The sequence below is a fragment of the Podarcis filfolensis genome (assembly GCF_964270895.1).
Source record: "Podarcis filfolensis genome assembly, chromosome: 12".
Taxonomy (NCBI): domain Eukaryota; kingdom Metazoa; phylum Chordata; class Lepidosauria; order Squamata; family Lacertidae; genus Podarcis; species Podarcis filfolensis.
The window spans coordinates 49,372,697-49,661,054 of record NC_139614.1 but is presented as its reverse complement, the minus strand read 5'-3'; the positions used below and the strand labels follow the sequence as shown (position 1 = coordinate 49,661,054).

The following is a 288,358-nucleotide window of genomic DNA, read 5'->3' as shown; positions in this document are numbered from 1 at the left end:
TTTTACAAAAACATAAGTTTACAAAATGAAAAAAGGTCATATAAAAAGAAAAAAATACAAAAAAGAACATAGAAAAATACATGAAAAAGAAAAAAAAGGAATAAAAATACAAAAGACAAAAGACAAATAGCTAAAAAAGAATTAAAAACAAAACCGTTTTTTGTAACTTTGAACTCATTAACTTATTTCCTTCCCGCAAAGAATTCTGGGAGCTGTAGTTTGTTAAGGATATGGAGAGTTATAAGAATAACCTTCATTCCCACCATGGGGGAAATATACAGTGGTACCTCTGGATACAAACAGGATCCGTTCCGGAGCCCCGTTCGCATCCTGAAATAAACATAAGATGCGACTGCGCATGCGCGGGTCACGGTTCGCCACTTCTACGCATGCACGTGATGCCATTTTGAGCGTCTGCGCATGCGCAAGCGGCGAAACCCAGAAGTAACGTGCTCCATTACTTCCGGGTCGCCGCGGAGCACAACCCAAAAATACTTAACTTGAAGCTACTTCAACCCAAGGTATGACTGTAAGTCTTTTAGCAACTCTCAGCACTTGTAACAAACATTACTCCATACCCTCCAACGCTTCTCCGATGAAAACAGGGAAGTCCTAAGGAAAAGCAGGACAACCCAGGACGGTTTCTGTAAATCCGGGAGTGTCCCTGGAAAATAGGGACACTTGGAGGGTCTGGATCCAACAGGGCTCTCCCAATGTTCTGATTTGCCCCCCAAAACAAACAGCACAGGCCTTCCGAAGCTGGCATTCGTCCCGCTGACCATATGGGCATACGTGCGACGGAGCAAGGCCTGTCTCTCACGCAGGTGCGTTGCTCGTTTCCTTCTTCGCACACCAGATTTCCATCTCTGCTCTGCTCCCTCGAGGGTCCTCCTCGCGCAGCCTTTTAGCCTGACTTCTGCCAGCTCTCATTATTTCTCTCCCCTGCTGATGCTGATGTTTCTCAATTGGCCCTGCCTTCCCTGACTCGGATGCCCGTTGCTGCAGCATCTCAGCGAAGCCCCCTAGTTGACGCTCTCTTTTGAAATCCCCCCTTTGTCACTGACAAAAAAAAAGGCCATTGTCTCTGGCAAGCAGCCTTCATTAAACCCATTCAGCCAACTACCCAGTGGGAGCCTGGGACATTTGCATGAGCGCAGTAGGATCCCTCTGCCCCATCAGACGGCATTATAAGTAAATAAATCGTAGAATTGTAGTGTTGGAAGGTCCCATGGGTTGTCTGGTGCAACCCCCTGCAATGCAGGACCCTTCGGGGAGAGAATTATTGAAATAAGATCATCATTGAGGCCGCCTGCAATGTGCATCGTTTTTTGGGGAGGCTTGGGGAGTCACACAGATCTCTAAATACCAGACGAAGAGATCTGTGAACTCTGTAGTACGCTGAGCTGTACACAACCTAAGGTGCCAACAGGCTCATTTGCTGCAAAATGGCTACCCCTCTAGGAACTGTGTTTGGAGGGAATGTTGTTGTTGTTTAGTCGTGTCCGACTCTTCGTGACCCCCTGGACCAGAGCACGCCAGGCACTCCTGTCTTCCACTGCCTCCCGCAGTTTGGTCAGACTCATGTTTGTAGCTTCGAGAACACTCTCCAACCATCTCGTCCTCCGTCGTCCCCTTCTCCTTGTGCCCTCCATCTTTCCCAACATCAGGGTCTTTTCCAGGGAGTCTTCTCTTCTCATGAGGTGGCCAAAGTCTTGGAGCCTCAGCTTCAGGATCTGTCCTTCCAGTGAGCACTCAGGGCTGGTTTCCTTAAGAATGGAGAGGTTTGATCTTCTTGCAGTCCATGGGACTCTCAAGAGTCTCCTCCAGCACCAGAATTCAAAAGCATCAGTTCTTCGGCGATCAGCCTTTGGAGGGAAAGCAGGGTTTTAATAATAATTGTAGTAGTAGTAATAAGTTAACTAAGGCCATTCCCACATAGCAGTTGATAGTGCTGATCACGCATGCACGTTTTTCATGTATACGTTTGGGTCCCGGTCGTATCCTGATCCTGGCCCGGTATTTGCATATTCATTCTCTCCAGGTGGCGGTGATGACATCACTTTATCTGAGACTTTTTTTGCACGTGATACTGGACATTCGATGGCGCTTGTGGAAGTCACGGCTCGCTATCTCGCAATGCAGGGAGCGGCCTGGAAGAACTGATTTGCACGAACCGAGGGAATCGCAGAGCGCAGACAACCATTAAATCAGCCCGAGGAAGACAACTGCAAGACGGCACTTCAGCCATTTTCGATAGATAATGGCAAGGTCACATCGGGATGCCAGATTTCCAACGATGCCATCAAGCGATCCATAATTCAGTGCTTAAAATGCAACCTTAGCAATACAATTAATGCTTTTTTATCGGGCTACAGAGGCCACATGGAACTACTTAAGAGCTGTATAACACCATCCGGCATTGTAGCTGCCATATAAATTCATCGAATAAGATAAACTTTTAAGGGCTTGCAGTCGCATGGGCAGCAGGAAATCTGCAAAGCCAGCAGAACAGGAATAGCTTTCAGATTTGATATAATATCACTCCATAAGCTCTCTGTGTGTGTGTGTGTGTCACACACACACACACACACACACACACACCGCTAGGGGTCCTCTGCTGAGAAATGTAAGAATGCTAAGACCTTGGATGAGAGGAACAGCCAAGAGACAGCTCCCAATTTGTACTAAATCATCTCCTCCTACACAGAGAGCAGCTCTAAGTGAGAGTTTCCTGTCTCAGAATTCATGCAGCCGGGCACCCATTTCCTGAGTCTTAAAAAGGTAAAGATACCCCCTGACTGTTAGGTCCAGTCGCAGACAACTCTGGGGTTGTGGCGCTCATTTTGCTTAGGTAGCTGACGTTTGTCCACAGACAGCTTCCAGGTCATGTAACCAGCATGACTAAGCCATAGCTGTCAACCGTCCCTTATTTGGTGGAAAAGTCCCTTATCCCAGCACTGTGTCCCGCTGCTGTCCCTTATTGATGATGTCCCTTAAATTTCCCGGGTTTCAAACGAAGCAGCTCCTCTCCCTCCCTCCCTGCCGGCCAGGGAGGAGGGAGGCTCCAACTGTGTTGCTTGGCTGCGTTGCTCACCCAATAAGGAGTCTAAGAACGACTGGGGGGTGGAGCTTAAGTAATCCAGGATGTTTTAAGGCAGATTCTCCTGGTATTTCGCCCATTTCTCCCCCTGAAAATAATAATCACGCAAATGGACTTGTTAAAGGTAAGAATGACAACTGCTCACTCAGCACTTCTGTTGCGGAATAACAGATGCCGCATCTTGGTTCCGGCAAGCTTAAGATGGTAATTCGGTTACAAAGACCTTCTTAAGTCTAGCTTAAGATGGAGCCTGGACTGTAGCTCAGACATAGCAGATGTTCAACATTGCTGGCTTGGCGAGGAGATGAAAAGTGTTATGTACTGAAGTTCTCACCCTGGGCTAGCAGGGGGATACCGTAGATAGTTTAGTCCACATATGCAAACAAGGAATTGAAAGTGATGTTCTGTGATTGGATAGTTACAGAACGTTGTTACTGTTGCTTTGTAGTTGAGCTCTATATAAGCAGGTTGGCTGAACCCTTCAGTTCAGTTCTGTTCTGGCCTGTGAATAAACAAGAGCTGTCTGAAGAATCGCTGTGTCGTCTGATATGTTCACCCACAACTTAACAAAAAGCAAGAGTCCTCTCCAGCAAATTTACAACAAAACTCTGTGAGCTTCGAGACGGGCGGAAGAAGGGGTGTGTGGTGAATGCGGCCTGCTCCGGGTGTCATCCCTGAGGTGGGGGTGACATCGCTGCGCTGCCCCCCGGGATGCCCTGCCCCCACAGGTGGCTAGCCCCGCCCCTAGGTGTACAGCATGCGCAGCACACTGGGTCCCAGAGCAGCTAGCTCCGCCTCTGAGTTTTGGCTCCTCTCATGTGCCTATCTAGCAAACAATGAATCGTTGGTTTGACTGCCCTTTGAATATCCCACACAGCTGTTCCTGCATTGGCGGCTGAGGCTGTCAGTCTAAGGATGCTGAATAAGATTGGAAGGAGGTGAAAAGGCTAATTAATCTGCTCTCATTCAATCTCTGACATCTTAAGTACAGACCAGGGCTGGGGAGCCCTTTGTGGATCGAGGGCCACCTTGCCTCCTATGCAGGCTTCCAGGGGCCACATGTCAGTGGCGGACAGGTCCACTAGGTAAAAGGAGGTTGATCAATAGATGCAAATTTCACCCCTGTAGAGTAGGCTAGTTGCTACACACACTCTCACACCCTTCTCTGTCTTCCGACTAGGCAAGCAATTGTCGGAGCCTCCACTACGACGAAGCCACTCCTCCTCCGGTCGAGTCCTTCAGAATCGCCTCCGATGATAATTACCGACCTGAGCCTCTGATAAGGCTCCAAGCATGCTCCCATTCCGCAGAGTTTCAAAGCAGCAGAAGTGATGATATTTATGAGCCACATTGCAAAGAGTTTTATTTTCTAGCTACGCAGACAGAAAAGAAAGACATCCTCTCTCTGTGAAAGCAGAGAGCAACTGGAAAACAAAGGAACAGGAAACCAGTAACATCACATCCGTCTCCTGTCTTCCGTGAGACTTCCAACAGTCTGGAATCTCTGGAATGCAAAACAGAGTCTTGTGACTCCAAAGCACTGCACAGTGGCAACACACAGAAACCAATAGCAATAAGCATTATTGGAGTTCGAGGACACATTTCAGCCAGGCAAAGACCCTTGAGGAAGCTGCAGAGCAGGGCGGGAGAGGGGCGTGGCTTGGGGAGAGGGGCATGGCCATGGAGGAAGCATAGCCTGGGGAAACTCCCGAGGGCCAGAAAGGGCCGGTGGGCTGCATTTGGCCCCTGGGACCTGAGGCTTCCCACTCCCAAGAGTTGAACCAAAGGTCCGACTAGGTATTTGGCAGCTTCCTATGCGAGATTCGAACCCAGGACTCCACAGGTCATATTTCTAGCCTCTGTTTATTGATTTTGCTCCATTTCTATCCCCACCCTTCGTATAAGTCCTTGGGTGGGTGACAGTGTTAAGACGGCATTAGAAACGTCTAATAATAACTGATGGAAAAATCGACAGGAGAGGGGAAAACGGCAGCTAATCCTGCCATATCCCTTCCTTGCAGCGGCATCTAATCACCCTTGAATGCTTGGAGTGAACAGGTGTCTCAGTGCCTGTTGCACTTAAGCCCGAATTCTTCACCTACCAGCTAATTATGATTATTTTGAAACTTTAATGTATTTGATGCAACGCTTTTCATTTTGCTTCCCCTTGCAAGAAGCCTCTCTCTCTCTCTCTCTCTCTGTGTGTGTGTGTGTGTGTGTGTGTGTGTGTTCCTCTCTCCTCCATGGAAACTCTAATATAGTTTCGAAATGTTTTTTGTCCTCCGGTTGTGGAGGCGATAGTTGAGGCAGTTAAAAGAAGAGGGAAAAGGTGGTCGGTAGAGACGATGGAGTTATTTATTGTTACTCTTTACAGTGGTACCTCGGGTTACATACGCTTCAGGTTACATACGCTTCAGGTTACATACGCTTCAGGTTACAGACTCCGCTAACCCAGAAATATTACCTCGGGTTAAGAACTTTGCTTCAGGATGAGAACAGAAATCGTGCTCCGGCGGTGCGGCAGCAGCAGGAGGCCCCATTAGCTAAAGTGGTGCTTCAGGTTAAGAACAGACCTCCAGAACGAATTAAGTACTTAACCCAAGGTACCACTGTACAGTCATACCTCAGGTTAAAAACACTTCAGGTTAAATCTTTTCAGGTTGCGTCCTGCGGCGACCCGGAAGTACCAGAAAGGGTTACTTCCGGGTTTCGCTGCTTGCGCATGCGCAGACACTCAAAATGACATCACGCACATGCACAGAAGCGGCGAATCGCAACCCGTGCATGCGCAGACACAGAGTGGGGATGACCTTTTCATGCCTGTGAAGCCAGTGTGGGGAGAATCGCTTGCCTCCGAAGGGCTTCCTGCCCCACAGTCGGCCGAGGAGCTCAGCTGGGCTGCAGCGCTCAACTCTTTGTGGGCCAAGGAATCTAGGCCCTGGCTTCCAACTGGTGCTGAGCACTGTCATCTGTTTGGCTACTCGTGTGCAGCATTGCATGCGCCACTGAGTGCTCTGTGCAAAGGTTTGTGGATCCCAGCCAGTGCTGTCAAAAGCCTTCTAGTGATCTGTGTCACTGCAGCCAGGCTGAGCTCATACTTGCCTATCGCAAACAGAGTGCAAAAAATCCCAATTCCATTCCCATCTGCAGCGATCCGGCTGTTCTGCTGCGTGGGGCGACCTTGGGTTTTTATCCTAATAAAGCTAATTGTTGGCTTTGTGAAGTGGGAATCCCTTTGGTTCCCCGGGTGCTCCTTTGACATTATATTCCCCAGTACGCTTCTTGCATTGCATTGAGTGTTAATTTATTATGGAAGTCGGTGGCAGCTGCTTGTTCTCCATGTGGGAATAGCTAGTGTTTTGTTTTTCCTGTCTAGGAGGCTGCTGTTCAGAAGCACTTTGCAAAGGAAGGCTGTAAATAAATTTGCATTTCACATAAAGGGAGCCAGAGGTTTGCGTTCCTCCACTTCCTCCACTTCGCAGGTCTCAGAGACAATCTCCAGGGGCGGGTAAATCACGTGGCCACTTCAGGACGTTCTTGCATAATCAAAACGAAATCTCCCTGACACACTTACTGTATTTTTCGCTCCATAAGACACACTTTTTTCCTCCTAAAAAGTAAGGGGAAATGTCTGTGCATCTTATGAAGCGAATGCTGCACGGAGGAGTGACGGACCGAAGCCATGGCTCCCATCCTTCCCTTCTCTGTGGCTCGCTTTAAAGCAGCAAAGCAGGACAGGAGCTGCTTACACGGGTGTAAAGCAAGGACAGCGGGAGCCGTGTAATCCCCCCACCCCCTGCGCTTGGCCGCCCCCTTGGGACGACGCTCGCGTGGGCATCGTCCCATGTCCCCACAGGCAACGTGCCGCCACACAAGACCCTTCCTCTGCCTCTGGTCTTGGTGGGACAGTAGTGCCTTCCTTTGCAGAAGTGTGAAATTTGAAGGGCGGCTGTGGTTTGGTCCTTGTGTTGTGTACGAAGGTGTGAATTACGTAGGTTTGACTTTAAATGGGAATTGAATCAGATTTCTCCCTCATTCCTCCCTCATATGAAAGCCCCCAGAGCTCTTTGCAATGAACAAAAAGAAAGAAATCCCCACTTCTTTTGGCTTCATTAAAATAATTGTGTAGGGCCAAACCATACAGTCCTTAGATCTAAGGGACTTAATGTGGGAAGCTCATATATTTCCATTGCCTGTCCCCCTTACTAGGGGATAAAGTCTTCATTTGTTAATAATAATAATAATAATAATAATAATAATAATAATAATAATAATTTATTTATACCCCGCCCATCTGGCTGGGCCTCCCCAGCCACTCTGGGCGGCTTCCATAAAAACCAAAAATACAATAAAATATCACACGTTAAAAACTTCCCTGAACAGGGCTGCCTTCAGATGTCTTCTGAATGTCAGGTAGTTGTTTATCGCTTTGACATCTGCTGGAAGGGCATTCCACAGGGCGGGCGCCACTACCGAGAAGGCCCTCTGCCTGGTTCCCTGTAGCTTTGCTTCTCGCAATGAGGGAATCGCCAGAAGGCCCTCGGCGCTGGACCTCAGCGTCCGGGCAGAATGATGGGGGTGGAGACGCTCCTTCAGGTATACTGGACCGAGGCCGTTTAGGGCTTTAAAGGTCAGCACCAACACTTTGAATTGTGCTCGGAAACGTACTGGGAGCCAATGTAGGTCTTTCAAGACCGGTGTTATGTGGTCCCGGCAGCCACTCCCAGTCACCAGTCTAGCTGCCGCATTCTGGATTAGTTGTAGTTTCCGAGTCACCTTCAAAGGTAGCCCCACGTAGAGTGCATAGCAGTAGTCCAAGCGGGAGATAACCAGAGCATGCGCCACTCTGGCGAGACAGTCCGCAGGCAGATAATGACAGGGATGATGGTTCTTAATGCCACTGTTGACTGCTGTTCACTTTACATGGTGGAAATATTATTCTGATATACCGGTAGTTTATTAAATAGTTTAGTACAACATTTGATTCAGAAAATTTTTTTCTTGTTTTCCTCCTCTAAAAACTAGGGGCGTCTTATGGGGTGAAAAATACGGTTGGACTAGACTCTACAGTTCTATGGTTCTATGATACATGGATTTGGAAAGTGGTGGAAATGTATTTGCAATCCAGCTGTCTTCACAGTTTAGCTCAGGAGTGGCTAACCTATATTTTTGGATTCCCAACTCCCATCAACCCCAATTAGCATGGCCAATGGGCAGGGATGATGGGAGTTGGAGTCCAAAAATGCCAGTACCCAGGCTCTGCTGCGATCCTTACAACAGTTCTGCAGGGCGAGTCAGGGTTATTTTCTCCCATTTTTCAGACGGGGAAAACTGAGGCAGAGACATCCAGCTGCCAGGTAGCAAATCTTGGCATCCGGATTTGCAGAGGAGGAAACCAGGAGAGCCCATTCGCTGAGCTCAAGGACTAAGAAGTCAGGAAGGATGCTGAACGGATCACACAGACTCCTGCCTGGGTGTTAATGAGGCGTTAATGGCTTTGGAGAAGGTGTGAGTTTCTGCCTTAGAGGGCTCCCCTGGGAAAAGACCGGAATGCAGAAGAAGCAATGGAAACAGAAGTGGACACACACACACCCAAATAATCTGCAAGATAGGAATAAATTCAACTAGTAAAGCCTTCGCATCCTGGCAAGCTTTACCTGTTGAATTGTGCCTTGTCTGCCCCAGGCAGGAAAATACACTGCAGCTAGCTATGGGCCATTTATAGCAGGATAGTTGCTGCTTGAGCTGGCATTTTAAAGAGGGAAAATTGTAGCTGATCACCTGCGACTTTGCCAACACACTGCTATTATTAGAGAGTAACCTATAACCAGAAAATGCCAAAGTTATGAGCGTATTCGTGGGGGAGAGCCCTTCCGTGGCTTTGTTTGTTTGTTTCACGCCTAGTATTCCGGAAAACTAGTCTAGAAATAAATAATAATACCTAAATGAATAACTAGAAGAGGAAATTTGCGCCTGCCTGAGCTATAGCAAACCTGGCTATTGTGATTAAATTTTGCCTGCAGTTAATGGTCGCTGTTGTGGGTATAATTTTTATTTTTCTGTTGCATTTCCATCCCACCTTTCCTCCAAGGAGCTCAATGTGGCTAATAATAATAATAATAATAATAATAATAATAATAATAATTTTTATTTATACCCAACCCTCCCCTGCCAGAGCTGGGCTCAGGGCAGCTAACACCAGTAAAATTACAGTGAAAACATAATAGGAGGGGGGGGGAACCAAATTAAAATACAGGTTAAAATGCAATTTAAAATGCAGTCTCATTTTAAAAGTAGCCCACCCCCGTTTTATCCCCAACCTAGGAGCCAACCTAGCAGTTCGAAAGCACGTCAAAGTGCAAGTAGATAAATAGGTACCGCTCCGGCGGGAAGGTAAACGGCGTTTCCGTGCGCTGCTCTGGTTCGCCAGAAGCGGCTTAGTCATGCTGGCCACATGACCCGGAAGCTGTACGCCGGCTCCCTCGGCCAATAAAACAAGATGAGCGCCACAACCCCAGAGTCAGTCACGACTGGACCTAATGGTCAGGGGTCCCTTTACCTTTACCAAATCAGGGGACCCCTCTTTTGGGTGGCCACGACCTTCCAAGGTCAGGGCTAACCGGCTACGTTGGCAGATTTTTAAAGCCAGCAACCCTCACCCCAAAAATTTATTTCATTTTATTTTTTGCGCCCCTGTGCTGCAGCGCTCCTTTCTCGGCTGCAAAGCTGGCAGCGCTGCGGTTCAGCACAAGAAAAGCTGTTCTGTAGCGCTGCAAACCGGGAGAGGCTGTAAATCTTGCTCGGCTGCCTAATCTCATGAGACTTCCTGCCTCCCTCATCCAGGCCAGAGAAGGGTTTTGGCTGCGCTTCAAAGGGGCACCTCAGCTCCCAAAGACTTCTATTCCTGACCTCAGCTCTAAAATAAATCCTGCAGGGTGAGTCACTCAGGAGAACTGGCAGCGGAAGGGGAGGGCGACTTGGGGTGGGGTTGGTTGGGTGCTTAGTGTGTTTGAAACGTTCTCCTCTTGGGCTTCAAGGAAAGAGAAGGAGTTCTGCTACACAAGTCCATGAGTCATTTCCCAACCACCTCAAGAGTGGGACAACCACAGAAACGTCCCTCAGCTGAGCATCCCAGCTCAACTTTTCCAGCTGTGTGGGGTAGGGACCGGTGGTTTTCCCCCAGAGAATTTGCTCATCCTGTCAACTTCCTCCTTCTTGCTTGATTGGCGGGCCCCCAAAGCACTGGGAACGGGATGAAGGCCAAGGGTGGAGCCTGACTCCAGGCTATTCTTATCCCTATAATTTTATTCATCTTAGTGTAACAAGATTTATTCACTGTTTAATTAATAAAAATTCACCCACCCCAAACCTTCCAAGAGGTTTAAATAAAATACAGCAGTACCTTGGTTCTTGAACAGCTTAGTTGCCGAACAAATCGTCTCCCGAACGCCACAAACCCGGAAGTGAGTGTTCCGGTTTGCAGGGACGTTTTTCGGAAGCCGAACGTCCGACGCGGCTTCCGTTTGAGTGCAGGAAGCTCCTGCAGCCAATCGGAAGCCGTACCTTGGTTTTCGAATGGTTCTGGGAGTCGAATGGATTCCTGGAACAGATTAAGTTTGAGAACCAAGGTTGTTGTTGTTGTTGTTGTTTAGTCATTTAGTCGTGTCTGACTCTTCGTGACCCCATGGACCAGAGCACGCCAGGCACTCCTGTCTTCCACTGCCTCCCGCAGTTTGGTCAAACTCATGCTGGTAGCTTCGAGAACAAATGATAGTTCAGATGTTTCCTATAATGCCTAGTAGGAAAGCTTCTGGTTTTTAAATAAAAGTTATTTTAAACATCTTCTTCATTTCATTATAAATCATTTCCGGCTAGGAGCCATGGATAGCTCCCTCCTTCTCCCTGAATTTGTCCAATCCTCTTTCAAGTTGGAGGCCATCCCCGCCTCCTGTGGGAGTGAGTTCCACAGGTTAACGATGCGCTGTGTGAAGGGCTTTCTCTCGTCTGCCTTTAACCTGCCAACAAAATCTTCATCACGCACAGCTCCGCTGAGAAACCAGTAGTGATACCATTAATATCTAATTAATGTCTAATTTTGCCCCTTGCTAAAATGTATTTATTGGTGTGTGTTTCTCTTCTTGCAGATCTACCAAAGAATAAAATTAAATTAAATTGGGATGGGGGTGTTTGCCCTCGCCCTTCTTCTGAGAGTTAGTGCTCTGCACAAAAATGCGGGGGTCGGTTTGTGGGAGTGGGAAATGTCCCTATTTTCATCTGAGGAATGTTGGAGGGTATGGAATTCCATTCCCCCTCTGCTCATCTTAGCAGATTCTTACCACTCCCCGGTTACCTCAAAGGGCTTGGCTGTTTATATATTCAGACGCAACCCCTCAGGACGCCCCCTGTTCAATTCTTCGCTTGCTCCCGCATGGAAATTGAAAATCATCGTGGGACTACATCTCTACTTGCGCATTCAGGAAGCAAAGGCCCGTTCTCTGCTCCGGTTAGCTGATAGCACCGATCCACACTTTCGAAGGCGGCTGGCAGCCTAATTTAATACGGCTCGGCCTCCGTTCTTTCAATTATATCTTTATAGGCTTTTAATTAGCCCGAATCTGACTAATTTAAACCATCCTTGTTTGGAGAACGAGGCTTCTGTGCTGCAGCTGTTCTCAGTCAAACACTGTGGGCTTGGTCAGGGCAGCGAAGGAGATGTTTGTTTTCATGGTGCAAAGATGTTTTTCTTTCTTCCTTTTCCCCATCTCTCCCCCCCCCCCCCCGCAAACTGGCTTCCTAGCCACCCCCACCCCACCCTCACCCATGCTCCAGCAAAGAGCTTCTCGGAGGAAAGTTTGCTTCCACCAGATGCACCTTCACAACTGACAAATAAATGCCTCTACCCTGGGACGTGCAGAAAGAGTTTACGTTGCAAGAAAAATATATTATCTCTGTGCGCAGCCAGCACAGTGACTCTGATCTGATGTGAACACAAGGCTGATTCAAGCATTTCTGTGAAGCATCCCTAGGTGTGCACAAACTGATTCCTTGCCCTCCGTGCATCTGTTCACATAATGGCCCCATTCACACATAATGCTAAGTCATGGTTTGTGTTAAACCATGGTTTATTAAACCATGGGTTAATGTTATATGCAAACTCTGCCCAGCCACTGAACTGTGGTTTTCTTCCTGCCAACAAAGCATGATCTGAAACCATAGCTTGTTGTTAGCTGATGAACTTTGGTTCTTTTTAACTGTGGCTGGTGAACCGTTTTGAGGTTGTTGTGTGTTTTTTTACAATCAAGTTGTGTGTACATTTTATGAAATAAAAAACCCCCACATAGATACCGATTCTTAAACACAGTTTGTTTAACCACCCTGCCACAGACAGACACAAAGTTACAAATGGATATTGTAACTTTCCCAGATGCCCTAATGAGAAAGTCAGGGCATCTGAGAAACTGATGTTTTTAAAAACAATGTTATTTCTTTACTAGTACAGCATTATTTCCATAGTTTTCCCCTTGACCTTCAGCAGAAAAAAAAGTTCCCAATCCTTATTGTTAAAAAAAAAAGGTAAAGGGATCCCTGGCCATTAGGTCCAGTCGTGACCGACTCTGGGGTTGCGGCGCTCATCCCGCTTTACTGGCCGAGGGAGCCGGCGTACAGCTTCCAGGTCATGTGGCCAGCATGACTAAGCCGTTTCTGGTGAACCAGAGCAGCGCACGGAAACGCCGTTTACCTTCCCGCCAGAGTGGTACCTATTTATCTACTTGCACTTTGACGTGTTTTCAAACTGCTAGGTTGGCAGGAGCAGGGACCGAGCAATGGGAGGTTACACCGTTGCGGGGATTCGAACCGCCGACCTTCTGATCGGCAAGTCCTAGGCTCTGTGGTTTAAGCCACAGCGCCACCCGTGTCCCAATCCTTATTGTAGTAGATGGTTAAGAACTGGGATTGAAGAGACCTCGGTTCAAATCCCTAAGCAGCCATAAAGTTCACTGGGTAACATTTCACTATCTCTATCTCTACCTTACAGGGTTCTTGTGAGGATAAACGGCCAGAGCGCCTTGGAGGAGAATTGGGGTAAAGCTGAAATAAACATCTGCCATGGTCTCTATGTGTTATAACAGAGTCAGTTTGCAGGTTTTACAGTCAAGTTAGTTGTTGCTTGAGGTGGAGGACAAGATTTGAGGTATGAAAAGTTACAGGATTTCCACACCCTCCAACATTTATGCAATGAAAATAGGGATGTCCTATTCAATATTACTATTATTATTATTATTATTATTATTATTATTATTATTTTATCCCACTTATCTGACTGGGTTGCCCCAGACACTCTGGGCAGTTTCCAGCACATATAAATAAAGACAAAGGGACCCCTGACCATTAGGTCCAGTCGTGGCCGACTCTGGGGTTGCGGCACTCATCTCGCTTTATTGGCCCAGGGAGCCTGCGTACAGCTTCCGGGTCATGTGGCCAGCATGACTAAGCCACTTCTGGCGAACAAGAGCAGCGCACGGAAACACTGTTTACCTTCCCGCCGGAGTGGTACCTATTTATCTATTTGCACTTTGAGGTGCTTTCGAACTGCTTGGTTGGCAGGAGCTGGGACCGAGCAATGGGAGCTCACCCCGTCTGACGCGGGGATTCGAACCGCCGACCTTCTGATTGGCAAATCCTAGGCTCTGTGGTTTAACCTACAGCGCCACCCACGTCCCGTTCAAACATACATTAAACATTTAATACTTTTTTAAATTCCCTATACGAAGCTGCCTTCAAAAGTCTTCTAATGATTGTATGTATAGTTACTTACCTCCTTGGCTGAGGAGGGGGCGTGTAGGACTCCATACCCGCCAAGATTTCTTTGATGAAAATAGGGACAGCCTAAGGAAAAGCAGGGCATTCTGGGAATAAATCAGAAACCGGGTCAGCAGCATGTCTGCCTGAAATTTCTGAAGGCACACATGGTATTGAAAGCGCGTCTGTGTATAACTGCCCCAACCCCATCGTGAGCAATGCACATATGCGCAATAAAATGAACATATGCACGATAAAAGCGACATCTGGAGGGGCCATGACAGAGTTGGCACATGGGACATGCATTGGCTCGACTGAGATACTGCTTAATGCAAGCAAGCACACTGAAGAACCTAAGAAAGGGTTGCTGGATGGGCCAAGGGCCCATCTAGTCCTGTACCCAGTTCTGACAAACCAGATGCCTGCGGAAACTCTGAAGAATGACCCAAACACATGAGCCCTTTCCCCTCCTGTCGTCTCCAGCAAGTGGTATATTGAAGCCTCCAAATATTGGAGGTATTTGCTGCCTCCAACCGTGAGAGCACAGCCATCATGGCTGGCCGCCATCAATAGCCATCCCCTCCATGAATTTGTCCAATCCTCTTTCAAAGCCACCCAAGATGGCGTCCATCCCTGTCTCCTGTGGCAGTGAGTTCTGTAGTTTATTTAACTACAGTGGTACCTTGGTTCTCAAACTTAATCCGTTCCGGAAGTCTGTTCCAAAAACAAAGCTTTCCAAAACCAAGGTGCGCTTCCCCATAGGAAGTAGCACAAAACGGATTAATCTGTTCCAGACTTTTACAAACAGCCCCTAAAACAGCAATTTAACATGAATTTTACTATCCTACGAGACCACTGATCCATAAAATGAAAGTGATAAACAATGTACTGTACTATAAAATAAATAAAACAGTATTATAGATGATAAAAATAAAATACAATAACATTTCTTACCTGCACTGGTGGTAGTCATTGTTTGGATGCGGGGCTTTCATCCATTTCCACAGTCACACAATCAATCAATCAATCAATCAATCAATCAGTAGCTGAAGTGGGATCCACACAGTCACAAAAACAAATTAACTGAAAAACAAAAATTGCAAAATAAATAGCAAAAACAAAAGCACTAGATATAAGCTCCAAATATCACCTCAGAACACTGCAGTCGGAAATGGAAGGCTTGAATTACAATTTTGGGGGGACAGGATGCAAATTAGCAGCGCAACAGGAAACACAGTGGGACTCAAAACGGAGCACGTTCAGTTTCCGAAAAAAAGTTTGAAAACCGGAACACCTACTTCCGGTTTTGCAGCGTTTGGGTTCCAAGTTGTTCGTGAACTAAGCTGTTGAAAAACCGAGGTACCACTGTATTTGCTTTATGGATACATCCTTTCTTTAAAATAAAAATAAAAATCAGTCCTGAATCTTCCCTCAGTCTGCTTTGCTGAATGTTCATGGGTTCTGGTGTTGTGAGAGAAGAAGAACGTAATTTCAAAGCATAATTTTACAAACTTCTAACATGTCACCCCTTTTCTATCTCACAGTGGCTCTGACACTGTTGGGAGACAGGCCTGAGTGTTCCAGCGCAACCTAGAATCAGATTAATTTGTGTCTCAGCTGGACGACGGGCGAACAGCCTGAGCATCCAGTCTGCTCCTTGAGGATTTTGCTTTCTCTCCTCCTGGTTTTTCTCAGTCTGCCTGGGGTGGTCCAGCCTTTTGCCAGCTGCGATCATGATCTGTCACCATTTGTCAAGTTTACAAGGTTCAGGACAAACAGAAGAGGCTTGGGACAGTGGCAAGGTGAAGGACCTCAGGGGGGGAAAGAGGTGTGAAGGGATTCTCACCTTGTCAGGTGGGTATCTTGTTTTCTCAGGTTTCCGAGAAGGTGAGACATTCTCACTTAAGCATGTAATGCTTCTGCCAGAACTGTTTCACCCTGTCTCAAAGGTTTTGCTTGTCTACAGGGACTGAGTAATTATTTTAAAAATCCCTCCAAACTGCATTGTTGTTGGTGTTTAAAAAAAAAATATTCATTTTTCTTTTTCATTCATTACACACATCTCATATTCATAACATTTGCTATGCATTCCTTCCTCCCTCCCCTCCTAGGTCTTGGCTGGGGAGGGCGGGGTATAAATAAAATATTATTATTATTATTATTATTATTATTATTATTATTATTATTAGGCTTCCCCCAACTTCCGCTTCTGGTTTGTTTCTCCTTTCACCCACTTTGCTGCCTCCTAAAAGAAAAAAAGTTACTAATAACGTATTTATACAATAACATCAAACCTAAAAACATAAAAAGAACAATGAATACACCATATTATTTCTCCATCTTCTACACATTTTCTAATGCTAACAATGTGAATATTTATTTAAATCCTGCCATCAAGTCTATAGCCTTTCTTTGTTTCTGCAAGTGTAATATAAATGGTTCCCATTCTTTTTCAAAGTCACTGTTGTCTTTTTCTCTTAATCTGTCATTTTTGCCAGTTCTGCATAGTTCATCAACTTCTCCTGCCATTGTTCTTTAGCTGGTATTTCTCCAGTCTTCCAATTTTGTGCAATCAACATTCTCGCTGCTGTAGTGGCATACATAAATAATGTCCTCTTTTCTTTCGGTATATCTTGGCTTAAAATACCTAATAAAAAGGCTTATGGGTTTTTTTACAAAAGTTATTTTCAACATTTTCTTCAATTCATTATATATCATTTCCCAATAAGCTTTTACCTTTTTACAATCCCACCACATAAGATAAAAACGTATCTTCTGCTTCACACCTCCAGCACTCTTTCTTTTCATTTTTATACATTTTTGCCACAAATTGCATTGTATTGTTGTTGTTATGTTCTGCCTCCACAATTGGGAGGCCACAAGGCTTCTAAACACCAGTTACTGGAAACCACGGGAAGGGAGAGGGCTATTCTGGTCGAATCCTGCTTGCTGGTTTCGCACATGAATCTGATTGGCCACTGGGAGAACAGGATGCTGGTAAAACGTGGGCTGAGTGAGGTTACTGTGAGATTGATAATGTAGCTGTTTGACTGACTGAGCCCAGAGAGCGCTCACTAATGGTTCCTCAACATCCTGGGGGGGGGGGAATAATAAGTGGGGTGCTGCAGGGCTAAGCACTGGGACTGTTGTGCTTGTTGTTGTTGTTTAGTCGTTTAGTTGTGTCCGACTCTTTGTGACCCCATGGACCAGAGCACGCCAGGCACTCCTGTCTTCCACTGCCTCCCGCAGTTTGGTCAAACTCATGCTGGTAGCTTCAAAAACACTGTCCAACCATCTCGTCCTCTGTCGTCCCCTTCTCCTTGTGCCCTCCATCTTTCCCAACATCAGGGTCTTTTCCAAGGAGTCTTCTCTTCTCATGAGGTGGCCAAAGTCTTGGAGCCTCAGCTTCACGATCTGTCCTTCCAGTGAGCACTCAGGGCTGATTTCCTTAAGAATGGAGAGGTTTGATCTTCTTGCAGTCCATGGGACTCTCAAGAGTCTCCTCCAGCACCATAATTAAAAAGCATCAATTCTTTGGCGATCAGCCTTCTTTATGGTCCAGCTCTCACTTCCATACATCACTACTGGGAAAACCATAGCTTGAACTATATGGACCTTTGTTGGCAAGGTGATGTCTCTACATCTACAAGGTGATGTTGTGCTACATCTTTATAAATGACTTGGATGAAGAAATTGAGGAGGTGCTCATTTCAGTAGGGACAAATGTAAGGTTCTGCACTTAGGAAGAACGAGATGCACCAATATAGGATGGGGGACACCTGGCTTGCCAGTAGTACATGTGAAAAGGATCTAGGGGTCTTAGTGGAACACAAGCTGAACATGAGTCAACAGTGTGCTGCAGCAGCAAAAAAAGCTAATACTATTCTAGGCTGCATCAACAGAAGTATGGTGTCCAGAACAAAGGAAACAATTGTATACCACTCTATTCTGCCTTGGTCAGGCCACACCTGGAGTTCTGTGTCCAGTTCTGGGCACCACAATTTAAGAAGGATGTTGACAAGCTGGAACGTGTGTAGAAGGAGGCAACCAAGATGACCAAGGGTCTGGAAACCAAGCCTGATGAGGAACGGTTGAAGGAGCTGGGTATGTTTAGCCTGGAAAAGAACAGGGTGAGAAGAGATATGATTGTTGTTGTTGTTGTTTAGTCATTTAGTCGTGTCCGACTCTTCGTGACCCCATGGACTAGAGCACGCCAGGCACGCCTGTCTTCCACTGCCTCCCGCAGTTTGGTCAAACTCATGCTGGTAGCTTCGAGAACACTGTCCAACCATCTTGTCCTCTGTCGTCCCCTTCTCCTGGTGCCCTCCATCTTTCCCAACATCAGGGTCTTTTCCAGGGAGTCTTCTCTTCTCATGAGGTGGCCAAACTACTGGAACCTCAGCTTCAGGATCTGCCCTTCCAGTGAGCACTCAGGGCTGATTTCCTTCAGAATGGATAGGTTTGATCTTCTTGCAGTCCATGGGACTCTCAAGAGTCTCCTCCAGCACCATAATTCAAAAGTGTCAATTCTTCAGCGATCAGCCTTCTTTATGGTCCAGCTCTCACTTCCATAGAGATATGATAGCCATCTTCAAATGTCTCAAAGGCTGTCTCATGGAAGATGGAGAAAGCTCATTTTCTCCTGCTCTGGAGGGTGGGACACCAACCAATGGGTTCAAGTTACAAGAAAGGGGATTCCGACTAAACACCATGAATAACTTCTGACAGTAAGAGCTTTTCGATAGCAGAACAGTCTCTCTTAGGAGGTGGTGGTCTCTCCTTCCTTGGAGGTTTTTAGGCAGAAGTTGGGTGGCCATCTGCCTTGGATGCTTTAGCTGAGATTCCTGCATTGCATGGGGTTGAACTAGATGACCCTCAGAGTCCCTTCCAACTCTACAATTCTATGATTCCCTGATGTTCATGAATCACAGTGTTCTTCTCACAAAGGTTAAACTGGGCAGAGCTACATTTCAGCCCCTGACGATGGCACTGATTAGAGCTGAGCTCGTCCAGGAATGAGTGTGGGAGGCAAGGAAAATAAAGTTGTTCCAGGATGTGGGGGTTCTGGTACGGTTTTGTTAGGGCGTGAGTGTGACACTCCCTTGACATGTATATAAATCAGGAGATGCTGGAGCAAGGAAAGCTTTCTGAATCCCACAGCCGAGAGCCAAGGATGCTTTGCCAAAGGAGGTCTCCCCACCCGTGGCTTCCTTTTCCTGTCGCACCATGTGCTGAAGAAAGACCAGAAAAAAACAGAAAAGTCCTTGGTTTCACTTTCTGATGAGATTGCACTTGTCCACCCGTTCACAAGCCCCTGTGTTCGCTGTAACTAAGAAATACAACAACAACAACAAGAGGTGTGTGTAATCTCTTTATATGGATATGCATTTGGAATGTTACAATTTTGTATTTGTAAAATCAAATAAAAATGATTTAAAAAACAAAACCACAACATTTCCCAGCACATCCCTGATAACACTACCGAGTTCTTGCAGTTTCATGATATTCCTTTGCTTCCTGGGTGACCAGCAAGGGCTTGAGCTCAATAAGGCAATAATATCACCATAATATCACAGCTTCTCAGGGTTCACGGGAAGCCGAGGGAAGCTGCAAAGAGTCAGAGCTTTGGGGTACAGAAGGCACTTCGCTCGCAATATATGTCCCCACCTTTCCACAGGGAAGCCAGAGCCTCGGCTGACATGTCGCAAGGCCGCTGAGCGAGCTGGCAGGAAAATAGGGCAGATTCCGTGGTGTGGTGCAAAGGGGAAGGAAGAGAAGACGTCTCTTGCGATAGCCTGGGAAGGAGCTGGAGGAAAGTAGGTTAAATTGCTGGGGGAGGGGGAGAGGAAGGAGACAAACCTGACCCCAAAATAGCTGAAAAGGTTAGTAGGGCGAGGAAGAAATGTTCGCGAGAGGAGCGCCAAGATGCCAATGGCATATGACATGTATTTCTAGCCCGTGGCTTCGTTGCAATCATGGTTTTATCAGCCGTGATAGCTAAAAGGCACTGCATTCAGGTGCAGACAAGCAGCAAACTGAGCCAAACGAGGCCCAGTCTGTTTGATTCCCCTGCATCCAGAAACAAATGCAGAGGGGAACATACCCATTTGCACCCAGAGCCGTCTTTCCCATTGGGCTTACTGGCACGTTGCGCCAGGGCGCCAGCCTCTCAGGGGCACTCCAGAGAGTGGGGGAGCTGAGCGGCTTTGCCAGCAGCCAAGTATCCTTAAGACGGCCCTTTTTGCACCATTCAAGGGGTGACAAAGGGGCTTCGATAGCCACTATTTCATGTTTTCCAGAATGCTGTGGGTCATAGCTGTCAACTTACAGATTTGAAAATAAGGGACCAGCAGCCTCGAAAATAAGGGATCAGCAGCCAAAATAAGGGATTTTCCAAGCACAGGTATGTTCAACTTCTGAGCCCCTCCGAGCCAAAGGCAGAAAGCCCAGCCAGCAGCCAAACGAAGCCTCAAGCGGTGGTTCCCACAGCGCAGCAACCCGGCAAAGGAGATGCAGCAAGGAAAACCACCGTCACCTCTCCGCTGGGAAGCGCTGAGCAAAGGCGAGTCCCCAGGCAACGTGGCCGATTTGATCGGCACAAGGCATGCAAGCTCCACCCCCCAGTCGTTCTTAGACTCCTTATTGGGTGAGCAACGCAGCCAAGCAACACAGTTGGAGCCTCCCTCCTCCCTGGTGGGCAGGGAGGGAGGGAGAGGAGCTGCTTCCTTTGAAACCCGGGAAATTTAAGGGACATCATCAATAAGGGACAGCAGCGGGACACAGCGCTGGGATAAGGGAGTTTCCCGTCAAATAAGGGACTGTTGACAGCTATGCTGTGGGTTTTGCATCATTCTGATGGGGTGGCCACAAGTGTGGGCTGCTGTTCTGGGTTGGGGATTCCATTCCCCCTTACAATGGCCAAGAACCACATGGTGTCTGGGGCACTCTGGGGAAAAACAAGATGGCTGCTGCCAACGAGGCCCACAGATGTCTGCTCTACAGCCATCACAGCGCAGTGATAAACAAGTCAAAATAAAATAAAATCAGAAAACGATATCTGAAAGGGAAGAAGGTGCATTCGGGGCCAGTGCTGCCATTAGGCAGCGTGAGGCGATGGCCCCAGGAGCTGGGAGGAGGCTATGGCAGCCCCTTGACCATATCTTCTGGGCTGCCACACCATTCCTTTCTGCTGCAGATCAGAACTGTGGCAAGCCGCCTGGCATCTTCCTTCAAGACTTGCTCACTGCCCTCAGGTGATGCTATCTCATGGCCAGTGTCAACAGTAAAATCCAGCTGCCAATCTAGTCCGTACATGGAAGGCGGGGGAGAGTTGCCATCTTTCCCTTTGCCTCAAGCAGCAAAATATCTTGGGCTGGCATGTGTCCGAGGATGAATAAAACGTGAATGAACGAAGCACAAAACCAATGCAGTTTTAATGGACGAAACACAAAATGAAGGGCTTTCTTTCATGAAGATAAACTATCCAACAAAAGAGAGGGGGGGAGGGGGGAAATCTTGAATGGCATGTTGGAGACAAAGAAGAAAAGAGATTCGCTGCCTCCCCCCCCCTTTTCTGGTGATCTTCCTAAACATCTCCTAGATAGCTGAGAAGATGCAATAAGTTGTGTTTACAGTAACAGCAGGAAACCACCACCAGCTGTGCAGTTTTATTTGTGATTAGGAACATATGAAGCAGCCTTATTCCAAGTCAGGCTGTTGTTTCATCAAGAATCGTAGAGTTGGGAGGGATCATGAGGGTCATCTCATCCTGCCCCCTGGAATGCAGGAATTATCATAGAATCATAGAGTTGGAAGAGACCTCAAGGGCCATCGAGTCCAACCCCCTGCCAAGCAGGAAACACCATCAGAGCACTCCTGACATATGGTAGTCAAGCCTCTGCTTAAAGACCTCCAAAGAAGGAGACTCCACCACACTCCTTGGCAGCAAATTCCACTGTCGAACAGCTCTTACTGTCAGGACGTTCTTCCTAATGGAAGGAATCTTCCTAATGGTGGAATCTTCTTTCTTGTAGTTTGGATGCATTGCTCCGTGTCCGCTTCTCTGGAGCAGCAGAAAACAACCTTTCTCCCTCCTCTATGTGACATCCTTTTATATATTTGAACATGGCTATCATATCACCCCTTAACCTCCTCTTCTCCAGGCTAAACATGCCCAGCTCCCTTAGCCGTTCCTCATAAGGCATCGTTTCCAGGCCTTTGACCATTTTGGTTGCCCTCCTCTGGACACGTTCCAGTTTGTCAGTGTCCTTCTTGAACTGTGGTGCCCAGAACTGGACACAGTACTCCAGGTGAGGTCTGACCATTTGCAGGAATCTTTTGCCCAATATGGGGATTGAACCCGCAACCCTGAGATTAAGGGTCTCATACTCTACCAACTGAGCAGTCCCAGCATGGCTCAGTCATTGTTTACACACTGGCAGGGCCTCGCCAGGGTTTTAGACAGGGGCCAGCCCTACCTGGATTTGCCAGGGATTGAGACCCAAAGTGGTCTAACGCTTAGAGTGTTCGATTAGGACCTGGGAGAGCCGGGTTCAAATCCCCACTCAGTCATGAAACTCACTGGGTGACCTTGGGCCAGTCATCGGCTCTTAACCTAATCCACCTCACAGGGTTGTGAGGATGCAATGAGGAGAACCATATACAGCACCTTGAAATCCTTGGACGATAAAGGTGGTAGATAAAGGTAAAGGGACCCCTGACCATTAGGTCCAGTCATGGATGACTCTGGGGTTGCAGCGCTCATCTCGCTTTATTGGCCAAGGGAGCCAGCGTACAGCTTCCAGGTCATGTGGCCAGCATGACTAAATCGCTTCTGGCGAACCAGAGCAGCGCACGGAAACGCCGTTTACCTTCCCGCCAGAGCAGTACCTATTTATCTACTTGCACTTTGACGTGCTTTTGAACTGCTAGGATGGCAGGAGCAGGGACCGAGCAAAGGGAGCTCACCCCGTCGTGGGGATTTGAACTGCCAACCTTCTGATCCTTCCTTGGCTCTGTGGTTTAACCCACAGCACCACCCGCGTCCCTTGATAAAGGTGGTAGATAAATGTAATAAATAAAATAAAATAAAATAAAATAAAAACCTGGGACTTTCTGCATGCAGAGCAGGTGTTCTACCACAGAACTACATCTCTTCCCCTCTGAAAAGAGAGGAACAAGATTACACCACCACCACCAGGAGACCCTTGGTTCTAACATGCTTAAATTCTCCAGAATATGTGCTTTGTGTGACATTTTAAATAGGGGAAATCTTTTGGCAGAAGTTGCCCTTTCTGCAAGTGGCCCGATGAAAGGTTTACCATATACTGCAAACCCATTCAAAGCTACAACTTTCCAGTTCCCAGTAAATGTCAACCCTTTGCCGCACGTCGGGGTGTTGCATTGAGAAGAAATTTGCATGCTGGAGATGCAATGGGTGAAAAAGTCACATTGTGGCAGATTCACCACATTATAATTCATAGGAAACTTGGAGAGGGGGGTTGGGGGAGGCGAAGAGGAAGCCACACTTTGCTGCACGGCACGAACACAATGAATCATTGTGAGAGAAAGCCCCTACAGTAGCATGCCCTATCATTTCATTTTTCCTTCTGCAGTTTCACTCACTCTACCGGCACCAGGGCAACTCCCTGAAATAGGCTGAAAGTAGAGGCAGGAGTTTTATCTCAAGAAATGCATGAGGAAGAGGGTAGAACCAAAACTATGCACCAGTTTCCCGGAACATCTTCCAATGTATCAAAAATGCTCTCGTTTCCCGACAAATTCTCCCCTCCTCTGCAACTGGGTGCAAAATTTCTGTGTTGTTTACATTGTCCTCTCTTGCGCATTCAGTGTTCCCGCTTCTCAGCTGACTCAATTTGCCTTTAGTCAAGTTGTCCCATAACTAGATTGGATTGGCTATACAGTGGTACCTTGGGTTACATACGTTTCAGGTTACAGACTCCGCTAATCCAGAAATAGTGCTTCAGGTTAAGAACTTTGCTTCAGGATGAGAACAAAAATTGTGCAGCGGTGGCATGGCGGTGGCGGGAGGCCCCATTAGCTAAAGTGGTCTTCAGGTTAAGAACAGTTTCAGGTTAAGAATGGACCTCTGGAACGAATTAAGTACTTAACCCGAGGTAAAGGTAAAGGGATCCCTGACCATTAGGTCCAGTCGTGACCGACTCTGGGGTTGTGGCGCTCATCTCGCTTTATTGGCCAAGGGAGACGGCGTACAGCTTCCGGGTCAAGTGGCCAGCATGACTAAGCCGCTTCTGGCAGACCAGAGCAGCACATGGAAACGACGTTTACCTTCCCGCCAGAGTGGTACCTATTTATCTACTTGCACTTGACGTGCTTTCGAACTGCTAGGTTGGCAGGAGCAGAGACCGAGCAACGGGAGCTCACCCCGTCACAGGGATTCGAACCGCCAACCTTCTGATCGACAAGTCCTAGGCTCTGTGGTTTAACCCACAGCGCCACCCGAGGTACCACTGTGTGAAGTAGTTTCCCACTCAGCACATGAATCCTGATTGGCTGGGATCGTTGTATCTAATTCAGAAAGGTGCCTTGCATCAGGCCAGGCCACCTGACCCGTCAGACATGCTGGGGCTCTCCAGAATCTTGGACAAAGGTATTTTGCCTCAGATGCGATCTTATCCTTTTGCCCGATTACCTGTAGACACGTGCTCTGCGACAGAATTGGGGCCCTTCCTAAGGAGAAAGAAGAGAAAAGTGCAGAATGAAAAACAACAACTGGATAGCTCTGTCGAACACTTTGCTGACTTAGATGAATGTCAAGGTGTTTTTTCATTGTCCTGTATTGAAAGATTTTTGGCAGGAGGTAACTGAAACCATCAACAGAACTGTACGGAACAACCTTACATTTACAGAGTGGAATATCCTCTTGAATTATATGCCCAGCTCATGGAACCTTACAAAAGGAGTGGACTCTTCGTGCCCTCACCACAGCAAAAAAGACTGATACTGATGAATTGGAAAAATAAAAATGCGGCTCCCTTCTATGAATGGATTGAAGACTTCTACAAACTCACAACATATGAACAACTTGCATATAAACACAGAGTTGCCATTGACAAATTCAATGATATTTGGAATCCATGCAATAGGTTAAGATCTGGTGAAGTACAATAACAGCTTTGTAAAGTATAGAGTTTTGGGTTTCCCCCCTCCCCCATTTATTTTCCCTTCTACCCTGGTTCTGTTTCTCTTTTTCTTTCTCTCTCTTTTATTTGCATCTCACAATGTTTAGTGCACATATAATTATGTACTTTTTGAGCTTTCAATAAAGATGTTTTAAAAGGGGGGGAATGAAATTGAATCTTACTTTGGTGCTGTGCTGGACACAAACCAGCGGCTTCAAGTTATAAGAAAGGAAATTCTGACTAAACATCAGGAAGAACTTTCTGGCAGTAAGAGCTGTTTGACAATGGAACCGTCTCCCTCTGGAAGTTGTGGACTCTCCTTCCTTGGAGGTTTTTAAGCAGAGTTTGGGCATTTCACAGCTCTGCCCTCTAACCCCTCACTCCTGCCTCTCAGCTCCTGCTGCCTGAGGCAGCTGCCTCACTCTGCCTAACGGTAGAGCCGGCCCTGTATCCTCACTATTGTCAGCTTGAAAATCTAAATGGGAGAATATGTGCTTAGATTATAAAATAGGGCTTTATTTGTCCCCACCGAAATGCAAGAATTAAAGCGAAACACACCCGGAAATTAGTAGCCTCACGCAGAACTGTCCGATTTCAGTGCCTGATTTTGAACACTGCAAAGGGGACCAGTTCTCTGCCAGGTTCTCTCCAGCGATCTCGGCAGCGGTGAAGCAATTCCTCCCTTATCTCTTGATCAATTGCATTTCGACAAGGGCAGGCGGGCGCTTGCTTCATCCCATCTGGAAGCTTAAGCAAACAGTCTCCCTCCTGGGTGAGGCAACACAAAGTTGGTTTTCCCGGTTGCTCAAGCGCTCCAGCCGCACACACAAGCAGGCTGAACTTTTAAACAAATGCCCCTTTCGGCCCGCGCAACGATTTGCATCAAGAGCCTCCGATAATGTGCTCAAAGAACAAGATTATATTAGCTGACACAGTTCAGGCTTAGCGCTGCCAGGAGTGAATTGGTCTAGTTTTCATACCCCGCAAGAGACCTGACACGGCCACCGGCACATTTTGCAAGAGCAAACAGCTTAAGCTACATTTGTGCTTCAGGTGAACGTGCTCCCACTGGTGAAGCATTGATTCACATCGTGCACAGTGGGGTCGATGCAAAGGAGGAACATTTTGCAACGCGTATATCAACATCTGCCACCATGCACATCGGATATATTTCCAGTTTTGATATTCTACCTCCCTTTGTGTGGCTGTTCCTTCGGCGGTATCAGTTGTGCACTTCACTTAGAGTCCCCCCAAGTGTTTTCAGTTCAAATATTTTCAAATACAGTGGTACCTCAGGTTAAGAACTTAATTCGTTCTGGAGGTCTGTTCTTAACCTGAAACTGTTCTTAACCTGAGGTACTACTTTAGCTAATGGGTCCTCCCACTGCCTCCGCACCGCCGCCGCGAAATTTCTGTTCTCATCCTGAAGCAAAGTTCTTAACCCGAGGTACTATTTCTGGGTTAGTGGAGTCTGTAACCTGAAGCGTCTGTAACCCAAGGTACCACTGTACAGGTGCAATGCATCATGGGCTGCCCAGTCGTGTTCCGCCTGCGCGCTGCATCATGGGTTGTGCAGTCTTAAGGCTGCAGAAACCGCTCCTGTGCATTCATACTTAGTTCGCCCATTCCTTCTACTGTTTCCGATGTTCAGAAGAGGAAGCTATCAGCAAGTCTCTGGCCCTGCCTGCGGCCTCCCTTCCCCTGGTTTACATATCGAACTGATGAGAAACCCATAGACATGTGTGCACGTACAAACAAGCCCATAGTACGATGACAAGCTTCCCAACCTCTTGAAAGCATCACTTTCTGAAAAGCGGCAGAAATAATGTTCTGCGACGTGCCTCTTGGCTTGTGAGGTTGAGCTTCAAGTCAGAGCTGTTGATTGAAGTTGACGTGGCCTGAGCTAACCCGAGATGGCACTTCCAGTGGACCTTACCTCACACCCCTGGCATCTGACTTCCCCTTGACCCAAATAGCATCCGAGCGCTTGCCAAGTCTTGGGTGAAGCACATCTCCCATGCATCTCCCATGTGCTCATGCATTTAAGCACCATGGTATCGAGGGCCGGATGCAGAGGCCTGAGATTCTCTTTACCCCTGATGTAAGCAAACAGGACACTACAGAAGGGCGAGTCCAAATATTCCCCAGCTGCTGGCAGAGTTAATACGGCTGCGGGCAACTTGCAGCTCGGGTGCCACAGCTGGCAGAAACAGCAGGCGTTTGTGGCACACTTGGGCAAGAGCAGGATTGCCCATATCCGAGTCGCTACCATGCTGGGTCTTCTCCCAAGTCTGGATCTCACAAGCATCAGAGGAGGGGTTAAAACTAGAGATGGGGGAGGTCTCCCCAGTTCATGTTGCGCTAGCTACATCGAGCCATTTCCCACCTCCTGATGTGACCAGAGCATCATTGCCAGAAGCAGAAAATGGAGATCAACTACCCTCCCTTCCCTCTCCCAGTTTTCTGGTAGAGTAACAGCCAGAGAGGCTGGGGAGAGGGTTTGAGGTTAGGGTACAGGAGGTGAAATTCTTCTTTGACTTGGATCTGTTCCTGAGCCGGAGAAGAACTCCACAGTCGTAATGCTAAGGTTGGTGATTAGTTAGAGAGGAAAAGTGGGTGGGTGTCAGAGAGATGGAGACGACCTTTTAGTTTCCTGTCCTCCGCATGTTGGCTCTTAAACAAGGAGGGACACACTGTTTGGTGTCTGGGTTTGTTTGTTTTAAAAAATATTGCACACATTTTCAATAAAAGTAAAATAACCAAGTGCCGCGCTAACACAATCTGCACAACTAGAATTTAAACAAATGTTTGCTTTTGCTCAATGAATCTGCCTTAAGTAACTCCGGCTTACACAACCTTTGGAAGACATTGCGAAATTGTGATTGATGTGCTCTACCTTTCCTGCGTTTCAGCATGAAGATGATTTTGCTAATCTGTCCCAAATATGGCCCATTGTACAGGATGCAATGGTTTTTATTTAAATTTCCATTAAAATAAATAAATAAATGGGTGAGGAACCATGCATACACAGCAAACTGCCTTGCACTGTGTCTCACCTGGTTCAGTAATGTCTCTGCTGGCTGGTAGCAGTTCTTCAAAGTTCCAAGCTGAATTCTCTCCCACCGAAACTTGGAGTGGTCAGGGTATGCCTCTCTTGGTCTGCCCCGCAGAGGACCTTAAGGTCCATGAATAACCATAGTTTAGAGGTCCCGGGCCCTAAGGAAGTCAGACTATCCTCCACCAGGGCCAGGGCCTTTTCAGTGATGGCTCCGACCTGGTGGAATGCTCTGTCCCATGAGACTAGGACCCTTCAGGATTTAACCTCCTTCTGTTGGGCCTGTAAGACAGAGCTATTCCGCCTGGCCTTTAATTTGAATTCAGCCTGATCTTTTATTTCCCTTCCCTTCTCTTCCCTCCCCCTCCCCTTTTATGAAGATCACTTGCTCTGAGACCCCACAGCTAATTCTCCCCTGGCCTCCTCGCCGGCCCAAGTAGGACCAATTCAGCCAGCTAGCTCTGGGGATTAGTTAATGCTTATTTCCCCTAAATTGATTTTTGAATTTTATTGTTATTCATGTTTTTATACTGTATTTTATGCTGCTTTTATAACTAGGTGTTTTAAATTTGCTGTTAGGACCTTCCGCGGGATGGATTGAGAAGGCAATTGGGCTGCATCCGGCCCCCGGGCCTTAGGTTGCCTACCCCCTGAACAGTGGTGTAGCGTGGGGGTGCAGGGGGGCCGGCCGCACCGGGCGCAACATCTGGGGGGCGCGCGCTCGCACTCGCAGCTCTCTGCCCCACGGGTTAGGGCGCGCGAATTACTTGCCTTGCCCCGGGTGCTGACAACCCACGCTACACCACTGCCCCTGAACAAGACCTTCTCAACTGGGATAGGCGGCTGCTGAAACAGACCTCCCTGCTCCTTTAGAAACGGTTTCAGTGGGAATTGACTGAGATGAAGTTAATTTGCAAGGGCTCTGTGTCGCTCATTTCAGTTTCTGGCAGGTGGCAGCTCTAAGAATAACCAGCTTGACCTTGCACAGGAAGTGAAGGCAGATGAGCTGCCGAGGCGGCCCCAGGTTCCCAGAATCTCCAGTGCACAGCTGTGACGGCCGCAACCGGCCACCCTTTCGTGGTCGCCCCATGAGAGCAATTTTTGCCCAGGCACACTGGGAAACAGGGCCCTGGTGGGAGCTTAGTGGCAAGGAGAGTTGCCATCTTTAACGAGTAAATTCATGCAGCTATCGTTTATTAAAAGGGGAGCCTGTTTAGTTTGGGGATTCTGTGTGAAGGGCCCACGTCTACGCAGGTTCGGTCACGTTCACAGAATGGAAGATGACAGGATCCCCAAGGATGTGCTCCATGGGGAGCTGGCTTCAGGCACTGGGCTATAATAATAATAATAATAATAATAATAATAATAATAATAATAATAATAATAATTTTATTATTTATACCCCGCCCATCTGGCTGGGTTTCCCCAGCCACTCTGGGCGGCTTCCAACAGAATATTAAAATACAATAACCTATTAAACATTAAAAGCTTCCCTAAACAGGGCTGCCTTCAGATGTCTTCTAAAAGTTTGGTAGTTATTTTTCTCTTTGATATCTGCTTGGGAGGGCGTTCCACAGGGCGGGTGCCACTACTGAGAAGGCCCTCTGCCTGGTTCCCTGTAACTTGGCTTCTCGCGCGAGGGAACCTCCAGAAGGCCCTCGGAGCTGGACCTCAGTGTCCGGGCAGAACGATGGGGGTGGAGACGCTCCTTCAGGTACAAAATACCCCACAAATTTCTCTCCCTTGTTTGGCAGACCAACTCTGCATTACATAGATGCCTGCAGATTTGATAGGAAGACTGGCAACCTCAGCCCTGTCATGTGGGAATCTCTTGCAGATGACCGCAAGGCCTGGAAACAGCCAGTCAGGTTCTGCGTCCATGAGAGGAATGACTGCTGGAAGGAACACAGAGAGAAGAAGCGCTATGCTGCACCTGCAGCAGCACAACTGAACGCCTTCATCTGCCCCAGCTGCAACAAAACATTTTTCAAAAAATAATATTTTATTATTTTTCCAAAAGTAAAAATAAAACAAGCACAATACATATTCATAACTGAACAAAGAAAAATTGATTTCCCCCTAGTCCCTTCCCTGGTTCCATTATTTGTAAGCATACTGCATGTCCATTGTAAATTATAAAACCATTAAAATGCCATATTGTCCATTCATAATGTAATTACAAGTAGTTCTAGAATCCTGCTAATGTATTAACCTGTGTACAATGCTTCTGTATATATACAGTAAAGTCCTTCCAATCTTGCTTAAATTCATTGTTGTCTCTTCCTCTTCTTTTCATTGTCAATTTTGCCGTTTCAGCATATTCCAATAATTTGACTTTACAATCTTTGACTGGGACACCATCTTCCTTCCAGTGTTGTGCTAGCAATATTCGTGCGGCCGTAGTCACATACATAAATAAGTTCTTTTGTAATCCTGGTATGTCCACTCCTATAATACCTAGTAGGAAAGTTTCTGGGTTTTTAAACAAAAGTTATTTTAAACCTCTTCTTCATTTCATTATAAATCATTTCCCAATAATTCTTTACAATTTTACAATACCACCACATATGAAAAAATGTCCCTTCTGCTGTTTTACATTTCCAACGCTTTCTTTATTTTTGTACATTTTTGCTAATTTGACTGGAGTTAGATACCATCTATACATCATTTTCATATAATTTTCTTTAATCACCATCCATAATTTTCCCCATTCCTTCATCTGGATATTGTGTCCCACATCTTGTGCCCATTTAATCACGACTGATTTAACCCAGCTGCAACAAAACATGTCTCTCCCATATCGGTCTCTACAGCCACAGCAAGCGCTAATGGGTTTCACTTTACCCCTGAAGGCTCATTTCTCCATTGTCTCCCGAGAAAGACGGATGCCAAGAACATCTCATCCACTAGATCAGCCTTTCTCACCCAGTGGGTCCCCAGATGTTGTTGGACTACAACTCCCATCACCCCTACCTAGCAAGGCCAGAACTCAAGGATGATGGGAGTTCTGGTCTAACAACGTCTAGGGACCCACAGGTTGAGAACCACTGCACTAGATCAACCACCCCCAATCTAGTGCCTTCCAGATGTGCTGAGCTACAGCTTCCATAGTCAGCTTCCCCCAGCCAGTCATGTTGTTGGAGAAAGCTGTTGTATATTCTTGTCTATCAAGGGTTTAGAAATATGCCCATTTTAAAAGTTGCAAGGCTAGGGATTGATCTGCTAAAATATATTTTTAATAGGTAGACAGCGCTTGTGGCAATTATAGGCCCAGTGCCGTTTAACTTCACCCCCGGAGGTGTCCCTTTTCTTTAGGGACAGAAGGGTGCCAACAAAGAAAAATATGCCACCTTTTTCTTCAAGGAGCTCAAGTACACGTTTCTCCACACACACCCCTCCTCGTTTAATCCCCACAACAACTCCTAGGTCCAGCTCCGAGGGCCTTCTGGCGGTTCCCTCACTGCGAGAAGCAACGCTACAGGGAACCAGGCAGAGGGCCTTCTTGGTGGTGGCGCCCGCCCTGTGGAACGCCCTCCCGTCAGATGTCAAAGAGATAAACAACTACCTGACATTTAGAGGACATCTGAAGGCAGCCCTGTTCAGGGAAGTTTTTAATGTGTGACATTTTGGTGTATTTTTAGTAAACAAATAAATTATTATTATTATTATTATTATTATTATTATTATTATTATTATAATAATACACCCCTGGCTTCAGATGAGTAGGGATATGTCTTGAAGTCCCCATTTGTTCTTAGAAGAATTTGTTCTTAGAAGAAAAACTACCAGGGAGCGGCAGCTATAAGGCTCCTATTGCTGGCTGTCACCACAGGGAAGTGTCAGCGACACAGCTGTGAGAGTGTCAGGCTGCAAGAAGCCAGCCGCGCTCTGCAGAGTCAGGCGGAATAACCCTGGCACTGATGCTCCTCACTTCTGACACCGCAACGCACGGGAAAAGGCCACAGCCCCTTCTTGGCAGTGGAAAGAGACACAGGGCCAGGGAACGTCAACAGGTGCCAATTCTCCTGGCGAACCTTGACAGGAAACGTAGCCAAGGCAGGGAGGGAGAAAGACAAGTTCAGAGATACAAGGGTACAGAACCACACAGTTGGAAGGGACCCCTGGGTCATCTAGTCCAACCCCCTGCAATGCAGGAATCTCAGCTAAAGCACCCATGTCAAGTGGCCATCCAACCTCTGCTTAAAAACCTCCAAGGAAGGAGAGACCACAACTTCCTGAGGGAGACCGTTCCACCGTTGAACAGCTCTCCCTGTCAAAATGTTCTCCATGATGTTGATTTGGAATCTCATTCTTCTAACTTGGATTAATTGGCCCTCTGGAGCAGGGGGAAGCAAGCTTGCTCCATCTTCCATGTGACAGCCCATGAGATATTTGAAGATTACTATAGTTGGTAGACAGTCACAAAATTAAAAGACACCTGCTTCTTGGGAGGAAAGCAATGACAAACCTAGACAGCATCTTAAAAAGCAGAGACATCACCTTGCCAACAAAGGTCCATATAGTTAAAGCTATGGTTTTCCCAGTAGTGATGTGTGGAAGTGAGAGCTGGACCATAAAGAAGGCTGATTGCCGAAGAATTGATGCTTTTGAATTATGGTGCTGGAGGAGACTCATGATAGTCCCATGGACTTCGAGACAGTGTTCTCGAAGCTACCAGCATGAGTTTGACCAAACTGTGGGAGGCAGTGGAAGACAGGAGTGCCTGGCATGCTCTGGTCCATATAGAACCTACATAAGGACTCTATGGGGGACGCGGGTGGCGCTGTGGGTAAAACCTCAGTGCCTAGGACTTGCTGATCGCAAGGTCGGCGGTTCGAATCCCCGCGGCGGGGTGAGCTCCCGTCGTTCGGTCCCAGCTCCTGCCCACCTAGCAGTTCGAAAGCACCCCTAAGTGCAAGTAGATAAATAGGTACCGCTTTATAGCAGGAATGTAAATGACGTTTCCATGTGCGGCGCTGGTGCTGGCTCGCCAGAGCAGCTTCGTCACGCTGGCCACGTGACCCGGAAGCGTCTTCGGAAGGCGCTGGCTCCTGGCCTCTTGAGCGAGATGAGCGCACAACCCTAGAGTCGGACATGATTGGCCCATACGGGCAGGGGTACCTTTACCTTTACGGACTCTATAGGGGCTCTTGGGTACCCCATAAGGGAAAAGGAGCAGTTTTTTCTTATAACAGGAGAAACTCCCCTGCAGAACACACTGGGTAAATAAGGGGTAAGGCGACCGCAGCACATTCTCACAGCACATTCCCGGCTCTGGTCTCGTAGTATCTTTTCGAGCTTCCCATTCAAAACCGAGAAAGTCTTGTTTGATGAACCCTGTGACTTTGTCCAGAAACGAGGCGCTTGTACACAGGGCTGTTTTTCGCTCTGTCTTCCGAAAACATCAGTTTGGGGACATCTCTGTTGTCAAGAACATTGCTGCAGCTCTTTAGAAACCACAGAGGTTTCACTCTTGAGAGCAGCTGGTGCTGAACCAGGGATTGTCAAAGCAACGGAAATGGAAACCCGGATGCAGCTGTAACTGCAAGCGCAGTTCACTACACCTGCGATCAGTTCCCGGCCCCCACCCTTGCCTCTTGCACACAGGGACTGCATTTGAACATGAGGATAAGTTCATACCCTCCAACAGTTCTCCGGTGAAAATAGGGGCATCCTATTCCACAATAATGATAATGATAATAATAAATTTATTATTTATACTCTGCCCATCTGACTGGGTTGCCACAGCCACTCTGGGCAGCTTCCAACATGTAGAAAAACATAATAAAGCATTAAACATTACAAAACTTCCCTATACAGGGCTGCCTTCAGATGTCTTCTAAAGCTTGTATAACCATACTTATCTCCTCGGCTCGGGAGTCACATAACTCCATACCCTCCAACACTTCTCTGAAGAAAATAGGGATGTCCTAAGGAAAAGCAGGACATTCCAGGATCAAACCAGAAATGGGGAAGGCTTCTGTAAATCTTAGCACATTTCTCCCTTTGTGTCTTGAGTTCGAGTGTCTTCAAAGCCCATGACACCTTTGTTCTCCAATTGGAGCGCTCGCAGGCAAGTGTTTCCCAGTAGCCAGTGCTTATACTACATTTTTAAAGATTTGCCTTGAGACAGTCTTTAAACCTCTTTTGTTGACCACCAGCATGACACTTTCCATTTTTAAGTTTGGAATAGAGTAATTGCTTTGGAAGACAATCATCAGGCATAGGCCCAACATGACCAGTCCAACGAAGTTGATGTTGAAGAATCATTGCTTCCACACTGGTGATCTTTGCTTCTTCCAGTACACTGATATTAGTTCGCCTGTCTCCCCAAGTGTTGTGTGAAATTTTCCGGAGACACCGTTGATGGAATCTTTCGAGGAATTGGAGATGGCGTTTATAAGTGGTCCATGTTTCACAGGCATACAGTAAGGTTGGTAGTACAATAGCTTTGTAAACAAGCATTTTGGTTTCCCTGCAAATGTCCTGGTCCTCAAACACTCTGCACTTCAATCGGGAGAAAGCTGCACTCGCAGAGCTCGGGCGATGGTGGATTTCAGCATCAGTGTCGGCCCTTGTGGAGAGATAACTGCCTAGGTAGAAGAAGTGATCAACATTTTCCAATGCTACACCAATGAGTTGGATTTGTGGCACTGCAGAGGGGTGATTTTGTACTTGTTGGTGCAGCACTTTGGTTTTTTGGATGTTGGGCAATAGGCCAAGCTTTTCGTAAGCTCCTGCGAAGAATGTACAGTCATACCTTGGGATGAATATGCTTCAGCTTAAATATTTTCGGGTTGCACTCCACAACGACCCGAAAGTAACGGAGCACGTTACTTCTGGGTTTTGCCACTCATGCATGCGCAGATGCTGAAAATGACGTCACACGCATGTGTGGAAGCAGTGAAACGCGACCAGCGCAAGCGCAGTCGCGTCTTACATTTGCTTCAGAATGTGAACGGGGCTCCGGAACGGATCCCGTTTGCATCCAGAGGTACAACTGTATGTATGTATGTATGTATGTATGTATGTATGTATAACGAAGATGTTGAGATCCATGGTGGGAGAGAGAGCAGAATCAGCTGATGCTGCCGATTCCCAGGGAAGAAATTGAAAGTCAGGTTACACTCCACGAGGGTCAGCAGAAGAGTTTTCTTGCAGCGTCAGGTAGTGTGACCTGATGCATCTTGGTCCGTGCACACAGCTCCGCGATTGTCTAGTTATGTAGGTCACTTGGACAGAAGCATATCGAAACCACGGCTTAGGCTGCTTCATCCAAGCTCGATGTACACAGACTGTATGTTTTTGTCAAACAAGGCCCTGGGGAGTGACTCATTCACAAAAAAAGAGACTGCTGCTTTTCCTTTGATAACGCGGCTTCCATTCATACGGAATGTCAACTCACTGACTGCAAGTGATACTTGGTTGGATGGGGGCACAATCACCTTTATAAGTAGGGCGATGGGTGACTTTTTCAGTTGCATTTGCTCGTGGTCAGTCTTCTGGGGGCCACAGGTCAGTGGTGGGAGGGGCTAGTGCGGAAGTGGGCGGGGCCATGGAGGTGACCCTTATAGCAAGCTACAGTCGAGCCCTGGAAAAGTCAAAGGTTTCTACCTCTTTCCCTTTCCTCTTCTCTCTATCCAAGCAAGCAAAAGGATTTGCGACAGCCTAAGGACACGGGTGGCGCTGTGGTCTAAACCACAGAGCCTAGGGCTTGCTGATCAGAAGGTCGGCGGTTCGAATCCCCACAACGGGGTGAGCTCCCGTTGTTCAGTCCCTGCTCCTGCCAACCTAGCAGTTCGAAAGCGCGTCAAAGTGCAAGTAGATAAATAGGTACCGCTCCAGCGGGAAGGTAAACAGTGTGTCCGTGCACTGCTCTGGTTCACCAGAAGCGGCTTAGTCATGCTGGCCACATGACCCGGAAACTGTACGCCGGCTCCCTCAGCCTATAGAGAGAGATGAGCGCCGCTACCCCAGAGTCGTCCGTGACTGCACCTAATGGTCAGGGGTAGATTTACCTTTACCTTTTAAGGATGCTTTGCAACCAGGCAAGAAAAGGATATTTTCAAGTTGGGAAAAGGTCTACGAAAGAGGCAACCGAAATTATAAGTTTGGGACTTTTCAGTTCAGAGAAAAGGCAAGTAAGGGGTGACGCGATGTTGTTGTTGTTGTTTAGTTGTTTAGTCGTGTCTGACTCTTCATGACCCCATGGACCAGAGCACGCCAGGCACCCCTGTCCTCCACCGCCTCCCACAGCTTGGTCAAACTCATGTTGGTAGCCTCAAGAACCCTGTCCCACCATCTCGTCCTCTGTCGTCCCCTTCTCCTTGTGCCCTCCATCTTTCCCAACATCAGAGTATTTTCCAGGGAATCTTCTCTTCTCACGATGTGGCCAAAGTCTTGGAGCCTCAGCTTCACGATCTGTCCATCCAGTGAGCACTCAGGGCTGATTTCCTTCAGAATGGATAGGTTTGATCTTCTTGCAGACCATGGGACTCTCAAGAGTCTCCTGCAGCACCAGAGTTCAAAAGCATCAATTCTTTGGTGATCAGCCTTCTTTATGGTCCAGCTCTCACTTCCATACATCACTACTGGGAAAACCATATCTTTAACTATACGGACCTTTGTTGGCAAGGTGACCCCTTCATGGATCACTGCCTTGTCGTGGCGAAGGGGCTTGAATAACTCAGAGAAGCTATGAGCTATGCCGTGCAGGGCCACCCAAGATGGACAGGTCATAGTGGAGAGTTTTGACCAAACGTGATCCACCTGGAGCAGGAATCAAGAAAACTCCATGGACAAAGACAACAGGTGACGCGATAGAAGTTTAAAAAATATGAATCAAGCTTTATAAACTTGATTCATGGGGAAAGTTGTGGAATGTGGATTTAAGATTTACTGCTTGCTGTTTGTTAAAAGAGAATTATATGAAAATGATGCACCAATAGTATTTAACTCCGACAGTTGGAGTCCAAGAACATCTGGAGGGCCACATGTTGCGATAACAGGGTCAATTACCTAGTAAAAGCCTTTTGTCTGCAGAGTGAGCAGCATTTAGCTAGTGCATCTTGGTTAGTGGGTAGATTTTCCCTGCTGCATTCACACAGAGATACTTGCAGTTATTGTAGGAAATGCATAACTTGGATGGAGAAGTTTCTTGCTGTAGTCTAACTAGTCTAGAGAACAAGGCAGCCATGCTCGTTCCTTCGTTCTCTCAAAGGGTAGTTCAGGATGACTTCTCATCCTGATTCTTGGAGAAGAGGGAGGAACCTAAGATGTATCAGTCTAAACAATAAGATGGAGAAGTAAGGTACAGGGATAGTCTGGGAATGTGGATGTCCGAACTCTATGGGCTCATTCACATTTTTATTGGACCTGCATTTTGGGTGGGTGTGTGTGTGTGTAAAATATTCAGATTTTTTCACAGCTGTGTCTTGCGGAAATCTGATCTGACCCATTGAATGGAAGCTCTCTTAAGCAAAATCACTCTTTCGATTGTCCACCTGTCTGATAAGTTCCTATTCAGTGGGTAAGATTGGATTAATCAGTACACACGTCAATCAAAAGAAGGTTTCAAGCAAAAGTGTGAATGAGCCCTATCTGGTTTGTTGTTGTTGTTTAGTCGTTTAGTCATGTCCAACTCTTCGTGACCCCATGGACCAAAGCATGCCAGGCACTCCTGTTTTCCACTGCCTCCCGCAGTTTGGCCAAACTCATGCTGGTAGCTTCAAGAACACTGTCCAACCATCTCGTCCTCTGACGTCCCCTTCTCCTTGTGCCCTCCATCTTTCCCAACATCAGGGTCTTTTCCAGGGAGTCTTCTCTTCTCATGAGGTGGCCAAAGTATTGGAGCCTCAGCTTCGGGATCTGTCCTTCCAGTGAGCACTCAGGGCTGATTTCCTTCAGAATGAATCTGGTTTACCCCATGCAAACTCCTCTTCTGCAGTCTGAGTTGCATCCAAACTTCCAGCACCACGGATCTTTCCCTGTTCCTGCTTTCTTTCCTCACGCTGGAGCAAGCCCACAGCAAAGTGCTCCGGTTGCTGGAAAGTGGAAACCCAGAAGGTATCGAGCAAAAATCTCCTCGTTGTGTCTGGCGTTGATCTTCCCACTCGGGCAGGGACAGCGTTCTTCAGAGCTTGCACAACCTGTCATTAGATCCTTGACAAGCAGGAGGAAATATAAGTTTCACGGTTCCAGTGGGAAATGAACAAGCCCTGGGAATCCGGCCGGACTTGTTTTTGAGCTTCTTGTTCTTGTTGTTGTGTGTGTGTTTCGTTCATTTGGAGTCAGAGATCACCTAGCAGGCAGCTCCATTCCATAGATAAGCAGGGCTGTTGCTTCTGCAGTCAGAAAGATGGCAGGATTCTGCAGCCAAAGAAAAGGCCTGGGTGGGTCAGGATGGGGCCTTGAGGGAAGGCAAGAATCTCTGGCCTCTGTGCCCACCGCTCTTCCCAGCCGGTACTGTGTCTGCACTGTTGTTTTTTTTAATTAAACACAATTTTAAATGTTGAAATTGGATTTTGATACATGGATGTTCGCAAGCTGCTTGAAGATCTGCAGATACATGAGTTAGAGTCCGCCCCCCCTCCTCTGCCACCCCCTGCAATTTAGCCCTAAATCAAACGTTCAATTCCTCGAGGCAGGCTTTTTATGCGCCTGCAAAGCAGGGGCTTCTATGCGCAGCTCTCTATGAATAAATAATACACAGTAATAATAGTTAATAAAACATGCCGGAGGGTGGAATTTCGGGGGGGGGGAGAGAAAGAGGCAGGGAAGGGATCATATCATTGACGACAGTCCGGAGGGGTTGTACGAGGCAGAAAATATCCAGGATCCTGTGCTCCATTTCTCTTGCTTTTTGGAAAAAGTGGACTCTCGTTCCTTGGAAGTTTTAAAGCAGAGGTTGGGTGGCTATCTGTCATGTATGATTTAGTTGAGATTCCTGCCTTGCAAGGGGGGGTGGACTAGATGACTCTGGGAGGTCTATGATTCTATGAACTAGTGGGTCACAGATTCAAAGCACATCCAACATAGGTTTAAGGCGTATGACCGTCCCAAAATAAGCCTGGGAACTATAGAGTCCCCACTCACAGAGCTGCAATCCACAGCACCCTTAATAAACTACAGTTCTCAGTAGTTGTGCCTGCCCTGCGGAACCCATCAGAGAAACAATCATATGACTTTTTGTGGACATCTGAAGGCAGCCCCAATTTGGGAATCTTTAAATGTTCGATGTTTTGTTGTGTTCCTTTATATTTTGTTGGAAGCCACCAAGTCAGATGAGTGGGGTGCAAGAATATTATTATTATTATTATTATTATTATTATTATTATTATTATTATTCCCAGTATTCCTTGGGGAAAGTTAGGTGCTTTGCATGTGTGTTGCATGTGCTTTAAATGGATGGTGTAGATCTGCTCAAGGGCAGCACTATCACCATACTGATATATGGTACATATATATCATATATCATATATATCATATATGTCAGAGCTGCCCAAGGTCCCAGCTCACAAAGGACCAACGCCGCTTCGTTGTTAAGTACGAAAGTCTTTATTGAAGTTCAGTTTCACTTCCAGAGCCGCAGCGTGCAGCTCTACGTCTCAAACTCTAGATCGCTGATGCTCCGTCTGAATCTCCTCCCCCCAGACACCAGTTTAAGACTCTAGCCTTGCTCCACCTCTTCCTCTGTTCTTTCCGCCTCTGGTTCCGCCTGTCCGTCGGGGTCTCGCCCTTTCTAGACTCTTCTGACGCTGAATCCCCTGAGCCTTCCCCCTCCCTCCGGCGGGCTTTAGGAGCTGGTTCCCAATCCGGGTCTCCTGCTGTCCCCCGCGCCTGTACATTTGAACTTGGCGCGCGCGCCCAGCCAGCAACTTTCCTCCTGACCGTTTCACTGCTGCTGTCACTGCTTCCCCCTTCGGGGAGGCTAGCTGCAACTGACCTTCCCTCCGTTCCCCCACTCTCCGATGGAGGCGTGGTCAGCCCTGACTCACCTTCTCTCCCCGCTGGAGGAGACGCTGGTCCTGACACATGTGACTCTTCCCCCCCACTACGCTCTGGTGGGGAAACTGGTCCTGATCCCCCGCTGCTGCTTTGGGGTTCCCCGCTGGCTCCTTGTTTCTGGTGCGTCCCCCCTGGGACCCCCCTTGCCCTGACCATCGGCGCCCCCTTCTGGGAATCTTCTGATTCACTGGAGAAGCTCATGGAATCTCTCGGGTCACTGTCATACTCCCCTACGCTACCCTCGGATTCTTCCCCTTCGCTCTCCATTTCTTCTCTCCCCTGTGCTCCTGCTCCCGAGCCCCTGACAATATATTATACATGTTGTGCGGATGCCTGAAGTGCGGGGTGTTTGAGGACCGGGACATTTGCAGGGAAACCAAAATGCTTGTTTACAAAGCTACTGTACTACTAACCTTACTGTATGCCTGTGAAACACGGACCACTTATAAAAGCCATCTCCAATTACTTATCTATCTTCCATCAATGGTGTCTCCGGAAAATTTTACACATCACTTGGGGAGACAGGCAAACTAATACCAGTGTACTCTGCCCATCCGTGTATCAATTCTGCATATGTCTGGTGCATTCACGGAGCTAGAAAAATCCCCTAAGAGCTGTCTACTGCAGGCATAGGCAAACTCGGCCCTCCAGATGTTTTGGGACTACAACTCCCATCATCCCTAGCTAACAGGACCAGTGGTCAAGGAGGATGGGAATTGTAGTCTCAAAACATCTGGAGGGCCGAGTTTGCCTATGCCTGGTCTATTGGTTAGTGCCTAATTTCCAGGAAAGGGTGTACCAGGGCTTAAGACCCTGATAGATAGGATTTCTGTTGCTACACATTGGTGGGGAAAATACATTCTGTGCTACTGTAACAAAACTGGCTCCAGCAATGAGGGGGCCATGGGAAAATTAAGTTTCCCTGTCTCCCTTCCTCCATCAGCTTTTCACAACAGCGTGGGCAGAGATTAGCACTTTCCCTTGCAAAGTGCTGCATCTCAAGCTGCCATTTAAAAAGTTGGTGAACCCAAAAGACAAGGGGCGAGTTCTTCTTGAGGTCAGCAGCAGAACTGGTGCAATGCCAACACGGATCCCAGAAGCAAAATGCAATTTATGCCTGGGGATTTCTGTGCTCCCTGTGTGGGTATTGCAAAGAGTGGAGGGTTGGGGTCTCATCGCAGGAGACAATGGTTCTCGTTTTCTCTTTTAATAGAAGGAAGACAATATTATTCAATGTGCCTCCCAAAGCTATTGGGAGAATGGATTTGATTAATGTTTGCCTGACACAGGTTGACAACGCACTACATCCTCAAAGTGCTGACTATAAAGATTATTAAAGGTTTAGGGGAGAAAATGGCTTTGGAGCTATCTCCGCGAGAGATCAGCTCACAATCTCAGCGAGAAATCGCCTCGCAGCAATTAGCTGTTAGCAAATTGCGACGAGTTGTGGCTCAAGGGTATACCTCATGTTCGGGTCCCGGGTTCAAAGCGTGGCATCGCCAGGTCGAGCTGGGAATGTCTTCTGACTTAGCCCACTGCTGGTCTGTAAGCTGGGAACAGCAAGACACAGCAGCCTTCTTCCATAGTTCTCTCTCTCCCCAGTGTGGTGTAGTGGTTAAGAGCGGTAGACTTGTAATCTGGTGAACCGGGTTCGCGTCTCCGCTCCTCCACATGCAGCTGCTGGGTGACCTTGGGCTAGTCACACTTCTCTGAAGTCTCTCAGCCCCACTCACCTCACAGAGTGTTTGTTGTGGGGGAGGAAGGGAAAGGAGGATGTTAGCCGCTTTGAGACTCCTTCGGGTAGTGAAAAAGCAGGATATCAAATCCAAACTCCTTCCTTCCTTCCACACCTCTCCGGCACAACAATTTAAAAAACCTTGTTATACATCTGAAGCATAGGTGGGCCTCCAGTTTTCGTTGGACTCCAGATCCCATCATCCCTGACCATGGGCCACACAGACTGATGGGATTTGGAGTCAAACAACATCCGCAGCTCGCTGAATTGGCTACTCTGTATCTAAAGCATGTCTTGGAGGTGGAGTGTGTGACCCCCTCACCAACTCCCCCGTCCCCCCAAATGTCACCATCCCATAAATGATATATTACAGATTTATGACATCGCTTTTGGTGAGAACTTTGTTGCTGTGGTTTTTAAGATTCCATTATTTAAGAATGGTGGGAAAGCAGAATTAATGCCATATGTTTCCAGAGTTCAACATGATCACATGATTCTGTCTTCCGATCAGGACTCAGACGCAACTTTTCAGATTCTTCACAAATAAGGAGGAATTGAGGTGAAAGTCATGTGTGTACATGAGAACAGTTGGACAGTCGTCCGCAACCCAATCCTGTGCATGTTTACCCACACACCCCGAGCAAAAGAAGGGTCTTACTCTGAAGTAAATGGGCAGCCTAAGGACTGCATGAGGATCACAGTTAAGTAAATATGCCCTTTATTGGGCTGTGTGAACCATGAGTTGATTTGTCGCCCAGCTACAAATTCATTGCACAATTCTTAGGTAAACCCTGAGATAATACTGATCTATCCTGCAAGCTAGTTACACATGCTCTACAAATGAAACATGTTGTATAAATGATATATTTTATTATTCTTAGGAAGGAATGTAATTAACAGAGCTGTTGGCCCACTAAGGAATTTGCAGTTGATTAATCATCAGCCTTTGAGTCTCTTAACTTTAAAGATGATTACCTTTAAGTTGTGTGTTAAACTCCAAATGAGATATTTTTGAGATATTGCAGAAGTGTGATGTGATACTTTAATAAGCAAATGCGACCATTTGATGTTAACATTTCTTTGCTAACCTTTATTTAACCTATGTCTAATATTTCATTTTTTATTCATAAAAGATAAAGGGACCCCTGATCGTTAGGTCTAGTCACGGACGACTCTGGGGTTGCAGCGCTCATCTTGCTTTACTAGCCAAGGGAGCCGGCGTACAGCTTCCGGGTCATGTGGCCAGCATGACTAAGCCGCTTCTGGCGAACCAGAGCAGCGGACGGAAATGCCGTTTACCTTCCCGCCAGAGCGGTACCTATTTATCTACTTGCTCTGAATAAGCAAGGGTACTCTAGCACCAGAGATTAAAATTCAATCAGTTAAAGTAATCAATGAACCGAAAAACTTGTAATCTTAATAATATGTGGTACATGCCCTCCAATATTTCTCTGATGAAAATAGGGACATCTTATTGTATTATTGAGGGGACGCGGGTGGCGCTGTGGGTTAAACCACAGAGCCTAGAACTTGCCAATCAGAAGGTCGGCAGTTCGAATCCCCGTGATGGGGTGAGCTCCCGTTGCTCGATCCCAGCTCCTGCCAACCTAGCAGTTTGAAAGCATGTCAAAGTGCAAGTAGATAAATAGGTACCGCTCTGGTGGGAAGGTAAACGGCGTTTCCGTGTGCTGCTCTGGTTCGCCAGAAGCGGCTTAGTCATGCTGGCCACATGACCTAGAAGCTGTACACCGGCTCCCTCAGCCAATAAAGTGAGATGAGCACCACAACCCCAGAGTCGGTCACGACTGGACCTAATGGTCAGGGGTCCCTTTACATTTACTGTATTCTATTATTATTATTGTTGTTGTTGTTGTTGTTGTTGTTGTTGTTGTTATTATTATTATTCCCCACCCATCTGACTGGGTTGCCCCTTAAAAAACACATTAAAAAACTTCCCTATATAGGGCTACCTTCAGGTATCTTCTAAAGACTGTTACTTATCTCCTTGGAGGTTGCATAACTCCATTCCCTCCAACATTTCTCCAATGAAAATAGTGACGGCCTAACTAAAAGTGGGGCATTCTGGGATCAAATCAGAAACCAGGACAGCTTCTGTAAATCCGGGACTGTCCCTGGAAAACAGGGACACTTGGAGGGTCTGTGTAGTGTGATATAAAATATATAGCTCTACTGGTCCCAATCAAGACAAACTTATGGTGTAGCTCTACTCTTGTTAACCAAATGGCAAAACTCCTGTTGATTTTACTGCAACAGATTTTCAGCCTAAGATTGCAATTCCACTTACACACTTACTTCAGTTTGCCACACTGAACTCAGTGGCATTTTCTTCTGAGTAAATACGCATAGGTTTCCACTGAAAAAACAAAGTCCCTGTGTTTGCTTACTACCTGGGAAGAAACTTCATTGAACATAATGGAACTTCCTCCTGAGACACAGGATTTGATTGTGAGTCAGGTTTTAAGACCCAAATGAAATTAATTGTTCTTAGGTTAGTCACAACAAACTTCAGATTTACGTGAGACTAGCATCCCTTGGGCTTGGACTATGATGTGAGTTCCAGGGAACATTTTGACATTACTGATTCACTCAGTGCCCTGGCACGCCTTTCGTTTTATTAGAGAATGCTTGATTACAAATCAAGGTACAGTGGTACCTCGGGTCACATACGCTTCAGGTTACATACGCTTCAGGTTACAGACTCCGCTCACCCAGAAATAGTGCTTCAGGTTAAGGACTTTGCTTCAGGATGAAAACAGAAATTGTGCTCCAGCGGCGCGGTGGCAGCAGGAGGCCCCATTAGCTAAAGTGTTGCTTCAGGTTAAGAACAGTTTCAGGTTAAGAACAGACCTCTGGAATGAATTAAGTACTTAACCCGAGGTACCACTGTACTGGCAGTGAAGAGAGAGAGAAGGAGGGAGAGAAGGAGATGATAATAATAATAATAATATTAATAATAATAATAATAATAATAATAATAATAATAATAATATTTATAACCTGCCCATCTGGCTGGGTTTCCCCAGCCACTCTGGGCGGCTTCCAACAGAACACTAACGTACAATAACCTATTAAACATTAAAAGCTTCCCTAAACAGGGCTGACTTCAGATGTCTTCTAAAAGTCTGGTAGTTGTTTTTCTCTTTGACATCTGACGGGAGGGCGTTCCACAGGGCGGGTGCCACTACTGAGAAGGCCCTCTGCCTGCTTCCCTGTAACTTGGCTTCTCGCAGTGAGGGAGAGAAAACAAAATAGACACCAAAGATCACACGCCTAATATCAATCTGACCCCATACAAAAAAGTATCCTAAGAAACTGCTTTGTACCGAATTACCGTACATCATTGGTCCATTGAGCTTAGTATTGCTGGCACTGGCTGGCAGCAGCTCGTGGTTTTAGGCAGGAGACATTCTCAGGCTTACCTGGGGATGCCAGCAGGGAATGAACCTGAGACCTTCTACATGTGGAAGCAGATGTTCTGCCACTAAGCTACAGCTGAAATCTCTCCTATCTCTCTCTCTAATAAATGTCAGAATTGATGGGGTCAGTGGGGAGGGAAAGGTTCTGTGTGGCTGGAACACTTGGGATTATATCCAATTGTACACCACTGTGGGGGAAAGGGAGAGGGAAGGAAGGAGGGCACAGCGTTCCAGATTGCAGAACTTGGCATTAAATAATCAGTCAGATGGGCGATAAATCATGCAAAGTAGCTGTGCTGGTTTATTGCACGTCTCTTTGTTCCGGGACCACCCTGGCGCAGTGTGCCAGACCCAAAGGGATTCCCCGTGTTGGCATTCACTCTGTGTGTGTGGCAGAAGGAGACTAGGGTGGTAGCGGGGAGGTCCCCGCCCTCATTCCTGAGCCAGACACACTGGCCTTTTGCTTCATTCCTTGCTCTCTCTCTCGCATGAGTCACTCTCAGGACGCCTCTCCCTTTCCTGGCCCCCGCCAGCCGGCTCCTTCCCTGGGAGCATGTCAGCCTCCAGAAAAAGAGCAGGGAAAGCAGTCCTGAGATTTTAGGGGCCATCTTCCCTGCGAGACAAAACAAGGGGAGCGGGTGAGAGGATGGCACCCGCTTGCTGTGGCTAAAAGAAGGGCAGAGTAACAGCGTGATAAGGCTGACCTTGGCGTGCTGGCTTTTTATTCTATCGATTGCATTTCTATGGGGTCTTAGGGGAGGGGTAGTACCTCGCGGGTGGCGCTGTGGGTTAAACCACAGAGCCTAGGACTTGCTGATCAGAAGGTTGGCGGTTCGAATCCCTGCGACGGGGTGAGCTCCCCTTGCTCGGTCCCTGCTAGCAGTTCAAAAGCACTTCAAAGTGCAAGTAGATAAATAGGTACCGCTCAGGTGGGAAGGTAAACAGCCTTTCCATGCGCTGCTCTGATTCGCCAGAAGCGGCTTAGTCATGCTGGCCACATGACCCGGAAGCTGTACGCCAGCTCCCTCGGCCAATAAAGCGAGATGAGCGCCGCAACCCCAGAGTCGGCCATGACTGGACCTAATGGTCAGGGGTCCCTTTACCTTTACCTAGTACCTCTGGCGAGGGGGGGCATGTTGTGCTCTTTCTGGGGTAGTTTGTCCACCTTTGGTTCCCACCTTGCGCTCATCTGTGGTTCTCTTAGAACAGGCATAGGCAAACTCCGGCCCTCCAGATGTTTGGGACTACAATTCCCATCATCCTTAGCTAACAGGACCAGTGGTCAGGGGTGATGGGAATTGTAGTCCCAAACATCTGGAGGGCCGGAGTTTGCCTATGCCTGTCTTAGAAGCTGTCAGCATGCAACAGCAGCTACAAACGGAGAATGGCTTTGACTGGCCAGCTAAATCCGGGAAGGGAGCCCATTTAGGTGAAGGAAAGCTCTGGTCCTAAACCAGGCACCCCCCCCAAACTCAGCCCTCCAAATGTTTTGGGACTACAATTCCCATCACCCCTAGCTAACAGGACCAGTAGTCAGGGATGATGGGAATTGTAGTCCCCAAACATCTGGAGGGGCCAAGTTTGGGGGTGCCATTCCTAAACCTTGCGGGATATCTTCAAGCGAGGAAAAGGCTCAGGAGTAAAATTTTGTCAAATCCAGAGTGGAGTCCTTAAGGCAGTTGGACGGCGCCTTGCATGCCTCCTTCTGGCAACTCCTGCAGCCAAGCTGGTGCCAAACGTCTTGCTCTGCTTTCCTTTGGACCACATCAGCAAGCTGCAGACACACTGCCCAGGCTTGCGCCCCAGGGAGGTCACTTCTATGCTGCAAACGCTGCCGTTTGACTTCACCCCCGGAGGTGTACTCCATTTTCTTTTGAGACAGAAGGATGCCAACAATGAAAAATATGCCACCCTTTTCTCTTCAAGGAGCTCAGGTACACGGTTCTCCCCCTCCTCGTTTAATCCCCACAACAGCTCTGCTATTTGGGTTAGGCTGGGAGAGGCAGTGACTGGTCCAAGATTACCCAGCAAATTTCATGGCCAAGTGGGGATGTGAACCCTGGTCTCCCAGGCCTTAGCCCCATGCTCTAACCCAGGGGTAGGCAACCTAAGGCCCATGGGCCAGATGTGGTCCAATCGCCTTCTAAATCCGGCCTGCGATGCTCCGGGAATCAGTGTGTTTTTACATGAGTAGAATGTGTCCTTTTATTTAAAATGCATCTCTGGGTTATTTGTGGGGCATGGGAATTTGTTCTCTTTTCCCCAAAAAATATAGTCTGGCCCACCACATGGTCTGAGGGATGGTGGATCAGCCCACGGCTGAATAAGGTTGCTGACCCCTGCTCTAACCACTACACCACCATGGCTCCCTGTTGGTCTTCACACATCAAAGGACTCTCAGGACCCGGTGTTCTTAATGTCTTTTCAGCTGTCCAGTTGCACCATGTTTTTTTATTGTTCGGGTTCGTTTTAAAATGTTTTGCTCCAAAGACCAGTGATTTGTCCCCTTCGTCTTTATTTCTGTCCTCCTGTGGATATCGTTATTTTTATTTTCCGCTTAGAAGGAGAGACGTCTGTGTTTGGGAGAAAGACAAACATGCAGGGAAATGGCAGCATTTGGGAATATTGTGCAAATCACTCTGGGCCCAGGAGGGGCCCCAGCTAATTAGAGCAATTAGTCAGGAGGTGGGCTGAATAACAAGAGGATAACTCCAGCCAAGTCAGGCGTAATAACTGGTTAGCGCATCTGCTCAGGTAGGAGAAACACAAACCATATCCCGTATTGTATCTTTCCAGAGACAAGGTGCTGGGGTTCAGGTCCATCCACTGAGAAATCCACATGGGAGAAATTCACAGGGCCATATTACCACACGAGGCAATGGCAGGGCCGGCCCAAGAGTTCTTGCTGCTGGGTGTAGAGCAGTAAATGGCACACACATGGGGCGCTAGCAGGGGAAGGGAAAGCTGTTGAACCCAAAGGCCGCATTCCCTTTGGTCGAGCATCTGGGGGCCACACGCCAGTGGTGGGCGGGGCTAGAGGCAAAAGTGGGTGGAGCAAAAGACGCAATTTTTACCTCTGTATAGTAGACCCGCTGACAATATCCAGAGGGGACTGTGTTTGTTTATATACTTATGTATTACATTTATATACCACCTTTATGTTCCCAGGAGCTAAAGGTGGTGTATATGGTTCTCCTACCTCCTCCATTTCACCCTCACAACAACCCTGGGAGGTAGTGAAATATACTCAGAGTCGAGAGTGGATTTCATGCTCTTTATTCAGCTCATAGTGGTGAGGAGGAATGGAAGTTCCCCCAGAATGTCTGCTTTATATACATTATTTACACAATGGGCCCCATGTGATTGGCTAATTCCGGGATTCTCCTGTAGGCCAATCAGGTCGCAGATTCACTTCCACCTGGAGCTGGATTGGGTGGCTCCTGTGGACCAATCAGACTGCTGCATTCTGAATCCTATTTTTCTAGGACCAATCAGACTGCTGCCTTTTGGGTCCTATTCAACTCAGTAAATAACAGGTAGGATAGGCAAAGAGACGGTGACTGGCCCAAGGTCACCCAGTGAGCTTCATGGATGAGTGGGGATTCGAACCCGGTTCTCCCAGGTCCTAGCCCAACACTCTAACCATTACGCCACTATCTCAGCTGCAAGGAATAGTAAGCTTGCTAGCAGGCACGACCTTTTCTCCCCCTCTTGCAGAAGTTATATACGTAAGCAGCCACAACAACACTCCAGCGTCTCCATTCTGAGCACATCATGTACCACCACAACGACACATAACAGCGTTGCAGCTGAGTTCAGCAGTTCGTCATTTGACCTCCTTTCTCCAGCACTCCCATCCCCTCACAATCATATTCAACTGTGTGGTCCTTGGTGCATTTAACCTACTTGAGGGCTGCTTATCTTCAAGAAAAGTCAGCCCAAGATGCTCAATACGTAACCCGTCCTATTGCAACAGCTAGATAAGAACTGGGCAGCACAGGGGTTTTTTGCAAAGAGCTTTTCCCGAGCGCACAGATTCACACACACAAGACAAACGATCGCAGGATGCACTGCTCCTTGCTTGCATCCTGTTTTGGTGCATCTATGGTTTCTTCATGGGAGGCAGAAGTTATTCTTCCGCTGAAGAAAACCCCAGTCCGGTGACTTTTACACTGTCCTGTCCTGAAAGCTAGCTGCCGGTTCCTGCAGTCAATAATAATAAGGGCCTGCAGGGCAGATTTCCATTACCATGCTGGCTATCCTAAAATCAACACCAGCTCCCAACGCTGTACGACAGTCTCAACAGCAAGCTCTCCAGTGCTTCCTTGAATCCAGGAACCGGTCTTTGATTGACTTGAATCGCTTACGGCTTGCTGAATCGCAATGGTATCTTTCCACCGCTTCCCAAACAAAAGCCTTCTTAATATTTGCACAAGATTTTAACCTGTCTGTTCTCTGGAGAGGTAAAAAGAAGATGCTCTGTGGTTATTTATACTCACTTCATTCAAAGTGTGTGTCTGTGTTTGTGTGTGTTAAACTGAAGTATACAGAACTTCTGGGTTTTTAGCCATTGATCCTGCAGCAGTATGCTATCGTCTTTTAAAAATAAACCCTTGCTTCTTAGGTATACATTTCTGGCGCACACTTTAGCACACTGGTCTTCTGGCTGCTTGGAGATTTGAACCCTGGTTTCTAAGGTCCTAGTCCGCCACTCTAACCACTACACCTCACTGGCTCTCTGCCTGTTTTCCTAACAAAGATGAGTTGCATGGATTGGGGCCGGTGTGGTGGAATGCGTAGGACTGTGGCAACTTTAGCCCCGCCCCAAAGTCTCATAGCTCATCACTCCTGAAGAAGGGCATCTGTTCTGTGTGCGGTTTAGAACCCAGATCACTAAGGGTTCTGCGTATTCTGTAAGGAGCCTTCGTTTTATTTCTTTATTTAAATGTATATAAACCACAGTTTCATTAAAAGAAAGGAAGAAAGAGGACAGCAAGGTGGTGTATACACACCAGACAAAAAGCAGAGTAAGAGAAATAATCACATCTGGGGTTTTTTTAAAAAACAACAACAAATATTTATCAATAAATACCAGCTGATAAAAAGAAATTCACACTGCAAAGCCCTGTCTAAATAACACCGTTTTTAGGAGACATCTAAAATGAAGGCGGGAATGATTGCTGCTGATCCTCCAGTGGCAGGGAGTTCCACAGGGCAGTGCCTGCCACAATAAGGTTCAGTCCCTAGTGAAGGTCAACTGAATCTCAGAGGTGTGGCGAACCACAAAACGTGCGCCATTAGAAGATCTCAGCAACTGAGGCGAAGAATAAAGGATCAGCTGCTCACTTCAGAAGTTATCCCCCATTATACTTACACTATATATGATCTGATATGCTTAATTCTTATGGACTCAAATATATAAAAAGATCATACATATTTATATTTGTATTTTATTGCTATAGTTACCATATTTATATTTTCAATATAGCTACTCTATGCATATTCATATTTTTTAATATAACTGCTCTTTGCATATTCATATTTTTTTAATACAGCAACTTATCTATATTTATTTATGTGACATTTCTATCCCATCTTTCTTCCAAGGAACTCAGGGTGGGAAGAATGGTTCTCTCCCCTCTCCATTTTAAACTCACAACAACCCTGTGAGGTAGGTCAGGCTGAGACGCATGGACTGGCCCCCAAGATCCCTAGTGAACTTCATTGCAGACCGGGGATTCGAACCCTGGTCTCCCGTACCCTAGTCTGACACTCTAGCCATGCTACTCTACTTTGTCTGTAATTGTGCCCTGTCATTTACACAACCATTCATTGCAATTGTTTTGCCGTTCAAAATTCTGTGTGTTAATGTTTGCATTATACTGTTAAAAAAAAAAAATAATCTTGTGATGGCAGGAGAAGCCATGTGACTTTGGATAGTGGAGGTGTGCTTTAGCCACATACCACCACCACCACCACCACCCCGCTTTCACGTGAGTAACCCCTGAAGAGGACTCTCCCCTCCAACAGGGCAAACAGCAATATTATTATTGTTGCGGATTCCACTGTGCTCACTTGCCTGACAATAACCTGTCACCCAGCCCAGCGAGTGTTTGCTCTTTTGGTTAAAAATACACTAGATAAGCAAAAGCCAACAGACAAAACACCCAAGGGAAGAGACTTCTGGGACCTTAAAGGCTAACACATTTAATGTGTCCAGGGTTGTAAAGACTGCAGAGAGAATAATTGGGTGCACTCTTCCCACCTTGGATCAAATCTACGCTTCCAGGTGCCATAAGAAAGCTGCAGAGATAGTGCAGGATAATGCGCACCCCGGAAATTATCTCTTTCAGCTTCTGCCTTCTGAAAGAAGGTACAGTGGTACCTCACGTTAAGTACTTAATTCGTTCCGGAGGTCTGTTCTTAACCTGAAACTGTTCTTAACCTAAAGCACCACTTTAGCTAATGGGGCCTCCTGCTGCTGCTGTGCCGCCGGAGCACGATTTCTGTTCTCATCCTGAAGCAAAGTTCTTCATCTGAAGCACTATTTCTGGGTTAGCGGAGTCTGTAACCTGAAGCATATGTAACCTGAAGCGTATGGAACCCGAGGTACTACTGTACTTTGGCCACCTCATGAGAAGAGAAGACTCCTTGGAAAAGTCCCTGATGTTGGGAAAGATGGAGGGCACAAGGAGAAGGGGACGACAGAGGACGAGATGGTTGGACAGTGTTCTCGAAGCTACAAACATGAGTCTGACCAAACTGCGGGAGACAGTGGAAGACAGGAGTGCCTGGCGTGCTTTGGTCCAGGGGGTCACGAAGAGCCGAACACGACTAAACGACTAAACAACAACATGATTTTGGGATGTCTTGGTAGCTTTGCCCTTTTCAGTTTATTTTTTTTAAAAAAAATCTTAATTCCAAGTGTGCAAACTTCAGGGTCGCCTACGAATTGCGAACCTGAATTTCACACAGCTGAACATGGGGGCTCCTTTCAGGCTGCCCACCCCCCTTAACCTGCTTCTCCTCCTCACACACTGTCTTGTCCTCAACTTCTTTGTATTCTGCTGCCAGGCAGCCAAGTGCTTGAAATTCAACTCAGCGAGATTATCTTCTAGTGCCAGACAGAACACTTCCTTGCTCCTTCCCAGTAAAAAAAATAATGATATGAAATGCCTGTTGCATACAGTGAGGCTTATCCTATCTAGGACAAATCCAGAACAGCCTGTCTCCCCACCCCTGTAGGAAATCACAAAAAAGACCCTGTGTGAGGTGGGAGTGGGGAGCAAGTTTGATTTGCCCCCTTTGGGTTTCAAATGCCCCTGTGGCTGTTTCTCTGAAGAATCACAAACCGGGCGGCTAGAAATAAATAAATAGCCTTGCATACTAGCTGCAATCTCTTCGCTTTTGTGGTTGTGGTTGTTGCTGTTGTTGTTTTGGGGGGAGTGATGGAATATCCTTGCAGGTAGTCTTGCTGGAGGTGTTCAGAAACAGGAAAAAAGAAACCGCAGTCGCACAGAGTTTTGTTGTTGTTTTGCCGCCGCTTAATCCTGTTGTGTCTCCAAGATCATGGAACAAGAAATCTCTTTAGACAGCCAGTTGTGTTAATCTCATTATTCCTGTAACAATTCTGCTAATCTCCAGCTCTTTCTTAACCCCTTTCCAGCTCTATTTCCTCCCCTTCCTGTATCTCTGACAGCAGCCGCAAGGAGTGCGTCGCTGAGCTACTGCAATGCCCATCATCTTCCCTGAGAGGTCAGAACAATTTAAATTTGCCTCGTGCAACAAAAAGAAGTCGTTGTATGGGCCCTGCTCTCTGCACAAGTTCAGAGGCATCATCATCATCATCATCATCATCATCATCATTATTATTATTTCCAACTATGTCCCCAGGACCTTTGCAGTAGTAGATTTTAGGAGCAGGCCCAGATGCAAATTCAGCCCAGTTTGCTCAGCATTTTTTCACGTTAAAGGTAAAGGTAAAGGGACCCCTGACCATTAGGTCCAGTCGTGGCCGACTCTGGGGTTGCGGCGCTCATCTCGCTTTACTGGCCGAGGGAGCCGGCGTACAGCTTCCGGCTCATGTGGCCAGCATGACTAAGCTGCTTCTGGCGAACCAGAGCAGCGCACGGAAACACCATTTACCTTCCCGCCGGAGCGGTACCTACCGTATTTTTCGCTCTATTGGACGCACCGGACCATAGGAGGGGGAGAACAGGGGGGGGAATCTTTTTCTTGTTCTCCCCCTCTAAAACGTTCTGTGCATTCTGTGCGTTCTGTGCATTCAAGGTGCATTCACCCGAAGCCTCCGGAGCCCAGCTGGAGTTCCCGCTGGGCTCCGGAAGCTTTAGGTTCCTTTCGACCTGCTCTTTGGGGCTGGCGGGGGGGGGGGAGCACTGCTTTCCCCCACCGCCAGCCCCAAAGACCAGGTCAGGGAACAGCGGGAAGGCGGCACTCCGCCTCCCCGCTGTCCCCCGAGCTCGTGGGGCTGGCAGTAGGGAGAAGCGCTGCTTTCCCCACCGCCAGCCTCCAAACCAGGTTGGGTTTGGAGGCTGCTATCTGCAAGCCTTGGGAGCCCGGCGGGTATTTATCTACTTGCACTTTGACGTGCTTTCAAACTGCTAGGTTGGCAGGAGCAGGGACCGAGCAACGGGAGCTCACTCCGTCGCGGGGATTCGAACCGCCAACCTTCTGATCGACAAGTCCTAGGCTCTATGGTTTAACCCACAGCGCCACCCGCGTCCCTTTTTCACATTAGACCCCTCGAAATACATCAGCTGCTCTTCTGCAGAAACAAAACTGCTTCTGCAGAGAAACCTACTAAGTGATGATAGGTGTGTAAATACCAGAGCAATGCCAGATGCCTGAGCATATAAATGAAGAACCCTAGCCTATGCTCCACCTTTAGGAATACCATGCAAACCGGTTCAACAAGCGCCTGCCGTGTGGATGCAAATAGGGCAGGTTATAGATCACAAAGAGGGGGAAGGGAAAGAGATCTTCTCCGGCTGCCAGCTTCTTTTTGCTCACTCTGCTCTTGTGCCTCTACAGTGCCACGTAATACCCATTCCCCATCTGTAAGAAATTGATATTTTAGTGTGGCAGCACCTATCCTTTGGAACTCCCTGCAACTTGACATCAGGCAGAAAACTTCATCATACTTTTTTCGGCTCCTGCTGAAATCTTTTGCATGTTTGTTTGAACAAGCCTACCCAGATATCTAGAATGCTTATGTGTTTTCAGTTTATTGCTGGTTTTAATTTTCTTAATGCTTTAATTGTTTTCACTAATAGTCTACCAAAGCTGTTGAGCTTTACTTTTTTTAGTTTTGCCCAGACTTGTTGCAAAATCTCAGGGGAAAAAATGGCATCCCTAGCTTTAGGTTTACAAGCCTCCCCAGACATGTAAAATCTGGTGTATGTTTTGATCTGTTTTTACTTTACTGCTGATTTTATTTTTTCAAATGGTTTTTCTGATGGTTTTATTTTGTTCCCTTTGTAAACCACTTCGAGTTTTGTTTTCATTTTGTAATCCAGTACAGTGGATAATATGAAATAAATGCATAAACATAGCCTGGCACAGCAGTAATTATGCAGGGGACAATTTTCTTGGCATCAGAGAGAAGCGTTGATGAAGGGCACGGAAGGTTCAAATGCTAAACTGGATTAGTTTAATGGTCACAACTTTCCACAAAGTATCCTTGAATCCAACCATCTCCAGTTACCAGGGACAGCAGGCCCAGACTTTGGTAATATGGTTCCCTAAGAGAGGACAAAATTTGGTTCCCTCCCCACTCTCACCTTCCATTCTGCACATGCTCTCACGTGCACCATGTCATAATTTTGCAGCCCTTCCGCTCGGTGCCCTGTGCGACGAAACCGCCCACACCACCCTAAATCTGGCGCTAAGGATAGACTCAATTTTCTGGTCCCTGCTCATTTGCTGGCCTTATTGACTTTTTCAGCCTTATGATCTGAATGTTTAACTTCTGGAACGGAATGGAAATTGCAAATTTTAAAATATTCTCCACATGCCCATTCAAAATGAATACACCACGGATGATGTTTTGGTTCCAATTCACCCATGAATTGTCCTGGAAAACATTTGGTCTGTAAAAGCTTGCCCATTTGTGGCAGAACATATTGATGCCACGCCAAAAAATGTTGCCATCCATGAAATATATAAAACACACTCCTCAGTCCTCAGGCAATGACAGTGGTACCTCGGGTTAAGAACTTAATTCGTTCTGGAGGTCCGTTCTGAACCTGAAACGGTTCTTAACCTGAGGTACCACTTTAGCTAATGGGGCCTCCCGCTGCCGCCACTGCGCGACTTCTGTTCTCATCCTGAAGCAAAGTTCTTAACCCGAGGTACTATTTCTGGGTTAGCGGAGTCTGTAACCTAAAGCATCTGTAACCCGAGGTACCACTGTATTGTAGTTGAGATCTTCAGAAATACAGGCATAAGATAGTGGTTTTCAACCAGTGTGCCATGAATGATGCCTTGAATGATGGTCAGGGGTGCCACAGGCAACAATGGCCTCTTTCTTTCTTTCTTTCTTTCTTTCTTTCTTTCTTTCTTTCTTTCTTTCCTCCCTCTGTTGCCCTCTCTTGTCTCTTGTCTCCCAAAGGTTTGTGCAGCTGTTTGTTGCAGCAGCCCTGGCTACAAGCTCCCCAGGCGAAGGGTGCTTCTGGGGCTGGTTGCCAGTAGCTGAGGCGGCCCTGGAGTAAGCAAGGAAGTGGGTGAGGGAGCCCAGCCAGCCAGTCCACCAGCCCTTGCTGTTGGGAACGGATGGACAAGTGGGAAAGCCAGGCAGGCAGGGAGGCGGGCAGGCACTCTATTGGTCTTTGCTGTGTGCGAGGCATGCCTGGGAGCTGAGTACAGTGGTACCTCAGGTTACATACGCTTCAGGTTACATATGCTTCAGGTTACAGACTCCGCTAATCCAGAAATAGTGCTTCAGGTTAAGAACTTTGCTTCAGGATAAGAACTGAAATCGGGCTCCGGCGGCACAGCGGCCGCAGGAGGCCCCATTAGCTAAAGTGGTGCTTCAGTTTAAGAACAGTTTCAGGTTAAGAACGGACCTCCGGAACGAATTAAGTACTTAACCCGAGGTACCACCATACAGTCATATCTCAGGTTGAAGTTGCTTCAGGTTGAGTGTTTTCGGCTTGCGTTCCACAGTTACCCGGAAGTAACGGAATGTGTTACTTCCGGGTTTCACTGCTCACGCATGCGCAGACGCTCAAAATGACGTCACGTTCATGCGCAGAAGTGGCGAATCACGACCTGCACACACACAGACACGCAGACGCGGGTTGCATTTGCTTCAGGATGCGAACGGGGCTCCGGATTAGATCCCATTCGCATCCAGAGGTACCACTGTATCTGGGACCGAAGGAGAGCCTTTCCGCCACGCAGACCTGGCTGCTGTCACTGCTGCCTCGCAAGATCAGGTGCTGGCCTTACGTCCCCCTTTGACCAGTGGGGCAGCATGAGGAGGCACCTTTCTCTGGGGCAGGGGGCAGGCAGCTCAGAGACCAGGCTGGTGACCAGGGAGAGGAGGCTGAGGGAACACGTCACAAGGGAGGGTGTTTGAAAAAGGACGAGAGGCTGCAGGCAAGGGGGTGACATAACTGGGCTTCTGAGCCCCGCAGCTACAGGAGTGGAATCATAGAATCATGGAAGGATTGGGGTCAAGGGTCATCTAGTCCAACCCCCCAGGGAGGGCTCTTGTTGAATCCTGCTTGTGGGCTTCCCACGGGCAACTGCTTGGCCACTATGGGAAGAGGATGGTGGACTAGATGGGCTGCATTGGCCTGATCCTGCAGGGAGCCAGTGTGGTGTAGTGGTTAAGAACGATAGACTCGTAATCTGGTGAACCGGGTTCGCTTCCCCGCTCCTCCACATGCAGCTGCTGGGTGACCTTGGGCTACTCACACTTCTCTGAAGTCTCTCAGCCCCACTCACCTCACAAAGTGTTTGTTGTGGGGAAGGAAGGGAAAGGAGAATGTTAGCCGCTTTGAGACGCCTTCGGGTAGTGATAAAGCGGGATATCAAATCCAAACTCTTCTTCTTATGTTCTCATGAAAGCATGCACACCTCTCTACGGAGAAATGCTTTGTGCTGCTAACAGATAATATGACAAATAGTGAAACCAGCCAGCTCTGCTGCCGAAAAGAACTCCCCAGGATCAGAATGTGCTAAAGAGAGTCTTGTTCCTTCCTTCTGCACCTGGCTCTGTCTGCTAGCTGCTGAGGTCCTAGTAACAGAACGAAGTGTCTCCAAATAAGTCCGAGGTCTGCCCGACTTCAGCTCTCGGGCGTTACCCTCCCAAGCTAACTCTCTGGCTCCCTTTGCCCGCCGGGCTTCCTGAGCGATGCGATTCTTTATGGCTGGCGCTGATGTTCTGACTGTTCCAGGCCTCTGTGTTATTCCCTCAGCTGGCCAGGAAAGCACTGCTCAATAATGCATGGCTGCCGTTCGGCCGCATCCATCAGACAAAATGATCCACGCACAAGTACATCCGCTGCTGGCCTAACACAATTAAAGTAATTGTGGGAGCGCATTGTCACGGGGGGGTCAATGTTATGTTTCCCACTTTGGAAATAAATGTCTCTCTGTTGCCGTGGTATTTATGTACCAGCGGGAGACCATTATGCTGTGATAATGTTCAAGCGCATCGGCATCATCTCTTAATTATACATGTTTGGGATCAGGGAGAGGAGCAAGTGCTTTCTCGCAGCCTCTGTAATCAGCACCGGCTGGTCTCCGCCAACCCCTTTCTGTCGGCGACCCTCTCATTCCCTGCTTTGTCGCGCTCGGCCTTTAACTGCTGGAGGAGGGCAGGAAAACAGCAAGCCAACAGGGACGGGTCATTGGCGAAAACATCCAAAATGCAACCCCAGGAGGTTCTCCTGCTTCTTCACCCACGACACAAACCTCCCTTTGACAACATCAGTTGTTATGATCCCACAACCCACCAAGGTGGCTACCGGATCAACAACTTGCTTATTTGCTTTCATGGGCGCTTCCTGTTTGTGGCGCATTCATCCTGATTCCTTTGCAGGGAGAGTAGACGACGACGGCGATTCCATGGGCATTCATCCTGATTTGTCTGTGGAGATCTTAGATGACGTTGCATCAAAGCAAGCATTCTCTCTCGCTTTCCACTGCATTTCCCTGTCTCTTCCCTAAACATGAAAAGTCTGATATATTGAGGAACCTTGTCTCAAAACAATAGCCAGAACAGACACACAACAGGCGCTATCCATAATAATATAAGTTCCCTATACCTCACCTTTATACTTCATTTCTTCTGGGTTATTTTCGATGTTGTTGTTGCTCATGCATATGACTTTCTCTGCACTGAAGTTTATTTTCAAACTTGGGGAAGTTTGGGTGGAGCGCTTTATTTTAAAGATTAACCCACCACTATTTACATGGAGATTCCCTTGTACAATAAACTGCTGTGATTCAGACTTCCCTTCTTGCTAATTCTATTTGCATACATTGCCTGTGTTTTTGGTGCTTCCCTAACTTTTAAGGTTGCCAAGCCTGCTGCATGGGACCCGCGTGCATGTTAAGGAGGCAACCAGCGGGCATGGAGCAGGCCTGAGGGGAAGAGGAGGTTAAGGGCTGGTGTGGGAGGGGTTCCTTCACCGCCATCCCACCCTCTGGCAGCTTAAAGGGGCAGTGCGCCGTTATCAAGCATTACCAGGGCTTTATTACACGCACACGCTTTTACCTCAGGGCTCTAACCGCCCGGCCACTTCTGAGCCTTGGGCCTTGCAGGCGGGCTGGGTTCAGGATCCTGGCAGTCCAGATCTGGCCCACAGACCGTAGATTAAGGACCCCTGCTATAGAGTCAGTGTTGCATACTGTATTTTTCTCTCCATAAGGCGCACCTGACCATAAGGCGCACCTAATTTTTTTTTTGGGGGGGGGGGAATTCAAGGGGAAAAAATATGCGGCTCTTGGGGGCTTTTGTGGGAGGTGGGGGAAGTAAGAGAGCCTTGCTCTGTCCCTTCCCCCACCTCCCGCAAAATCCAGGGATAGCCGCGCGAAGCCTCCCCAGGGCAGCGGGATGAAGGCTCCCCGCTGCCCTGTGGAGGCTTCGTGGGCTACCCCAGAGCTGCTCGACCCAAAGAGCAGGTCGGGGAGCAGTGGAAAGGCTGCACGCAGCCTTCCCGCTGCTCCCCGGGGCTGGCGGTGGGGGAAGCGCGGCTTTCCCCCACCGCCAGCCCCACAAGCTCGGGGAGCAGCCTTTCAGCTGCTCCCCAACCTGCTCTTTGGGGAAAGCCACTGCGCAGCCTTCCCGCTGCTCCCCGAGCTTGTGGGGCTGGCGAGGGAAGCCTGGGTCCCCCCCCCCAGCCCCAGGGACCACACATTCGCTCCATAAGACACACAGACATTTCCCCTTAGGTTTTAAGAGGAAAAAAGTGCGTCTTATGGAGCAAAAAATACGGTACTAGTTAGAGTGTTGAACAAGGGCCTGGGAAAACAGGGTTTAGATCCTCACTCAGTCAGGACATCACACGGTGGCCTTGGGCCAGTCACAGTCTCTCAGCCTAACCTATCTCACAGGGTTGGTGTCACGATGAAATGGGGAGGAAGAGAACCATGCCTTGGAGGAAAGGTGCAATATCAACACAATAACCCCCCCCAAAAAAAAATTAAGCAGGACGTGGAAAGAGCAGGACATGACTTCTCAAGGGTCAGTTCTGGTGGGCTCTCCCAAGATGCTGGAGCCTCCGCAGCTGTCCGACAGCGCCAACCCTTCGTGCCGGCCCTGAACAGGGCTGGTGGGCCATGTGGGCCTGCTGAATCAAATCCCTACTTAGTGTGGTGGTTGCTGACGATTCCCAGATCTGCGAACGGCAGTCAGCCCCAGCTGGGAATGGCATGCAATGGGGGACACGATTGCTGGAGGAAAACAGCTCAATTGATTTTGTTCCAGTTTCGCAGGAGGAGAGGGCTGCGTGAGGGTTCAGCTCGCATGCATTTACCGAGGATGATAAATGTGCTAATCGGCAAAGGATCACAGAACTCCCCTTTGTTCCTCAAAGGCCGGGGCATGTCGGATTCGTGCTCTTGCAACAGACACATATCCATGGGAGAGCTGGCCACGCTACGACGCCAGTGTTTGACTGGATGAACTAAAAAGATGTCGGCTCATTTTTCCTCTTCCCCTTTGCCACAGTCCTGCCACCCCCAATCAGAGAACCAGACTTGGCACTTTGCCACAATGGCTGACCTTTAATGAAAGATTACCTTCTGGAAGATATTATCTATCTCCTCCTTAGTGCCAAAAGAATAAAAGGAAAGAGAGAAAAGCGTTCGTTTTGTATAAATTCCTCGCATGCACCCATCTATCGGTATCCATCTGGAGAAAGAGGTCTGCTGTGTTACAAACCCTTGATGACCTTCAGATCTTGTCCAGCCCCAGCGGAGCAGGAACTGGTGGAAGAGGATCAGGGGGTGTCGTACATTTGTTATCTGAGCTAAACTTAGCAAGGAGGTCTAGGCGGTTGTCTGAAAGATGGTTGCACTGCCGAGTGGAACAAGAAAGGCGGTTCCACCTGCAGTTGTGGAGCCAAGCAGAGCAGTCATGAGGTGGTCCAGTGAAAACGCAGGGTTGCTGTTTTAGGGGGATGCTAAAGGTGCAACTAGCCATTGGAGAAGATGCGTTTTCCTGATCACATTTGAAGAGGCAACTGCTTTCTCATGAGCTCACTTTTTTGCCCAGAAGTCTGGGCTTCTGACATTTCTGAGCAGGGCTCTGTGCAAGACCTCCAAGAGCCTGACCCTTTCGTTTTCATACCTCTCTGGATTTCGTAATAGCATTCAAAAACGTGTGCAGAATGTGCTTTAGGTTAGAAAGTACAAGCGTGCATATGTTAGAATAAAGAGCATGCAAACATGCATGCAACTCATGTAAGTTACACACACACACACAACCAGGCAAGCAAGAGGCACGATCCTATTTGAAGGCTGTGGGTCCAGACAAGCAAAAAGCCTCAAGGAGCATGGCTGGCGGAGTGTTCTGAGGGCCAGAAAGAAAGATCTGGAGGGCCACAATCACAAACACACACACACGGGCCTGAAGTTCTCCATCACTGACCTAGACACTTCTGAAAGGTTTATCAGGGAAGGGATTCCCAGGGCACAACCTCCAGTGCCATTATCAGAACTTGAAGCACCCACCGCTGGTGTAGGGGGGCAGTGGTCTTGACATATACTCGGAGTCGAGAGTGGATTTCATGCTCTTTATTCAGCTCATAGTGGTGAGGAGGAATGGAAGTTCCCCCAGAATGTACATTATTTACACAATGGGCCCCACGCGATTGGCTAATTCCGGGATTCTCCTGTAGGCCAATCAGGTTGCGGATTCCCTTCCACCTGGAGCTGGATTGGGTGGCTCCTGTGGACCAATCAGACTGCTGCATTCTGGATCCTATTCACTCAGTACATAACAGGTCTGCTTCCTCTGGCGGCTGGACTCATCCAGCCCAATCCTGTGCACCAGGGCCTCGACACAGAGGCTGGGATTCTGCCGGCAGCCGTAGGAGAAGCATAACATTACATAACCATCCCTTTGGGATGGGTTTCCAAGACACTCGAGCTTGTGATATTCTAAGTGCCGCTACCTAGTGTAAATTTAGAAGCTGATCGATTCCCTCCAGGGACTGAGGATGAGAGGAGCACCCTACAGCTCAAAGCCTCTCTCTGAAAGAGCTGGACAGCAAAGGGAGCTCAGCCAGGGCCCATTCTCACAACACCCTGCTTATTACGAGCCCCACTTTCCCTGCACTCAGGAAGGAAGGGGGGGTGAGCAGTGCAGGAGGTGGAAGGAGGAGGAGGGAGAAAGAGCTTTAAAGGTTTTGAGCTTCCAATTTCATTTCGACGGATTTATGGCAGGAATGCTGATGCAGTGCCGGCCGGCTTGAATATGCGAAGAGTGCTATATTTATCCTTTCTAAAAGCCAAACCTCTTGAACCATAAATATTCTTCCTCCCCCCACCCCCTTCCCCCCTTCCTTCTTTTAAGAGGAGGAAATCCTGCAAAGGCATCTACTTGGCACAAATGGAATTCCTAAACCCATGCGGTTCGTTGAAGCTGGCCGTCCAATTTGCCACTCACCTGGGGCGACTAGCAAAAGCCCTTGGGCGAGCGGCCAAATGGCAAACGGCTCTTTCCTCACTTCTTCCTTGCAGTTCTGCCCAGCCCCACCCCTGCCTACCCTCAGCCCCTTTCTGCCGCTGTTGTTGTTGTTGTTTAGTCGTTTAGTGATGTCCGACTCTTCGTGATCCCATGGACCAGAGCACGCCAGGCACTTCTGTCTTCCACTGCCTCCCGCAGTTTGGTCAGACTCATGTTTGTAGCTTCAAGAAGACTGTCCAACCATCTCGTCCTCTGTCATCCCCTTCTCCTTGTGCCCTCCATCTTTCCCAACATCAGGGTCTTTTCCAGGGAGTCTTCTCTTCTCATGAGGTGGCCAGAGTATTGGAGCCTCAGCTTCAGGATCTGTCCTTCCAGTGAGCACTCAGGGCTGATTTCCTTAGGAATGGATAGGTTTGATCTTCTTGCAGTCCATGGGACTCTCAAGAGTCTCCTCCAGCACCATAATTCAAAAGCATCAATTCTTCGGCAATCAGCCTTCTTTATGGTCCAGGTCTCACTTCCACTACTGGGAAAGTTTTAACTATACGGACCTTTGTTGGCAAGGTGATGTCTCTGCTTTTTAAGATGCTGTGTAGGTTGTCATTGCTTTTCTCCCAAGAAGCAGGCGTCTTTTAATTTCGTGGCTGCTGTCACCATCTGCACTGATCATGGAGCCCAAGAAAGTAAAATCTCTCACTGCCTCCATTTCTTCCCCTTCTATTTCCGCTGTAGCAGTGCTGAAAATGAGGCTTTCTCCCCCCCTCTCTCTTTTACCCTCCCCAGGCAGGGGCAAGTAACCTTTTAAGGGCAGCACACACAACCACTCTACTCAGTGCTAGGGCAGCACTGTTGGCAAAGCTCCTAGTACGTTTGTTCTTCAAGAGCTGCATTGCTGCTCTGTTCTCCGCCTTCTGGCTGACAGGAAGCCAACATAGTGCTGCAACATGTGGCTGTTGTAGTGGCGCAGTGGTTGGACCAGATGGTCGTCAGGGTCCCTTCCCGCTCCATGATATCTAACGACCAAGCTTTTGCTCAAGGCTTTCTGTTGCCCTCTCTGCCTCCTGATGTACCAGTCCCAGTTTTCATCAGCCACCCTGGGCAAATCTTGCATGGGACAGGATCACCAAAGCGTGGCTCCCCCATCGCACCATTAAGACACGAACTGGGCTGTGGCGTTTGACCTCCTAGGTGTGTGACATCATACTGGGTTCATAAGGAAAGGGTGAACTAATTGTAAAATGCCTAACCAATAGGAACTCAAGGCAAGGAGTTAGAGTTGATAAGAAGTCAGTTTGGAGTTAGAGAAGGGAGAGAGAGGATAAGTCTGTGGGTTGGGCTAGTCTGATGTGAGAGAGTGAGAGAATCTGTTAAGAGGAGTCAGTCAAACAGTTGAGATAGTTAGACAGAAGGTATTAGAAAGGTGGTGCTGTGGGTTAAACCACAGAGCTTAGGTCTTGCCGATCAGAAGGTCGGTGGTTCAAATCCCCGTGACAGGGTGAGCTCCCGTTGCTCGGTCCCTGCTACTGCCAACCTAGCAGTTCGAAAGCACGTCAAAGTGCAAGTAGATAAATAGGTACCGCTCCAGCGGGAAGGTAAACGGCGTTTCCATGCACTGCTCTGGTTCGCCAGAAGTGGCTTAGTCATGCTGGCCACATGACCCGGAAGCTGTACGCCGGCTCCCTCGGCCAGTAAAGCGAGATGAGCACCGCAACCCCAGAGTTGGCCACGACTGGACCTAATGGCCAGGGGTCCCTTTACCTTTACCTTATTAGGAAGGTATAGGCCGGTAAAGAAACCAAAGTTAAGAAACTGGCCAGAATATTATCTGAGAAACCATAAACTTGTTAATAGTTATAAAATAAACTTGTTTAGCTGGTTTGATTTTAACAACTGTCTGGACTCAGTGTTTTACCCGAGAGTAACGGGCTGGTGGCAGCGGGGAAGCGAGCACAGTGGTGGCACAGGGATCAATAGACCGTCAAATGTCCGGGGACGCTGTGTGATCGCCACATGGGCCTAAACTGCTACTGTGTGTGGCCCTGAATTGCACGGGGAGCAGCCCCTCCCTCCTTCTTACTTCATTGCCTTCCCATTCTGTCACCTACTGGCTGTGGAGGCAGCAAAAGCAAGCTTGCTAATCCCTGTGAAATCATTTACAGTCATCGCAGAACAAGCCCTGGTCTGGCCGGTGCCAGCCAGAAGGATGCTTGTCTGCTCAGCAGATTTTTATCAACGCTGCCTTGATGTCTTCGCTTTTTCTAACACTCAGCTCCTTGCTCTGCACGTAGAATTCCCTGATCTTTTCTTTGTAATTTCACACACACACACACACACACACGTTCTACATGCATATGTGTGCGTCTTGGAATTTATTAATAGAGGATAATTGCAGAGAAAGTGCCACAGAGGAAGTGCAGAAAGCGGTTGACTCATGAGCTTTTGAGCTTTTAATTAGTTATTAAGAGGCAACATATAGATGAGGAGGCAGATGCCTCAAAAGTGTGGACAACACTCTTGCAGCTGGGAACACCTCCAGACATGCCTTCCCTCCCTTGAAGAAATGAGAGATGCTTGAGACGAGGGCTGCCAACATTCCTGCTAAAGTGTTTTTTTGGGGGGGGAGAGAGATTTGCATTTAAAGCGGGAACTTACCTAATTTGCATATCGAGAAACACCACACAAACTGAAATGCAGCCATCCTTTGAAATCCCTGAATTTTACAATGCAGTTTTCCGGACACACGCTGTGTACAAAAATAATAATAATGCATATGCAAAGGGAAAGGTTGCCGCAGAATGACAGTAAGATGCAAAATATAAGGGAGAATTGCTTGCACAAATGTGTGCTCACTGGGAAAAATTGCATATAAAAATGCGTAGTGGGGGAAATTCACAGCAAAATGCTGGTGAATTTTCATCAAGACATTTTTTTACGTTAAAAAAGTCACAAACTGATTTGGAAATAAGGGGAACTGAACTGGAAAAACAATAAACTGAGAGACACCAAAGCTAAATAAATAATGAAGCTAAATAAATTCAATAAACATATAAAATAAATAACACAGTCACCCACCCTTAATTCACGCTGATCAATGCAGCTTTTTTTGCAATCTTGTGCCTCTCAGTTGTTGTTGTTGTTGGACTGCAACTCCCATCCATCCCAACTAGCATAGCCAATGATCAGGGATGATGGGAGTTGTAGTCCAGCAACATCTGAGAGGCACAATATTGCCTATTCCTGGACTAAAGGCTCCTGCGAGCTGGGAGCACCATTCAGAAAAGGAGGCTCCCTGCTGCATCTCTGCATGAGTGGCTGCTCTGGCTTCTAATTTAAGCAAGCAGGATTGGGAAACTTGTGGCCCTCCAGATGTTGTTGGACTACAACTCCCATCAGCCCCAGCCAGCAGGGATCGATGCCCAAGCAGCTACTGAGCAGGTCGTAATCAGCATGAAAGGGAACTTCTACCGTCTGCTCCAAAGCTAAGCATTTAGGAGCAGAGAAAACACAAGGTGCCCCGGTTCCAAGAGAATGGTGTTCAAATTTGGTTGCGCACAATGTTTGTGAAGCACGAGTCACATTGAAAGTTTATATCGAAGAGTGCCAAATCATTTCCTCATGGATGTGCACAGAAAATAGTAGTAGGAGTAAACTGTCAAGGTGGGAGCCAGTCAGCAATAACTCACAAGGTGCCAGTGAAGTTAACTCGTTATTCAAAGACACAAAACAGCTCAGGCTTAGTGAGCACAGCAGCTCTTCCCAGTAGATCTTACAGTATCTACAGAAGGTCCCCACCTTCCCACAGCTCTCTAAGTCTCCTCCTCCCTCGGGTCCTTCTCAGGCAATCTGAGGCTCCTTCATCTTGCCTATCTCTGCGCTTCCCTCTTCATACTTCTTATTCTGGGAGATTAGGAGAGACGGGAGCTGGCCGCAGCAGGAGGGGGAGACCCCATTGCTTCCTCACCAGCCTGCCTCCTCTCCTGCCTCTGATTCTGGGCTGCTCTCTGCCACAGCCTCTCCCTGCTCACTAAACCCTGTCGCCTCTTCAGCTTCCAACACCTCCTCTCCCCAGTTTGCTCCCTCTTCTCCCTCGGACCACTCATCATCATCTAATGCCCTGTCTCTGAGCCCCCTTCCTTGGGGGTTTCCCCAGCCGGGGCCCTCCACCACTCCTCTGCACCCATGACATATATGTGCCTGAGAGGCAGCACATGGAAATCTGCACGGGCTGTTGCAATGCATCTCTAATTATAATTATTGTGCAATTATATGATTGCTGTAGAATCTTAGAAATTTGTACATGCTTAAAGGGAGATGCGGTTGCCAGCAGGGCGAGGCTGTGGCCCTCACAAACGGACCCTGCACTTCTGAACTTGCCACTGACCTATTGCTCCTCATCGCCATGGTACTTGGCTTCAAAGTGGTTGTGGCGTTTGCCCTCCTAGGTGTGAGACATCATACTGGGTTCATAAGGAAAGGGTTAACTAATTGTAAAATGACTAACCAATGGGAACCCAAGGGGCGGAGTTAACTGTGTATAAGGTTTAAGCACAGAGGGTTTTTTGGGGAGAGTTAGAGTTTTGTTTTTTATAAGATATTTATTAAAGTTTTTAAAAGTACAAAAAGAAACATCAAGAAAAACATCCTTTTAAACAAAAAAAGATGAAATACAAAAAAGAAAAAAGAAAGATCAAAAAGAAAAAACAAAGAATTAAAATCCATTAAACAAAAAGAAAAATCAAGAAAAAATACAGCAACTCTTCCCATTTGTTTTCTTTCATTAGCTTATTTCCCTGACCTCCTCACACCTCCCTTTTTTGTATTCTAAGTCAGTTATCCATTTCAGCAAATCCTTTCCCTCTTTTCAAATTTTTGTCCTGTAAATTTATCTTGATATTAATATAAGTTTACTTTCCCTCCTTTCACCAATTAACAATCTGCTTTTTCTAAATCTTTGTGACATTTCTGCTAAAATCACATGAATTCATTCCAACATCATTCTAACATTCATTAATCTTACAATGCTTCTGTAAATAAACTTTGAATTTCTTCCAATCTTCCTCCACCGACTCTTCTCCCAGGTCTCGGATTCTGCCAGTCATTTCCGCCAGTTCCATATAGTCCATCACCTTCATCTGCCATTCTTCCAGCGTGGGTAAATCTTGTGTCTTCCAATGCTTTGCAATAAGTATTCTTGCTGCTGTTGTAGCATACATAAAGAAAGTTCTGTCCTTCTTTAGAACCAATTGGCCGACCATGCCCAGGAGAAAGGCCTCTGGTTTCTTCAGAAAGGTATATTTAAATACCTTTTTCATTTCGTTATAGATCATCTCCCAGAAAGCCTTGATCCTTGGGCATGTCCACCAAAGGTGAAAGAATGTACCTTCATGGGGAGAGTTAGAGTTAGGGTGGTTGAGAAGACAGTCTGGAGTTAGAAGAGACAGAGAAGATAAGTCTGTGGCTTGGGCTAGTCTGGTGTGAGAGAGGGAGAGAATTTGTTAAGAGGAGTCCATCAAACAGTTGAGATAATCAGTCAGAAGGTATTAGGAAGGTATAGGCCGGTAAAGAAACTAAAGTTAAGATACTGACAGGAATATTATCTGAGAAACCATAAACTTGTTAATGTTTGTAAAATAAACTTGGTTTTTTTGGTTCACTTTTAACAACTGTCTGGACACGGTGTTTTACCAGAGAGTAACGGGTTCGTAGAGACATCACCTTGCCAAAAAAGGTCCGTATAGTTAAAGCCATGGTTTTCCCAGTACTGATGTATGGAAGTGAGAGCTGGACCATAAAGAAGGCTGATCGCCGATGAATGGATGCTTCTGAATTATGGTGCTGGAGGAGACTCTTGAGAGTCCCATGGACTGCAAGAAGATCAAACCTCTCCATTCTGAAGGAAATCAGCCCTGAGTCCTCACTGGAAGGACAGATCCTGAAGCTGAGGCTCCAATACTTTGGCCACCTCATGAGAAGAGAAGACTCCCTGGAAAAGACCCTGATGTGGGGAAAGATGGAGGGCACAAGGAGAAGGGGACGACAGAGGACGAGATGACTGGACAGTGTTCTCGAAGCTACCAGCATGAGTTTGACCAAACTGTGGGAGGCAGTGGAAGACAGAAGTGCCTGGCGTGCTCTAGTCCATGGGGTCACGAAGAGTCGGACACGACTAAACGACGGAACAACAACAATGGGTTGGTGGCAGCGGGGAAGCGAGCACAGTGGAGGCACAGGGATCAATAGACCGTTAAATGTCTGAGGACCCTGTGTGATCGCCACAGTGGTCCCACAACTTGTCCCCCGCCCCGATGTCCTACTGGCCCAGGCGGAATCCCTGCAGCCTCCGTCTGATGGATGCAGAGACGTCAGTCCGCAGCTGCCTGTTTCGTTTCATTCACATGCTGACTGCATTGCGATGGAGCTCTTGGGTATTCCCGGGTGACAAGCGCTCCCCTTGCAGGGCCCGAGGATGGTGCCAGCTGGCAGCCTGTCACCGCAGCCGCAGCCACGGTGGGTGATCGGCTTCCTTGCCTCTGCCCGATAAGGATAACGAGGAATTATTCCCCCACCGTCGCTGTGAATCACGAGCGAGTTAAGCGGAGCCTCTTCCCCACCAACCGAACAAGGCTCGTAAATCATCCGGGAATAACTGTCAAGGCTGAAGGAACACAGAGCGAGGGGAGGTTGCCAAAGTTGCTTCCCACGCGGCCTTCTCTACGGGTAAAGGAAGGTCTGTTTGGACATCATTCTGGCATCTCAAAAGCACTCTTTGGGGAAGGCGAGTGAAGAAATAGTCGGTGCTGACAGCACACTGGAAGCTGGAACTAGTAGCTCCTGTCCAGATCTGTTCCAATTGCAAGGGTTAGGGTGTTGTTTTTTTGCAAAGGGATGTGAGGCTCGATATTAATTGTGGACTCTGTGTGAAATGTGGGTGTTGAGTCCCTGTGTGTGGCGCTCCGAACACGGCCTGTAAAAATCAGCCATGCCTCCATGTGTCAGGTGAAGGTCAGCAATGAAAAACACGGAGTCAGCAAAGTTAACTCTTTATTCAAAGAAGCCAAAACAGCGCAGGCGTAGTGACCCCAGCAACTCTTTCCAATAGGTCTTGCCCCAGTGAAGCAGTTGTACTCAAGGCCTTCTCACAGTCCCCTAAGTCTCTCAGGCCCTCCAAGTGTCCCTATTTTACAGGGACGTCCCTGATTTAGAGAAGCCGTCCCAGTTTCTGATTTGATCCTGGAATGTCTTGCTTTTCCTTAAAGGTAAAGGCAAAGGTACCCCTGACCATTAGGTCCAGTCGTGGACGACTCTGGGCTTGCGGCACTCATCTCGCTTTATTGGCCCAGGGAGCCGGCGTACAGCTTCCAGGTCATTTGGCCAGCATGACTAAGCCGCTTCTGGCGAACCAGAGCAGCGCACAGAAATGCTGTTTACCTTCCCGCCGGAGCGGTACCTATTTATCTACTTGCACTTGACGTGCTTTCGAACTGCTAGGTTGGCAGGAGCTGGGACCAAGCAATGGGAGCTCACCCCGTTGCAGTGATTCGAACTGCCGACCTTCTGATCGGCAAGCCCTAGGCTCTGTGGTTTAACCCACAGCGCCACCCGCGTCCCTTAGGATGTCCATATTTTCACTGGAGAAATGTTGGAGGGTATGGAATTATCCAACCACAGAACCATCAGAAGGCAATCCTATATAGGGAAGGGTTTTTTAATGTTTAATTATGCTTTTTTCTACATGTTGGAAGCTGCCCAGAGTGGTTGGGGCAGCCCAATAAGATGTGTGGTGTATAAATAGTAAAATTACCACCATGGAATGAGACGTCCCTATTTTCATTGGAGGAATGTTGGAGGGTGTGGTCTCTTCCTCCCTCAGTTCCTTCCCATGCAATCTGAGGCTCCTTCATCTTGCCTATCTCTGCTCCTCCCTCTTCACACCTCTTCTGGTCCTGGGAGACCAAGGAGGAGGGGAGCTGATCGCAGCAGGATGGGAGACAGCCTGACTTCCTCACTAGCCTGACTCACTGCTGCCTCTTGGGCCCTTCCTCTCCAGCCTCCTCTTCTGCCTCTGAGTCTGGACTTCTCTCTGCCACAGCCTCTTCCTGCTCACAAAGTCCTGTTGCCCCTTCAGCTTCCAACACCTCCTCGTCCCAGTCTGTTCCCTCTTCTCCCTCTGACCACTCATTGTCACCCCACCACCCCACCACTGTCCCTCAGACCTTGTGGGGGGGCGGACTATATTTTGGGGGAGGAAATGAACAAATTCCTATGCCCCACAAATAGCCCAGAGATGCATTTTAAATTAAAGGACACATTCTACTCAAGTAAAAGCACGCTGATTCCTGGACCGTCCGCAGGCCGGGTTGAGAAGGCAGTTGGGCCGGATCCAGCATGCCTACCCATGCTTTGAGGGTTTTCTAGGTCGTGCCTCCCAGCTGCATCCAGTCATTCCATGACAATATGATAGGGAGAGTGGGATGTGCATCCAGGGCTGGCCCTTACATGAGGTAAACTGAGGCAACAGCCTCAAGGAGCAGCTGCTGGGGGGCCTGGCAGGATCAGCACACAACCCTTCTTCCTGAGCGCCCTTTCTGTTGCCACCAAGGCTGGCCCAAGATGTTTCTGAGAAGGACAAGGTAGTGCCAACCCCATTCTACATACCAGAGCTGACCAGACAGGCAGCTCAGTTCCCACTGGCTATGAGACAGCAGAGTAACCCCAATTTGCTTAATGGCTGGGCCGGCCTATATTGCCACACAGTCTGTCCCATAGCTGTCAACCGTCCCTTATTTGGCGGGAAACTCCCTTATCCCAGCGCTGTGTCCCGCTGCTGTCCCTTATTGATGATGTCCCTTAAATTTCCCGGGTTTCAAAGGAAGCAGCTCCTCTCCCTCCCTCCCTGCCGGCCAGGGAGGAGGGAGGCTCCAACTGTGTTGCTTGGCTGCGTTGCTCATCCAATAAGGAGTCTATGAATGACTGGGGGGGTGGAGCTTGTATGCCTTGTGCCGATCAAATCGGCCACGTTGCCTGGGGACTCGCCTTTGCTCAGCGCTTCCCAGCAGAGAGGTGACGGTGGTTTTCCTTGCTGCATCCCCTTTGCCGGGTTGCTGCGCTGTGGGAACCACCGCTTGAGGCTTCGTTTGGCTGCTGGCTGGGCTTTCTGCCTTTGGCTCGGAGGGGCTCAGAAGTTGAACATACCTGTGCTTGGAAAATCCTTTATTTTGGCTGCTGGTCCCTTGTTTTCAAATATGTAAGTTGACAGCTATGGTCTGTCCTGAGTTATGCAACTTCCTTCCACTCTGAGATCAGACGTTCTAAAGAAGACGTTCTAAATCCTTCCAGTGTTCATTTTAACCGAATTCAGATTTTATCATTTTAACCAATATTTGTTTTCAGGTTTTTTTGTACAGGACTCTGGGAATTAGCTATCAGGTTAGGCTGATTGATTGAACTGAGTCAGCCAAAGGCCAGAGCAGAAAGGGAAAGTACATAATACTAAACGCAAAGCAAAATAGATATGGCATAGTAACAATCGGCAATTATAGAACATGCAGCTGGAGTGAGTGTGTGTGTGTGTGTGTGTGAGAGAGAGAGAGAGAGAGAGAGAGAGGTGTTTCTGCATGCACAAATGAAAAGCAAATTTAATGTTTTTTTAAAAAAATATTCAGTGGTACCTCGGGATAAGAACTTAATTCGTTCTGGAGGTCTGTTCTTAACCTGAAACTGTTCTTAACCTGAAGTACCACTTTAGCTAATGGGGCCTCGTGCCGCCGCCACGTGATTTCTGTTCTCATCCTGAATCAAAGTTCTTAACCCGAGGTACTATTTCTTGGTTAGCGGAGCCTGTAACCTGAAGCGTCTGTAACCTGAGGTACCACTGTAAGGGAAAGTCATAGGGAAGGGGGGGGAATGACCTGCTTTGAGCCTCCGACAATGAAGATGGTAGATCCCATTGGAGTCAATGGAACCAGAGTCTTAACATTTTGCATTTCTCTCAGTGGGCTCTTAGTGCAACGAAGTCAGTCTCCAAACGGCGCCTATTGAATTTTATGGGGGGAAATAACAGGGTGCTCTCAGGGACGCAGCCGCCAAGGGCAGAATGTTGTTTTCTCTGCCAAGCAGAGCACAGTCCCAGTCAAGCATAAGCTCTTTATGTAAGTCTGGTTCTTAATTATTTACTTCCTTCTAATTGTCATGGTGAATGTCAACCTAGTCCCTAAATTCCTTTGCTGAGGCTCCCTGGATCAGGATGTGGCACAATACCTCTGCCCACAAAGTCTGACCTCTGAGGATGTGTTGACTAAGAGGACTGCCAGCTCGGCCCGGCATACCAATCAGACTTAAGGTATAATTCGAACACAGGTTCCACCCTGCCATTTGACTTCCCTTGGAATCACCTTGAAAGCCTGCCCTGAGGCAGGTCCATAATACAGTGGTACCTCGGGTTAAGTACTTAATTCCTTCCAGAGGTCCGTTCTTAACCTGAAACTGTTCTTAACCTGAAGCACCACTTTAGCTAATGGGGCCTCCTGCTGCCGCCGCGTTGCTGCTGCACAATTTCTGTTCTCATCCTGAAGCAAAGTTCTTAACCTGAAGCACTATTTCTGGGTTAACGGAGTCTGTAACCTGAAGCGTATGTAACCTGAAGCGTATGTAACCCGAGGTACCACTGTACTGGGTTGCAGGCAGCTAGGTTCTACTCCATGGGTAGGCAACCTAAGGCCCGGGGGCCGGATCCAGCCCAATCTCCTTCTAAATCTGGCCCGCAGAGGGTCCGGGAATCAGCGCGTTTTTACACGAGTAGAATGTGTCCTTTTATTTCAAATGCATCTCTGGGTTATTTTGGGGGCCTGCCTGGTGTTCTTACATGAGTAGAATGTGTGCTTTTATTTAAAATGCATCTCTGGGTTATTTGTGGGGCAAAGGAATTCGTTCATTCCCCCCCCCAAAAAAAATAGTCGTCCGGCCCCCCCACAAGGTCTGAGGGAAAGTGGACCAGCCCACGGCTGAAAAAGTTTGCTGACCCCTGTTCTATTCAGAATAAACCCATTGAAAGTAAGCGTCCTACATGAGCCGTGTCTGCTAATGTCAATGGGTCTACTCTGAGTAGACCGAATAAAACCCATTGCCTATTCGCAGGTAGGACCTGCTGCAAAAAAAAGTTGCAATGCAGAAATGTCCCTTTGACTCCTGCAGGTGACTTGTTCACAAAGCTTGCCCTGAAGTTACATGACAGCCCCTCTTTATTGAACATCCGTCCTGATTTGGTTGCAGGGAGGTTATACGTCATCCTGTCAATCGATGGTTCGTGCCACGCTTCTTAATGCATTTTCTGAATTGCAGAAAAAAAGAAAGTTGTAGTTTTAAGTGGATTTGCCGTGCTTAAAGTCCGAGCAGAACAATCCAACGCAAGTCTCTTGCACGGGGCTGTGGGGTGGGGATTGGATGGAGTCAAGGCATCTCTCTGTAGCATAGCTGTCAGCTTGCAGATTTGAAAATAAGGGACCAGCAGCCTTGAAAAGAAGGGATCAGCAGCCAAAATAAGGGATCAACAATTACTTTGATAAAATACATATTTTGTTGCATGCAAATGGCTTTAGATACCTATTAGGTCCATAAATTACCATATAGCATATATTCAACACAAAAAAACAGCAACAATTTGTTGTTGACTAAGCACAGCTGGACATAGAAAGGGCCCCATTACCTTCAGTAGCTTATTTAAGGGACATCATCAATAAGGGACAGCAGCGGGACATGGCGCTGGGATAAGGGACTGTCCCGCCAAATAAGGGACGCTTGACAGCTATGCTCTGTAGGCAAGTGGGAGGCCAGCTAGTAGTTTTTCTACAGATAGGCCCAAAATGAGACATTTCAAGGCCCAGGAGGAGGCTGAGCTGAACCAGCCTGGAATCCACTGGATCCTGAGCCAGCCTCCCAGCAATTAAGACATGGCACCAGACCCAATCCAGACCAGGTCCCTACAACAGCCTGAAACCTGGCCAGGGATAATCCTGCCGCTCTCGCCTTCCTCTGTGACTGCTCCACAGACCCCACGGGCAGGGAGTGAAGGATTAGTCTCCCAGCCTTAATCCACTGGTAATTGCATAAACCTAACTTTCCAGTGTGCAACTGAATCGCCCTTGCAAAATAGTGGCAGTCTGGATAGCAGGCTTGCCCTTTTTCTGGGAGATTCCAGTCCATTCCTCTCTCACAAAAAACACACTGTCAGGGACTCAGGAGCAGGAGCACTGGGGAGAGAGGAAATGGAGAGCGAAGGGGAAGAATCCGAGGGCAGCGTAGGGGAGTATGACAGTGGCCCGAGAGATTCCATGAGCTTCTCCAGCGAATCAGAAGATTCCCAGAAGGGGGCGCCTATGGTCAGGGCAAGGGGGGTCCCAGGGGGGATGCACCAGAAACAAGGAGCCAGAGGGGAACCCCAAAGCAGCAGTGGGGGATTGGGACCAGTTTCCCCACCAGAGCGTAGTGGGGGGGAAGAGTCACATGTGTCAGGGCCAGCATCTCCTCCAGCGGGGAGAGTGAGTGAGTCAGGGCTGACCACGCCTCTAACGGAGGGGAGGTCAGTTGCAGCTAGCCCCCCCAGAGGGGGAAGCAGTGACAGCAGCAGCAGTGAAACTGTCAGGAGAAAAGTTACCGGCTGGGCGCGCGCGCCAAGTTCAAATGTACAGGCGCGGGGAACAGCAGGAGACCCGGATGGGGAACCAGCTCCTAAAGCCTGCCGGAGGGAGGGGGAAGGCTCAGGGGACTCAGCGTCAGAAGAGGCTAGAAAGGGCGAGACCCCAACGGCCAGGCGGAACCAGAGGCGGAAGGAACTGAGGAAGAGGTGGAGTAAGGCTAGAATCTTAAATTGGTGTCAGGGGGGAGGAGACTCAGACGGAGCATCAGCGGTCTAACAGTTGAGATGTAGAGCTGCGCGCTGCGGCTCTGGAAGTGAAACTGAACTTCAATAAAGACTTTGTACCTAACAACGAAGCAGCGTTGGTCCTTTGTGAGCTGGGACCTTGGGCAGCTCTGACACACACACTCTTTTTCTCACCCACCCCCAACAAGAAGGTGGTATCAGAAGGCTTGGGAGAACCCCAAGAGCTGCAAGGGCACAAATAACTTTTTATATTTTGAAATATACTCGGAGTCCTACCCTCCAGGGCAAGAGAAAACAAGCTTTTCAGGTATGTTGGGAACTGGCAATCTATTTAGCCAACCCTTTGGGCAGTGGTGCTGTGCTGAACCAAAGCTGTGTTCAGTCTTTTACCGAAAGAAAGAAAAAGAGAGAACATGAAAACAACCTAACCGTTGTTATTTCCATCCCTTGTGCTCAGTGATATTAGGCACAGGGAAAGAATTTGAAAAATAAATAAATAGCATCTTCTTCTTGACCTCCAGAGGTGCCCAACAGCAGGACCAAGGGGTCCTTCAGAGTCCTGATTTAACCCCTGATGATGGAAACTCGGAAAGGTCAGGTCTGGACCCTCTGTGAGCGACCAAGCTGAACCCAAACCACCAGCCATGTCATGTAGTCTTCCGGCCGTTTAACAGCTTTCTTGTTTTCACAGTTCTCTAGACAGGTATTTGCATCAGGAAGTGTGTTAAGACCTGGCAAGATGCCCTGTATCCATGGCTAGAAGGCTGCATTTACCATGATTGCAGGCCTCTCAAGAAACCTTAGCATTCTGTTCTTGTTTATTAAAATGGATTAGTCATTTGGGGGCCTATACCTGAAACCTGGAAAAGTTTCTCTGACCCTTAACAGCCATTTCTCTGACCCCCAAGAGCCAGGGGTAAAACATCTTGTATACCGAGCCAAAGTATACATTTTGTGCTGATGGTCTAAGGTAACGGATTTCCATTCCTTCATAATTTTATTTTGATGCCAATTTTCCACTCAGCTCTCACCTGTGCCTCTTAGAAGCTGTCAGCATGTAACAGCGGCCGCACCCCAGGAATGGCTTTGACTGGCCAGCTAAACAAGACGGGAGTGAGGGACTTCCCCTGTATGTGTCCGTCCCTGCCACGGTGGAGACTAAGTCTCCCACCCCCGGTGGAGAGTGGGTGGCCACGCGGTCCACCGCAACTCCTCCCCACGGGGAAGTGGAGCGGATTTCTGCTCTTAGATGCTAAGCCCAGCTTCCACCATCTTGGCGCCTACTGAGGTTTTTGGACTACAACTCCCAAAAGCCCCATGACAGGAATAATGTAGTTTTGCACACCTTGCTTCATAGCAAGTAACGCAAAGCAGGAGAAACAGCAGGAAGCCTTGGCTGACTATCCCCTCTGGCGTGTGAGACTCGTGGCGATGATGACACACTTCCTGTGGTGCACCTCACATGAAAACTACCTTCTCTCTGAGCTTTGACAGTTTCCCTGTTTGTGAAACAGGGGGTAATGAGGAAGCCAGCGATGTTCTGTGTTGGGAAGAGTGTCCATCTAGGGCTAGAGAGGGAGAACCAGGTCCAAAACAATCCCAGGAACGTATAATAATAATAATAATTTATTATTTATACCCCGCCCATCTGGCTGGGCCTCCCCAGCCACTCTGGGCAGCTTCCATAGAAACCAAAAATACAGTAAAATATCACACGTTAAAAACTTCCCTGAACAGGGCTGCCTTAAGATGTCTTCTGAATGTCAGGTAGTTGTTTATCGCTTTGACATCTGCTGGAAGGGCGTTCCACAGGGCGGGCGCCACTACCGAGAAGGCCCTCTGCCTGGTTCCCTGTAGCTTTGCTTCTCGCAATGAGGGAACCGCCAGAAGGCCCTCGGCGCTGGACCTCAGCGTCCGGGCAGAATGATGGGGGTGGAGACGCTCCTTCAGGTATACTGGACCGAGGCCATTTAGGGCTTTAAAGGTCAGCACCAACACTTTGAATTGTGCTCGGAAACGTAACTTGTTAAATGACCCATGGGGCACTTACACGCCCTACTCAGAGGGTCGTTGGGAGGACAAAACAGCACGAAGCGTGGGGACACTTGAAATGTTTTAAGAGCCCACAAAATAACCTCATGCGGTGGATTTCTAAGGAAACCTGGTCATGAGTTAGAGCATGCCATCAAATAAAATAGATGTTATGAAACACTATTCCTGGGAAGGACACAGTAAACACAGTAAATCATCGTGTGAAGAACTGCTTCTGAAGACAGGAATTTGGGCATTCGCAGCCCATTAATCTCCAGATGTAAGACCGACATCTGGGGGAAGGGGGGGGATTCTTGTTGCGAAGCTCCAGCCCTCAGAAAGTTGTTTTTTAAAAAAAAAAACTTTAAGAAAGGACAAAAGCGAGTAAAAGGCAACATTTTGGAAACCATATTTCTGTTTATCGGGGTGGATGCAGCGAGGCAGATTGCTGAGGGGTGAAATATGCCTGCCTCAAAAAGAGTTTTGCATGCAAGGAGAAAGCAGGCAGCTTGATGCAGCTTGAGAATTTATAGCGAGGAAGGCCACACATTTCAAAGGTATCCATGTAGCTTTCCCCAGATTTCTCTTTTTCGTTAATAATATTTTTTATTAATTTTTAGCATACAAAATTTTTTAAGACATACCACACAAATTATTATACATATGTCCTTGTTTGGACTTCCCTCAGCATCTCTGATAGCCTTCCGTCTTGATTATTTCTCCTGCAATTCTTAACTTAATATTGCCTTTACCTTTTCTAACAAATCATTTCTCCCTTTCCATTTTTACAATATTTCTTAAATTACTCCTCACAGAACTTCTTGTAGTCCTACAAACGTAATCTGATCGTCACAAATACTTTTCAAATACTCAGCAGCAGTAACAGCAGCAAGAATATTATTGGCCCAAAAATGGAAGCAAGAAGAACTACCAACATTAGAAGAATGGAGGATGAAATTGATGGACTACGCAGAATTAGACAAGCTAACAGGAAGGATCCGAGACCGGCGGGACCAGAGGTTTACCGAAGACTGTTCCCCAGATTTCTCAAGATGAAAAACAGCCATTGGAGGCAGGAACCGTGAGTGGAAGAAAGGCCTGTGGGGAGGAGCGCTGCTTAACCCATTTTCCCCTAATATTCAACCGCCTTACAGGGGTGTTCTAAGTATTGCAGCAAGATTACATATGTGAAGCGCTTTGGATATCTTGCTGTGGGGAGAGGCAATGGGGGGATTGTTTAGAGTCAGGAAATGATGGAAAGGCAGGGGTTAAGCGCCTTCCCCCCACCTGTCTTGATGACAGCCTCCTGCAGCTGTTTTTCATAAGTGAATAAAATACAGGATCAGCCTTCCAGGAGGAAATTGCACCAAATTCCATGTACTTTGGTCCTTAGATCACATTGCACATTTTGCCAGAGAACTGAAACAGAAACTCTTCTTGATACTGCCTTCCTTCCTTCCTTCCTTCCTTCCTTCCTTCCTTCCTTCCTTGACATTGTAAGCACTGTATTAAAAATAAATAAATCGCAAGGACAAAGAAGGGTTGCTAACCTAACTTTAGAACTGAAATTAATTGGGGGAGTAAGGAGGGAGGGAGAATTTTCCCGCTCCGACTTGCCTTGCGAAAATTAAAATCAAATACCCTTGCAAAAATTGAAATGTGTCTACGTTGGGTCCTCCTGGGATGAGCGTTGGCCCACTTTCCAGAGACAGGAGGAGAGGAGGGCAGAGAGAGAAGACAGAGGTGTGTCTTCCTGCCGGTGTTCTCACATTATCCTGGCTGTATGGGAAGAAGTGGAGCTATAGTTAAAGACAGGTGCCTTATTGAGAGCAAGGTGAGAGCTCTCTGCAGCTTTGATCTCGCTTGGAGAACCGCAGGTAACCTGCCCCTCTCAGCCTCAGGTCCAGTCCGTCAGCAATAAGGCAGTACAGTGGTACCTTGGTTCTCAAACTTAATCCATTCCGGAAGTCCGTTCCAAAACCAAAGCGTTCCAAAACCAAGGCGCGCTTTCCCATAGAAAGGAATGCAAAACGGATTAATCCATTCCAGACTTTGGTAAACCATAGCTGTCAACTTTTCCCTTTTCTTGCGAGAATTCCTATTCGGAATAAGGGAATTTCCCTTTAAAAAAGGGAAACGTTGACAGCTATGTTGGAAAACAACCCCTAAAGCAGCAATTGAACATGAATTTTACTATCTGACGAGAGCATGGATCCATAAAATGAAAGCAATAAACAATGTGCTTGTAGTCACGCAATCAATCAATCAATCAATCAATCAGTAGCTGAAGTGGGTTCCACACAGTCACAAAAACAAAACAAAAAAAGAGCTGCAGAAATGAAAACATAAAATAAATAGCAAAAACAGACAGACCTCAGCGTAACACTCAAAATGGAAGTGTGGTACTCAAATTGTCAGTGTGGCACTCAAAACATAAGCGCAACACTCAAAACGGAACATGTTCGGCTTCTGAAAAAAGTTCGCAAACCAGAACACACACTTCTGGGTTTGCAGTGTTTGGGTTCCAAGTTGTTTGAGTACCAAAGCGTTTGAGAACCAGGATACCACTGTAATAATGCTAGGCTACTTTGGAGCATTGTCGTAGGGATCACTCAAGCAATGTATGCGCTTACAATGTTCCAGGCTGCTATGCAAAGGCTAAGTACAGAGAACTGGCGAAAGGGTCCTTTCCATCTCCAGATCCCGAGTCAAAGTGCCATACTGCCAAGTGCTGTTTGTGCAACGATCCTGACTCCAGAATGCACTTACAACTGTCCTGGCTGCCTGAGTTAAGAATACATGCCGTCTTTTATTATTAAACATGCCGTCTACCTCTTACGGATGGCGCATGCAGAGAGCATCATACATTTGTAATAAGGTTTGACACACAGAGAGAGAAACCCATCACCATTCGCAAAAAAAGGAAGAAAGGTATAAATAGTTACAAGGCTGAACAATAGCAGCAATGGACTTCTTTACCCAGTTTTGGAACCTTAGCCAACCAGAGGGAGGTTCTCCTTTTCTGGGAAAGCTGTGTACACACCCACACACACACACACACACACACACACACACACATCTGTTTGGAACGGAAAATGGCTGCTGTAATTGGTCAATGACATGCATCGGTGCTGCTTTTTCAAAAAAACAACAACCACCACCCAGTTCTGCTGGTTAAGCTACACTGTGAAACCAGCCAACCATTTATTGAAGGGGTGGGGAACCTTTTGCCTAGGGGCCAAATGAGCACCCCAACCCTCTCCATATGGCCCCCAGGACTCCCCCTTAGGCCACACCCCCTAGTGTTTCTGCTTCCCACCCCCCTTGGGTGATTTTGCATGGCTGGAAGAGGGCTGGTAGGCTACTCAGTCCAGGCTTTAAAATTACAAGCGACTCTGCACTTATGTTCCGGGGACGAGGCATAAAGCTAAAATCGTGTGTAGTCAAAACACATTGGATTCAATGGCAGGTGGGATTCCCAAAGTCTTCTTTCTTGGATGCCCGCCACCCCCCCTTATTTTTTTCAACTTTTTCTCTGCCAAGGGTATAAAGCGGAATGCACACGTTAAACGCACATTTGGAATGAGTTTTTACAGAATGTGGTAGGCTATTAATATCTACATGAGTATTAGGATAATTGCACTATATCAATTTATATAAGGATGTATGGAAGTATATAGGAACGCGGGTGGCGCTGTGGGTTAAACCACAGAGCCTAGGACTTGCCGATCAGAAGGTCGGTGGTTCGAATCCCTGTGACAGGGAGAGCTCCCATTGCTCGGTCCCTGCTCCTGTTCGAAAGCACGTCAAAGTGCAAGTAGATAAATAGGTACTGCTCTAGCAGGAAGGTAAACGGCGTTTCCGTGCACTGCTCTGGTTCGCCAGAGGCGGCTTAGTCATGCTGTCCACATGACCCGGAAGCTGTACACCGGCTCCCTTGGCCAATAAAGCGAGATGAGCGCCGCAACCCCAGAGTCAGCCACGACTTGACCTAATGGTCAGGGGTCCCCTTTATGGAAGTATATTACATTGCATTTTTGTATATTGTGGCTTTTTCCCTTATACACATCTTTGTTCTTTTTCCTCTCACTTCCCCCCTTCCCCCCTCTGTATCACGTTATTTGTTTATCACTGAAATTCTTTCAATAGCATATTGACACTAAAAATTAAATGCACGTAAGTTGCGAGTTGCCTGTACCTAGCGCTGCTTTCCTGTATGAATTGTGTGGAAAAGGCATTTCACGAGTTGCACAGAGCAAAGGAATGCGGATGACACTGCCAACACACACACCCCAATACCCATGTGCTGGTCCTGGCAAAACGTATGAGAGTTGGGAAAGGGCTATAGCTCAGCATGTGCTTGGCTGAGGGTTCCAGGTTGAATTCTCAGTGGCATCTTCAGGTAGGGCTGAAAATTTAATTCTGTGCAACTGAAGTGGATTAAAGTGCTCTGTCAGTCTAGTGCAACAAATCCACTTTTAATAAAGAGACAGACCTTTTGCAGTTAGGAAAGTGACAGCGAACTGCATTGAAAAGTGTGGCATGCTTGGCTGATTAAGAGGGAGTCAAGTAAATACCTCGCAAGCACGGATGAAGGATGAACCTTCAGTTTCAAATAATCTTCCCCAGTAGGGGTGGGCAAATATCAGTTTTGGTTTCTCTCCCTTGCTCGTTTCCCCACTCCACATTTCCACATCAGTTTGCCTTTAAAAAAGAGCCAGTGTGGTGTGGCGAGAGCCAGTGTGGTGTAGTGGTTAAAAGCGGTAGACTCATAATCTGGTGAACCAGGTTCGCTTCCCCGCTCCTCCACATGCAGCTGCTGGATGACTTGGGTTAGTCACACTTCTCTGAAGTCTCTCAGCCTCACTCACCTCACAGAGTGTTTGTTGTGGGGGAGGAAGGGAAAGGAGAACATTAGCCGCTTGGAGACTCCTTTGGGTAGTGATAAAGCGGGATATCAAATCTAAACTCCTCCTCCTCATAAAAAACCACCAGCATTTCAGTGCAAATTTCTCCTTGCGCACAATTTTGCATGCACTTTCCCCTAATACAATGCACTGCTGTATGTTGTGTTCACTAACATACACAAGCTTTTAATGCACACTTTCCCCTAGTAGACACATTTTCACACTCATTCCTTGCTTGAACTGCACTGCAAAATTCAGAGAAGCGACGATTTCAGAGGTGGGTTGTGTTTTTGTTTGTTTGTCGTTCTGGAAAGCATGCATTAGGCAAGTTCACCTTTGAATGTGAACCAAACTGACTTTCTCCATTTTCCCCTGCCTCTTTCTTTCTTTCTTTCTTTCTTTCTTTCCCCTCTCCACCTTGGCAGAGGAGAGAGACATGATTGCGAAAGCTGGACACACTGCAAGATTTGGCATGTGTGTGTGTGTGTGTATGTAAAGCAATGAAACAGGAGAGTTGCAAAGTTCACATTAATCATAAGTTCAATGGCGCTTGGCTCAAAGGCAACATTTGCTGGCACTGATTCGAGTTCCAGAGCCCGAGGTGGAAAGGCTGCTGAAGGAAAAAGCTGGCGCAACCAGCCAGTTGGGATTACCAACTCTCCGAAATGAATCTGTTGCCCATTGCTTATTTGCAAGCATTAATGGGAGCCAGGAGTACAAGGGAACAACAGCCCAGGGTCCTTCAGCCAGTGCTGTGCATTTGCTGCTGTTCTGCGCGAGCACATGCACACAAAATGACATAGCGACTGCAAAATTCGGGTTCCTGGAAATGTAAGCTTTCGGTTTGCTTTAATAAGGTGTCAAGTGTTTACTTGTGCCAAAGCTCTTCTTGTGCCATGAAATCTCAGAAGCCAAACTAGAAGTTCCATTAGCTCTGTAGCGACATATCAGCACATGTGGTGGGAGTGTCCAAAACGGTTTTGGAAAAAGGTATTTGCAGAAATATATTTCATTACAAGGCAAACAGTTCCCATGACTGCAGCAGCACTAGCTCAACTTAATTTGTATAGCCACGATACATTGCAAATTAGAAATAAAGGACTCATAACACATCTATTAACTGCTGCATGAACAACCATTGCCAGGACATGGAAATCATTACAATTATTGACTGTGGATCAATGGTATAATGCAATTTGGCAAACAGCGTTATCGGAAAAGCTGACACAAAAATTAAAACTAGCAAGAGGCCAAAAGAAGCATGACGATTTTTATACAGTTTGGTGTGATTTTATTGATTGTATAAATAATGAGCCATATGGCAGAACAGTACCCGTAGTTTACAGCACAGTTTGGTGTGCAGAAAGTATTTTCATTTCCCCTTTTCTCCCTTACTTATGCCCTATAAATTTCTATAAATCCCCATAAATTAAAATTGTTATTGTTTTTAAAACATATTTTACTAATGCTCAGCAATCTAAGCATATACATTACTGTACATAATTTCATATCAGTAATAATTATATATATATAATTACACACACAGACACACACACACACACACTTTAAGACAACTTGTTGATATATTCAGAAATGATTATAAATTTTAAAAATATATATATTCAGAAATAATTATGTGAGCCTAAAATTATGTTGTTTTATTTTAATTCTTATTTGATGTAACGGTGGCGTGTCATCTGTCTGCATGTAGTAAATAAATAAAGTTTAATTAAAAATTAGCTTTGTAGCTGACGTTTCAGCCCAAGGGGTGGGTTGTTGTTGTTGTTTACACAAATTGCCTCGTCTCGACCCGTGATCTGAATCAGGACCCTAATGTGGGGGCTATGGGACTTCAAAGGGTTCAAAGGGGAATTGAAAGGGTTAAACTCCCTCTTGCTGTGTTCCTGGTTCAGATCATGGCCCCTGCCAAGTAGAGCTCAACCGTCAGAGCATGTGACTCGTCATCTCAGAGTCATGGGTTCGAGACTCAGATTGGGCAAAATGTTCCAGCATTGCAAGGGGTTGGACTAAATGACCTTTGGTGTCCCTTCCAACTCTACAATTCCATGATTCTACGATTCCATGACAGGAGGTACAATAAGTGCCTCTGCCCTGCCCAGCCAACGACTGTTTGTTCCATACCTACAATTTGCATTGCGGAGGGGGAATTCCCACACTACCTGTGGCCTCACTGAAATCCAGGAAGAATTCAGATATACTGCAGCCCAAAGTTCACATCATATGCAAACGTGTCTCGTGGTAGCCTGAGAGATCGTTTAGAACAGGCAAACATAAATAACTAAATGGGGGGCAGAGAATCCAATTGGGAGCAAAGATATGAAACAGGAAGGTAAAAGGACATTTACTGTATTTTCTGGCGTATAAGACTACTTTTTAACCCAGGAAAATCTTCTCAAAAGTCGGGGGTCGTCTTATACGCCGGCTACAGCAGCAGCTCCTGCAGCAACTCCCCACCAAAGGACAAAACGAGCGCAAATTAAATCAGAGGACACCAAGCTCTCTAGACGAAGCAGAAATGCGCTTGAAAATTGGCCCCAGAAGCCCCCCAATCACCAGCAACAGAACTCTAACCGCTCCCAGTAGTAGACCACGTGGTCCAAAATGGCGGCCTCGTGTTGCCCCAGCAACTAGACACGTGGCCGCTGCCTCAGCCCAAGCAGCCCCCCAGTAAAAGAAAAGGAAAGGCTAACAAAAAGGAAAGGGAACCAACAACAGCATTAAGTGCACCCCCAGCCACTGAGAAGTGGAGCGGATTTCCGAGCCGGACTGGAGACTGATTTTTTTAAAAAAATTATTTGGTGTGCATTGGAAGAGGGGTAGTCTTATACGGCGAGTATATCCCAAACTCTATATTTTAACTGGAAAAGTTGGGGGTTGTCTTATATGCCCAGTCGTCTTATACGCCAGAAAATATGGTAGTTTTTTTCCTTAATTTGCCAGGGCCATCACCAGGCAGAGTGAGGCCACTGATTTTTGGTGCCCCGAAAAGATAGCTAACCATGACCTGCCAAGGAAAACAAAGAATTTATTTATGTATGCAACAACAGCGGCAAGAGTCTTGATAGCACAAGGATGGAAGAATGAGGAAAACCCGACAAAAGAACAGTGGCAAGAGAAATTGATGAACTACGCAGAATTGGCTAAACTGACATACAAACTGCGAGATAAGGACAACTGTGACTTTAAAGAAGAATGGGGACTTTTCACAAATTGCTTAAAAAGACAACAAAATGAATTGGACTCCTTGGCAGGTTTTGAATAAACATACACAAATTTATTGATTGATAACATGGTGGACGGATAATGTAAGGATTTGTATAATTTTATAACATGCAGAGAATAATATGTGCTGAGAAATCAGAGAGAGGAGCTGAGGGAAGTCTCGGGGGGGAGGGTTTGAGGGGGGAAGGGGAGAAAATAATGAATATGATATGTTTTGATATGTTGTGGTGTTGAAATTGCTAATAAAACATTTATTTAAAAACAAAATGTGCTCTTTAGCACAATTTTTTTAAAAAAACTACTCAATTCATTAATACTGCATTTAGGCTGCCAGGTAGGAGGTTCCAGATTCAGCCTCCAGCAGCAGTACAGTGGTACCTCGGGTTAAGTACTTAATTCGTTCTGGAGGTCCGTTCTTAACCTGAAGCACCACTTTAGCTAATGGGGCCTCCTGGTGCCGCCACTCCGCCGGAGCCCGATTTCTGTTCTTATCCTGAAGCAAAGTTCTTAACCTGAAGCACTATTTCTAGGTTAGCGGAGTCTGTAACCTGAAGCATATGTAACCTGAGGTACCACTGTATCTCCAGGCTGGGATTTCTTGTGTGAAATTCCTGGAGCGCAGCTGCCGGTCAGTGTACAGAGTGCTAAGTCAGATGCACCAATTGCCTGAGTCACTATAAGGCTGACACCAGCAGCCGACAACACTTTCTGGCAGTGAGAGCTGCGGAACGGACTGCTTCAAAAGGTGGTGGCCTTCACTGGAGGCTTCTAAGCAGAGGCTGGATGGCTGCTGTGATTCCTGCATTTCAACGGGTTGGATTAAATGACCCGTTGGTTACCAGTTGCTGGGAACCACAGGCATCTATTTGGCCACGGTGAGAACACGATGCTGGACTAGATCCAGCAGGGCTCTTCTTTTGTTCTTCATTTTTATATTTCGGCGATAACAACATTCCACGTTTGTTAGTCTCCCCGCTCCTGATGCTTTAAAAACATGTTAGATCTCTCCAGGGCTTTGTTTTCAGCCAGAACTCAGTTCCGGCACCTCTTGGGCACCTCGCCATTGCCATTACAGTGGTACCTCAGGTTACATATGCTTCAGGTTACAGACTCCGCTAACCCAGAAATAGTACCTCAGGTTTCCCCAGCCACTCTGGGCGGCTTCCAACAAAGTACAGTGGTACCTCGGGTTAAGTACTTAATTCGTTCCGGAGGTCCGTTCTTAACCTGAAACTGTTCTTAACCTGAAGCACCACTTTAGCTAATGGGGCCTCCTGCTGCCACCGCGCCACCAGAGCATGATTTCTGTTCTCATCCTGAAGCAAAGTTCTTAACCCAAGGTACCATTTCTGGGTTAGTGGAGTCTGTAACCTGAAGCGTATGTAACCTGAAGCGTATGTAACCCGAGGTACCACTGTATTAAAAAACAGTAGTCTGTTAAAAGCTTCCCTAAAGAGGGCTGCTTTCAGATGTCTTCTAAAAGTCTGGTAGTTGTTCTTCTCTTTGACATCTGGTGGGAGGGCGTTCCACCGGGCGGGTGCCACTACCGAGAAGGCCCTCTGCCTGGTTCCTTGTAGCTTTGCTTCTCACGGTGAGGGAACTGCCAGAAGGCCCTCAGGGCTGGACCTCAGTGTACAGGCAGAACGATGGGGGTGGAGACGCTCCTTCAGGTATACTGGACCGAGGCCATTTAGGGCTTTAAAGGTCAGCACCAACACTTCGAATTGTGCTCGGAAACGCTCTCTCTCACTCTCAACATTTCTCTCCTGCTTCCCCTTTCTCCCTAATGTGAGTAATCTGGTTCTTCTCCGATTGCTGCAACTGGGAGCTGCTGCTGCTGTTTCCAGCTGCTTCGATGCCAAGTGGAATAACGTCCTCCAGAGCGGATGTTGGAACGATGAACATGAATTTCCCCCAAGAAAACACTCCTGGCCCCGGATGCCAAACATCTCCCGGCTCTTCCGGGGAAGAGGCAGCACCGCCGAGATGCTTGGAATGCACACGGCATGATGTCAAACATTCCGCCGAAGCCGTTCTCTTCGCCCGACAATCCGTTTTGTTTAGGAATGGAATGAGCCAGGGCTCCCGCGACTTTCCCTTTTTTGAGCAAAGGGTGGGAAGAAGCCAAGGGGAGTTTTACTGCATGTTTGTAGCAACCCAGTGGGAAGGGTTGCTCTGAAGTCCTCTGAGCTTCAGGAACCCTTGAAGGCAGAACAATTCTTTGTATTGTAACTTGGTATTGATAGCATCAGCCAAGGATGACCTGCATGTGTGAATGGCCATTGCAGAGTTCGCATGACAGCTAGAACTCATTACAACCCTTTTGAATTTTTATTTATTTATACTTTTCAGACTTAAACATTTCACTGATTTTACAATCGTTTCGACATTTCAAAACTTGACTTCCTTCCCCCACTTCCTGCGGTTCCTGATATTTATTTTTAATATCTTCTGCGTATCCAAATGAACTTAATTTGTTCATTTAGTCATCTTCTTTAAATATATACTCTTATGAAACTGCAGGTTATTGCAATAATCCTGCCAATGTTTTTATCTGTTTACAATTTATCTGTAAATTTTCAATTAACCATTTCCATTCTCTTATTAAAAAAAAAGTTTGCTATCTTGATTTCTTATTCTTCCGGTAACATTTTTGCCGCTGTAGTCGCATACATAAATAAGTTTCTATACATTTTAGGCAGTTCTGTCCCTATATTTCCCAAGAGAAAAGCTTCTGGGGTTTTTTACGAACGTTATTTTAAACATCTTTTTCATTTCTTTATGTATCATTTCCCAGTAAGCCTTAACCTTACTACAAGACCACCACATATGATAAAAAGAACCTTCTTTCTCTTTACATTTCCAACACTTATTTGATTTAGATTTATACATTTTTGCCAGTTTACTCAGTGTTAGATACCATTGATAGATCATTTTCATATAATTTTATCATAACATGCTATAATTTTTATTACAACAACCCTTTGAGGTAGGCAAGGATGAGAATTAGTGCCTGTTTCAAGGCCAGCCAGTGTGTTTTATGGCTGAGTAGGGACATGACGACAGGATCTTTGGCTACGATCCTTGAAAACACCTTAACTAGAAAGTAAGCCCATTTGGACATAGTATAATTTACTTCTGTGTAAGGATACATGGAATTGTAAGGCTTTGGCTGTGCACATAGCTTCCCCTCTCCCCAAAAGAATCCTGGGAACTCTAGTTTGCCTCTCACAGAACTACATTTTCCAGCACCCTTAACAAATGACAGTTCTCCAGATTCTTGGAGGGCAAGGGGATGTGGTTTAAAATGCATAGATGTTAGGATAGAGATGATGAAGAAAACAGGAAAACAGGAAGACACAATGAGAGATAAAGGAGGTGCTGTGGGATTGGTGGAAGTCAATGTCTTGTTGTTTTAGTGTTTATAATATTAACTTGTGAGATAGGGATATTTTTTTGGTTTTTGTTGTTGTTGTTGCTTTCTTTAGTTTTCGAATGTTGATTTTGTGTGTGTGTTGTGTATTGTTATTTTTTGATATCTTTCGTGTTGTTGTTGTTGTGTGGAAAATACTAATAAAATTTATTTTAAATAAATAAATAAATAAAATGCATGGTGCGTAGACAGCATTTGTCTTTAAAACAACAGCAGCAGCAACCTCATTCATCTCAAATAAAATTTAGTGGCAGAGATAGCATCTTTCTCCCAAGAACGGATGGCATTACCATTTCCGTGCAAAAATAGCCAAACCAACCCCCGACATTTCTCAGTGCACACAGCTCTCGACACAGGATGTGATGAATTAAATTCTGACTTGTAAGGCAACAAGGCGTGACTCATCGGCTGGGAAATTAAAAATGGTGTGTGTGCTTTTCATAGAGAAATACAAACACAGGCTGCCGCCCGGGAAACCTTCTCAGTTCTGTGGAGTAGTGTAACTTGAAAATCTAGCTCGGGAGTGGACTATGCAGAATTGGATAAACTAACCGGAAGAATTCGAAACCTGCGGGACCAGAGATTCACAGAAGACTGGTGTAAATCTACGGACTATTTGAAAAGTAATTGTGATGACTAGATTATGTTTGTAGGTTTGCAAGAAGTTTTGTGAGGTAAATTATTTGAATTATTGCAAAAATGGTTAAAGAGGTGGATTGTGAGTTAAGATAATTAAAGGCAATAGGAATTTAAGAAATGGAGAAGAAATGATAAAAATGGTGGATCATCAGAGGTGCTGATGGAAGTTCAAAAAGATTGTATAAGATGTGAAGTTCTGTGGAATGTATAATAATTGGTATGTTGAAATTAATAAAAAAATTATATATATATATAAAGAAAATCTAGCTGGGGAGAGCAGCAGAGCCTTTTCTTTAAACTCAGAACTGCCCCATGTACATCGGAAGAGAAGAACATCCCTTTTTTATTGTGAATTCAATTTCTGTTCAGGGTGGTATTGGAGCGGTTCACCGGTGTAAACACAAGCGCTGACTCCGACTCCAGTCCACTTCCCCAGCGCTGAGATTTAAGCCCTGTGTACACGAGGCTAGGAAACATCTCCTGTAGTATCTTGAGAAATAATATTCCTGCTGGAGGAGTCCTGCCTCAGACCTGGAGCTGAGGCTTGGCTGCTGAGCCCCAGTCTCTCGGTCTACCTCTCCAGGCTCAGCGAGGCTGAGATCCCAGACACGGCGTGTGCTCCTAATTTCCTCTGTTTATTTGCGTTTTGTCCAGGAGGAAAGATACCAGCCACTACCTCTCCAGGTTTATGAGCGACGGCAGGCAAACGGTTTCATATGAGGCCTTTGCTAGCACTCTGCGGCTTTGACAGGGCCTCGGCGAACACCACGACTTCTCCCGGCAGGAAGGCAAGAAGGCAGAGGAGCCAGAAAGGAAGGAGATAGTCTTTCTTCTGACTCCAAGCTGACCCCTCTGCCAACATATTGTTCTCATTTCACACACGGAGGGCCAGCCGCAGAGTTCAAGCGCCTGTCACTTTTCATCATTCTCAGCTGCGCAGCGTCCAAGGCAGGACCTAACTTGGGCATCCGTTCCGGAACCCGCTGTCAAAGCCAGCTTGGTCCTTAGCAAACTGCCTCTGAGGGGGTGCAGAGTGCATAGCTGTCAACCATCCCTTATTTGGCGGGAAACTCCCTTATCCCAGCACTGTGTCCCACTGCTGTCCCTTATTGATGATGTCCCTTAAATTTCCCGGGTTTCAAAGGAAGCAGCTCCTCTCCCTCCCTCCCTGCCGGCCAGGGAGGAGGGAGACTCCAACTGGGTTGCTTGGCTGCATTGCTCACCCAAGAAGGAGTCTAAGAACGACTGGGGGGTCACATGCCTTGTGCCGATCAAATTGGCCGCGTTGCCTGGGGACTCGCCTTTGCTCAGCGCTTCCCAGCGGAGAGGTGACGGTGGTTTTCCTTGCTGCATCCCCTTTGCCGGGTTGCTGCGCTGTGGGAACCACCGCTTGAGGCTTCGTTTGGCTGCTGGCTGGGCTTTCTGCCTTTGGCTCGGAGGGGCTCAGAAGTTGAACATACCTGTGCTTGGGAAATCCCTTATTTTGGCTGCTGATCCCTTATTTTCGAGGCTGCTGGTCCCTTATTTTCAAATCTGTAAGTTGACAGCTATGGCAGAGTGTCATCTAGGGGAACTGCGCAACTCGTCCAGCAGACATGAGCAGACAGTGTGGTGTAGTGCTTAGAGCACAAAGGAGGTACCGTGGGCTAGGAGGCAGAATGCGGCCCCTCAGTCCTCTCTATCCGGCCCTCGGGGTCATGCAACCTCCTGAGCCACACCCCAGCTCTGTTTTGACCCTTCCTTGAGTGTCCAGGATATGCCCTTGAAGGCTGATAATGTCTGCTTGCTCGCCCAGATGGGGAAAGTTGTGTGAACAGGTGTAGAAACTAGTCTAGCGTACAAATTAACAGTTGCTGTTCTGGCCCGTTTTGCTTCTGGCCCTGTCCACAATGGTCATGTGGCACAAACACATCTCAAAAACTGGATTTTTGGTCCTCAAGCTGGAAAAAGATTCCTCACCCTGGGTCAGAATGTTAGACGAAGTAAGACCTGGGAGACAATAAGTCAAATCTCCAAAAACCCACAAAACTACACAAGCGACCTCATTCTTTCAGTTCGACCTACTTCGCAGGGATGTTGTGAAGTTAAAATGAGAACTGAGAAAGCCTTGAGCATCTTGGAGGAATTCAAAGATGGGATAAAAATGCAACAAATGGGCAGCTACGAAGTTCGAATTACGTTTCATGAAGTAGCTCTAATAGTTAATATTCAACTATAGGAAAAGTAAATCAATAACTTGAAATTTTTACTCTTTTCTCAAGACGGCCTTTCCTTCCAGAAAGCCCTATGTTGGCAGTGCGCAGATAATAATTACAAGTAATAGGGCTCTGTGCATGATGCAAGACGTGTATTTGGAAGAGTGGTAAATCTCAACTTTTCCTTTGTTTGTTTGTTTAAGAAGGGAGCAAGTTTCTAGTTCTCATGAAAAAGGACTAGAAACTAAGAGCCAACTTTGCAATGCTGAAGAAAATGTGCACACAGCTCTAATTTTCCAGGGCATCTTGTAGCTGGCCACCTGCTTTTGGAATGCCCCCCAAATCATATTTACACAATCCTATATTTAGACCACAGTGGCCTAACTCCTGCCAAAGGAGAAGCTCACAGGAGATGTCAGTGTTATTTTATTCCTCCAACCTCAGTGCTGAGGTTTTTTTTGCCTCCCAGCCACTCTCATGCCATTGGTATGCACTGAGGATTTGGGCCGCACAGTTCTCTGGGTGGCCTTGAGTGAAGGCCTGTCAGCTGCTGATCGGGCAGCAAATATCGGAAATCAGTAAGTATGTCCATAAACCTGAACTATGCTTTCAAAAGCCAAAGCTCCAGATTCTGCCAGCCTCTACCACCGATGTGCCACATCCCTCCAAGCTCCAACCCAACCCAGAGAGAGGCAGTGTGGTGCAGTGGTTAGGGTATTGGGCTAGGGCCTGGGAGACCTGGGTTCAAATTCCACCTCAGCCATAAAGTTCGCTTGGTGATCTTGGGCCATTCGCTGCCTTCTCTACGTAACCTACCTCACAGGGTTGTTGTGTGGATTATAAATGAGGAGGGGGAAAACAACACGAGCTCCTTGGAGAAAAAGACAGGTTTTTAATGCAATAAATAAAAGAAATACTCCTGACTAGGGATGGGCAAATCTGTCAGTTTCAGTTTCTGCCAATTTCTGTCTTAACTTCAGATTTCTAACATTAGAAAAAAGGCCTCATGAAAATGCGCCAGCATTTTAGCTCAAATTTCTCCTCACAGACACATCTTTGCGTGCATACACGCTTCTGCAAAGCAATTTTTCCAGATTCAATATGTTTATATGTTACTTTCACTAATATATGCATATATATATTTGCACTCTTTAGTATATCTGCTCCCGGTTATCTCCTGCCCATCAGCTCCTGCCCCTTTACTTTCTCCATTTCAGCAAAATAATTTGGGTGGTGAGAGGAGCTATTTTGTTCCCAAACCATCAGAAACCCTTGATGATCTACCAGAAACCAAACAGAGATCTGCCAGCAGATTCCAGTACACCAGGTGCCAACGCCTGAGGCACTGGCCCCGGAACGTCCTGTTTTTGTACCACATTGGTCTGAGTAAGTTCCCCTCAGAAAGTTCCCCTCGGTTTACCACTTTGCAGGTGCATTAGCAGCACAGCCCCAGGGCCTGATTATGGCCCCCAGGGCTCTCCATCAGGCCCTCTCCTTAGGCTGTGCCCTCTCCTCTAGACACAACCCCTCACTGGCCAGGCTCCATGCGGCTCAAGGGCGCAATATAAGGTTGTCATATTTTGGCAAAGTTATTGAGCTTCTTTCAGCAATTTCTGCCCAGGGACAGATTTCCGACGGCCAAATCCCCGCTATGTCCTAGAGGGTGGAAGCACAAGAATGGCCTTTTTTGTGGTGGCTCCCTGTTTCCAGAATGCTCTCCCCTGGGAGGCTCGCCTTATACACCTTTAGGCACCAGGCGAAGACTTTCCCCTTTGGCAGATTGACACCCGATGCCCTTTTAAAATGTGTTGAAGATGGGGGGATCATTATTGGTTTGTTTTTGTTCTTATTGTGTGTTTTTACATTGCAATTTTTTGTGGTAACCACTCTGAGACCTGTGGGTATAGAAGAAGAAGAGTTTGGATTTGATATCCCACTTTATCACTACCCGAAGGAGTCTCAAAGCGGCTAACATTCTCCTTTCCCTTCCTCCCCCACAAGAAACACTCTGTGAAGTGAGTGAGGCTAAGAGACTTCAAGAAGTGTGACTAGCCCAAGGTCACCCAGCAGCTGCATGTGGAGGAGCGTGGAAGCGAACCCAGTTCACCAGATTACAACTCCACCGCTCTTAACCACTACACCACACTGGCTCTCCACCACACTACATACGAATGTAATACAGTGGTACCTCTGGTTGCGAACAGGATCCGTTCCAGACCCCCGTTCACAACATGAGCAGAACGCAACCCGCGTCTGCGCGTTCGCGGGTCGCGATTCGCTGCTTCTGCGCGTGATGTCATTTTGAGCGTCTGCGCATGCGCGAGCGGCAAAACTCGGAAGTAACCCTTTCCAGTACTTCCAGGTTGCCACGGGACGCAACCTGAAAAGATTTAACCTGAAGCGAATGTAACAAGAGGTATGACTGTGAATAGATAAAATAATAAAACCCCTTCCTCAGGAGATTTAGGATGTCTGGAATGTGTCCTTGAACTGCGACAATGCATCTTGCTTCCTCAGATGCACAGGGTGTGTGTGTGTGTGTGGAGAAACCTGTGGTTTGCATTTCGAATGTCGCACTGATCTGTTCATGTTCGCCTTTGGCCCTGCCCACAGCTGAGGTGCGGCCCCCGGAAAGTTCCCCACGAGCAAATGTGGCCCTCAGAGCAAAGGTTCCCTGCCTTTGCCTCAGCACCTGCAAATTTCTGCCATTTCTGCCTGCACCCTGAATCTGTTCAGTAACCCAGGGACACCTCACTGCCCCCCCCCCCGTCCCAAGATACAAAAGCTCTCTTTTTAAAAGCCTTGGGAAGCTTCCGCCGTGAACTCTAAATGAGCCTCCGGACGTGATGTGTTCCAAATGGCTTATTGGTATGTGTGCGAGGAAGGAGGAAGGGTGGAAGTCAGAGGAGGCCCCGGGAGAGGCTCTTCCGAGCTTCTAATAACGGCAAGTGATTTGACAAGCACATGGGTCTCCAACTCAGATCACTTCCAAAACTAAGTGCTTATGAAAACGCCAAGCACTCCACCAGCTTTAAATCTTTTGGCGGGGGCCGTTGGATTTAAACCACCAGCGCAGGTTTTTTCTTCTTCCTCTCCCCCCCCCTTTTTTTTCTCCCTCTGACTTTTTAAGTAACACTTCAGGTTGGAACCAAGTCAAACACTTTAGAGGCTGCAGGCATATTGAACTGATTTGGAAATATGTTAGGGAGAAGAGGAGGAGGGTGCAGTAAATTATATTTTTAAACTCTTTGTCTTGAAAAGGGGGCGGTTTGAAGACGGAGAAACGAGGAGATCGGCTAGAACTGGAATGCATTAAGCGGGGCCCGGGCGATGACTGCGGACCGACGAGATCTGCTTGGTTTTCTGCGAGAGCATGCAGTGATATTTGCATGGATGATACACTTGTTCTGAGATGAGCAAGCTGCTGATTCACAGAACTAAACAACACGCACCCCAGTCAATACAGGGTGCACGTGAGGGGTCTGACCTAGATAACTTCTCCTGCCGCTGTGTTCCTATCTGGGTTGTTTTGGCTGCAGTCAGCGCCTTGAAAAGTCAAGCACATATTTACTGGAAGGTCGCTTAACTCATTTGCACAACACATAAATCTGGGGAAGGGCTGTAGCTCAGTGCTAGAGCATCTGTTTGCACGAGGAAAGTGCCAGGTTTAATTCCTGGCATCTTCAAGTCGGGCTGAGAGAGACTCCTGAAATCCTTCGGAGGCTGCGGCCACTTGTGTGTGGTGGCAACACTGAGATAGCTGGACCAGTGGTTTGACTCAGAATAAAGCAACTCACGACGTCCCGGTGTAACTTAGAGATGCTTTTTCACTGCTACGTGATCTAGTGATTCCCACCAATTTGCACGGCTCTGTAAAGGGCATTAGTCAAGCCTAGGGTTGAGGCACTAAATCTAAGCAAACAGCAATCGGGTTTTCTGCATTTTGGCTTTTGCTCCAGATCTGATAGAGCAGTTGTTCACAGGGAAAGGAGCAGGGAGAATCCACGACCAGAAAGAAGAGGAACATCAAGAAGACCGGAAGAAATTTAAAGACTATTTGAATAAATATTGTAATATTAAAGATATGTAAGCACTTGAAAGAAACTATTAGGTCCAGGATTAAACTAGAATTAAATTTATAAATAAGAAAATGTACGATAAGGAAAGTTATGTAATATGATTAGGACTGTGATATAGTCTTTTGAAACACTGATATTGGAAACTGTTACATATAATTGCTAAGAAATTCGGATGGAAGAGATTCGAGGAAGTCAAATACTATGTTTATGAAGATGGGCGGTACTTAATTTTAATTAATTAAGTGGTAATATGCTGTATGTATCTTTTTTCTCTTTTTCTTTTATTCTTTGTTCGTTTTTATTATTGTTAATCTTTTTCTTTTTTTTACTATGTTTATCTACTGAAAATAATAAATATTATTTGGGGGGGGGGTGAAGGAGCAGGACGAAAGAAAATCTGTCTGTTTGGGTTTTTCATTTTTCCAGTCTTAGGTTCAGTTTGCCACTCCCCTCCCCCTTTTTTTTAAAGGAGGGGAAAGCAAACTATGAAAAGTTCGCCAGCATTTTAATACACGGTTTTGATGCAATTTTGCCTAATAAACTTGCGTGAAAGTAAGAGCTGTTTGATGGCCGAATGGTTTCCCTTGCAAGGTGCTGGGCACTCCTTCACTGGTGGTTTTTAAGCAGAGATTGGATGGCCATCTGTCAGGGATGCTTTAGCTGTGATTCCTGCATTGCATGGGGTTGGACTAGATGACCGCTGGGGGTCCCAACTCTGCCGTTCCATGGTTCTATCCAAATTGCTGCCTTTTGCAATAGCGAGCTCCATAAGACAACGGTATCATGCGCGAGGTGACGAAAACCCTTCCGGTTCTGTCCTGAATCTGCTACCAGCAAATGGGTTCAGGCCAGGCTGCTGACGCATGTTTTGAGCGTGTTGTCGAGAGAACTCTTTAAACAGAAAATCTCCTGCATCACTGTGAGCGGAAATCTTACGACAGCAGCGCTCAAGACTCAGGAAGACGAAAGTGAAACTTCTACAAGCATCTTTGCTGCTGAAGAAAGAACAGGAAGGTGGAGGAAGGAGGGAAGGGGGGGGGACACCCATTGAAGAAACATGAATGGCTTCCTCTTCTTCTTCTTTTGGAGGTAAGTTTTAAAAAAAATGTTGCAGAAATGACAGGTTACATGTTACCTTTAGATCAAAACTATTACTTTTATGATATTTCTTTTTTTAAAAAAATAATATTTATTGAGGATTTTTTAAAAAAATTATAAAAAAGGAAAAACAGAAAAACAGACAAAACAGAAAAATAGGGGGGGGGAATACATCCATCATTCTCAAATTTCTAACTTTCATTACCTTCTTTCTTTGACCTCCTCCTCCTCCCCTTTCTTGTATCCTGGTTAATAATTATCACAGCAAATCCTTTCCATAGTTCATAATATTTTGTCCTTACATTATCTTAATCTATTTTCATCTTGTCTTATAGCAAACCTTAAAACTTAAATCTTAAATCTTATTTTTACCAGCTTCTCATAACCATATCATTAACCTAATTCTTTAAACATTTTTACTAGAACCAAGTAGTTCCATTTCAACATTTTCCTAACATTCATCAATTATTTTAAAACAGTCCTAATGATAAAAAAAAGAAAAGTAAGACAATCCAATCTTCATCCAGCGTCCCTTCCTCCTGGTTCCAGATTTTGTCAGTCCTTTTTGTCCCATTTATCTAGCGCATTAACCTGGTGTCCTTATATCCGAGGCCCTCAAGTCTCTTCCATGTCCCTTCCGCAGCTCTTCTTCATATTTTCCTTTCACTCGTAGGAACTCCAGCTTAGTAATAATTTTGACCCTTTTCAACAGATCAGCCCCATTTCCATAGTCCAGACTAAACTCCATGTGATATTTAAACACCTGTTTCAGATTCCCTCCAAAATTAAAAGCCCCCACAGCTCCAAACATCTGACGGCCCATTACCAGACTCAGAAAGTCCAAACATCCCGGCATGGGATGGTCATTCCAACCCCCCATTTCCAAACCAAACCGAACTTTATCTTTCCAAATCTGGTTTTTTCCAAATTCATTTATCAAATCCAGAGGCTCATGATCCTGCAGGGCCACAGCTCCCTCCATTTCTGACACCCAGGATTCAGCAGTATCCTCTTCTCTCATCTGTGCTGTCATAGCACACTCCTGTTTTAGTTCCTGGGTAGGCTCCATGTAGTTTCCTACTGCCTGTTCAAAATTTCTGGTCGCATTAGTCATCAAGTCCGTCTTCTGGCTTAGCTGATCCAATAGGGCATTTATTTTACAGAAAGCACCCAACAGAACTTCTGAAAACATTGTCCTGCAAGGTCACAAGTCCTTTCCCACGATTGTAATCTGTAACAGCTGCAAGCTCCTGAAGTTGGTTACAATTTCACAGTCTCCCTCTAGGGGGACAACTTGTTTATTTTTTCTTTTACGAACAATAGCAACAAAGTTTCTTTTTTAAGATATTCAGTCAATATTTGTTCCTTTGAAATGCGAAAGGAAACAATGGAGTCACTATGTTACTTTTCTTTTAGCTATCTGTCAAAAACATTTGTCTCTGGTCAATGAGCTTCAAACGTCAGTCCTGACACTCCGCTCCAGGATCAGGACGGTGGAAAGTTACTTTACTTTAAACTCACTTCTGCAGGTTTAAACAATCCAAAAAGAGGTCCCCCTTCTTCTCCTGCTACCGAAGGGGGGGTCCACGATTTTAAATGATGAAAGCCAATCCTTTAAAAGCGAATTTCTATGCTCTAGTTACGTTGTCTTTGCTTTATTCTGACTACAAAGAAACGGAAGGCTGACTTCCTGTTTAGACCTTCCCGTTTCGGTACCAAATTGAAGTAAATTTTAAGTCCAAATCCTCTCTACTGGCCAATCCTTATTTAAAGTCCAATTGTTCGCGTTTTAAGTACTCACGGGTGATTCTTTAGATGCCAAATTGTCCCAGGAAAAAGGCAGCGCTCTCCGGCAACGGCTATGCGGCTTCGCTCCACGGAAAAAGCAGTAGACTCACAGCACCGCGCCACTTCCCCCTCTTCGTTTCGGAGCCCGTTTATGGGTTCCTTTGTGGGTTGGGGGGGCGCTAAAGGTGCCCGCCGAGTCCCATGGTCACAGGCTTCATCCGCCTGTGATTTTTTAAAGGGTCCCCGCTTCGCCGTAGCGGAAAAGACCCGTTTCGCGCGGAGCTGGTCCCTCCAGTTCAGAGGGAGTCCGCCATTGCCGATGGCGCCACCCCGGAAGTCCTCTACTTTTATGATATTTCAAACATATACCGTATTTTTCGCTCTATAAGACGCACCAGACCACAAGACGCACCTAATTTTTGGAGGAGGAAAACAAGAAAAAAAATATTCTGAATCTCAGAAGCCAGAACAGCAAGAGGGATCGCTGCGCAGTGAAAGCAGCAATCCCTCTTGCTGTTCTGGCTTCTGGGATAGCTGCGCAGCCTGCATTCACTCCATAAGACGCACACACATTTCCCCTTACTTTTTAGGAGGGAAAAAGTGAGTCTTATAGAGCAAAAAATATTGTAATATTAGGCGGTGATGCATTACTCAATAAGCAGGCTAAGCATGTGCTTAGAGCAACAGCAAAGCAAGGATACACAAAACAGGGATTGATAATAATAATAATAATAATAATAATAATAATAATAATAATAATATTTGATATTTCAAAAAAGGCATTGAAGGAGTCATCATGGGGGAAAGCAGAACTTCCTTTCACTCAGCTTGCAGAGTCTTCCCCTGTTTTCCCCCTCTTCTCTTTTTATTCCTTAGCCTCACCTAAAACAGGGTCTAGTCCTACTAACATTTTTCTTTTCAGTGCTTAAGGGTCTCCGAAGGTTTTAAATTGGACCCTGGTATTAGGCGTAGATTTGAAAATAAAAGTAGATTTATTGGCAACTGGCAAGAATCTGCATGGCCAGACACTGGAAATAGTGCAATGCCCTAGGCTTTGGCAGGTTGGTTTGAGAAAATGTGGAAGGGAGTGATAATGATCAAATTAAGATATTACAAAAAGGGGCAGTTGTCTGACCCCGGAATAAGCTAACGGGAAGATGGACGCTTTTTTAAACGTTCTGGAATGACAAATGCCACAAGGACAATATTCAACCATACAGATCGCCTCTGCTTTGCTGTGATATGCAGAACATCCCTCGCCCGTGTTTATTTTTCCTCTTTTTGTACAGATAGTATCTCTACTTTATTGTAACATTTGTAAAACGAACAAATAAATAAAAGGAAATGCGAATTGCTTTTACGCCGTGCGCATATCCACAATCACCTGCCGCAAAGTTGACACACTTTGACTATCATTTCGTGACGATAAATAGTTACACAATAGCCAAAGTATGTCCTTTCTACCGCTCCTTTCTCCTGGTTTTTAGATGATAAAAACTGAACATTTTGGTTTCTTTCCTTTTGCTGTGTGCAGTCCAGATGTCTCCCTTCTTATATTTGATTCATTGGGAGGCTTCAAACAAAGAACAAAAGGAAAGGAGCAACCGGATCTTTAACATAGTTGCTTGGAAGCACGGCTGCAACTTTCAAGATCCCCATTTACCTGGAAGTAAGTCAAGAGAGAAGGGACGCGGGTGGCGCTGTGGGTTAAACCACAGAGCCTAGGACTTGCCGATCAGAAGGTCGGCGGTTCGAATCCCCGCAACGGGGTGAGCTCCCGTTGCTCGGTCCCTGCTGCTGCCAACCTAACAGTTCGAAAGCACACCATTGCAAGTAGATAAATAGGTAGCGCTCCAGCGGGAAGATAAACGGCGTTTCCGTGCACTGCTCTGGTTCGCCAGAAGTGGCTTAGTCATGCTGGCCTCATGACCCGGAAGCTGTATGCCGGCTCCCTTGGCCAATAAAACAAGATGAGCGCCGCAAGGCCAGAGTCAGTCACAACTGGACCTAATGGTCAGGGGTCCCTTTACCTTTAAGTCAAGAGAATGTAAGAAGATAACTGCAGGATCAGGCCAAGGGCGTGGCTGCAGGAAGGAAGGAAGAGAAATGGCATTCAGGGAGGCATTTTCAGGTATAACGATAATCACAAGAGAAAGCAGATGTCTGAGAGAGCAGGATACCTTTGGACAAGGTTGTTGGAGCATGAGGAGTCAAGTTTGCATGCCTGTTCCCAGTGATTCCCACTGATGTGGGTTGCCCAGGATGAAACAGGGCAAACTATAGCAACTGCATGGTTCCTTCATATGCAGCTGCAGGCATCATGGCTCCATGAAAAGTCCCATTGAATTCTATGGTGCTTACTTCTGAGTAGACTTGTATAGCGTTGTGCACTATTAGCAGAATAATCCATTAAAAATCTTGATATCCGTTAAAAGGTACTCCTGATTAATCATGCAGTACTTATTTTACTGGCTGTTAATGATGCACACAGGTATTTTACACAGATTCTTCTGAAGAACGAATTATATGTTGCATGAATTCTTTCTTTCTTTCTTTCTTTCTTTCTTTCTTTCTTTCTTTCTTTCTTTCTTTCGCAGCACAGGTGGGGCAAGATTAATCTCTTCTCCCTGCACATCAGTCGTGAACGTGCCTCCAAGCATCTGCTATTTACAGTTAAAAACAGATTGCACTTAACCACAGATTTCACCCAATGCCAAACCAGCAAAGTTACATGTAGGCTTGGCCTGGAGAGAAAGGCAGATGGCCGTCGTGTAGGTGTGTGCATCATTTCTAAGCTGATGTTTCTGCCCTAGCCCCACGACAGGCGTTTTCCCCCATATGCAAATAGATGCAGATTTAATGGGTGGATTAATTGATTCAGACTCGTGCGATTAATCAACTAGGATTTCTTTAATTAAGGGCACTTCCAGACTGTCGCTGTTTTCTGGTGGGACTCAATTATGTACTGGCAACTTGAGGCCTGCAAACTTAAAATTTGGTTTGATGCGCTTGCCCCCATCACACACTCCAGATAAAAGCCAGATTTTGCACAATAAGGAAAGTGGCCAGGAAGTTCAGACTATTGTATTTTAATATTTTGTTGGAAGCCGCTCAGAGTGGCTGGGGAAACCCAGCCAGATGGGCGGGCTATAAATAAATTATTATTATTATTATTATTATTATTATTATTATTATTATTATTACCTAGAGATCCTCCCAGCAAACAAAAGACAGTGTGGTGTAGTGGTAAGAATGTCAGGCTAGGATGTGGGAGACCAGGGTTCAAATCTCCACTGGGCCATGAAGCTCATTGGGGGAATTTGGGCCAATATCTCTCCCTCTGTGTGTGTGAAGGCAGCCCTGTTTAGGGAAGTTTTTCATATTTAATGCTGTACTGTTTTTAACATTTGATTGGGAACCGCCCAGAGTGGCTGGGGAAATTCAGCAAGATGGGCGGCGTATAAATAAATTATTATTATTATTATTATTATTATTATTATTATTATTATTATTATTAGTGTGTCTGCCTGCCTTTGCCTAACCTACTTCACAGGGTTATTGTGCAGATTAAATGAGGAGCAGGACAACCATGTATGGCACCATGAGCTCCTCGGAGGAAAAGATGGGGTGTAAATTAAATGCAAGGGACGCTGGTTGCGCTGTGGGTTAAACCGCAGAGCCTAGGACTTGCTGATCGGAAGGTCAGCGGTTTGAATCCCCGCAACGGGGTGAGCTCCCGTTGCTTGGTCCCTGCTGCTGCCAACCTAGCAGTTTGAAAGCACATCAAAGTGCAAGTAGATAATTAGGTACCACTCCGACGGGAAGGTAAACGGCATTTCCGTGCGCTGCTCTGGTTCGCCAGAAGCGGCTTAGTCATAATGGCCACATGACCCAGAAGCTGTACGCCAGCTCCCTTGGCCAATAAAGCGAGATGAGCACCGCAACCCCAGAGTCGGCCATGGCTGGACCTAATGGTCAGGGGTCCCTTTCCCTTTAAATTAAATGCAATGCAATGCAATAAAATAAATAAAAATAGAAAACAGGATGGACACTCAGGTCTTCTGGAAGGGCCAGCCCTGCTCAGAAGTACCGTATTTTTCGCTCTATAAGATACAATTTTTCCCTCCTAAAAAGTAAGGGGAAATGTGTGTGCGTCTTGTGGAGTGAATGCAGGCTGCACAGCTATCCCAGAAGCCAGAACAGCAAGAGGGATTGCTGCGCAGCGATCCCTCTTGCTGTTCTGGCTTCTGGGATTCAGAATATTTTTTTTCTTGTTTTCTTCCTCCAAAAACTACGTGCATCTTATGGTCTGGTGCATCTTATAGAGCAAAAAATACGGTAAGTCCCACTAAGTTCAAGGAGACGTCTTTCCAGGGAATCCTGTCCCTCCCTCCCTCCAATCTCTCTGCCGAATGTTCACAAAGTGGCACTCTTGCTCAACAGCGTTTGTGGGTTTTTGTGCAATGCAATGGAATCTGCACGCACGCAGGCAAACACACACACACACACCCCATTGCACAGGCCAAAGGACTCCCTCCTCTGCCTCTTCCGTCCCCAGAGAATTCTGTTGTTAGTAAAAAGGGAACTGAGGTGGTTTTTTTGGCTGCGATCTGACAGCAGCCCGAACCATCTCGGCAGCAGGCGTGGGGACTATTTATAGAGCAGAGGCTGCTGGAATAATATGCTTACCTTGCTTGCACTCCTTGTCTTCACTCAGCAGGGCAGCTTAGGAGGGGAAGTCGGGCCTGGCAGAGGAGGAGCGGGTGCTGGCAGGTGTGGGGTGGGTGGGGAAGGAGGGATTTGGGGCTATTTGAGCAAACAAAGGATCTTCAACTAGTCTGCTTAGGCATCTCTGCTCTGAAGGGTAAATAATAGTAGCGTGTGTTATTGCATAGCGTGGGATAATGCAACATTTACCTCCCTCTCATTATGTTAGACCTCATGGGTACCCAGAAAAGGTTTTTCTAATCTTGAATTCAGTTCTCCACAATTCCACATCAGCTCACGATTTCTTGGCTTCGAGCCATAGCTGTCAACCGTCCCTTATTTGGCGGGAAACTCCCTTATCCCAGCGCTGTGTCCCGCTGCTGTCCCTTATTGATGATGTCCCTTAAATTTCCCAGGTTTCAAAGGAAGCAGCTCCTCTCCCTCCCTCCCTGCCGGCCAGGGAGGGGGGAGGCTCCAACTGTGTTGCTTGGCTGCGTTGCTCACCCAATAAGGAGTCTAAGAACGACTGGGGGGTGGAGCTTGCATGCCTTGTGCCGATCAAATCGGCCGCGTTGCCTGGGGACTCGCCTTTGCTCAGCGCTTCCCAGCGGAGAGGTGACGGTGGTTTTCCTTGCTGCGCTGTGGGAACCACCGCTTGAGGCTTCGTTTGGCTGCTGGCTGGGCTTTCTGCCTTTGGCTCGGAGGCGCTCAGAAGTTGAACATACCTGTGCTTGGAAAATCCCTTATTTTGGCTGCTGATCCCTTATTTTCAAGGCTGCTGGTCCCTTATTTTCAAATCTGTAAGTTGACAGCTATGCTTCAAGCCCGCCTGAAAATCTGTCAGCATTTTCATACGAATTTCTTCAAATATAAACATTTTTGCAAAGCGTTTTCCCCAATACCATGCATTTTTGCATGTCATTTTCACTGTTGTGTTCATTTACACGTACGCTTTACCTTGGTACATGCACGTTGGTTGGTACGTGTCACTCAGCCAGAGAACAGCACAGCAAAATTCAGAGAAACGCAAACTCTCTCCCATCCACGCTGCTAAAACCAATACCAACGGCAGAACATCTCTCCCCCCCTTCAAATCCCTCATCGAAATCATCTTTTCCGCAGACCCCAAGTCACCAAACCCTCTGACCACAAAGTCTAAACATGTACAAACTGAAACCACCACATTTTGCCTGGTCGGTAGAGCATGAGAGCATGGGTCATGGGTTCGAATCCCACATTGGGCAAAATATTCCTGCATTGCAGTGGTTTGGAAGAGATGACCCTCATGGTCTCTTCCAGCTCTGCAACTCTGTGATTTTGCACTCCTGCTTAGCCCTGCCTCCGTTTCCCTCTCCGCCCTATGTTTTATATCTGATTCCTTCTAGATTGTATGCTCCTTGGGACGGAGACCTGTTCTCTTGTACTCTGTAGCATCGGTGTCCATGATGGATGGGGAGAGCGCTTTCCCTCCCCACCTGAAATCTGAAATGTGTGTATTTATTTTGATGTATGCAGACACACTGGTCAACAAGATGTTTTCGAGTGATCTTTGAGACCACTTCCTATTGAGAGCAGTGCAGGATTCAGACTTTTCTGAAGAAGAGGCTTCCTGGGCCAGCAGGCAAGCTCAGACAGGGGAATATTGCTTGTTCTTCTCATGTAATAATGCAAATACCAGTGTACTGGACGAAGCAAAGATCACCAGTGTTGAAGCAATGATTCTTCAACATCCACTTTGTTGGACTGGTCATGTTGTGCGGATGCCTGATCATCATCTTCCAAAGCAACTACTCCATTCCAAACTTAAAAATGGAAAGCGTCATGCTGGTGGTCAACAAAAGAGGTTTAAAGACTGTCTCAAGGCAAATTTTTAAAAATGTAGTATAAATACCGACAACTGGGAAACACTGGCCTGCGAGTGCTCCAGTTGGAGAACAGCCTTTACCAAAGGTGTCATGGGCTTTGAAGACACTCGAACTCAGGACACAAGGGAGAAAATTTACTAAGAGGAAGGCACACTTGGCAAATCCACACCGTGATCAACTCCTGCCTGGAAACCTATGTCCCCACTGTGGAAGGACGTGTGGATCCAGAATTGGCCTCCACAGTCACTTACGGACTCATTGTTAAAACCGTGTTTTTGGAAGACAATCTTACTCGGCTACGAGGGATCACCAAAGAAGAAGAAGAAAGAGACAAGATTTGGAAACCCCCAAAATGCAATGACGACATAAACAAGGGAGTTGTGGTACTTTCTTGCGATCAAGTGAGGCGTGTAGGCTGCTGCCGGATCCATTCCTGCTTTTGGAGGCAAAAGTAGAGAAGGTGGAGTCGGTGGCCAAGAATAGAAAACCCAGCAGAATAGAAACCAAAAGTGCCAGCGAGGGTCTAAAGAAATGGGTAGCGAAAATCCTTTCCTTGGAGAAGCAGAAATGTAGTAGTACTGTTTTGAGTGGGAGAAAGCTGGGAGAAAGCTGCAGGGGGGATTCTCTATTAGGTCACTAGAAAGAGAAAGCAAAGAAGCCGAACTCTTTCTGCAACAACTTTTTAAAAAGCAGAAGAGAGCTAGCGAGCCTCAGGCACCGACTGAGAATGTTATTTTGTTTCATAAAATTTGTATACTGCTTGATTGTAGGAAAACCTCAAAGCGGTTTACAAAAAGGATAAAACAATAAAATGTTGGCTAAAAAGAAAACGCAACTGTCCTTTAAACCTACAGAAAGTTAAAACCGCAGTAAAAGCCATGAGTAAGTGGTATCATAGTGCTTAAAATGCACAGCGTGAATGCCCCCCTAAAGCAGGAATCCCGTTTCCCTTTCTTCTAAGATCCAAAGTTAGAAGTTTTCATAGAATCATAGAATTGTACAGTCGGAAGGGACCACGAGGGTCATCTAGTCCAACCCCCTGCAACACTTGAACCCACAGCCCTGAGATTAAGAGACTCGTGCTCTACCAACTGAGCTATCCTTTTTTTTTTTTTTTTTTTAAATAATATTTATTAAAATTTTTCAAAAATACAAAAAATATCACTTTACGGGACTCCCCCCTTCCCCCACCCCTACCATATTCCCCTTTCATATTGTTGGCCAAACAAGTTCCCCATTCAAATTGAAACTTAATTTGTTTTACCCTTAATAATAATAAAAAAAAAAGAAAAAAAACCCAGTGTTCTTTCCCCAAGACCCACCCCATGTCATTCCACAATTTCCATTTTTTAATAAAAGAAGCACCCCAGATAATAGAAACAGAAAAGGTAGAAAATAAAAAAAAATATAATGAATAATAGACCAATTCAGCAAAAAATAACAAAGTTGGCAAGCCTTTGGAGTTTTAGTTCTCCCCCCCCTGTCTCCGGTTTAATTTCCCCCTGACCATCAACCCCTAGTGTCTGCCTGGAATTCTTAAGGCCATAAATCACAACTTTTCCCCAACTCCTTGCTGGCTTTTTCTTTTTAAAATTAAAAATAAATTTTTTGAAAATCAAAATTATTATTATTATCATTATTTTTCAAAACTTTAACTTCAGTCTTTAATAAAACTGTAATAGAACTCCCTCCATTGTTCTTTCCAGGTTGTAGTCTAATTTCCCTTTGTTCCGCTGCTAAAACGTTGTAATTCGAAAGTTTGGTAAGTCTGCAGGGATGGTTGTTATTCAGGGGCAAAACCTTACGTTCAGTCCCTTCCTTTCTTCAATAGAAAAATCTATTGTCTCCTTTAAAAAAACAAAAAAGAAAACACCCTGAAGACGAGATGTTATTTCCGTTTTGCAGCTTTCCCAGAAGATAACCAGTCCTGTAAAGTTCCATTGGTGTTTTTCCACTTTCCCAATCCTTGTAATGTCCCGAAGCTCCTCAAGGGGGATTGTTGTGACTTTGTTTCCTCTAATCCAAAAGTCAATTTGTTATCCATATTCGCCATTTTGTATCCAAATTTTAACAAGTTGTAGCAAATTGTATCAAATTTAACCAGCCAAGTTCTCATAATAAAATCCACTCCGCTTTTCGACTTTGACAGCTATTTTGACAGCTGTCAAAATCTCCGACTCCTTTCACCAGGCTCTCTCTTCAGTCGCCCCGGTTCCCAGGGGGGGGGTTGCGTTTCCCTTCTCCAGTTCCTCCTCCAGCACAGTTCTTGTAGTTCCCCATCGTGAAATTTTGGATTTTTATCAGCAATGCAAGCCTTTTTGGGTCTTGGTTTCCCCGTCCTTGTTTTGGAAAGTTTACAATAGGGAGGGGACTGACTTCCTTTTTGGATCCCCCCCGCTCGTATCCAATTCGAAAAAAAAAATTTTTTTTCCTCCTTTTGAACCCGGTTTCCAAATTTACTCACGGGTTGTTGTTGAAAAGTCCGAATTTTCAATGGAAGAAGTCAGCGCTCTCCGCCGGATGGCATGCGGCTTCGCTCAGCAGGGGAAGCAGAAAACTCAAGGCACCACGCTTCTCCCCGGCACCCGATCCGTAGCCTTTAAAAAGGCTCCTTCACGAGTCGGGAGGGCGCTAACGGTGCAAGCCGAGTCTCCATGTCCACGGCCTCCGTGGCCGTGGTTTCTAAGGGTCCCCGCATCGCCGGTGCGGTAGAACCCAGCCCCTGCCGAGCAGACTCCCTCCGGAGCTCGGAGGGAGTCCGCCATTCGGCGATGGCGCCAACCCGGAAGTCCTCTACCAACTGAGCTATCCAACGCCCATTGTGTTAGCTCCACTTTAGCAGCTACAGCTTGGGAAGGGACAGAATAGACCCTACCCGCTACACACACACACACACACACACACACACACACATTGTTGGTTTAAAAAGAAATTGGGATGGTCATGGTTTAAAAAGCAAAAAAGCCACTGTTCCTGTTCTGCCCTGGAGCTCTGAAGTAAGAGGTTTGGGGCAGCTCTTGCTCTGCAGTTTGAAAGAGGGGCTGGCTTGTCTGCCTCTGGGTCTCCCCAGTCTCCGTCTAGTCACCGGCAACGCTGAGCTCTCTTGCCTTCCGCCTTCCAGGAAGTAATAAAGTTCCTTCCAAGAATAACAGGATGAAGGCCCGTGGTATAATTCCCAGAAGCACCGTGCTGATCGTCAGGAAGAAACTGAAAATAAAGCTGCAGCGAAAGAGAAAAGGGCAGACTGAAAACCAGGGAGAGCCAGCGGGATGCACAGTGCAACCGGTGCAAGGACCCTACCGTATGTTGCTCTGTTGTGGCCAGGATTGTTGGTGACATAAGAAGCTGCCTTGGGCTGTGTGCATTCACGCTATACTTTTATAGCACATTCAAAGCCTAGTCTTTCCCTCAAAGAAACAGCCTTTGACAGGCACCTGATGTCCTCCAGACGTTTTGAACTACAACTCCCAAGAGCCTCAGCCAACTCTTGGGAGTTGTAGTCCAACACATCTGAAGTACAGTGGTACCTCGGGTTACATACGCTTCAGGTTACAGACTCCGCTAACCCAGAAATATTACCTCGGGTTAAGAACTTTCCTTCAGGATAAGAACAGAAATTGGGCTCCGGCGGCGCGGTGGCAGCAGGAGGCCCCATTAGCTAAAGTGGTGCTTCAGGTTAAGAACAGTTTCAGGTTAAGAACAGACCTCCGGAACAAATTAAGTACTTAACCCGAGGTACCACTGTACATCAGGTTGGCAACAGCTGCCCTAGTGGGGTGAATCGTCTCTGTCACTGTCTCTCTTAAATTTTATTTATTGGACTTTTTTTTGAAAATACAGATTTTTAAAAAATCAAACAAAATGGAGGCAAGGAGTAAATTATTAACACCAAAGGCTTATTTACAATGCACCGGAGTCATTTGGATCCTTTTTACAAGAGGGTCAGTTTTACGACTTGAGGTTGAGAAAAGAATTACTCCTCTTTGCGGGTTCCTGGGGGCGAGAGGCTGCGAGGGAGAAGTCCATGATGCAAGATGCAGCTGAACTCCTCCTGCTGCTCAGCCCAGAGCAAATGTCAATAGTTCAGGAGTTAATTCGGGAAGGGGAAGGGAGTTAAACACACACACACCAAGGTCAGGAGCTCATGACCCGCAGAAGTGTCTACAGCGCTATCAGAAAGACCTTGTAACAGATAGGTATGTGGCTCCAAGGCTGCAGAGGCAACACAATTATAAGAGTTTCTGCTTCAAGCTTTGAGCCAGTTCCTAAATATGCACCGCTTTGGGCTCCTTCTAGATGGGTGTTTATTGCGGCATCCCTGCTCCTCCTGTGTACATGTTTTTGCTTTGTGTCCACATGGCATCAAAATGCCAACTTGTATTTCCTCCCCATTTAATCTGGGTCGCTGTGGGTTAAACCACAGAACCTAGGACTTGCCAATCAGAAGGTCGGCGGTTCGAATCCCCACAACGGGATGAGCTCCCATTGCTCGGTTCCTGCTGCTGCCAAGCTAGCAGTTCGAAAGCACGTCAAAGTGCAAGTAGATAAATAGGTACCACTCAGGCGGGAAGGTGAACGGCGTTTCTGTGCGCTGCTCTGGTTCGCCAGAAGCGGCTTAGTCACGCTGGCCACATGACCCGGAAGCTGTACGCCGGTTCCCTCGCCCAAAAAAGCAAGATGAGCACCGCAACCCCAGAGTCGGCTACGACTGGACCTAATGGTCAGGGGTCCCTTTACTTTTACCTTTACCCTTTTTGCAGAAAACACAGCAAGTTTAAAAGGGGGTAAATAGCCTGCAGCCAATGACCTGTTTGTGACATCTGAACAACATGTTTTTCTCTGGAATTACCGAAGCGTAGTAATGCATGCAAAAATTTACTAACGAACATCTTTGGGAGCATTTCTGCACCTCTCATATGATGTTTCGGATATTCACGCCTTCTCGAAAACCACAACCGCTGGGCTAGAAAACATGTCCTCTGTTCAGCATCTTGGGAGCCAGTGTGGTGTTGAACTAGGATTGGGGACAGACCTGGGTTCAAATTCATGCATCACACAATTAGTTCACAAATAAGGCCACCAAAAGTGCCCCCAACGCACGCACACACACACACACACACACACACACACACACACTTTTATGAGAAGAAAGCAGGCAGTGAACAGGAGGGTTTTAAAGACCCACTTTCATTGTCGGAGGAACAGCAGTCAACCTAATGCAGAAACTACAAACTGCTGACAATTCAATTAAGAGTGCAAATGTATGCAGAAGCAGAGTGGCGCTGGGAACAGCTGCAATTGCTCATCACCCAGTCATCTTAGCACTGCCAGTTCAACCAACACAGGAAACCATTGTCTCTATCCAGACCCAAACGAAAAGAACTGAACTTCTTGATAAAGGTGCAATTTAGCAGTTCCGAGCTGATGCCACAGCCTTTAAGGTGGTCCAATGTTCTTTGGTTCCATTCATCTTTAAATGCCACTACTCCCCCATAAACCAAGAGCGCCACCTTTTCTCCTGCTTTGAGCCCACCAGCTTACATTAAAAAATTGTAAAATCCATTTTGTTGACCTACACCCTCATGGCAAAACACAGATCTCCTGCCCCCCAGGTAGCTGCCATCTGCATTCCAAGCTGACCTTCATTGCCCATTAATTATCAGACATCGTTTGCGGCCAGGCCATTAAGGAAGAGAATATTGATCACTTCCTGCTCTGAGTTTCAGAAGCGTGCGTAAGTGGATTGTGTGAGTACTGGCGCACCTGCTGAGCTAATTACCTTGATCAACCCATTTCCAGCCATTCCCTTCTCCATCCTCCATCATTTCCTCAACTCCAGGGGTCAGCAAACTTTTTCAGCAGGGGTCAGGTCCACTGTCCCTCGGACCATGTGGTGGGCCGGACTATATTTTTTTTTGGGGGGGATGAACGAATTCCTATGCCCTACAAATAACCCAGAGATGCATTCTAAATAAAAGGACACATTCTACTCATGTAAAAACACGCTGATTCCCAGACTGTCTGCGGGCCAGATTTAGAAGGCGATTGGGCCTGATCCAGACCCCGGGCTTTAGTTTGCCTACCCGTGCTCAACTCCATACATCTCGATTCCTACTCATGCCTTTCCAATGCCCTGGGTTGACAAGTCCATGAGCCGCATCCATTTTTTCCCCAGAAAGAGAAAACCAAAACCCCCCTACTGCAGATCCCGTTTTAGGAAGCCTGCAGGTTTTAGGAGCAACATGCCTATCTGAACATCTGGGATTCATCATCTGTTGATGACAGTTAAATCCCAGTTAGAAAAAGAAAGTTGCAGCGAATGGTACAGATGTAAGAACCCTCGCTTTAATAGACCGCGTAACAAAAACCAACTCTTTCTTCCCTCTGCTGTAGAAGGCAGAAGACTTTTAAATGGGGATTTGGTGGAAGTGGTTTCTGGCAGAGTCACTCTGTGTTCCCGTGGCGTGGAGAACCTACCTGTCCTCCATAGAGCACATTGCAACATCTCTGCTCCCAGGTTGAGGCTAGTTTGCAAGGAGAGTCTCCCTTGATTAGACACTGGGGCAGTGAAGGGACTGACTGCTGCCCAGTCCACCAGGGGTGCAACAATTGTTCCGCCCCGGGCACCAGCAACCCACGCTAAGCCCCTGCTTGTACACACCTTTATCCGACAGGCACATGAAAGATCATCCTGTAAGACTGCAATCGAAACACACTTGCTACAGAGGAAGCCCCTGTGTGGGACTTATTTCTGCACCAACGCGTTCAGGATCGTTAAAAGGAAACGTTAAATATGACTGGTCTTTCTAACAACTGGTGGTTGTAGTGTTTGCAAGTTTATGCTCTCTTTTTTTGGGGGGGGACAATCACAGTCTCTCAGCCAAACCTGCCTCACCTTCACAGGGTTGTTGCAAGGATAAAATGGAGAGAGACCAGAAAGTGGGGTTGTAAATGCAAGTAATCATCATCTCCGTTTCTTATTTTCTCTTTATGCACACCCTTCGGTGTTTCCAAAAGTCCACCTAGACTTTGGCAACAGGCAAGAATTATTGTTCCATTCGCTGGTGATGAATCAGCTGACATTCTTTCCTCGCTTCGTCCCTGTCGCTGTGTATGTGAGCACTGCTGCGAGGCACCCATCGGGAAGCCCACCCCCCTCTGTTATCGTTCTTAACCGGCTCTGCGGAAGATTATGCCAGATTTCCAACACAGCTGCAAGTCACTCCCTGCGCTCTCCTGCTCTCTCTGTGGCTGAGTCACGCTGGAGACCTTATGGCCTCTTACTCAGCAGTCCTAAGTTAGTGCACTGAGAGACGGGGCCCCTTGCCGAGTGCGTAGTTCCTTCCCTTATCTGCTTTTTTTTTATTATGTGGGGCCACGTAGTATGTTTAGACTGTGGTCTGTCCATTTCCTTGCCAGTCTCCCACGCTTGCTGGTGCAAAGTGTTGTCCATGCTAACACATCACCAGCACGTCAACGCCCTGATTCTGAGAAGCCCCACACATTGTCTAAACCATGGGTAGGCAAACTAAGGCCCGGGAGCCGGATCTGGCCCAATCGCCTTCGAAATATGGCCTGCGGACGGTCCAGGAATCAGCATGTTTTTACATGAGTAGAATGTGTCCTTTTATTTAAAATGCATCTCTGGGTTATTTGTGGGGCATCGGAATTCATTCATTCCCCCCCCCAAAAAAAATATAGTCTGGCCCCCCACAAGGTCTGAGGGACAGTGGACCGGCCCCCTGCTGAAAAAGTTTGCTGACCCATGAACTAAACGGTCCCCACTCAGAATCCATGTATTTATCTTTTTCTTCCTCGTCCTTTGTGCCCTCTCCAATTCCCTTTTGGATAAGGTGCCTGAACCGCAAATCCACAGTGCAGTTCACTTCCAGCAAAATTCTGCAGAAAGCTCCGCGAATCACATGCCCATTTGGGAAGAAACGGAAGCTTTCTCCTGGGAAAGCTCGAGGGATGTGAGGAGGAACAGAGCCTTGCTGTGGTCAGGAGGTTTCTCATGCCCTTCCCTTTCCAGAGCCCTTTTGTCTTTATAAGGGCTGCTGCGTTTCGTCACGTGGCCTGGCCAATCAGAGCTGCCTCCTGAGTCACTTTCAAGTCAGACGCCGATGTCACAGTTTTGCAAGAGTGCAGAGGAACAGGGACATTAAAAGGTACACATAGGCTGCTTACGCACCGTATGTTTTAAAGTATGTGGCTTCCTCCACAGAATCATGGACAATGAGACTACCACGCCCATCATCCCTGGCCATTGGCCATGCTGGTGGGAGCAGATGTTTCCTATCACCAGACATCAGGCATACAGACCCTCCTTGCAGCCTGCTTTTATTTATTTTTTAAGCCTACTGAACCAAACTGTTATAAGAATTTTAAGGTCATATATATATATGAAGTAAATATTCATAAATGTACCAAGCAAGCACAAACATAAATATATAGAGCACATGTCTGAGACCCACAGAAAAAGTCCTGAAATCATTTTGTCTCTTCCAAATTGACCTCAAATATTTCTCTGCAAGGTCGAAGGAAATGAGGAGCCTCCCCATTGCTCACAAATCCTGTCTCAAGGGCACAGTTGAGATATGAATAGGGTGTGAGCCTGTGACCTGTGACCTGGATTCAGGAATCGAGGAGTTATCATAACAAAAGAGTGGCCAGGATGCCCAGGTAATCCAATCAGGTAACCTGGCAGACAGGATAAAAACAACACAGATTTCTGTTGTAGTCTGCCTTTTCTCTGATGTACGTATGATGTACTGGAGTGGTGGTCTTGGGCTACACCCCTTCTGTGATGTATTTATGATGTGTGAAGGGGTGGTCTTGGGCTCCAGGGTGGGCAGTTCAAAAGTCTATAAAAGGGCTTGCACACCTTTGTCCTGGGTCCCTCCTGCCTCCTGCGTGTGGCAGTTAAGATTGCAATAGTTAAGATCAGGCTTATAGCTGCTTTGCTTTTGTATATCCTGGTCTGGTCTCTGTTCATTTTCCGACCGGTTTGAGCCTTAAAAGGTACGCTTTCTCCGAAGGTCCAGTCTTCCTTAAGAAGCTGAACCCCATGAAGGGACCCCTGAATATTCTTGTTTCACTCTGTCTATCTGTCTGTCTGTCTGTCTGTCTGTCTGTCTGTCTATCTACAGTCATACCTCAGGTTGAATGTGCTTCAGGTTGAGCGAAGTACTTCCGGGTTTCACCGCTTGCACATGCACAGACGCTCAAAATGTCACGCGCATGCGCGGAAGCGGCAAAACGCGCCCCGTGCACATGCAGATGCGCCGTCGCATCTTACGTTCTATTCAGGATGCGAATGGGGCTCTGGAACAGATCCCATTCGCATCCCGAGGTACCACTCTATCTATCTATCATCTATATCTATTAATCTACCATTTAACAAAACATATGCACCGCTTGATTGTTAAAAAAGCAAAAACACCTCAAAGCCGTTTACAGTAAAAATCAAGAAAAATTCACAGCCGTACTTTAAAACATGCAAAAGTGAAAATACTAAAACAGGTTACATTACCTCAACTTTCTAAGCCTTGTCTAAACAGGGGGTGTTTTTAGCAGGCACCAAAAACAGCGAAAGCGCCTGATTGATCTCAATAGGCAGGGAGTTCCAAAGTTTCGGTGTCGCCACACGAGACGATCAAAGCCTTACAAATGTGGTATTATGTGACACCAGTAAAGGTAAAGGGACCCCTGACCATTAGGTCCAGTCGTGGCCGACTCTGGGGTTGCGGCGCTCATCTCACTTTACTGGCCGAGGGAGCCGGCATACAGCTTCCGGGTCATGTGGCTAGCATGACTAAGCCACTTCTGGCGAACCAAAGCAGCTCACGGAAACGCCGTTTACCTTCCCGCCAGAGTGGTACCTATTTATCTACTTGCACTTTGACGTGCTTTCAAACTGCTAGGTGGGCAGGAGCAGGGACCGAGCAACAGGAGCTCACCCCGTCGCGGGGATTCGAACCACTGACCTTCTGATTGGCAAGTCCTAGGCTCTGTGGTTTAACCCACAGCGCCACCCATGTCCCATGTGACATCAGTAGCAGTGTCCAATTCCACCAGTCAAAGCAGTCGGGGGGACGACGACAACACTCCTTCACGTACACTCTGATCAAAACACCCGTATGTCATCTTTATTTATTTTCCGTTTTAATCTTCATTTTCATTTTAAAATCCCCATCTGCTGCATTCTAGGGACAGGAGCCCATGATCATCATCATCATCATTATTTTACAATAAACGCTTTCAGACAAACAGGGTCTGGCAGTTCCTATTACCTCATGGCGACGCAGTGGAGAGAGACACCCCCCCCCCCAGCTCCACCACACCTTAGGAGAATTTCGAAAGCACAAAGTAATGAGGGTTTTGTCCTTTCAAAACTGGGACGGCTTGCTGGGCCTGGCTGGTTGCCAGTAACATCAATTACCGACCTGGGCTTGGAGACAGTTGGGGGGGGGGTCAGTCTGAGACACTGCCATATTTTGGTGCCTGCATGCCCCCCCCCCAGCCTCCCGCCTCTTCCTCTTTCATGAAGAAGCCGCATTGTAGTCGCCCCTTTTCTCTTCAGGGGTCTCCTCGCAAGCCAGAATCCGAGGTGCCAAATAAAAAATATGTTAAAAGCCCGTCTCTGTTCTTTGCATAAATAGTCCTGGCATGGGTTTTGACACCCAGTGTGTTGGGGGCTCTTAAAAAAAAGTGACGCTGCCTTTTGGGGCACGGGGTGTGTGTGTGTGTGTGTGTGTGTGTGTGTGTGTGTGTGTGAAGAATGACAGCGACACTGTGGCCTCTTTGGTAGTTTCTGTCTGCTGTAAGACATTTTTTAAAATGTGCCTTCAGTTACTTGGAGCTGGGGAGGTATGTATTTGAGAGAAAACTAGTAAGGCTATTATTATTATTATTATTATTATTATTATTATAACTTCCCTCCATCCGAAGATTGCAGAGTGGTTTACAAGACAAAAAGACATACACAGAGACCAGACCAAATGCAAAGCTGCTGTAAGCCTGCTCTTTATTAACTATTGCAACAGGCTGCTCACTACCACATGCAGGAGGCAGGAGGGACCCAGGACAAAGGTGTGCAAGCCCTTATATAGACTTTTGAGTGTTTAAAGCAGCGGTTTCCAAGCATTTGGGGGGCCACCCTCCCCTTGGTTACAGGGAACCAGGCACAGGGCCTTCTCGGTAGTGGCACCCGCCCTGTGGAACACCCTCCCACCAGATGTCAAAGAGAACAACAACTACCAGTCTTTTAGAAGACATCTGAAGGCAGCCCTGTTTAGGGAAGCTTTTAATGTTTAATAGACTATTGTATTTTAATATTCTGTATTTTAATATTTAATATACTATATTGTATTTTAATATTCTGTTGGAAGCCACCCAGAGTGGCTGGGGAAACCCAGCCCAGATGGGCGTGGTATAAATAATAAATTCTTCTTCTTCTTCTTCTTCTTCTTCTTCTTCTTCTTCTTCTTCTTCTTCTTCTTCTTCTTCTTCATCTCCTCCTCCTCTCTGTGGATCTCAAATATTTCCCTCCGGGCCACACTTTCAGGGGACAATATTGCTCACTCAACATCGGGTTGTTGTTTTTTATTTATTGATAAGAAATACATTAGGAAACGAAAAGAAAGAACTCCTGGCTTGATTAATAACATAGAACACAACTATGATCATGGTGTGTTATCCAGAAAGTACAAAACAATGCAGCTGCTGGAGAACGTGACTCATTCCCAAGATATAATTAAGAACGAGCCTCTTAAGTATGTATGAGAAGTGTGAGCTTGCTTTTGCCAGGTAATCTCGTTTCCATTAGGTCTAATTTGAGGCAAACAAACTCTCATCTCTTCATTGACATGAAAAAAGTATTTCTATTTTCTGATCTTCCATATTTGTCTGAATTGAAAATCCCTGATCACAATATGTCAGAGAGAGCAGTAGCAGAATAGCCAGGGCAACTCTGTTCAAGCAGCGATTATGGATCACAGCTAGGTATCACTTTATGGTCTTGCTCTCGTTTTGAAAAGGTACCTTTCCATATTCTTTAAAAAAACCAATATTTTCTATACTATATTATACTATACTATACTGTACTGTACTGTACTGTACTGTACTATACTATACTATACAGTGGTACCTCTGGTTACATACTTAATTCGTTCCAGAGGTCCATTCTTAAAATGAAACTATTCTTAACCTGAAGCACCACTTTAGCTAATGGGGCCTCCTGCTGCTGCTGCGCCGCTGCTGTGCGATTTCTGTTCTCATTCTGAAGCAAAGTTCTTAACCCAAGGTGCTATTTCTGGGTTAGCGGAGTCTGTAACCTGAAGCGTATGTAACCTGAAGCGTATGTAACCTGAGATACCACTGTACTAGACTAGACTAGACTAGACTAGACTAGACTAGACTAGACTAGACTAGACTATACTATACTATACTATACTATACTGTGGACGCTCGGGTTGCGAACGTGATCCGTGCAGGATGCATGTTCGCAACCTGCAGCGGCACATCTGCACACGCATGGGTTGCGATTCGGTGATTTGGCGCATGCGCAAAGCACAATTTAGCACTTCTGCGCATGCGCGACCCCCAAAACCCGGAAGTAACCCGTTCCGGTACTTCAGGGTTTCGGCGGGTCCATAACCCAAAAAAACTCAACCTAAAGCATCTGTAACCCGAGGTATGACTATACTGTACTATACTATACTATACTATACTATACTATACTATACTATACTATACTATACTATACTATGCTATACTATACACAGCACTGAAATGTTTAAATATTTCACTGCTTGTCCTTGAATTTTCCAGCCACACTTGGCACCCTCTCTCGCTATACCAGTGGGGCTTGCCACCCCCTAAAAGAACTGCTACATTAACTCACCCCACAACCATAGCCTATAAAAGCATTTTTTTTTCAGAACAGCAGTTTGTACAGCCCACTAAGGAAGGTAACACAATAAAGTTCAAAGCAGTAACAGTCAATTGCGCATCTATTCAAAATCCAGTTCAATTAATACTACAAAATGGATGAATCTGATCCACTGACACAAGTTTTTCAAAGCCTGATTGTCATTTACCCCACCAGCGCGGGCACACACACACACGGTTGCCCCCTTGCCTCTTAGCACTCCCCCCACTAGGCAGTACCACCCGCTTTGGGACCCTGTTGTTCTAAAGATCAGAAATACACTGCTCTGCAAAATGCATCTGGGTCTTTGCAACTCTTTCCTGGCTGACACGTTGTGGGTTGACAACGGAGCTTGCCTATGGGTTACAGTGAATTCAGGACAACAGTGAGTCATTGCGATTGTGTGGGTTGCACGAGGTTCCGGTTTCCAAGGATGTAGCCAAGTATGTCGCTGGAAACTGTCAGGGCCACGGGGCCTGCCAAGCTGCCTCTGCCCCACCGTCTGTAACATGTTTTCAATTCCAAAGATGTTTGACTACAACGATGAGGACTAGAATCTTACTCAGAGCTGGAATTGTGCAACAGAGGCCTCCAATTCAATTTCTTCACTGTCATGTGTGCCAGGACTGGGAAGCTGTTTCTTCCTCTCGAGGGCCACATTCCTAACCTTTCTTTTCTTTTTTTTTTATAAATATTTTTATTAATTTTCAGCACACAAAATTTTAAAGACATACCACACAAATTATTACACACATATCTTTGTTTGGACTTCCTTCAGCACCTCTGATAATCCTCCGTCTTAATTACTTCTCCTGCAATTCTTAACTTAATATTGCCTTTACATTTTCTAACAAATCATCTCTCCCTTTCCATTTTTACAATATTTCTTAAATTATTCCTCACAGAGCTTCTTGCAAACCTACAAACGTAATCTGGTCATCACAAATACTTTTCAAATACTCCATAAATTTAGTCCAGTCTTCGGTGAACCTCTGGTCCCGCCGGTCTCGGATCCTTCCTGTTGTTTTGTTGTTGTTGTTAGTCATTTAGTCATGTCCGACTCTTCGTGACCCCATGGACCAGAGCACGCCAGGCACTCCTGTCTTCCACTGCCTCCCGCAGTTTGGTCAGACTCATGTTTGTAGCTTCGAGAACACTGTCCAACCATCTCGTCCTCTGACGTCCCCTTCTCCTTGTGCCCTCCATCTTTCCCAACATCAGGGGCTTTTCCAGGGAGTCTTCTCTTCTCATGAGGTGGCCAAAGTATTGGAGCCTCAGCTTCACAGTCTGTCCTTCTAGTGAGCACTCAGGGCTGATTTCCTTCAGAATGGATACGTTTGATCTTCTTGCAGTCCATGGGACTCTCAAGAGTCTCCTCCAGCACCATAATTCAAAGGCATCAATTCTTTGGCGATCAGCCTTCTTTATGGTCCAGCTCTCACTTCCATACATCACTACTGGGAAAACCATGGCTTTAACTTTAATCCAATTCTGCGTAGTCCATTAATTTCATCCCACATTCCTAATCTTTCAGGGGCCGAATGCTGGCAGTGGGCGGAGCCATTGCTGATTGTGGGTGGAGCCAGAGACAAAGGTGTTCTGGATGAACAAATACAACCAGGAAAGAATTATGGGAAACCCGTCAACTTATTTTTTTATCCATGTCCCTTCAATTGTTCTGAAACTACATGGGGGCAGAGGGGACAAACAAATAGGAAGGACGTTGTAGTAGTTAAGAATGCTGGACTACAACCTGGGAGAACAGGGTTCAAATCTCCCATCAGTCGTGAAGGCTGCTGGGTGACCTTGGGCTAATCTCTGTCCCTCAGCCTAACCTATCTCTCAGGGTTGTTGTGTACATAAAACAGGCAGGGGGTGAAACTTATCTGCCGTACTGAGCTCCTTGAAGGAAAGGTAGGGTATAAATGAAATAATAAAATAAATAATAATAACTCTGACAGGGTGGTAGAGGAGGGCAGGCAGGAAACAGTGTGCTGGGGGGGGCATAAAATAATGTTGCAGCCCTGGGTAGCAGGTTAGGCAACCTGTGCTATGCACCAGTGGTTATTCTCAGCAAATATGCATGGGGCTGAGTGGTCTGTATAGACGTGGCCTTGCAAAACTTGTTTCTCTGGAGAGGACAGTGGGGCAAAAGATGCAATAGCTTTGTGAAATATACTTCGAGATGAGAGTGGATTTCATGCTCTTTATTCAGCTCATAGTGGTGAGGAGGAATGAATGTCCCCCCAAAATATCTGCTTTATATACATTATTTACACAATGGGCCCCACATGATTGGCTAATTCTGGGATTCTCCTGTAGGCCAATCAGGTTGCGGATTCACTTCCACCTGGAGCTGGATTGGGTGGCTCCTGCAGACCAATCAGACTGCTGCATTGTTCTAGGACCAATCAGACTGCTGCATTCTGAATCCTATTGTTCTAGGACCAATCAGACTGCTGCATTTTGGATCCTATTGTTCTAGGACCAATCAGACTGCTGCATTTTGGATCCTATTGTTCTAGGACCAATCAGACTGCTGCATTTTGGATCCTATTCAACTCAGTACTTAACACCTTGCATCTCCTGTAGAAGCAAAGCCTCTCAAACAGCTGCTTTCAGCTCTGCTTCCCTCCAACCTGAGATTGCATGAAAGTAGACATCCCCATATCTGGGTGAACATGCTGTTGTAAGAATTTTAAGGTCATATATAAAAAAATTAAATGTTCATAACTGTATATATAAACCACATGTCTGAAACTCCACAGATTAGGTCCTGAACAAATTGACCTCAAATATTTCTCTGCAAGGTCAAAGTGGGAAACCTCCCCATCCTCTCTTTCCTCACAAATCCTGTCCTCACAAATCCTGTCTTAAGGGCACATTCAGGATATGAACAGGGTGTGAGCCTGTGACCTAGATTCAGGAATTAAGTAGTTATAGTAACAAAAGAGTGGCCAAAACCCAGATAATGCAATCAGGTAACTTGCCGGACAGGATATAAACAACGCACTCAGATTTCTGCCTTTTCTGTGGTGTGTGTATGATGTTTCTGGGGGTGGTCTTGGACTCCAGGTCCAGTCATGGCCGACTCTGGGGTTGCGGCACTCATCTCGCTTTATTGGTCGAGGGAGCCGGTGTACAGCTTCTGTGTCATGTGGCCAGCATGACTAAGCCACTTCTGGTGAACCAGAGCAGCGCACGGAAACGCCGTTTACCTTCCCGCCATAGCAGTACCTATTTATCTACTTGCACTTGATGTGCTTTCGAACTGCTAGATTGGCAGGAGCAGGGACCAAGCAACAGGAGCTCACCCCGTCGCGGGGATTCGAACCGCCGACCTTTGGATCAGCAAGTCCTAGGCTCTGTGGTTTAACCCACAGCGCCACCCGCGTCCCTTAGCCTTAACATTGTGTCCCTTAGCACAAGGTAGCCTTGCACAAATTCTCATTCCTTGCACCGCACTTTCTGCCTGAGATTTGACGGGTGGGCTGGGGAGACTGCGGAGGCTTAGCTGGATCCAACCAACCAGAAATGGGATTTTCCCTGTTGAAGTTGGTGGGGTGGGGGACTCTTTCCTTTGCCCTCTCTGCTGACCAGCCCCTGTGTTGCCAAGGGTTTCTAAGCAGGAAAAAGTAAGAGCATGCCTTAGATCCTATCTTGCATGCACTCACATGCATATTTGCCACCAGCCCAGCTGGAAAGGTTATTTAAAGACAACTCGGGAGTTTCCTTTTTTAAAAAATTTGCATTTTATTTATTTGTTAACATTCTTATATTACATTGGTAAACGTTGTCATATTATATTACAAGACTTACCATAATATAATTTCTAACATGTATACAAAAATTATATACAAATTTTATATACCTAGGAAGAAAATGAAACAAAAAAAGAAAGAACAGAGAAAAAACAAAAACAACCCCCCCCAATCATATACATACCAACACACTAGACTTCCTGTCTTTCCCGTTGTATATTCCTTTTTTACAAATGAATGTCCTCTTATTATTGTATATTTCTTTAAGGTAAAGGTAAAGGTACCCCTGCCCTTACGGGCCAGTCTTGACAGACTCTAGGGTTGTGCGCTCATCTCACTCTAGAGGCCGGGAGCCAGCGCTGTCCGCAGACACTTCCGGGTCACGTGGCCAGCGTGACGAAGCTGCTCTGGCGAACCGGCACCAGAGCAGCACACGGAAACGCCATTTACCTTCCCGCTAGAAAGCGGTACCTATTAATCTACTTGCACTTAGGGGTGCTTTCGAACTGCTAGGTGGGCAGGAGCTGGGACCGAAAGACGGGAGCTCACTCCGCCGCGGGGATTCAAACCGCCGACCATGCGATCGGCAAGTCCTAGGTGCTGAGGTTTTACCCACAGCGCCACCCGCTATTTCTTTACATATTATCTAATACATTCCTATATCAATATGTGGTCTTGGTCTTATTTCTCAACTCAGTCTCACTCCAACATTAATCAAATGCTAGCATTGATAGCGAACCTTTATTGTATTTTTGAACATATGTTTTATATCTATCCCACTTTTCCATAATTTTTTGTTTTGAATTGCCTCTCAGGGTATTTGTTAACTGCGCCATTTCAGCAAATTCTTGTAGCTTGTAATGCCAGTCCGTTATCGTCGGGGCTTCTTGTTCCTTCCACCCCTTTGCCACCAAAGTCCGAGCTGCGACCGTTGCATATAAGAATACCTCCCTAAAGGCCTTCGGGATGTCCCTGCCAACGATGCTTAACAGAAATGCCTCTGGTCTTTTTAAAAAAGTAATTCCAAACATTTTTTTCAACTCGGGAGTTTCCAAAGGCAGAGCAACTTGGACCTTCTTCACAGTTGCAGCACTGCAGCACCCACAAAGAGAAAAAATGGCATCCGACCTCGCTGACTCAGTGGCGTAGCGTGGGTTGTCAGCACCCGGGGCAAGGCAAGTAATTTGCGCCCCCTAACCCGTGGATTTGCACCCCCTAACCCGTGGATTTGCGCACCCTAACCCTAACCCCCAGATGTTGCGCCCGGTGTGGCTGGCCCCCCTGCACCCCCCACGCTACGCCACTGCGCTGACTTGGAGCATTTCAGAGCGCCAGACTGGCAGTCCACCAACGAAGGCCCCACAGCCAACATCCTTTGCTTGAGGCTTAGGGGACACAGGGCTGGCCATTGACACAGTTCTGTCCTCCAACACTTCGGCCTGTTGCTCCGTTTCCCCCACTCGCACCCGAGTCAGTGGTGCCTTGACAGCTGCTTGCCTCTGCCTAAGGACAGGGTCGTCCCATTCAACGTTTCTGAGCTGGAATCTGAACCCTATACCCTTGGTTCTCAAATGCCTTGTTACTCAAACAACTTGGAACCCAAACACTGCAATCCCGGAAGCAAGTGTTCTGGTTTGCAAACTTTTTTCAGAAGCCGAACGTGCTCCGTTTTGAGTGTTACGTTTCCTTTTTAAAAATATATATATATATATAATTTTTATTAACCGACTAATCAAATCAAATCAAATCACATCACATAAATTCCGAATTACATAGCCGAATTTTAAATTTTTGTTGAGGGGACCCATATTTCAAGTTTCAAAGGGGGATTCCGGTCATCTTCTTGCTACTGCGTTCATATCCAAATCAGTCCAGATAAAGTTCATAATTCTATCCAGTCTTATCTTGCTGTTTCCACGTCTCATCTTGTTCGTACATTTTTTCTTTTTCCTTTATGCTCTCTTCTGATATTCTCCTTAAGCAGATAAACACCAATTATATCCTGTGTGGATTTTTCTGTTCGGCCAATCCTCATATCGTGATGGTTTCCATATATCATCACTTTCATAAATAACATCGCTCTTTCCATCATCAATCTCAGGGTCTGTCGTTCTTAAGTCCCACTGAGGAGTCTCACCCACCGTATAAAAACAGCTCTTTCCTCCTCCCAGACTCAAGTCCTCCGACAGAGCTTACCAATATGGCGACGGTATTTTTAACTGCGTCATTCCAGTTACGCTTCCGATCTGAGTGCCACACTTCCGTTTTGAGTGTTACGCTGAGGTCTGCCTATTTTTGCAATTTGTTTTGCGTTTTTGTGGCTCTTTTTTGTTTTGTTTTTGTGACTGTGTGGAACCCAGTTCAGCTACTGATTGATTGATTGATTGATTGGGTGACTGCAGTACATTGTTTATTGCTTTCATCTTATGGATCAATGGTCTCGTTAGATAGTCAAATTCATGTTAAATTGCTGTTTTAAGGGTTGTTTATAGAAGTCTGGAACGAATTAATCCATTTTGCATCACTTTCTATGGGAAAGCGCGCCTTGGTTTTGGAAAGCTTTGGTTTTGGAACGGACTTCCGCAACGGATTAAGGTTGAGAACCGAGGTACCACTGGATCGGGACAGCTTCTGAATATGCTCCCAGGCTGCATGTAGAATCACAGAATTGTAGAGATGGAAGGGACAACGAGGTTCATCGCTTCCAACCCCCTGCAATGCAGGAATCTTATTGCCCGAAGTGGGATTCAAACTCACGCCCTGGAGATTAATAGCCAGTCGTGCTCTGCTGTCTGAGCTAGGCTGGTGAACCGACAGCCCCTTTTGTGTGTCTCGCTGTCCTTCCCCACTCCCGCTCCCAGTCATTCCTCCCACCGATCAGCCTCAATTAAACTCGGGCTTCAGCAAATGTACATTAGCAGGCTGTACCCGAGTGTAACGTACAGGCTGCACATAGCTTATCAATGAATCACTTTTTCCTGATGTACGTTTCCAAGGAAGCCACTTGGGAGAGGGTGAACAGGGAAGGAGCGGGCCGTGTGTGTGTGTGTGTGTGCAGTGCAGGGACTGCCTTGGCCCAAGTCCAGTGAGCGCGCGAATGACGGCAAGAGGAGGCACGGTTTGTCCCGTTCACGCAACAGGTTGTTAAATAACAGTAATAATAAAGGCTAAGTGCCTCCTATTTGTCCCAACGCGGAAAGGAACTGATTCCAGCTGGCAGAGTTGCAAACCCAGGATTGAACAAGATGTATCTATACACACACACACACACACACACACACACACACACACACTTGCTTTCCTCCTGCCCTCTTCCTCGCTCTTGTTATCTCTGTTTGGAAATCACACACACACACTGTTACTCCAGAAGCTTATTTGCAATGGAAACTTTAAAAGGGATTGAGAGGACAAGGGGAAACCCTTTATGAGAATTGGGGGGCTGCCACTATTTAGGGGTGGCACAATTGTAGTCGGTTGGCAGGTCTAACACAACAAACCCATTTCCCCAAAGATCAGATTTTTTTCTTTTTGTGTGTGTGATTAGGAAACTGACATAACTGTCACCTCACCTCCCTGAAAACAACCCCCTATCTGCACTGTAGGTTTAAAGCAGTATCATACCACTTTAAGATCACTGAAGATGGTGACAGCAGCCACGAAATGAAAAGACGCCTGCTTCTTGGGAGAAAAGCAATGACAAACCTAGACAGCATCTTAAAAAGCAGAGACATCACCTTGCCAACAAAGGTCCGTATAGTTAAAGCTATGGTTTTCCCAGTAGAGATGTATGGAAGTGAGAGCTGGACCGTAAAGAAGGCTGATAGCCGAAGAATTGATGCTTTTGAATTATGGTGCTGGAGGAGACTCTTGAGAGCCCCATGGACTGCAAGAAGATCAAACCGATCCATTCTGAAGGAAATCAGCCCTGAGTGCTCACGGGAAGGACAGATCCTGAAGCTGAGGCTCCAGTCCTTTGGCCACCTCATGAGAAGAGAAGACTCCCTGGAAAAGCCCCTGATGTAAGGAAAGATGGAGGGCACAAGGAGAAGGGAACAGCAGAGGACGAGATGGCTGGACAGTGTTCTCGAAGCTACTAAAATGAGATTGACCAAACTGCGGGAGGCAGTGGAAGACAGAAGTGCCTGGCGTGCTCTGGTCCATGGGGTCACGAAGAGTCGGACACGACTAAACGACTAAACAACAACAACCACTTTAAATACCTGTGGCTTACCCCAAAGAATCCTGGGATCTGTAGTTCATTAAGAGTGCTGAGAGCTGTTAGGAGATCCTCTGTTCCGCCCGACAGAGCTACAGTTCTCACAGTGGTTTAGTGATAAATCCCTCCTCCCAGGGAACTCTGGGAATTGTGGCTCTGAGAAGGGAGCGGGGGTCTCCTAACAACTGTCGGCACCCCTCACAAACTACATTTCCCAGGATTCTTTGGGGGGACGTTGATTGTTTAAAGTGGTATGACACTACTTTTAAAAAGTACAGTGTTACCTTGGGTTAAGTACTGAATTCGTTCCAGAGGTCCGTTCTTAACCTGAAACTCTTCTTAACCTGAAGCACCACTTTAGCTATTGGGGCCTCCTGCTGCTGTCTCGCCGCCAGAGCACGATTTCTGTTCTCATCCTGAAGCAAAGTTCTTAACCCAAGGTAATATTTCTGGGTTAGCGGAGTCTGTAACCTGAAGCGTATGTAACCTGAAGCGTATGTAACCCGAGGTACCACTGTATAGTGCGGGTGAGGCCTGTGTGAATTCTCATTCAATCGCCAGCACGGTCTGAACTCCCTGAAAAAGAATTCAGGATGAATAGTCAATATACACCTCCCACCTCTAAGCCCTGGAGATGGAGGTTAATTGGGAGGAGGGAAGCAGAGCACAAACCTCTACAGAGTCTATGCAGTAATTTGCAACTGGCTGGTGCCTGGCTGAAGCTTGCAAGCTGCAAGCACAGTCTTCAGAATAATGTTATTAAGATTATTATCATTACTGACGGCACTCCAGCCCCCCAGGAAATTCAAGCTCTCCCCCTGCCACCTGGAGGGAGCCAAGCAAACCTGGGGGCTTCAGGTCTGGCAATCCCACAGGGAATCTACCTGGAGTGGATTCTGTTGCACGGAGAAGCTCTGTCAGAAACACGGCTCAGAGATTGTGCCCATGACACAACACACACAGCTGCGCTGTCGGCTGGAACTGGTAAAAACCACAGCTCCCTTTTCCAAAGGAAACTGAGAAATTTTTCGGAGAGGCTGAAACTAGGGATTTTAAACCGATTTCCCAGCATCTCGGGTGATGCTTTTTACTGGCACGGAGTTGAAGTGGCAGGGCCTCCTTCGTGCCTGTTTGTCAGGCTTCTGTTAAATGCATAGGCACAGGGAGATGAAAAATAGTTGGCAGTTTTAATCCTGTAAAGAGGCAGCTATAATTGAGAGCTCTGGACAAACTGCCTTTCCTTGTCCCCTGCCTCTCCAGACGATTTATTTGATCTACTGTTACTGTATTGTTCTTTCCGCTTTGTACGTTTACTCCAAATCCTGTAGTGTTGAAGGTAGTTCAGAACATAAAAGTTGTAATCCGGCTGAAATAGCTAGTTACAGATTCCTGATCAAAGAACTTGAGATAGCTTTATAGCTTGAAAGTTATGCCTGTTTACTTAGAACGATGCTTCCAGACAAGGGCTTAACATTGCTAACAGCTTTTTCAAATACTGCAATTTTTGTGTGTTTCTTTAAAAACTTTTTGGATTTCCTGCAAAAAGTGTAAATCAGATTAAATGTGCAAAAAAAGATGGGCTGGTATTTTGATGCCAGTGATGTCAGATGCTGCAAAAACAAACAAACAAACAAGAACAAAACAAACCAATTTATGCGCATGAGAAGCATTGAACCTAGGGTAAACACTGAGTTCATTATGCCAAGTAGGAATGTGTACACACCCACATTTACTCTGCATCCTGTGTGCTCCCCTTGATGGTTTAGGTAGCTACAGTGTACTCACAAGACGCTAGACACAATCCAGAACTATCCTGCAGCTTCTTGTGAAATGCTGCGTTTTTATACATGCTCCGCCCCCAAACCAGCTTTGATCTGAATTGAGAACGGCTCAAAGACACTGTTGTGGACAAACGGCAGGGGACTTAGATACACATCAGACAGTGCTGATGTATACAACATCGTTGCCGTCCTGTTTTCATTGGTTTAAGCAATAAAATGTACATTTAAAAAAAACGTGTACAGCAACTTGCAAAACACAGCAAAAACAACCTCACGGTGTTTTAAGCCCATAATGTTTGCAAGCCTAAGCGCAGAGAGGATCTTAATGAGGTCAGACAGTTGGCAAGTTAACCAGGGTGGCCTTTGGATAAAGGGGCGCACTCTAACCCTACGAAACATCCTTCTGGCGCTATCCAGATGTTTAGGACTACATGGGAGTTGCCATCCACAACATCGGGAAGGTAAACGGCGTTTCCGTGCGCTGCTCTGGTTCGCCAGAAGCGGCTTAGTCATGCTGGCCACATGACCCGGAAGCTGTACGCCGGCTCCCTCGGCCAATAAAGCGAGATGAGCGCTGCAACCCCAGAGTCAGTCACGACTGGACCTAATGGCCAGGGGTCCCTTTACCTTTAACTCATTTGGTGGCGGGGTTCTCTGCCGATGTGCTGGGCATAGTCCTATTGATAAAAAGAAAACTGTCATTCCCACTTCTGTGTTTGAACACTGCATGTTTGTGCTGCGCAAGCATGATTAACCTTCCCTCCTCGCACAGGTTCCTCGATGCAAATTGCCCCCCAGAGCTGCAATTAGCCACGGAAGGGAAAAACATATCGGCACCATACAGGAAGGAGCCTGTGCGTTTTCCTCTCCTTGGTTTATAGGAACTGGTGTGTGTGGTTTGAATCACGAGAGTCAGCACTGGGAGAGATTTCTGGTTTGTTAATTTTTAAGCTGTGCTAAGGCGGCCTGGCCTGATCCAATCCGCAGGGCCTGAGGCTGCTGTTGACGCAGGCATCTCCAACAACACATCCAGTTCCGTCCTTCTTGGTACTGGGGCCAGATTCAGAATCCAGAGATTCACATTGAAAGAAAAAGGTTTATGTCCATGCAGCTAAACCTGAAAATGTATGCAGGATGCGGGTGGCGCTGTGGGTTAAACCACAGAGCCTAGGACTTGCCGATCAGAAGGTCGGGGGTTCGAATCCCTGCGACGGGGTGAGCTCCCGTTGTTTGGTCCCTGCTCCTGCCAACCTAGCAGTTCGAAAGCACGTCAAAGTGCAAGTAGATAAATAGGTACCGCTCCCGCGGGAAGGTAAACGGCATTTCCGTGCGCTGCTCTGGTTTGCCAGAAGCGGCTTAGTCATGCTGGCCACATGACCCGGAAGCTGTATGCCGGCTCCCTCGGCCAATAAAGTGAGATGAGCGCCGCAACCCCAGAGTCGGTCACGACTGGACCTAATGGTCAGGGGTCCCTTTACCTTTACCTATAATCTTGAAAGGCTGAATTGGCCAGGTCTTCCATGTGCTATGTGTGTAAATAGGTGCAAGAGCAGACCTCCGCATGTATCCCTAGAGATGAAATTATGCAGGGTAACCGGCGAACCGGCACCAGAGCAGCACACGGAAACGCCGTTTACCTTCCCGCTAGAAAGCTGTTCCTATTTATCTACTTGCACTTAATTGTGCTTTCGAACTGCTAGGTGGGCAGGAGCTGGGACCGAACGACGAAGCTTTTGAGGTAGGTGATCTTTATTTCCTGCTAAATGGAATCATAGAAGGGGCCACTAGGGTCATTTAGTCCAACCCCTGCAATGCAGAAATATTTTGCCCAATGTGAGGCTTGAACCCACGACCCTGACATTTTGAGACTCCTGATCAACCAACCGAGGTACGGACATAGCCTGGCTCAGCCTGGGCAAAAGGCAGGTAAAGTCAGCCACCAAAAAAACAGCTTTCTAGTTAACTGGTCCCTGGTTAACTGGCCAATGCTGTGCATATTTTCCTAGGGAGAAGCCCCCGTGTTTGCGCTTCTGTTCCTTGTAAACAGGCATAGGCCAAGGCCTATCGCTGGCACCTCTGAGGCTTAGGTGTGCTTGGTAGGAAAAGCCCCATCACAGAAGGCGTAGATGAGATCAACTACAACTCCCAGGACAGTGCTGGCCGGCCCTGATGGAAGTTATAGTTCAAAAATACCTGGAGGGCTCAAAGGCAGCAAGCTGTAAAAAACAAAACAAAAAACCCCAATGATTTTGTTAAAAACAACAAATTTGTGTTTAAAAAATGAATAAAAATTATATAAGCATAGCCACGAAAAAACACCAAAGCACTACCCTATGCCTGTTTACACAGAAGCAAGTCCCACCGAGTTATATGACACTTGCTCTCAAGTAAAATCCGTATATGGGCTCATGAACAAGAACTACCATCGGCCCAAAATGCTCCTTAACTCTCCGATAGGCTCTCCATTTGGAAGCTGGCTCGGGCTGAAACCAGTAAATTTACTTCCGAGTAAAGTCGATGCAACTCAGCAGAAAATGGAGTGGTGGTGGTGGGGATTTTGTAGGTACATCTACTTATAACTCTCCCCGCCCCCTCCAATTCCCCTTCTGCGATCCCGTGCAAACACTGCGTTTTACTCGAAAGTAAACCTCGCGAGCGCTGAGCACACCCAACCCGCGCCCAGCTTCGCAGCCACTCAGCGACTCCGGCCGAGGCGCGCACGTGCAGCCACACACGCACACGCAGCGGGCGCCTTTTCCCAGTTCACGTGTGAATCCGCACACAGCAGCAGCAGCAGCGAGCAGCAGAAGCAGGCGCCGCTCCACCAATCCGGGCGCTTTTTTCCCGGGGGAAAAAAAGGAGGGAGGCGACTGGGCAGCTCGTCTCCTCCTCCTCCTCCTCCCTGGCGCTGGGTTAGACGGGGGAAGGAAGGAGGGCGGGCAGGCGGGCCGGGAGGAAGCGGCGTGTGGGCTGGGAGCGGGCCGGGCTCCGGCTCGCTGTCTCTGGCTGAGGCTCCCTTGTCACCGCCTGCGTCAGAGCGCAGGAGTTTTCCACTGACGAAAAAGGGCAGCGCAGCAGCTGAGCCGGGAAGGAGGAGGAGCGACGGCGGCGGCGGCAGAGCAGTCCAGCGCCAGGCGCAGCCAGCCAGCCAGTCTCTCCGCAGCCTCGGACGCAGCAGCAGCAGCCGCCGCCAGTCTCGACGGCGATGCAAGCCTGAGCGGCGCCGTCTCGCCCTCCTGCTCCTCCTCTTTCTCCAGCCGAGCCTCCTTCCTCCCAAGCCGGCTTGCTTGCCTTCCCCACCGCCGTCCGAGGAGCCCCCAGCGGCGCCGGTGAGTGTCTGCGTCGACTCGGCTCGCCGCCGTCGGGGCCCGCGCTGCGCTGCGCTCTCGGGGCTTAGAGCGCTGGCGGTGGGGTGCGGGGGACGCGGCGCCCTGAAGAAGGGTTGGGGGGCGTGTTCCCGCGGGGTACTAACTTAGGGTACGAGGGGCCGTAACGAGACCGGCGGCTGCCCCCACCCCGGCGGCTGCAGCCGTTGGATAAAGGGAGAGGGGGCGCTAGAGAGGCGGGAGTTGGGGCTCGTCCAGGTTGGATTGCGGGCGCGGAGGGCTTCCGTTCAGAGAGCCCGACAGGGGGCGCCCTGGAGACGGGGGGTAAGAGAGGGGCAGATTCATAAAGCGACGGCCGGGACTCTCCGTTGGGGCTCGCTCGGGACCTCTGACTGTGATGGATGGGAGCAGTTCACGGCCATGGTAGAAAATGAGGTTGATTTGAAGTGAAACGGAGTTAAGTCGGGGTTGGAAAAGCAGACGTCGGAGCGGGCGGAGGAGCGGGGGTCGTGGGGAGGCGATGCCCACCCTCTAGGGGGCGCTGTAGAGCGGGCGAAAGAGGCGGCTGGAGGAGTTCCGACGGTCGGAAGGGGGCGCGCAGTGTCCAAATGGTGCGCCGAGGCGCGGAGCTGGGTCTGGGGGACGGGAAAGTGGCTCGTTTCTGGCTGTCACACTTCTGATCGTGTTAAGTGGACTCTTCCGGAGGCATTTTGCCTCCTTAGGAGTGGAAACGTTGAGAAGATTCCGGACTCCTGCAGTGCTCACGTCGAGGTTCCTCGCCGTCGAGGCGCTGGCTTCCCCCGGCTGGGGAGCGCGGCTGCTTCCTTTCCCTTATTGTCTAGCGACAGCCTGGATCGTATCCTGATTCCCACCCCCACCCCCGCCACGATCTTACTCCTCGTTTTCTCGTTTCCCTCCTTGCACCTGATCTCTGCCGAGGCGCCTGCGGTTTCGATTCCCGCCGCTCACGTTGATCTGGCCACGGTGTGTTTATTATTACCTGGATTCTTGCGAGCATCTGTTTAGGGAGCCAACGCCGCGCTTTCTTCCTACCATTCGCCCCCCCCTCCTTTAAGGTCCTGGAGTGATGGGTTGTAAAACAGTTCAAAAGAAGTTAATTGAGTTGCCCAAATTCTCCAGCCCTGGGAGATAATGATATTTGGCTCCTCGCTGGGCTATCTCTTAAGGGACTGGCAAGATCTCTCCCTGGGGCGATCTTAGCAAAGAATGTGAGGCAGATTGTGTTCAGCAGCAACAACCCAAAACAAGAATGCCAGATACTATATTATAAAATGTGTTGTTTCTTGGTCTCAGCCTTCCTGGAACCAGAGAGAGAGAGAGAGACTCCACCATTGTGGAAACAACCCCCCACTTTTGGAAAACGTAACTAGTTTTGGAATTTTTGTTTTCCATGTTCTCAGGATTTTCTTTCTTACAGTCCCCCCCCCCCCCCAGGTTTGTTGTCATCAGTCCTTCCTCCTCCTCCTCCTCATGTGTCATAGTTACGCTGGGGAAATACTGTGCTTTAGCTGGAGTTTGATGCCAGGGATGTGAGTCACACACAAGGCAGCTTAAATATAGGTTCTTGGGGTTTTCTTTGAAACATCACAGTTGCTTGTCAATGGCATTGCATCAACGGCAGCCTGTCTGGTTTGCATCACTGAATAACGTCGTTGGAATTCAAAGCCGTGTCATGGCAGTGTTGTCCAAATGTCTCGCGATGGAGGCATGCACTCCCCCACCTCCCTCAAAGTAAAACTGGACGCTCTGTGCTCACGAACACACTCGGAAGCTGAATCTTGTTCCCATGTAACTCCCACCCCCCTTGCAGTTCAGCACAAGCCGCTCCAGGGAATGACTCTTGGCTCCAGGGCAAGCTCAGAACAGGCCCTCATCCAGAGACACAGCAGGCAACCTCCTCCTGGGGGCTTGTGGCCAATACTTCTACACCTCTGTGTTGGGAGTGATTGAACGGTGTGAATGCACACAGTGCAGAACCACAGTAGCATTTCTCCCCACCCCCATCAGAGGCAAGGTCAGAACAGGGCATCATTCAGTGATGCGGCAGGCAGACTCTTTTTTTGTGGGTGGCAAACCATATTCCTGCATGGCAGGGGGTTGGTCTAGATGACCCCTGGGGTCCCTTCCAGTTCTACAATTCTGTGGAAATTAACATTTCCTTTGCAGCATATTAGTACGGTTCAGCAGACAGTGGGATTACGTGCATCGGGTTCATATCCCCTGGCCATAGTTGTTTGTTATGAAGTTAATGACCCTTTTGTCACAAATGCATATTGTTGTTGCAGCAAGGGAAAAACTCACACTTGAGCTGAGTGTAGTCGCTTTTCAACTTCTGGGTAGATTGTGCGGAAGTTAAAATGTAGCTGCAAATGCATGATCTTAGTTTTGCCGTTGGTGCTGCTGCGACGGGGGCTGTTTCTCTTTGCTCTTCTCCTTTTGTGGTCGCTTGCAGAGTTTTGAGTTTGAGGCTGCGTACTTGCAAGGGCCCAAGTCCATTGCACTTGGAATAATAATGTAATGAAATGCATTGGGCTGGGCTGCCCAGCTGTCCTGAGGTATGCACTCCTTTTCTATTACAGTACAGCCTTTTGTGATGTGCTAAGTGACTCATTTATGGCACCCGTATAGCTTTTCTTCATCCCTTGAGGACACGTGACTCTTCCTGCCTGTCAGATCTCTGTTCAGCCTGGAAGTTTGCATCCTTGGATGGGAGCAGAGCCAGACAAAGAAGGCTGCCTTTCCTTCTTTCTGCATTTCTCGCTCTCCTAGACCAAAAAAGCAATAGCAGTTTCTGTTCCGGTTGCTGTTTGATGAAGGAGCCACAGGGAAGCTGCTTTTGCTTTCTCTTGCAGCCACAGCAACACCTACTGGTGCAAAAGCAGGACTGATCAGGAGCAGTTTTCTTGGTGAAACTCCTGTGGGTGGGAGAGAGAGACTTGAGACCAGAAAAGGATGCAGGCTCATGTTTTTACTTGCCTTCTCAAAGCCTTTAATAATAATAAAAAAGCCGTTCTGACAGTCCTGGAGGCCAAAAGTTGATATGGATGACATTTCGTGGTTTCTCTTACAGGGATGTTGGGGGGGGGTTACCTGTGGAAGCCCCTGCTTCTGCCCCACTGCCAATTTTTCTGCACTGTAACTCTCAAAATCCCTAAGGTAAAGGACACCTGGATGGTTAAGTCCAGTCAGAGGCGACTATGGGGTGCAGTGCTCATCTTGCTTTCAGGCCGAGGGAGCTGGCGTTTGTCCACAGACAGCTTTCTGGGTCATGTGGCCAGCATGACTAAGCCGCTTCTGGCGAACCAGAGCAGCGCACGGAAACGCCTTTTACCTTCTCGCCGGAGCAGTACCTATTTATCTACTTGCACTGGTATGCTTTCGGACTACTAGGTTGGCAGGAGCTGGGACAGAACAGTGGGAGCTCACTCTGTTGCGTGGATTCAAACTGCCGGTTTTCTGATTGGCAAGCCCAAGAGGCTCAGTGGTTTAGACCACAGCGCCATGAACAACATTTGGAGTGTCTATAGGTTCCTCTTTCTCAGTCTTTTTATTTTTGCATGTATACCCCACCTGTCGTCCAAGGCGCTCAAGGTTAGCCTGCACAGTTCTTCTCCCCATTTTATCCTCACAGCAACCCTGTGAGGTAGGCTAGTCTAAGAGACCGTGACTGGTCTCACCCAGTGAGCTTTGTGGCTGAGTGGAGATTCGAACCCTGGTGGTCTCCAACACTCTAACTCGGTGGTTCCCAAACTTTCAGGGTTGCACTTTCAGATTAACAATTTGCTTGCACCACACCAAATATTTTTATTGATAAGGCATTGGAAAACAAACTAGGACTGTCCTGGATATCACTTGATTTCTCTTGCTCACCACACCCTTTGAGAACCACTGCTCTAACTGCTACACCACACTGTCTTTGTATTCTGAAGCAACAGGAGCAGCCTGCGCAATGACTTGGTCTCCATCAGCTCTGCCTCTTTTGCTTGTTTTCAGTCCTAGTCATTGCTTTAGTGTGGAAGCATTAATGGAAGCATTAATTTGCAATTATAAGGGGGGATTATTATTATTATTTTAAAGCAAGCTTTTTCTTTCCAAGTGCCCTCATCGCCCTCCCCATCGAGGAATATAATACGCTGGAGGGAAGAACAGTTAACACGGTTCCCTCTCGAGTTACGAACGGACACCCTTTTGGCATCTGTTGCTGCAGAAAACAGATGTCTGTGTTGGGACGAAGGCATTGTCCGTTTGGCTGAGGGTTCCCCAATGGTGCTTACAGAGCGGGGGGGGGGGGCGGGAGGACTTAAGTTGGAGCAGCAAGCAGGAGATATTGATTATGTTTATTAGGGAACGAATCATCTGTTGTCGTGTAGCTGTGTCAATTTGCAAAGCCGTTCACAAGCGCCTGCCCCTCACCGCTCTGCCCTGCGAGGGCTGCTCCCATTTTACAGGGAGTAGAATAGAGGCTGAGATTGGGTGGCAAAAGTCTTGTAGACTGTCCACAGCGGAGGAGGGGACTCTCGAACCCAAGTCTGTCTCCGATCCAGGTTGCCCCCCTTTCCCGCAATCTCAGGGGACTCGCTATTTCTCTTGACGTGGTTGTTGGTTTAGAGCACGGCTGGAATGTTGCTATTCCAGATCTCAACCCAGCAATCAGAAGGGACCTTGAGGGTCATCTAGACCAACCCCCTGCAAGGCAGGAACCTCAGCTAAAGCATCCGTGTCAGATGGCCATCCGACCTCTACTTAAAAACCCTCCAGGGTCCACAACCACCTGAGGGAGCCTGTTCCACTGTCAGACAGCTCTTACTGTCACAAATTTCTTCCTGATGTTGAGTTGGAATCTCCTTTAAACCATGGTTCGAGTCCTACCCTCCAGAGCAGGAGAAGACAAGCTTTCTCCATCTTCCATGTGACAACCCTTGAGATATTTGAAGATGGCCATTAATTCTCCTCTCAGTCGCCTCTTTTCCAGGCTTAAAGATGCCCAGATTCCTCAACAGTTCCTCATAAGGCTTGCTCTCCAGACCCTTGGATCATTTTGGGTGCCCACATTCCAACTTGTCAACATCCTTCTTAAATTGTGGTGCCCAGAACTGGACACAGTATTCCAGGTGCGGTCTGTCCAAGGCAGAACAGAGCGGAACTATTACTTCCCTTGATCTGGACGCTATACTTCTGTTGATACAGCCCCGAAGAGCATTAGTGTTTTTGCTGCCGCATCACACTGTTGTCTCATGTTAAGCTTGTGGTCCACCAAGACCCCTAGATCCTTTTCACATGTAATACTTGGAAGCCAGGTGGCCCCCAGGTGGCTTTCTTACTTAGAACCAATCAGGGGGTGGTTCTCTGTGGGTCTCTGTGCATTCTACCCTACCAGGCCCAAATGGGCTAACATTGGCATTGAAGCATTCAAAGCGCCTCATTTGCGTTATCTCGCCAACACAGCAACCCTGTGAGTTGGGGCAGTAGTAAGTGACATACCCCCTCAAGTGAATTCGTTGTTGTTTCACTGCTATACCGCTTTCTATTTTAAAGAACAAATCTCAAAGTGGTTTACAACACATTGAACACCAAATAAAACAGTCCAGAACAAAACATATTCAAGCTTCAAGGAAAATCTTTCAGATCCTTCTCCAAGTCACCTGACACCCAGAGATCATCATGTGGTCACAACTGGACCCGTGGCTGCTGCCTGGCTGATGTTTAACACTGCTTCCCGGGTTCATGGCTCAATTTCTTCAGCACACCCCCATTGTAGCTTTCCTGTTCTACTTCATGCATAAAAGTGTAGCTCGCCAGACAAGAAATTCAGACCCAGTCAAAATGTCCATTGCCTTTTCCTGCAAATCTGCAGGGATTGCTTGCATGTATCTTCTGATGCTTGTATCTTCCTTGCATGTACAGTGGTACCTCGGGTTAAGTACTTAATTCGTTCCAGAGGTCCGTACTTAACCTGAAACTGTTCTTAACCTGAAGCACCACTTTAGCTAATGGGGCCTCCTGCTGGTACTGCGCCGCCGGAGCATGATTTCTGTTCTCATCCTGAAGCAAAGTTCTTAACCTGAAGCACTATTTCTGGGTTAGCGGAGTCTGTAACCTGAAGCGTATGTAACCTGAAGCGTATGTAACCCGAGGTACCACTGTATCTTGCATGCTTGCATGTATCTTCCGATCCAGATTCTCCTCCTTATATTCCACCTCCCCGATTGCTTTTCGGTTCTTTTTTCTAGAAGGAAAGTAGCTTATCTCATTCAGATTCAGGGACTTCATTGTGGCATGCAGCAAGTAGACGGTTAGACCCCCCCAGTTCTTCCTGCATTATTAAGAGCAGGAGGCCGGCGCGTCAGAGGTAAAACAGAGTGTACCCACCAGAGGACAAACAAGGTAACCGGCTTTGCATTATTCATCAGGTGTAATCAAATAGAGGATTTGCCTAGACACTGAGGGCAGTTTGTATCTTTTGTCTTCCGTCCCTGCTTGAATTTGATTTAAAAGAATTAACAACCAAGTCACTTGCTTCTGCTGCCGGCATCTTTTAACACGGCCGTTCGCCTTTACCAATAATGTCGAGGGTTGAATCGGGCAGGAGCCTGCAAACCACCGCCACGCCTTTCTCTGTGTAAACAGAAGCCCCTGGGTGACTGTAGTGGCTCACGGGAGTTGCTGCAGCCACGCAAGTTGCTTCATAAATCCAGTGCAGCTGGAGAGATGAGTAGGCACTGGGGAAACTGCAGAGAGGGGTGGAGGGAGCCTGTCAGGTTAGAACCAGGGGCTGCTCTAGGTGTGAGCACCCTGGGGTGCCCGCAAACTGGCTCAGGAAATGGAAAGAGTTGGTTCCTGCTAAAATGCAGGCAGATCAAACTGTAGCCTGGGGGCTTTGCGTGCAAGGTAAACACACAAGCAGGTGCTCAGTAGGTTTTGCAAAACATCTAGCTCTGTGTCGCCTGAAGGGCTTCATTTGGGAACTTATGGTCCTGTCCCCTCTCCCAGTTTGCTGCAGGGAAACGGAGGTGTCTCCATTGCTGGAGCCATGAGTACCTGTTGCAGGTGGCGGTTCTGCTGCTAAGCTGGATGCCTCTTAAGTCCTGCAGCAAGAAAAGCTGGATCCTGTGACCTGAATGAATTATGGAAATGAAAGCAAATTAGCATCGACACTCTTTGCATAATGCATTCTGCTCCAGTGATTCAAGAGGAGGGGTGGAGTGTTAAGAGAGTGAACCGTGCGGGCCAGAAATTCCTGAATAAAAACCCTTTCCTTTCTGAGATTTCACCAGGTATTGCTAGAAACTTCATTTCCTGTTTCGATGAGAGCTGGGGTTCCCAGGAACTTGAATTCTGATCCTGATAAACCGAAACCCCGGGCTTCCTTGCATAGGTCTATAGGGCCCCGAAGTGTGTTCTCGGGTTTGGTTTTTTGCCGGATTTGGAAAGAGGGAGATTTATCCCAGTGCCTGCGGCTGGTTGCAGAGAAAGCTTTGAGGTCTTGTAGAAAGATGTGCTGAGTGTTCCCGATGCAGAGAGCAAGTTTTAAAATGGCATTTATGGCATTTTAAGCTTGTTCTATGGTTGTACGAACGTTTCAGGGGCCCTCCCTCCTTATTTTTGCATTGGCACAGCCTGCATCCAAGGTGTAAAGAGAAAGAGAAAGAAGCCGTATGTTCCTTTGCTAAGTTACAAATCTTGTTTACTGGTCACCTGGAAGCTTTCCATCCTCGCCACAGGCAACCAGAAGTCCAGTTTGTTGTTCCTACCTTATTCTTTCTTTCTTTCTTTCTTTCTTTCTTTCTTTCTTTCTTTCTTTCTTTCTTTTTTTTTGCAAAACTAGATAAGCAATTTCTGCCTTTTAAAAAACGACATAGCAAATTTGTGCACCCATACAGCTTAATATTTATACGCCACCCTTCCTGCAATGAGATCATGATGGGTATATGTCTAAGGCAGGGGTAGGCAACTTAAGGTCCGTGGGCCGGATGTGGCCCAATCGCCTTTTCAATCCGGCCCGTGGACTGTCTGGGAATCAGTGTGGTTTTTATATGAGTAGAATGTGTCCTTTTATTTAAAATGCATCTCTGGGTTATTTGTGGGGCATAGGAATTTGTCCATTACACCCCCCCCCCCCAAAAAAAAAAATATAGTCCGGCCCCCCCACATGGTCTGAGGGACAGTGGACCGGCCCACTGCTGAAAAAGTTTGCTGACCCCTGGTCTAAGGGCTACTCCAGGTTACCTCCTCAAGAGCTCTGAGAGTAAGGTGGATGAGCTGAGTGTGTAACTGGTGAGGATTTGAACTTAACTATTATTTGTTAAATTTATACCCCACTTTTTCTCCAGGGAGGTCAAAGTGGCCTACAACTCTTCCCACTCCCCAGTCTAACCCGACAATAATCCCGTGGGGTAGGCCAAGCTAAGAGCGAGTGACTGGCTCAAGGCGACCCAGTGAGTTTCATGGCTGAGTGGGAATACGAACCCTGCTTTCCCAGGTCCTAGGCTGGCACTCTAACCACTACACCGCACTGCTTCTCCTGCGTGTAAACAGTAAGAGCTGTTCAATGATGGAACGGACTCCCTAGGAATGTAGTGGACTCTCCTTCCACGGAGGTTTTTAAGCAGAGATTGGGCGGCCGTCTGTCATGGATGCTTTGGCTGAGATTCCCTCATTGCAGGGGGTTGGACTGGATGACCTTTGAGGTCCCTTCCAATTCTATGATTCTGTGAAATCTAGCACCTCTGTCTCCCTTGCCCAGCCCTAACTGGGCACTTGCCATCTTTATTTGTTCTAACGATGCTCAGATGATTGGTGCGCCCCTTCCAAGTCGCCTGCCCTGGTTGTGTGACTCCCATTCGTCTCCGCGGGGTTTGTGCCAGGGAGTCTCTGTGAGGATTGTGCCCTGTGTGACTGGGGCATGCGGCTGAATTACGCCCATGAGCTGTTTTCTCCCGTGATGCGTGTTCCCGTCGTTGGCTTCCTGAGCACTCGGTCAGTCTCCCCGGACAAAACGCTGCCTGCATTTTCTGGCGGGTAGGGCTTGGTTGTCTCACCGGTCTCTGCTTGCAACTGATTCATGCTTTTTTTATTCTGGGATGTGAAACGTACGTGTGCTTTCTAGCCTTTGCTGTCCCGACTCTATTTTTAGCAGCAGAGAGAGATTATGAAACCTTATAGTCGGCTTAAGTTAACAAAAAAAAGGGGGGGAAACCTCTTGAAGGAGCGGGAATCCCAATTTACTGTTCCTTGAAATAAGGTTGCTGAGTCCCTTTCTGTGCACAAAAGGGACTTCTTGAATCTAGCCTCTTCTGTGCGGTCGTTTCTGGTGGTTTCCCAATGTGGTATCTACATGGGAAATCACAGGGTGAAGGTAGGGAAAAAGTAACTTTGCTGCTGTGGAAATCCCCACTCCCCATTTTTCCCAGCACACACACACATATATGCAAAGTATTGTATGAAGTAGCTTGGAATATTTTTAAAGGAAAGCACCAGAATTATTCCGTCTCTCTCTCTTTTTTATGTGTGGCTCCAGTGTGTATTTCAGGCCTGGAAAGAATATCTTAACATTCACGGGCACCCGCATCACATTTCTAGGTGTGCAAGCAGTCGGAGAATGTTAAAAAAAGCAAATACTTGCATGACACACACACTGAATCATTGGGTCTACGAATGTGACAAGAGAAGCTTTTCAGTATAACCTCTCCCCTGCTCACCTATGGTGAGTCGGTAGTACCTCCAGGTAACCAGGAAAGGAACTTGTTTCTTTCTAATTGGAAAAAGGTGGCCTTTTTTTGTGTGGGCTAAATTGCAAGGTTGGCAAAGATGGTTGCTGGAAGCTTTCCAGTGCCTGCCTAGTTTGGTTTTGGAAAATGAAATTTGGGGGACCAGCGTCCTAACTTCCCTCCCCACAAAGCCCCAAATTCACAGCTTTGCAGGTAGGGTTGCCTCAGGTGCTACCTCAAGTTGGACTGCCGGATTTAGCCCAGGGCTCTCCAGTGGCCAATCCCCACGCCTAGTATATTTCCAGAGCCAGTTGACTAGGGTGGGCGGGTGGAATTCTGCCGTGACCCCAAAGGGGTCTGAACTGGTATGTAGAGAGAGGTCTGCCCCATCCTGTGTCCACATCCAGGGTTTGGACCTTTTGCATGCGTGGTCTGGCTCTCGTACACCAACCTCACAAGCCAGAGCCTGGTGTTTGAAATCAGCCAGGTGCATTTTGCACCTGACTACACGGGTGGCGCTGTGGGTTAAACCACAGAGCCTAGGACTTGCCAATCAGAAGGTCGGCGGTTCGAATCCCTGCGATGGGGTGAGCTCCAGTTGCTCAGTCCCAGCTCCTGCCAACCTAGCAGTTTGAAAGCACATCAAGTGCAAGTAGATAAATAGGTACTGCTCTGGTGGGAAGGTAAACGGCGTTTCCATGTGCTGCTCTGGTTCGCCAGAAGCGGCTTAGTCATGCTGGCCACATGACCCGGAAAAACTGTCTGCGGACAAACGTCAGCTCCCTTGGCCAATAAAGCGAGATGAGCGCGCAACCCCAGAGTCGTTCACAACTGGACTTAACAGTCCGGGGTCCCTTTACCTTTACCTACCCAAAGATGGCAACTAAGAATTCTATTTTGGCAACTGCAACCCTGGTTTAACTGTAAGGAACCATTTGGTTCCTAGCTTATATACCGTGGTAGCTCGGGTTACATACGCTTCAGGTTACAGACTCTGCTAATCCAAAAATAGTACCTCGGGTTAAGAACTTTGCTTCAGGATGAGAACAGAAATCGTGCTCCGGCAGCAGCGGGAGGCCCCATTAGCTAAAGTGGTGCTTCAGGTTAAGAACAGTTTCAGGTTAAGAACGGACCTCCAGAACGAATTAAGTACGTAACTAGAGGTACCACTGTATCAGCTTCTACCACCGCAAGCAGTCCGCCCTCAAGAGAGTGAATTCTCTTAATCCTCTGAACGTTTTCTTCGAGTGTGTTCTTGAAAGTGGTTCTCCCCCCGCCCCACTTCAGGAAACCGAGTGCTGTTATTTATGGCACCAGGCTCTGAAAATAACTCCCATGTAGGTGGGTGTTAACAGCTCAGAAGACTGGGGAGACGCGGGCGGCTGTTTTGGTGCCATCGACTCTGAGATCGCTTGTTTTCTCAGAGTACCACTCCACTGTAAATCATCTCTCTCTCTCTCTCTCTCTCTCTCTCTCTCTCTCTCTGCCCATTCTGAGCACCCACACACTTGGCACCAGCTCTGCAGACGTGAAGCCAGCTTTTGGAGAAGGCTGCTGCAGTCTTGGCGGCTTGGTTGCAAAGGTTGCTCTGTAGTGTTTTGGCTCTCCTTTGTAAACACAAAGAGCCCAGAGCCCCCTGGCCAAATGTCCTTGGCTTCACTTTTGGCAAACAATGACCTTTACCAAATCAAGGCTGCCAGGCCTGGCAGGAGCTGACCTCGAGAGGTGGGCAAGCAGGAACCTGGAGCTCAGCTGTTCTCTGGGGAGGGAGGTGGGCTGTGGTTGCCCTGTGGCGAGGGGAAAGGCACTCTGCACGTGCCTCAGAGGCACCATTTTTCTGCGTGCTGCAGAAGCCGAGCCCTTTCGTGTTGAAACAGGTTTGGGGTTATGTGAGCTTAAAATCAATCTCCGTTGATGAAGCGCTCTTTAGAACAGTGTTAAAAACTCAAATAAATGAGCTAATTGCCAGGTGGCACCTTAAACTGGGGTTGCGGTCGCCACAATGGAAAGTCTAGATACTGTGTTTCTTTTTGCAATGGAATTTGTTGTTGTTGTTTGTTTCTATAGCGCTTTATATTTTAAAGGGGGGGGATCTCAAAGTGGTGTACAATACAGTGGTACCTCAGGTTACATATGCTTCAGGTTACATATGCTTCAGGTTGCAGGCTCTGCTAACCCAGAAATATTACCTCGGGTTAAGAACTTTGCTTCAGGATGAGAACAGAAATCGTGCTCCGGCAGCAGCGGGAGGCCCCATTAGCTAAAGTGGTGCTTCAGGTTAAGAACAGTTTCAGGTTAAGAACGGACCTCTGGAACGAATTAAGTACTTAACCCGAGGTACCACTGTATTATGGACCTGCCTCAGGGCAGGCTTTCAAGGTGATTCCAAGGGAAGTCAAATGGCAGGGTGGAACCTGTGTTCGAATTATACCTTAAGTCTGATTGGTATGCCGGGCCGAGCTGGCAGTCCACTTAGTCAACACATCCTCAGAGGTCAGACTTTTTGGGCAGAGGTATTGTGCCACATCCTGATCCAGGGAGCCTCAGCAAAGGAATTTAGGGACTAGGTTGACGCTCACCATGACAATTAGAAGGAAGTAAATAATTAAGAACCAGACTTACATAAAGAGCTTATGCTTGACTGGGACTGTGCTCTGCTTGGCAGAGAAAACAACATTCTGCCCTTGGCGGCTGCGTCCCTGAGAGCACCCTGTTATTTCCCCCCATAAAATTCAGTAGGCGCCGTTTGGAGACTGACTTCGTTGCACTAAGAGCCCATTGAGAGAAATGCAAAATGTTAAGACTCTGGTCCCATGGACTCCAATGGGATCTACCATCTTCATTGTCGGAGGCTCAAAGCAGGTCATCCCCCCCCTTCCCTATGACTTTCCCTTACAGCGGTACCTCGGGTTACAGACGCTTCAGGTTACAGGCTCCGCTAACCAAGAAATAGTACCTCGGGTTAAGAACTTTGCTTCAGGATGAGAACAGAAATCGTGCTCCGGCAGCAGCGGGAGGCCCCATTAGCTAAAGTGGTGCTTCAGGTTAAGAACAGTTTCAGGTTAAGAACGGACCTCCGGAACGAATTAAGTACTTAACCTGAGGTACCACTGTACATTAAAACAAATCCAGAATAAAACGTATTCAAGCTTCAAGAAAGGTAGTTCAGATCCTTCTCTATTTTGCTTTCCCCATATTTATTTACCTATTTAATTTATATAGCTGCCCCATAGGAAGCAATGTGGGGTAGTGGTTAGCGTGTCGGACTAGGACCTGGGAGGTCAGGGTTCAAATCCCCACTCAGTCAGGAAACTCAAAGCCTCTTAGTCTATTCCAGAGGGTCAAGCTGGACCTTTGGCCTGATCCTGTGTGCAATGGGTTTACGTTCGTCCCCCACCCCACAAGAAGCAACCTGAGCACAAGCTTCTTTATAGCTTTTCTCAGCCTGGTTGCTTGGAGAAGGCCATAACTCGCCATAGGCGAACAGCTCCTGATGCGCTTGTTCTGCAAAGCTGCAGGATTCTGCTCCTCTCTGACAGAATTGGAATTCACCTCTGGGGAAGCTTTCCGTTCACTAATCCTGCAGAAGTTGGCTTTGCTAAAATATTCTTGAGAACCGAGGGGCAAGGTGTGTGTTCCGGCAGGTGGTATTGTTGTGTTTTTGTGGCCTCAGGCTCTCCTGTGAAACTTTTATATCCTGTGTACTAGGGTACTTTCACCTTCTGAGTGGCTTAAATGAATCAGAAGCTTCCTTAGAGCTATCTTACTCCAAAGTAACTTTCTTGTCACACCTCAGAGGAGCTAAATAAGCTTGTCTCTCCCCTTTTAGCCCCATCTCCCCCCCCCCCTATTCCTTCCTGCACACTTCAGAGATTTCCAGGAGAGCTAGCGGTTTCTGCTCAGTGCCTCTCCCCCCCCCCCAAAAAAAACCCTTTCCTTTTGTGCTCCACGACCTCCACTCCTCTTTTTTGAAAGCTGGATGTTCAGATCGGAGTGGAATGCACATCTGGGCTGAATATTTGTTAGAAAGTATTCCCAGGGTAACGCCAAGTTGGCTGTGCCAAAGAGGAATTCCTGCGGGTTTGATCCGCTCCGTGATGTACTTTTTGTTAACGGGAAGGAAAAAAAAAATGGGTTGTGGAGTGTCTCTTTTTGGTCAAAGAGATGAGTAGCGGAGCTGGAGCCCAGAACAAAATGTCAGTTTTGGCAGTTTTGCAAGGGGAGATGAGATGCAAAAATCTGTTTCTATACAATACCATGCTCAGTCTTTTCCACCCCAGCCTGACCCTTTTGTTTGTTTTTTTAAAAAGACCAGTGTTTTCCAAATTTTTAATAACTGAATGAACTTTTAGTTTTCTCTGAGTTAAGATGGAAGGTGCTTGTGCAGTGATATCAGGCCACACTCTGCTCCATGGTGGCCCATTGGAATTGATGGACAGGCACATCTGTTTGGGGGTCTTCTCTGAATAGCGATTAACTAACACCACTGTTAGACTCCCAAATAATTTCGGTTTTAGAGTACCTTAAAAAGAGCCAGTACAGTGGTACCTCGGGTTAAGTACTTAATTCGTTCTGGAGGTCCGATCTTAACCTGAAACTGTTTTTAACCTGAAGCACCGCTTTAGCTAATGGGGCCTCCTGCTGCTGCCATGCCGCTGGAGCACAATTACTGTTCTCATCCTGAAGCAAAGTTCTTAACCTGAAGCACTATTTCTGGGTTAACGGAGTCTGTAACCTGAAGCGTATGTAACCTGAGGTACCACTGTAGTTTGTTTCGGTATGAACAGATGTTCTAGGTGTTTCTTCAGGTCCAATAGGGTCATACTCTCACCTGTTGCAGGTGGAGGGAGCCAGAATCGCTGCCTCCACTCCGAGATGAGGCTGATTGGAAGGCCAGAGCAGTGGATCACGCAGAATGGCGACGGGCCACCTCCCCTGGAAGCAAGTGCTTTCCACCCACGAGAGATGTGGTGCTTGTATAAAAACCCATTTCTGATCTCCTTTCTGAGAACAGAAAGCAGGAAATCCTAGATTTGAAAGGGACACCTAGGGTCATCTAGTCCAACCCCCTGCAATGCAGGAATCTGAGAGACCCTGAGAGAGTAGTAGTAGTTGTTGTTGTTACATGGTTTTATTCTTAAACCTACCTTCATGGCTTGCATGGAAATCTGGATTTTAGGCCTTAGCTGCAGCTTAGCCGCAGTGACCTTTTTGGGTATCAATTGTCTCCCAGTGTGGTGTAGTGGTTAGAGCAGTGGACTCGTAATCTGGTGAACCGGGTTCGCGTCTCCGCTCCTCCACATACAGCTGCTGGGTGACCTTGGGCCAGTCACACTTCTCTGAAGTCTCTCAGCCCCACTCACCTCACAGAGTGTTTGTTGTGGGGGAGGAAGGGAAAGGAGAATGTTAGCCGCTTTGAGACTCCTTCGGGTAGTGATAAAGCGGGATATCAAATCCAAACTCCTCCTCTTCTTCTTCTTCTTCTTCTTCCCACGTTTTGGTGCCCAAATGATTCAGGAGCCCTCGAAGCTTACAGGAGGGAATTTGGTTTGCTCCGATCTGGTTATTCCGGTTCAGATCTGACGCAACTGGTGCCTCGGGCCAATACATGCTCTGTTGTTTGCCCTCCTCTGGATTCTGCACCTGGTATATGCTTCGAAATGCCTGGCCTCTTCCTGAACGTCCAAAGCAATTCATATGTGCATTGCTGTGAGCGCTACCTGGTGAACTCCTGGCTAAGGGGAGTCCGCTCCTATTTTAGCCCTGGACTAGGAATAGTCTTGTTGGACTTCAGCTCCCCCCACTGGGCCTGCTGGCTGAGATTAATAGGGGTTGTGTGGCCCAGCAAGATCTGGAAGGGGGCCAGGGACCAAGGGTGGGGAGGGAGCAGCTAAACTGCACTTCTGTACACGTAATGTGTGAAGTTGCCCTCTGGAAACTTTACCTGGGCACCGTTCCAGTTCAAACTAATAAAATCGGGGAGGGGGGGGAGAGAGACAATGGGATTGATGTCTTAAGGGGGGGGGAGCAGGGGAGAAAAATCTCCCTAAAAGCCTTTTCCACATTAATTACGAATAAAGCATTGCCTGATCTGCGCATATTGTATCGACGGTGCAATAAAATTGTGGAGATCGCTTTTGGCCCTGCTGTAGGGGCGCCTTTCCCTCTTAATCTGCTCATTCCTTTTGGAGAAGGGGGTATTTTAAAACTCTTCTCTCCATCTTTTTTTTTTAAAGCAATATTGCTAGCCTAGGCTCACGTACAGATAGCCCTGAGCCGCCTGGGGGGATTGATAAGATGTGTCTGTCTGACCATGTGCAGAGTGCCCGTCCCTGAGTAGCCTTAGTTCAGCATCATAGTTCTGAATTAATAAGAATAATAATTTATTTATATCCTGCCCTTCCCAGCCGAAGCTGGGCTCAGAGCAGCTAACAACAGTAAAATAATACAGCATTCTAAAATCGATTCATTATAAAATCAGAATTAAAGGGCATAGATTGCAAGTGTGGCTTGAGTAAAATAAACTATTGTATTCTTGAAGCCTGCCTTTATATGCAGAAATCCGGGCAAAGCAATTGACAGCCTGCTTCCCCATCTAGGATTCGCACAATTGGTCTGCCCAAGTAACTTTGTCTGGTAGCCCAATCGGGCCTTTGGTGAAACAGTGATAGCTAATATATTTAACCTTTTAAATGCTATGGGTACCCAACGTCAGTGCCCTTTGGTTGAGGGCTTTTGAAGGCTTGAGTGGACCAGTTCTCCCTCAGGAGGTTGTGGACTCTCCTTCCTTGGAGGTTTTTAAGCAGAGGTTGGGGGGCCATCTGTCATGGAGTTTTCCTGCATTGCAGCAGGTTCCAACTCTGATTCTATGTATTGCATTGGTGGTGTGCGTGTGTGTGATGTTTCTGCAGGGCTCGACTGCAGGTGGGTTTGGGAGGCATCTTTCCCCTACACAACACACACACACGCAATTCCTTGCAAGTAGAAAAGCAAGCAAGCAAGGGTTCGAACCCGCCTCCTTGCTCTGCCAGATCTTCATTTAAATAAAATGTTAGCACCTTCTCATCCTCCTGCTTTTGCAATTTGTTGTTACCTACTTGTGGCTTTATTTCGGTGCCTGGTGCGGACGAACCGGTGCGTGCAGCAGCCCTGCTTTTGATTCACCGGGTGAGTACTAGCCTAGCTGTGATGCCTCATTTTGCTCTCCGTCTGGGCTCAGGGTAAACAAGCAGCAAGTTCAGCGGAATTTGGGTGTTTTGAAGGGCTCGCGTGAAGAGGAGGAACGCTGGGGGAAGTCTTGTTAAGGCTCAAGGGCTTGCTCACCCAGAAATCCTCACCCAAAATGTGCCTGGGTTCCTCTGCACACACCAGCAGGCGGCCAAGGCTTGTCGAGTAACATTCCTGCAATCATCCAAGGAAGCGCTTCCGCTCAAGGCTAGCCAGAGGCGTTCGGTGTTTTGTAAGGTGCTCAGTTAGAGCTGTGAGGTTGCGTGCGGTCCCACAGATAATGGCCACCAAGCAAATGCAGACTAGGTCTCGGCCGTAATGCTGCTCAGTGCGCCGAACACTCAGAAGGTGTGAAGCGTCATTCGTGGGTGGAGCTTGCCCTCAAAGTGGGTGGGGGAAACTGCGGCATGGAGACGGGCTGCCCCACCTTCCCGGTGAACATTGGCCTCTTGTTTTGCCTTTCAGCTAGTTTAGTGGACTTCAACTCCCATCATCCATGACCATCAGGCTGTGGATGATGGGAGTTGTAGTCCAGCAATATCAAAGGAAAGCCAAGGTTGAAGAAACTCTGGGAAATAAAGTGGGGGAAATAAAATTAGGGTTTCTATTTAATATCGGGACGTGGGTGGCGCTGTGGGTAAAACCTCAGTGCCTAGGACTTGCCGATCGTATGGTCGGCGGTTCGAATCCCCGCAGCGGGGTGAGCTCCCGTCTTTCGGTCCCAGCTCCTGCCCACCTAGCAGTTCGAAAGCACCCCTAAGTGCAAGTAGATAAATAGGTACCACTTTATAGCGGGAAGGCAAACGGCATTTCCGTGTGCTGCGCTGGTGCTGGCTCGCCAGAGCAGCTTCGTCACGCTGGCCACATGACCCGGAAGTGTCTCCGGACAGCACTGGCTCCCGGCCTCTTAAGTGAGATGATCGCACAACCCTAGAGTCGGACACGACTGGCCCGTACGGGCAGGGGTACCTTTACCTTTTATTTAATATCCTGCCTGTTTAGGGTCCAAACCTTTGTTGCCAAAATTCACCAGGCACATTTTGCACTTGGTGGCGCAGTGGGTTAAACCACAGAGCCTAGGACTTGCCCGTCAGAAGGTCGGTGGTTCGAATCCCTGCAACGGGGTGAGCTCCTGTTGCTCAGTCCCTGCTCCTGCCAACCTAGCAATTCGAAAGCACGTCAAAGTGCAAGTAGATAAATAGGTACCACTCCGGCAGGAAGCTAAACGGCATTTCCGTGCGCTGCTCTGGTTCGCCAGAAGCGGCTTAGTCATGCTGGCCACATGACCCGGAAGCTGTACTCTGGCTCCCTCGGCCAATAAAGCGAGATGAGCGCTGCAACCCCAGAGTCGGCCACGACTGGACCTAATGGTCAGGGGGTCCCTTTACCCTTTACCTTTATCAAGCATTTGCGACCAAGTGAAGATGCCCTGGTGCCAGGATGGGGCTTAATGTCTCCTCCATCTGCATGCCTGGGGGTCCTTGGATCTTGACCGTTTTCACACACCAGCGATACACCCTGTAGAATTCTATCTGTTATATTTTATTTGCACAATCAGAACGAATTTCAAGAACCAAAAAGTTGTAATGAAACTAGGCATTCCATTTTGGTGACTGTTTAGGTGACCCTGGTTTAAGGAGCCATTTAGCTTTCTATACCTGACTTTCTAACACTGGCCAGCACAGTCGGGTGGCGCTTAGCGATACATGTTCCACTGCCCAGAATTAAGGCTTTCATAGGTGTGGGGTGAATAGGCCTGGCTTCAGAAGGTGCCCACTTTGGACGTAAAATAGGGCTAAGTCAACGTGGTGCCCTCCAGATGGGTAGCCAATCTTGCAGGTGGGTTGCCAAACTGTGGTCCTGCAGGAACCTTGCTTTCCCTGGGAGAGATGGATGATAAACAGATTTCTTTTCCTTTCCTGACTGTAACGGATAGCAGTACCAGTGACATGTCTAGGAAATGCAGTTGCAAACTTTGCTCATTTCCCTTGTGAACTTGTGAACCATGAAAGATTAGAGAAAAGTGTGTGCCGCAAGGGGCCGAGTCAGAGCGCTCTGGGGGCCGGATGTCACCTGTGGGCTGCGCCTGCAGCAGACACCTTTGCGGAGGTGGCTGGTTGGAGGAGGGAGATTACATGCTTGCAAATTGCACGGGGAGCTGGGGAGGGGATGTTTTGAGCCAGAGATTGGGGCTGGGCTTTTGCTTTGGGTGACAAATAAGTATTGATTCCTTGTGCAAGTCGTCCCCCGCCTTTTTTTTCCTTTCCCTTGTTTCTGTTGATCTGGTGCGATTTGCACAGGAACACTCTGTCTCCTCGGTTCGCGGAACTTGTTCCAAAGGAGCTACAGGCCAGAAATCTCCAAAGGGGTTGTGGGTTTTTGTTTGTTTGGACAGTTGGGAAAGAACGAAGAAAATGCAGCAATCCAAACACCGCCGGCGGTTGACTTTCGGGGGCATTCGCCCTGTTGTTCCAACGCTGCTTTTCCCCAACCGGGCGCCCTTCAGATGCTCTGCGCTACGGCGCCTGTTGTATGGGAGTTGTAGTCCAGCGCATATGAAGGGCGCCCGGTTGGGAAAATCTATTCTGATGGGAAGCAAATAGGGTTTATAATCCAGAGTGGATCCGTGGCAAACATTCCCACCCCCTGCATTTTCTGCTGTGGTCTGTTGCCGCGCTTGGGTGTTTTGTGTTTTTCCAGCGCACGAGAAGTCTGCGTTTTCCCACCAGGGACCTGCTCCTGGCTGCTTTCCCTGCAGAGTGGCTTTGTTTAATTAGCATGAGCTAATGCAGCGAGGGGCTTGCATTAAAGGCACAGGCCCCCCTCGCAAGCCAGGCGTCAGGCTCCCTTACGGAGGAACACGTTGTGCTCGGATTCGTGCTCTGGCTTTGTTCGCCCCCCCCCTCTCCTCCCGACTTTTGCAAGTCTCGTCTACAGGAACACTCAGCTTGTCGGCAGCAATTAGACGGGAGCCAGTTTGGCTAGTTCCATGCGCTACAAGGGGGGGGGGTGCTTTCTGCTTTATTGAATGTCTGCCCCCCCCATCCATACCCTAGTTGCGTGGCCATTTTGAAACCGTAGCCCAGGCCTCAAAAATAACTTAGAAGGCGTGTCCTTTGGGCCACACACAAACCTAGCGGACCAGCCCTCTGGATCCTGGCTCCCACTGGTGCCTTCCACGCAGAACGGCTATGTTTTCGTAGAATCGCAGTCGCAAGGGACCCCAAAGGTCATCCAGTCCAACCCCTTGCAATGCAGGAAACGCAGCACTACCTCCACAGGGAAGGGGTCCAGAAATCTGCATTAGGCAGTCTGTCCCCCAAAGCATGTTGTAGACGTGGTTGGCCACCCCAAGGGTAGAAATGGCTTCTCTTCACTAGGGCTGGGCCATATCTGGTTTTCAACATTGCAGGGTGTCACCGGATAAACATCACGATATACCGACATATCACAATGTCTGGAGGAAAGATGGAGCTTGGTAGAGGCGTTGGCTGGCTTCACGGTTTTTCCTGTGTCGTGATTTTTGCCGGCGCCTGCTCTTGGAATTCCCAACCCCAAGAGCTGAGCTGGTAGAGTTAACAAGGTTTGCAGGAATCGAGAGATTCTAACCACTGGTATACTGTACAGTAGTACCTCGGGTTACAGGCGCTTCAGGTTACAGACTCCGCTAACCCAGAAATAGTACCTCGGGTTAAGAACTTTACCTCAGGATGAGAACAGAAATTGCGCCGCGGCAGCAGGAGGCCCCATTAGCTAAAGTGGTGCTTCAGGTTAAGAACAGTTTCAGGTTAAGAACGGTCTTCCAGAACGAATTAAGTTCTTAACCCGAGGTACCACTGTATTCAGAAGCACGCTGCCTCCCGACCGTGGAGTGACAATCTAGCCATCATGGCTAGTAGCCACACAGAGCCTAATTCTCCATAGGTTTGTCTAAACCTCATTCAAAGCCACCCAGGTTGGTGGACATCACTTCATGGGATGATGATAATGAAAGTTGGGAGTCCAACCACGTCTGGCAGGCAGTACAGTCATACCTCGGGTTACAGACACTTCAGGTTGCGTTTTTCCGGGTTGCGGGCCGCCGAAACCCGGAAGTACCGGAACGGGTTACTTCGGGTTTCGGCGGTCACGCATGCGCAGAAGCACTAAATCGCTCCTTGTGCAGAAGCACCGAATCGCAACCTGCAAAGACGCTCTGGGTTGCGAACGCGCATCCCGCTCGGATCACGTTCGCAACCTGAGCATCCACTGTTGTTGAAAGAAGTTCTTCTGATTAGCTGTAGCGCCGTTTGAAAGGCTGCTTGGCTCGCAGCAAACAGCAAGACAGATTTCTGTCTGTCTCTCCTTTTCTTGCCGTGTTTTATCGCAAAGCCTCATCCCCAGTGTGACCCAAAAGATCGCTCAGTCATTTTCCCTTTCTTCCTCTGCTTTTTCTTCAGTTATATGAAAACCTCTCGCTAACCATGACGGGGGTGTTGAAAAGAAAATACAATGAACTGGAAGACGACGCCCCCTACTTCTCCTCATCTTCCTGCTCGCCTTTCTCTTCCTCCTCGTCGGCGTCTTCAGGCTGGGACTCGGACGAGGAAAACTCACGAGGAGGAGGAGGCATCAAACCCAGCTTGGCCTTGAGCTCCGATTTCACCCGTAAGTATATTCACTTCTTACGTTACACCTTCTCCTCCAAGGAGGTCGCGGCAGCCAAATGCAGTTCTGCTGCCCCGTCTTTGGCCGCACAACGATGCTGCGAGGTAGGTTAGGCTGTGCGAATGAGTCGTAGAGCTGGAAGGGGACCACAAGGGTCATCTAGTCCAACCCCCTTGCAATCCGGGAATCTTTCGCCCAACGTGGGACTCGAACACACGACTCTTGAGGTTAAGATGGAGTGTGTGAATGTCTGAGCTGCCCAAAGCCATCCACTGAGCTTTGTGGCTAAAGTGGGGTTTGAACATGGGGTCTCCGTGTTTCTTACTGAGAACTCTACCCACTACTCCACACTGCCTCTCTAATGGGGACGTTGCATTGGCCCAAAGTTTTTTGCTTCTCTTCTGGAGTCTGCCTATTCCTGCCGGTTTGGGAGCTCGCAATATGTTTGCATAAACCTTCTTCGTGATAGACTTGGGAGTTACCTTACGAGTTGCCTGTTTACACACGTGAAACGGAAATGGTTGAAGTGATGGTGTCAGGCAGGTATGAAGGAGGAGGGGAGAGGGCAGAAAGTCAGCTTCAGAAGTCCTGGAAGAGCTTTGAAAGTATTTGTCTGCCGCTCTTCATAGGAATGCATTGCAGGGCAGTTCCCTACCCAAAGGGAAGGAAAATTGAGTTTGCAGTGGGTGAGAATCCTGCATTTTGAGAAATGCTTCTCATGCTTCTCAAAGCATGTTAATTCAAATTAAGTGATTTTTTTAAATGTTAAAACGAGCAATTAAATGTTGACAAATTAGCTCTGGGCGTACACTTTTTTAAAAAAAATAAAGAATTAACTAGCTCATTGAATACAAGTGGAATTCGGTCATTCTAGTTTATTCAGCAAAATATCCAGTGTGCTAAATTAACATTTTCTGGCTGTCCTCGCAGCAGCCTTCCCCTCCTGCCATTAATAATGGCTTCCAGTTTTGCATTTTTCACTAAACCTCTCCACGGACTGCACCTAACATCCTGCAGAGATGCTCTCCGCTGCCCTTCCAGTGAAAGGCAATCGTTTTAATCGGTAAATCTTGTACCAGACTGCTGGGACTGTTTTGCTTCTGAGGTCCACTTAGGCGACGCTTGCAAACCGGCTGCCGTCTCCAAATGCCTTGGAAGTCTTGTAACAACAAAGAGGCTTTCTTTTTGTGTTCTGGCTTTTGTGCGGCAACAATGAACTTTCTGTGTTCTCCTCCTGGCTTGTTTGGAGGGTGGAGAAAGGGGGGAAGCATTGCAAACCATTCGAGGGATGACTGCAAATGCTGAAGTCTGATATTAACAAATATTTAACTTTATTTCTCTCTCTTGGTAATAAGTGTTTATATATTTTGACATTACTGAGCAGAACCGAGAGAAACGTGCCAACTGGCTGGCAGAGGGGAAAAACCTTTGGATAAGCTGGCAGAAATCAAAGTGAGCTCTCTGGTGCATCACTCCAAGGGCTGGCTCATACGTTTTGACTCTTAATGGGCCACTAGATGTGCTGAAGCTTCAGTGTGCCTGTGTTGGTCACTGTCTGTAACAGCTATCACCGGCATCTGCAATGGAGAGCTCTCTTCTGGCCTTCATTCTTGCTCACCATTGTTGGACAAGAAGTGCTTAGAGCAAAAGAAAAACCGTCCACATCTGAACTGAGTCCCAAAGCCATTTTCTTGAACATTTTGGGTGGGGTTTTTTTGTAATTTTTCACAGGACTTGTGAAAGTATCTTGCTTGCAGTGTTTAAATACATACATACATAAAAAGGTAAAGGGACCCCTGACCATTAGGTCCAGTCGCGGACGACTCTGGGGTTGCGGCGCTCATCTCGCTTTACTGGCCGAGGGAGCCGGCGTACAGCTTCCGGGTCATGTGGCCAGCATGACTAAGCCGCTTCTGGCGAACCAGAGCAGCGCACGGAAACGCCGTTTGCCTTCCCGCCGGAGCAGTACCTATTTATCTACTTGTACTTGTATTTATCTACTTGTACAGTGCTTTCAAACTGCTAGGTTTGCAGGAGCAGGGACCGAGCAACGGGAGCTCACCCCGGGGATTTGAACCGCCGACCTTGTGATCTGCAAGTCCTAGGCTCTGTGATTTAGACCAGAGCGCCACCTACATGCATACATACATACATTAAAAAAAACCATCTGGGTTTTAAGTTGCATTTTTTAAAAAATACATTTGGGGGTTGCAAAACTAGCCGTAGTTCAAATTGTGCAAGCATTGCTCATCATCTCAGCTTCTGGAAGATTGCGGACACCTTGACTTTTTTTGCAAGTAGGATCAAGGTTACAGTACCTTAAATGATGACCAGCATGCTTTCTGTCCCTAGCAAAGCACGCTTGGTGGGGAGGGAGGAGGCAAGCTGAAAACTGGTCACTATAGATACTACATTTTTAATCCTCTGCCTGCAGATTCCTGAGCAGCTGTTGAGCTCCATTCCATTCCCCCGAGAGGCCTGGGAGCCTCATTATTTAATATAAGGAAGAGTTGTGCCAGTTTTTAAGTAAATGGATTCCAGATCGATCTGGCTAAGCCAGCACAGACGTGTCTCACAGATGCACTTAGATTGGTTTGACCCCTGCGTATCTCCATTTAATTGAATTCAGTAAATTGCCATCTTAAGCTAAACTGCTCCAAGCTAAGCATTGCGACATTATTCATAGCGGACGGAGAGCCATTTTTGCGTGTGTTTTATTTATAGCAAAAAAAAAAAAAAACCCCCACAAAAAACGAGCGAGCCTTTTTCTCTGCGATTGGAGATGACTGCGAGTCCACCTTGGGCACTGAGAAATCAGTGCAGGGTATTCCTTCAAGTTGCCAGTGTTGGAAAGGAGTAGCTCAAAACCAGGACAGGAGTGTGAAGTTGTTGAATCTGCAGCCCATCTGCATAATTTGGCATCGCCGGGTGGATTTGCATGCTATTTGTGGAGCCACAGCAGGTGCCAGGCCACAGCTGGTGGCGACGCAGGGCTTCCTTTGCGATTGTCCTGGAATTCGCAGCCCCGGAGATCCCAAAATGGCCAGCATGAGGTCTTACAGATGACGGATGATGGAGTTGGCAGCCTCTTCCCACGCGGTTTTTGAGTCTAGGATAATGTGGGGTGCGGGTCGTATCCTGCCGTGGCATTTTGGGGGGTGGGAGGGCAGGATGGGACATGGCAAAGACGATATAAAACTTGTGGTTCCCAAACTTTGTATTAACTTTTTACAGGGTTTTTAAAAAATCATTTAAAACAGCGAGAGGGAGAACTGAGGCATATGCTATCAGTTCACCGAAAGGGTGATCCCACATTGTTAGTTTTTAACTTTATCAAATATACCGGTATATCCCGCCTTTCCTCCAGGAAGCTCAAGGCAGAATACAGTGGTACCTCGGGTTAAGTACTTAATTCGTAACCTGAAACTGTTCTTAACCTGAAGCATCACTTTAGCTAATGGGGCCTCCCGCTGCTGCCGCGCTGTCAGAGCACGATTTCTGTTCTCATCCTGAAGCAAAGTTCTTAACCTGAGGTACTATTTCTGGGTTACCGGAGTCTGTAACCTGAAGCGTATGTAACCCGAGGTACCACTGTACACGATAATCTTCCCTGCTTCCTATTTAATCCCCACAAAAACCCTTTGAGGTAGGTTAGGCTGAGAGACAGCAACCGGCCCGAGGTCACCCAGCGAACTTCGCGGCTGAGTGGGGATTCGAACCCTGGTCTCCCAGCTCCTAGGCTGACACGCTAACCACTACACCACACTGGTTCTCAAGCACTTGCTCTGTGGTGCTCTTACCCAGAAGAGGGGTGTGTTTGTGTGTGTGTGTGTGTGTGTGTGTGTGTGTGTGTGTGTGTGGCTCAGTGGCTTGCCGAGTGCAAGTTTAAGGGGGAGGTAAGATTTGAACCCAGGACACACAGCTGGTGGCAGCGCTTTCTTTATTTCCGCTAGAGCCTCTGACTCGGTTGAGCTTTGCAACTGCTTGCCACCCCCTGTGAGATTCTGCAGGCTGCAATTTTGCATTTCCTGCGGTTTTTTCCTTTCTGCTGACACACTTGCATGTTTGCGTGTCTTGGTGGCATAGCTGTCAATGTTTCCCTTTTTTTAAGGGAAATTCCCTTGTTCTGAATAGGATTCCTCGCAAGAAAAGGGAAAAGTTGACAGCTATGCTTGGTGGGTTTTTTGTTTTTAAAGCCTCTTTTTCATTTGAATTTGCATTAGGCAGAAGTACCTGATTGCACTGGTAAGGTTAAACATTAAAAAAAACCTCCCCCAAATATATATATATATATATATATATACATACACACACACACACACACACACACACACACACACACACACAACACATCGTGCAGGTGCTTTAAGATAAACCAGGCACTTGAGCTAGCCATGTTTACATTGGGATCACCTGCCTATGAAAAGGAATGGCTTTGCAGCTGCTTTTAAATTAGCCCCTGGAGATTAGGCTTGTAGATTTACAGTTCCTCCCAGCGGGCAGCAGAAGAACTGTCCTCAAAGCAGCTGTTTTGATGATCTTGTGTTCTCTCTCTCTCTCTCTCCGCCCCTCGCAAGAAGCTTCACCGACAAAACTGTTTGGGTGTCTGTGTTTCCCTTTTTAAGTAAAGTGGGCGGGAGGGTGGGGGGAGAAATCTGGTCTGCAAAAAAAAGCCCCCGACTCCCTTGGCTTGACAGTGCGCAGATGGTGCGCTTAGACGGCCGGAGTAACGTGCAGTGAATATTTCATGTCCCTAGTCGCTGCCAGGGGAAACACGTTTCCTTGAGAAAACTGTCACGAGCCCAGGAACGCGGCTGCGTCTTGCGGAATCTGCTGGCTGGCAGGACGGCATCTGGGGTGTGTGTGTGTGTGTGGTTTGACGGCGCAAGTCTCCCGGCCGAAATGAGAGCCAGCCCAAATGTGCTGCAGCGTATAGTACAGACTGGGGGGGGGGGAGAGAGGGACACACTGTAATATTTCCACACGTGCCTGGGTCGGAGGCAAAAATTGGTCCAGCTTGCATTTAAAAGCTGAACCTGCCGGATTTTGCACCTTCCGAAATAATAATAATCAACAACAACAACAACAACAACTTTTATTTATACCCTGCCCTCCCCGGCCAAAGCCAGGCTCTGGGCGGCTAACACCAATAAAATTGCAGTAAAAACATAATAAAAGAAAAAGATTAAAATACAGTGGTACCTCGGGTTAAGAACTTAATTTGTTCCAGAGGTCCGTTCTTAACCTGAAGCACCACTTTAGCTAATGGGGCCTCCCGCTGCTGCCGCACCGCTGGAGCACAATTTCTGTTCTCATCCTGAAGCAAAGTACTTAACCTGAGGTACTGTTTCTGGGTTAGCGGAGTCTGTAACCTGAAGCGTCTGTAACCTGAAGTGTCTGTAACCTGAAGCGTATGTAACCCAAGGTACCACTGTACAGGTTAAAATGCAATTTAAAATGCAGTCAAAACCATAAGCGGAGGGAAACATAAGGGCCAGACTGAGTCCAAACTGAGGCAAACCCAGACTCTGCCGCCCTCGTGCATGAATTTACATACATCGCAGAGGATAGCAAAACGAAAAGGCACCGTGCATAGGGAAATGGCTTCTGCAAAAATGTGTGTGCAAGTTAGGAGGATAAAATACAGATGGGTGTTCATGAGAACTTGTTCGTTTTGAGAAAAACTGAAGTGGAAGTATGGAGAACTCAGCTTAAGATGGGAAAAACGAGAATCTGAACCGGTGATTGATAGCTCTGCCCTTCCTTGCCTAGTTGCAGTGGGGGCTGCTGCCCCTAGAGGTGGGTAGAGAATTGCAGTCCAGACTCATTGCAGAGAGGTCCCCTGCTTTGTCTGACTTGCAGACCTGGTGATGTTAATGCTGACCTACCTTGCAAGGTTGTTGTAGGGAAGATGGAGAGCATGCATATGAAAGGCTTCGGACCCTCAAAAGGCTGAATAAGGGTTTCAAGAGGATGAAAAAATAACATAACGGATGCCTGCTTTAGATGACCTGTCTTTTCTTTTAATTTTATGCATGGGTCTTTCAAGGCAGTTGGTTAACTCTTTTTTAAAAAGCCGCTTTGAGAAATTTAGTAAATAAAAAAGGAAGGTGATAAACCCAGCCCTTCCATTTTTAATAAGAGGCAATATGGTTCAGTGGTTAGAGTTTTGGACTAGCCCCAGCCAAACCTAGGTTTGAATCCTTATTGTAAGGAAAACAGTCCCCTCCACTTCTGTTATTGCCACCAGAAACTCTTTACCTTCAACCCCCAACACTTGCACCACTGTGTCTAATTGCAGTGATAATATAATATTCCTGAGCAGCTAGATTTCTGCTTGTGGGGAAATGGTTCCTTCTCCCACCTCCAGCCTGTCTGTTTTTGGAGTCTTGTATTATTATTATTATTATTATTATTATTATTATTATTATTATTATTATTATTATTTATTGAATTTATATACCGCTCTTTGCTCGGAGGTCTCTGGCCGGTTCACAGAATAAATTCAAAACAACCCGATACCCTCCCCCCAAGAAACCCACATTTTAAAAGGGCGTAGGATGTCAATCAAATCAACCAAAGGCCTGGTTAAAAAGGAACGTTTTTTGCCTGGTACCTAAAGGTGTATAATGAAGGCACCAAGCGAACTTTCCTGGGGAGAGCATTCCACAGATGGGGAGCCACTGCAGAAAAGGCCCCGTTCTCAAGTTGCCACCCTCTGGACCTCTCAAAGAGGAGGCACACAAAGAAGGGCCTCAGAAGATGATTGTGTCAATGAGTACTTTTACTATGTAAATAACTTGGTCTTTTTTATTATTATTTCTTTGTTTCTTATCTTTGTTACTTTATTTCCCCCCCCCCTTCCTTTATAAATTTTCTATTTTATATAATTTTCTTTTTTCTACCTGTTAAGAGATAGTACGTAATGTTTGTAAGACATGCAAATTTTTTAATGAATAAAGAATAATTTTTTTAAAAAAAAAGATAATTTCAGGGTCCAGGTAGGTTCCTATGGAAAGCGGCAGTCCTTGAGGTATTGCGGTCATGGTGACCTTTTGTTAAAAGGCACTTCAGGTGTTGTAAACTGCTTTCCCCTTCTTGGTTTTCGAAAAAGCAGGTTTCTAGCCCTCAGTGGTACAGATAGGAGATGGAAACAGTAAAGATTCATTCTCTTTTAATACCCTATTCTCAGCCATTGATTATGCACTTTCAATGACCCATTGCAGCAAGCGCTCACCTTGCTTCTCCTTTCTCTCTCCCAGCAACCTCCATCCTGAAGAAAAGCAAACGGTTGAAGCGCAACAACGTGGAGTTTGACCGGGTCACCGTCTTCTACTTCCCGCGCTGCCAGGGCTTCACCAGCGTGCCCAGCCGCGGGGGCTGCACCTTGGGCATGGTCAGCAAGCACGGCTTCTCCCGGGAGTTCACGCTGGCCGAGTTTTCGAAGGAGCAAGAGGCCGTCCGGCGGGAGAAGCTCAAGGAGCGCTTGAAAGAGGAGAAGCTGGAAGCCCTGAAGTGGAAAGTAAGTGGTGGGGCATGCAGAAGGCCGCTATGGGTTTTTAACACACAGAGGCGCCTCTAGCTGTAAAAACAATTTCTGGTCGTTCTTGGAATATGCAGAAATAGCCAAATTAAGAGGGAAAATTAGACAACAGGGCGAGGAAACATTTCAAAAAGAATGGGAAAAATTTATGTCGTATATAGGAAAGATAAGATGAAATAGGGAAACCAGTAGAATTGGAAATAAACCTCATAACGGGAAAGATTAAGAAAAGTGATGGATAATGAAAATAATGAGCAAAATGTATAAGATTAATACAACTAACAGTTGTAAATAAATACAGACAGACAGACAACAAGAACTGTATAAACAGGAGGATTTATTTGTTTATGGATATACTATAGACAAATATGGAAAATGCGTAACAGTATACAAAATGGATGAAAATAGTGCGATAAAATTATATGTTATATAAAAAAACCAGAAGGAGGAAGGAGGGAAGTAAGTGCTTAGGAGCAAGTATAAATGTAAAATGCAACACATTATGTGTATGTGGAGTATGTAACCGGAAAACTAATAAAGATTATTTGGGCAACCAGGAGGGATTTCTGATTTCAAGATGGCGGCCGTCATGCTTCTGCTTCTTACACAAGTTTTCTCTGCGTTTCTCCAAACAGCTCACCATGAACGGTACGAAGGAGTCGGAGGAAGCCAACCAGCTCACCACAGAAGACATCTCTGACGATGACATCGACGCCAGTGCCACCGAGCTGGAAGACGGCTTCTTCCTCCAGCCGTACCCGGCCAAGAAGAGGCGGGCTTTGCTCAAAGCCATGGGTGTCAAGAAGATCGACAAGGAGGAGAAGCGGGAGCTGCATAGCATCCGCCTCTCCCGGGAAGACTGCGGCTGCGACTGCCAGGAGTTCTGCGATCCCGAGACGTGTAGCTGCAGCTTGGCGGGCATTAAATGTCAGGTGTGTGTGAGGAGGGGGTTTCTTGTGGGACCCAGTGTGGGGAAAGTGGAGATTGCCCTGGGAGAAGCTGGTCTTCCGCTGCTTCTGGTATGTAGGGCCTGAGAAGGAATGATAATGATAATTTATTATTTATACGCTGCCCATCTGGCTGGGTTTCCCCAGCCACTCTGGGCGGCTCCCAACAGAATATTAAAAACACGATAAAACATCAAAACATTCAAAACTTCCCTATACAGGGCTGCCTTCAGGTATCTTCTAAAAGTCAGATAGTTGTTTCTTTCCTTGGCATCTGGTGGGAGGGTGTTGTACAGGGCGGGAGCCACTACCGAGAAGGCCCTCTGCCTGGTTCCCTGTAACCTCACTTCTCGCAGGGAGGGAACTGCCAGAAGGCCCTCGGCGCTGGACCTCAGTGTCCGGAATGGTATAAAGGGTCGAGGTCAGAAGCTTCAAGACGAGCAAAAAGCCTTGGAGGATGCTGAGATGAGCAGCTGCTTTTGCCCAGAGGCCAAATGGGAGATGGCAGTTCTCCCACCAAACAGATATTGGCCAGCCTTTCCACACTGTTTTTGTTTATCGATTTATTTCATTAATAAACCACCCTTTATCAGAAGATCCCAGGGCGGTGTACAACATTAAGGACACATCGTACCGAGCGTAAAAATGAAAGCAGCATAATAAAATAACACAGTCCCCACCATTTCAGCTTTAACAGGCCGTAGATTATTTAATGGCCCACAAGCATAGGCAATGAGGAATGTTTTTGCCTGGCGCCTAAATACATGCAATGATGGCATCATGTGAGCCTCTCTAGGGATACCATTCCATAGACTGGGAGCCACCACAGAAAGGGCACTGTCTCGTGTTGCTACCCTCCCAGCAAGTGTGGACACAGAGAAGTTTGCGGCTCCACCTTGTTCCTCTGTGCCGAGCTGGGCATAGGTGCAAAAGAAGCTGCCTTATACTCTGTCAGGCCAATTTGGCCATCCAGCCCAGTGTTGTCTGCACTGACTTGAACGTGATTGACACCAGGCAGGGGCACCTTCAGTGTTTTCTCTTTGGCACCTGCTTAAAATGTTACTGCTTAGGTGAGCCTCTCCAGACATGTCGAAGTCACAGGTGTGTTGGCAGATGTATTAAAACACAGGGAGTGTTTTGGTGTTATTTTAATTACTTCTTTGTGTTTTTATCTTGTATGGTTTTTATCTTGTGAACCACCCTGTGATCTTTTGCTGAAGGGAAGTGTAGAATTGTTGTTGCTGTTGTTATATTTATACCCAGCCTATCTGGCTGGGTTTCCCCAGCCACTCTGGGCAACTTCCAGTACATATGAAAACATAATGAAACTTCAAACATTAAGCACTATCCAATACAGGCTGCTTTCAGATGTCTTCTAAAATCTATGTAGTTCTTTATTTCCTTGATATCTAGAGCGTTCCACAGGGCAGGTGCCACTACCGAGAAGGCCCTCTGCCTGGTTCCCTGTAACCTCACTTCTCGCAGTGAAGGAACCGCTAGAAGAATAGCAGCCCAGCACTTTTAAAAGCCCTTTCCTTATTTTTTGTTGTTGAATAAAACAAAGAAAAATGCATGTGTCAGACTTGACAGGCTAAAAGCAAGCAGTTGAACCAGTTATGAGCAGGTCCTTTTTTTAAAATAAAAAGTCAGGCTTAAAGGTAATAATAAGAATAATAATTTTTATTTATACCCCGCCCTCCCCAACCAAGGCTGGGCTCAGGGTGGCTAACAAGCAATAATAAAAACAAGTTGAATGGATACAACTTAAAAACAAAATTAAAATACAGCATTAAAATATTGAAACATTAAAATATTAAAATGTAGCCTCATCGCAGGAGGAGAAAGGAAAAGAAAAAAGAAAGGGAGGGAGGGAATCAAATTGGCTCCAAGCCAAAGGCCAGGCGGAATAGTTCTGTCTTACAGGCCATGCGGAAAGAAATCAGATCCTGCAGGGCCCTGGTCTCATGAGACAGAGCGTTCCACCAGGCCGGAGCCAGTGCTGAAAAGGCCCTGGCTCTGGTTGAAGCTAATCTAACTTCCTTAGGGCCCGGGACCACTAGGGTGTTGCTGTTTATGGACCTTGAAGCTCTCCATGGGGCATACCGGGAGAGGCCGTGTAACTAACATCTAGTCCCTCTGCTCCCCAGATGGACCACACGTCGTTTCCCTGCGGCTGCACGAAGGACGGCTGCGGCAACACAGAGGGCCGGATCGAGTTCAACCAAGCCCGGGTGCAGACGCATTTTATCCACACCATCATGAAACTGGAGCTGGAGAAGAACCAGCCTAGCCCTGAGCGGAGCCCGGAACCCGAACCCCTCTTCCGGGACCGGCTGCTCCCCTTCGGGTGCCCCGTGGGCAAGGCAGCATTTGAGGAGAGGACGGTGCCGCTGGCGCCCGCCTTCCAGTTCAGCACGGAGCTGGAGGCCATTGGCGAGAACAGTTGCAGCAGCGACATGACCGACTCCTCGGTGTCGTCCAACCAGAGCGAGGACCTGGAGGAGCTGTACGAGGCTGTCCCCTCCGAGAAGTCGCAGTCGGACGTGGACGACGACGGCCTGGCCCGCATCCTCCACTTCAACGACTCCGACACGGAGGACGACAGCAGCGCCGCCAGCAACTGCCAGGACAACTTGAGCTCCTTCCATCCGACCGGCTTCTTCAGCGTGGACGTGGAGAACCAGTGCGCCACCGACAAGTTTGGCTCTGGCCACCCCTTGAGCCATTCCTCGAACATCACGGGGTGTTTGGACGAGAACGCCAACCAGGGGGTGAGCTGTTTTCTGGAGGAAACTTTGCCCAGGGCTGCCCAGGCTGCGGGCGTTCCTTCCTGTGCCCCCTCTTCTTCCTCCTCTGCCGTCGCCTCAGTGGAGCAAGGTTCAAGGAGCTACATGGATCTGAGCCTCTCCTCAGACTCTCTGGATTTCTTCCAGTCCTTCTCGGACTACAACCTTGGACCCCTTTACAATTCTTTGAAGGAGTACGAGAACCTGGACAACTTTTCGGCGCTGCAGCTCCAGTTGCCGAATTTCCCCAGCTTGCCCCAGCCCGGGGATCAGAGCCCGTGCTTTCTGGAGTCCCTCATTGGCCTGTCCGAATCTGTCCCAGAAACCCCTCCGCCTTTTACAGACAATCAGCTCCTAGAAGATGCCATTAAGTCCTCTCTCATGGAAACAGTGAAGGTTTAAATGCTTTTGGTGTGTGTTTTTTTGGGAAAAGCCGAGGAGGGGGGAAACTCCCGCAAGAAACTGCCAACCCCTTCCTGGAAGAGAAGGAAATGCTACGTCATATTTTGTTCCTTTTTTCAGATACTTTGGAGGAAGACGAAACAAACTCTGCAGCCACAATCGGTTTTCTTGCTGTTTGTGCAAAAAACTCGGCGTTGGGGGTGGGGAGGGGGGTGGAAGACCTGCATTTTGTATTTTGGGGTGGGGGCACGTAAGGGAGGGGGCAGGGAAGGACCTCGTGAGAAATGCATTGCTCGTCCACAAAGCACCTTCTGTGAACGTTGTCAAATGTTTGCAGACCATTTTCTCAAGCTACTTTGGGAAGTCTAAGTATATATAATTATATTTATTGTGGGGGGTGGGGGGGGAAGGATTTGCTGAAGAGTTTGCTCTTGCTTAAATGGGAAGAGGTTTACAAGGAAGCGGAATAAATGACACAACACACACACTATTATATACATAATTCCCCCCATGCCCTCTATTTATTGCAAACCTCCACAGTTTTCAAGTAGCCTTCGAAGCTTGAACTGAGCGCCGAATCTTATTTAAATTAGTCATACCTCGGATGTATTATGTGCACAATCATATTTTTTTTTGCATAATATATCTGTATTTATTTATTTCGTGTTCATGCCTGGGTAGGACTGTGGTTTATCAAGGACCCGCAGATAGCCCAAGCCTGCCTCAATGGGTCTCTTGGTTCAGGTTCCCCATTTTCCCCTCTTGGTTAAAACACTGAGGAGGTGTTATACTTTCAAGTATAATCCCCCATCCCCTGTCTTCTGCATAAGCCCCATATCCACACTACAAACCATTCTGGGCTTCTAAATGGAACTTCTCAGATCTTTTGTCACCTTAGGAGAGAGTTGAGAAGACTCCTTGAGAGATTCCCCAGCCCCTCTTCTTGGGTCGGAGAAAGGGAGAGATTGTGGACCTTCTGGGTGTTGCCAGACTAGAACTCCCATCATTGCTGGCTTGGGTGTGATGGGAGCCAGGGAAGCTTCAAGAGTTATGGGGCTCCATTTCTTCCTTAGTGGACCACAGAGGTTACTATTAAGAGGCTAGTTTTTAAATCTGTGCAGTAGCTTTACAGTGCAGATATGAATGGGGAAGTGGGGAGTTTCGTTGCCACAAACGGTGCAAGCGAAAGGGCCTCTCTCTGGGTCACACACCTGTGGTGTAGGAGAGCCTTTGAATTTCTGAGCATGCAGCCCATTGGCTGCTGCAGCTGAGCATGAAAGACACTGTCCATGCATCACTGCAGCGCTGTGTGGCGAAGGACTCAAGCGCTGTATCACAAGGTTGTATGTCGCTATAACCATTTGAAAAATGAAATCACAGTTCCGTTCTTTTGTGTGCGATGTCCATAATTCTGCCAGGGGCAATTATAAGGAGGCCGGGAACTACGAAGAGAGAGAGAATAGAATGAACTATTTAAAGAAGAGAGAGGAAAGGTTAAAATGGTGTGGTAAATTATTTTGTAATTTATTTAATGTCCTTAAGGATTTGGCCATGAGATTTTTTTGATAGAACCAATCTGATCTATTACTATGCTGCCTGAATATATAGAGGAACCAATTCTGGAGCTGCCAAGGTTGCAATTTTTTAGAGGAATGGAAATAGCAAAAATTGCAAAGGGGGGGTGTGCAAAAGACTGTGCTTGCAAGCCTCAGGGTGCTTTGGGCTATCTTTGGGGGTCTTAACCCACAATCTTTAGCCAGGGACTGCAGTTTCAGTACAGACTGCCCATGGCGCTATTAGCAGGAGAAGGCAGAATCATCCAGATAAATTGCGCACCTTTTCTTTCAAAGATTATTCTTTGGTGAACTAGAATCCCACTTACCGGAACAGGTCAAAGATGGTTTTCACTAGAATTCCCTTAGACCATGAAAAGTTGACATTTAGGATTTTGTTGGTTAACCTGATGGTTGGGCCTAGTGGCTGTGCTTTCGGGTTTTATTTTTTTAAAAAGTGGCCTAAGCTTCGTTAATGGAAATAGATGGAATTCTTGCCTCTCCTGAGATTGGAAGACCTGCACTTTGACCTCCCAGAGATGTACAAAGCACCCGGAATTCCTTCCACATGGGAACCTTTTGGTTGGAAAAACTTTGCCCCATCTGGTCTATGCAAAGAGGGGGTTTCCCCCCCCCCCCTTTAACAAACCTGAGTTGTAAAGAGAAAATGTCTACAGAATAATCTGGCATCTATCTAGTGCAAAGGGGTTATCCCACTGTGAGAAAACTTTAAACATCTGCTTAACTTTTTAAACTATACATACGTATATATACACCGTTTTTTATTTAATTTGTGGGAGTCTTTTAAAATAAAAAAAAAAAACCTCAGCCTACTTTTTTTTAAAAAAATGCTTTGTCACATTTGGGGGTGTGTGTGGGTTTTTTTTTTTTTGGTACTGCTTTTTCTATTTTTGTTTTCATTCTTTGGCACTAAAGCAACAATTTTTAGAACATTCCTGCGTTCCTTTGCATACGTCATTTTAAAATGAATGTTGGGAGATTGAGGGTGTTCGAAAACCCTCCTGCCTTCATGATCTTCCCCCCTCTAATTTATTCATTTCTTTGTTTCGTTTTGTTGGTGCCAACTTCCTGCTCCTTCTCACCCCAGGGTGCACTGATTTGTAAATAGATATATATTTTCCCCCTTCTGTACCTTGTATAAAATGTTGCCTGTTCAAACTGTCTTCTTTTTAAAAAAAAGAAAAAGAGAGAGAAAAACCTGAAAAACAAAATTGGGTATTTATTGACACAATCTGTAATTATCTAATGTATTGATTGAAACTCTTTGGTTTCAACAGCTATATGTTTGCTTTCTCTCAGTGTGTGTGTGTGCGTGTGTGATTATATATATATATATATATATATATATATATATATATATTGCTTAACGGTGCCGAAAGGTACCAGTTTAAAATACTTTTATTTTTAACCCCTTTCCCCCAAATTTTCATTTGTAAAACAAAAAAAACAAAAAAAGCATCCTTTTGCCTACAAGCTGCTGTCTCTCATTTCATACAAGCAATATGAAGAAAATTTCATTACACTTTCAATAAAACAAACTCTTTTTTCGGTTTGGAATATTTGGTGCGTGTGCTCCTTCTCGACATATGGGGGGTGGGTGGGAGAAGTGGATTAGTGGAAATCTAATCTCTGCCCGGGGGCAAAAGGCCCGGCAGTGGTTGCTTTCACAACTTGCCATTCAGGGCTGCCGATTTCTGGGTTGTGTGTGGGCAGAATGGGGGTGAAGGGTTCTGTCAGGGAACTGCCATCAGTGCCGGAGGGAGAGAGCAAAATCCAGAGGGATTCCAGAGAGCGTCCCGGGATGGGGAGAGGCAGCCCATCTTCTGGGGAAGAGAATCAGCGTAGCACCAGTGGAGAAGGGGGGCAGATGGGGGAAGTGGCGAGGCGGTCCCATGACTCCTCGCCGGAGACCAGAGGGGAGAGTAGAGGTCCTCCGCTGCCTACGCCCTCCTTGCGCAGAAGGCTTTTGCGCAGAGAGAGTAGGAGGAGACTAGGCGTCAAAGAGCTTCTTTGCTGGAAGAAGTTCAAGAAACACCCACTGACGGATTCTGCCAGCGATTGAGACAGCCACGGGTGAGTGGCTGTCCGGACAAGAAAGGTTCACTCAGGCAATACACCCAGGTGTTTGCACCGGCTTACGCACGAGCAACCCCTAGAACCATTACAGGTTCTTTGTTCCTAGGTGCTCTAAGAAAAAACTGCTCCTTTATCCCTTATGGGGTACCCAAGAGCCCGTATAGAGTCCTTATGTAGGTTTTCTATCAGTAAGAGGAAATAACAGAGGCCAACCAGAGAATATTGAGAAGCAAAGCAGCTAGTAAGGCTGATCTTTATCAAACTGTTGCAACAGGGTCCCCTGCTCCCGAACACCCCCCAAAACAATATACATATATACATAACAGAAAGAGGTGGTCTGCAGCAGAAATTTGAGTGTGTTGCTTCTCTCCTGTCTGCCAGGATACCTGATAATGCCTTATCTGATTGCCTTTTCTGGCTAGCCTGGCCATTCCTTTGAGAGGGTAAATACCGTATTTTTCACTCTATAAGATGCACCAGACCACAAGACGCACCTAGTTTTTGGAGGAGGAAAACAAGAAAAAAAATATTCTGAATCTCAGAAGCCAGAACAGCAAGAGGGATTGCTGCGCAGTGAAAGCAGCGATCCCTCTTGCTGTTCTGGCTTCTGTGACAGCTGCGCAGCCTGCATTCGCTCCATAAGATGCACACACATTTCCCCTTACTTTTTAGGAGGGGAAAAGTGAATCTTATAGAGCAAAAAATACGGTACTTAGTTCCTGAATCTGTAGGTATCTGAAGAAGTGTGCATGCACACGAAAGCTTTGTAGACCCACTATTCTGTTCTAACACAGGTCAACCAATCTAGGTTAACACCGCTAGTAAATGCGTTGACTTTGCTGCATCAAAGTATTTGATTTATAGAGGGGGGAAACGTGGTAATTTTGAGCAGGTTTTCCTCCTGCCAGTAAAACCCCAGGTTAATCTGGACTAAAGTCGCCACCCCTTGAACTTACTGGTTACATTCAGTCCTGCTTGGACTACTGCAATGCGCTCTATGTGGGGCTACCTTTGAAGGTGACCTGGAAACTACAACTAATCCAGAATGTGGCAGCTAGACTGGTGACTGGGAGTGGCCACCGAGACCACATAACACCGATCCTGAAAGACCTACATTGGCTCCCAGTACTTTTCCAAGCACAATTCAAAGTGTTGGTGCTGACCTTTAAAGCCCTAAATGGCCTCAGTCCAGTATACCTGAAGGAGCGTCTCCACCCTCATCGTTCAGCCCAGACACTGAGGTCCAGCGCCGAGGGCCTTCTGGCGGTTCACTCACTGCAAGAAGCCAAGTTACAGGGAACCAGGCAGAGGGCCTTCTCAGTAGTGGCGCCCACCCTGTGGAATGCCCTCCCACCAGATGTCAAAGAGAACGACAACTACCAAAGTTTTAGAAGACATCTGAAGGCAGCCCTGTTTAGGGAAGCTTTTAATGTTTGATGTATTACTGTATTTTAATATTTGGTTGGAAGCCGCCCAGAGTGGCTGGGGAAGCCCAGCCAGATGGGCAGGGTATACATAATAAATTATTATTTTTATTATAAATTATTATATTCCTGAACTTAGGACAGGACTGAACCTTGTATACGGACTCTGCCTCCAGGAAAGTACCCCTCTGAGACTTCGGATGGTTGGCTGGCTGGTTTCTCCCTACTCTGAGCTCTGCCACAGCTGAGGAGCACAGGACATTGACATTCTCGAGTTTAGTACTGGATTTTGAGGTTAAGGCTTAGGGAGTGCAGAGGGGAAACAAGAGAATTTCCAGAACTAGAATAATCGCCCAAGGTAAGCACCAATATGTGCTTTAGCTACCTCAGGCCCAACGCCACCTAAAAGCTGACTGAAGGTTCCTCCTTGGGTAAATGTTTTGACAATTCTGGAGCTGGATTTGGCAGCCAGATTTTTGCCGCAGCTCTGCCCTGTCTTATGCCAGTTTTTGTGTCTGCAGAAAAAATGAAGAGCAGGGGGATTCAATACCCGAAGAGCCCTAGGCAGACAGCAGTTAAATTAGCAGAGGAGATTAGAATCGCAAAGCGTGTGGTGTTCTGCAAATAATCTTGTGCCCCAAAATTGAATTAGCAGTATACTCCAGCACTGGGTCATGCCTGTATTTCAATGCAGGCTGCAGAGTAAGAGGTCTTCTCCGAAAGGAAAGAGAAAAGGCAGCTAGGGGTGTGTTTTGGAGAATGACCAGCTGTAGAAGAGGGAAAGAAAGGGGGGGTCCAGGATAGCCTTGCGGCCAAATCCATTCCCTTTGGCCCTTTTTCAAACCACACAATCTCTATGTGGAGTAGGTCGAACAACAGTGATTAGCCATGACTGAGAAGAGAGCCAGGGTTCGAATCCCCATTTGGCCGTGAAGTTCACTGGGTGGCCTTGGACCAGTTGCGGGTGGCGCTGTGGGTTAAACCACAGAGCCTAGGGCTTGCCGATCAGAAGGTCAGCGGTTCGAATCCCCGCGAAGGGGTGAGCTCCCGTTGCTCAGTCCCTGCTCCTGCCAACCTAGCAGTTTGAAAGCACGTCAAAGATAAATAGGTACCGCTCCAGCGGGAAGGTAAACGCCGTTTCCATGCACTGCTCTGGTTCGCCAGAAGCGGCTTAGTCATGCTGGCCACATGACCCAGAAGCTGTGCGCCGGCTCCCTCAGCCAATAAAGCGAGATGAGCGTCGCAACCCCAGAGTCGGCCACGACTGGACCTAATGGTCAGGGGTCCCTTTACCTTTAAAACCACACAATCTCTATGTGAAGTAGGTCGATCAACAGTGATTAGCCATTACTGATAAGAGAGCCAGGATTTGAATCCCCATTTGGCCATGAAGCTCACTGGGCGGCCTTGGGCCAGTTGCTGCCTCTCAGCCTAACCTACCTCACAGGGCTGTTGCTGGTCTCCTTGGAGGAAAAGGTGGGTTATCAATTTAAATACATAAATAAAGGAAACCCCCCTGTTGAGACACAATATTATCTCCGTATACCAGGTGCTGGAGACAGTGAGAGAGGAGAATCCAGCTGTGCACTGTTGGAAACAGGATGCTAGACTAGACAGATCTTTGGGACTGTACTCCAAAGAGTCTAGCCGTAATCTCATTTGTGAGTGTGCCGTTGCCTAAGAAAGAAGTAGCTGGATTTGTTAAGCTCCTGTTCTGTCCCCTGCCCGGAATTTTGTTCTGACAAGGAGGTCGAAGCTTCTTGAAAACAATCCAGTGGCTGAAATCATTTCTGGGTGGCCAGGCTCGGGGAACAAGCGTTACTGTTTAACAGAGTCCCCCCCTTCTCTCCTTCCCGCCCCCCCTTTATATAACGTATTAAACTTGCTGGCGCCTTCTGACAATTCACAGAATGCAGCATTCAGGTCTCTGCAGATTGATGCCATGCAGCAAACAGTAGGTGGCCAGGGAAAAAGAGAGCGTCAGAGAGAGTTCACCCCCCACTTGGTGCCAGGAGAAAAGAGGAGGAAAAAGAAGACACGCCTGGCTCACGATTAAATGCATGCTTTTCCAAGCCCAATCTTGCAATCATAGAACTTTAAAAGTCAGAAGACACACTCCCAAGAGTTATCTAGTCTAACCGTCTGCAAAGCAGGAATATATTAAGGGACTCGTTTGAGTAAAGTAATGGAGAACTTTATGTATTGATAGTGTATCAATAATGTGTGTTGTACAGTGGTACCTCGGGTTAAGTACTTAATTCGTTCCGGAGGTCCGTTCTTAACCTGAAACTGTTCTTAACCTGAAGCACCACTTTAGCTAATGGGGCCTCCTGCTGCCAATGCGCTGCTGCCGCGCGATTTCTGTTCTCCTCCTGAAGCAAAGTTCTTAACCTGAAGCACTATTTCTGGGTTAGCGGAGTCTGTAACCTGAAGCGTATGTAACCCGAAGCATATGTAACCTGAGGCACCACTGTATCTGAATGTGCTTCCTAGGTAGGGACAGGTGAACCTGTCAATTTTGGTTTCTCTGTGTTTCATATTTTTCATTTTTTTGAAGTTCAGCTCTCCAGCAGTTATTCGTTTTTTTTTTTAAAAAAGAAGTCCTCATGGAAATTCATCTGCATTTTAGTGCAAATTTCTCCCAATATACAGTTTTGCAAAGCAGATTTCCTTAATCTAACGCTTTACTTCCTTCTTTTTTTTGCATGTTGTCTTTACTTATATATTGGCTTTCAGGCATACTTTGGGTACCTATTGCATGGCTAAAAAACTGCATTGCAAAATTATGAAAAATGCAGATTTCAAAGGATGGCTATGTTTCAGTGCATGTGTTATTATAGAAAGAGCAAATTAAGGAAGTTCTCCTTAAAATATGAACTGAACTCATTTCCTCCTCCCTCCCTCTTCCAAGACTGGGTTACATTCTGTCTGCCTGCCCCTCTCCAAGCAAAATTCCGTTGTCAAGATAACGCAGTTCTGCACTTCAGAATGCATCCTGCAAATTAGCACTCTGGTTCATTTGAATAATTATTTCTGGCTGCATGATTTGATTGGCCTTTCAGCCTCCTTTCTGTTAAAGCCTCTGTAGGGATGGCTGTATGTGGGCCACTTTCCCCCAACTTAAGTTTCAGAAAACAAGCGGACAAATTTCCTTGCTTTTTCTAGCAGGGTCTGAAATGGATTTTCCTTATCTATTTGTACAAAATTGCTAGTGGCAATGTATGTTGTTGTTTTAAAGAAATAAATCTTTATTGTCACTCGTTCCAAAGGCGTTTCTAGGGTGTTTGTTACCTAAGGAGCTGAATTTGAGTCCTCTGGGTGCCTGATTTCTACACATCACCTTAGGTGCGTTCATCATGTTTCAGAGCCAAATAAAAGTGACAAGTAGTCTTCGCTCAATAAGGGGTTTATATAAAGCAAGGGCTGGCAGGGTAGGGATGGGACTGTGATCTGGCTCACAGAAGGAGGACCCACGGGCCTGGTTCATACCTGCATGTACATATACAATATACTAGATCACAGCATGCTGAAAATTATCCTTTTCTAATGATACGTTGTAAAGGGGCTGTGTTCACTGCACTTGAACCCTTCCTAGCAGCTGGTGCTTTGCTCTCACTCTGAACTGCCTTTGTGCCACCATGACGTGTTCAGATCTGAATGGCTATGTGGCCCTGGAACATCATCATGTCTGTAATGTGATTCCTGATCCGCTGCAGCAGTGAACAGGCCCGAAAACATGCAAGAAGAAAAATATTTGATGCATGGGGGCAGGGGTTCAGAGAATACTTCGTGTTTCTGAAGCCCCTTTCTTCTGTTTACCAGCTCCATCTGGTACGCAGGCTGAGACCCTACCTGCCCGTGGACTGTCTCGCCAGAGTGGCGCATGCTCTGGTTATCATCCGCTTGGACTACTGCAATGCACTCTATGTGGGGATACCTTTGAAGGTGACCCGGGAACTACAACTAATCCAGAATGTGGCAGCTAGACTGGTGACTGGGAGCAGACACCAGGGCCACATAACGTTGGTCCTAAAGGATCTACATTGGCTCCCAGTATGTTTCCAAGCATAGTTCAAAGTGTTGGTGCTGACCTTTAAAGCCTTAAACAGCTTTGGTCCTGTGCACCTAAGGGAGCATCTCCATCCCCATGGTCCAGCCTAGACACTGAGGTCCAGTGCTGGGGGCCTTCTGGTGGTTCCCTCACTGCGAGAAGCGAAATTACAGGGAACCAGGCAGAGGGCCTTCTCGGTAGTGGTGCCCGCCCTGTGGAACGCCCTCCCATCAGATGTCAAAGAAATAAACAACTATCAGACTTTTAGAAGACATTTGAAGGCAGCCCTGTTTAGGGAAGCTTTTAATACTGGAAGAATCATTGTATTTTAATATTCTGCTGGAAGCCGCACAGAGTGGGCAGGGTATAAATTATTATTATTATTATTATTATTATTATTATTATTATTATTATTATTATCATCATCATCATCATTTCTCCTCCAGGCTTTTTGGAAAGCTCAGAGAAGTTGTTTTCACAACAGCCCTAGGAGCAGATCAGCCTGAGCAAGAACAACTGGACTGAATATAACCTAGTAAACATCATGGCCAAGCAGAGTTTAAATGAAATAGGCGAGTCCAATAAAGGTCTACTCAAGAGTAAGTGCCTGCAAGTTAAGTGGCAAGTGGGTGTAGGATTCCAGACTTAATTTAGATACAGTCATACCTTGGATCTTGTACGGTGCATATGCAAATGTGTACCTTGGATCTCAAACGCCTTGGCTCCCGAACAAATTGGCTCCCGAACGATTGAAACCCGGAAGGGAGTGTCCCGGTTTTCAAACAATTTCTGGAAGCTGAACATCCGGCGCGGCTTCTGATTGGCTGCAGGACGGACTCCCGGAACGCATTCTGTTTGAGAACCAAGGTACGTTTGTACTGTGTGATTTTATGAGATTGAGCAATATTAAGCAAGCACTGAAGCCAACACAAATTCAGCTCATTTTGTGGGGTTGTTTTGGTAGAGTGTAACTTAACTTTGGGAGTTTCCATATATTTGGGATTTATCTTTGGCAGTGTCTGATTTCCCCTCATCCTGATCACACTGTCTCCAGTCTCTACTGACTCTGAGGCTGAGATTCAACAGGTGTGCAGATAGCTTTCCTTTCCTTGGCTTCTACAGATAAGGGGAAGCTGTCAAACTCTGGAACTTCAAACAGTTGAACTTCTGCCTGACGTGTGGCCATTAAAGGCACTAGACAGAGAGCCCACTAGGCTCGCCTGCTCCCCAAGGCAACCATCCAACTCGGTTTAGAGAGCTGCGGGTATTTTTGCCATCCTTGCATCAGCTATGCGCCTCTTTGCTTGAAGTAACCATAGGAACAATTTATATTTGCTTCAGCGTTGCCATGGTAATGCACTGGGCAACTCCCAGCTACACGCCCAACCTTCTGTAGCAGGGATTGTTAAAAAGTCCTGCTCCTCCCGCAAACCATGAAGAAATCCATTTACCAATAACAGATGTCTGTCTCCCCACCTCCACCCCCCCCCCTCTCAAGAACAAAGAAGGAAGGAAGAGCACGTCTTATCCGACAGCGGATTAAATGTACAGGAGTAATACATTTAAATAACAGTAGTAATTTAGGGATCTTCAGTGGCCTCTAATGGCCACAATAATGAAGTACTCTAGTATTAATAATATTAATTGCCAAAGAGCAACCAGGATCCTTATGCCGGGGTCAAAAACTAAGGGTGCCTCCATGTGGATAATTCAGATGTCACAACTGGGGGATTGGAAAGCTGTTTTTAATTTAGCAGGTTTTTTCATTGAAATGGTAAATCCATATTATTATTATTGATTTTTTAAATGGTTCAATATGGTAAATCCATATTAAATGTGGGGGGGGGGGATACAGACTGTCATTTTGTTGCGGATGTTGCTGTGCTGACAGTGCAAAAGACTTGCATGCCTGAAGAGCGCCGATTGCACCATGCGCACCTGCCTGGCCTCTCCCCAGCAACTCCTCCTGTTCCCTGGTCAAACAGCTGCGTTTGCCTCTGGTCCTGCCAACTGCTGGCACACAGGCCCTGGTAAGGTTGCCCACTGCTAAATGTGACCAAGGGGCCGGAAAATGCTCATTCCTGGCTTAAAATATTCAAGGTGCTTCTGAAACCTTTGAGATGGGTTTACCCTCTAAAACTGCTGGACCACAACCGTCTGTTTGCTAGGGCACTAAGCAATGATTTTAATCTCCACCCCCATCGTTCTGCCCGGACGCTGAGGTCCAGCGCCGAGGGCCTTCTGGCGGTTCCCTCATTGCGAGAAGCAAAGCTACAGGGAACCAGGCAGAGGGCCTTCTTGGTGGTGGTGCCCGCCCTGTGGAACACCCTCCCATCAGATGTCAAAGAGAAAAACAACTGCCTGACATTCAGAAGACATCTGAAGGCAGCCCTGTTCAGGGAAGTTTTTAATGTGTGACATTTTAGTGTATTTTTGGTCTCTGTGGAAGCTGCCCAGAGTGGCTGGGGAAACCCAGCCAGATGGGCGGGGTACAAAGAATTTTTTATTATTATTATTATTATTATTATTATTATTATTATTATTATTATTATTATTATTATAAATCTCTAGGCACATTCACTAGAGTTCAAGCCCCCCTGCGATCAGGAGGTTTTTTAGGTCACGAGGGGTGCAGGCAGGAGCTCCCATTGATTCCTTCCCATTTTAAAAAGGTGGATTTGAGGGTGTCCAGTAGACATCCTCTTAATCCATTTTGAACTGACCAGTTACAGATTAGGTTTGGGAAAGTCCGCCTTTCACTAAATATTATCAATCCTGGGATAATATTTGGAAGCAAGGCAATGAATCCTCATTAATTCAGCTCCCCGTCATTCCCAAACACACAGCAGTGGAGTAAAGTATAACTCAGTGTGGCACCTGCATATATCATTCAGTGTTGATGTTTCTATTTTATGTTAAGATTTAAGGAGTACTTTTGTGTAGTGATATCGCCACCTAGTGGCATGAGTTGGAAATGGCATCCTTTTCTCACGCTACGCAGGCATTTGTGCATAACATCTTTGAAGCAATTTTAGTGGGTTAAAATAAAATAGAAAAAATGTTTTGAGGTGTTCAGTCCTTTCCCCAACTGCTCTCTTCCCACTTCAAACTGCCCTCAAGTGATTTTAGCTCCTGTGATGAGCTTTAAAGTGTGTACTTGCCCTCGCAAGCACATTTCTTTCTCTCCCCGCCCCCCGCCTGACACACGGCTACTTCCCAAAGCAGGTTTCTGAGTTTAAAGAGACACTGGGGTACTGCAGCATGTGGTTTGGCATTGAGAAAGCCTTAAACTGTAAAGCATGGGTAGGGAAACTAAGGCCTGGGGGCTGGATCCGGCCAAATAGCCTTCTAAATCCGGCCCGTGGATGGTCCGGTGTAGCAGGAACGCCCCCCTCCCATCATTCAGTTTGTACAAACTTCACACACACTCACACACTACATACGCTACACTTCTGTTATAAATTCATAGAAAATCAACCATACATCGGATTTGCACTGTTCCACTTTTATTTTACTCCATGAAGGAAGGACTACAAAATGGGGAAGGTTTGATACAGGCCAGCCATAATCCCTTGAACATCCCAGCACATCCACAGGAGCCCTGCCCAGTTGCTATGCCAACCCTGATGGTCCTAGACAGAAGACAATCAAGATCACAAAGAACTTCCATATGGGGGTGGATTCAGCATGGACTGGAACAAAGGACAATGATCAGATATTCCCTCAGGGGGCAGGAAACTGTGACTACCTTTTGTCTTCAGAAAATGACTCATGGGGAGGGGGGAGAAGGGAACCAGCCAGGTGACAGGACACTCAGGTTACCACCACAACTCCTCCCTCAACCCCTCCTTTCTGTAATGTATGCATGATGTTTTTGGGGGTGGGCTTGACCTACAGGATGGGAATTTCAAAAGTTTTTATAAGGTCTTGCACACCATTTTTCTGTGTCTTTCCTCTCTCCTGCAAGTGAGGGGAACACCCTGTTGCAACAGTTCAATAAAGGCCAAGCCTACAGGCTGCTGTTTTGCTCCAAGTTATCCTGGTTGGTGTCTTTGTTTTTGTCCAAGGGAGCCCTCGGATTTTTCCGGTAACACCAGGAATCAGCATGTTTTTACATGAGCAGAATGTGTCCTTTTTATAAAATGCATCTCTGGGTTATTTGTGGGGCCTGCCTGGTGTTTTTAAATGAGTAGAATGTGTGCTTTTATTTAAAATGCATCCCTGGGTTATTTGTGGGGCATTCATTCATTCCCCACAAGGTCTGAGGGACAATGGACCAGCCCCCTGCTGAAAAAGTTTGCTGACCCCTGCTGTAAAGGTTCTCCAACTGGGATAAATGAAACCACTCAGACAAATGTGCAAAATGTTATCATGTTTGCATAATTTGTTGGGGTACATATTTTATTGTGCGATCTAGAATTTGATTCAGAAGGAAATCTCTGACTTCCTGAATGGCAGGCTGGGCAACAGATCTATGGAAAGAAAAGAAATGGAAAAGGACTGGGACCTATGCTAACGCACAAACTTTTGCATGCTTACTTAGAAGTAAGGTACCTCAAGGCAAATCTACTTTTTAAAAAGCAGCTTCACTTTATGCAGTTTGGAAAGTGATGGGGAAATGCACTGAAAACTGTGGAATGAATTAATCATTAATTTGCTTGGCTGGTAAGGCTATTCCACTAAGATTTTGTAACTGTCCACCTAAACGTCTGAATGTGATTAACAGGTGTCTGAAAATGCATGTATCCTACAGGTATATTCATTGAAGAGATGGGATTGGACACAGCCTCCTGTATTCTTCCTGGCAAACATCAGTTGTTGTAGTGTACTGTGCAGAAGGGCCTTTGGTATGCTTGGACAAGTGAATTTTTCTGCTTTCCAAATGGCGCCAGTGCTCAATTCTTAAAGGCAGACAGAAAGAAAGAAAACAGCAAGAAAGCGAAGTTTAATTTAAGGGCTGAGGGCCTCCCACTGCAGGCTTCCAATGGCATTGCCTCAGGGTTTGGGGATGTGTAATCCCCTTTTATGTACAAACAACAATCTCTTGCAGCTTTGGGCCCCTAAAGCTGCCATCTGATTTCCTTTTTAACAGATGAAGAGAGGATTGCTCAGGCTGAAATGAAGTTGAATGGCCACACTTAATATCAGTCATGACAAGTTTGAAAGCCAGGATCCAGTGCCTAAGCATTTGTCCTCTTTGCCAGTGATGGTTATAATGTCAAGTATCAATTCTTGGATACTCTAGGAATCATCTAGACCAGGTTACGCACTTTTACATCCCACCAATTTTAATCAGAAAGCTTAACTTTCTGAAGCTAACAGCAGTTGGAACTAAAAACACGTTCATTTCCCCCCTTCTTTTTCATAGCTCGTTTCAACACTATTCATAAATGGAAAAGTGGTCTGGTGAAGGGAGATTTAAATTTGAAGGCTATCCATTCAAATTCAGGGCAAGGGAAGGAACTTTATAACCCCCCCCCCAAAAAATGGTTTAGCCCTCTTCACACTGCACCACCTTAGCACCCTTAGCACCTGTTCCTAGGATTCTTCAGGTCATGTGCTTTAAATGTCATGTGCTTTAAACGTAAGGTGTGTATGCAGCATCCTTTCTCAACCTTGGATCCCCAGCTGTTATTGGACTACAACTCCCATCATCCATAGCTAGCAGGACCAGTGGTCATGGATGGTGGGAGTTGTAGTCCAACAACATCTGGGGACCCAAGGCTGAGAAACCCTGGATGGAGCATCAGGCAGCTTGACAGGCAAAATGCAAGGCACTCTGCCATGGTCAGGGGACCAAGGCAGCCCATTCAAACAAAAGTCACGGTTTGAATCCTAATTGGATAGGCTTATTTAGCAATCGTAGCTAAAGCCAATTTCCTTCCCAGTAAGCTACTTTGGCAAAGGGCTACTGCAGCTTGTAATACTACCAATTAAGCTGCTTTAAACTGCACAAGACAACTTTATTGAAAATTATGGTGTTATGGTCAAACGCCACTGACAGAGTTTTAGATAGCGCAGGAGTGATGTAATCAACACTCTTAAGGTTTAATTGCTGTTTGAGCCTTTTCCAAAATTTCTTCTCTAATTTTTGGATATTCTGGGCATGCCTTCAGAACCTTTAATAAACAAGAAATTAATGATTAGCTTTTAAAAAAATGTTGTAAATAAATATATTAACACATTTTAAAAACTCTCTTAATATTAATCAACCACAATTTGGCAGCTATCAAACTCTGCATCTGATCCAGGCTAATCTCCATGAAATCAATGGAGCAAGTTAGTCCTGGCTTAAGTCTCACTGATATCAATGACAACTAAGCGCAACTTACGATAGATCCAGCCTTGTGTTCCTAGGAACAAAGAAGCTTGCCGTTTTTCTCAAAAAGATCAGGGAAGGCAGACTAGCTTCATTGAAAGTCAGTTTTTTGCAGCTATGTGAAACTGCAAGAAAGTGTTGGACATACCCTCAGTTTTGTGCTGGGCGGAGGGGTTCCAGAGCAAAATCATAGTGGGTTGCATGACTGCAGAATCAAGGGCAATAGGGTGCCCTGAGAATAAAAACTGAAAATTCTGGTCTATAGCAAGCACTGTTTACAGATTTATGTTTGGAGAACTTACATCATGGCACACATCTATTGCTTCCACGTATCTCTTATCTTTTAGATAGTTGAAAGCAAGTTTAAATCCTACATCAAGAGAGGAAAAGGTTAGTGTTCTGCTTAATATCAATTGCTAACTAAAAACAAAATAGTAAATGATGGACGCAGTGAAATGATTTTGTGGGAAGGGCAGTTAATGTCTTCAGTGCTTTTTAAAAATAATCTGAAGATAACTGCCATGCATAACATCAGAAACCTATACAATGACTAGTTAATGTTGCAATCCTTAACACAGATGGGAGCTGTGCTTTACTTCTACCTAGATATACACAGGATTGCACTGTAAGAATCATAAACCTGGCAAATTAAACAAGCAGAAAGTAGATCAAAATGATATTTTATTAAACTGGAGAGTTATAAAATGCACTGTTCAATATGTATGGTAGTAACTGGTATAAGAAATATTATTATTGATAACAGGAATAATATTACTGTTTTAGTATTTTGCACGTGTACTTCTGTTTCTGCTAGACTCTCAATTTTCCACAACTGGTTGAGAGCAATTTCACTGTTTTCACAATCCTAATTGCCTCAGCCCATAGAGATATAGAACCAAAGCAATAACTTTTTTACTTACCAACAGTAGGATTTGCTTGGTGACTATGTTTCCAAGCTAATTCATAATTGGCTGCAGCGTCTTTGTAGGCCTTTTCCTTTTCTGCGATATATCCCAAGCATTCATAAGCTTTAGAGCACGACTTAAAAGAAAAAAAAAATATAGTGCAAAAACAAATCACTCCTGGACTGTTAGTATTTTAAGCATTTTTTCTCTCTAAGAGCACAATCCAGAGGGAAGTGCTTCTGCCACTATAACAGACTCCCAGCCTCTTACCTTATTGTGCCGCAAGCAGCGCTTCACTAGCTCAATTGCACAGTCAAACTTCCCACATGCAGTGTAGCTGTCTGCCAACAAAATCCAACACTTCTCTAAGTCATCAGCTTCTGTCAAACTCCATTTTGCTTTCATCAAGCGCTTCAGCTGGTTCCTGGCTTTGAGTGGCTGCTTAAGAAGCATGTATGCTTGAGACACTGCTAAAACGGCTGAAACGCTGTCCCTCTGATTTAGATATATAAAAGACAAGTTTTGTTTTTAAAATGAACAATTCAGCGAACTGTCATCACTTTTCTTTTATAATCACAGATCATTTTGCATATGAAATCTATGAAGTGAGAGAACACCAGTGTCGTGGCCTTCTAACAGTGAGGAGCCTACCAGACTAAGGGTAGCAACAGATTATGCATCCCGTCTGAATAAACTGAAGATTTAGGTGCATTACGTAAATGGGCATAAAGTAGTGGTGTGAAGAAAATATACCGTATTTTCCGGTGTATAAGACGACTGGGCGTATAAGATGACCCCCCCAACTTTTCCAGTTAAAATATAGAGTTTGGGATATACTCGCCGTATAAGACTACCCCTCTTCCAATGCACACCAAATAAAAATTTAAAAAACCAATCTCCAGTCCGGCTCGGAAATCCACTCCACTTCCCAGTGGCTGGGGGCTTCTGGGGCCATTTTTCAAGCATATTTCTGCTTCATCTAGAGAGTTTGGTGTCCTCTGATTTAATTTGCTGTCGTTTTATCCTTTGGTGGGGAGCTGCTGCACGAACTGCTGCTGTAGCCTGCGTATAAGACGACCCCTGACTTTTGAGAAGATTTTCCTGGGTTAAAAAGTAGTCTTATACGCCAGAAAATACAGTATGTGCGGAAAAAATAAAATGTTGCTACCTCACGCAAAAGAAACTGCATGGTGTAGCTTGTCATTATACAGAAGCCTTCCCCAACCTGAGGCCCTCCAGTTATTTTAGACTACAACTCCCATAATCCCTAAGGAGTCTCATCTATGAGATAGCAATATACTACACTTTCTGGTGTCAAACATCCATAGGAATATCCAGTGCTTTTTTTACTGTTAGCCGGCAGCCACTACCATGAATATAAATGTCCTCTCCAAGCTGCTTACCACTCATGGAAGAAACTATCTTTACCTCATTTTGGCACATTTCAGTAAATACTTTCAGGGCCTTCTCCACATTATGTGTCTCTCTCGTGGCCATTAAGCAGTAGCTCTGTAACATCTCTACTTGATTCTGCCCTTCTTGTGAGTGAGGATAAAACTCTTTGAGAAGCTTCTCGGCTGTACGTATGCCATGCTGTTCAGATTCTTTCTTTTCCTTCAGATTACTAGCAAGAAGAAAACAGTTTCTGTTTCCTAGGCTATCAAAGACCTTCTCTTGACTCTATAAGAATAGTATGACCATTATTTGATTTAGATTAAAGCATTTACATACACCTATATCCTAATCTAGGGAACTGCTATGAGTTCAGCAGAAGGCTACATACAAGTTGCTTCCTCCCTCTCCCAATACCTCGGGTTAAGTACTTAATTCGTTCCGGAGGTCCGTCCTTAACCTGAAACTGTTCTTAACCTGAAGCACCACTTTAGCTAATGGGGCCTCCTGCTGCCGCCGCGCTGCCGGAGCACGATTTCTGTTCTCATCCTGAAGCAAAGTTCTTAACCTGAAGCACTATTTCTGGAAGGCGGAGGAAGCCCCAAAGAGGCCGGAGGTGCAACGGGCTTTGTTTAAGCTTTGTTTAAGCTGCTCAGCATCCCCACCTAGTTGCAGGGTAGCGCAACAGCAACAGTCGCTTTCCCATGCAGCCTCCAGCTGGCCCCAGCAGAGGCGAAGGAAGGGGCGTGCGGTGGGTGCAGCCACCCCAGGTGTCATGACTGAGTGGGGTAACAAAATGGCAGGCTAATGGGCACTACACCTCATGCCTGGCGGCAGCAGCTCTTCCACCCCAGCGGCAGAGAGCAACCCTCCTCAGCTGTGCTCACAGCAGCTCCGTTGTTGGGTCATATCTGACCCGGCTGCGGAGAGCAGGAGGAGAGCAATAATAATAATAATAATAATTTGTTGTTTAGTTGTGTCTGACTCTTCATGACCCCATGGACCAGAGCACACCAGGCACTCCTGTCTTCCACTGCCTCCCGCAGTTTGGTCCCCTTCTCCTTGTGCCCTCCATCTTTCCCAGCATCAGGGTCTTTTCCAGGGAGTCTTCTCTTCTCATGAGGTGGCCAAAGTATTGGAGCCTCAGCTTCACGATCTGTTCTTTCCAGTGAGCACTCAGGGCTGATTTCCTTCAAAATGGATAGGTTTGATCTTCTTGCAGTCCATGGGACTCTCAAGAGTCTCCTCCAGCACCAGAATTCAAAAGCATCAATTCTTCGGCGATCAGCCTTCTTTACGGTCCAGCTCTCACTTCCACACATCACTACTGGGAAAACCATAGCTTTAACTATACGGACCTTTGTTGGCAAGGTGATGTCTCTGCTATAATAATAATAATAATAATAATAATAATAATAATAATAATAATAATTTATTATTTGTACCCCGCCCATCTGGCTGGGTTTCCCCAGCCACTATGGGCGGCTTCCAACAAAGACCAAAAACACACTAAGAGTGAGCAGCAGTAACCCAACCACTCTCTTACCCTGAACTCTAGGGCATGGGGGGGGTGCCTGCCTTGGACAGCATGGGCATATGCTCCACCACTGGGCCCCCAAGTTTCAATTCTAGCTTTGGATATTTTTGAATACAGTATTTTTGGTATGGGTTGAAGAGGGAGCGGCAGAGAGGACTTTTAAAGGGTATTTAGAGGGTGCTCCCTACTGTATGTGATTTCACTTAAGTGCACAGGGGTCCAGAATGGAATCCCTGTGTAAACGAGGGGATGCCTGTACTTCAAGTTGACTTTCAGAATGTGATTGTTATATTCTGTTACAGGACTTTTCCTTACCTAGCATCCATGGTATTCTGGTTTCCTAAAGTCTCTCTGCCTATTATGTCATTGTCAGGATTTAGGCATATCTGAATCATATGGCCAAGGGCTTTCTGGCCCCAGTCACTGTCCTTACGTGCTTTGTTGAAGAACTTCAGTGCCTGGTTGGGCTGCATCATGTGCCTGTTTGTGGGGAGAAAGTATTGAAGACCTAGGTGAAATGTGAGACCCTTAAAATATCAGTCTTGTTAACAAGCATCTATCCACATATTCTTCTTCCCTGCCAAATCCAATCTAAGGGTTTAGTGCAAGGTAACGGCCTCAATTCAATAAAGAGGAAAGTGTGCTTAAGCTGCAAGCAATCATAGGACTCAGATGCACTTAATTCTGTGTTGAACTGGTCAGAAGAGGCGACAAATTTCCTATTGCGGGACCATGAGGAAAAAAAAGGAGATAAGACTTTATTTAAGCCAAAGGAAATTCTCGGCACAACAAATCCAGTGTGTGCAATTGAAAAGTGTGTAAAAGTAAGAGCGGTCAAATTCTCAAGCATACTTCCTAGAACAAGTGGGGAAACAAAGTAGCTCACTAGTTTGAAAAAACAAAAAGGATATGTTTATTAAGGAGACTGTACAATGAGCTTCCTTGGTTTATTTGTGCGGAGCTATTGCACAAGATTGAAGGACCGTATCAGATGAGGCACAAGAGATTCATGGTTAGGAACTTTCACAATAGGAACATTAACAAAAACATAGCAGCTGCAAGAACCTGGAACTGGAACCACAGCACAACTTTTTAGAAAACAAAACACCTTTCCACCTGTGCTATTTTTCTGATGCCCAGCTCACAGGTAAGGATATTTCTAGACTGGTTTGAGGGCTTGGCAGTCCTTCAGCATGCAATTTTTTCAGAGCTTCCACAAGATAGCCATTGGGCCTCAAAACACTGGCCATTCTTCCCATTGAATCCAGATTTATCCATTAAGTTTTTTTATTTATTTAACCAAACTTGTTGCCATTTGCGAAATCACGACTCAACTGCATTCTTAAGCCCATGTCTGGAAGCACCCTATGTTTTCACTCACAGAAAGAGGACAAATAACAACTTGGAAATGGAGAGTATTTGCAGTGAAGAACAGCACAGGAAGAAAGAGCCACTAAATTGTCTCCCACAGTGCTATGGTTATGTTCTAAATTCCCTTCTCCCCAGTAGCTTCTAAGCAACAATAGATCTTTATCATGGAACACCCTCATCATTTCTGGTTGGGCCTTTGGTCTGTGACTCCCATTAGTACTGGTTTCTATGATTTACCAGCAATAAAGTCCCATGCAGTAGTTATAACCGGGATCCAAAGCTGTTCGAGATGATTTTCTCTTGGCCAGTTCAAAAAAGTGTGTTGCTTCATCAAGTTTACCACTTCTTCTCAGTAAGTCAATCAAATTCTCCATGACCAAGAAGTTATCTAAAAGCACATAATTTTAAAAATATGTATTTCCAACTTATTTCACAGATAATTTGTTCACATATAAGAATCTGAAAGAAGAAACACTCTTCTGTTGAGAAATGAAGAAACAAACAAATCTGCATTTTGTCATGCACCCATCCAGACACACAAACACCCTTTCATCAATATGCTCTTGTTTACTGTATTTATCTCATGAGATGCTTTAGAGGCCCTTTTTATGCCCCCCCAAACCCTCCAGTATATAAATGCTACAAAATACCTGGAGATTTCTCCAGAACATTCCGGTACAGACTTATAGCTTCTTCGTATGCCTCTTTTCTGAACATAAGGTTGGCCATCATCTAGAAAAGGAACAGCTATTTCACACTCAGACCAAATGGTATCAATGCTTCAGAAAGAGCCAGATTTTTGACTTTTCACAAGTCATAAATACGTTTATGAAAATCCAGCCTTCCAGGATGGAGATGGAACAATGAGGACTCTTAATCTTAGCCCAGGGTGATTCAAGGGATTGAGGGATGATTCAAATGTGATCACTTTCTTACATGGACAGCACTTCTCGACTATAAAACAAGTGAAAACCATACACATTCATGTGTGACAGGTTCCACTGCTTATACACATATTTCACTGCTTATACACATAGTATGCATGCACAACATACCCAGGAAAATATGAATGTTGTCACAAAACATGAAATAGCTCAGTTGTTTAGAGCACAGTGCTTAAAATGCCAAGGTTTCTGGTTCTGTCCCCATATGAGGCAGCTGCATATTTGGTTGGACTAGATGATATGCAGGGTCCCTTCCAATTCTACAAGTCTATGATTCTATATGGTTTGTATTTTCCCCCCAACACATACGCTATCAAAGTAAGTACAGTAGTTCATAGTGTTTACAAAGGCCCTACGTTCCCATGCATATGTGTGGCAGACTTGACCATGTTTATTTATGCTTGTCTGTATTTCTTCCTCCCCACTCATTGCCCTTATGATCTGAAAGTGTATTTCTATAACTCCATCTGCAATCTCCATCCTTAGCTGCTGATTGGCAACCCACCAATAAGTCTTCTCTGACCCACCATTTTCATACATGAGGGACAATACAAAATCAAATTAAATATCTCTTTAGGCAGCGATTTTCTTCTGTAGTGGTTCCCTGCACTGTTAAAGGCCTTTCCCAAAGCAAACTCTGACATAAAATAGTTCCTTCTGCTCTTTAAAGCACCTGTAACAGATGCATGAGGTGCAATATCCAGGAAGGGGAAGCACTGTTTGGTATCTGAAAGACATTACTATGTTTGAGCATGCTCCGTGTCACTAATATGTTAGTCAAAATTGTGTAGTTTAAGACCGATGTGAATCCTCCTATCCCTTCCACACAGCTGCATAGGTGTGTAGAAACAGTTGGGCTTTACTTCACAAGCTTTTCAAAACCCCTCCTACCTGGTGGCTCATAAAGATATACAGTACACCAGCAAAGCTTAAGTTTAGTGGAAGAAAGAATAACAGTGTTTACCATTGTTCCAATTTCATTGCTCTCGTCATCTTGAAGCAGGAGAGTACAATAATGCTCACACTGCTCTGTATCTTCTTGCATCAAATACAGCTGAGCTAATTCCAACATTATCTGAAAATAAAATGGAAAAGTATTTTAAGCAGCAATGGATCTTTGGTAATGATCATTTTGGTAATGATAATTGTGGCAGATGTTTGTAGTCCTCATTCCATAGAACTCACTCCCTGTCTATAAAATGGGTTTTTTAAATAAAAAAATTAAGGACAAATAACTGGTGATCAGCATCAGTGGGCCTCAGCATGCCAGTATCAGCCCATTTGCCAATGCCCCCAACATCTGACACTCTCTGGGTGGTCACTGGAGGGACTGGACTAGACTGCAGGGCCCTGGACTTGGGTCTGAAGGCTTAAGCCTCACTGTTTAGAATTTGCACCTTCAGTCCTATGTAATCCAATTTTCCCTGTTTGATCCACTAACATGTTTTGAATACACACAATAGGACTTCGTTGTAAATTGCTTTGAGTTGCCTTTGGCAAGAAAAAGCAACCAGTACATTTTATAAATAACAAGATGAATCCTAGTCTCTTTGAAAGTTGAGGCATAGATAAGCCTTGTTAAGTGATCTGGAGCATGCAGAATGAAATGAATCAAACATTTGTTTATTGCAATAATCCCAAATACCAGAAAGGCTGGGTAGGCAACGTTTTACTCAACCTTAATACAGACATTCCTTTCAGTTGGAGACTGAAGATCATGTTTACCTTACTATCAGTTGGAACACAGGATAGAGCTTCCGTGTAGTACTTCAAAGCTTTTTCATATTCCTTCTCTGCTTGGTAGAACTTGGCAAACTGTACACAGATCATTAACAACACCTGTTTCTGGGAAGGAATCAATTCAGGCTGCTCTACACGGACACGCTTCAGTATCCTTTGCTGGATGTCGTATGCCTTAAAAATGAACAAATATACCAACTGAAGGCATTGTGGGGTGTACCCATCCTAGCATCTTTATTAGATATTGTATACAAGAATGAGGACTGCTGAATAAGCATTCTATTTAGGGCTTTGTACTACTTCCTTCCGGTTGGTCTACTTCTGTATCTGAAGTATACTGTAAGTTACACAGTCTTAAGCTGTATTAGAATTAGTTAATTAGTGTAAAAAGTTTCTACTTAATTCAATCTTGGGTTAAAAACCCAAGTCTTTTTATTATTTATATTTATTTCAGTAACCACTTTAGAATCCAGGAGTACATGAGGCTTATGCAACATTGGTTTTCTACCATGTTCAGAGTATCCAGAACAACTTCTCCTCTTTTAGTTGTCTCACAAATCTTTGCTAGTAACATCAGGTTCCTAACATCCTTCTTCATTGATGGCAGATCGTCAACTGCAAAATTAAACAAAGCAATCATTATTTTATACCGATATGGTGTTTCGACCATCAGTAAAACACTGGCTATGATTTTCTGCAGTGCAAAAGTTTAATGACCAACAATACTCCTAGGTAGTAGCTAGAAAGAAAAACATTTTACTGGAATTGTTATGGTTTAAGGGCTGGACAAGTAATTTTGTACAGATGTGCTGAAAGAACTGGTGAGAACTTAGGAAGCTGAACTGATATTGCCTTGGAACATAGGAGCCAACTCCTAGGGGCTGAGGAGTCTTTGCCCCCCAATAAAATATTTGAGGGGGCTGCCCCACAAAGTTGATGGGCATTGCCATTCAAATGGTGTGTTCTCTCTACAAGATACTTGCATCATTAGCATTTGACTGGTGTCAGGCATTCCCAAAAAGGAGTAATACCACACACAGTGACATGAATTATTATTCATCCCTTGTGGAACAAGTGTCAACACACTGCTCTGCAAACAGTAGGATTGTTTAATATCTGGTCATAAACAAGTGGCCAACCAGGATCTTTCAATGTGACAGCACTAGGGTGTCATTTCGCTGGGGCTGTTCCTCTCCAAATGTCTAGGCATGCAGAAAATATGTTTATGCTTTAAGTCAAGATGAAAGCTCCAGTGAAAGATTCCAAAAAGAGAGAGATGTTACCAGGGTCATGATCTAGCGCTTGGTTTAGAACTTTCTCTGCTTTGCCAAATTTTTTGAGCTTCAACAGGAGATCGGCAAGATCATGGCACAAGAAGTCCTGCTCACTCATCTTTAGAGCAACTTCGTAGTAATTGACAGCCTGAAATAAATTAGTACATGTGAACAGATTAGCTTCAACTATGAGTTACAAATGAAACACATATTTTGTGATATTTGCAAGTCTTAGAGCTGTGCAACTCATACTGGTTTGTACCATTCTGCTGCAGATTTAATGCTCTCCAATGTAAGAAAAGCTTCCTGCATGGGGGAAAAAAATAATATCAGGGAGAGGGCTAGGTTAAAATACACCTCCCTGATAGGATTTTTGAAATGGGGAACATTCAAACACACAGCCACCAACCACTAGTCTGATGTGACAAAGCCCAGTAAGAGCTATACCAAATTCTTCTGTTTGTGTAGCATAGATCTATTTTTTCTTTTCTTTTGAAACTGAGTAGACATCCCCATTTGTCTCCTGGGATACACATTCATAGCTTAATCAATGTATAAATTCCTTACTTGGCACCTTGGAACTCTGAAACCAAGCAGACTGATCCCAGGCCATGTCTCAAAATACACATCTAAATACAGACCCCTGTAAAAACTCTATTCGTTGGACGGATCAAGAGACGACAGCAGGCTGCTTGCTTCCCTGGCTTAGACCTGAACAATTTTTAGCAAAAAGAACAATCTGTTTCTCAACCTTGTTATATTGATGGGTGGACACGAAGGCTTTCCCAATTTTCCTTGCTACTGTTGCATCCAAAGGATTCTTCTTCTGAGCTGCTTCATAAACTTCCAAAGCTTTCTCAGGCTACAATAAGTGACAGAAAAATTGCAGTTATTTTTGTAATATTAATATAGCTATTATTGGAGTTTTTTGTTTAGTGTTCTTCAGTGATGAGTAGCTTGATCCTATGCATGTTTACTTGCAAGTCAGGCCTACTGAGTTCAACAGGTGTAACTGTCAAGTAACAATGCACAGGACTACAGTCTTAGTTTCAATTTCAATTGGGAGTTGGGGTAGCATTTTAGTTTTTTTAGGTATAAAATTTGCATTTTATCACTGTACACTAACCTCTTGAATATTCATGTAGGCATCCCCCAAGAGAAGGCTTGTATGAGGACTTGGCATATTTTCACACAACTCACTAGATTAAAAAATGGAATGTCATTTAAGAAATGACGAACAGACTCAGTATACACAAGATGATTTTAGAGCTTCACACTTTTAAATTGGCACAGCAGCCTTAACTGTAATAGTCCCTAAAATGGATACAGCTACAGATTATGAACCCCCAAACAACACCAGAATAAAGCCAGTGAATTACCCTTCAAACATAACCTGGTTTGCAGGATCAGATATATGCGAGGTCACTTTGCACCACATCCTGAGGAAGTGAGCAACTGGTGCTCCACTTATAGTACATTAAAGCCTCATTCATACCTGCATATGCATAATTCCACTTCTCTACACCTGATGACTGTCTGCTGAATATGTGAACTGACTTTGGGGGAAAGTGTTATGTTTAAGGTCATACAAAAATGATCAAAGGGCTGCAACACCTCCCCTTTGAGATCTTCCAACATTTGGGGCTTTGTAGTTTCGAGGGGGGGGAATGAAGATGGGTATATGATAAAGGCACCATACTCTTTTCGGCACAAGCTAAAAACATTCTTGTTTTGAGAAGTCTACTCAGATGCTAACAAAGTTGAGGTGAATTTTAAACTGCTTTAGCGTTTTCACTTTTTATACATTTTAAGTATATTTTTCTTTATTTTATTGTTTTACCTTTTTGTAAACTGCTTTGAGAGTGTGTGTTTTTATTTACAATCAAGCAGTGTATAAAATTTATAAAAATGATAGAGGGGTATAAAATTACACATGGTTTGGAGAAAGTAGGTAGAGATATATTTTTTTTATTCCTCTTTAATTAATACTAGAACCAATGATCATCCAATAAAGTAAGATATTGTAAGAGTAAAAAAGCACATATTCCTGTTTCCCGAGTGCTAAGAGCTCCTAGCAATGGTGCTGAATCAGAAGAAGGCGTCTTTGAAAAGTAAGCAGATGGGGGCTTTCCTCCCCAATACATTGCTGTGTTAGAAATACAGGTTTGCCTGAAGAGCAGGTAATGTTTTTCCTCTTCATCACACATACTCTCCAACATTTCTCTGCTGAAAACAGGGTCTCATTCCATAATGATAATTTTACTATTTGTACCCAAACCATCTGACTGGGTTGCCCCAGCCACTCTGGGCGGCTTCCAACATATATAAAAACATAATAAAACATTTTTTTAAAACTGTCCCGATACAGGATTGCCTTCAGACGGCTTGAGGGTCAGATAACTCCATACCCTCCAACATTTCCCCAGTGAAAATAGGGGTGTTCTAAGGAAGAGCAGGACATTCTGGGATCAAATCAGAAACTGGGACGGCTTCTCTAAATCAGGATGTCACTGGAAAATAGGGACACTTGGAGGGTCTGTATCACAGTGCTGTACTTGGAGAAGGAAAATCTGTCCTCCCAACACAGTGGTTTGATGGGGAAGAATCGCCCCCTGCTACACTACTGTTTGAAAGAAGGATGAGGCTGTGGGGCTGTCTGAGTGAATGTGGTCTGTATATGTGTTGTACACACAAGAAAGTGTGTATTAGCCATGCCCATCACTGGCATGTGATTCTCAGGGCAGTGGCTCACTTTGCAGGCCTTGCGCTGCAAAGGTTAGGCACCTCTGTTCTAAAAGGTTCTGATAGTCTCTCAAATAATCCTTGCTCTGATGCTCTGGATTCATTCCTGCCCCTCAAGCAAAATATGAAAAAGAATACTTGCAAAAAGCAAAATTAACATTACCAATAGCATCCAATATACAGTCTCTTATCCTTTCGAACTTGAAGGTATATCTGAGCCATTTTTTCCTTAACCTCAGTGTAATACGGCTGGCATGGTGTGACACTCCTCAGCATAGTTAGGGCTGAATCAACTTCCCCTTTGCTGAGAGCCAAATCTACATTAGCAACCATGACGCGGGTTTCTTCTGATGTCCCATTAAATTCAATAATGGCATCTTGCATTATCTTAGTAGCTTCATGCTAGAATGTTAAAACAATACATGGAAATTCTTCAAAAACTTAAATGCTACATAGAAAAGGTAATGCTACTGCTGCTGCTACTACTACTAATAATAATAATAAGAAGAAGAAGAATTAACATTTATATAGCACTTTTTGAACACTCAAAACCCTCCATATACATTAATCTCAATCAACTTTATAACAGCTCTGTAAAGCAGATCAGTATTACTATCACCATATTGCAGAGAACTGAAGCTGAGAGTGGTTTGATGCGTGAGTTCATGAAAGGCAAAATTTGAACTGGAGACTTCCTGGTTCAAACCTCAGCTTTTACCTATTATTTTAATCATTGTATTCCTTATATGCTTTCCCCTAATACAAGGCAAATTACTGATCTATTTGAGTTTCATGAACAAAGACTCAAATATTCTGAAAGAAATCATTTGACTCACTCGCATGATGGTGGACTCTCCTTCCTTGGAGGTTTTTAAGCAGAGGTTGGATGGCCACCTGTCATGGATGCTTTAGTTGAGATTCCTGCATTGTAAAGGTAAAGGGACCCCTGACTGTTAGGTCCAGTCGTGGCCGACTTTGGGGTTGCGGCACTCATCTTGCTTTACTAGCTGTGGGAGCCGACGTACAGCTTCCGGGTCATGTGGCCAGCATGACTAAGCCGCTTCTGATGAACCAGAGCAGCACACGGAAATGCCGTTTACCTTCCCACCGAAGCGGTACCTATTTATCTACTTGCAGTTTGACGTGCTTTCGAACTGCTAGGTTGGCAGGAGCAGGGACCGAACAACAGGAGCTCACCCCCTCGCGGGGATTCGACCCGCCGACCTTCTGATTGGCAAGCCCTAGGCTCTGTGGTTCAACCCACAGCGCCACCCGCGTCCCATCTCCTGCATTGTAGCAATCTGCAATTCTATGGTTCTATCTAAATTGCTGCCTTTTGAAATGGGAGTTCCAAAAGACAATGGTATAATGCGCTGCCTGATGCAAGTCCTTCCCGTTGTGTCCTGAATCTGCTACCAGTGAATGGGCTCAGGACAGATAAGCCCGTTAGGTTTTGAATAAAACTGCAGGATCTGATCAACCTCTTGCAGATATCATTTCCAATAATCTTCCCTTCAAATAACATAAAAGAACATCTGAATTTATGTAATTGCTAGTTTCTCCAGTTTATTTTTGACCAGTTTACTTTTAAAATGAGTGAGTTCATCAGGTTTGCTCTTTACCCCAGAGGGTCTTGCTTCCTTTAAAAATATTAGACATTGCATTTACTGAGCAGATAATATATAGAACTTCTTACCAGTTCCCCATTGAATCGAAGAGCTTCAGCGAGTTCCAGATAGATGGAGACTTGCTCACTTATAACTATACGGGGTCCCTGGCCTTTCTTAGCTTCCCCTTTCATTTGAGGTAAACTGATAAGCATTTTTAAGACTTTTATGGCTTCAGGATACTCCCCAGCTTTATTCAGTGCTCTAGCCCTGATGAAGTGATACCATGGAGAATCACGAAGCTGCCCAAAATATGAAAAAAGTGACATTAGTAAGAACATCCAATGCAAACTTCATCCTAATTTTTTTTTTTTTTTGCATGTGTGCTAGAGCACATGCATGTAGAGTAACAAGGAAAAGGCTTGTAAGCTTGGTATTCACAAGCATTTACATTGTTCCTTTTGGGCTCCATCTTACCTGAAAATTGTAGCTGACTCCTATTTCAAGTGAATGCACACATTCTTTGATGTTTCCTTGAGAGAGGTGGATCTGGGCCATAAGAAGATTGGCATCTGTTGATGTCGGATCCAATTCTAAACAACGCTGCAGAGTACCCTGGGCAGTTTCTAGTTCTCCTGCAAAATAGCCTAACATGTTGTTTTGCTCTCAACATGCCATTTTTTTTACAAAAACCAAGTTATACTTTACTTAATCTTATGTAGGCCTTCCTGAGTAAGCACAACAGTTTACTAACTTGATCCCATGCTATTCAGTGTGGTTAAGGTGAAGACAGATGGAATATTTTGGGAGCAGTAATGAACAATGGTGATTACAATATGTACTGTTTCGTCTGCTGAGATCTGAAAACTTGGTTCTCCATGTCTGTAGCAATTTCAGTTTGAATTAGAGTAAAAACAACTGTGAAAGGTGTATTGGTAGCTTAGTTCCTATGATATCACCAACCAACTCCTGGAGCAGTTTTGCAACTGTTTTATAAACATTTAAAGGTTTTGTTTTTAATAAAGCAAAAGATAAGTTTGTAAAGAAATATACACATGATTTTTTTTAAAAAAAGTAGACAGCCTGCTCAAAAGCATGAGGGAGCATGACTGATGGGTGAACAAGCATCTTATATAGGAAGCTGCTGTACATCCAATCAGATCAATGGTCCATCTAGCTCAGTACTGTCTACACCAGGCTTCTTCAACCTTGGCCCTTCAGATGTTTTGAGACTACAGTTCTCATCATCCCTGACCACTGGTCCTGCTAGCTAGGGATCATGGGAGTTGTAGGCCAGAAACATCTGGAGGGCCGAGGTTGAAGAAGCCTGGTCTATGCTAACTGGCAGCAGCTCTTCAGGGTTTAAGATAGAGTTTCCCCCTCAGGTATTGAACCTGAGACCTTATGCATACAAAGCAGATGTTCTACCACTGAGCTACAGTCCTTACCCAAATGGCATACATAAATACCAGATTAGCTGGTATGACATGCAAATTGCAAAGATGGGTTCACACCCTGAGTGCTCTTTTAAATACTGTCTTCTTCATATTTATTGTTCGTGAGAATTGAGATTTCTGCTATCTTCCCTCCAGTAGTGCAAGGTGAGCTGTGAGCTCAGTTGGGAACTGGACCAACCCCTCATTTTTAATGTGGTTTTGCTCTCTTGGGGATTGTATAGTGTATAGCTCTAACTCTTCCCCTTTGTCTTTGATCTTTGTATCCCCAAGTCAAGGATCAGAAGCATTATTGCTTCTTAGCTTAATAAGAAGCTTGAACTTTTTAATTCAGTTGCAGTTAAATTGTTTTAAACTGTTTGTAATATTGTGTTTTAATTGCTGTAACCCACCCTAGGAACTTAAGGTGAAGGGCGGGAAACAACAATAATAGTTAAAAAGCTCATTCCCTGAAAGCAACTTTTTCCTTGAGTAGACACTCAGAACTCAATTTACCTGATAAATATTTAACCTGTGCCATTAGATAAAGAGGCTCAATCATTCCAGGGGTGGCTTTCACTAGTGGATTCAAAATTATAGTTACTTGCTTAAGAAGTGAAGATAAAACCTGACCTGGTAACCGAGGCTACGGAGAGAATGTGAAATTGCATTATTTTCCAGAAAAATAAAATACAGGGTAAAATTGATGTATTTGGTAAACAATCCCCAAGTCTAGCCCAGGGGTCATGGTACTTATGAACTTCAATCTGCCTACCCATTGCACAAGATTTCTATGAATATATCTGAGTGCTTATGGGAACATTTATATAGTTCCTTCCGCTGCTATCAGTAATTGTTATGTAGTGATTTGTTATGAGTTACTGTGTTGTCATTTTTAAAGGGCTGTGCCTTTTTACAGATTCTTTTTAGCTTTATTTTTGTTGTAAACCACCCTGTGGTTTGTGAGAAGGGTAGTATATAAAGAATCTAAGTAAATAATTCTGGGCACCCCACAACTGCTTGGGCGAAGTGGGGAGAAACAGTGGGGCAGATGGAATGCAGCCAGCCAAGGAAACAGAAATCTCACAAGCATCAGACTGGGAAAGATGCAGTTTTTACCTTCTGCTTACTGAGAGAAGTGGTGCTTCTATTAATCCTAGCACAGTCTGCCTGCCTCACGCTGGTAAACAGAGAGAGGTTGCAGTTCTCATGGTCAGGATTTTGGTTGTTGTGGGACTGAGGAAGCTACCGTATTTTTCCCTCTATAACACGCAGATTTTTTCTCCTAAAAAGGAAGGGGAAATGTCTGTGCGTGTTATTGAGCGAATGTGTGGTCCCTGGAGCCAAATGGCAAAAAAAATCAGGCAAAAATCAAATCGCGCGTCTCGGAGAAGGGAAACCTGAAAAGAGGAAGTGGCTGCTTTCCTGCATTCTGCCTCAGGGTCTTACTGCCCACCCTTCTCTGTTTCCTTGCTGTGTTTGCTCAAACGGAACAAAGAGCAGGGAAAGCCCCTCCCCTCCAGGCAAGCAGAGTGTCGTCTCTGTGCTCCGGTGCTGCTGAAAACATGCAGGAGGAGAGAGAGAGAGAGAGAGAGAGAGAGAGAGAGAGAGAGAGAGAGCTGGCTGGCTGGCTTGGGTGGGTAGGTGAGGGAAAACTTTTGCCTTCCTTTCCTCCCTCCCGTTATACCCCTCTCCTGCATTCTTAGCCAGCTGCTTCTCTGCACACCCCTCTCGTGCTCCTTGTCCATTCTGTATTTTTCCTTCCTTCCCCACTTAAAATGTGGTTAAAAAGCATGGATCCACATGGATCCTCAGGATCTTTGCATTGGGTCACCCCAAATTCACCATCAGATCACATAGCATGTCCATGGCTACAGTCTGCCCCCCAAAAATCACACACGCACTGTTGCCTGGGGCTGCAATGGTGCAAAAATGTGGTTAAAAAGCATGGATCCACATGGATCCTCAGGATCTTTGCATTGGGTCACCCCAAATTCACCATCAGATCACATAGCATGTCCATGGCTACAGCCTGCCCCCCCCCCCAAATCACGCACCCACTGTTGCCTGGGGCTGCAATGGTGCAAAAACGTGGTTACAAAACATGGATCCTCAGGATCTTTGCATTGGGTCACCCCAAATTCACCATCAGAGCACATAGCATGTCCATGGCTACAGCCTGCCCCCCCCCCAAATCACACACCCACTGTTGCCTGGGGCTGCAATGGTGCAAAAACGTGGTTACAAAGCATGGATCCACAGGGATTCTCAGGATTTTTGCATTGGGTCACCCCAAATTCACCATCAGATCACATGTCTGTGGCCACAGCATGAAGCACAAAAATGATACATCCACTGTTTCATTCAGAATGTTTTTTCCCTTGTTTTCCTCCTCTAAAAACGATGTGCGTGTTATGGTCAGGTGCGTGTTATCGAGCGAAAAATACGGTATCTTTGCAAGTGTCTGCCTCTCGCAGCTCCACAAATAACTCTGCTCTGGTACAGTCTACTTTTGTAGTGTTTGTACAATCTTGCTTTGCGTAGCATCCTGAAATGGTTTTACATTACTGACAAGAACAGGATAATTTTAGGTGTACCTGAAAAATAAGCAGGATGGTACCCTACACAATCACATCCTACTTCAAACACTGACTATAAGTCTCCAGCTCTCTCCTCACAAGCAAATCCTTCATGTAAAAGGCTGCCACCTTTCAACCCCCAATAAATCCTACTACTTAGCAAATGGGGAGTGCAAAACTCAAGCTTCTACCTGCTTGGGACAGAAGACCAAATACTCTTTCACAATTTCAATCATAAACATGGGGTTCAGCTTTTCATAGTATTCAATGCTTAGAGGAAGTCCATGCAAAGCAGAACAATGAAGCTCTGCAGCTTCGTTGAGAAAGGCACAGGCAGCCTGATCATTGTTTTTCCTTGAAGCAATCACACCTTGAAGATAAGCTAGAAGCTGTGAGAAAAAAGCACACAGAATTTTTAATGAACAAGAGATTTGGTTTAAGATCAACCCAAAGTTTCCCTTTAGATAATCTATTAGAATCAGTGCAGAACTGCAGATGTACAATTAAACCAGGCTTTGGGAACTGGGAGGGCAGGTTCATCTTTCTCCTACTTCATGTGTGGAGAGGACCCAACCCTTCTCTTTCCGCTTAGGTTGATGTGTGGCCATCATTAGCTCAGGCTGGATTTTAACTCAGGAAGCACCTAAACTTGCTTTGTTAAACTAGTTTCAATCATGGTCCTCAAAATGAATTAAAAGCATCCCTGCGTTCTTCTGATCAAGGTTGGCAAAGACTGTAAAGGGAGATAATAGACACTTTCCCAGTCCTTAGAAGCTGATATATTTTACATCCACACAATCATATAAGGCGAAGTCATGCAAAAGTGCTAAACAGCAAATATACTTATGGATTTATCATTATGCACATAAATGCATTTATTGTACAGTAGCCTACAGTGCCACCTAAGATGCAGAAATTATTGTGTGACAAAAGTACAATTTGATGGATTGCAAAGCAGGCATTGTATCCATCCAAAAATAGCAGAGAATGCCTTTGCCACTAAATGTTATGGGGAAATTACAACTCTAATAATGTACTGGGAAGACTAGCTGAGTGGCATATTTTCTCTAAAAGAAGCCAGGGATGAGAACAAGATCATTCCCTGCCCCACCAATTAGGGCATTCTAGCATTCCTTTACATCATGCTGCATTTCAGCAAACTAATGTGCCAAGCCGAAGAGCTGCTGGGAACAAATGAAGTATTAAGTAGTTATACAGTTATAGTTATGGCAGGACTTCTGAGCACAGCCAACAAGAAGAGCGCTGAAATGCAATTGAACAGACTTCTACCTAATAAAACTGGTGACCTGAGGTAGGTGGGGATTAACATGAACAGTGGCATTCTTTGGCCAAATTCATCCCAGGGTCTGTTAGCTGCCAACCCTTCTGAAATTTTTGGAGCCTAGCAATATTAAGCAGGGTGGAAAATACAGAAGAGACTGCAGTGACCACTGCCTGAAGAAACACAATTACATGGGGTTGGGCAGGTGTTCACCTGCATTTGACAATTCATGGTAAGCATATACATAAGAAATCAAAGGAAATAAGTGTAATCTAACTGAAGATTTTCCCGTAGACTGCTGAACTTCCTTTAGAAACTCCAGTTGATTCTCTGCTTCTTCAATTTTCCCTCCAAGCACCTGGCACCATATAGATCCTGAAAAGTAATTATCAGCAATAAATTACATGTTCGTAAGTATGATTAAATGTACTTTGAATTACAACCACAAATGTTAAATTGTAAATCGCTAAGGGGATGAGGGGTCATATTGAGAAAGTATCATGAATTTGAGTAGGGTAGAGCTGTGGCCTCGCACCCAATGCTACCTTAAAGTGCAGCAGCTTGTTTTTGCAGTGTCACAATTAAAATAGCCCCTTACAATTGGACTTCATTAATTCTAATTTTGTCCCCATCCTCCTACCTGCTGAGTTATATGAAAGCAACACTGGGACTAAGAAGTAGGAAACTGACAGTCAGTCAGTTCCACTCCCTGGATTTGTTGGAAGGAAGTAGGCAGGTGGGGGTTAGCTAAGGGCTGGCTGAGCTTGGTGGGGCAGAGCCCTATTTGCTCTAACAGACCAGCCTCCAGCGCAGTTCACTAATCTTATTAACTGTTTGGGCAGTCTTCAGCTAGAAGTTGTTGCCAATTTACATATTACTGCCTGTAACAGCTGGGCAGGTCTGAGCTAGAGGCTGCAGCCAAATTACATATTACTAGCTTCAAGTCACATGTCCCTGCCTGGATGAATCACACTCTTTACACACACTGAGCTTTTCATTAAATGTTAGACCCTCATTCCAGCCTTTCTCCATCAAAACTATAAAGTGAGAAAATTCTCAGGAGAGATTGCTATGATCCTAACAAGATGGTCTATGTCTAAGAACATAAATCTTTCTGGGGAGTGGATCTTCTTTGCACAGTGGGTGAGCAAATGCATAACCTCCTCTGCCTCCAGCATGCATAGTACAGCATCTGATGTGAAAAATCTTCATGTAAGACTGTATGAATAAGGGGACAAATTGGTTCTTATGCCCCTTTTTTCTGAGGGAGAGAATTATCAGGCCAACACACATCTGGCCCCACACACTGAGCATCCCATCAGATGTCACTATTGTATATACAGTGGTGCCCCGCAAGACGAATGCCTTGCAAGACGGAAAACCCGCTAGACGAAAGGGTTTTCCGTTTTGGAGGTGCTTCGCAAAACGAATTTCCTATGGGCTTGCTTCGCAAGACGAAAATGTCTTGCGAGTTCCTGCGGGGTTTTTTTCCTCCCCCCCCCCTTTTCCCCAAGCCGCTAAGCCGCTTATCAGCTGATCCGCTAAGCCGCTAAACCGCTGATCCGCTAAGCCGCTTAACAGCTGATCGCTAAGCCACTTATCAGCTGATCCGCTAAGCCGCTTAACAGCTGATCCGCTAAGCCGCTAATCAGCTGATCTGCTAAACCGCTAAGCCGCTTATCAGCTGATCCGCTAAGCCCACTAAGCCGCTAATAGCGCTAATCCGCTAAGCCGCTAATGGGCTTGCTTTGCAAGACGAAAAAACCGCAAGACGAAGAGACTCGCGGAACAGATTCTTTTCGTCTTGCGAGGCATCACTGTAGTAGATGACAGATGTGTATCCACTCCTCCAGAGTCCAGGTAACTCCATGCACCAGACCTAAAAGTGACTTGAGGTTGGCACATGGTCCAAAGGTTTTTATTTTATTAGGTTGAAGAAAGACAGATACTAAATTAAAGTAAACTAAAAAAAATAAATTCTTAACAGCCTACCTGTCATTGAATCTGCAGTGTTTTCATTCAACTCGGAGGCTTTTGCATACCATTCAGATGCTTCCTTCCAACACCCTTGAAGAATTAGCAGATATCCTAACTCATTCGCATAATGTGCATTACTAGATATTAGGTTGCTACCTGAGTCTTTAACAAACTCATACACTTCCCGGAGGATATTTTGATTCTTCCCGCACTAAACAGAACGTAATTTAAAGGGCAAAAAATTAATGCCATGCTCATGAAGCACATACATGATCAAAAATGCCATGTGATGGGATGGAAGTATTGAAAATGCATAATTACATTTGTTCATTATGTGAAAAGAAAACCTAAGCATTATCAATTTATACAGCTAGCTAGTAAATTAGATTTCCCCACACATTTGTAAGACTTTCCTGGGGGGGGGCACCCACAATATTTCAAATGCGGAAGTCACCAAAGATAGGAAAGAAAACAAATTATTACTAAGCAAGATAGGTCATAGTAATGGTAAACATGCCCTTACCAGTCTGCTGATTACAAGGATTTTTTGAAGGTGAAGTTCGGATCTTTGGGGTTCCTTCAACTCCAAAGCAACAATAAATTCTCTAAGCATTTGCAGTGCCTGCATTAAAAAGTTTTATATTTTAAAATCAGAGACACTGCCACTTATTTTATATCTAATACACTGAATGGCATAACAAGTAGTGAGTTAGCCAAAGGTGAAAAACTATGTACACATTTTAAACATAAGTTAGGCCCTTGATTTTAAAAACAAAATCTGGGATTTTGAGTCCAATTCTTCACATTACGCTACATATTAGTATCTATGAAGCAAACATATCCTCAAGTATAGATATGCTTAATATAAAGAGTACACAAAGGCAACATTACTAATAATAAGCTACCCATCAAATCATGAGCACCATGAAGACATTTGTTTTAAAATTCTAGGACACCAATTTTATATTCCAAATGTCAAAAAATATATAACACTCACCAAAACTTTATTTCCAGTAATAGCAAGATGATTTACAACCATGTACTGGAGTCCATCTATATCATTTGGATCCTTGCTTAGGATTCTTAAACAAGAATTTGTTCAAAAGTATTAAGAGAGAAAAGTAAATTATAGCATAAATGACTTATTTATGCTATTTTAATTTCAATTATGCCTATTATGGAAAGAAAGAAAATCTATTATTAATTAAAAGCTACATACTTATTGCTACAGAGTCACACTCAGATAAAGGAGAAAACAAGTTTAAGGTTTAGAAAGACAGAATTTATCTCATAACTTTAAAAGACAAATTGGAGAGTGGGAAAGATTGTTTTAGGGGAAAATGGATTTGTGACTTATCAACATCTGCTGAAAGTGGAAAGAGTTAGAAGACTTAGGAGCACCGGGAAGGCAATGTTAGCTGAAGCACAGAACAGGGTAGCCAACACAGTCTGTAATTGTGCAGGTACTGGGGACACCTACTGGCCATTATGTTGGACATCCATAAGAATCAGGATTATATTTTAAATAACCACTTTATAGGGAAAGAACCAAAGGTCAATGGAGGAGCACAAGCGTTGCATGTAAAACATTCCAGGTTCAATCTCTGACATCTCTAGGACTAGGAAAGACTCCTGTCTTCCCAAACTGCTGCCCTCCAGATGCTTTAACTGACAGCTCTCATCATCCCTGACCACTGCCATCTCTCCCATTAGCCAAAGACTTCGAGAAGCAGATATGTCTCCTGTTGCCAGCCATGGAGATCCTGAGACGCCCTGGTGAAGCTGCTTCCAGAGGATTCTCCAGAACGGCCCTCAGTGGGTTCCAGCCTGACTGCCAGCAGATAAGCCCCTGGTGGAGTCTAAGGGAAAACCAAGCCACCCACTATCCCTCAAAAGGGCAGATGCCTAAAGATTCATACCCAGCCTGCAGGGTCACAACCAAGTATGTGCCTGCGAGTCCAAAGTCACCATGCTAGCCAGGAATACAGGACTCATAGCGAGAGGCAGCTTCCTATACAAAGGTTGGCCAACCTGTTTACAAATGAAATGGCACGTCTCATTTTCTTCCATTGCTGAAAATCATCTCCTACCGTTTACTTTCTTCTGCAGTTTGCTCCCAGTCCTGTGATGCTAAATGTAGTCTCATCTTGATGACAATGGCTGGTGTAAATAAAGGGAAAGTAACTACTAACTGGCTAATTATTTCCAGAGCTCCGGAGTAATTCTGCTGCACCATGAAATATTTTGCCTATAGAAAGTAGGAAAGAGGCATTTAAGTGGATGTATGCCACCGCAGTCAACACAAGATATATACCACTTTCTGTGACCAGTTCATAATGGAGTCACATCACATTCACCTATCCTGGATTTTGCCAGCAAAATCAATCCAATACAGTTTTGTAGTCAGAAGGCAACTGCCCAGTGTGAGATGCCTAAGGCAGAAGTTTCATTTTTTAAAAAAACAAGTATGGAGTACACATGCTGTCACCACTGTGGCAAATAAGAAGTGGAGTTTCAGTCAATCACATTTTATTCTTTTAAAGAATACTGGAATTGTTTTTAAGAGGTTTTAAAAATGTTTTTATCACTTATTTGCCATCCTGGGCACCTCTGGGCAGGGTATTAATAAAAAGAATGGCAGCCCATTTTTTCATCATGGCCTTATCAAATGATATTTTTCAGAACTAGATGGTTATTTTGTTGGCATGTTGGCTTGTATGTTCCTTGGTTAAAATTTGATATGTTTTAACTGCTTTAACTGTGAGAGTTTATGAGTTTATACTTGTACATGGTTCTAAACCATTTTAAGAGGCAACTTTGCTTAAAGAGTGATCTAAAAGTCTTTTAAATAAACAAGCAAATATATAATCAAATGACATTTGGTCATCTCTGTTCTACTCAGACCAAACCTTCTAAATTTGGCTTTGTAGGATATATCCAGGCAATCTGACATAGAGTTAGTGACAGATATGACCAGTGATTTCAATGGGCTTCAGTGCAGCTAGCTCTGCACAGGATCAAGTTAAAGGATTTTGGAGCTGGATTTGCAGTACCCCAAGGTTTCAGCCTCCAGGGATATAGTTCTAACCACTTGGTTATCCTGTCTAAAAGGAGAGAGAGAGAATGATAGCAAAGCTAAAAGTAAATTATCTACCTTTCCCATCATCCCAAATATTTCTGTATTGTCTTGAATCCCTTCATCCAAATATTTTATAGCCTTCTTAGCAGCATGAGCTTTGTCACTGGTAACATATATCCATCCTTTCAAAACTAGTCCCTGCAGGTGGAAAAAACAAACACCTCCTCAGCAAAGTAATGAAACTCTTCAATTACAGCATCAGTATGCCAATAGAATGTCAATTTAATAGTTCACATACAATTACTTTTTTCAGATACAAAAGTTAAACGCAATTAGAAACCAAATATATAAGAAACCTTAGGACACTGGTGTTTTCTGATAAAATATAACTAAGAACAAATACTATCCTTCTGCCAAGACAATTCACATTCTGCTGTTTCCCCACCACCACCAACTGAGCAGGAAGAGTGTGATACACGTTTGGAACACACTGATAATTAAGGTTGTAGGTTTTGTATTTAAAAGTTATCCCTCTCCCAGAACTAAGATTTGAGCAGCTCTTGGAGCCAGAGACCACAAGACTCATTGGGACTTTGAATGATTACAGGAAGCAATCTATGAAGAACATAGTACTGTGAAGACCTCTACTGAAACAGAAGCAAAGCTTTCATTCCCCCACATTACCAACCCCTGTACTTGCTTCCCTTCCAGCATCCTCAGATCCAAAGGATATTTTCTAGAATTCTCCTGCATCCTGCTGTCATAGAATTGTATAGTTGGAAGGGACCCTGAGGGTCATCTAGTTCAACCCCTGCAATGCAGGAATCTCAACTTAAAGCATCCACAACAGATGGCCATCCAACCTCTGCTTAAAAACCACCAATTAAGGAATGTCTGTTCCGATCGAATAATGGTTACCTCTGAATATGGTCTGCACTATGAGCCATACAAGGATCTCAAAGAACCGAGCCTGACAACCTACTGAGAAGTTAGTCGGCTGTATACATCATATGAAAATAGTCACATCATTTTTAAAGTATTGAAATGTTTTTTATTTCTTTTACATCACAGTCCTATGAATATCTATCCATAATTCAGTTCCATAGTTCAATGGGGCTTACTTCCAGATAAGTGTGTACAGCACACTTTTTTGGGTTGTTGGGAGCTGCATGGATGTGCCAGAGCCAGTGGTGGAACAAGCCATTCAAACTCACATATAATTGTGGTGGGGAGGAAGGAGCACAGGAAATAACTCTCCCCATGCTGCTTCCTCATCACAACTGAACCCCTAGCACAGCTGTTTGGTTGGCTGTTATGCAATTTATGAGGAACACACATAGGGATAACTGTGGCAGACTAGGGGGGATTTGGCAGAGACAACAGCTTGGGAATTTGGACTGGACTGGACTGAACTGAAGGCCTATGAGAGCCACAGGCAGGTTGTGGATTATCCACATGTGGTATAGAGGATTGCAAACTATAAACATTTGGTGATAAATTACTCTTATTTAACTTGTATAGGCAACAAAATCTCCCTACAGTACACAGAAGCAAATCCACAACTATATACAAAGTGTCCTGTTGGATCAGATCAAGGGTTCCTCTGAAGTAGCATTCTGGGCTTGTCAAAAACTCTAGGGAGTCCATAAGCAACTGCATTCACCACCTGCATGATCCCAGTCTTTATGAACTTTAACGTTTCATTTAGCTTTTACAGCCGGGTGATAACCATTGATAAATGGTAAACTCCATGAATTTCCCCAACCCCTTTCAAAGCTAAGTAGAAAAAGGGGTGCTTTCATTTAACAAACAAAACCAATTTTAATTTAATTTGCTTTTGTACCAAAGTGGAGAAATCCACTTTGTGAGATTTGGCTTCATCACTTTCAGTTTAATCATGAGCTGTCTAGTGAAACTAGGGTGTTGATAGTTAAGATTTTTTAAGAATGAAGGACCTGGTATTAAAACATGGAAGCACCAAGTTGTTATCCTCCTCTGCATACTTACCAGGGAGTGTGCATTTAACTCACTGGGAATTACTGCTGTGTATACGTTTATAAGATAATGCAGTTTATCGACTGATTCACGTTGATGTGAAAGAACAGGTCTGATTTCATAATAAGCACTGAGAAACACAGTGAAGATTAGGTAGTACACTGGCCCCAGTTCAGAAGGCTGATCACATATATTTCAGCTGACTTCCTCAACTGAACAGATGGTTGGCACTGTCAGCTTTGCCAGCACTGAACATCTGTCACAGTGGGAAGGGTGAAGGAGATGTCTAGAGTCACTCTCTGGCCTTCCTGAAACAGAAGTGCTGACAGTTTGGTGCTGTCAGAACTGACAATGTTTACCATCTGTTTGGTAGTCGGTACACATTCCAGGGTGACTATGCATACAACCTTGAGTGCTGGATGCAGATATCTCCCTGCTCCCAGCTCCTTTTTGTGTGCTTGAGTCCTTCTGATCCAGAAGGGCAATGCATGAGGAAGGCTGTCTTTGAACATGGATGACACTTGCAAGAAGGTTATAACTATGCTTTTCTGGCTTACATTCTATGAAGTATTGAATAGGCCTGGCACATTTCAATGTTCAGTGAACAGCCTAATCTACTCCACTTTACCTCTCTTGCTCCATTAGACACTTTCAGCATTCTGTCAACATACTCTTTTGCTTTATCATTTTTATTCAGGAGCCACAGAAACATTCCAGCATAATACAATGCATTACTTCCGGCCGTCTTCCGCGCTTCCTTTAATTTGGTTTCCAAGTCCAAAAGGGCAGAAGTATCTGAAAGTAAACAGGACGGGTGGTGGTATATGCTAGTCTTGTTATCCACTTGTCTGGTTTTCACGTATCACACAAGATAGGCCAACAAAGAAGCTCCTAGGGCTGATTCAAGGAAAACAATTTGGGGAGGAAAGTTACATCATGAAGTGTGCAAGGTATGAAACACTTAGAGAATTGCAGGTCTTTTTTCATGTTATGTTCTAAATGTGAAAACTGTTTAAGTCAAATTGCATTTGAAACTGACAGAACTTCTAAAACTCTAGGTCTTGGTTGTTATTCCCAAAGTGTAGTTAGTTTTAAGTGTAACTAGCACTGAAGTTTTCCAGTTCTCTCCTGGACTATTCTGCCAACCTTCCATACTCAAGTTGGCAGGATCATACCCTCTTTTTGATTTATTTTTTACATTACCCCCGCCCTCAATTTTCATTTGATTGATTTTAATACTGTTACATTATTGGAAACACTGAATCTCTCATTCCTGACAACTTGTGATGAATGGCACAAAATGTATTTAATAGCACAGAACTTACCAACGTTTTCACATCTTTTGTGTGCATAAATGAGACCCAGGAGGCAACATAAGGAAACATCTACATGGCGCTTCCGGGCATTCTCTAGTAGTACAATGCCTTCTTGAATTCGGCCTGCAAGGATGTAATACAATTGACTCATGGGAGTGCCAGATTTTTATGGTGGGTTATCAGAATGGTAAAACAATACCAGAGATATATGCAAGCATGGTGCGCTTTCTGTTTTCACTTCCACACCTCAGTCTGGGGTGAGTTCCTAATGTGAAACTTAGTGTTTCCTAGCCTTTGATATGCTCAGGTTTCATCTTTTTAAAAACTTTCCAGTTCTCAAGTTACCTCGGTATGCAGAACTCAGATGCATTAAAAAAACCCCTCATTTAGCTCAATTAGGCTTTTACATTGTATTTTGTTTCTAGAAAGATGCACTTTCAAAGTTTATTGATTTAAAATATTTACCAAGAAGCAATGTTCCAAAACCCTTGAAAAACAACAGCACTGGATCATTAGCATGTTTTGCCAGTTCAATGTTTGTCACTTGAACAACATAGTTGAAGTATTTTTCTTGAGCATAGTATAGAATTTTAGCCTTGAGGGGGAGAGAAAGAGAAAATAATTGCTTGCTTGCTTATTATGCATTTCATAAAAATTATATACCAGTTTTGTAAAATTCCTCAAAGCAGTTTAGAAAACGAATAAAACAATAACATTATTAGTAAACAATTAAAGCTTTCAAAAAATTAAAATCAGCAATAAACTAAAAACACACCAGCATTCTAGATAACTGGGCAGGCTTGCCCAAACAAATATGTTTAGTATGTGCTAAAGTGTACAGTGAAGGCACCTGCCCAGTATCAATAGGCAGGGAGATCCAACGTGTAGGTACAGCCACACTAAAATGATGATTTATTGCAGATGTGGAATGGGTATTATGTGGCACCTGTAACAGTGCTAGTTCCCCAGACTGTAGTGGTTGAGAAGGCAAATATAAGGTGATCTCACAGGTTTCAAGTTATTATGGGCATTATATATTAATAGTCCTGACCCTGTAGAAAATTGACAGCCAATGCAGATCTCCGAGCACAAATGTTATATACTGGCAAGGTCTCACTCCTTTCAGCAATCGCAGTGCAACATTCCGCACTAACTGCAGCTTCTGGTTAATTATTGTTGCTAATTGAATACACCGCCCTATACTCGGGGGTCTCATGGCTGGTTTCTGCTTGAATCCAAGGTTGTGGCTATGGGAGGAGCAAGACCTTTCTGTCGCAGGATCAGAATGTATATGTGTGCCAATAAACGGTGTATCATAAAGACACCGCAATCTCCGCTGCCCCACAGGCCAAAGAACCCAGACCCTTGGACCGCTGGAATCTCTCCCCGCTCAGGTGGGGAGGCTCAGCACAATGGATACAGGGCAGCGCATGGTGTACGCAGTGCCCCCTCTCCGCTTTCTTTTCACAACAACCCTGTGAGGTAGGCAAGGCACAGCAAAGGAGGGGTCGGGGCGGGCGAAAGTCCGCGTCAGAGCCATTTGGTGAGCCGCCTACAGGAAAGGCAGGAGTTTAAACCTCCCACGAATTAATAACTGGGGCCAAGCCGTGAGGCGGGTTCTCTCCCTTTTGGGATGGGGAAGGGAGTACCAGGGCCTGAGGGTCTTCGTCAGCCATGGCCGCCGACAGCAACCGCCTGGGCAACGTTCGAAACGCCAACCGCCACACCGGCACGCGCCGCCTTCCCCTCTCAAGACGAGCACCTAGAGCAGCCAACCGCCGCCCGGCGTGCGTGGTTACCTGCGGCCTCGCCCCTTCCCGCTCCCCGTTGCTAAGCTCCCGATCCTCCTCGTCATCTTTCTCGAGGCGCGAAGACCCCGCCTCCCTGTGGTTACTACTGGTAGCCTGTCCGCGCGGGCCGTCACGTGGAGCGGGACGCCCTCAGCCTATAGAGCGCGAGCGCGTCGGCTTGCACTGTGGTCAGCTGCGTCCCTCCGCCAACCTCCTGCCCTCCCTGCGCATGCTCAGTCGGCGCTGCAGCGTTGGAACTTGGCAGCGGCGGCTGAGGGAGGATGAGGATGGCGTCGCCGGTGTCGCCTCCGAGCTCCTGAGGTGGCCCTCATGGGGCTGGGCTCCAGCTCCGAAGTCCCCGACGGGGGCTCCGAGGGATATCACGTGCACGGGGTAAGGGCGAGCTCCCCGGACGCGGTCGCTGAAGCAGCTGGAGGAGGAAGGAAAACGCAGCCCGGCTTATGTTCGTGACGGGGCGTTCGCCTTCCTCCTCCCAGTTGTTGTCATTCAGTATTACTGCCTTACCCCGTGGAGCTCGCAGGAGAGGCAGCGTGGCGTAGTGGTTAGAGCGGTGGACTCGTAATCTGGTGAACCGGGTTCGATTCCCCGCTCCTCCACATGCGGCTGCTGGGTGACCTTGGGCCAGTCACACTTCTCTGAAGTCTCTCAGCCTCACTCACCTCACAGAGTGTTTGTTGTGGGGGAGGAAGGGAAAGGAGAATGTTAGCCGCTTTGAGACTCTGTCGTGTAGTGATAAAGCGGGATATCAAATTCAAACTCCTCCTCCTCCTCCTCTTCTTCTTCTTCTGGACTCTCCTTCCTTGGAGGTTTTTAAGCAGAGGTTTGGATGGCCACCTGTCATGGATCCTTTAGCTGAGATTCCTGAATCACAGGGGGTTGGACTGGATGACCCTCAGGGTCCCTTCCACCTCTACAATTGCTGAGGGAGGTCCTGAACACAGGAGCAAATTCTTTAGAAACAGATTTGTGGCAGATATGTCCATCAATGGCTACCAGTCATGTTGGAGGCTATGGCCTGCTTCCATGGTCAGAGGCAGTACAGTGGTACCTCGGGTTACAGACGCTTCAGGTTACAGACTCCGCTAAGCCAGAAATAGTACCTCGGGTTAAGAACTTTGCTTCAGGATGAGAACAGAAATCGCATGATGGCAGCGCGGCGGCAGCGGGAGGCCCCATTAGCTAAAGTGGTACCTCAGATTAAGAACAGTTTCAGGTTAAGAATGGACCTCCGGAACGAATTAAGTTCTTAACCCGAGGTACCACTGTAATGCCTTTGAACAGCAGTTTCTGGAAACCACAGGAAGGGAGAGATGCCCTTGTGTTCAGGTCCTGCTTGCCGGTTCCCCATACGCTACCATGAGAACAGGACGCTGGACTAGATGGGCCATTGGTCCTGATCCGTTAGGGCTCTTCTTTATGTTCTTAAGAGCAGGTTGTGTATTGGGTATGAGATTTTGCACAAATTTTGGGATCACCTTGGTGCCAGCTTTTAATGGAGTGCTTATGAATAGGTGTAATGTATGCTTAGAAAGCCTCTGAGAGCCAGTGGTTAAGAGCAGTAGTCTTGTAATCTGGTGAGCCAGGTTCGATTTCCCGCTCCTCCATATGCAGCTGCTGGGTGACCTTGGGCCAGTCACACTTCTCTGAAGTCTCTCAGCCCCACTCACCTCACAGAGGGTTTGTTGTGGGGGAGGAAGGGAAAGGAGAATGTTAGCCGCTTTGAGACTCCTTCGGGATATCAAATCCAAACTCTTCTTCTTCTTCTCCGTCGGCGGTTTGTTATGGCCAGGTGGAACATCCGCACGCAGAGGCAGTCTATCTGAGCGCCAGCGTCATAAGCGGAATCCTGCTGGAAAAGACCCTCCGAGGCCCGTGGGTTCCAGCATTCCACTCATAGCTGTCAGTCTTCCCTTTTTTTGCGGGAAATTCCTTTATTTCAGCGCTGCTTCACACTGCTATCCCGGATGTATCCTGTAGACTGTCCCTGGGACAGGTGAGGCTGCTGATCCCTTATTTTGAAATCTGAAAGTTGACAGCTATGATTCGACTTCTCACAGTGGCCAACCAGATACCCACAAGCGCAGGGCAGGCGGGCGGCACCCCTCTCCCACTGTTGCTTTCTTCCTTTCTTCCTTTACATTTTCCTTTTCCTTTCTGTGCTTACTAAGGTGGAGGCTTCATGTAGCCATTGTGATTGGTAGCCATTGACAGATGAATCCTCTTGGGTGCTCCCCCCCACTCAATACCCCTGTAAAGTCATCAGCCATAGCTGTCTCCTGTAGTGGTGAAATTGTTTACTGATTTCCATTATTTATAGGCTGGCCTATAACATAAAGAAAGGTCTCTGGCTCACAGAATAAAAGCAATGCAATACCTGCACTAAAAATACGATAAGCGCAACATTAAAGCATCCCCCAATTAAGATGGCCATGCATTCCTTGAATTCCGTGTAAATTCCACACATGTTGTCTTGTATCTGTGCTGCTGAAGCGAGCACCACACATGTTGTCTTGTGTAAAAGAAATGTGTTCTTTTATCTCCAGAAATTGATGGATGTATCTTGAGTTGTGAGAAGTGTTAGAAACTGAGATATGAAAGCTAGGAGCTAAGTGGCACCTTAAACCTAGGTTATGGGCGCAACAACGGAATGTCGCTGCACTTTTTTTATAACTAGAATACAAAGCTGAAAATAAATGAGCTGCAGCTAAAATCTTACATTCATTTTTCACATGGTCTAGTCCTAATCTGACGACTGCAAAAAACAAAGCCATGCTTCCGCTGCTTCCCCCCCACCAAATATTCTTAAGAGGGTCTCTTCTCCAATCCTCAGAGAATGCCTGGAAGTGGAGAGGCAGAAAAAGGTCCTCCTTTCCTTCCACTCTGCAGTTTTAATCTAAAATCTTAGGCGCAGTACTGCACCCGTAGAGCTCAAAAACTGCTTGCGCTAATAAAATTCCTTGTCGCAAAATGTGCCTAGAACAATGGGAGTTTTGAACACTGGTTGTGAGAGAGCAAGGCTAACTGTTAAACTTTCTCCACACTGTGCATGATTCATTTTCATCATAAAGTCATCTTAATGCTGTAGTTTTGGGTTATGGTGGGGCTGGATCAAAGGGAGCTTTGGTCGTATTCAAATGGACAGTTTTTCTGTTTAAATGAAAACCTCATCCATTTAAAAAGAAGTTATAAGATCCTTATTCGTGGAGGGAGGTGTTTACCAGTTCTCAATGGTTATCAGCTGTAAAAGTGAAATGAAACCTCCAAGTTCACAAAGGCTGAGAACACACAGCAGGGGTATGCTTTTGCTTGTAGATGTCAGAGACATTTGACTGGCCTAGAATGCTACATCAGAGGAACTATTATCAGGGCATCAGGGCCCTGTCAAGGTGGTTCACATCATTTAACAAAATAATACAATACAAATTTCATATAAAAACCAGCAGTACATTAGAATGAAAGGGCAGGGGGAATAATAACAGAAATCAAGACATTGATTGGTTAAAAGCAGATGTAAACAGATAAGGTTTTCCAGAGCCTGTTATAAGACAGACATTGAGAGAACCAAGTACAGTTCCCATGGGTAGGAATTCTGTAATGATGGAGCCACCACTGAGAAGGCCCTCACTCTGGTACCCACAGACCTGATAGATTTTATCACCAGGTCTGCAAGCAAGGCCTCTGTGGTCAATCTTAAGGGCAGGGCAGGCTTATATGGGTGCAGATGATCCTTTCAGCTGCTTAGTGCTTAAAAAGTAACAGCTAGTGAATTTGAAGCACACTTTTACCAACCTGTGCAGTTGGTAATTCATGTTAAGGTATAGAAATTATTGTACTGGATTGGTCTCCCCTTCCACCTGCTCAGTATTCCTGCCCTGTGAATGTTCTAGAATGGTATGCACTGTCACTTCAAATATGTTCCTGTGGGAGAGTATGGTTAACATGTCTAGCTTGGAATGAACTGTGGTGCACTCTGATCTGCCTGTTCTGTGCAGAAGTGCTGAACTAAGACTGCACAATGTTCTGCTGCATTCAATTTTATTTTTATTTTTCAGGGAGAGCTGTGTAAATAAGGTCTCTCCCCAGGGCTGTGCATATGCTGTTCAAAGTCTTGTGGAATCTGTTTTCTGTTGCAGAACATGGCACACTGAGAACAGAAGCTTTCAGTAATCCTTAAACCAGTTCTTACATTTTTTTGTTTGGGGAGGGAACCTTAAACAAAAATGGGGCTCAGGCACATATGGGGGAATAGGAAAATGCTTCCACTGGTTAAGGGATGAAGTGCTATTTCCTTGTCCAGCACTCTCGCCCATAGTTGTTTATTTTTGCCCTGTGACACTCCTTGGCACATAGCCTGACTATCCAGTTATGATGCTCTTTCCTCTTCCGTTTGTGTTTAAAAATCTTTGGTTCCTTTGGAAACCAAGAGCTGTGGAGAAAAATAAACTGTTAAAAATAACTTCATGCAGATGTGCACTGCATAATTCTAACAGAATGTATATTCCCAAAGGAGCTAAGCCTTGCCCCTATGTTTTTTAAAAGTCAGCTGAAAACAATGTTGCTTCAGTGGCCATTCTTAATCTTTAAATGTGGTGTTTATTGTGGGATTAGTGCTCCTTATGCATGCAAGTTTTCTTTTTTGTTTTGCAGTATCTACACATGGTTGATATCAAACTGCACAAAATACACAGAGAAAATATTGTATTAAAAAAACCCTTTGTTGCCAACAAGCCATTTGGAATATCTCTCCACTGCTCATTTGCAATATTAAGTCCCTGTTTGGAAGCACTGTATGTCTTGCCTTCCAGGTGCTTTTACTATTTCAAAATGGTACATTCTGATGCTTCCCTTACCATTCACTATATCTTAAAACAAAATTTGTAAGCCAGTTTGAATGAATGTTTAACATAGAAAAATGAGATATAAATACATATAATAGAATGGGTTGGGCCACATTAATTGCACATAGGCCTTATTAAAATCAATGTGATGGGTTGGTTGTGGCTTAAGTCCGTTGGTTTTAACGAGAATTAAGTGCAACTAACTTATGTGCAGCTGGATCCAGCCTCTGTAGTGCTTAGCTATGCTTGCAGTTTTTTTCTGGTTCTTACACAGTCTTAGCAAATCACATTTGTACACGTTGCCATTCAGTAAACCTACCACAAACAGCTTCTGATTGTAGGTGCATAATCTCGAGAGCACAAGAACTACATTGTTTTATTGTTAAAGCTAAGCACGTCTTTCTACTTGACAGTTGGTGTCTGGCTGAGAAATTAGTTGGGATCCCTTGTGTAAGCCACACTGTGCTTCCTGTGGGTGCAATATATATTGGTATTTCCTGGTTGCCGTTGGAAATAGGTGGACCGTGCATTTCTTTGTAATGTCTGCCCAGCCCATCTGTGCAACAAAAGACTTATTTAGATAAAATTGAATTGTGAGGTAGACCAGTCCGGTGCTCCCAACTTTGCCTGCAGAGCTTGAAAGCATATCAAGCATGGAGGCAGCAGCAGATTGGTATTTCACAGTTGGTGTTTTGTACACAGCTTATACCTGGTCTCGTCTTTGAAGGAAGAGCTTAAAAGTTTCTCCCTGTGACTTGCACTGCATAGTACTATCTCTGTGCTGTGCACTTTGTCTTCCACGGGTTTCCTCTTTGATTGTTGTGAAACTGCATCTCTTAGATGCATGTGTTATTTTGGGAAGTGATGTAACTGAGGGGTGGAGACCAGTTTCAATTCCCAGCAGCTCCAGGTAGCGCTGGGAGAGACTCCTGCCTGACACTCCGTGGAGCCACTGACCATCAGTGTAGACGATACTAAGCTAGATGGACCGCATGTCTGCCTTTCAAAGTTCCTTTTGGCTTCTGTTTGGCTAGGGAGGAGAGGGGTTCTGAGCAATACATCTATCATGTTTGTTAGGATGGTTGGCTGTGGTATTTTCTTTTTGCTCTAGGCCAGTATAACCTCTCCCAACTGCCGAAAGACAAGTCTCTTATTGTCAGCTCATAAGCATGCTTGGTATGAATACTTTTTGCATTACATAATTTAGAAGACGTGTCCTTACACTGACATTTTTTTCATTTGGTTCATCTATATGTAAAACTCTGCCATTTTTCAGGTTCAGGAAAACTCCCCTGCTCAGCAAGCTGGACTGGAGCCATTCTTTGATTTCATCCTCACAATAGGACACACCAGACTGGTAAGTAGCTTAACAAAAGTCACTGGGTTTTTTTTAATGCTGAGCTCTAGCAGGTAAGTATGTTGCTGGTGTGCTATAAATAAGTGCATCCAAAAGCATGACCTGAAGGTACATGAAGCTGCCACTTTTCTGAAGCTAAGTAGATCTGCTCAGTGCTTGGATGACAGATTTCTGCCCCCCCCCCAAAATGATAGCATGTATGTTGCCTTGAACTCTGTAGTGGAAGAAAGCTGGTGCATAAGTGGAACTAATGAATTACCGTAAGAAATGAAAACTAGGAGTCAGCAAGTATAACTGCCGGATAGGCAAAGACCCACTTGGGAGATCTGGGCTGTGGTTCTGTCCAGCTGCTCATGTTTCCCTTCTGAAAAACATAGAAGGACCGTACACTGTTGTAGGTTCATCTGCTTGGAAGTTGAATCATAAGGGAGGCTGCCCCTAAGCAGGGCTTGGTTGGTCATAGTACCTGTGACTCAGAATGGCAGAGCGTGAACTTGCAAGCAGGTCCTTCCCACTGATGGCCATGGAAGCATCTGAAATGGCTGGCTGTGAGTGTCCTGTATGAACAAAGGTTTCAGGTTTTTTACCAACTTGTGCTTCTGAGTTTGCATGAGATTAAGGGTGGTTCTGTGAATAGGTGTCTTTAAAAAAAAATCTGTTCAAGTAGCAGAATTCCATCCTTTACATATGTCTGTTTGTCTTGGAAGTTCTGATCGTGGATGTAACGGACAGGCCATATTGGGGTCTGGAAAGGAGATTTCTCCCTATATCAGATATGCCCCAACTTCTCCTCTAGTAAATGGCTGGGTACACTTGCTCAAGTTGGGATCTGTTTGTGCTGCAAACATCTCTTGTTCATCAGAGCTGGTGGGTGTGTTGCGCTTTGGAGGGAAGGGAAGGAGGGTGTTGACCTGTTGTCACGTCACAAAACTAGTTTTCAGCACTTGTTCAAATATCACCCAGTAAATAATTAACATGTTTGAAGCTTCTTGGCCCACATATATTATGGCTACCAAATATACTTCGTTTCATTGGATAAAGGCATGGCAAATGGTGGCGTTTATTTTTTTGCACATTTCTTTTATGACCTAATCATGCTTGATTAGAAGCAACTCCTGTTTATTTCAGAGGGATTTGCTTTGAAATAAGTACCTCTATTGTTAAATGTCCTAAACACTGCATGACTAAAAGCTCACAAATGGGTCATATAGGCCACAGCCCTCCTCCTGTTGTGATCCCCAGAACCTGGTATTCAGAGGTACTGGTAAATTGCCTTAGCTATATGGGACCTCTGTTTTCAGTTGGGGCTGTTCTTTTAAAATTAAACTTAACAGAATTTATTGCCTCAAGAAGTGCTGAATTTATTTTTATTGCTGTTCTCCTCCAGTGCATTCTCTTGGAAAAGCAGGCAGGAGATATGTTTAATGAATTAATAAAATAAATTCATCTTAAGTTAGTGGCCATAGCACATCTTGTGGCTGTCAGTTCCATAAGGTATTAGGAAATATCCACTTTATGGAAGGCAAGTTGATACTTCAACCTCAATTTCTGCAGCTGCTGGCCTGCCCTTCCACATAGCCTCTGTGAATCTTTAAACTGGTTTCAGCCCTGTTTAGGGAAGTTTTGAATGTTTGATGTTTTATAGTGATTTTGCTATTCTGCTGGGAGCCACCCAGTGTGGCTGGGGAAACTTATTGTTGTGTTTAGTCGTGTCCGACTCTTCGTGACCCCATGGACCAGAGCACGCCAGGCACTCCTGTCTTCCACTGCCTCCTGCAGTTTGGTCAAAATTAATCAATAATAACCATTAATAATAATTAACAATAATTAATTTAAAAATCATTAAATCATTAAAAACAAATTATAAATATATTTTGTTGTTGTTGTTGGCGGTGGCCTAGCAGTCTGTTGGCTACTGTCCAGAAACAAACCTCTTATATTTCCTTTCCTTCCTTTCTTTTTTTGAGAACAAAGAAGGGGACATCTTAAAAGATTTGCTGAAAGCCAATGTTGAGAAGGCTGTGAAACTGGAGGTGTACAACATTAAGACGATGAAAGTGCGTGAAGTGGAGGTGGTCCCCAGCAACATGTGGGGAGGGCAGGGACTCCTGGGAGCCAGCGTGAGGTTCTGTAGCTTCCAAAGAGCCAATGAGCATGTGTGGCATGTGCTGGTAAGTAGGAAAAGATGGTTGTGCATTTTTACTATACTTCCTTACTCTGTCACTTTGAATTTAGGGTTTGTTTTATCCCAAGAAAGAATCCTTCAGCAAAGAGTTTTTGTGGCACCTTAAAGACTAACCAGTTTTATTGCAAAATATAGTGTTAGCCTTTAAGGTGCCACAAGACCCTTTGCTGTTTTTGCTGCAACAAACTATCATGGGAACCCCTCTGGTGAGCAGATTTTGAGATGGTCAGCTCGGGGCTTATTTTCTTCGTCCCCCTCCCCTTTCATGATGATATTTTTTGAATAAAGGCATCGTTTGTCAAACTTCCTCTCCTGCAGGGAAACACTTCCACATTGGCTTGACTGCACATTGCAGAGCGTTCTAAGGTGCACCAGATGGTGCCCATTTTCCCCTTCCCCACGAAAAAGTGTTTTCCTAGCATGCACTCACCTCTGCCATGCTGGGTGTGTCTGGTAACAGTGGACAACTTTCCTGGAATTAGTCTGCTGTTATCTCTTATTGAGGATGAGCTTGCAAGGGTTTCTGGGAACATTGTTTGCAAACCACTGGATATAGGCTTTTTGCTGCTTGATTTGTTGACTAGGCATAACTGATCAATGTCTCTCTAGGATGTGGAACCGGCTTCCCCAGCAGCGCTGGCTGGCCTGAAGCCGCACACTGATTATATTGTTGGATCGGATCAGATACTGCAGGAGGTAAAGTGAGTCATCAGTTGCACCATTGGCTGAATGGGGGGTGGGGCTAGACAGTTTTCAGTGATTGCTGCTGCAATCTCATAGCCACTTACCTGGGAGAAAGCCCCATTTAATTCAGTTTCAGAGTAGATATGCCTATAATTGCACTATGATCATTGCAGCAAGTATTCCCCAGACTTAATCTATTCTACACATGCAGTCTCCTTCCCAGTCTTTGCTTTGGGACTAGATATAAATTTCTCTGTGCAAATTGTGTAGCTGTCTTTAACTATTCAACCAATCTTGTTCTCAAGGGCTGGGAAAGCTGAATGCAGAAATAAAGTGAAGAAAAGTTGGGATCCCTCTCTACAGATATTTCAGTTAAACTCAGGGTGGAGAATTGGCCCAACTCCACATGCCGTTTTGAAAGATGGTTGGGGCTGGGAGGGCAGCAAGGGAAAAGAGGAGCCAAATCGAAAAAGCACTGAATTCAAGTTGAGATTGCAAAGGAAGAGTTCAGAGTTTATTACAAATCCTCCCATTTGAATTTGGCTTTGTCTGTCTTGCACTTGACGTCGGGTGACAGCATGGCTTGGCTGAAATGACCTGGCACACTGAATTAGGCCCTTGGGCTGGGGATTTCTGCACTGCTGAGCTAAAGTTGTTTAGCACAGAGGATTGATGGCAGTAGCGGTGAGGTTTAAAACCCAACAGTCCTATAAGGAGTTACATCCATTCCTGCCCAAGCACCTGCTTCCCCCTCCTGCATTTGCACTTGCGGTGTCAAACCATCCTGCCCTATGCAGCAGTAATGGTGGAACCTGTGGCCCTCTAGATGTTGAACTCCAACTACCATCAATCCTAACTTGCATGGTCAGTGGTCTGGGATAAGAATTGTAGTCCAGCAACAAATGAAGGGCCACAGATTCACCATTCTGGCTTTAACTGCTTCGTATCTTGTCCTCTGTTCTGCCCTGTCCATAGCACATGGAAGTTTGGCAGATTAATGCAATGACCTGTTTCCTGCTGCTTTGTACTTTGGCAGCTACCTATAGGACACCTTGTGAGAGGGATGTCCAAAGAACATGCTGCTAATTCTAGTCAGTCATTTTTTGTCCTACACAGCAACAGGGCGCCTGGAAATCACGTAATGGCAGGCAGGGAGATGTTCTAGAGTGCAGCTGTTGGGTTGATGACAAGTCTTCTTTTTCTCTCAGTCCGAAGATTTTTTCTCATTGATTGAAACCCATGAGGGGAAGCCGTTGAAACTGATGGTCTATAACACAGAAGCTGATTCCTGCCGAGAGGTTTTTGTAACCCCCAATGGTGCCTGGGGTGGAGAAGGAAGGTATGGATTTGTGAGTGACAGGATAGTCTGTAAATGAGGTCAAGGTTTACTTATCACAGTATGCTTTCCTGTACATTGCTGTGAAGATGTTTAGCCCCATGAGATCCACAGTGGGGGAGAATTATGCACCCTAGAAAGCCATTACAGTTCCTGTGTTTCGTGTTATCACTGTTGAGCACTTGCCTTGGCACCAGCACAACACAGAAGCAGCAGTTCTCACTGAAGGTTTACCTTCTTTGCATTTTAATGCAATGTAAAAGACAGATGAGGGTCCAAGGTGTGTGTTGATGTGCCAGGGATGGAGCAGAGGAAGGGTAGCAGACAGCCTAGAAACAAAATCTGAGGTGGTGGTGGTGCTCCAATAAGAGGTGGGGTGGCAGTTCAGAAATAGACCAGTGATAAAAGCGTGCAACCGAGGGGCCATATTTTCTCTACTGGTCTTGGCAACTGCACCCAGCCCCTGATCCTAGCTGCCATATTTCGTTATGGTCCCTTGCATGTGGTTCAGGTGTGAGCTAATTCACATTAATTGATACTGAGCCTCAAGCAGTGTGAAGGGACCTTTTGTGAAATACAGGTGTGTATGAACTAGGTGGGGGAAGCTGCCCCTAATAGTCCCCCACCCACCCCAGTCCCTGCTTTTGAGCTAAGAGCCAAGAGGAAGTGTGCATGTGCTGGATTTTGGAGTTTCTACCCCCTTGCCAACCTGTATTTTCCTGCAAGTTTAGGGCAGACTGTCTCCTTTTCCTATCCTGTTGGCATTCAGGCTTCAGTAAGTAGGGGACTCGATTCATGAATATGTATTTTAGTCCTCTGTGAATGACCAAGGGGCAGCCTGACCCTTTATAAATAATTCCAGTTTATTCAACTTTCATTTCCTAGGTTACTGCAGCACACGAGCTGAGGGAAGTTTGTCATCACACAAGGGAGTTGGGGAAATCTGGCAGTAATTTTAACACTTGATTCCAATTTCCCAAGGTAAACAGCACCTTTATTGGTTGCTGCATTAGGCTAAAGAGACTTGAAATGTTTCTTTCGTGCAGCATTCTGCCTTTTCCCTTTTGACACCCTAAAACCTTAACAAAAAATCCTCAGGCTGCTGAGGTCTGGTGTGACTGCTTACCAGACACAGTGCCTCCCCGCAATGCCTAGGTCTCTTTGGTGCCAGGGTATTTATTTGTGCTGAGGGAAAAGTGGAGGAAAGCAAGCTGCTCTGCTTCCTGGGGGCAAGTGCGACTGGAAGCTTCGTAACTAATATACATCACTTATAGCCTTAAGACTTGTCTCTGCCCCAAAGTTAGAGGGACCAAGGAGGGCTGCACACTCCAGTTTAGAGAGATAGACTTTTACTCGTGATCTGAGTCAAATGGGCTTTTATCAATTACTTTGAAAACAAACTTTTCAAGGGTGCAAGCTTCTTTCTTTTTCTTTTATTTACCTTCTTGTGCAGTTTAGGGTGCGGCATTGGATATGGCTATTTGCACAGAATTCCAACACAGCCTTCTATACCAAAGAAAAAGGCAGAAGCTGGTCCTCCTTCTCCTTTGCCCTTGGGAGACACACCTCCTGAACCACCAACCAATGGCTATACAGAGGTAGGCATTTCACAGTGAAAGATGACTGCAGTGTTTGTGGGTGCTGCTATTTTTAATATGCAAAGGACAGGGCTCAGCTGCTGTAATACTCCCAGGAATTATGGGCAGCTCACATACCGTCTCTCCACCTACTCCCTTTTGTTCCTTCCTCCAGAGGGCCATGACGTGTCCCACTTACCTGCCTGGAAGCTAGGTTACATTCTTCTTGAGCATCTGTGGACACCATTGTGTAGGGTTTTCTGGACTGATTGGCTTGCATTGCACTTCTGAGTCAGAGGGGAATGCAGCCTTTCCCCCTTAGAAACTCTGCCCAGGTTGAGGTTATAATATAAGCCTCTGGCCCTCTAATGAGGTCGTGTCATCTGCCCACTTTGTAGTTGCTTTGCTTAGTGATAATGAATGTGTTCCTTGTTCTGGAGCATGCAACTCTTTCTGTTTTATAAATTATTTCAGGCTCCTTTGTTAGCACCAAACTCCCAAAGCGAAGAACCTGCAAGCTTAGAGTACAGCACAGATCAAAGTGTAAATATGTATTCAGTAGAAAATTCTCTTCAGCCTCCTCCTCCTGTGCAGAGAGTCATGGATCCAGGTAATCTGTTCACCTGTTGACCTTTAGAGCATAAAAGCTGGGTGGCTGGTTTTTATATTCAGGTTCACATGTGCAGAAATTTTGCAATGAAGAAGAGCTGTGTTGACTATGACTTTGCAGATTGTAGTCTGCTCATGGGGAGAGGAACAATGTAGGGCACTGATGGGAATACTAACTCGACCGTGGTGCTGTCCAATTCCTGCAGTGACAGGATCCTTCAGAACCTCACCTACCACCCCTTGAGTCATAAACCTACTGTCAGAGACTGCCTCTAGGTCCCGGCTCACAAAGGACCAACGCTAGCCGGTAGAACGGAATAAAGTCTTTATTGAAGTATAATTTCCATTTCCACATCTTAGCGTGCGTCTCTACGTCTATTCCCTAGATCGGCGAAGTCCCATCTGAATCTCCGCCTCCTGTACACCAGTTCAAGACCCTAGCCTTGCTCCACCTTTTGCGTCTCTCCTTTCGCCTCTGGGTCCTACCACCCCCCGGGGTTCCTTCCTTCCTGGATGCCTCGGATGCGGACCCTTCGGATTCCTCCCCCTCCCTTCGGCGGGCTTTAGGACCTGGCTCCCTTTCCGGGCTGCTCATTGCGCCTCCCTCTGGTACATTTGAACTTGGCGCGCGCGCGCTGTCTCCGACCCTCCTCTCTACCGTTTCCTCGCTCTCTGACGCAGGCGTGGCTGCTGCCGGAGAGCTGCCTGTCGCTGGTGCCTGGAACTCCTCCCCCCTGCTGCTCTCTGGTGGAGTAGCTGGTCCGGATTTCCAGCTGCTGCTCTCTGAATCCCCTCTGGTCCCTTCTTCCTGGGGTGCCCCTCTTGGTAACCCCCCAGCTCTGCCCACGGGAGCCCCTTTCTGTGAATCCTCCGATTCGCTGGACAGACTTAGAGATCTCGGACGGCTATCATCGCTAACCTCTCCTTCCGATTCCTCGCCATCCGTTCCCTCTGCTCCTGAACCCCTGACACCTACGAACAGAGATGGGTGTGGTGGGTTAGGAATACCTTTGCCAAGGCACTTGTCAAAGTAAGAATGACTTCATGCCGTAATTCCAGAAGGGTCAGATAACACCTTACACTGATTTCAGCATATTTGTATCAGGCTGTTCATGGCTAACAGAGGGGTAAGCAGAAGTCTCTTGATGGCATTCGCATTCTAAGTTACAAGTCATTTTGTTAGTAGCTAGGAACAGGAAAGAAATTTCACCTTTAAACAATTTATTTCTCTTGTAAATTATTGGCTGTACTTTTCTCTCTTCCCCATTGCTTTCCAGGTTTTATAGATATGTCTGGAGCTTCTTTTCCTGAATTAATTGACTTAGTGAAAACAGTCAAGGTGCCTTCCTCTGCTTCTTTCAACTTGCCAGACACTGTTGCAGCAACTGATAGCTTGGTATCTAACAACGGAATTGATTCACACTTTGGTAAGCAAGCACTTTGGTAATTCAAACACAAACATCATTTACTGTAAATGTTTGTGTTTAAATTAAACGCAAAAGATTGCAGCATTTTCTACAGTCATACCTCTAGTTGCGAACGTGATCCATGCAGGAGGCATGTTTGCAACCCGCAGCGTTCACAGCCTGAAGCGCTGCGTCTGTGCACGTGCATGACGCGATTCAGCACTTCTGCGCATGATGTCATTTTGTGCTTCTGTGCATGTGCCGAAACCCAGAAGTAACCCGTTCCGGTACTTCCGGGTTCTGCGCGGTCCGCAACCTGAAAACGTGCAACCCGAGGTATGACTGTACATGGGTCTTAGTAAAACTTGGTAATTTTTAGTCTGCTTTTTGCTCAGATATGAAAGTTTGAAGTGTTTATCATGAGAAAGTAAAGTTAAGTAAGAAGTATGCAAATCCACAACCAACATATTGATTGTGTGATCAGCTTTAATACCTCCTTACTAAATTCTAGTTACTGACAACAATTTTTTAGAAAAATAAAGAATCTTCTGGCATCATAAAGACCAAGGACAATATGAAATATTAGTGTATTCAGGGTAGCCCTGTTGAAATCAGTGTTAGAATTAGAGAAGAAGAAAAAAGGGTGCCTCTGAGCCTAGGGATTTGTTTTCAGTGCCAGGATCTAACTGAGCTGAGTGAGTATTGTTTCATGCAAAAGTACACTTCTGGTTCCTTTCTTCATTCCAGCAGACTAATTTAGCTGAGAAAATTGTTGTTATAGTTAAAAACCTTGCTCATCTACTGTAAGTCACGGAGCAATCTACCGGAATCTGATCTGCCGTCCTATTTTAAATAAGCTAGTTAAAATCTGATGTGTTTGTTGGGTAAGCATGGAAGAAGACACAATTGCTCATAATTTAGCAGAGTTAATTCTAGAGAGTATATGGTAGCTTAGTTACTGATTTCATGTTGCTTTCTTTAGTCACCCGCAGGGGCTTCATGTTTTGAGAATTACAGGCATTGTTTTTTCTGTAATTAGATTTTGACTTCTGCTTTTCAGACCAGGCCTCTATTCCAGTTTCAGAAGATTCAGTATCTTATGCAGAGGGCTCAATTCCTCAGCCAGATGCAGCGCCTTCAGTTTCTGTTTTGCCATCCCTTCCTGTGGATATCTCTGTAAATGCAACATCTAAAGCTGATGGTGGTGCTCAAGAAACACTTCTGCTTTTAGATGGGACTGAGAGCCCGCAAATGACCAAAGCTTTACAACCTGACAGTGAAGATGAAAAGGCCAAGGAATTGACAGAAGAAACTGCAGAGATCTAGTGCTAAAAGTGACAGCACTTGCTATCAGCTGTAAGGACATTGGTACCAGACAATAAGGCTTTTGATACCCAGTGACATCCATTGTGTTGCTATATTACAGTAATACTGCAAGAATTCAAGCTGTTTCCAGTGATCTTGAGCCAGCCTTTCATTGTCTGATTGGTTTCGACATCTACAACTACTGCTCAGCAATAACACTGATAATTTGACTTGGAATAAGTTCTTTAAAAATGCTGTTTTGTGTGAAGAGTTTTGCTATTAGCTTTTGGGCAGACATCAGACTTTTAGTTTTTTTAAAAAAATGCAGCTAGCAAGCACACAGTGGCTCGATTTTAGCAGAACCTTTTAGCCCTCTTTCTAGGTTTCAATTTTAATTGTGACAGCTGTTCACCTTGATTTTATATGTCAAAATATTTAATGTTTAAAATTCCCAAATAACGCTTTACAATTTGACTCTCTCTGGGCACCCATGTAGAAGAGGCTAATGTGTTTTCAACTTCCAAGGCTGCAATCCAGGTTACAGTGCTTCCTTGCAGAAGAGCTGCTACAGTACTCTTAACTCCATCCCTGGCACATGCAGGTGGGATGGCATAGCCTCCACAATCCTCCTCCTCTAGTCAATGCCACATTAAAGTTATCTGGGAGACAGGGAGGTGCATGCAGACCTCTTGACTATACACATGCCAAAGAGGTAGGAAATGAACCTAAACAGCTACTTCATTCTCCTGTTGGATACCTTACTTGTTAGAAATCTCTCTTGAAAGAATAGTTTCAAGGTGAACGTAAGCATCTTATAGTTTTATACTTGGGGTTAGATGTGGCTGAAATATTTCTTCTGAGCCTCTGCAAATTAAAGGTGACGATTCTAAATATACATGCATGGTAAAATAATTGAATTTTAATTTTTCTTTTCAAATTAAGTGTGTTCTAATGACAGGTATGTGTTGACTTGAGCAAAGAAGCTAATATCATGTAGGATTGTACCCGATGGTGAGACTGTTGCTTTTTAGGGAGGCTGATTCCTCTGCTGAGCTCTGAACACAGTTTTATTCAGTATGAATAACAGATGTTCTATATCACACTAGCTGTGTTGAATGGTATATTTCAAAATGGTTTTTGATTCTCTGCTTCTGTTTATTGAAGAGTAAAAATAAACCATTTTTGGAAAATACTTGTTAAAAGTACTCCCTGCAGAAGTTAAGTTGCCGTTTTGGTCCTGCTTATTATTCACTAGCTCCCAGAATAATGTGCAATCCAAACTCTCGATCTGCCACAAGAGGTGTCTTGATGTAGCTCAGCCAGAGCAAGCCCCCCACCCACTGTAACCTAAGTTGGTGCAAAGTCATCGCCCCCAAGGGAAATGACCAGGGCAAGGAGATACATCTATTCCAAACCCTTTTCAGGTCAGTCTCGTGACCTAGGGCCCAAACTCCCACCCACACTCATCAGCCAGCAGTAGCACCTTCCAAAGTGTTCTATTCAGAGTTTGGATAGGAATAACAACTCCTTAGAGCCAGGATTATCTTGTACACCTTATATTTCATGGTTTCAGAACTTGGAGAACTAGGCATATATATATATAAAAAAAATATGTGCGCTCACCTCTCGACTGGCAGGCAGTCAAAATTTTGAGCAGGTAGGTATACCTGGTGGGCAAGGGTACACCCTTTGCCAGTTCAATTTGTGCTTAAGCAAGTAACCGACTAGTCAAAAATAAGCAATAGAAGAGGGAGAGGAAAAAACAACTTGTAGCACACTACTCTGTGCCAGCAAATCCCTGGGGCGAAGTCCCAAGAGGCCCTAATGGTTGCTGTATAAGGGTAGCACAGATGGAGAACGAGAAGAAACCCTGGTATGGGCTTAGGAGAAGGAGATAGGAAAATTAGGGGAGGGGAGGTTGATCCTCAAATCTATGTATCCAATAGCCTTCCGCCACCAACTGTCACTTGGGAGGTGTCGGGTCCAGAACACTGTTGAGGCAGCTGTGCTGCTGGTGAAATGGGAGTGATGCCCAAAAGAGCCACCCACCCGGGGGCCCTGGTAAAGAGTGACCTGGCATACCCCCTTGAAAGTTTGACTTCCTGCCAGTGGAGAGCTGGGCACTGAAAACCCGCACAGGATCCTCTTCCTCCACTACTGAAGAACCAGGAAAAAATTAAATTGATAGTCTCAGTTGTTGAGCTTAGTACTTGTCAACACAGACTAGCAGCAGCTCTCCTGAGATTGTTGGGTCTTTCCCAATCTATGTAGAGATGCCAGAGATTGGACCTGGAACCTTCTGCCTGCATAGCTAGCGCTCAAACACACAACCCAAAAAAGCAGCACAGAGACCAACTTTGTTGCCTGACTTGAGGACTAAGCAGATATACTCTTAATAAGCATACATATCTGACACTGCGGTGCAGTTGATAGGGCAAGTGTACAAAAGGTCCAGTTCTGTGCGCTAATTTGGTTTCAGGAACTTTGAAGAGCTTTCTGGCAATACCTGGCCAAGGAATTTATGATCACATATTTAAAACAAAAATGACCAAAGCTGCTTAGGAATGTTAGCTAAAGTTTTTTATTATTATTTCTATACAATTGTTCAATACATGTTCATCCTTTTGGCATTACAGGCCCTCTGTCAACCTTTCCTGAAACTACATTGCTGGGATTGTAGAAAATAAAAAGTTTAGAATCTTGGCTGATTTTTTAAAAACATACACAAAAGGGAGAGGAAGAGGGGAGAGTTAAAGTTAACTTTCAATGAAGACATGGAGAGCACAAAATTTAAAATTAGGTCGATAAGAACAAAGCCCCTCTCCAATATAAATCAATTCAGGACAAATTTACAGTTGTTTAACCAATGAATTTACCAACTTCACTAAAGTGTGCAGTGTAGCACAGATGTGGCAAACTAGATTGCTGTACACACAAATGGGATTTACAAATGGAAAATGATGTCAAGATGGGAAAGGCGCATGCAAGCTTAATTTCTAACCAGATCTTGTTTAGAGCAGTGCTTCGTGTCATCTGGAGCACAAGCGACAATGGTTTAGGGACAACCCAAAGCTCATCTTTTTGTAACATGGCAGTTGCTTTGACAATCTGATGTGTATAAAAGCAAGTGCTCCATGGGGTACTCAACCACCCCAAGACAAAAGCTAAGAGGAAAATATCCAAAAGGTGCTGTAATGTTGCATTTTGTCTTTCTACCACAGTTGGCGTGGGAGGGTGGGGGAAGGACACATAATCCCCGAAACACCCATAAAAGGCAGTCAAATGACTCGTAAGTATCAGACTCTGGATATTTTCCACTTGGTTGGTGCAACATTCATTTGTGGACAATTACCAGATGACATGGGAAGTATTAACGGCATGCCACCGGCCTGCATGTTGCTCAATTTTAAGCAGCTCCCATGCAGCAAAAAAGTGCTGGCATTAGGGCTTACCAGTTGTCTTTCAACAGTGAAGCAAAACCAAGATGTTTTGCAGGCTATAGCTTACATCTAGCTGCCACCATTAAGGAAGAGAGGAGTGCTCATCTAGCAGGCAGGGACCTAACTTTACTATACTGCCTCTTTTAAAAAGGCACTTGTGCTTCTGTTTCAAATAAAAACCACTTTACAATATTTTGTTATCGGGATGTTTGTTTTCCAGTTGAACTTTGAATTCAAACTCAGCTTTTCTTGCCCGGAAGATCGAAGTGTTCCCCTGCTCCCGCTTACAATAAGTTAGATTCTACAAGAGTATGAGAATATGAAAAAGCTGTAAAATGTATTTTTTTCTTTTTAAGAAATGGTTGAAAAGAAAAGCTAAGCTGTATACAGCTTGCAACATCAACAAAAACATCCAAAAAATGCATATAAAAACCATAGGAGGAAAATCTGCAACTCCTTTTTTCCCCATCACGACTATTACGACAAGTTTATAGAATGCGCCACGATGTTAAAACGTAGAGCACAATTGCTTGGAATTGTGATCAATGAGCCACCTTGGGGGGAAAACGGAACTACAGAAGTTACATTTTTAAAACTCTAGTTAAAGGGCTTGAAATATTCCATTATGATGCACTGCACCATTGTACTGACCCTATTATCACACAATCTACTGATTTTTGCTCCGATCACAGCTGAAAGACAATCAACAAGCCTCAAGGGATTTAACCCTTTTGGCTTACGTTACAGAGACTGTTTTACTCAACTGTACAATAGCGTTGTCTTCTCTAGGAAATCTGTCTCGAGAAGTGGCCAAAATCGACTCTTCATGAAAAAGTATGCACTGTTTACATGGAATGTATTAACAAAGTACAGCACATGCAGTTTTTTACACAGTGAACGAGTTTAGCAACAGGGCTGAGAAACCTTTTTCACAACAAGCTTGAGCGGATGACGGTATGATAAAACCTTGGAAATGAAAACCGAAATAAGAACCCCCCACAGACAGCTGCACTGGATCACCTGGTCGCTGTACACCTCACAAAACAGGAACCACGCAAGGGCTTCTCATGCCACTCCCACTTGTACCTTGGTAAGGACAGGCTTTAGTTTTAGGTCATAGAGATTTGTCTATATTACAGATTTATTAGTCACTTCAATTCAAGTAGATTCTGTCCACACTGAGGCATTAGAAGTGTCAGATCTACCTTAGGGTTTCAGTCGGCTTCTAGAGCGCTACAGCTGGAACCAGGAGAGGAAGCTCAAGTAAGTTAATAAACCGGTTGGGCCCGCCACTTGGCTCACGTCGACTTCTGGCGGTAGTGGAGAGTCAAGTCGCCACCACTCTTCCATATGAAGTGTTTGACTGTTCGAAGGTCCATATTTGGATCCAATACCTGTTCACACAAAACCAAAAGGGTTTTTCCATCAGACTCTGATCCCTCTTAAGTTTTTATTCCCTGGCACATATAGACATCCATTCTCTCCCTCCCTCCCCTGCCCCCTTAAGCATCTCTCAGATGGTACACCTGTATGTACCTAAGCATACAGGCACAGTCCTCAGCATAGCTTAGATGATCAGAGTGGTGCTCATAACACCAAGGTTGCAGGTTCAATCTCCATAAGGGACAGCTGCAAATTCTTGCCTTGCAGGGGGTTTGACTAGGTGATACTTAGGGTCCCTTCCAGCTCTATAATTCTATATCCCACCATCTGTTATGAAAGAAGCAATATCCATGTGTCTCCCCTCTCAAGCCTGCATCTCTTATTTCCCTGTCAGCCATTAGAAAGCTTGTGCTACAACTGCAGCCCAAATTTTGGCCACAGAAGCTCATTTTATGTGCCAGAAGCCCCCAAATTCAGCAATCACCCAGGTACAAGGGCTGTTGGGGCTTTGCAAAAGCAGCAACATCATCTTCCTTATGACAGGTTTGTCCTGTTCAGGCTGCATATTTTGGCTACATTACATGACCCAGAGGACAAGTACAAAGGCATTCAGATTCCCAAGCCTGCTTCAAGGTAGCAAAGCACAAATTGCTTTCTAATAGCCATTGATGAATGTAAACTTTAAGACTCTTGGAGTCAAGTTCACACCTTATTCAAAATGGAACTTGCATCATGGCAGCCAAGGAAGATGAACCATCGTTTTTAAAGCACGCAACTAAACGAAAATACTTTGCAGTATGAGAAATGTACTGACGGGGGCTGTCAGACACCACACCTCGTCTACTAACAACTTGTGTGAGACCAAGGAACTCTACTTGAGGATTTCAAAGCGGTTCTCTGAGTGCCTTTGGGACTCCAAATTAATTTTACAAGAGGGAATTTGCCAGGGAACCCCTTTTTGGGTCGTTTCTTCCCACTTGATGGTTGAGGCTCTCTACTGCAAGAGGACATGCAAAGTGAGGTGTTGGTACCCACCGGAGAATCTTCTCCCACCCTGGAGCAGTGGATAATTTCAACCACTGGGAGACAACACAGTTATTCAGGACAAAAGTGAACCTGTTTTGGTTTGAGCCCATTTTTGAATTCTCAGAATGTGACAGGTTACATGCTCCAATGCCACAAACACAACCCCGGCTTTTCTTCTTCTCCAAAATCATTTCATAGGACTTCAAGACCCCACCACCACCAGCCAACATATCCTGCCTTCCTTCTAAGGAACTCAGAATGGCATACAAAGTTGTGCCCACTCCACTGAATTCTTAAAACCACCAGAAAGGTAGGCAATGGGGATACCTGGTCCTGGCACAGAAGTTCAATTTTCTCTTCTGCTAAAACAGCAATGTCCTCCTCTTTTTCTTGTTCCCCGGCCTTTTCATTATTGGAAGAGCTAGTTGTCTGAGATTCATTGTCCAGATTTATTATTTTTTCATAAACATGCTCCATCACCTTCCTAACTTGCAACATGTCACTGGCTGACAGGCGATCCCTGTGGAAACAAAGTGTATTTGTGGTTGAGACACGAAGTCTTAGCCAATTGTGGCTCATTATTCCGTGCTCCTGGAAACCAAGAGCAGTTTTGTAATTTATTTTATATACTTACTTCTTTAACGTTTTTGCTCCAGAAGAGGAATGAGGTTGGAGGTAGAAAGGAATCTTATTAAATTTTGGCATATTCTTCTACAAAATAAAAAAAGCAGAAACTGTAACAAGCACATTTACTTACTCCTTAAATGATAAATTAATCTTCTCATTTGCATGAGTTTTTCTTTGTCATTGTTCCCCAGCTTGTTTTTTTTTTTAATAGCTAAAACTAAACGATGTTTCACTGCCTTAGTTAGTCACAAGAGAAATTTCAGTAGCATTCCTGCCAGCTTAAGGGCAACTCAGCAACTGAAATCATTTTATTTACTTTCGGATAAGGAAAGAAGAGAAATAAAATCACAACTAAAGCTGTAAATAAGACGCATCCTTTTTAAACCTGCAAAATGATCTCAGCATATTCCACGTACCTGAAACAGAAACGTGGCTCTTAACAGCCAATATTTTATTTTATTTTTAATTAAGAGCAAAACTCTACACCAGTTTGGTCTACAACTCCCACCAGCCCCACTGGAGTTGTAGTCCAAAACCAGCTTAGAGAAGGCTGCTCTAGATTCTCTCTTTCCTGCAAGTCTGGAATATTGAAGAGAAACTTACATCCACAGTGATGTCAATTACCCATTGTGGCACTGTTTCGTTAAGGAGCATGGATTCAGTCTCACCCCCGGAATCCCGACATAGCAACCTAATTGGAAAGAGTTTCAAAACGTGGTACATTGATAGATTAATGAGGGTGGGTGGGAAAGAATCCTTTAAGATGTCATCTCTGCACAAAAATCAACAGCAAGTGTATGAAAACAAGGAAATACCATTGGAAGTGACAAGGTATATAGTCTGATAGACAAAGGCAAATGTGTTTTAAGACATACTGGGATGAATTTGTGCCCACGGCTAGTGGCACATGTCCTGCATTGAATTATACTTGAGAACGCTTTAAGTTACATGTCTGAATTCGCTTCTTTAGCTCAGGCAATTAAAATCCAGTCCATAACTACCAACTGCCTCATCTTACTACAATACCTTGAAGGGACGTCAACTTTTAGGACAAAGAGCAAGGTTAACTCTAATCATCTATTTTCCTTCTTGGTCAGGAATGGGTTAACTCCTGTGGTATGTAAGAAGACAGCACATAAAATGTGGTATCAAGAATGGAGGAAGGGTCCCACTCCACAGATTTTAATTTTGGCTTCTTAGAGCCTATGGAATTCTTCAACTGTTAGCCTGCACCTAAAGTCCATCTTCGTGGCTAGGTACCAGTGTAAGAGATAAAACAAAACCCAACAGTTAAAGGTGAGTAAGATATCCCCAGGAAGTCCTAAAATAATAAGTAGCCAAGCAGGGCATGCAAAAAAAGAAAAACACTTGGGGTATCATAAATGAACCAATATTCTCCTGTGACAAATCCTTCAGTGGGACAGACTAGCTTTTGATCACAAAAACCAAAAGGGTAGCACTCTAACAGAATAGCCCCTTTCTTCAATGCAGCAGAATGGACAGAGATGCTAGATGAATGGATAAAACCTTGGCTCCCCTCTGCCTTCCTCTCCTTTCCTGATGGGATCCACCCCACTGGGATCTGGATCAAGTATTCTCATCTACTACCTTTACTAACTTTTGCTAGCTGGGAGCTCTCTGGAGCAGTGAGCAAGCCCAGACCATCAGCTTAATTAGCTGATCAGCCTTGCCACTGAAAGCCCTTCCAGTGACAACTTGCTTTCCTAGGATGTCCCTTCATGGCTCCTGCTACAGAGGGGGGTGGCCACTGAGAGGCAAGCTAATTCCCATGCCTCTCCTACTGCTTGGGGAGGGAATTAAGGGGTTCTCCTCACCGCACAAACTGTGCGGGTCAGAAATAGTATTTCATTAGAGAGAGGAAAAAATTGCTCCCTAGGAGGCTGCAAAACCGCTGAGCTCCAATTAGGTGTCAAGAAGATGGGGGAGGGAGAGTGGTTGGGGCCACTTCTTACCTCGTGAGGAATGGTCTGCCTTCTGACATGCGAGCACAGGAGGTGAACTCATTCTTGACTTCTTGTGTAGTGAGAAAGGGTGTGAGCCTTGGGGATGGCACCATGAACAATATCTTAATAAAGCGTTTAAACTCCTTGAGACAATTTATGAAAACATGCCTTGCTCCTTCACCGTTTATATGCAGAGAGAATAAAGGACATTTGAAGAGAGGAAAGTGTCCCTTGACAATCAACTTGCTTTGGGTTTAAAAGGTAATGCTGCTTATTATATACTTTCTTAGCGGTCCTTACAACAACCTTGTGAACACAGATCCCCTATGGCAGATGGACAAGCTGGCTGACTGTGGCTTCCCCAAGGCCATCTAATGGCAGAGGTGAGACTGGAGTCACGGCACTGTCACTAAGTCACGCCATCAAAGAATTCAAGTTTCCTCATCATTGGCTTTTCCAAATCCTGTCACACGGTTTACAACCAATAAGCCAGCAAAACGAGACGGCAGACATGCTCCCCTCTCCACCCCAACATCCCCAGAATTCTTTTTCAGAATTTTTGTACCTAAACAAAGTGCGTCCTCCAGCTTCGCCAAAAATAACTGGCGTGTGCGGTGGCACTTGGAAATATCCATTTCCTTTCTGTACTCTGTTCTCCTGCTCGCCGTTCACTATTATAGGAAGGGGAGAAATGGACCACACAGTAATAAGACCATACAGTAGTAATTCATTTCAAAACAAGCAAGTTCCATTTTCTTCACCGCAAGAGATTTTTGAAATTTGTTTCATTTTTTTTACTTTACAATATTTATGCACCACTTAAAACCTCAAAGCAATCTACAAAAAGAATAAAACAAAATTATGAGCAAAAACAGTTAAAAACAACTAATTAAAACATTAAAATAAAATCAAGGTTCGGCTAAAACCAGATTAGCACACATATCTGGATAGTCTTGCCTGAACTTCTTTTTTTTTTAGCAGGAGCTGAAAGGAGTACAGTGGTACCTGTGTGGTGTCAATAGGAAGGGAGTTCCAAAGTGCAAGCACCGCTACACTAAAAGATCAATTTCTTACAAAGGTGGAACAAGTATTACGTGGCACCTGCAACTAGTGTCAGTTCTGCAGAGTGAAGCAGTCAATTGGGTATATATAAGATAAAGTGATCTCGCAAGTAAACTGGTCCAGGGGTTTTTATATACTAATAGTAAAACTTTGAACTGTAAGCAAACGGGCAGGTCTCTGAGCGGATGTGTCATATGCTGGCAGGGTCTCACCCCTGTTAGCAATCATGCTGCAGCATTCTGCACTAGCGGCAGCTTCCAGATCAAGCGCAAGGGAAGCCTTGCATAGAACACAGTGCAGTAATCCAATCCTGAATTAACCACTGCACAAAAACTGCTGTGGCCAAGCTGTCATACCAGTTGCAGCTGGTGAAAAGTGCTTCTACCCACTGGGGCTAGCTAGGTCTCCAGTGACCAAGCTGGATCGAGAACTGGCACCCAGCTACCTTTTCTCTTGCTAGTAGGATCAGATATGGATTATACTGCCTATTTACGTATCAAAGCTTACTATACATACAGGAAGGCATTGCCAATATGCTAAGAGAAAGGAAAGTCTAACCTTTCCACACAGCACAAAGAATCACTCACCATGATTCATCTCATTTTCTTCTTCATCCATAGGATTGATGTGGGTTCTAGGCCAATACTCTAAGAGAGCTTGCAGTAAGAGTCCTCCCAGGTTCACTGCATTTTGTAAGAAAGAAAACAAGAATTTGTCGCCGGTATTTATAAAAGTTAGAAATGAATTTTTTAATTAAAAAAACTAGCATGTTATTAGTATTAGTTACAGACATTTTTAAGGCTGCCATCCAAAGAACCATGCAGCTGGTTCCACATACCCACGGGGGCTGTTTTTGCCTTGTTTATCTGGACAGAAAAACAGCCCCTCCCAACATAAACCTCTTTGGAAACCGAGGGAACTTTCAAAAGCAGGTTTATGATATAGCACGGGACTTTGCTATTCAAAGAGGCAAACCCACAGGACGGGCTCAGGTCCTTGTATGCACTGAGGTAGCTCTTTGGATCTGGACCTTAGTTCATCCTTTCTAACTGAAAGCTCAACAGGAGCCTTCCCTGAAGAGCACTTGTTGAAAACTGAAGTACTGATACGGCAAACTGGTTTGCCTGCAAGATCAGGGTAATGGCTTGCATCCAATGAAGTGCTAATTAACTCACTCCACCAGTGCAAGGATATATGCTTGTGCAACAGATTTTCCTCCTCCCTCCTCCCCACTAAATCTGTTCAGGGGGTTCCCCCAACCATCTGGAGAGGATTTGGGGAGGGCACTGGACACACACAGGGCGGAAGAGGGGGTGACGTGTAAATCCCTGAGCTTATGGAATGAGTTCATTGAATACCGCCCCAAATTTCCAGTCCATGCAGAGGATGAGCTGGTGACAGTCTCACAGATTACACTGCTACAAGTAGCGCAGAACTGTGGACCAAGACAGGCTAGGCAATTTGAGCCTCGCAAGGGTTAAGTTTTCAAAGAAAACCAAGCCAACACAAACTGCCACAGCAAGAAGTCTGAATTAAAAAGAAAAAGGAAAAAATCTCTCGAGCATTTGACGGGGCATAGGGAGATCGCCAAATAGGTTTATATACACTTTTCAGAAACATGGTAAGGTACAAGGAGTTTTGTTGTTTAACGAAATAATGTCAACGCACACTCACATTTTGGATCAGAGCCATCTGGACTGCTAAAGCCAGCATCTTTTGCTGAGACCCAAGCTGCAAAGCAGTCACTCTCATCTAAAGTAATTGTCAACATCTGTCAAAACAAGACCGTTGGGAGGAATGCAGTATGAATACTGTATTAAGAACGAAACCTACACATTCAAACCTACAGAAAACTTTGACAAGCACACTTTGATTATACAAGGATTACATGCAGATGACAACATCTGTCATCTCATCATTACATTAGTATCTGTGTATTAGTTTTACAAGGCCATACAGCAAGATCTTTGAACAGTTGTTCACTACATTTCCAAAGTAATTAGTATTCATCAACATGCTAAATACAAACTCCCAAACAAATGTGTGCCTCATTTTCAACTGCGCACAACAAAAGAAAAGGCTTCAAACGCTAATGCTGCTGAAAATAAAAAAAACAAAGACATTATCAATCCCATTGGGATTGGTCATCCGATCCCTGCCAGAAGTGAGAGGTAAGATGATGGGAAGTGATGTCAAGCCTTGCTTTTGGCAAGGATCTTCCTCTGCAGCCCAGTTTAAACCCGAAAGAAAAATGGTATCATAGTGATTGACAGGTGATTTGATAAGGAAGTTGTGAGATTAAAAAATGCTTGTGTAAGGAATTTGGCACACCTTTTGGAACTAACAATGCAGACTCCAAAGAGGTACTTGACTATACTTAGTTACTTTCAAGAGAACTACCATCTCAAACCAAAGGCATATGACCAATGTGCTTCAAACCACCGCTCTTCCTCAGGGACTCTCTTGAACATCAGATTGCAAACTGGTATCTGCACACAACTTCAACCTCTGCTTAATTTAAAACACACACTTTTTTTCTTGTGCACCTAGACATTTTTGTCCCTTCCTCTTGCAGGAAACACATGTATACAATATGCATAATCCAATTTCATATATTTAATATTAAAATTGAAGTAACTGTTTTGAAAAAAGGGAGAGCCCAGGAGGACATGATAAGAGATGTGTAACGTTTTGTATAGTGTGGATTGGGAGAAGTTTTTCTCCCTCTCTCTAGAACGTGGGAACATCCAACTAAGCTGAATGCTGCAAGACTCAGGACAGTCGTACCTTGGTTTTCAAACAGCTTAGTTCTCGAATGTTTTGGCTCCCAAATGCTGCAAACCCGAAAGTGATTGTTCCGGTTTGCAAACTATATTTGGAAGCCGAACATCCAACGGGGCTTCCGATTGGCTGCAGGAGTTTTGCACTTTGGTTTCCAAACATTTTGGAAGTCGAACAGATTCCCTTCGACTTCCAAGGTACGACTGTACTTCCTTCACAAAGCATACAGTTCAACTATGAAATTCGCTCCTCCAGGATGTAGTGTACGCCATCGACTTGGGTGGCTTTAAAATATTCATGGAGGACAAGGCTATCACTGACTCCTAGCCATGATGGCTATATTCCACCTCCACTCTCAGCAGTGTGTCTCGGTATAGCAAAGGCTGGGTATCACAAGAGGAGAGAGTGCTGATGTGCTCATGTCTTGCTTGCAGGCTTCCCAGGGGCACCCAGGTGGTGAATGTGAGAATAGTACGCTGAACTACTGTATTTTCCGGCATATAAGACGACTGGGCGTCCCCCCAACTTTTCCAGTTAAAATATAGAGTTTGGGATCAGTGGCGTAGCGTGGGTTGTCAGAACCCGGGGCAAGGCAAGTAATTTGCACCCCTAACCCGTGGATTTGCGCCCCCTAACCCTAACCCCCAGATGTTGCGCCCGGTGCGGCCGGCCCCCCCTGCACCCCCCACGCTACGCCACTGTTTGGGATATATGCGTCGTATAAAACTACCCCTCTTCCAACGCACACCAAATAAAAATTTTAAAAAACCAATCTCGTCCAGCTTGGAAATCCGCTCCACTTCCCAGTGGCCATGGGCTTCTGGGGCCAATTTTCAAGCGTATTTCTGCTTCATCTAGAGAGCTTGGTGTCCTCTGATTTAATCTGCTGCCGTTTTATCCTTTGGTGGGGAGTTGCTGCAGGAGCTGCTGCTGTAGCCAGCGTATAAGACGACCCCCGACTTTTGAGAAGATTTCCCTGGGTTAAAAAGTAGTCTTACACGCCAGAAAATACAGTAAATGGGCCTTTGACCTTATCCAGTAGGAGTCCTTTTTAAAAGGTGCATAAGACCCTTGAGGAGCCTAATTAGGCCCACAGTCTCCTAACCACAATGTCTCAGCCCAATGCACCACGAAGGGCTGTTCTAAAAATTACATTGTGGCTGTCATTATGAGCTCCAAAAGAAGGATGAGATATAAATCACCTCAACAACACTGAAATTAATTAAAGTGTTCCTTACCCCAGTTTTTAAGTCTACTGAAAACCAATTTGGCACGTAAACCATTTTAAACCTTTTCTTAATTTCTTCTTCAAAGTCCACTTTCCCAAGGTCTTCTACTTTACACGCCTGTATGTAAGACAACAACAACAGAAAAGGTTATGCAGCACAGATGTACCACATATCATCAACAAACTTGCACTCCCTGGCAGAGTTTGTTTTGAATGCTCTCCCATGTTTATTATGAGTTGCATCCAATTGTGCCACTCAGACCAATAGCAAAGAGCTCCATTAGAGGAATGGTGAGGAAAGCAGCTTTCAACATTTCTTCCACTCCCTTGCAGCCCTCTGAGCCCCCAAACCTTTTGAAGTCGGGTCCGCAAAAAATGGGATGTTTATAAAAAATATGTTCAAAAATACAATAATAGTTTTGACTCTCTGCTAGCATTCGAGTGATAAAGGAACTAAAAGGAGGTGGACTACAATTAAGGATTTATTATGTTTTCAGAATGTATTAGAAAAATTATATAGAAAGGTTTATTGTTTTGTGTGCATTCAATGTAAGATAAAACATATGCAAAGGGACTTGGCAGGAAGTCAAAGTTGAAGAAAAGTTTTTGGAAGATAAAAGGGGAAAAAATATTTACTTTCATTATTATCATTTTCTGTGCGGGTGTGGGTGGGTGGGTGTCTGCACATAAGGGTGTTGTTGTATGCAATGTTTGGGAGGAAATAAGACGGTAAATAACAAATAACAAACTAAATATTGATGTATGTAATTTTTATTTCTTAATTATATTTTGTGGTAGTATGGCTGTATTGTTTTTTGTAACATAAAACCATTCAATAAAAATCATTTTAAAAAAAATGAAGTCGGGTCCGCAATCCTCCAAAATAGTTTTAGAGCAGGTACATGCCCTACTTCCAAGAAACTGTGATCTACTCCCACTATAAATAAACCGACAGTGATTTACCCATTGGATTGACCAAAGTTGTTGAGCTGATGGAGCTGCCTTGCTGTCAGTTGAGCGATACAGATTGATATAACCACACATTTCCAATTTCTTTAAAATACACACCCAATGGGGCTTCAAGAAAAAGCAAGAAAAACTAGCTCTCTTAAAACACTCTAGCAGTTACTGTAAATTACTGCTATAAGAGGCGTCGCTACTGACCTTTCTCCAGGAACTTGCTCAGCAGTAATTTACTGCCTGATAGGTTGGAACGGTGGTTTTTTGAAGGAAGAAATGTGCTCTAAGATAATTTAGAGCTTCTGTTTTTAAGCAAGGGATTAATGAGTTTATTGATTTAATCAGGAAGTACTTCTCTTTTTACAAAAGCTAATGGAGATCCATGAAAAAGCATGAACTATAAAAAATGGCCAAAAACCAGCTGTAAAAGATGTTCCCACCCCAAACGGCCCTTTTGTTCTTCCAAAGCAGCACCTGGTGGATCCCACCCTAAAGGGGATCTACCAACCCAAGCTACACGGGAAACATGAATCCACTGTATAAGAAGAAGTTAATACAAGACAACCTACCGTATTTTTCGCTCTATAACACGCACTCGACCATAACACGGACGTAGTTTTTAGAGGAGGAAAACAAGAAAAAAAATATTCTAAACGAAACAGTGGATGTATGATTTTTGTGGTTCAGGCTGTGGCCACAGGCGTGTGATCTGACAGTGAGTTTGGAGTAGCCCAATGCAAAAATCCTGAGAATCCATGTGGATCCATGCTTTGTAACCATGTTTTTGCACCACTGCAGCCCCAGGCAACAGTGGGTGCATGATTTTTTTGGTGCAAGATGTAGCCATGGACATGCTATGTGATATGATGGTGAATTTGGGGTGACCCAGTCCAAAAATCCTGAGGATCCATGTGGATCCATGCTTTGTAACCATGTTTTAAGTGGGGAGGGAAGGAAAGGCACTCAAGGGACAAGGAGCACGCATGGGGTGTGTGGAGAAGGATGCTGCTAATAATGCAGAAGAGGGATATAAGGGGAGAAGGCTCCTCTCCTCTCCCACTTTGCTCCTTTAAAGCAAGCAGGCTCTGCTTTTCTCCCTCCTCCCCGCTCATCCCCGGCTTAGCGAGCTGAAAAACTTTGCTGCTATGTAGCGAGCTGACTGGGGAGAAGAGAGGACAGAGAGCCTGCTTGCTTTAAAGGAACCAACCGGACAGGAGCCGCTTACACTCATGTAAGCGGCTCCTCTCCTCTCCCGCTTTGCTCCTTTAAAGAAGCAGGCTCTCTGTCCCTCTCTCCTCCCCACTCAGCGGCTCTTCTCCCGCTTTGCTGTTTCAAAGCGAGCCACGGAGGAGGGAAGGAAGGGGAACCATGGATCTTCTGCTCACGACTGCAGCAGATCCCCCCGCCACCCGTAGGCATTCCCTCCATAACACGCACAGACATTTCCCCTTACTTTCTAGGAGGAAAAAAGTGAGTGTTATGGTGCAAAAAATACGGTAATCACACATATTTGACCAGTCACTTGGCACCTACCTTCAACACGTCCCAGTACGCCACGTTGTTGTTTGTGTCTTTGGTTAATATGTGTCTTTTGTCATTGAGAATGTGGCACTGAATAATACTAGCACCCCCTAGGGAAAAAGAAGAAAGAAAGGGAGGGGGAACCCAAGTAAATCAGACCATCCATGCAGATCTCTCAGCCTGTAAAAGTGTGTAACACAGAAAGACACACACAAAGCCTGTGTGGGAAAGGATCAGTCGAAAGAAAAAAAAGAAGATGCCATTTTGAATTGTTTTCAATTTTTCATTACTGAGATGGAACAGGAATAATTAATATTCTGCATCTCTGGAAGCACCATGCAGAATTTTATATGGAGTCTGGGTGCAGTACCAGGTGCCTAGGCCTGGATTCCTGAATTGGCAAGTTTTTACTTTAAAGTGGTGTTGGTGGGGAGACACACAAAACAAAACACAGAACAAGGTTCCCATCAGTCATAGTGAGAGATAGTTTCTGCCTGACAGGACCCAAATGTCAAAGAGCCGCACTTCTGTACTTTGCAGAACTCTCTAGCCCCCTTTGCTTAGTCCCAACCAATGCAGATGACAAAAGCCCCGATGCTTAAAGGAACAGATTGATCATTTACACAAGGTTTTGCAGAAAGATTAAATCTGGATCAAGTACTGTTTATTTCTCTGCCCCCTGCTGCCTCTGCCAGCCCCAAAGCACTACTTTTAAGTAATTCCCCCAGCGTTAATCGCACCTTTAATAACTTGGTCAGGCTGTGTACAAAGGGGTGTGATTGGGTTGGTACAGTCGTTGTCATAGTCCCCTGAAGCTCTAAAGTTGTGAATTCCTTTCAAAGTCTAAAAAATAAATAAAATGAAAGCAAGGGGAGAAGAAGTAAAAGGATCATAATTAGATTCCACCACAACATGGCCTCTGCCCCCTTCGTCAAAGGATCTTTCTCCACCTTGGGGGAACTATTTGCGCAGTTTCCATGATGGCCCTTGTGAAAAAACTACAAATATTCGGACAACACCGTGCCATAAGTAGAGGACCTGATGAATCAAGATGCAAAACTGGTCCAGAAGGCAGAAGCAGCAAGCTTCACTCATGCCACACTCTTCTATGCAAAGTGCGTAAAGCAGATGAGTCAGTAAAGGTAAAGGGTAAAGGGACTCCTGACCATTAGGTCCAGTCGTGACCGACTCTGGGGTTGCGGTGCTCATCTCGCTTTACTGGCCAAGGGAGCCGGTGTACAGCTTCTGGGTCAGGTGGCCAGCATGACTAAGCCGCTTCTAGCGAAGCAGAGCAGCGTACGGAAACACCGTTTACCTTCCCGCCGGAGCGGTACCTATTTATCTACTTGCACTTTGACGTGCTTTTGAATTGCTAGGTTGGCAGAAGCAGGGACCGAGCAACAGGAGCTCACCCCGTCACGGGGATTCGAACCACCAACCTTTCGTTTGGCAAGTCCTAGGCTCTGTGGTTTAACCAACAGCGCCACCCACCATCCTAGATGAGTCAGTAGGTGATATCTAATGTTAGTCAGCCTCAGAGTAGGCCACTTATTTAAATGGGTCTACTTGTGAGTTTGACCAACACTGGATATTGCCCAGTGATGGATGCATGTATATTTTAGTATGGTGGAGAGAGTTCCATTTATAGATGAGGGATTCTACAACTTTGCTCAAGTGAGCTTCCCAAGATTATCAAGGAAGGATCAACTATGCACAACTGGGCATATGTAAATTTACACAGGTTTAATTCATTTCTTACCCACTTATTCACAGATGATTTTGTTGTTGCAACCCAGAGTGCTGGAGGAGGGTCAGCTGATCGATCTAGCTCCATCTGAATAATCAAGAAATGAGAAGTGTTACATCATAATTCTATTGGTGCATACCCATACAATATACAGTATACTCCTTTATACCAAGTGGAACACAAAATCATAGAATTTTAGTGCTGAAAGGAGCTACATGTTTCACTAGGAGTAAGATGGAACAGAACCCAGGGCAGAACTAGGCTTCAGATTAAAATAAAATAAAAAAACCAACAGTTCCAGTACAATTGGCTAATTTGCTTTTGAAATTCAGGTGTCAGGTTTCTATATGCATAGTGTACAGATGTATTTAAAAACTGAATTTACAGATGAGATTTATCACAACACACAGTACTGTTCTAACACCTACTATATGTTCCTGCTTATCTTCCTTAAAATTGACAACCCATCTTACAGAGATAAAGGCTCCATCTCAGAGGGCGGCATGATATTTTTTAATAAAGCTTTACTTTCTAGATGTGATTTCCGAAGACCGAGCAGATTTCAGCAACCCTGTATTTCTAGTTTGGTTGTACACTGTCATTACTCTATGATGGTTAAGTGGCTCAAGTATTGTGGAACACGTCCAAAGGTTGGCCTTGTTATTAAGTTACAGGAGTTAACATATCCGAATTTAGAAAAAATAATAGTCTATATTTAAGCTACAGCAATAGCAAAATTATTGATTTCAAAAAACAATATAAATAAAACGTTTGTCATAAAAAAATCCACCACATGTTTATGTTAAAAAATGCCCAGTATTTATGTCTCATCTCCTTAGAGATGCAAACAGTGAGGAAGGTCCCAATTTGTGGAATGCTTTCTCCAGGGAAGTTTGGTTGGCACGTTCATTATACTGTACACCTTTAGGTGGTAGGTGAAAACATTCCTCTTTAACCAGGCCTTTGGCTGATTAACATTCTCAACCCTTTTAAATGTGTTTGTGGGAGGGGGTGGGGGGAAAGGGGGGTTACTGTTTCGTTGTTTTCAATTTTATTATTTATTTTGTGTTTTTAACCTTTGGACTGCCTTGAGATCTATGGATGAAGGGCGGTACACAAACTGAATAAATAATAACAACTACGCCCTCTCCACAAATGATGTCCCAAGTTGTATTATGCATTTCTACAATTGCCACCCAGAACAGTCAAGCTGTATCTGATGGAAACAAAAGCAGGTTGCAGCTCTACTGATAGTAAGTTTTACCAAGATGTATATGGAAAAAAATGGTTATGTATATTACCTTAAGGACAGGTGCCTTTTCTTCACAAATGAGCACCCGAATATCAGGATTTCGTAGATCTGTACAGTATATCTTTCTGTCTCTTCCACCTGAATATACGTGAGTGAAGGCTTCATTGACCTGAAGTGCCCATACACCCTCATCATGGACTCTGTATGTAGCTATACATCTCTGCTGACCAAGGGACCAGAGTCTGATAGTCCCATCAGAGCTGCCAGAAAGACACTGTAACAATAATGGTTGTTCAATTTAAAACAATTACATATCCAATAAAACAGTGAGTAAATGTTTAGCTCTCTAAAGTCAACATGCAAGTCCAGTTTTCCTTCCGTTCAATCTGTTTTCCCTACAGAATGTTGCAGTTTCATTTTACAACAGAAATAACGCACACACAAAACTTATCCATGCCAAACAATTCTTTTTTAACCCCCCCAGTTTTAGCTTGTTGTTTCTAGCAAAGTATTTAATTACAGTTGATATTTGCTCAAATATGAAACAAAAACGCATGGTATTTGTTTCAACACATTTCTTATTAAGAACTCAAAGCCGATCTTGTGGAATAAGCAATGCAAAGGGCTGAGAGGATATTATTGCACCACAGAAAGAAATCTTCCCCATACAGCTAGTAGCCTTCACAGTAATGTGATATCAAATGCATACCTGTGTGCCATCTCTGTTCAAGAGCAAAGCTTTAACATTGTCTGTGTGCCCCTTGAGTTTCATAAGCTTTGCACAGGTTCTTGGATCCCAAACCCTTAATACCTGTTGAGGGGAAAAAACTCTGATATATTACAACAGCACTGTGATCCAAACTCATTTCCTAATTTTTAAAGGGCCTTCAAACTAAAGCCAATTCAATTTAGGTTTCTTGAATAGGCACCAGACTCTTTGACTCTTTTAGAAAGTACAGTGGTACCTCTGGTTGTGAATGGGATCCGTTCCAGAACCCCGTTCGCAACCTGAAAGGAACGCAACCCGCATGTCACAATTCACCACTTCTGCACATGCGTGTGATGTCATTTTGCGCGTCTGCGCATGCGCGAGTGGCGAAATCAGGAAGTAACCCTTTCCGGTACTTCCGGGTCGCCGCGGAACACAACCTGAAAAAACGTATCATGAAGCAAACGTAACAAGAGGTATGACTGTACAACAATGGCAGGCTCCCCACCACCCGAAACAATAGCCTCATGATTCCCAATGTCTGGAAGGTAGGGGAGAAAGAATAGTTGGGTTCTGCTAAATGACCTCCTACTATGACAGAGGTGGGGAACCTCAGGCTGGGGACAGAATGTGGGGCTCTCAATATGCCACACCATCATGAGTCCAGCTCCATGCCCTACTCAATTGCTTTTGCCTTGCTTGAATACAACCTGAACTATGATGATGCCTCCTGCTTGCCTAGATGGAGAGATGGGTGGGCAGGTGTAGAAACTTCTGACAAGTGTGCCTGGAATGTAGCATACAGCGGTACCTCGGGTTAAGTACTTAATTCATTCCGGAGGTCCATTCTTAACCTGAAACTATTCTTAACCTGAAGCACCACTTTAGCTAATGGGGTCTCCTGCTGCCGCCGCGCCGCTGGAGCACGATTTCTGTTCTCATCCTGAAGCAAAGTTCTTAACCTGAAGCACTATTTCTGGGTTAGCGGAGTCTGTAACCTGAAGCGTATGTAACCTGAAGTGTATGTAACCCGAGGTACCACTGTACTGTCCATAGGTAAGAGTCACATCCAATGATCTGCACACCTTGGCCTCACTGGCATGAGGCCCCCAGAAGCTCTCCCGCAATGGAATGGAATCCTATAGCAGAAAAAGGGTTCTTATCATTAACTGGAGGCAGCAGGGGTCAGCAAGATGTCATCCTCAATAGTTTCTAAATGACTACTATTCTGTGGGTGTTTATGTGCACGTACATGTACAACGTTGGCATCCGTCTGTTTTGAGAGACAATGGAGTGCTCTTCCGGCAATGAAGTCAAACTGTTGCGTTAGCAGCACTGAAGTGACCTTCCCAGGGGGCAAGCCTGGGCAGTGTGCACGGAAGTCCTGGGCTGCCCAGATGACAAGACACCCCTCTTGGCCTGGCTGATGTGGTCCAAAGGAAAGCAGAGCAATACATTTGGCACAAGATTGGATGCAGGAGGTGTACAAGGTGTGTCCCACCATATTAGGGACTGTGTTCCGGATTTGTGAAGAATTTACTTCTTAGCTTTTTCTTCTCCCAAAGATATCCACAGACATATTTTGTTTTGTGTGTATGTAGGGATAACAATTGTACTGTAACTACTAAACTCCCCTCAGCCCATTATATTGGAGGAAGACTTTCAGAAGGAAGAGGACCAAGTGCAGGCACTTCAGCACCAGCATATGGGATCAACTTCTCCAGCAGCTTAGTGGGATAAGGCTGTATTATAAACCCTCCAGCTCCAGTAAGTATCCTGTTGGATTAGACAAAATGTCTGCCTAACAACATCAAGCGCAGTCTTCCCAGGGTATGGGGATGATATTCCTGTTCAGACACTGGAACACTGAAAGATTTGAAATTTATATAGAAGTTGTGTGCAATCTTTTCACCAAGCCAGTGTGTCTGTGTCTTGCTTACCTTTTCAGTGGACCCTGATACAATTACTGTTCCCATCTGATTCATGGCAAGACTGTAGATAGAATCTTTGTTCCCACTGAGGGAAGAAGCTATTGAAAACAAATCAAACATCATTTTGGATGAATATTTCAAACCAAGAAAGAGCAAGAACTTGCAGTAACCAATTTAAGTAGTGTTCGGCATTAAGAATTTACATTTTGCTGCCACCATACATTTTTCAGCCCATCATTTCCTCTCTTTATAATGGTCGCACTAAATGCTCTATTGGGCTGCTGTTAGAGCAATGCAATACCCTCTGCAATGTGTTTTCACCATACTACAGAAGCAAAGTATATTAAGGGCTGTAATTTGAGGTAAACGTTTTAAAAAGTCAATTCTCATCACACATGGTAAGATAGCTGAGAGCTACAAGTATGTACCTTTACCCCAGTGGGAACACTAAGATCCCAACAGAGAACTTGATTTTCTCCCATATAAGTAAATGGTTGACAGACACTACGACACACTGAAACAAGTGTATTTGACATTGTTACAAACTTCCCCACCTCACCCACTCTCAGGTGGTCTGGCATCTACTCAAACAGAAGCCCATGAAGACTATGTGTTTCTACAGCCAGAACCATTGTAGGCAACTTCTGACCAGGTTCCAGGAATATATGGGTCCAGCTGGTGTCCCTGTCATTAATGGAAACACTGACTTGTATTCTATTTACTTCCTTCTATTTATATCTCAGAGGGACACGGGCGGCACTGTGGGTTAAACCACAGAGCTTAAGACTTGCCGATCAGAAGGTCGGTGGTTTGAATCCCCGCGACGGGGTGAGCTCCCGTTGCTCAGTCCCTGCTCCTGCCAACCTAGCAGTTCAAAAGCATGTCAAAGTGCAAGTAGATAAATAGGTACCGCTCCAGCAGGAAGGTAAACAGTGTTTCCGTGCGCTGCTCTGGTTCGCCAGAAGCGGCTTAGTCATGCTGACCACATGACCCGGAAGCTGTATGCCGGCCAATAAAGCGAGATAAGCGCCGTAACCCCAGAGTCGGCCACGACTGGACCTAATGGTCAGGGGTCCGTTTTATTTATATCTCATCTTTCTTGCATTATGGGACCCAGGGTGGAATACATGCCATTTCTAGCAATCACCCATCTAGGTGCTGACCAGACCCACCTCATGTGTCTTCAGACCATATCCTTTTATATCACTTAACTGATATTGTTAAGTTTAAAAACTGACCTTTGAACGCTGACTGAAGTCATTTCTAACTGCCTGTTAAGGCTTACTCTAGCAATTTTGTTTTAGCAGTGAACTATTGCTCCAGAAAGTTGTGGGGTTACAAAATATCCCCCCCTCCATGGCAGTAAAAAAATGCTTTGCACAGATCAGCATAAGCTTAAATCCTCTGGGTACTTACTCGTGACAGTGTTATTTGAGGCGGTCAGTGCTGTTAGCGTATTTACATCCCAGAGGAATATCTGTCTGTCCAGCCCAGCAGATGCCACCAGCTCTTTATCTTTTGCATACGCCAAGGCTTTCACATAATCCTAAAATAAGCAAATGGATATGACAAAAAGGCACTTTAGAACACTGGCACTACTGATTTGACAATCGCAGTGATTACCATATTTCCCCCTCTATAAGACGCCCCCATGTATAAGGCGCCCCCAATTTTGGGGGACTCAGATTTAAGAAAATGGCCTCGGCACGATCTGTGTATAAGACGCCCCCTAATTTTTATCATTATTAGGGAAAAAACCTAGTCTTCTCCACGGAGAAATACGGTACTTATTATTTATGGCATTTCTATGCTTCCTGTTACCTTGTGGGTCCTTAGTGTTGACATGCAAAATCCCTTATGTGCATTCCATACTTTAACAGTAGTATCGGATGAAGCAGATATCACTACGAAGGAAAAAAAGTTACAACAGGTTATGTTTCTGCGGGAAGTAGCAAAGAGAATCTGTCCATCCTTCAAGAACTAGAATTTGCATTTACTTGCAAGTAACTCATATGAAATGATACAAGAGCTGGTATATTCACAGCTCTGGAACTCCCTCTGGTGGGACCCACAAGACCACCTCCCGCCATAGCACCTGGTGCCAGCTAAACACGTGCCAGGCATTTTCCTATTGATTTTTAATTAATTTCCTATGATATTTCTGCCATTTCATCATTAATGTTTTACTTTGCTATATTTGTACTTCAAGTTCTTTTGTAAAGCAGGAGACTATAAACCTACTAAGGTACTTTACAAGGTTGTTGTAAGATTACTAAAACAGTGCATTTCTTTGAGAACACAGAAAAACACCATATAAATTAGGATTTACCAATACAGTGGTACCTTGGGTTAAGTACTTAATTCATTCCGGAGGTCTGTTCTTAACCTGAAACTGTTCTTAACCTGAGGTACCACTTTAGCTAATGGGGCCTCCTGCTGCTGCCGCACCGCCGGAGCACGATTTCTCTTCTCATCCTGAAGCAAAGTTCTTAACCCGAGGTACTATTTCTGGGTTAGCGGAGTCTGTAACCTGAAGCGTATGTAACCCAAGGTACAACTGTATACATGTAACTCAAAAGAGTCACCTAGTGTTTTAAAAGGCACTTACATGTTTTGCCATTGCAGCAGAGTACAATATCATTCACCCAGTCTGTATGATGTTCCATAGATGCTATATAAGGGTCTTGCTGGAATAAAAAAAACCATTGTGAGTCCTTGCTCCTGTTTCATGGTGCCATTTTTGCTGTGTTCAGAGCAATTTTTATTTTAAATTTAAAATACAAAAGAAGAGAAGCAATTAAACACTAAATCAAGCCATGAACCATAACTTTGATCTCAAGATTACAAGATTAAGGACAATAATATTATCTAGCATCACCACCAGATTTCAGTTACAGAAGTGTGGGGGGGGGGGAGAAATCACTCATCATTTGACAAATTTGCTTTCAAACATTTCATTTTCTCTTGCTCAGGCATAGAAAAATAGCTTGTATGTTATTACTGTATCCCAGATTCTTAAACAAAAAAACAAAATCATTCTGACAGGGTGGGAGTGGTCAGAGCAATTATTTTAACAGCATAATTGAGTTAGTGAATCTCACTCAGGATGCTCAAGAAAGCCAGAATTTAGCTCTCAACAAACCACTCTAATTATTTTTAAAAGCTATGTGCTAAAACTCCAGGGAATGAGAACACCTTTTGGATTTGAAGGAAACTGCTCTTTTCAGTATTAGCCAGCATCACCTCCCCAAGTCCTTCGGTCTCTTCACTTTCTGGATGGGACTGAACTAACTCACTATTAGCCAGGTACCAGGAGCTTGGTAAGACCACAGCAGATGACAGGAAAGTAAGGAGTGAAGCAATGGGTCACTCAACCAGTTTCAGAAATAGGACAGCAATAGTGGAAACTTGTCAACGTACCTGTACTTTGAGAATTTTAGTTGCAAGCCACTTTGGGAGCCAAAATTGGTTGAAAGGGGGTATATAAATACGAATAAGGTAATTTCATTTTACACCAAATTAGGCAAATGTTATTGTGACTGTGCTTTCTTGTCTAAAAAAAATGAAGATGCTAATGTACTTGGTAAGAATGATTTGCAGTGTTTGCCGATACAACACAAGAGTGGCCTTTAATGGTGCAAGATACTCTTCATTGGCTGCATCTAACGTTCTAAGCCCATCTTTTAAAGCGAAGCTTCTGTGTTTGGTTTACCTTGTGCTGGTTGACGCTCCATATCCTGATGATGGAGTCTCGGCCTGCTGTAAAAAGTCTGTTTAGCGCTGGGTCCAGCTGCAGTGCATTTACCCCATTTCGATTGTACTTCTCCACCTCATCTCTAATTACATAGGAGACCTAAGATGTGTTGACAGAAATCCAATTAAAGCATTAAGAAGCCTCAGATAGAAGTATTTTGTTTTGCCCACTCATTTTCAACAAAACTTTCCATTAATTTAAAAAATCACCATCAGGAACACATCAACATCCAATGCACCATACACAAACAACTAAGATATTAGAGAAACGGGAGACAGAGAGCGCCTTTGCCCCAAGTCCATTAAATAATGCTGGAAGAAGGAGGAAAGATTATTCCTCATCTTTCTATTATTTATGGAAATGACATAATGGAGCAAGAAAAATGCATGTGCAGTTGACAACAGCGAACACATTATATTTACACAGGGTTAGCAAATGTTGACTGGTTTTGCACTACTATATGATCACACTGCTCAGCTCTTCAGCATGGGAGAACTGCATACACCAAGGGGGATGGACTTCAAGCTTGTGGGATCTACCATGTCTTTTCATTAGAATCCAAGGTCCATTAATTTGATCCAGCTGCAAAATAGTGACCTAGCCAAGTGGATATAAGCAAAGAATTAAGGGCCACGATGAGTCCTGGAATTTGCAAGCAGTCCCAGAACTAAGCTCCCAAATCCTTTCACAAAAATATCCACACCTGGTTTCCTGTGAAGCTTTCTTTTTCAGCAATCTATCTTGGCAGTGGTTTTCAACCAGTGTGCTGTGGCACTTGGATGATAGTCAGGGGTGCCAAGGGCACCACTGGCCTCTGTCCCTCTTTCCTTCCCTCCCTCCTCTGATGCCCTCTCTGCCTCCCAAAGGCTTGCAGAGCTGTTTGTTGCAGCAGTCCTGGCTACAAGCTCTTCAGGCGAATGGTGCCTCTGGGGCTGGCCAGGGGATGCTTCCCAGATCCCTGTATGGCAGTGTGAGGAAGCACCTCTCTTTGGGGCAGAGGGAGGCAGTTCAGAGACCAAAGGTGGCAGCTGCAGCTGCCCAGAGGACTCCCAAAGAGAGAAGGCTGAGGGGAAACGCCGCAAGGGTGTTTGAAAAAGGGTGAGAGGCTGCCAGAATGTAGTTGGTCAAGGGAGCTGTGGACTCAAAAAAGGTTGAAAACCTTTGGCTTAGGGAGATTTTTTTCTGTTGTTGCTAGAGTTAGACAAACCAGTAGATGCTGATCTACCTTATTGTCACCCTTGGTGTACAACAACAGTGATAATTAGACTAAGACACCTTTAGAACAGCTTATAAAAAGCAGGTTGATAGTGGAATCTTATGCACCTTTATTCAGAAGATTCACCCAGTTCAACAGTTCTTACATCCAACTTAAAGCATAGAGGATTACAACTCGGAAGGTTGTAATCCTTCAATGAACCTTCTTCACTGAAGGTATATAAGTGAGGTTGGATGGTCATCTGTCATGGATACTTTAGTTGAGATTCCTGCATTGCAAGAGGTTGCATTAGATGACACTTAGGGTCCCTTCCATCTTTGCAATTCTATGAGTCTGTGACAATTCCACTCACAAAAGCTAGCTCATTGTTTTCCACAAAAAACTAAGCATTCATGTCAGGTTTACAACTTGAATGCTAAATGTACTACTTACAAATATTAGGAATAATCAACCCCCCAAATTGAGTCAAGAGCACTAATTTCAGCCCAATGACAGAATGATTTCAAGCATCAAAAGATGCTTGTGTGTGTGTTTTCCCCTCTGGAAAATTATATGATTTATCACTTTCGTGCAGTAAAAACAGCTTCCCTCTGCAGGAGTTAGATTTCAAAGGATGATTTGGCATTTTGCAAGCAGATGGTACTGATACATATAATGTGTCGTTCACACAAAGTTGTACACTAAGTTTTGCAATTCATATGCCTGAAGTATTCCATACCAGTATATAAAACAGATTACAGTGGTACCTCGGGTTAAGAACTTAATTCGTTCTGGAGGTCTGTTCTCAACCTGAAACTGTTCTTAACGTGAAGCACCACTTTAGCTAATGGGGCCTCCCGCTGCCACCGTCGTGCAATTTCTATTCTCACCCTGAAGCAAAGTTTCTGGGTTAGCGGAGTCTGTAACCTGAAGCGGCTGTAACCCGAGGTACCACTGTATTGTTATCCAGGATTAAGAAGTGCAAACTCTACTCCTTTCAGCTTTGAGAACAGGGTTAGGCAATAAAAAATATGCCACACATCAGAATATTAATGAGTGCCTCTCAGTTCAACTTTCATGGAAGCAAAGCCACACAGGGGGATGAGAACCAGGGGACAGAAGGGCTCACTAGCACAGTGATATTCTCAAATAGAAAATTGCATCTAGGTTCTATGTAGCATAGGTCAACAAGAAGTATGACTCATGTGCGTTTTTTGCTTGGGGCTCAGACAGGTAAGTGAACAATCCCCAATGAGAATATTATCTGTTAATAGAATCCATCTACCCAAATGTTGCCCAGAGCTGTATGCAAGAATCAAGAAGAACAGACATTTCTGCACATTCATCAAGATTGTGTTAACTGAAATGTCTAACCAGACAGACAGACATTTGGCTGGGTTTTAACAACCAATTGTTAGCTAAGGCCTCCTACCGCATGGTCTGGAGGCACACGAGGCAGCTACCTTGCCCAAGCAAAGATAGGGTGGGTCTGATTGACACCTGGATGGAAGACCATGTAGGAATCCCATGAATGCTACTTTGAGTTCCATGACTGAAGAAAGGTGGGCTAAACATTGGGGCCAGTTCACTAAAGTCTTTTCAGTTATCCAGTAGGCAATTTAATTCAATAAATGATATTAATCCTAGTCCACCATTTGCAGTTAACCATTGTTGTTAAGGAGCCACACAGAGAATACCAATATTATAAAGGGCACTTCACCACCCACAAGTACTGCTAATTCTGAAAGGAAACAGTTTGGGAATATAAGTAGCAGCAAGAATGACCATGCTATGCAACTGCAACTACAACACTGGTTCCACCGTGTGGGTGCAAGGATAATCTCATGCAATTTGAGAGAGGTTGAAGTCTCAACTCAATTGCCTATTCCCCCTCGAATGACTGGGAGATGCCTTCTTCATGGAAGGTCATGTGTACTGCAGCAGCGAAGGAAAACCTGCTCCCATCAGCCTATTTTCTACTGCACTTTGTTGGCTTCTATTTGTATTTTAAATTGTTGTTATCCACTATGAGATAACTTATAATGATACAGATTGTTTAATTTCCCTCTCTCCTTGCCACCCAAAAATATGGGAGAAAGGGGGTGGCAGAAAGAGAAAAAAAATGAATGCTACAACCTCTGTGAGCTCCACCCTGACCAGCATGCAGCCTTTGACAGATTAGTTACTTTTGAAGCAATATGGTATGGCACATGAAAGGTTCCTCACCCCTGCTCTCTAGGTTTACCTCTCAAAGCTGAGAAACCTCAAAACGAAAAGGATCATGGGGTATTAGGCAGGTCCTCACAGGCATCTGTTTGCTTTGATCTCAACATTTGGAGCAGTTGAAGATATGTACCCTTTTAGTCTGTATGCTACCATTATTTAATTCCTATTTTATTTAGACAGGAGTGCCTGGCATGCTCTGGTCCATGGGGTCACGAAGAGTTGGACACAACTAAACAACAACTTTTATTTATTACTACATTTATATTCCACCTTTTCTCCAAGGAGCTCAAGGTGATGTAGATGCTTCCCCCCCCCCCTTATTCTATTCTCACAATATCCATGTGACACTGGTTAGGCTGAGAGAGGGTGACCTGGGCAGCTTTATGGCCAAGCAGGGATTTGAACCTTGTCTTCCAGGTCCTAGTCTAACATTCTAACCACTACACCATATGGGCTCTTATTGAAGGAAATGCAAATGATCTAAATCTTAACCATTTCACGCAATTTCCAAAATCTAAAATTTGCTGATGGATTTAGCAATTATGTTTTATAGTTACAATTACTACTATAATGGTGTATTCCATAATAGGGAAAGAAGCCATTAAGCCCCATTTACTTCAGCGTAAGTGTCTGAGAATTGTAGCAAATTGCTGCTGCTGAGAATATGCATCAGTAATGTGCAATTTTCTTATTATTGAGACCTTACGTCACCTGCTCATTTAAGGATTATGAGAAAGATATTTTAAATACATTCCTGTATTATCTAAAGCTTTGGTTAGTAATCAGGTCTGCCAGAGTGCTACAAAAAACGGCTACAGTAAGACCAAAGACTCCAAATGCCACACTACTACTTCAATTCCTCTACCATGTGTAGATGGTTCTGGAGAGAGGCAAGAATTTATCTCATTTGTGCTGTGGTATAGACAAGGAAGGAAACAGTAGGAATATCTCCTGCAATTTCTCATAGGAATGCAAACTTTGACAACAAAATGCAAGAAGAAAAGAAATTTTAAAGAATTTCACTATGTTGTTTAAAAATATTAATAAAAAATATGTTAAGTACTTCAAAAGCAGAATACAGTCCAAAGTGTGTCCACAGCTGATTAAAGACAACAAAGGAGTTAAAGATCTGCTGAAGTAGAAGGAGATTGCAGAGAAGCCAAATGATTTGCATCTGTATTCACAGCTGAACGTATAGGGCAGATACCTATGCCTGATTTGATTTAAAGAACAGGGATGAATTGAAGTGACAATTATTAAACTCTAAGCTTTATCAACAATTAAAAAAGTAAGATATCATTGAGTTCATCTGAGAGTTCTTAAAGAGCTGAAATGTAAAACTGCTGATCTTTTAACAAAAATATGCAACCTGTCCCTAAGCGGGCTTCAGTGCCTGATCAGTGGAAAATGGCTAACATAACTACTTTTAAAGCTGTTTTTATATATGCTGTAAGCCGCCCAGAGTGGCTGGGGCATGGTATGTACAATTCAGGAGCTGAACTTGTAGAGGTAGAAACAATGCAGAAAAGGGCAACCAAAATGCTACAGCAACTCCATTATAATTAATGAATGTACTACTTATATGCCAAAATGGCTTTGAAGTGGTTTACAACCATCAAATCAATGCATTATTAAAATATACAGTGCTATTAAAACACCCTTAATTAAAATAAATAATAAAACAGTTTAGAAACATAATTAAAACATTTAAAAAACAGTTAAAACAATAAATTCACAATTAAATTCAGGGAAATGCTTGGCTAAACAGGTGCGTTTTCAGGAGCTGGTAGAATGTCAACAATGATGGTGCCTCTTGTATTTCAGCAGCGTGGGCATTCCACAAACACAGTTGCTATCAGTGAAAATGCCCATCTCTGTGTTACCACCAGCCAATGATAATCAGGTCATGGCAAAACTAACTGGACTCCATTAGCTGATCTCCTTATTTGCAACCTCTCATGACTCAGGTTTAATGGAAAAGCAGAGCTGACATCAGCATACTGATGACACAGTGACCCAAACCTCCTGATGACTGCTCCCAATGGCTTCATAGGGATGTTAAAAGGCTTTGGGAGAAGAGGTTACAATGCTGAGACGAGTTTTGGATTTAGAAAAAAAGATAGAGGTTTATAAATAATTCACTCTTCCCTTCCTGTCATAACACTAGAACCAGGATGGCTCAGGACCGCAATACCTCAAGGACTGCCTCTTCCCATATGAACCTACCCAGTCCCTGAGGTCATCTTCTGAGGCCCTCCTTCATGTGCCTCTTCAAGAGGTCTGGAGGGTAGCAACATGAGAACAGGCCTTCTCTGCAGTGGCTCCCTGTCTATGGAATGCTCTCCCCAGAGAAGTTCACCTGGCACCTTCATTATATACCTTTAGGCGCCAGGCAAAAATGTTCCTTTTTAACCAGGCCTTTGGTTGATCTGATTTACATCCTACGGCCATTTTAAATGTGTGTGTGTGTGTGTGTGGTTTGGGGGGGGTTATTGGGTTATTGCTTTTGGCTATATTTTATATGTTGCGGTCTTGTGAACCGCCTTGAGAGATCCGGGTATAAGGCAGTGTATAAGTGAATGAATGAAGAATAATAATAATAGAAGCAGAGGTCATCCCATAAAGCTGAATGGTGAGAGATTAAGGATGGGCAAAGGGAAGTACTTCTTGATACAACACATAGTCATACTATGGAATTTGCTGCTACAATATGTGGTGATGGAAATTAACTTGGACTGCTTTAAAAGGCAAGAGGCAAAGGAACACCATCCTTCTATATCAAGGCACTTCAGTTTATAAAAACTCAGTGTCATATAGGCAACTGGATTCCATATTGTGATGTCACTGTGTTGCTGGAAGGATGATGGATAACTGAGCCAGTCATGGCCAACTGTTATCAGCTATTGTGCTGCATGGCAGTAAGGATTTGAACCCAGTTCTCCCTGATCCTAGCCTAGCCCATTACCATTACACCCCACGGGTCTGCTACATAAACTTTTCAATAAACTGAGCCATAAGGAGGAAATAATTGACAGATATGAACAGAGATAAGCTGAGAGTGTCTGTGGAGAACACGCCCCCCCCCCAAAAAAAACCCTCAAATTGTTAGTTTAGATATGGGATACATTATCGTCACAGAAACATTGTTAAAATACCTTTTAACCCCCTTGTGGGGCTTAAAAATCTATTCACACTAAAATTTTATTTTTCCTCTATTCCAAACTCCTAGAATAAAAAGCAACTCAGAAGAGTGGAAAGATAAACCATGGAAACTGATCATTGCCAGCAATTTTTATGTACATACCCACGTTCTTGAGCCTCTTTGTGAAGTACATTCAGAATTCAACAAGCAGAGTTCCCCTTACATGACAAGTCTAGCCAGAGTGGATCAACAAGGCCCACAGCCCACATTAGCCAGTCTGTTTCCATCTGCTACAGAGGTGTCTGGAACCTAGACTATTATCCCCAACACATATACTTAGGAAGCTGCCTAGTAATAATCACATTATTTGTCCATTTAACTTGGTATTGTCCAAACTGACTGGATTTCAGACAGGAATCTTCCCCAGTCCCACCTGGAGATGGTGAGAACTGAACACAGAATCTCTTGCATGCACACCAGATGCTCTACCACTACTGAGTGACAGTCTTTTACCCAAGCTACAACTGAAGCTACATTTCCCCTCTGTGTAGATTTTAACTGTAAGTCATCTCTGAGGAACCAATCTTGGCCAAAAAGTACAGTGAGCACAGACACACACATAAACCCGACTCAAAAGGAGATAGTAGACATTAGTGGTAGAATTCCAAACTGTAGCCTCAAACTTCCAGCAGTAAAGATACACTTTTACAATGCTCTCACAATTAAAGCACTACCTTCATGTAATGTTTAATTAACATATAACTTTCACCTCTACTCCAAGGAGCCCTGGGGCATGTAAATGGTTCTACTCACCCCCACTTGATGTCACAACAACCCTGTGAGGCAGGTTCGACAAGGACACAGTGACTGACCCAAAGCCACCCAGTGAGTTCTATGCCCAAGTAAGGATCTGACCTTGGATCGTCCCAGCACTAGCTACTACACCCACACGGGCCCTAAACCTATTCGCCAAGGTGTGTGGAGAAGGTGTTTGGGCTTTGGTGTTTTTAACACCGGGGCCGCAGCTGGCGGAAACCGCGAGCTGAAATACTAACACCCACAGGCAGAGCCCTGGAGCGGTAATGGCCAAAAGCATCACAATCTCGTTATTTCCGACGCGCGGGACAAGACGATGACCACTTCGCAAAGGGGGTCCCTAAAGCAGCTTCTTCCGATCTCTCCCGCCGTTAAAGCGTCAGCAGCTGAGGACGGGGAGGAGAAAGCCAGGGTCTTGCGGCAATTTCTCTAGCTCCCAGAATATCTTTCCCAAGCTGAGGCCGCTCCGCCCTTCATCCCTCCCCCACCCGGCTTCTTCCCGCGCTTCCTCGAACCCGGCCCCTTCCTCATCCCGGCCCCCGCCTTTATCGCCGTTTCCCCCGGCCTTTCTCCCTCCAGCGAGGCCGCGGGGCCCCCGCGCTCTCCTCCTCCGCCCTTCGGCCAAGCCTCCCCCTCCAACCGGCACCGCTTCACTCCCTTCACCTGCACTTTCCGCCGCCCCGCCGTGTTCTGTCGGTGATGAGCCGCCATCTTGCATGTTGACACTCTGTCGTCACGTCCGAGCAGGGGGTGGACAGGGAACGGAGAGGCTGGAGGCGCTCCGGAAGTCCCGCCTCAGGAGGCTCCTGCTCCTGCTGCAGCCGCACCCCTTTCAAATCTCGGGCAGCGGGGCGAGTCACAGGAGTGGAAGGGACGAAGGACGTTAGTGGAAGGGGCGTGGCTTGCGCGGTTGCCATGGCAGCCGTTATTGTGAGGGATGTCTGAGAACCGGGCGAGGAAGGAGGGGTACTTGGTCTCGCGAGATTTGCGGGGGCTGGTCTAATCAGTAGGGAGAGAAGGTGACAGTTGGAAACGTTGCTCGCGCTGCTCCTTTTCTCTGCCCCACCCCCACCGAGATGATAAAAGGGCGCGAGGTTCGTCTGTGTGGTACCTCAGTCAGAGCTCGGCTTTCCCGCGTTTTGTCATGTTTGCCCATATCACATTCCGTTCCTCGTTGCCCACACGTTTTGTTCATTCACCTGTACGTTGTTGGATGCATTGATTTACCTCAGAACCAGCAGGGCGCTGCACGCTTATGTATTTATTTTGGTGTATTAATCGCCCAGCCCCATGCCTCAGGGTGGGCAATACAAGCGCCCCTAACAATAAAGTTAAATTGAACTTATCGAAGTTCCCTCACCTTTTCATTAGTTGAGTACCCAAAGGTCAGCACAAAGACATCATAAAATAACCCCCCAAGATTATTGCCCTTTGCTGACTGTATTATCAATATTGCAGCAATTATTAAGTCACTTTTTTAAAGTGAAAAGGCTGTGTACACATTACTGATTAGAAACACAGCTAGCGCGTTCTTTTTCCTCAGATTAGATTGAAGCTGGTTTGGAGAAGAATGCACTGAAACAGTAGTTCAAAGAAACCACAGGATAGATACAGAATATGGCTAATTGTACACTGCTTCGCAAACCGGCCATGAAAGTGTTCTGGATCCATTTTGCCAACAGTTTAAAATTGGGGGGTGGGGGTAGAAGAACCATGACAATGCAAAATATATAAAATGATCATCCAGCAGCACTTTAAGAAGGACCAAGTTGTTCCCACCACACTAAATGATGAGCAACACTATAAGAGGCAATGCTAATTAACCAAAAGCCAAAGCAAAAATAGCAGCACTTTAAGAAGGACCAAGTCGTTCCCACCACACTAAATGATGAGCAACACCATAAGAGGCAACATTAATTAACCAAAGGCCAAAGCCTGGCGTCCAAAAACTGACAAATATGGAGCCAGGCATGTCTTCCTGGAAAGACCATTCAACAAGTGGGGCAGCCACAGAAAATGCCACCTTCTTTACATCCCTCAGGTGGGGCATGCAGAGAAGGGCCTCTGATGAAAACTGCAGGGTCAGGGTTTGTTCATGGGGTGGGAGAGGCAGCCCTTGAAATATTGCAGTCCTGTGTATGGTGTATCAAGAAGCAGTATGGTGTATCAAGAGGGAGGCAGTCTTGTGGCATCTTAAAGACTAAGGGGTTTCCAACATAATGCCCACAAACACCCCTTCCTTCAACAAAGTGCAGCTTATCAGAAGCACTGCGTTGTAGCCAAGACAATTGGTTGCAAGTGTGTGCTTGGTTGTCGGATGCCCACAATGGTTTCTCCAATTTGCAAGTGGGCTCCAGAAGATTGCCCACCCTCAGTTACTTGTGGTATAAGCTTTCACGAACCTTCCACCAGATGCAAAGTTGAGGTATTATAAAAGTTAAGGTATTATAATAGGGTGGCCGGGTGGGATTGCAAGAGAGAAATGAAATATGCAAAGTGCAGAGTGATCATTACATTAGTATCAGTGGCCATTCACAAAACAGTTGTTACTGACAACACAGACATTCTGGTATTGGAAAGCTAATTGACACATTCAAAGAAAAATATATTTATGCTGATTCAAGCAATCGGAGGTAGAATTGGATCACTTGGTGAACTGTAATAAGCAGTTTCACACTGCATGCACTCTTTGAGGTTTCTTTGGGAATGGTCACTCATTCCTAGTGTCCCGGGAGAATGAAATGCAATTTCTGATTTTATTTGTGTAAAGGACTCAACTGTTTTTGCCATGCAGAATGCGGAAAGGCATTACTGGGTGATTATGGCATATTTCACAATGGAAGAGGAGCAGCAGGATAAATCCCTGATTTGGATGACACCATGAGGTCTCTACAGCCACAGCACACACTGCAACCTTCTAACAGTTTGACTTCATCCCCAAAGGCGTACTCCTCCATTGTCTCCCAAGACAGATGGATGTCAACAATTAGATCCTGTAGCAGTGTTGCCAAGAGATAGGCCGGACACAGCTTAGTAGAAGGAGGTTTTGCGTACAATGAATTGCTAATGAAAAGGCCTCTTGCACCCTACCTCACCCCATTTAATCCTGCATAGAGACCACAAAAAGGGCTTATCTACTGATTTTAAGGCATCTGCTGATCTTACGGCATGGGCAAGAAGGCATAGTTGCACCTTGCTCACTAGAAAGAGCAAGCAAATTAAACTTCTGCTGTGGCACAAAAATAGGTTAATCGTTAACATATTCTTTTTGGTAATCATTGTTTATAATACCCCATAGTTAGTTTTTTTGAATAGTCATATTTGCATTTCTGTAGCATGGCCATGATTAATTTGATGTTTAGAACATTAGCCATGGTCTGAATGGGCACAAAGAGATGGCAAGGATTATTGTGTTGTGCAAATTTCCCCATTTATTAAGTGCATACTTGTCCATTTAAAAGACCAAAGAATACTTTAATGCTTATTTGTCTTAAAATACAGCCCTAATGTGTACTTGTCTTAAAAGCTGTTCGCATCCTGTTATTCTCTAAACAGGCATTTAAAATATACACCATCTTGCATCTTTGTATGGTACAATGGAAGGAAACAGGAACCACTTTTTATGCTGAAACATACTTTATCAATTAAAGTGTAGATAAGAGTCAGAGTATATCATCAGCTTATCCGGGAAATCTTTATTACTAACTTCTGTGGCCGTAAATGCCAGCAAACATTTGTGAGCATTGTAGGGGGAAACAACAGCTGTGTATGAAAAGCTGTGTTCTCTATTCCCGACATGTTTAGAAACAAACTCTAGGAATGTGGTATTTACCATTTCTGTCTGTATATTTTTTTTATTAATATTTTGAAGTCAAATTAGTAGACAAGATTATGACTAAAATAAAAGTGTAAACTTTTAAATCACCATCATTCTCATATATATATATATATATATATATGTGTGTGTGTGTGTGTGTGTGTGTGTGTTTTCTCTTTTCCCCATCTAGGTTCTATGCCAGCCTTCCTCAACCTCGGCCCTCCAGATGTTTTGGCCTACAACTCCCATGATCCCTAGCTAGCAGGACCAGTGGTCAGGGATGATGGGAATTGTAGTCTCAAAACATCTGGAGGGCCGAGGTTGAGGAAGCCTGTTCTAGGCCATGGAAAACCAAGCAGACAATTTAGTTGGGTCTGTTGCCTGCTTGTGGGAGAAAAGGACAAATCAAGGGGATTGTTCTAAGAGAGTCTTTCAAGTACACAAAACCCTACCCACTTTCTGTTGTTTTTTCTTTTATATTTACCCCATGGTACTTACTTCTGAGTAGTGCACTGTATTAGCAACAAATAGCAAAGTATCAGGGAATCATAGTCTGCTAAGAACAAAAATAAAATAAAGTATAAACAGAACTATAGCCTGTAATTTTATTTTGGTTTTCAAAGACATTATGTCGGGCTACTGTGCTTGCTGAATGACCAGAAAAAGTGTTCTAGCTTGCCCCTTTCCCTAGCAGGGGTTTACACACAAAATCAGCAGGTCCATATTTTCATGTTATGGAGCTAAAAACAACTGAATAGGACAGCAACTGAGTCCTATTCAAGGGCTGGAGGTTATTCAATAAGACGAGAGCTGGGTCATTCAATATCCATATAACAAATGATGTGTTTATTTTTTGGTAATTTCCTTAACAATTATATATATTGCAACCTTGCATTCTAATCCATGGTCTCAGTAGAATTTACATTTCAGTATGTGTGTATAGGCTTGTGCAATTAGTCTATACAGTGCTGTTAATTGACAGTTGAATTGCAGTGTACCAAGCCCAATGTAAGAAGAAAGGCTCTATAGACGCTTATGGGTATCTCCTGCCATGCATTCAGAACCGCACTCACAAATGAGGAAAGGTCCTGCTCAGCTCTTTAAATCTCATCCTGCTACCTTCCTTCTATAGCATACAGATTAATCCCTATATACATCAAACAGATCTTTTAAAGCAAGAAAAGAAATATTCTATTAATATCAAAGTAGTTGGAATGGCACTGAAAATTAATGTTACGTAATAGAAAATATTGGCTCACTAAGTACATATTTAAGAGACTGCAAGACAGATTGTTACCTAATTGCTCTTTTCCCTTGGTTCTGGTGAGCAAAACCTTTTTGTGTCATTAGCTTCACAGTGTTTCAACAGATGAAATAACTTGTGCCTTTTAGAAGTTGATAATGTAGAATTACTACCATCTCCATTTACTTCCTCATATTATTTTGTTTCCTGTATAATCTCTTGGGATCCAATTTATTTATCTCAAGCCAGAAAGCATGCTCCTCCTCCTTGACATTCCCATTCTATCACAAGTCTGTACAAATTACAGTTTCAGCTTAAGAGAAAGCAAGGAAGATTTCTAAAGAATAATGTGGAATCTGACAAAGTAAGGTGAACTGTTTGCTATTTTGGAAAAAGATCAACTTGGGGGAAAGTCTGTTATATTCTATTGAGATGAAGTGAATCTGATGCTGTTACACAGAAAAATGTAAGTAATCTTCTTGGCAATGAGAATGAACTGGAAAATGTGAGAAAATTACAGGAAACTGTTGAAAATGTCTTCTTTTTTATTTCATAAAAGTATGGTTATTTGTATCAGATAGGAATGCTGCTATTATTATTTTTTTTTAAAGTTCTTGCTTATGAAGAATTATGTAGAATTCTGAGAAGGCAGTGTGAAGTTACTGATTCAATGTATGCCTTACAGGCATGGCACATAAATTTTGTGGTCAGGAATGAAACACTTGGGAAACATGCAATTGACTGTTCTGGTTGCATTGTTTGTGAAGGGTTTAGAGTTGTGCTAAATTGTACAGATTTACTAGATTCTTACAGTAAGAAAGAGATGTGTTATTACTGTCCACCTGCTCTTGAGCACATATCCTTTTCCACCCCACCCCTATAGCTGGCAAAAAACCCTGGCTTTCTTATGTTCAGCTGTAAACTCTAGGATTAAAGCTGAATCCATTGTATTAGTGGAGTACCAATGCATCTCTCTGCAAGCTATCTTTTTCAAATTCATTGCAAAAACATTTATTCTTGGTTTTTACTTGAAATTCTTTTATGTTTTGGGACTCAGCCTTTTGTTTAGAAGCCTCTCTAAGAATCAGTGGCTGAAGCACATCCATTCTGTTGTGTTTTTTAATACATTTACTCTGAAGTATATTATTCCTTCCCCTATTTCTGAGTTGCCCCTTGATATGCATCTGAGGAGCAAAAGATAAGGAAGAAATCAAACCAGTTGGCTTGTAAGTGAAGATACCCGCATGCCATTTCAAATAGAAAGGTGGCATGTCAACTCACAAGTGTGTTTTACATTTTCATGGGCGCCATGCTCCAACTTGCTGTTTTGAGTATTCATTATCAGTCTTGGTTTTCTGAAGTATCATTTAATTGTATCACCTGAGAAAGTGTTTTTAGTTTACAGTAGGGTGGTCCAACACATGACCTGGGGGCCACATGCAGCCCTTGAAGCCGTTTTTGGTGGCCCTCAGCAACCTTGAGGACTTCTTAAAATGGTTTGATTAGCTGCCCTTTTTTGTTGTTGCTGTGAGGAGCACATGAAAACAAGCAGCAAAGGCATTTGTAATGTCTCCCTCAACCCAGTGGCAGAGGAAGGGGGTGAGGGCGGACTGCTCCAGGTGCCAGCCGGGGGGGGGTGACATCGCCACGGGCGGGCGCCTCCCCCTTGGGACACTCGCACAGATGGGCACTACCCTATTGGGACGATGCTCACATGGACGGGCGCCTCCCCCTTGGGACGCTGGCTCAGGCGGGCGCTGCCCCATTAGGACAACGCTCGCACGGGTAGACGCCTACAATAGGATGCTCGGGTGGGCAGGCGCCTCCCCCTTGGGATGCTCACATGTGCAACGCCCCCGCGTGCGACGTGCCACTCCCCTGTGTGTGACTTGTCACACCCATGTGCGACGTGGCACGCCCCTGCCGCCCCGCGTACCAAAGCCCTTTTCTCCACAAATACCTCAACCTCTGGGAGACAAAACGTGCTATCCCTCCCTGCCTCTAACATTGCCTGGGGCTGCTCTGTGTATATATAAAAGGTAAAGGGACCCCTGACCATTAGGTCTAGTCGTGGCTGACTCTGGGGTTACGGTGCTCATCTCGCTTTATTGGCCGAGGGAGCCAGCGTACAGCTTCCGGGTCATGTGGCCAGAGCAGCGCATGGAAATGCCGTTTACCTTCCCGCCAGAGCAGTACCTATTTATCTACTTGCACTTGACATGCTTTCGAACTGCTAGGTTGGCAGGAGCTGGGACCGAGCAATGGGAGCTCACCCCGTCACGGGGATTTGAACCGCCGACCTTCCAATCGGCAAGTCCTAGGCTCTGTGGTTTAACCCACAGCGCCACCCACGTCCCTCTGTGTATATATAGGCAGCAACAAAATAATCATAGCAATAATAATGTATTAACGCAAGAGAGGTATTGCCCCCCACCAGTGGCGTAGCGTGGGGGGTGCAGGGGGTGCGGGCCGCACCGGGCGCAACATCTGGGGTTAGGGCAAATCCATGGGTTAGGGGGCGCAAATCCACGGGTTAGGGGGCGCAAATCCACGGGTTAGGGGGCGCAAATTACTTGCCTTGCCCCGGGTGCTGACAACCCACGCTACGCCACTGCCCCCCACTGGTATTGGACAACTGGATACCTCCACGTATATAGTTAAGGCTACAGCCCTGTACAGTATGAATTTACCTGGGAGTAAGTCTCAGTGAACTTAACAACATTTTCTTATGAGTAGGCACATATAAGGCTTGCACATTCTGACCTGAGCAGGGCTTAATCCCAGGTCAGCAGGCACGGAGTTGTGATCCTGTTTTACAGATCGCAGCCTAGCAACCCGATTTAGTGCAAACATACTATGGAGTAGGTTTAGCAGTGCTTACCTTTAAATATATTTATTGTTTATACATTATTATTTATTAACTATATTGTGAAAACTTTAATTAACAATATGGAGATTTAATTCAGTATGTGGCCTGCCAGGTTCTGTGTCAAAGTACTTTTGTGGCTCACGTGGTCAGATAGGTTGGACCACCTTAGTTTACAGTAAGGTTTCTTACCAGATAATGTGTGCCACTAATTCTAGTGTCAAATTATGTATAAGACTGGCAACCACATATTCTTCGTTACTTATCTGCCTTGTTCACATGTAAAATGGTGGTGAGGCCTGATTTTAGCCCATAATGGTAGGTGCAACATTTTTTCTACGGAAATTTTCTACTACTATATTTTTTCACAAAAAAGTGTTTTTAATTCTGCTGGAGGTTCTCTCCCTCTGGAGAGTGTGCAAAGCCCTGCATTTTGAATCTAAGCTCCCAGCTGATACATTTGTTAATTACCCACACGTGTGTCAGATCTATTTTTCACCTTCACATACAAGTCTGTTTCAAAAATCTGTACAGTACAGTATTGTAAGAAGTTTGGGGTTTCCTAGAAATTCATGAAGGGTTCCTCAATAATACTAATGGCAAGATAACGTACAAGATAGCTTTGCCCTCTGCTGTTGGTTTTCTGTGTAACGTACAGTTTCATTCTCCGTTCACAAAAAATGTTTTGAGTCACTTTAAGCTGGGAGTTGATCTAGCTAAGTCATATTCATAGTAGGCACTTTTACATCAATGGACTTGTTACTAAAGTTCTGAACTGGCCTAATTCAGACATCTTTAGTTATTATATAAATATGCATGTGAAATGGGAACAGATTGGAAAAAGTGGTATATACATTTTAGAAATAAATAATTTGCACCACTCTAATGTATTGTGGGGTCCGTTAAATATTGTTTATCATGTGTGCAGTTTTGCTGATACCATGGTATCAACTGACCCTCCCAAATCTTCTGTTATCATGGGACTTTTCCTATCTGTGTTATTCCTTTTGTAATCAGAATATTTGTTTGTTCCCAGTGCAAGAAGATGCCAAATTTTTCTTTTTCAACGGCTAGTAATTTCCTTCGGTTTACTCCTGAGACCTTGGATCAAATTAAAAAGAGAATTGCTGAGAAGAAAGCAAAGCGTGCCAAGGCCACAGAGGAGGGCAATAGTCAAGAGCAAGAAGAAAATATTCAACCACAGCTTGATTTGAAAGTTTTTAAAAAGCTACCTATTCTATATGGAAAACCCCCTCCTTGGCTCATTGGAGAACCACTGGAAGATGTTGACCCCTATTACAAGGATCGTGAGGTGATACAGTTTCTTTAAAGTAAATTGTAAGAATTTTTGTTACATAAAATGTTTTTGTAAACCAAAAACAAAAATGCTACAGTTTCTTCTTGTGTGGCAGTCAAAGTAGAAATTACAAATGAATTTCAGAACATGTCTGAAAACATTAATTAATTTAATAAATATGATCAAATCTTTAAGCATAGTATCTGGCATTTAATTAAAAAGTCTATTCTTTGTTAGCATTGCTATAAATGTTCATGCACATCTTGGACAGAAAACCCATTTAAATGGTACCACGTGCACATTAAAGCAAATCTGTGGACAGGAGCCTAAATGTTCAGTGTTAATTTTTCAGATAACGAGCTGTAGAAATGTGTACAGTTATGAACATTTAACTTTTAATTTTTATGGCACTTACATGCACTTCATTATGTTCAACATTACAACCAGTAGACCCAGGCAAAATATATTTTTCAGTGAACATGCTATGAATAAGCATACACAGTCAGAATGATTTGTTGTGCATTTGAGATAAACTTCATATGAAATAATCTCTGCTGAAGTACTACATTTGTATTAATTCATTAAATTAAGATTTTAATGGAGGCCATAAAATCAGTGTCTTTGTCACTGTGATAATGCAGCATATTCGTCTTATGCTAGATGAGATGTATCACCTTATTTCATTTGTAGCTGTGCCTGCTGTTTTTGTTTGCTATCAGCAAGCAGAAGTATATGCAGTCCACTGGCCTCTTAATAAAAATAGAGGTAGAATCATTCCGTAACTTAAGCAAATGAATAAAACAGCAGAGCAACATCAACTTCCAAACTCCCATTATTTATTTTGCAAATGAATTCCATGGCACAACTCTGATCTGAATCAGTGGCTGGTGATTTATTTCATTGCAAAAGGCAGCAAGCTGAGATCAAAGCACTGATCTGTGCCATCCTTGTGTGTTTGGCCTTCAGTGAATGGCTACCACTACCCAGTCTTTTATGCAGCTCCTTGTCATAATGATGGGTCTTCTGAGTGATGCATAAATAGAATGAGTTGTACTTCTGTGTTTGTCTACTTTCATCTGCAGTCCATATTGTTCTCCCCAGTCAATCTTTATGAAGTTGCAGTGTGTTTATATTTGTAGACAGTAGGTCTATCATGAGCATGTTATATTTAAAAGGCATTTCCATCTATTTTACAGACTTTTATGGTGCTATCAGCCAGGAACAGAATCTTTCGGTTTTCTGCCACCAAAGCCTTGTTTTTTTTCAGTCCTTTCCATCCACTGAGAAGACTAGCTGTGAAAATTTTGATACACACATATCCTTCCAATGGGTTTCCTTCATTCTTAATCTCTTATACGGAATCACAGAGAACTGTTAGTTATATATGTATATATGAGCTTTAATATATATTTCTTAGGATTCTGGAGAGTGAAAAGGTGTGTCCCAATAAAATATTATGTGGAGGTTTAGTGAGTGGGTTTTTCTTTATGTTCCATGGTTATCTGTTTGAATTTGAAATAAAATTTCTTTTAGGTTAGATTAGCTATTGACCATTGAGGTTAACTCCCACTCACTCACCCTCATTTTCTGTAATATTTGACTGGATTCACATGTTTGACTAATCATTTATTCTATTTTTAATATTTTGTTAGAAGCCGCCCAGAGTGGCTGGGGAGACATGGGTGGGGCACAAATAATAATTTATTTATTTATTTATTTATTTATTTATTTATTATCCTGTGTTCTGCAACTTTGCTATGGTCCACTATTGCAGTTGAAAACAAAATTTCAACTGTGTTACTAAGAAGAAAGAGTATAATTTATTATTTAGAGCTACAGAAGATTAGATGAAATGTAGGCTAGGCCAGAGCCCCTTGTAATTTGCAGTGACAGATATAATCAGCTGGTGCTCAGCAGGTTGAAGATCTCAGTGTCCTTTCTGTGCTTGAACAAAAGGCTTATAATTATCTGTTTTGTTTAGATACCTATTTGGACTGCCTGTATTAATTTATATGTTTAAATCAGGATTGATGGAATATTATTATTCTCAATGTCACCTGACAATGTTTATTATTATTATTTGCTTTTCTCTTTTTTCTATTATACTCACAAATTAAAAATTGAAATAAAAAAAGAAAATGAGATGGTGCAAGTGCACCTTTAGGAAAACTGACCATCAGCCATTCTCCTGTGGTGAGTCCATACAATATGAGAGCCACTTGTTTTGCTGGCCCTGTATATTAAGATCCCTTGTCTTGCAGTCATGTTTCATAAAGGTAAAGGTAGAGGGACCCCTGACCATTAGGTCCAGTCGTGGCTGACTCTGGGGTTGCGGCGCTCATCTCACTTTATTGGCCGAGGGAGCCGGCGTACAGCTTCTGGGTCATGTGGCCAGCATGACTAAGCCGCTTCTGGTGAACCAGAGCAGCGCACGGAAATGCCATTTACCTTCCCGCTGGAGCGGTACCTATTTATCTACTTGTACTTTGGTGTGCTTTTGAACTGCTAGGTTGGCAGGAACAGGGACCGAGCAACGGGAGCTCACCCTGTCGCGGGGATTCGAACCACCGACCTTCTGATCGGCAAGCCTTTGGCTCTGTGGTTTAACCCACAGCGCCACCCGCTTCCCCATAAAGGTAGAGGGACCCCTGACCATTAGGTCCATGTTTCATATTATAGTTAAATGATCAGAGCTAGTGTAACATGATCCCTTCACCTCAAAACATACAACCCCAAATTATAAACAGTACATGCCCCAAGTGTGCAACTGTAGGCTAGAAATTGGGTTGCTTATGCAACTTTGTTCCATATTCCCTTCACTTCACCCAGAAGTTCATACCCATCTTTAATACCTTGGTTTATTCTATACTGGACACACTAGCCCTGTTTTGAAGGTATGAAATGTGCAGGTAAGGAGGAGAGCTTTCCTACACTCAACATCCATACAGGCAGCAGAAGGTCTGAATGTTGTGGGCTTGGGCATATGGTGAGCTGGCCTGATTTGGACTATGACTAAAAGTGGCAACCATTGCCCCACTGGCGTACAAAGGGGGTGCACCATTTGGGGAAAGGGTGCCATCGTGGCCGCCACCCCAGGATGCGTGCCGCACGCCGCACAACCATGGACATGCGTCACACCCCCGCGGGTGGCACGCCACGCCCCCTAAATCTTCTTTTGTACTTTCAAGAGCTCTTGTTTGGGTTAGACATGGATCTTGTTTGTTGTTGTTGTTGTTTAGTCGTTTAGTCGTGTCCGACTCTTCGTGACCCATGGACCAGAGCACGCCAGGCACTTCTGTCTTCCACTGCCTCCCGCAGTTTGGTCAGACTCATGTTTGTAGCTTCAAGAAGACTGTCCAACCATCTCGTCCTCTGTCGTCCCCTTCTCCTTGTGCCCTCCATCTTTCCCAACATCAGGGTCTTTTCCAGGGAGTCTTCTCTTCTCATGAGGTGGCCAAAGTATTGGAGCCTCAGCTTCAGGATCTGTCCTTCCAGTGAGCACTCAGGGCTGAGTTCCTTAAGAATGGATAGGTTTGTTCTTCTTGCAGTCCATGGGACTCTCAAGAGTCTCCTCCAGCACCATAATTCAAAAGCATCAATTCTTCGGTTACCCAGAGAATAAAGGCAAGACTGTCTACTGTTAAAAGGCTGAAAGGAGATTTCATCCGATCAACCTCAAGTACTTGAAAATGTGCACGGGAACTACCTTGTATCAGTCCTGATTCTGACTATAGCCTAAGGTTCATAACAGTTACTATGCTGAATAAACAAAAAAACAAGCAAAGTTAAACTAAAGAAAATGCATTATTTTTAGATTTTTCCTTTTAATTTAAGAGCATGATAGTAAGTAGCATTAATCACATTTATTTTGGTTACTCATATTTTACCACAAGGTGTTGAATATTTATTTGTTTGTTTAATTTATATACCACCTTATACCTGGAGGTCTACCCCTTGTTTTTCAATGAAACACTATTTCCTTAACACATCATGTACATTATTCATAGCATTCATAACATGTGTGGTTCTCGTTAACTGTATTTTTATGACTTTAAACAAGCCTCCAGAAAATTACCGAATCGCTGAGTAAGTATCACTCCACACTTCATGTACAATCTATGGACTGAATGAGAATCAACCCATTGGAAGGCAGGAATAAACACAGAAGGGATGCCTGCTTGTAATTGGGAAATACTAGAGGTGCACCTGATATTCAAATAGGTGCACTGAGGTCTACTCAGGTCTAACTTGAGTGGGGGTGAGGAAGTGAATTAGCAGCAAAATAATGCTCATTTGTGCACAAGCCCTAAGTCTCCTATTATACTGTCTTGCTTGGAACTGCAAAAGTAAGGGGAGGGTGAGTCAAACAGCAGCGCATATGTGACTGGTGGGATGTATTTTGCTTTCTGGATCATACAATGTGCAAGCCTTATCTAGTAGTTGGCTCAGAGATGGAAATAAATAAATATTATACAGTAATCGTATAATGAAATCTAACCACACCTTTGCCTACAATGCCATCATAGCACTTCCATTTTTCCTTGGGCTTCATGTGGGAAGTAGCACATGAATAGCCTTGATTCCCTCCACACTGGTAATGATTTTGTTTCTCTGGCTTTGATTTTCAGGTATATTTTCACAGTTATTTATACAGTTGAGTTTGCAGTAAAAATAGTTGCAAGGGGATTTGTTTTGAATGAATTCACCTATCTTCGAGATCCCTGGAACGTTTTGGATTTATTTGTTTTAATTATGACGTAAGTTTCGGTGTTTCTTCTTTGCAGTTTATAATTTTTCATACAGGAGAAAAACTAGAGCTAGAATTCTGCTAGCTTTGCATGTGAAGATGCTGCTGACTTTGGGAGCATTTAAACATATAAGGTGGGAATCGCCTAACAAGTTCTGTCATTGTAAGCCCTGTGTGAAAACTTCTGGTTGCGTAACAGGGCTTTCCCTTCCTTTCCTTCCCATCGCAACTCTGACACACCCCAAAATTGGCTCAGGCAATGTGGGGAGAACCCCCAGAACAGAGGGGGAGGGGAAGGAGAGGAGGATAGTTACGTCTGGCAACCTGCACTACTTGCATTGACAGGATGTTCACCGTAGGATGATGCTGAATTTCACCCATTGTGGATGTAGTTCGACTTGTTAATCTACTAATTCTAGCTACTATTAGACTTCATGTTGTGCCCTTTGGATGAGGAGTGTTTTGGACTTGTGTCAAATTTTAACTATACGTTGTAGAAATATCTGCACAATTTTGAACAGCCAGTGTGGTGTAGTGGTTAAGAGCGGTAGTCTCGTAATCTGGGGAACCGGGTTTGCGTCTCCGCTCCTCCACATGCAGCTGCTGGGTGACCTTGGGCTAGTCACACTTCTTTGAAGTCTCTCAGCCCCCCTCACCTCACAGAGTATTTGTTGTGGGGGAGGAAGGGAAAGGAGAACGTAAGCCGCTTTGAGACTCCTTAAAGGGAGTGAAAGGTGGAATAACAAATCCAAACTCTTCTTCTTCTTATGAAACAGCCAGTCACTTAAACTATGTGTGGAGGTTTGTTTCAGTATAAACTGAATGCTAGTACAGCGTGTGGTGGAATGGAATGGTCTGTGGCCCTGCCCTCCCTGAGTTTACATACACACAAAATGGGGCCTTGTGCATGCAAAGTATCTGCTTTACCACTGAGTGAGTATGGCCCTTTCCCAAAAACAATATACACACATGAAGCTTCTTTATCCCAAATCAGATGATAGGTCTTTCTAACCCACTGCTGCATGCTCCTGGCAAGCAGTAGCTCTGCTTGAGTTTCCTGCTCCTTGACATTCCCCCCGGAAGTGTGGGAGATTGAACCCAGAGCCTTTGGAATATTAATGCTGTGTCCTACCCCTCAGTTGTAGCCCACATGCCACTTGTAATAGCCCATTGTATGGGGGAAGCAGGGATTGGCGGGGGCAGGTAAGAATATGTGTGCAGAATACAAACTATAGCTACCAGTAGCATTGTCTTATAAAATGATGAGTCTGTCGATATCTTTTTTCATATTTTGAAATTTTCAGGTACGCAGCTTTGGCTTTGGCTTTTAGTAGCATTTCAGCTATCCGAATTTTCAGGGTTCTGAGAACTTTAAAAGCTGTTTCTGTAATCCCAGGTGAGAGGCTCTTTTTCTTGCTTTGTCTGTTTGTTCAGTTACTAAATTTGTCTTCCACCTTTCACTCAAGGAATTCAAACTAACCCAAATAAGAAACAGTTAAAAACAATCTATTATGAAAATTCAATGAAACAGTAAGTCACAAAAGAGAAAAGTTCTGACAACACCACAATTTATAGATTAAGGTTACCAGATTTTTTCCCCCAATGAATCCAGGGACACTTTTCAACTTCAGTAGGGATGACAGGATTTTGTCAGGGGACTGATTTGTAAATCCAGGGACTGTACCCGAGAAACAGGGACGTTTGGTAACCTTATTATAGATCAAAGCTGAACTTTAAATGGTACCAGAAGACTATAGCCTATAGGGAGCTTGTTCAAATTCTGGTGCACTTCCAAAAACAAATCAGGAGACAGACACTATCAGAAGGTGAGACACTGTTATGCACTCCCATCTCCCCACCCCTAAAGCACATTGCAATAGTTCGACTTCAGGGCTATGCTTTCCATAGCGTAGACCCATTAAATGTCAAAACGATAAACAACTACCTGACATTCAGAAGACATCTTAAGGCAGCCCTGTTCAGGGAAGTTTTTAATGTGTGATTTTACTGTATTTTTGGTTTCTGTGGAAGCCACCCAGAGTGGCTGGGGAAACCCAGCCAGATGGGCGGGGTACAAATAATAAATTATTATTATTATTATTATTATAAAGATAATAGCTGAGAAACATAATTCAAAAGGGCTGTAGTTTTTGTCCTCTGTTATCAGTCTGTATAATATTTACTCTTCTGTTCATAGGACTGAAAGTCATTATAGCTTCACTTCTTCAGTCTGTCAAGAAGCTTGCCAATGTGATGCTGTTGACAGTTTTCTGCTTGGCTGTCTTTGCCCTGGTTGGCCTCCAACTCTTCATGGGCAACTTAAAATATAAATGTGTCCATGCTTCTTACTTGAATAAGAGCATCAGCACGGAGGAGTCATGCACATTAAAGGATCCAGGTAAAAACACCCTCCTTTAAATCTGTAGCATATTGCTTACATAACCCTGGCACTTTTTGTACTGCCAAAACAGTGTTTTACTTTCGGATCATTCCTAAACTGGCATTTATAAATTAATACAATAGCATCCCACGCACCATATTATTATGTGGTTTTGAAGTTTCATTGAACCATGTTGAGTCAGATTTAGACTTTATATTTTGCTAGCATCTTTATTTGTGTAAGAACTAATAGTAACAATATAGTATACATCAAAATAGTATACATCAAAACTAATTGGACTGTTATGTTGAGAGTGCATGTCGGAGTTCGTCTTTAGTTTTCCTTTTCTGTGATCCATCCCTTGGAGCTCTCCTGGCCCCAAGCCGTCACTTGGCTCTGCTCAATGACCCACCCTTGCATCGTGGTGTTCACCTTCTGTTGTCGGATATATCTGTTTTTATGTCCCTGTGTTTTTATGTTTGTACATATTTTATGGGCTAATAGCCGTAAATAAATAAATAAAATAAATAAATAAATAGTAACAATAATAATGCTGTCATATGACTTGAGCTGAATTATGTACGGCACACAGACCAACAGCACAATTCAGCCCAACGCAGACCTGGATTTTTATTTTTTTTAAAGGGTCTGGAGAGAGAGTTCCAAAGTTGTGGAACCACCACCTAGAAAGCCCTATTCCTAATACCTCCCCAGATAATCTGGGGCTTGCCATTCACTGGTTCCTCAACCAGTCCTCCATCTGCATCTTTCTAACTCAGCCAGCCCATGACATAGCAACTTCCAGCTTGATTTCTCTTCACTTTCTTCCATGTGGGATATAAGGAGGAAGGAGATTGGAATTCACTTATTGAACTTAGTCTATCCAGCCTTGGCATGAGTAACCTAGCCTTATTGATGACTTCCTCTGAGGAGTCAAGGACCCCAGTGCATCCCATGGTAGTGATTCTGCCTCTTTTGGAGCAATCGCCTTCAGGCAGAAGGAAAGAGAGTTTAAGGAGACATCCTGAGGGGCAGTCAGAACGCTACTGAGATGGATGACATTCTGGTGAGGTGGGGCCTTCTTCTGACTCCCTCCCCAACTGGTGACTGAAGGCAGATCTCTTCCCTCCACTCCACAGAGAGTGAATTTTCTTCTGCTGTCTTTGGGACTGGTGCTCTTTTGGGGGAGCCACCTGGGCTTCAGTGTTGACTTATGTGAAACAATGCAAGTGTAGAGTGTATGCATCAGCCAACATGTCCCTCAGCAAGCAGGAGGTGGTTCAACAACAGGGTGGGGGCAGGCCACAGGAGAGCCTACTCAGCTGGGCACCCCTGAGAATATGCCATCCAGGAATCTCCTCCTCCACTCCAGATGAATAGAATGTTGGACTTGCATTCATTTTCTGCAGGGGATGGAGTAGATCCAATGCTCTCAGTGCTTAGGGTGACTGCAGTAGGCGGATGTATTGGGTTAAAATGTAAGTACAGCAGTACGTAGTAAAATGAGGCAGGGAGGGTGTGTCCAGGGGTATGTTCCCTGTTGGTTTTTCTGTTCCTGTTCTATTCTGTTTGCCAGTTGCATTGCCATGATTGCATACTGTTGTGGAAACTGGGGTGGTTTACTCTTAGGGTGTCATCAATCTGCATATCTTGCCTAGTGAAGTGAGTGGGAGACACAACCCATATGTGGGTCCCCTCCATCCACTGCAGAAAATGAACTTCCCACAAAAAGTCCAGCATTCTACTCTCTCAATTAGATCAGGGGATACTGCTGCAGGGTCTGATGGACCAATTTCATATGGCTTGGTGGGTCAGACACAGGTTAGCCACCTGACTGGGAGTTTGTATTATGAGGTAGGAAGAGGCTTTAAATGACTATTACTTTTGCTTCCAAAATGTTTGCTTCCAGAAGTATATCAGAAAAAGAATTCTTCTACTGATGTATTGCTGTGTGGATACACCTCACATCCCAAGTAAGTGTAACTGAGGACCAAACTAGACAAGATGTTAATTGTTAAAGCTATAAACGGCTTTAGCCCTATATACTTAAAGGAGCGTCTTCACCCCGTCATTCAGCCTGGACACTGAGATATAGCTCCGAAGACCTTCTAGCGGTTCCCTCACTGCAAGAAGTGAGGTTACAGGGCCTTCTTGGTGATGGCAACCACCCTGTGGAACACCCTCCCATCAGATGTCAAGGAGATGAGTAACTATACAACCTTTAGAAGGCATCTGAAGGCAGCCCTGTACAAAGACGTATTTTATGTTTGAAGTTTTACTATGTTTCTGTATATGCTAGAGGCCACCCAGAATGGCTGGGGCAACCCAGTCAGATGCACAGGGTGGTACTACTACTACTACTACTAATGTTAATACAATTAACAATAAAAACAATTAACATGCTTAGTTTAAAAATTTAATCAGCAGCCATGCATGACTGGGACGTTTAATAATTTCCTTCTATGCTGCAGACTTGATAAAAATCAGCCCGACTCTGTTGGTGGAAGAGCATATCTATAGTGGGTTTTTCCCTCATTCTGAAAGGCAGAATTTATGCAGACGGAGACCCCCTAACAGTTCTAGTCCCTGCCTTCATTGGCCTAATAAGAGTAAAAACAAAACTCTACTCCTTACCCCAATTCTTAGCTAGGGAGGAAAGTGTATCAATCATCTCTTTCCCTTCCCTTCAGATTCTGAAATACATTCAGGTCAAAAGACATGAGTAAATAAGATCAAGCACAATAAAAGGTCCTTCTGCCTTGAGTGTGCCTTCCCCAGAGGATTCCCTGGCAGGAAGGGGTCAAGAAAACTGATCCACCTCCAACACACTCCACTTAATCAATGTACCTTATTGACCAGTCTGCCTTTCAATAGTAGATGGATCTGACTTCTGAAAATGTATCAGAAGCAAAGGAAGAGTGGTGCTAGATCAGGCCAAAGGTCTATCTAGAAACAGTGTCCAGCATGTCTTTCACAACAGCCAACCCAATGTCTTTGGGAATCATCCTCTCCTGCTGTTGTTCAGAGGCATGCTGCCTCAAATACCTGATGTAGGAGAGCCATCATGACTAGTCGTTCGGTCAGATCTTCCACTGGGGAGAAAAAAGAAGAGGAGGAAGCATGTAGGATAAACTTTCCTTGTCACTCTAGTCATATCTAGAAGAGAGTCTCCAAGAATCTAGAACAGGCTTCCTTAACCTCAGCTCTCCAGATGATTTGAGACTACAATTCCCATCATCCATGACCGCTGGTCCTGCTGGCTAGGGATCATGGGAGTTGTAGGCCAAAAACATCTGGAGGGCCGAGGTTGAGGAAGCCGGATCTAGAAGAACATTTACATGTCACATCTATGAAGTCATCTGGACATTCTTCCTAATATGGTAAAAGTGGGAGAAAGTCTTACACGCCAAAGCAGGTTTCAAGGAACATGTTATCTTTGTACAAGCAAGCATTCACCAGAGACTATCCCCAACCACTCACAGAAAAGCCTCTGACCTTTTCTTGGTCCCCTCAAAATAAGGTCACAGACCACTCAGTTATTACCTACCTTCATCTTTTCCTCAGAGGTGCAACACAACTTAACTCACAAACAGTGCAAAGTTTCCCCTCATGGGATCTCCACAAGGTATTCTGGGCTTTAAGTAAAACAACAACACCTCATTGAGCCACTGAAATAAGTCTCTCAAGGTCACTCCTTATCACAATTACATCTGCCAGATGATTCTTAGAACTAGGGGTACTGTCTATTAAGAAGCAAATCCTTCACTCAGACCCTTCTGCCTCTACCCTTTATAGTTACTGCTCCCACACGGACTTTGAGATAGGATGGGCTAGTCTCTGTCCTATGCCATTATGCCTTTAATAGCTTTCTCTGAACATATAAAACTTTTCTGTAGCAGGGGAATAAAATTATAACTTATCACAGGGGCCAGTAAAAATGTTGATAACGTTGGTTTGATTTTAATAAACTCTGTTCAGTATTGACGTTGAGACTGTAACAAAACCTAGAAGATTAAGTATGTTTGAGAAAGATGTGAATGTCCAGGTTCCACTTGTAAGGTAAGCAGTCAGAGAGATCTTTTACTTGAAAGTTATCAGTAACATAATGTATTCTCTTTTATAAGTGAAACTGAATGTAAAAACGGAACCTATTATTGCGTGAAATATGGAGAAAATCCTGATGATGGATACACCAGTTTCGATCATTTTGGATGGGCCTTTCTAGAATTGTTCCGACTGATGACACAGGATAGTTGGGAAATCCTCTATCGGCAGGTAAAACTTTTTTTTTTTTTTTAATGTACTGTTGGTATCTACTCGAAGGGTAAATTTCCTTTAACATAGCAGGGACATTTGGGTTATGGCTCCACCTTCTGGTCAAGTCAGAAATGAACACTTTGGAAGTATACTGGAAGTACCATGATGCTTCCATGGACTTCCATACAGGAAACATACCCTTTAACATTTCTCAGATGAAAATAGGAACATTTTTCACTCCCTCCCACAACTGAGCCTCTTCAAACCCCCGCCCCCATGTTTTTGTGTCCCCCCCCCCGCCCCGCGGAGCATTTCCTATTTGAAGAAGGGTGAGTGTCGTCACCAGTGCACCAACAGAACACACACCACCATCCTGAGAAAACACCTTAATCCAAATTTTATTTTATTTTATTCTTTGGTGGAGTTACAAAAAACAACCCACGCACCAATAAATACATTTTAGAAAAGGGCAAGATTAGGCACAGATGTGCAAAGCTTTTTAATCATCACCATCAATACCCCTTGTGCCCCACTCCTGCCCAGGACAGCAATGCCTGTACCTCAGAGCTGGCAAATCACGCAGGGCTGAGCCTCGGTAGTGGCAGCCTTTTCTCCTCTTCTCCCATTCTCCAGCAGCTGCTATGAACTGCTCAGAGGAGGAGGTTGTCAGTGGCAGCCATGGAGAGCCAGGGAGAGGCAACAGGATGCTCCTTCGTAGCTGCCACTGCTGCTGCCACCACTGCTCGGGACAAACCCTAGCTTATTCTCCTCTCCGAGCTCAGCACTCTGAGGAAACAGGGACATTCCAGGAAAATTGGGACACTTGGAGGGTATGAAACATAAGCCCAGGAACTTAAGGAGAAACTTAGAAGCAAGCAAGCAGAGATCAGCAACAGAAAAACCACCATCAGGAACAGAAAGCCTACTTCCAATACTAACACTGAACAGTTTAATAGGGGGAAAGACCTATAGTCTTCTTTTTTTAAGTGCAGACAATTTACACTGAAGGTACACTGAAGGAAATCTACGCTTCATGTTGGTACCAACCGTACTATTTCACTATTTGACCCTCCTTCCAAATGCAGCCTCTGCCTCTGCATAATTATCAATTGTGAAGTGATGAATGAAAGTGTTTGGAGAAGCCCATGCAGCTTCTGTACAAGCCTTATGAAGAGCACCATTAGTAGTGAAAGCCACAGAAGCAACTGCAGCCCTAGTGAAATGAGCGATCAATCAAAGTGTAATTGTAAAGCTGTCAGAATCTTACGACGGTCCCGTGAAGGGAACCTGTGTGCCATGGGAAGTCACTTCAGTATAGCACCTCTAAGAAAACATTTAACTAGAAGTATAGAAGGAAGGAGAATTGGGTTTAGAAAGAACAGAGGAAATTGGGTCCTCCCTTGAAGAGGGCACGTTTTGCGGTGAGACCTAGACAACCGACACCCTGTGTTGTGGGTGGGTACAGTTGGTAAGCCACAACACCTGATTGGCAGGTCCCTCGAAGCTGGGTACAATCTGGCCAATGGGACACAGTTCAAACAGTTCGAGGGACCTATTTACGCACGTGACCCAGAGCTTCCTCTTTTGGCGCGTGCATTTGGAACACCCGCCCACCTCTCCCGACTTTTAGGGCTTGTTGTGCTTGACCTTGATATGCCATTGTGTGTCATCTGTCGTTGGGACAGGGGCACGGCAGGAATTTTCCCCACTTGGCTGATTGGCTGTTGCCATTTGGGATTCGCTTGCCGCGTAGCAAATCGTCACAACTTGTAAGGTTGCAGATAGGCTCTGGTTCAGGTGATGGGGATGGGAGAACACTCTCGCCATCCCTATGCGAAGGGTATTCTGTTAAAGGAATCCAGGGACTTGATGGTTTGGTCCACCCCTGTGAGGGGGTTGTGCCCGTGCCTGAGTCCAGGGGGATATTTGGGTGGCGGAGTTAGCCCCATTCCCGGCTTTCTGCTTATCCAGGTGTTCACCTTTGACTGACCTATGCTGGTGCCCTGGGTCAGCACTACCTGCCTGGCAGGGAGCTAGTCGAACCAGAGCCTATGCAACCAGTCAGTGGTTGCTTGACCTGATGCCGTTGCTGTATTACTATTCTATTAATTGGATTATTTTAACATTTGCTTTTATTCTCTGATCATTGTTTTGCTGAAAGACAATACATGATGAGTTATGTATTTCATGCTTGCAGGTTATCAGAACATCTGGAAAATCTTACTGCATCTTTTTTGTGATAATCATCTTTTTGTGCTCATTTTATCTATTTAATTTAATCCTGGCTGTTGTAACAATGGCATATGAAGAGCAAAACAAAGCAACACTTGCACACACAAAGGCAAGGGAGCTGTTACTTCGTGAAGCAAAAGAACTACTAAAAAAGGAAAAGGTTTGTAAAACTTTTAAAAAAATTATTATTATATACTTAGCCTAATTGTTTTTATTGTTGTTGCTGTTGTTAACAATAGAAATAAAGTATGTATAAGTCTATTGCTGTATCTTCATCCATGATAATTACTACTTAATTATGGCTGAAGTTCCAATAACAGAATTTAATATTTAATACTTATTAAATTTCTGTAGGGGAAGAGGAAAAACATTGCAACATTAACATGTGAATTAAATGAAATACGTTAATAGATGGTGGCAGTAAAAATGCTGAAAGCTTTTGACTGCAATTGGTGATGCGATGGTCTGGAATGTGATTCTCCACTTTGCACTTTTTTTGCTGTTTGTCATAGACTGACCTTTTTATCTATTTACTTAGAAAAATTAAAAATTGCTTTCAAAATAAATATTTTCAAAAACTTACATAGTACAGGATGGCTTGCAAACATGGGCACAGAGCAATCCAAACTCTGGGTATAGGGCAGTATATAAATTCAATAAATAATAATAAAACTGGATGTGGGTGGCGCTGTGGGTTAAACCACAGAGCCTAGGACTTGCTGATCAGAAGGTTGGCAGTTCGAATCCTCGTGCTGGGGTGAGCTCCCGTTGCTCGGTCCCTGCTCCTGTCAACCTAGCAGTTTGAAAGCACCTCAAAGTGCAAGTAGATAAATAGGTACCACTCCGGCGGGAAGGTAAACGGCGTTTCCGTGCGCTGCTCTGGTTCGCCAGAAGCGGCTTAGTTATGCTGGCCACATGACCCGGCTCCCTCGACCAATAAAGCGAGATGAGCGCCGCAACCCCAGAGTCGGCCACAACTGGACCTAATGGTCAGAGATCCCTTTACCTTTACCTTTACCTTTAATAATAAAACTACAGGAAGCCCAAGGAATTGTTTAAACCCATGTAAATTATGCTGGTGTGATTTACCCTTATTCCAAACAGCATTTAAGAGTGGGGCTATGAGCTGGCCCAAGCCTAGCAGAGGGAAACAAGCTTTTAAATTATGCCAGTGTAACTTCCACAGGGTTGCTAGGTCATGTGATAGAGCTGAATGGATTTTGGAATGCCAAAAAATATCCCCTTTTCTGGACTTGCCTCAGCTGAACCTCGGCTATGTCTCTGGCTGAGCAGGGATGAGGGATTTCAACTGGCATAGCTTTGCCTATTCCAAACTTTGCTCATACCTGTAGATCTTGGGTTTGTATTTCTTGCTTAATTAAGCGAAAAGCCTTAAGAATACAAAAATATGCCTTGAAGAAATATCTTCAAGGAACGATATGCCTTCTAAAGTTTAAAAGTATCTTCAGGAATTGAAAAATGAAAGTTGTTTGGAGGAGATATCCAATAATTCAAAATGAAAGCTTTAAATTCAGGGTATAAAGTTTGAAAGTAGCTAGCTCAATATCCGTTTCAAAGAAATATTATTCAGATGCCTGTAAATCGGAGGTGGGAACCTTTTCTGGCCTTTGCACCAAATTCGTATCTCCCTTCCCTGTGGCAGACAAAATCTGACAGGTGGACAGGGCAACTAATCTGTCAATCAGTACAACATCAAGTCACTACAATTTCAGGTGATGCTGTGCTTTGGAGTCCCAGTTCTTGGGACTAGAAAGCACAGAGCAGCATTGTTTGAAAGCACGTTTGCTCTTTGCAAAAGGGGTTTTGAGGCATTCCCCTGCTCTCCTGTTTGAGCATCCATCACAGTAGCTTTTCAAGCAGGAGCATGATGGTGTCTGAAAGCCTCTTTGCTGTTTGTTCCCTGCTTCAGTTTGAGCCTCTGTAGGAAGTGTGCATGTGCACAGAAACCTTAACCACATCTGGGAGTGATAATACCCAAGTTAGAAGGTCCAAACTGCTCCTACCTCATGGTTCCGGTTTCTTCAGAGCAGGGGACATAATGAAGTTGCTCTCCTACATTGCTGAAGTCAATGGTGGTTCTGACTATCTTGGTCTCAGTGGTGGGGCAAAGAATAATCTCTCCCTGAATGCACTCACCTCCAGAGCAGCAACAGAATAAATAACACTATATCCAGTCAGGTAATCAAGGCTACATCTGTCATATTATATGTGGATTGTGATAGGGCCTCTTTTGCAAACAGTAGTGCAAAAAGTCTGTATACTGCTCTCGGGTTATGTTCTTAGATAGTATAAATGCTCTGTTTTGGGGCAGAACTAGGTATTGTTGCTGAGATAATGTTTCCAATAGTCCTAAATGCTCACAAGTTGCTTAATGAAACGAACAGTTCTTACAAACATGCACAGAGCCTGTGTTGCAAAGATTGAAAAATTATACGCCTGATCACAGAGGTGAAACTATCAGCGACTTCCTCTGAAAGAGTGTTTTCTTCTCAATGTTGGTTTGGGGAAGGAGATTTTGTCTATTTGATCTCAGAGGAGGCCTCTCTCCATGCTAACTGCCTTCCTATTTTCAAGAAGAACAGGCTTTTACAAGATAAGATCAGTATTTCCTCATTTTGATTACCGGTTATGGCTAATTGCGCTTACTTGAACATGGTCTATTCCAGGAGTTGGCTTCCCAAAGACAAATTGCATCCTTGGATGAAAACACTGAAATGTCAAGTGTGGAATTCAAAAATAAAAAAATGAGGAAAAGCAAGAGGAAGAAGAAAACGAAAGACAAAGAGCCAAAAACTTATGGAGAAGATGAAACCCTGTTTTATACACCACCTGATAAAAGTCAAAAGGAGCTTGTAAGTTTTAGCTGCAACAGCTTCAGTGGCATCTTTTTGTATGTCAATTTGGAAGTGCCAAATAGAGCTTTATTAAATACGAACCCCAGAATTTGGGATCCCCTCCAAACAGATGCTAAAAATTTCTACTCATTTTTTGCAATTCTTTCTCTTCTAGCATTTCCATGACATCAGAAATATAATGTTGCACACTGCCCCAATCATGACAGTAATTCACAAATTAGCTAACTCTGGCACTAGCTATTTTGAGAAGGACTTATGCTGTTAACCAGCTTTCGTTTTTAGATTTCTTTAAGGGTACGTTACTCTATCTGCTGCTACATTAATTCATTGGGAATTGTGTAAGTAAATGGAGAGATAATCGTGTTACTTCAAATATTCACTTTGGATTTGTTTTCTGCACCCAAAGAAGGAGCTGTTAATGTCCTATCACCTACCTGTTGACACTCCTGATGATCCATTTCAAAGACAACGGTTAACAAGTGCTGCTAATGTCATCAGCAAAACCATGGGTGAGTTAAAAATAAATAAAACAAAGTTTTAAAGAGGTTGGGGGTAACTTCTACAGTGTTTTTAAGTATTTTGTAAAAGATAATCAAATCAGTATTCCTTAAAACCTGAGAACAGTATATATTGAAGATTATGCTGAAAAACTAGGAGAGTACCGTAATTGTCTCAGGAGTGAGGGCCACTCACTGGAAAGCCCTGGCTCACACTGCCCCTCAAAATCTTCACATTTAAATAAATCATAAAAAATTGTTTACCAATTGGGGTTTGTTTTTGTTTTGCTGAGCCTTTAGCATTTATTGTCGTCATGTTTCCATATTCATTTCAACAGTCAGAAGAATACATATTAGCACTTCACTCATAATTTGGACCAAATATAGGACTCATTGCTTTCCTTAGCTCAGTTTGTGTTCATGGTTTTGGTTGTTTACTTGGTTTATGATGACACTGAGATTGTAACTCCAGTATGGGTATGTTTTGCAGCCTGGAATGTCAACAGTGAGCTTGGTTCTGATGTTGATCTTTACTATTCCATCTGAAAAACTGGCCTGCAAATTCAAATTATCTGCTCCCAGAATAAATGATGTAACGGCATAAATGATGTAAGGAGGGAACTGTAGCCCAAGATAGGAAAAGAGGTAGTAAGGAAACACCTAGCTACTTTAAATGAATTCAAATCTCCAAGGCTGGATGAGCTGCATCCAAGGGCACTAAAGGAGGTTGCGGATGTAATCTCAGAGCCTTTGTAAACTCAGACCTTTGAGAATTCTTGGTGAACAGGTGAGGTCCCTGCAGACTGGAGGTGGGCAAATGTAGTCCCCATCTTCAAAAAGGGGGGGGGGGAATAAGACCCAGGTAACTATTGATCAGTGAGCTCGACATTGATACCAGGAAAGGTCCTAGAACAGATAATTCAACAGTTGGTCTGTGAGCACTTAGAAAAGGATGCTGTGATTACTAAGGCCCAACATGGGTTTCTCAAAAATAAAGTATGCTAGATGAATCTCATTTCTTTATTTGATGGAGTTACAAGCTTGGTGGATCAGGGGAATGCTGTGGACATGTGTATCTTGGTTTCAGTAAGGCTCTTGACAAAGTCCCCCATGACATTCTTGCAAGGAAGCTGATAAAATGTGGATTGAATGAGGTAACTGCCTTTATGTTAGAGGCATGACTTTTGCCCAGATTTATTGTTCAGTGTAGTCTGGAGTTTTTCCAATGCTTTCTGCGAAAGTTTCTTGCCCATAATTGTGTGTTCATACAGTCTGCTGCTGCATGTTAGGATTTGTGGGATGATGTAGTGTGTCCCAAACTGGTATTAGAAGTCCAACAGAACAGTACTATGTCAACTCAGTCACAAGTTCTATTGAATTCAGTGACTTTCTTAGGTATGCAGGGTTTGGATTGTTGCAGAGTAAAAAGAAAGAAGAGAAGAGAAAAAGATTGAAAGAGTGGCTTGTGTAGGACAAGGGATTTGAGGGAACCTGTGCAGATCCTTTTCAAGTCAACCCAAGAAGATATGGTCCCCTGCTTTAATCAATGGATTGACAGCACTTGAATGGATTGCTTATAGACGCAGACTTTGTTTGGATAAATACGTATATTCATATATGTAGTAGGACAATAATATTACATATCTGTATAATAATGTATGGAAGTGTACATTTAGTGTGCTATATCTTTTTTCTTATTGCACTTTTTATTTATTTTTCATTTGCACTTTTTCTCTTTTCTCTATTTTGTACAACTGACATTTTCTTAATATATTTTTTTTAAGTCAGAGGGGTGTGTGTGTGTGTGTGTGTGTGTGTGTGTAAAGAATTACCTATGTTTTACCTGAAATTGTTCTCATTTCATAACTCACTGTGCCTGTGATTATGTTCCTTTTGTTGTTTAGAATGGGAAGAATCAAAACTGGAATTCCCTCCATGCTTGAAAACTGCTGCCCATAAGTATCTCATCTGGCAATGTTGCCCACTCTGGTTGCAAATAAAGAAAATGGTGAAGAAAGTAATGATAAACCCTTTTGCTGAACTATTTATTACTCTGTGTATTATAGTGAATACTGTTTTAATGACATTCGAAAGAGTTCCAGAAACAAAGAACATGGTTTCCACAGGAAATGAAGTAAGTGAAGCCAAATCCTTATTAAGCTACATGCCAAGAATTACCATATTTTTTGCTCTATAAGACTCACTTTTTCCCGCTTAAAAAGTAAGGGGAAATGTGTGTGCGTCTTATGGAGTGAATGCAGGCTGCGCAGCTATCCCAGAAGCCAGAACAGCAAGAGGGATCGCTGCTTTCACTGCGCAGCGATCCCTCTTGCTGTTCTGGCTTCTGGGATTCAGAATATATTTTTTCTTGTTTTCCTCCTCCAAAAACTAGGTGCGTCTTGTGGTCTGGTGTGTCTTATAGAGCGAAAAATACGGTACCTTTTTATTGTTTTACTGTTGGAGAATTTTGGAGTGCCTTTGAACTAAAATTGGTGCCTAGAAATTATGTTTAGTGCGTACCTAAAAAAATGTGTTCATACAAACCCTTTTTTCTCTAGTGGGTACTAGGACACCATCAAGTGGGACTGTGTTTCACCTGTTGCTTGAGGCAAGAAAAGCAATTATCAGTCCACAGGAAGCTCTCTCTTATCCTCTCCCTTGGAATGTCAGCTGAAATATCAGTTCATTTTCCTGCCTCACTTGAAGCAGTTTTATATTTCCCTTGTGCTCTATTCTGGCCTGTTATTTCACTCATTGTTGTTATTATTATCTGTCAGTTCTGTCTGTGCTTGTAGGTTAGAGTTTCTGTGCGAATCTCATAGTAAGATTGAGAGAGTTAAATTCTGCCCTCGCCACGCAGGCCATCATGTACCTTGATGTGTGTATCCTTTTTCCTTCATACCTTTTCACCCTTAATTAATTACATTTGTGATCAGACACTCTTTCCCATGTTAATGGTTTTCTGGTGCTGGTTGGGGCTAATGGAAGTTGGAGTCCTGTAGCATCTGGAGGGCCACAGATTAGCCACCCCTTCCCTAAAGACATAGCTTGAATTTAACATATGAGACGTTTATTGTGTTCTGACATAATTTCTCTTGCAGGTTTTCACTGCCATTTTTACAGCTGAAATGATCCTCAAAATAATTGCTCTTGATCCCTACTACTATTTTCAAGAGGCTTGGAATATTTTTGACTGCCTTTTGGCTGTTTTAGGTATAATAAGCTTGGCCACGAAGCGTCCCCTATCAATTTTCAGAATGGTAATGATGACTCTCCTGTTATAGTCACTTTAAATCTTCCACATTAAATCTATGGAATCTAGGGCTTACTTTCCTTGACACTTTATTTATTTATTTATTTATTTATTTAATAGTGAGTATATGTGGCAAAATCAGTAATTTCAATAAATTATGAGCAGATGACAATCAAACTGAGGAAACACTTAGAATATAGGGTTGTCATGAAATCTCTGAGATGCATTAAAATACATTTTTACCTGTTCAAGAGAAAATAAAATAGTAAATTATATTGGTCACACCCACACTAGACATTTATATCACATGATTTCTCCCAAAGAATCATGGGAATAGTAGTTTATAATTCCCAGCACTTTACCAAACTACAGTTCCCATGATACTTTGGGACAGTGGCGTAGCGTGGGGGTGCAGGGGGGGCCGGCCGGACCGGCCGCAACATCTGGGGGGGCGCGCTCGCACTCACAGCTCTCTGCCCCCTGCCAAAATCCACGGGTTAGGGGGCGCAAATTACTTGCCTTGCCCCGGGTGCTGACAACCCACGCTACGCCACTTCTTTGGGAGAAATCATATGCTTTAAATGCCTTGTATAGATATGACCATTGGAATTTAAATTGCATTTTCAGCTTCGTTTATAATACTGTATGACAATGAATCCTAAGACAGCATTTTATTTTAATGAAATAAGAATAGAACAGGAGCACAATCATAGACACACCCTTTTAAGGGTTTTCTTTTGAATACAGGATTGTCATGAGATAAGTCTATTTCATTAGAGATGTGTTCTGTGAAACAGAGTGCATGCTTGAATGCATCTTACTTTAGAGGAAGAAATTTGCATGTTGAAGCAAACTTCCACCCTCCTTTTCTGGACCAGGAACTGCAAATTCAATGCATATTAGATGCATATTCAAATTCAGGTTTCATCTATCTGCACTACATTATTTTTGAATGGTTGCACATCACAAAGTGTATTTATAGCTTCCTTTTGATGCAAATATGCTTAATTACATACAAATCATGCTGGTAGAACAATTTATCTATTTTTAATAATACTGGAAAATCAAGACTTAACTTTCTCCTTTTTTTGCTGCTATTCTCTCCCTATCCCCTGCCCCCACCCTACAGCTGAGAATTTTCAAATTGTCCAAGTTTTGGCCAGCATTAAATAAGCTCATGAAAATAATGTGGAAATCAGTGGGCCCACTAAGCAACCTCACACTTGTTCTGATTTTTACCGTATTCATTTTTGCTGTGGTTGGCAAGCAGGGCTTTAGCCAAAGTTATAAAACATTTCGAGAAACATGTGAGAACAAAACGCAAATCTGTAACAGTGACAGTACTGATGCCACCCATAAATGTAAATTACGATGGCATATGGAAGACTTTTTACATTCATTCCTTGTTATATTCCGAATTCTCTGTGGAGAATGGATCGAAACGATGTGGGGCTGTATGAAAGCTGCTGGGGAAGGATGGTGCATTTTTCTGTTCATGCTGGTCCTGCTTTTAGGAAACCTAGTGGTAAGTTTTCAAAGAATTTCCTTATTCTATGGGACATATTTAAAATTATTTCTTCAGTAGGATTGTTTTCAAGAATGTTCTACACAATTTAGCTAAAACAGGCAGTGGTAAAACCACTCCTTAAGAAACCTTCACTGGATTCAGAAAACCTAACTACTGTAACTCGCCAGTTGCTAATCTCCCTTTCCTGAACAAGGTTCTGGAGCGAGTGGTCGCAGACCAGATCCTGGCGCTTTGGAAGAAACTAATTTTCTGGATCCATT

The 288,358-nt window shown here is 45.2% G+C and overlaps 5 protein-coding genes and 2 long non-coding RNA genes across 11 annotated transcripts in view; 5 read left to right on the top strand and 2 right to left on the bottom strand.

The window, feature by feature from the left end:
* Positions 1-130,928: 130,928 nt before the first annotated feature.
* On the top strand, positions 130,929-167,747 carry CSRNP1 (cysteine and serine rich nuclear protein 1). Its single transcript, XM_083579612.1, has 5 exons — positions 130,929-131,339; positions 152,731-152,938; positions 160,201-160,460; positions 161,117-161,413; positions 163,576-167,747. Exons 2-5 carry the CDS (start codon positions 152,755-152,757, stop codon positions 164,614-164,616), a joined length of 1,782 nt encoding a protein of 593 aa, XP_083435738.1. The 5' UTR covers positions 130,929-131,339; positions 152,731-152,754; the 3' UTR covers positions 164,617-167,747.
* Positions 167,748-174,404: 6,657 nt separating this feature from the next.
* LOC310746287 lies at positions 174,405-179,563 on the top strand. 2 transcript variants are annotated; one of them, XR_014540581.1, is made up of 3 exons: positions 174,405-174,899; positions 174,946-175,515; positions 178,495-179,563. It is a non-coding gene; the product is annotated as an uncharacterized lncRNA (long non-coding RNA). The 2 variants fall into 2 exon arrangements; XR_014540582.1 differs by having other exon boundaries at positions 174,424-174,899; positions 174,946-175,286.
* A 120-nt stretch (positions 179,564-179,683) lies between these two features.
* TTC21A (tetratricopeptide repeat domain 21A) lies at positions 179,684-209,115 on the bottom strand. Of its 3 annotated transcripts, none has more exons than XM_083579266.1 (29): positions 209,033-209,115; positions 207,699-207,828; positions 207,243-207,356; positions 206,546-206,712; positions 203,998-204,120; positions 202,934-203,091; positions 201,841-201,925; positions 201,367-201,465; positions 200,859-201,054; positions 199,144-199,241; positions 197,776-197,973; positions 195,522-195,651; positions 194,050-194,207; positions 193,662-193,874; positions 192,129-192,367; positions 190,350-190,422; positions 189,975-190,085; positions 189,233-189,371; positions 188,458-188,564; positions 187,935-188,123; positions 187,174-187,284; positions 185,916-185,997; positions 185,503-185,653; positions 184,210-184,374; positions 182,394-182,589; positions 181,236-181,460; positions 180,981-181,101; positions 180,363-180,430; positions 179,684-179,860 (listed from the first exon to the last, which is right to left on the bottom strand). In XM_083579266.1, exons 4-29 carry the CDS (start codon positions 206,627-206,629, stop codon positions 179,783-179,785), a joined length of 3,597 nt encoding a protein of 1,198 aa, XP_083435392.1. In that variant the 5' UTR covers positions 206,630-206,712; positions 207,243-207,356; positions 207,699-207,828; positions 209,033-209,115; the 3' UTR covers positions 179,684-179,782. The 3 variants fall into 3 exon arrangements, with proteins under 3 accessions (XP_083435392.1, XP_083435390.1, XP_083435391.1); XM_083579264.1 differs by lacking the exon at positions 209,033-209,115 and adding an exon at positions 208,883-209,030; XM_083579265.1 differs by lacking the exons at positions 184,210-184,374; positions 209,033-209,115 and adding an exon at positions 208,883-209,030.
* On the top strand, positions 180,404-181,679 carry LOC310746320. The gene is made up of 2 exons (XR_014540624.1): positions 180,404-180,450; positions 181,545-181,679. It is a non-coding gene; the product is annotated as an uncharacterized lncRNA (long non-coding RNA).
* A 162-nt stretch (positions 209,116-209,277) lies between the features above and the next one.
* Positions 209,278-225,533, top strand: GORASP1 (golgi reassembly stacking protein 1). The gene is made up of 9 exons (XM_083579929.1): positions 209,278-209,416; positions 215,159-215,239; positions 217,207-217,410; positions 218,034-218,120; positions 219,317-219,447; positions 220,898-221,042; positions 221,496-221,631; positions 222,908-223,057; positions 224,097-225,533. The coding sequence occupies exons 1-9, from the start codon at positions 209,354-209,356 to the stop codon at positions 224,360-224,362; spliced, it is 1,263 nt and encodes a 420-aa protein (XP_083436055.1). The 5' UTR covers positions 209,278-209,353; the 3' UTR covers positions 224,363-225,533.
* A 1,373-nt stretch (positions 225,534-226,906) lies between these two features.
* WDR48 (WD repeat domain 48) lies at positions 226,907-258,883 on the bottom strand. Of its 2 annotated transcripts, none has more exons than XR_014540474.1 (19): positions 257,769-257,988; positions 249,685-249,825; positions 248,581-248,659; positions 247,794-247,876; positions 247,389-247,518; positions 245,982-246,070; positions 244,042-244,143; positions 243,382-243,606; positions 242,093-242,167; positions 241,074-241,176; positions 240,346-240,443; positions 237,863-237,970; positions 235,518-235,614; positions 234,431-234,526; positions 232,474-233,452; positions 231,421-232,297; positions 230,825-230,901; positions 230,518-230,710; positions 226,907-229,175 (listed from the first exon to the last, which is right to left on the bottom strand). XR_014540474.1 is itself a non-coding variant. In XM_083579603.1 (19 exons), exons 1-19 carry the CDS (start codon positions 257,814-257,816, stop codon positions 229,080-229,082), a joined length of 2,034 nt encoding a protein of 677 aa, XP_083435729.1. In that variant the 5' UTR covers positions 257,817-258,883; the 3' UTR covers positions 226,907-229,079. The 2 variants fall into 2 exon arrangements, 1 of the variants encoding a protein (XP_083435729.1); XM_083579603.1 differs by having other exon boundaries at positions 231,421-231,508; positions 233,347-233,452; positions 257,769-258,883.
* A 9,161-nt stretch (positions 258,884-268,044) lies between these two features.
* Positions 268,045-288,358, top strand: part of LOC310745925 (sodium channel protein type 5 subunit alpha-like) — a 40,289-nt gene continuing 19,975 nt past the window's right edge. The window contains exons 1-12 of the mRNA XM_083579221.1: positions 268,045-270,414; positions 270,957-271,085; positions 272,380-272,471; positions 273,273-273,473; positions 275,365-275,428; positions 277,580-277,730; positions 279,910-280,104; positions 282,632-282,817; positions 283,227-283,329; positions 285,222-285,451; positions 286,419-286,577; positions 287,700-288,095. Coding sequence (XP_083435347.1) covers positions 270,293-270,414; positions 270,957-271,085; positions 272,380-272,471; positions 273,273-273,473; positions 275,365-275,428; positions 277,580-277,730; positions 279,910-280,104; positions 282,632-282,817; positions 283,227-283,329; positions 285,222-285,451; positions 286,419-286,577; positions 287,700-288,095 — 2,028 coding nt within the window. The 5' untranslated portion in view covers positions 268,045-270,292. The remainder of the gene's footprint in view (positions 270,415-270,956; positions 271,086-272,379; positions 272,472-273,272; positions 273,474-275,364; positions 275,429-277,579; positions 277,731-279,909; positions 280,105-282,631; positions 282,818-283,226; positions 283,330-285,221; positions 285,452-286,418; positions 286,578-287,699; positions 288,096-288,358) is intronic.

Coding starts and splice junctions, on each gene's coding strand:
- GORASP1 (XM_083579929.1), top strand. CDS start 209,354: ATGGGGCTGGGCTCCAGCTCCGAAGTCCCCGACGGGGGCTCCGAGGGA. Junction 215,240..217,206: donor CAATAGGACACACCAGACTG/GTAAGTAGCTTA, acceptor TCTTTTTTTGAG/AACAAAGAAGGGGACATCTT. Junction 219,448..220,897: donor GCCTGGGGTGGAGAAGGAAG/GTATGGATTTGT, acceptor CTTCTTGTGCAG/TTTAGGGTGCGGCATTGGAT.
- CSRNP1 (XM_083579612.1), top strand. CDS start 152,755: ATGACGGGGGTGTTGAAAAGAAAATACAATGAACTGGAAGACGACGCC. Junction 152,939..160,200: donor CTTGAGCTCCGATTTCACCC/GTAAGTATATTC, acceptor TCTCTCTCCCAG/CAACCTCCATCCTGAAGAAA. Junction 160,461..161,116: donor TGGAAGCCCTGAAGTGGAAA/GTAAGTGGTGGG, acceptor TTCTCCAAACAG/CTCACCATGAACGGTACGAA.
- WDR48 (XM_083579603.1), bottom strand. CDS start 257,816: ATGGCGGCTCATCACCGACAGAACACGGCGGGGCGGCGGAAAGTGCAG. Junction 237,971..240,345: donor CGTACTGGGACGTGTTGAAG/GTAGGTGCCAAG, acceptor TCTTACATACAG/GCGTGTAAAGTAGAAGACCT. Junction 233,453..234,430: donor AGAAAATGAGATGAATCATG/GTGAGTGATTCT, acceptor TTCCTATAATAG/TGAACGGCGAGCAGGAGAAC.
- TTC21A (XM_083579264.1), bottom strand. CDS start 208,909: ATGGCTGACGAAGACCCTCAGGCCCTG. Junction 197,974..199,143: donor AGTCTACGGGAAAATCTTCA/GTTAGATTACAC, acceptor TTTTTCTCACAG/CTTCTAGCTTATCTTCAAGG. Junction 181,461..182,393: donor CTGAAATGTGCCAAAATGAG/GTAAAGATAGTT, acceptor TATCTAAATCAG/AGGGACAGCGTTTCAGCCGT.